This window comes from Phoca vitulina, unplaced genomic scaffold (genome assembly GCF_004348235.1).
Source record: "Phoca vitulina isolate PV1807 unplaced genomic scaffold, GSC_HSeal_1.0 scaffold9, whole genome shotgun sequence".
In the NCBI taxonomy this organism is placed as follows: domain Eukaryota; kingdom Metazoa; phylum Chordata; class Mammalia; order Carnivora; family Phocidae; genus Phoca; species Phoca vitulina.
Window position 1 is genome coordinate 65,275,754 of NW_022589712.1, and position 288,358 is coordinate 65,564,111.

A 288,358-nucleotide genomic window follows, 5' to 3' on the forward strand; every position below is an offset into this window, starting at 1 on the left:
ATTGGTAAAATTTCATTACAAATTGCTCTGTGGACTCTGCCTTGTGTTTGGGAAGAAATTAACACTTTCCTTAGTGTTCCAGTCATAGTAACAGGGCCAGTACCAGAGTGGTGGCCTGAGGTCAACAGCAACAGAAACGGCCCAGTGGACACATGGTGTAGAAAGCCACAGAAAAAAGTCCCTGGGAAATGGCTTGAAAATATTCTGGAGACATTTAGAGAGTAGCTATTCGGTAACCAGTTACCTCATCTGTAAAATGGGGCAATAATATTTGTCCCTGCTTCCCTCCAGGGAAGTTATGAAATATAAAATAATTAATGACCTTAATGTGTTTGAACACCTTGGAAGAAATATGATATATAAGCATATGATATCATGATTACCTCCATAATAAAAAAGGAAAGAAAATATTAAAATAACAACAATATGTACATTTTCACCACCTGCAGTTGTATATGAAATATATAACTCTTTTTATTGTTTTCTGTCTAATCCACTGCACCTGCATTAAAAATGTACCCCGATGGCCTAATTTTAAAAAACACATAAAATTTAGACAGGTACTTATTCTTTTATTCACCCCATTGTGCCTAGATCTCACAGAACATATTTTAAATAATATACTACCACAAAGAGACCCCTTCAATACAAATCTCAATAGTGTGGGCTAGTAAAAATTACTTTTAAAGGCAAACATCTGGCACCTCATAAATATATATCACCTTTCATCAAGAGTTTTTCAAACTCTCCCCATATATATTACACTTATAAGCATTATTAATTCAGCATATTGTACATGGGTTTTAAAGTAGTCCCAGAGCAGAATTACATATGTAAAATATGTACTGCAATATCTAGGCACATGCAGATCATAAAGAACAAGACATTAGCCACAATGCTCAATCCTTTTGATTTAATGTGTTCTGTTAGCTAACAGGGGTGATTTTTAAAGCACAGATACAAGAAAATACTAGTTAAGCGTAAAGGCAGCTATTTATTCTGACTAATTTTTTTCCCTTTCTTGTGACATTTAGCAAATTATTCTAGGCTTACATTTAGCTTGTGTCAAAAATATGTCTAAAATATTTTACTCTGGTTTATTTCTACATCTGAGAGAAATTTTAAGAGATGACTCACCTTTACAAAGGCTGAATCTGTAACACCTAACTGGTACTTTTTTTCCAGAGGATATTAAAAAAAAAAAAAAAAAAAAAAAAAGGATATTCTGTAATGCCCTTTGGCAATTTTTCCTTTCATTAATGATCTGACTGTTAAGTTATTTGTTGTGGTTCCGTTTTTATTTTTTTCTACACAAGTAAATGCCAATTCTTCTTGCTGTGTCTTTAATAATGTTGAAGAAAATAGAATCAGTTTTATTGTTATATTTGTATAATGGTGCATATATTTATTTCATAAATCTTACTATTTTGCCAGATTTAGAAACACTGGCTCCTTTAGCTGTTCCTGAAAAGTTTAAGTTAGATGCATTTCCTTGAATTTTCATATTTCTTTCTATCCCTTTAAGAAATGAATACCACAAAATAGGCACGTTTAAAGGTAAAAGGTGTGAAGGTCTGTGGCCTGATCTGACATACACTAAATAGGCTCTTTACCTCACTCATCTCTTACGCCTGGGATTTTGTCTAAAATTATAATTATTCCTTTATTCTACAAATGTATATATTTTAAGTTCCTATTGACTTCCAGGCACTATGTTATAGGCGGTAGAGATAAAACGAGCAAAAGTGAGAGCATTTCTAACCATGAATAACTTTCAAAATAAAAGCAGAGAGAAAAGAATAAGTAAACAAGTAACTAAATAACTTAAAATTACTTAAGTGTCCTGAGGGAAAAATATAGATGGTTATGCCCAAAAATTAAAAGAAAGGACCTTCTTTGGATAAGATGGCCAGAGATACCCTCCCTAAGTATCTCATGCTAAGTATATCATGCAGGTTTCCTGATGAAATAATGAATAGAACGCATACATCTAACTTCTTTCTCAAGTCATATTTAAATTACTATCTAAATATTCAGTATATACAGAGAAAATTCTGTACTAGTATTGCAAAACATGGAAGAATAATAGTTGCATACCAGAAACTTCAAGAAAATTTTCTGTATAAGGAGACTCTGTATAGACGATGGCTTGTTTGGAAAATAAGTGAAGACATCTCAAAAGAACTCACCAGCACCAACAGGTGGAAGGCCAGATTAGACATTAGGACAGCAAGACAGCAATATGTGACCCCATCAGAGTCTCAGCAGGTGCCCAAGTACTGTTTGCCTTGTGTGTCTGGATCCCACAGCAATGGCTCACGGTGTATCCTTGGAACTGCCCCTGCTAAATAAGGGCTGCCATGATAAATGCAAAAAGGTGGTCGGAAGCTCCCTGCTGCAAAGCCTACAGCACTGGATCTCTACCAACATTTGATAATGGAGCTCTAAACTGGCAAAGGAAAATTACAATATATAGGAACTTTATCTTTCTCCCTTCATTTGAGCTTAAAAAACTCAGTCTCACAACCTTTGACAGGTCCCATTTCACACCAAAGCAGAACGATCCTGGGGAGGTCTCTGTAAGGATAAACTAGGATAGAAAAATCATGGGTATATAAAATTATACAGAAGTTCAAAAGAGAGTAACTCAGAAGTATAGTCAGAAGAGTTAAGTTTTCTTATGAAACCCTAAATATTTTTAAAAATATATAATCGATTTTTTTTAATAGGAATCAAGGCAATAGTCAAGGCAGCTATGAGGCAGACAACCAAGGGGAAAATATAAACCAGAAGAAACTACATAAAGATCGGTATAACCACCAAATTAGAAACTTCAGTAAGGCAGGCATTAGCAGATTGAAAGATTAGAAAGTAATCGGTACAAATTTTTACTATGAGCCACACAATCTTTCAGGCACTGTGGACACAGCAATGAAGAGAACAAAGTCTCTGTTTTCACAGAGCTAACAATCCACTGGGGAGAGACAGCCAGACACAAAATGAACAATTAAACATCTGCTATATTGGAAGATGATAAGTGTGATTAAAGTCTATAAAAATGGGAAAGGGAATAGTGATCAAGTTTGGCAGTGAAGTTGCAGTTTATAATTGAGAGGTCAAAGGAGGCCTTACTGAGAAGGTGACACTAGAGGGACTTGATATTGTAAAAGAAGATAGAATGTAACTTCTAAGGCCAGGTTGTAACAGACACTGTAGCTTGTCTTGATTATTTTTTTAATTAGTTTGAGGGTAGAGTTTAGTGATTGATCATTTTCATACAACACCCAGTGCTCATTATATCAAGTGCCCTCCTTAAGGCCCTTCTTCCAATACCCCATCTCCCCACCCACCTCCCCTCCAGCAACCCTCAGTTTGTTCCCTACAGTTAAGAGTCTCTTATGGTTTGCCTCTCTCAATGTTTTTATCTTATTTTATTTTTCCTTCCCTTCCCCTATGTTCATCTGTTTTGTTTCTTAAATTCCACATATAAATGAAATCATATGATATTTGTCTTTTTCTAACTGACTTATTTTGCTTAGCATAATACCCTCTAGCTCCATCCACATAGTTGCAAATGGCAAGATTGGCAAGATTTCATTCTTTTTGATGGTTGAGTAATATTCAATTGTACATATATACCACATCTTCTTTATCCATTCATCCATCAATGGACATCTGGACTCTTTCCATATTTTGGCTATTGTGGACATTGCTGCTATAAACATTGAGGTGTATGTACCCCTTCAAATACTATTTTTGTGTCCTTTGGATAAATACCTAGTAGTGCAACTGCTGGGTGGAGGGTAGTTCTATTTTTAACTTTTTGAAGAAACCATTCTATTTTCCAGACTGGCTGCACCAGTTTGCATTCCCACCAACAGTGTAAGAGGGTTCCCTTTTCTATGCCTCGCCAACATCTGTTGTTTCCTGAGTTATTAATTTTAGCCATTCTGACCTGTGTGAGGTGGTATCTCATTGTGGTTTTGATTTATATTTCCCTGATGATTTTTTAGGCCACTCTCTACGGATAGCCATCTGTCATGTCAAGAGGACACTCAACCAGCCTATGGAGAGGTTATCATGGAGATGAAATGAGGTTTCCTGTCAGTAGCCAATACCAACTTTCCATACATGTGAGTAGCCACTTTGGAAGTGAATCTATCTCCCAGGCCCAAAAAAGACAAGGGATAACTACAGTCCTAGCCAACATCTGACTGAATCCCATGAGAGACAAAAGTTCTCAGATAAGATGCCCCAGAATTTTGGACACAAAGAATTTGTAAGGGATAATAAATATTTAAAGTTTTAAGCTACTATGTTTGGGGTAATCAATTATGCAGGAGATAATCAATACACATGCTGATATCCAGAGGAAGTGCATTCCCAATGGAAAGAACAGCAAGGGCAAGGCTCTGAGGTAAGATATGTTTGATATGTTTCAGGAAGAATGAGGAGGCCAATGTGGCTGCAGCTGAGGGAGTAAGGAAAAGAATGTAAGAATTAGAGTTAAGTAAGGAAACAGAAGCCAGACAATATAGGACTGAATCAACCCCAGCAACTTCACTACAAGGTATTTATCCAAAGGATATAAACATAGTGATTCGAAGGGGCATTTGCACCCCAATGTTTATAACAGCAATGTCCACAATAGCCAAACTATGGAAAGAGCCCAGATGTCCATCGGGGGATGAATGAATAAAGAAGAAGTGGTATATATATATATATACACACACACACACACACACACACACACACACAATGGAATATTACTCAGCCATCATAAAGGATGAATACTTACCATTTACATCAATGGGGATGGAACTGGAGGGTATTATGCTAAGCAAAATAAGTCAGAAAAAGACAATTATCATATGATTTGACTCATATGTGGAAATAAGAAACAAAACAGATGAACATAGGGGAAGGGAGGGAAAAATAAAATAAGATGAAAGCAGAGAGGTAGGCAAACCATAAGAGACTCTTAACTATAGGAAACAAACTGAGGGTTGCTGGCGGGGAGGTGGGTGCAGGGGATGGAGTAATTGGGTGACAGGCATTAAAGAGGGCACTTGATGTAATGAGCACTGGGTGTTATATGCAACTGATGAATCACTAAACTCTACCTCTGAAACTAATAATATACTATATGTTAATTGATTTTAAATAAAAATAAAAATAAAAGATAAGAAAATCTAACAAAAATAAAATAAAACAAATAAAAATAAAAATAAATTTTAAAAAACGCCAACATTTTAGCCTTAACAGGTAGTGTAAGAGTTAAATCTGATAGGTATTATAAACTAAGTATCTATAGTATTTCATGAGGAAACTGCAAGGTGGTGTGGGAAAAAAAAAAAGGTAGTTTCAGAAGAGATCAAATTGTGCTTCCACAAATGAAAATTTTAGTTTGAAGTTAAAATTCTCTCCAGAAAAAAAGCAGAAAGAGATGAAAAGAGAGAATTAATGGGTAGGAAAAAAATGAACGTGGCAAAATAATCCAGAATAGCACAAAGAACTAGATAGATAATTTCTCAGAGATAATATGAGAGATAAATTAGAGGATAAGGAGGATAGAATAATAATGTTCAACGTGAATCCAAGGCTGATAGTTCCATAATACCTAGAAAAGTACTTGAAACATAGTAGCTTTCACTAAATATTGACTTTTTTTTAATTGAATTAATAATAGTCCTAGAAGAAAACTGTCCAGAGGATGAGAGAGAAGATTCCAGGCAAGGGATTCCAGGTGAGGGATTCCAGCACCTGGGTGAAGCACAGAAATACAAAAAGATGGATTTGAAGAGGGCAGGAAACATAAATCCACACTACCTTCATCATCCTTCCCCCAAGCCTGGGCAGCCCAGGGCGAACAACGACACTCTCCCCGTGTGGGGGGGCGGGGGGGAGTGAGTGAAATGAGCACTTGACTTCACCATGGACCCCAGAGCAGGCCTGCCCAGCACCAGATAGACTCCTGTGGCCCTAGATAGCCCCCTAGAGGCTCCCACAAACCCAGGGCACTAACCTATACTGGCGCCTGTCCGCTCCCGTACCCTCAAGTGGCTCCTATGCCCCCAGCATATGCAGCACAAGGCTCCTGTCAGGTTCCCACAAACCTAGAGCCCCAGCTCACCCCCATCCTGCCAGCTCCTACGGCCCTGGGCAGTTCCCAAGGTCCCGGGAGGTTCCCATGACACCAGGGAGTTAACTGTAAAAGAAATGTTTATGAAAAATATCACAAAACTTCACTAAGGAACAATAAATATTTTAAAAGATAAATAAAAGGATGGGGCGCCTGGGTGGCTCAGATGGTTAAGCATCTGCCTTCGGCTCAGGTCATGATCCCAGGGTCCTGGGATCAAGTCCCACATCGGGCTCCTGGCTCAGCGAGGAGCCTGCTTCTCCCTCTCCCTCTGCCTCTCTCCCTGCTCATGCTTTCTCTCTCTCTCTCTCTCTGTATCTCTGTGTCTCAAATGAATAAATAAAATCTTTAAAAAAAAAAAAAAAAGATAAATAAAAGGAGAGAAACATACCAGACTTCTGGATGAAAAGATAGGATGTTATAAAGGTATCCATTTTCCAAAAATTATCTATAAATATAATGAAATTCTAACCAATATCCCATATTTCAAATTTGACAAAAATAATTCTAAACTATATCTGGAAAAAAGATGGTGCTGTCCTTATAACCTCTCCCCTTAGAGAAGGCCATGCTTGAGGGAGGCATTGGACTATATTTTACACCTCCCTGAAGAAAATATTGCATATAAAGGTGGACAGAAAATTTAGTATGTGACTGCTGTAAGTTAACTTCATATCTTGATAGGTGCCTATTCCATAGTAATTTCAAGAAGGAAATCCATGTTTCAAAATTGTATGTCCATCAAATAAGATTTTGGTACTTAGATTTGCAAATAAAGAGTTGACCAAGCTTCAATTTCTAACTTATTCTTTCATAAATGGGAAGTAAGGTAAACACGGATATTTATTGAGCACTTCTAATTTTCTAGGAATTTTGCATGCATTTTGTCACTCAATCTTAATACAAACACCATAAGATAGATATGCCAGTATTTCCATGAGAAAATTAAAGCTCGCGGAAATTAAACACCCGTTGTTCAACTACTTATTGATAAACTCAGTCAATCCCAGGACTTCAGAGCTCTAAATTCAGGCCCCTTTATTTTGCTGTTATTTTCTTATGGTTTTATTGCTTTTTAAAAAATCTCTTTAATCATTTTTAATATTCTTATTTTAAATGTTATCATGTCTAGTTTGGTCATTCTTCTCCATTGTATCTGCCAATTTGCATTAGTAATTTGCTATGCATTCATGATTTTTGTTTAGTTCAAATTTTATTTATCTATTTTATTTATTATTTTCTATTGGAGGCCCTAAAGTTGTTGAGAAAATGTCACTTCAAAGATGTTTTGGCTTTTTTATTCTGGGTATTTCAAGGACTTCAATGATCTTGGGCCAATTTTTATGTTGAATATTTGCCATGTAGTTCTCAGTCATGCAAGGTGTGTACATTATCACTCTCTTTCTACTTGTAAGGTAGGCTTGGGATTTCGACTTCTCTTCAGTGACATTTTCCCTCAAGAGATAAGGACAAGAAATTCCCTTAATGCTTTTCAGAGGAGAGGGTGGAGAGAGGAGTGCTAAGTGTTCTATAGGCCCTTTTCTTGTGCAGCCCTGAGGTCAGGCTGCGCATTCTTGCATGTCCTCATAAACTTTAGAGCCCACTTATCCATCCCCCCAGGACCTTCTAGAACCCCAATCTCTCAGTCATTTGGGTATTGTCTTCGACCTACTACTTTTGCACTGATTTTGTAATTGATTTCAAGCAGATGTGGGTTCACTTTTAATTGTTTTTAGGTCAGATATTTGACTTTTTTAAACTAGTATTTCCATATGTTTTTAAAGGAACATTTCCTCATTGCTCCCCCTTCACATAAGCTGTCTTGGAAACTATGCTCTATCTTCCCTCATTTTTTAGGTCTATGGACTGAGAATTGTTTCTCTCTACCCTTGCCTGATTTTTGGGTTTTTTGTTTTGTTTTGTTTTCCTTTAATCCCATATATTTCCTAGTTCCTTATCTCTTCCTTATTTCTTGATTTTTTTCTACCTTCTCCCCTTTTCATGTGGTGCCTTTTCCTCTTTACTTATCCACAATATCAGCCAGACCCTTTCTCCATCATTTTTTCCTACTTTTCATGTAACTTATAATCTACTAGCTATAAATTTTGTTTGGTTGCCTCTTGCTATACAAGGATATAAGTCACAGCTGGAATATTATGCTATATTTTGTGTGCTTCATTGGTTAGCTCGGAATACTACAAGAAATTACAACCAAAATGGGACTTTAGGGATCAAATTATGATGAAAATTAATTAAGTTAATTAACTGCAACTTGGAGTTTGAATGTACAGAACTCTTTCAGGTAATTAGCACTCCTATAGGCTAGGGACTCTATTATTTAGGATGTAACAAAGTGTGAAGTTTAAACTGAAATTAGGTAATTTATGGAAAAACTCTATCTCAACTGTAAGTTCTAAATAAATATCAGGCATTTAATTTTTAAAAGTAAGATCTGTTAAATATGTCAAGACAGCTTTCGGATGAAGATATTCTGTTAAGTGTGGTTAATTCTCATTCTAATGTAGAAAGATAGGTAAAAATTACAGCAAACATTTCTTTGATTGAAATAAGGATAGACTATCATTTGGAGGTCACCTCTGAACAGGATTTCTGTATAGTAGAAATAATATTAGCTCACACTGGGTACCTACCATGTGCCGGGGATATATTTAATAATTCATCTCCTTCTAAAATGACCCTAAGAGAGAGCTCATATCATTATTTCATCTTATATATGAAAAACTAAGGCAGAGATAGTTTAAATAACTTGTTCAAGGTGACATAGATGTTGAGTTTTGGAGTTGGGATTTAGAGTTAGGCAAGTTGGCTCCGTTCCGGGCTTTTAAGAATCACTACACTTTAGGAATTATACTCAAAATCTAAAGCAACCACATTATAAGAACCATGGAGTCCTTGGATAATTAATATTAATTGAAACCTATCCATGTATTTTTTCACGTAAGTACATATTAATGTTTTAATTATTTCATAAATATCTATGCATGAAGAACTAATACTTGGAGTGTTCAAAGCTGAAAAGGAATTCCTTAATATGTTGCCATTATGGGTGTATGTTGTGACACTTGAATTTAATTACTTTAGTATTAGCATAAGAAGAGAAGCAGAGATCTTTAGGGTAGTCTATAAAGAGAAGTTAGAGGAAACATTCATCACAGGGGCCGTTTTACCTAGCTTTGGTCCAAGGATTCATAGTAGCCACTTGTGACTTTATTAAGATAAAGACAAATAGAAAATAATCACAAAAAAAGAAAATTATTTTGAAAATCTCTATTGTCAGGTACTAAAATAAAAATAAAAGATTTCATTTTCTTATGCAACATGTTGTAAAATTATTGTACAATTTCTTTTGATTACAAACAACATATAGAAACTGTAGAAAATTTGGAAAGCACAGAAGAGTAAAAAGAGCGGCAAAGAAAAAAGAATCAAAGGAACAAAGGAAGGGAGGAAGAAAGGGAGGAAGAGAAAAAGAAAAAAGAGGGATGAAAGGAAGGAAGGAGGGAGGAGGTATCAAAATACTCTTACAGTAGCTTCCATGTCCACCTGCTTCAGCACTTCAGAATAACTGATAGCCTCCATCATCTCTTCCTTCTTATTCACTTCTTTTCCAAGGAAGAATTTATTATTGAATTATTAATTCTGTGATCTCCAATTTCTTAAGAAATACTCATTTGACTTGTTCACTCTTCAACTTCCTCAAACATGGTCATATATCTGCAACTCAAATGAGGAACCCCATTGTGACTTATTAACTCATCAAGCTAAAATTAAATTTATGTCAAACATCTCAAAAATGCTTTTATTTTCTCTCTACTCACATTACTCCTTGAATTTTTACAACAAAACTTCATTTTCAAAGTTGCACAGTGATCTACTAATTGCTTAAATCAGTACACTTTCCCTAGTTTTTCACATTTCCTTAACAATATCTCCATTAATAACCACCTTTTCCTACTTGAAATTTTCTCCTCAACTGTCCTTCACGATATAGCACATCCCTGTACCCCTCTTCTCTGGTGCTTTTTTCTTTCCCTCAGTCTGCCTTTTGTGGATCTAAATATGGCACAAGCCTTAAGGCTCAATCCTCAATCAAAAGAAAAAGAGGGGGTAGGAAAATTTAAAGGCAGGATGCAGAGGTATAATACAGAACCAAAAAGAGTGATGGAGAAGAGTAGAAAACTGAGAAGTTCTCAGAACTGAACTACAGAAATCTGGAAAACTTTCCCCAGGGTTTTACTATTAAAGTGTTTCAGTCAGGTGATACCTAACATTCTGGGAGGTTTCACATTCCCAAAAAAGAGGATCTGACTGAGGCATCTTCTGCCTTGACTCAATCATCTTTGGCCCTGTACAAAACTAGGAATAGAGTCATGGTCAGAGGCTGGAAAAAACCTCAGCTGGTATCTACTGAAGATTTTCACTGTAAGTGTCTCCTACGTTCCCACACTGAAGAAAAAATTTCTGGATTTTTTCCCCCATTTCCCATTCCCATTATATCTCATGTATGATAAAGTTTAAAGCAGAAAATAAAAACCTAGCCAGTAAGTACCCAGGGAAGAGTGGCTGGATGAGGATACTCTAAAAAAATATGTCTCAGATAAATAAGAGTCGCAGGGAAAAAAAAGAAACAACAGTTTTCAAATATTTTAAACCTATCATAGTTCAAAATAGTCAACTAATTTCATAGCCCCAGGGAACAGAAATGAATATCACAATGTAAAATATGGGTGATCATATTTCTGAAGCTCAAAGTAATGAGGAACATTTTTAAATTACAAAGTTTTTCATTAACACTATTATGAGAATTTGAGAACTCAATACATGTTATGAGAAAACTCAAAGTTTCCCCTCACTGGTGATGTTCACATTGAAAACCAATTATCATCTATAAGGCATATTCTGGAGAAATATGCTGGTACTATTTGAAAATTCACAGTAGCCATTGTCCAAGAATATAATTATCTAATATTGGCATTGGGATGGATCTTATGTAACCTAGTCTACTTACATCACTCTATAAATGAACAACTGAGGCTATGAATTATGTGGCAACAATGCTGGTTAGTGACAGAATGACCAGAAACACCATTTATGAGGTGCTCCACAAACCTGGAAGAGAGTACAATACCTACAATGAACGGAGGAACATAATAGGTCACAAGCAGGAATACTGGTTAATCTTAGTTCTTAATGTCAAAAGTTATTCTGACAGGCTAAAGCTATAAAGTTTGCCAGAGCACTCTATTCTTATGTTGGGGAAGTAGTTGAATGCAATAGCATTTTTTTCTCATACTACAGCAATGTTCTGATGTATCTAGGTCTTCAGATTTAATTTGAAAAGATTCTCTAATCACTGGGACACGAGGCTGTGTCTTTCCTCCACACTCATTTTCATCTGTAAGTAACTTAAGGCAGAACAGATTTGTGATTATACTCCAACCTGTATCTTGGCCATGTATCACAAGTTCTCATCATTGGTAATGCTTCTCCCCTCTAGAACAATACATATGGTGCATGACTTTTTTCCCTCAAATAAATACAGCAAATTAATACAAAACATCCCATGTAAACATGCATGTGCACTTAAGGCCGATGTAAGATTCTTGTGTTTTTCTATTTGGAGAAAGGTATCTTTTTCTTTCAGAGCTAAGCATGCATTTTGCTAGAATATTATCTTTTTAAAATTAATTCCTTGTGATAATTGAGCAAGAAATGTTGAAGAATTGTCATTAGGGTGAAAATGAGCACACGAATTATATGAAGGGCTAAGAGAGTTCAGAATAGCAGAAAGCGTGAGCATTTAGATTCATATTAGAGAAAGGGAGAAGACAGAATAATATTTTTTTTTTTTTTTAAGATTTTATTTATTTGCGAGAGAGACAATGAGAGACAGAGAGCATGAGAGGGAGGAGGGTCAGAGGGAGAAGCAGACTCCCTGCCGAGCAGGGAGCCCGATGTGGGACTCGATCCCGGGACTCCAGGATCATGACCTGAGCCGAAGGCAGTCGCTTAACCAACTGAGCCACCCAGGTGCCCAATATTTTTATTTTTAATAATATTTCTGAGCATATTAGAATTCTAAAAACAACTGGAGACAGAAATATCCAACCCTTCATCCTTTATTAAACATCAGCTGTTTGACAATGATCAAATCCTTGGGGAGTCTTAGTTTATCCATCTGTTACTAGTGCCTTAAATGATACAGTTTCCAAGATGCCTTCCTATTCTTCAAATCTAGTCTGTTATTCAATGCCTGCCACCACCACCATCACCATCACCGTCATCTCTAGCAACAATAAATAAAACCACAAGAGTACGTTAGTAAGAATACAAAAGATTATTAAACATGATCCCTGCTGTCAATGAGCGTCCATCTACAGTAATGAGATACAGTTACATCAAAATTATAAATAATGATAATATACAGGTTAAATAGTCTATGTTAACTTAAAAGCTATAAATGATGACCCATTCACCAAACTTTTGATGTCAGAACTTTAAAAAAAATATAGGTCTAGTGATTGGACCATAATATATTATTTATAATTTCTCATCTTTGTTTCCTTGGAGTGAAAGCTTAAAGACTTTTCTGGAGATCTATGTGTGCAAAATCCTTCTAGATTTTTTCCCTTTTCTATTATGGACTTACTTATTTAAACTTAAGGATGTTTTTCTTTAATGACTACATACTGAGCCTTTTCAAAGCATTTGACTTAGTATTCATAGATCCAACTCTTGTCACACTTATATTTTGTTATTTTTACATTATCTAATTACCTTACATAATTACAATTTTATTTAAAAAACTGTTATAAGCAGATCTGAAAACAAATTCATCTTACTCTTGTTAAGCAGAGTATCTGGTGAAAACAGAAGTGCACAGGTGTATTGGAGAGCATGCTGTACAAGTAACAAATACTCAGCAGTTAGTGTCATTTATAGAGGGACGGCTGAGTGCCTGTTAATCCAGCAGTTGTGTTCAGTGGAGACTGGGTAAGAGAGCTTTACTGGATCTGGGGATAACACATAAGCATATAAACAAGTGTATAAAAATATAGTAGAAATCACTATTGAACAATGTAGTGAACCATGTAGTGAAATACATACAATAACAATGTCTAATAACTGAAAGGACAGTGTATGGCAACTAATGAGTCCGGAAAAAGCTTTTCAAGATAAAGAGCATTAGGAGGTAACTGATTCCCGCCCGCCCCCCCCTAAATATTTCCTTTCATGTGACAGTAGATAAAATTAGTGGAACACTCCTATCTCCTCTTGCTTCTTCTCTTTAATCCAGGGAATTACAATGCCTTTTCTCATTGAAAAACTTGAATTTAACATTTCCCTTTTTCTCTTTTGGGAATGACCTGCTTGTCTGGAGTAGGCCTGCACTCCCAAGATTAGGTGCTGCCCCAGGGAGGAGAGGGATCTTGCCCAGCCCAGAGCTGCCTATGGTTTGGGATTTGGTATTAGGAAGCTTGCATGCCTACAGATAGAAGCCACATTCTTCAATACAGACTTTATCAGTAAGAAAGGTATTTTGACTCTACCTGCTTATTATCTATTTTTTCATTTGGTTTATAAATGAGTGAAGAAGATAGCTCTAGGACTGGCTGGCCTCTTCAAAGAATCCAGCAAGGAGCTCAAAGAAGGATCCTTGAAGGATGTGGAACTTCAGGTGAAGACTGAGAGAAATGAAGTCTCTGGTACTCAACCTGTTTCATTGACCTTCCCTTTGAATGGGTCTGTCATTCCCAATTCTTTGCTGATACCTCTTTTGATTCTACTGCCAGAATAATCTTTCTTTGTTTTTTTTTTAAAGATTTTATTTATTTGACAGAGAGAGACACAGCGAGAGAGGGAACACAAGCAGGGGGAGTGGGAGAGGGAGAAGCAGGCTTCCCGCGGAGCAGGGAGCCCGATGCGGGGCTCGATCCCAGGACCCTGGGATCATGACCTGAGCCGAAGGCAGACGCTTAACGACTGAGCCACGCAGGTGCCCCCAGAATAATATTTCTTAAAAATGTGCTTGTTACTGAATATCTCAATTACTTTCTTAGCATAACATTCAAGGCTCTTTATGACCAGGGTGACCATTTATCCTGTTTTGTTCCATAAAGTTCCAGTTTATATCTGCTGTTTTGGTGTCATTATTTATAGCACCTCCTTTTATTCTCAAAGTGTTCTAATTCCAAAAAGTTTTATTGTCACCATATTTATGATCTACCTGACACCCAACCTTTCAGTCTCTTATCCTGCTACTCTCTCACCGTCACTTTTTGCTCTACCCAGTAAAATCCACTCAGCAATTCCAAACAACGCCTGAGCTTGCCCTATCTGGCCCTTCCTCAAAGCTGCTCCTTTTATATGGAATGCCTTTCCTCCCTTCCCCGTTTGGTAAAAGCCTACTTTTTCTTCATGGCCCAGATCCAAAGTACTCTTCTGTCATGTCTTCCATGACCTCTCTCCACTCATGCGAATTCACACTTCGTCTGTGTCTGCCACTGGAATGAATTGTACTTTGAGGTTCTAATGCACCAGTATATTTTGATCCATGAATACTATTTAATTTTTGTTAAAGCAGAATATACATAATGTTAAACAGTGTCTAAAGAGTGAACATTGAGATGAGAGTCCTTTATTATGGTTCAGAGCCGGGTACAAGATGCTCTCTGTGAGAGTTAAGCACAGTTTAGTGTTAAGCGGGTGACAGCTAACAAGCTCAGATTAAGCGTGACATGTGAGAATGCTCCCTGGTGAGTATATAACAGCGCTTGTTTAAATGGGCAGTAAACAGTCCAGCTCCAACAGTGGCCTGTGCTAAAGAACCATGGATCTTTTTATAGATACTGTGAGACATTGTTATGCTGTGGTAGTGATTGCATTGTAATTATTGCTGACCTGTTTAGTGGTCTTTTGAGTCTTTTAATCACTTGATTCAAGTGTATTGTCAAAAATTCTAGTATTCACAACTGTGCCGTAATGACCAAAAGAGAGAGAGAGAGCAAAGGTTTTCAAATAAAAGATCTGGGGACATATTTTGTTGCACCCTAAGTATGACCTTAGACAAATTACTTAAACTCTCTAAGTTTCTTCATCATTAAAAGAGGGACAAAAAGGGATGCTTGGGTAGCTCAGTCAGTTAAGTGTCCACCTTCCACTCAGGTCATGATCCCAGGGTCCCGGGATGGAGTCCCGCATGGGTCTCCTTGCTCAGCGGGGAGCCTGCTTCTCCCTCTGCCTGTAGCTCCCCCTGCTTGTGCTCTCTCTCTCTCTCTGACAGATAAAAGCTTAAAAAAAAAGAGAGGCAAAAACACCTATCCTATAAGGGTTGTTATGTTGATTACATAAAATCATCCTTGTGAAGGGCATATAGAGTAAGTACTCAGTAAATGTGAGCCACCTCTGCCTAGAAAACATTAATGCACTCAAGTGAATTGTGTAATAATACCGTGGGAACCAGTCCAGTCAACTGGTCTGTGGGGAAAAGTATGCAGAAGTTAAGATATTTAGAACTTGACTCCTTTAAGCAGCTTTGCAGCCAAGCTGACTCTGAGCCACCCATCCCAGTGTTCATAAACTGGCTCAAGTGGATTGGCCACGGAGGGACTGACAGAGTGGGCAGGACCTCCTATTAGTATACTTCCTTGGGGATAGTTTTCAAACCTGAATACTGTTACATCATTTCTCTCTCTCTCTCTCTCTAATTCTTGCTCTCTGTGTGTCTCTCTCTTGCTTTCTATCTCTGTCTTTTCTTCCTTTTCTCTTTCCTTTTTAAAGAAATTCAAGTGTTTACCTGGCAAGACTCTGTTTGCATCTGCTTTCCCAACAAAGTTTCTATAGCTGACTACGACAGGAAAGAGAAGAATTTCCTGTCTTCTCCCCTCACTCTATTTCTAAACCAAGTATACAACACATTAAAGATTTTATTATGTCATTGTTATTAATGAATGAAAAAAGAATAAAGAACCTTATTCTACTGCCCTCCTCCTTATCACACTCTATGAAAAATAAAAATCAAGAATAATATTCTTCTATAAGGGCTAATGATAGATTTGGGTACACAAATAGCTGAAATAAGTTCCACCCACTTTTGAGAGGAATATCGTTTTGAGAATATCTGAGCATTTTTTCTCTGCTACCACTGGGAGTCAGCACATGGGAAGGTCTCAAGATAAAGCGCAGAAGAGAGACGGGAGGTAAAGATGGGAAGACATCAGCTATACTTACTTGGAGCACTAGTGGAAGGTTAATGGAATATCAGCTTCAGAGAGTTATTTCTCCTCCTTCTATCCCATTGTTCTCACCCAGATCAATACTAATCTTGCCTCACAAGTTGTTCTTTTGTTTTCTTATGATAATGATAATATTATCAACTTCATCAACTTGTATGAGAATTAAGCATGACAATAAATGCAAAACACTAGAAGTGATACATTGCACATGAAAGAATTCAATGGTATTAGTCATTATTATTTTCATTATTTTAGCTTTTATTGTTGGCCCTACCCTAGAGTGATACTAAAGCAGAATAAAATACCAGATGGATTGTGTGATGCATGTGAGATAGGAAGGAGAGAGGACAATGTTTCCTGTACTATGATAGGGGTGTGCAGATGAATGCAGAACACACACACAAAAAAATGCAAAAGCACTTTACTAAGAGGAAAGGGGAGGTCCCATATCCATAAACCCAGGAATATATATGTTCTGTGTCTGATTCCAGCCTGGGAGTAAAAAATGCACAGACTGTAAAGTGGTGAGCAGGCAAAAAGGGGAATTGTGCCAGGGTGGAAATGGAATTAGTAAGTAGGAAAGTCAGATGGTGGATGGATGGTCATGGAGGATGACCCTGGAAATGGGCACAACTAATTAAGACAGTTCCAAGCCAAGCTCCTAAGATTGGATAGGAGAACTGGGTAAGAACAAATGGTTCTTCTCTGACTGGAATGTTGTGGCAGAGCAGCAACATGAGTGCAAAGCAAAGACAGTGAATTTATCAGAAGAAATTCAGGTCATCCCATGAGACACATCAGAAAATTGAAAGAGATTATGAACAGAAAAGTATTCAGAGTTTTGTCCATTGGAAATGAATCAAGATAAATTAGAGAGAAGAATAACCTCAGTCAAAAGGGGGCTGAGACATCAATATTCTCTAGGACCCAATATGATATGAACTCATAAAAGAATGGGATCAAGTAATTAGCCTAATCTCCCAGGGAGAGTTTTTGACACAGACTGTTGCCACCCAGTCAGGTAGTGAGATATTTCCAAGAACATCTTAAGAGCAAATTAATTAACTAGGCTTTTATCTCCTAAGAAAATGAGTAGGGCATCCTCCACATACTCCAAGGCCCATTTGACACACTTGATTGGGGCAAAGATAGTGCAGGTCTTCTCCAAGCTGAAGGATTCACATTGATGTAAACCAATTTAGTACAATGCTTGTCTCAGTATAAATGCTGAATAAATGTTAACTATATCTAACACAGAGTACATTTGCATTTTAACCATATCTTCTTTTTTTATTATGTTCAGTTAGCCAACATATAGTACGTCATTAGTTTTTGATGTAGTGTTCAACCATATCTTTTAATCCCAGTTAGAGTATTGATGGGGGACTTTCTAGGACATTGGCAGGACTATAGATGGAGGTATTTTGGAGCCAAGAAGACTTTGGCATCTTTTCTTTCTTTCTTTTTTTAAAAATATTTGTTTATTTATTTTAGAGAGAAAGAGCACAAGCGGGGAGAGGAGCAGAGGGAAAGAGAGAATCTTCAAGCAGGCTCCCCACTGAGCACAGAGCCTGATGTGGAGCCTGATGCAGGGCTCGATCCCAGGACGCTGAGATCATAATCTGAGCCAAAATCCAGAGCTGCCACTCAACCAACTGAACCACCCATGCACCCCTGCATCTTTTCAAATCCCCTTGGAAACCCAAAACCTAGAACCAATCTTAACCCAGGCAGTTTTTATAGATGGTCCTTGGGGAAAGTAAGTCAAATCACTTACCATTTGGGCTGAAAACAGTCTGAAGTTGTGAGGTCTTCAGAAAATCACAAAAGTTCTGTCATAGGACCATGTGGGCTGTTAAAATTTTGTGATTTGGGAGCTAGAGGATATATTAAAATTCTTATTACTTAAAATGAGGGTAAAGGAAGCAGGGTACAAAACTATGTTTATGTAGAAATTAAATATATAAGAACTTTAAATTTGTGGAAAGTTTAGAAAATGAAGTTTGGGGTTACCTGAGAATAAGGGGCTAGCTTTATTTTACCCATCACTGTAATGCAGCTATCAATATTTTTTCAAATAACCTCAAGTTCTCTGAAGTCTTCTGGATTTAACTCAGATTTCTAATACCATTTTAACATTTTACACAGTGGTTTAATAATACAGAGTCTTCAGCTCAAAATAAAATTAGGAACAGATGGTGAGAATGGACTCATTCCCATTCCTGATGTGTACTTTATTATACTACTTTCAAAGAGTGACTTAAAGCACATTCCAAAAATGTACAGTAGGTGTATGGATTGTGTCTCTTGAGAAATGACTATTTTGTGCAGTATTCCTTTAACTATTGCTATTCCTAGCTCTGTTTCAGAATGTAATGGGAAAACTTTAGTTATTAAAAACAAAGCAAATATATATCTAGTGGTGAAATGCTCAACACAATTATTTTATAACCCATAAATGAATTTTAATATTTGAGTCTCTTTTTATTTTTTTATTTTTATTTTTTTAAGGATTTTATTTATTTATTTGTCAAAGAGAAAGAGAGAGAACAAGGAGGGGGAGCATCAGGCAGAGGGAGAAGCAGGCTCCCCGCTGAGCAAAGACCCCGATGCGGGACTCGATCCCAAGACCCTGGGATCACGACCTGAGCCGAAGGCAGACACTTAACTGACTGAGCCACCCAGGTGCCCCTTGAGTCTCTTTTTAAAATAAAAAGTCTATTTTCCAATATTTAAAAAGGATTTTTACAACATTCAGTATCGTATCAAAATAGGGTATTTTTAATATTTTTAATTTGATTTTTAATTAATTTTTGTTGTGTTACAGTTGGTATATAACATTATATTAATTTCAAATGTACAATGTAATGATTCAATATATGTATATAATGCAAAATGATCACCACAATGAGATATTTTTTATACTCCTGTTTTCAGAAATTATGCAATGATAAGATAAAAATAATAGTAGCAATAGCTAATATCAAGTGATGGGTTATTACTTTCCAGGCATTATATTAAGTGCTGTTCATTTTTAAATCTCACTTTTTGCTCAAGATTACTCAAATTTTTGCAAATATATTTTTAGATACAAATTTATCCCCAAATCATAGGTGAGAAAACAGAGATACAAAAAAATTGAGTATTTTGCCTTCCCAAGATTTGTAAATAACATACTCTGTTAGATGGCAATAGTTACATTTGGTCAACAGTACAATAGGAAATATTTAAATGTATACCTACAGAGTAAAAAACTGTTGATTTTTTAGTGTACTTACTACTAGATTACAGTATAATTTGTGTCTATCAGAAATATAGATAGCAATGAGTAAGTTTTCTCCAAGTATACCATTGGCTCAATGTACTCCAACTACATCCCTAAACCCTAGAATTGTGTTTAAAATTTGATATGCTGCTTCATATGTCATAGCTATTTTATTAGAATAATAAACAGAATGCAGAGGTTAGGAGAGGCGGATGCATCTTTACAGTGGTAATATCTTGCTATGAGCACTCTGCTTGGGGGTGAGGGAAGTGCGCACGCTCTCTCTCTCTTTCTATATATATATATATATGTATATATATATGGAAAATAATGATCCAAGTCTGATGTCATAATAAACCACAAATACTACCAAAGTGACTGAATAAAATATACTTTGGTGTTCTTGAGTCACACCTTCTTTTAGGAAGATTTTCAAAATGACATCCTGTCTTTGAATAGTATAGATGGCTAATGAAACAAAAGATCCATTTTATCAAGCAACCAAGTGTTGGCTTGCATTTCCCCTGGATTTACAATTTAGGAAGACTACTGATTTAAGCTCAGAATTAGTTCTTGCCAACCTTGTATGCTGTATAAAGCAGTGGTTCTCAAACACTAGTGTGTATCAGAATCACCTGGAGGTTTGTTAAAATTCAGTTTATTTGGGATACCACCCCCAGAGTTTTGGATTCATTAGACCTAGAATGGGGCTAAAGAATTTGTAACTCTAACAAGTTCCCAAGTGATGTTGATACTGCTAGTTGAGAGATCACACTTTGAGAATCACAATGTAGTGCGTGCTATGTGAGTCTTAAAACCAAGCATTGACCATCTTGATTTGCATATGATTTTTAATGACTGTGATTACTCTCTTAGAGTTAATTGATATTATTTAAAATTTTATAGTTAATGTGTATATATATATATATATATATATATTTAAATTCCATACCTCCCTTTTGTCAAGGATGGTTGCCCTATACATGCTTCTCTTCTGGGCACATGGATCCTAAATTTAAAAAAAAAAATAGAAATGTAAAATTTTGTGAAGGGACATATTCATGTATGTAAATTTCCCTTCCTACATTACCACCAATTTTAGGTGGCGATTTTGCTTAAATGAAAGGATTTTTTAAATCAAAAAAATGGTAATATGCTTCAAGTTGATCTTCCTAAATAGACAATATTACAAAAAATTATCGTCTGCAGCTTTCCAGAGCACATACAGACCATATAATGTAACTGAGGCTTTGTGTTAGATGAGTCCCATTGTTTTCTCTTTTACAGAGAAAATCACTTCTTCTAGTAGGATTAGAATAGTATGAATAAAGTTTTGCCTAGCACAATTCCTATCAGTTTTTTTTTTCATATTTAATGTGATTTATTATTTTAATTTTTTTTAAATTTTATTTTATTATGTTATGTTAGTCACCATACATTACACCATTAGTTTTAGATGTAGTGTTCCATGATTCATTGTTTGAATATAACACCCAGTGCTCCATTCAATACGTGCCCTCTTTAATACCCATCACCGGGCTAACCCATCCCCCCAACCCCCTCCACTCTAGAACCCTCAGTTTGTTTCTCAGAGTCCATAGTCAGGTTTTGAGAATAAATTTCTGGTATTACTTACGTATGCCTTCTCTTTTCAATAAATTTACCCTATAAACATCTTGAAATTAAAGACTGACTAATATTATAAAAAGAAAACATGTTAAAAGTTGGCCAGAAATTATTTTTCTTAAGTAAGTTATTAAATTCCAATTTACAGTCACTCACATTTGTGGCTTAACATGGAATTCATTTTACAGATTGTTGTCATGTTATTTTTAATGGAACCAGTGAGATATTCTCTTTATCTGATAACTCTACACACAACTATGTTATTAAGGTACAGTATTTAAAGACATGCTTACAAACTAAAAAAAAAAGCCTAACATCTGTTTGCAAAGTAATTTTGCAATCACTAAGAGTAAAACTATATTACTATCAGGAGACACAAAAGAAGGCCAGAGGAGTTGTATTTTCTTGACTTGTTTGTATTGTGAAGCACAGTTAAACAAATAGTGTCTCCCTTTCAGGGTTCAGAACCCCAGCCAATAATACAGCTGAGGGCTGAAACTATTTGAAAGGGTGATGTGGCTTTTGTTGGGATCTGGCTGGATGACATTGCTTCGTGGAAAGCAAAAGCACTGTTGCTCTACCACAAATACTTTACAAGGCAAGGAACTTTAGAGAGGGAGACAGCAGAAACTATTAGAAGATTAATGAGGATCCCCACAGCCTGTTCTTTTATGGATTGCCAGGAACTCTTTCATCAACTATATTTACTGAGCAAGTGAATCTACTGCAAAAAATTGTATATATATATATATATATACACACACACATATATATATGAAAGGATTTCCTGTGAGATTGCTTTAAGATAGGAGATCCTAAATAAAAGGGTTAACAACATTTTATTAACAATGAAAAACTCAAGGGAAAAAAAAAAGAAGGGGAAAAGCTAGGAAAACTTTCATTGTGCATGCCAATTAGACATTTTGCTCTTTAATGCCAACAAGCTTCTTTGGGGTTTTCTTACAAACGTAAAGAAGGTAATGTAGGATGAAAGTAAAATATATCATACTAACAATGTATTAATGTACATGATAAATCATTTTAAAACTGCTTAACAAATAGTATTTGGTATTTCAACAATAAAATAGAGATTTATGAATTCATGACATAAAATTAACAAGAAAAAATAAGTATTTTTTAATTGCAACAAGTTTGAAATCAAGTTTATATACTGCCCATATAAAACTTATGTTTTTTTTAATAAACAGAGTGAACAGGTTTTAATCTATTAATGATTTAGAGCAGCAGAATAAGTTGAAACTTCAGATTCCAAGTAAAATGTCAGAATAATCCATGCAATTCTGTATTAGTTTTAAAATAAATGCATCTCCAATAAAAACAGCCCCCTTCCTTTGCAGCTCCCACCTTCCCTTCCTTACTCTCTCCCAACAGTGGTAAGCATGTACAGCTCTAGCAGAAAATATGCAAGTCAACCTTAAGAGCACATATGATAACTCTGCTAGGAAAGGGAGCTCTATTCCATTGACAGAGATAATTGCAACAAAGTTAAACTCTTTATTGAAAACTGTTTTTGGATACCAGATTTTATAAAATTTAACATAGGTGTTATGCGGCCTCCATACCATTTTGGGTCACTTTATAACATTCCTAAACAAAATAGGATGCTAAACACAGATGTATATTGACCCAGGATACAATTCATTTAAGGAAAGAAACCAGGGGCACCTGGGTGGCTCAGTTGGTTAAGTGCCTTCAGCTAAGGTCATGATCCCAGGGTCCTGGGATCAAGCTCTGCATTGGGCTCCCTGCTCAGCAGGGAGCCTGCTTCTCCCTCTCCCTCTACCTGCCACTCCCCCCTGCTGTGTTCTCTCTCTCTCTATCAAAATAAATAAATAAATAAATAACTTCTTAAAAAAAAAAGAAGAAGAAAGCAAACTAGTTTAATGGAGTCCAAGCACCATCAAAACTCATAAAGTAACCCCAGCCACATATCCATAGTAAAGACTATCATAGTAAGAGGGATGTACTGCAGCATCATAAGTAGAAGACAATTACAAATGTCAACTGTGTACAACTTAGAACAAAATTAAACACATATTTAAATATGATCTTCTCAAAATATTATATTTCAGAAATACTATTGCTTGCACTGTCATATTACATCCATTTGCCTCTTGTTTAACTGAACCCTAAGACTCTTCCTTTAGGTGAATGAATAGCGTCATTTACCAGATTAATGAAAAGTATAAACCAGCAGATCTGTCCTCTCCCTTTCTGAACCAATCATTTAAAACACAGTAATAAATAAAATGCTAGACTTCCAAGATGTTCCCTGTAAGGCAGCAGGCAGACCACAAAAGTAATCACATTTACAAAGAAGAATTGAAAGTAAGGTATATCTCTAAAAAATAAGACTAAAGATAAACTTATTTGTGGAATTAGAGCTATTTTAAGGATACTTTCTAATATTGATGTGGCATTGTAAAATATTTCAATGATATGAAAAATTATTTAAGAAGCCCAAGAATGTACCACCTAGATTTAACAGTTATCAGTTTACCACATTTGCCTCAGATGTTCTTCCTTCCTTCCTCCATTTTATTCTTTTGTTAATTAAACAGTATAGTTTAGGGGTGCCTGGATGGCTCAGTGGGTTAAGCATCTGCCTTCAGCTCAGGTCATGATCCCTGACCTGCAGAATTGATCATTCTGCAACTTGAACATTTTTACCAAATATTATATTTTTGAAATTCAGTCACTTTGGTACATATCTACTGAACTCATTTGTTTTAGCTCTAAATAACATTTTATTATACATATAATATCATTTATTTCCTCATATCTCCCATTGATTAGTGTTCTGGTTGCTTCCACTTTCTTCTAATTTCTACCCTATGAATAATAATAAATTTTGTGCTTGTTTTCTGATAAAATTTATGACATGGTTCAAATTTCAGGTTTCTTTCTCCTCCTATATCTTTCTCCCTTTCCTCTCCTCCTCTTTCTCACCTTTTCTCTTCTTCCCCTCCCTTTCTCCTCCTCCTCCTTCTTCCTCTCCTTTCCTTCTCTCTTTTAACTTTAATTTATTTGTATTCTGATAATGATAAAATCTTCTATTTTCAGAATAGTCAAATTTATCCTCCCATAAAAAGATAACCATTTTGATGAAGGATTTGGAGCCTATGCCATATGAAGAAGAGGTAAAAGTCTCAAAGAGATTTATCTTTGAGAGGAGACTATAAGGAGACATAAAAACACTCCTATTTGTATAGTGTGTTACTGTGTCTATGCTTTATTTCATTGACACTTGAGAATATCATAGGTTAAGTGTTGTTACCCCTTTCTTAGAAATGAGGAAACTTATGTTTCCTGGTCTGTATAACTTGATCAAGGTCATAGAACCAATAAAAAATGAAGCCAGTTTTAGAACTTAAATCCTTCCAAACTTGAACTGTTGCTTGGTCATTGTGTTGTATAATTTTCTGAGACTGCCATAACAAATACGACCAACTGGGGGGCTTAAACAACAGAAATTTATTCATTCACAGCTCTGAAGGCCAAAAGTCCAAAATCAAGGTGTCACACTCCCTTAGAAGGCTCTGAGGGAGAATCAATTCTTCCATGCCTCTTCCAACTCCTGGTGGTTCCACATATTCTTTAGCTTGTGGCTAGATCTTATCTCTGTCTGTCTTCACATAATAATAACATCTCTATCACGTCACACAATGATCCTTCTTTTCAATGGTTGGAATCATTAGTTCTAGTCTTTTAGCAAGTTGAATGATTATAACACAACATTGTTGCCTATATTCATTTTATGGTGCACTAAATCTCTAGGGCTTATTTACTACTCATTGCAAGTTTGTACTCTTAAACAACAACCATCCTATCCCCTCAACCCCATCCCCTGGAGCACCATTTTACTTTCTGTTATTACTAGCTAGCTTTTTTAGATTCCACATATAAGTGATATCATACACTACTTCTCTGTCTGACTTATCTCATTTAGCATATGTTCAAGGTCCACCCATGTTGTTGCAAATGGCAAGATGTCCTTCTATCTCATGACTGAATAATACCACGGAACAAATTCTTAAACAGATGGAGGAAAAAAAAATGCCTTCTAAGCTCCCTTTCAACCTTATATTCTATACTTCAAACTTAAACTTAAGTGTTTATAAGTTAGCTCTACTTTTCATGATAGAAGCCATACTAGTTACCATGTCATACAATGTGTGTTGAAATAACACTGGAGGGACGCCTGGGTGGCTCAGTCAGTTAAACATCTGCCTTCGACTCAGGTCATGATCCCAGGGTCCTGGAATCAAGTCCCACATCGGGCTCCCTGCTCGGCGGGAAGCCTGCTTCTCCCTCTCCCTCTACCTGCCACTCCCCCTCCTTGTGCACTCTCTCTTTCTCTCTCTGAGTCTCTGACAAATAAATAAATAAATGAATCTTAAAAAAAAAAAGAAAGAAAAAGAAACAGCACTGAAGCACATGCAAGAATATTCTTTCAGTTGATTTGTGGAAATGGTAGCAAGAGTAGCTTTATCATGGTGTAGTAGATCCATTATGCAAAAACCCAACTGGTTTTAATATTTTCAATTTCTGTTAAATAGGTGGTAGAAATGTAAGTTACAATAATACTAATACCTGGAAGGCAGTGGGTTTTACTGGAAAGAGCATGAAGTTTGAGATCTGATATACCTGAATTTAAATCTTGTGCTTTATCACCACATAAGTTATCTAAGAGATAGTCTTCTCTCATTTTAAAATTTTGAGAAATAATGAGCACTTGACAGTATTGTTGTGAAGATTTTCTGAATTATCAGACCTAAGATCTTAGTATATAACAGTTGCTCAAAAATGTTAAATCTCTTTCTAGTGATTAACTGGTTACACTTAATGGTCTCTTCCATTAAGATGAATAATCCATATTCTAGAGTAATATACCTAAATGGCTACTCAGCCTCTCTATTTAGGGACCCAATTGGCATCTCAAAATTAACAAGTGTAAAACAAAAATCTCGACTCCACCTTAGCCCCAAATACCCTACCCTAAAACTGCTTCTCCTTTTAGATTCCCTCACTCATGGTCAGTGATACCTAGATGATCATACTTCAAATGTAAAAGGTAAAATTGATTAATCTCTTTCATCATCTCCCACATACAATCCAGAGAGATCTAGTCACTATCCCTCTTATGTATATCCCAAATCTGACCATTTCCATTGAACATTGACCACCTTGTTTGTCACCATCTTCTCTCACCTGGAATATTGTAACAGCCTCCTAACCTGTTTCCCAGCTTCCACCACTGGCTTTCCACATGGCTCATTTTCCATATGCTAATCAGGGCAAACTTTCAAAAATGTAAATCAAATCACTCCTCTGATGAAATCTTCCAATGGCTTCTCATTGTAATTAGAATAAAATATCCTGTCCTTGTACTCCAAAACATTGGTCCGTTCTAATAATTCAGGTCTCAACTCAAATGTTACCTCCTGAAAGAGATGTTCCTTGGTCATCTTATTTGAAGCAGCTGTGTCTTCCTTATCTACCTCAACCACTCCTGATCCCAAATTCCAGTTTTATTATTATAGTACTTTACTATATAAAAATGTCTTGTTTAGCTATCTGGGGATGCGTTTATATCTGTTCTCTCTATTGGAAGGTAATCCCCATCAGAGAAATCACCTCTTTTGTCTTCCCACAGTACCCGGTGTCAAATATTAGATAAGCACCCAATAAAGGCCATTAAATACTTCAAAAAAGCAGATGACCACAGCAAAACAGCAAAAATTTGTGAAGATTGTGGGAATATGCTCAAATGATCACAAATATATTTAAGTGTTCTGAGTGAAATAGAGAAAATAAAGTGAGATAATTACTTTAAAATTCTAAAACAGTGGAAGACATTTAATGTTAGTGTTTTGAAGTATTGATTTAATATCCTTATCTTCCTTCTTAAAATCCTCCTTGCTGCACATTGAAAAATAGTACAGAACCTAATTACTAATAATAAAGATATAATATTAAGCAATAATAATGCAATTATTATGATTTGGTTTATAAAAGAAGAAATATAAGGAAAATAACATCCCCTAATAAAATTTTAACTCACATAAACATTTAAAGATCCAAACAACCATGCAGTAGGCTGATTCATGTGAACAGTATACAGTAATTCCAGCATTAATAAATTAATAATAGTCATTGCCTTTAATGAAGGTAAATCAATTTCCTTCTTCAAGTTAATATAATAATTCTGAAGTTTTATAACTCAAGGAAAAACTATATGGAGCCTTGAAAACTATTCATGTAAGTCATGAATAGCAAAGGTACACTCTACTCTTGGAAATTTTATTAGTGTAAAATGAACATGATTATGATTTGATTTGTGCAGTCTTGTATCTGTGATTACTCTAAGTGTTGCCTATTAATTCTTAGAATTATATTAAATATACTGAAGGAAGATTGGTTAATATCCCTTGAGATTTCCATGAGAAATACATCTTTTTCATTTGGCTAGTCAGGTGGGAAAATATGAACACAAAGTCAATACTAATTTACATAACATACTGTTACTGTTTCCAAAGGCTCAAGAATATGCATTTTCCCTTCCACCTTTATAGTTTGTAAATCACACCACATACATTAATTCATTTGAGTCTTACAGCAATCATGTGAAGTAAGTGTAACAGTGTATTATTTCATTTTTACAAATAAGAAAAAAGAAAAATAAGGATTAGAAATTTAAGTAATTTTTCCAAATTGCATGGGTAGAAAATGGACAACTAAAAAAAATATAGCCCAAGGTTGAAATTTCTGTCCCAGCACGCTTTGCATCATACCATCCACCTCTGTTAATTTCCTGACAGGTAGAACATGAAGTAATTAAAGAATGGTGCCTTTAGCTATTGCTACCCAAGGAAGTGTCATGACATCCGTGTTTCCCTGCAACAGCAGGTCCAGCTCTGATTCCAAGCAGCAAGTGAGCTTTAGAAGTAAGGAACTAAAAACCCCTCTTGCATCACCAAAGTAGAAGAGAATACTAATTCTACAAAGAGAGAACTGCACCAGTAAACACGGAGCTTTCAGGATAGAAGGACAGAAAGCAGCTGGAAACTACTCCAGACAGAAGTTTCCAGAACATATTGAAGTGAAGCACAGCTTTCTGTAGAAATCAATTGATAAAGATCTAGTTCTTAAAGATTATACATTGAGGAAGGAAAATAGGAAAAGACTGAGAATCTTGTAATTAAGGATCCTGGAGCTAGGTCAGACAGACTTGGGCAAGAGAAACTTGAGACAGAGAGATCAGAACCCAGATTGGACATATCATATTGTTAAATAAGTATTACAAGTCTTATGTGAGGGTAATTTGGAAATATCAGAGCTTACATTATGCCCATTATAAATCTTACCTGATTACACTGTACATTTTATAAAGTCTTCCTTTGGTTTATTGACTTAGTTACTCTGGACAAATAAAGTTACTACCTTCATTAAATTCCAATATGAAAGACTTCTCTGAATATCTGTTTATATGAAGATACCTAAACAACACAGATCTTCTTAGAGTTGAAATTCTGGAGCCCAGATTTTACTTAATGAGCCAGTTAACCAAGTTTATACCTTTCTGAATAAAGTTTATTTCTGTCTTAGGTTGACTGTGTCCCTCCACCATGGTCATTGCTTCTCTCAAAGCCATGATTATACATGAATGGGTCCCCCCAGGCTCCCAAAACTTCTTCCTCCACAATTGCCCCTGGACCTAAGTGTGGTAATAATTTGTCTCCTGGTATGCTCTAGATTATCACAATATCCTCTGTGGTTACCGTACACCTACACCTTCATAATTAGTATCTCTGTAAATACATTATTCTAGAATTAACCTAGTGCAAGTGGGCCATCTGTTTCCTGCTGGTGCTCTAACAGATACAGACCCCATGGTACAAGACTGTTACCTAGTTCTCATCCCAGAGATGACAGATATGAATTTTAGTATTTCCTATTGACACCATGAAACTTGGGCTTGTAGAGTTTAAATAAGTTACCTAATATCACACAGATAGTAATGAGCACCAAAATTTTGATATGTAATAATCTTAGCCAAAACCCCTGATATTACTACTATACTGCATTGACTCTGGAGTTTTTTTATTATATAGATTTCCACATGTCTTATTTCTTTTATTTTTTTATTTTAATTTTATTTTATTATGTTATGTTAGTCACCATACAATACATCATTAGTTTTTGATGTGGTGATCCACGATTCACTGTTTGTGTATAACACCCAGTGCTCCATGCAGTATGTGCCCTCCTTAATACCCATCACCGGGTTAACCCATCCCCCCAACCCCCTCCCCTCTAAAACCCTCAGTTTGTTTCTCGGAGTCCATAGTCTCTCATGGTTCGTCTCCCCCTCTGATTTCCCCCCTTCATTTTTCCTTTCCTTCTCCTAATGTCCTCCATGCTATTCCTTATGTTCCACAAATAAGTGAAACCATATGATAATTGACTTTCTCTGCTTGACTTATTTCACTTAGCATAATCTCCTTCAGTCCCATCCATGTTAATGTAAAAGTTGGGTATTCATCCTTTCTGATGGCTGAGTAATATTCCATTGTATACATGCCTTATTTCTAACAGAGATTGTTATAAGTTCCAGAATGTGTCAAAGAAAAAGATAGTAGAGATAACCTATCTTACCCTTATCTTGAGGTAACAAAATTGGGGAAAATGAACTAATTTGCTCAAATTCACAAAGGTATTGATTGCCAACTAAGAATCCCACTGATGCAGAAAGGTAAAGTGACTTACCAAACATGAAATACTCAAAGGTTGAGATGTTTCTTATCATTCTCAAATACGTGTTATAAGAATTGTAGGGCAGAGTAGATCTCAAAATTCTGCCTAACAGAGAGGAAATTGATAAATTTTTGTTAACTGAATATATCCATCAATTGACTTTTCTGACGATATTATAGTCTTGATTAGAAATAAGAAATCAATTTCTGATGGTAACAGTAATCTGGGGGGACATACTCGATATTTTGAAATGCTATAGTTCTATTCTTATCCTCACATAATTAGAAAATCACTACCTGATCAAATGAGGAATAATTCTGATATTTGAGGCAATTTTGAGTAAACCTTACTACTGGCTTTAAAATATAAAAGTTAGCCAAAGCATAGCTAACTTCATACTAAATATAAAACACTAATAAAATCAGGGTGGGGGCAAGAATCTCCAATAAAACTGCTATAATTTTTAATGCCTTTGGAAGTTCTATCCAATACTACTAATCAAAAATAGTAGTTATAAGTCGGTCAAAAAAAGACAAATTCCATATGATTTCATTCACATGTGGAATTTAAGAAACAAAGCAAATGAACAAAGGGAAAAAGAGAGAGAGAGAGACAAATCAAGAAGCAGACTCAACTATAGAGAACAAACTGATGGTTACTAGAGGGTAGGTAGGGGGAGAATGGATAAAACAGGTGATGGGGATCAAGGAGGGCACTTGTGATGAGTACTGGCTGATGTATAGAATTGTTGAATCACCATATCATACATCTGAAATTAATATAACACTATATGTTAACTACCTGGAATTAAAATAAAAGCTTTAAAAATAGTACTTAAAGAATAAAAGTGAAAATATGGGGAAAGAAACAAAATTATCATTTTTATGGATAATATGTTTATTTAGCTAGGAAATTGAAAAGGATGAAGAGGAACACTATAAAACTAACAAGAAAATTCAATAAGGTAGCTGGAAACAAAATAAACAAACAAAATAACATAGTTTCCTATATATCAGTATTAAATAATTGAAAGTATAATTTAAAAAAACATATATACTAGTATTAAATATAAGGTACTCAGTAAAAAATGGCCAAGAAATATATGAGATTTATATGAAATAAACTACAAACTTCCTGAAAGCCATAAAATAATATTTGAATAAATTAAGTCATGAGTTATCTGTGGATATGAATGCAAAATATATAAATGTCTAATTGTTTCCAAACTACTTTAAACTTGTAATACTATTTTAATTAAAACTCCAAAGAGGGGCACCTGGTACCTCAGTTGGTTAAGCGACTGCCTTCGGCTCAGGTCATGATCCTGGAGTCCCAGGATCGAGCCCCACATCGGGCTCCCTGCTCAGCAGGGAGTCTGCTTCTCCCTCTGACCCTCCCCCCTCTCATGTGCTCTCTCTCTCTCATTCTCTCTCAAATAAATAAAATCTTAAAAAAAATAAGAATAAAAAAAATAAAAATTAAAAAAAAAAAACTCCAAAGAGATCTTACCTTAATTTAAAAAATACAAACATTCATGAACAGGCAAGCAGAAATCAAACAATTTTTTTGGAAATTTACATAAAATGGTTTACATAAAGGAATACATGATAAAGAAAACGTGGAAAACAATTAGAGAAGAATAGATTAATCAACCAGTTGTCTTGAATAAATGGTCAGGTAATAGAAAAATATCAACTAAAATCCTTTCTTTATGTGACATACCAAAATATATTATAGATTAATTAAAAATTTAAATATAAAATATCAAGACATAAAACAAAAAAATATGACTAAACTTTATATATTTAAGGTCATTGGAAAAAAACAGGGAGGATAAAATTAATATATTGGCAACATGAGAATATAAAACTGAATGTTGAGGGTATCATAAACATTATTAAAAGATAAAGTTTGAGACAATATTGAGACAATAGATAAAGAACATAAGAGACAATCTATTGAAAAGGAATTTCATGTAAATGTATAAAATGTATAACTGTATAAAAATGTTGACTATCAAGAGTAATGAAAGACATTTTAATTAAGATAAAAATCAATTCTTCAATAAATAGCTATGCAAAGATTTTTTTTTTTAAAGTTAATAATTTTGCACTATGTAAAGAGAAAAAGTCTCAGTCATTGATGGAGTTGTGTCCATAGTACAATGTTTATGGGAAGTAATATGAAAATACGTACAGGGGCGCCTGGGTGGCTCAGATGGTTAAGCGTCTGCCTTCGGCTCAGGTCATGATCCCAGGGTCCTGGGATCGAGCCCCGCATCGAGCTCCCTGCTTGGCGGGGAGCCTGCTTCTCCCTCTCCCTCTATTGTTCCCCCTGCTTGTGCTCTCTCACTTCTCTCTATCACATAAATAAATAAAATCTTAAAAAAAAAAAAAATATGTACAGATATACCCAGTAATTTCATTCTTGGTAATCCAAACCATAACAAAGACATAATCTGAAACAATATTTACACACTAAATTCTTCTACACACTGCATTAGAGTAAAAACAGGATTAAATTGCATATATAATATGATATTAACTATGTTCAACCAGATAGCAAATAGTAGGAAGTTTTGTCAATTGTAGTTCATGTTAATTGATTCTTATATGAATCAAAATACCTGTAATAATTTGCATTTCCCTAATGACTAATGGTGCTGAGCATCATTTCATGTGCTTATTTGACACCAGTATATTTTCTTTAGTGAAATATGTATTCAAACCTTTTCCATATTTTTAAAAATCTTTTCCACATTTTTATTGGGTTGTCTTTTTATTAGTGTAGTTTGAATGTTATATATATATATATATAGGGAGAGAGAGAGAGAATAATAACTACACAGTGAGGTACTACTCTACATCTATTAGGATAACTGAATATACCAAGTATTGGAAGGTTGTGAAGGAACTGGAACTCTCATATACTGCTGCTGCTGAAATGGTACAACCACTTTGGAAAACAGTTTGACAATTTTTAAAAATATTTGTTATATGATCCAGCCATACCACTGCTAGTACTTACCCAAAATAAATAAAAGAATATGTCTGAACGAAGACTTGAATACAAATGTTCATAGCAACTTTATTTGTAATAGCCCAAAACTGGAAAAAAAAATGTCTTCAGTAGATCAACAGATAAACAAATAGTGGTACTTTCATGTAAGAGAATACTATTCTGTCAATAGCAGGAGTGAACTTACTGATACATGCAACAATATGGATAAATTCAAAATACTGTGCTGAGTGAAAAAAGCTACACGCAATGCATGCATATTCTATTATTCCATTTATATAGAATTATAGAAAATGCAAGATAATCTATAGAGAAGGCAGATGAGTGGCACCTAGGGACTGGGAAAGAGTGGGAGGAGTGTGGGGAGGGTGGAAAACAGGAATTATAAAGGGTTATGAGATTAGTTTAGGGAATGAAAGGTAAGTTATCTTGTCCTAATGATGGATTCACAGGTGTAGACATAAATTAAAACTTATCAAAATGTACATTTTATATATGTAAAATTTAGTGTATGTCATTTATACCACAATAAAGCTGTTAAAAATTCACAATGACCATGTATTACCTTTTATATTTAATTTACTTTCATTATTCTGTGATTACATAATTTTGTGGCCAGATTAGGACCTTGCACCAGTAACCTAGTGGGTGAAGAATTTCCCTCAAGGGAAAGGTTTATGGAGGGAAGTCACGTAGGACTCTTAGGCAGGGGATGTTACACAGAAGTCTCTCTATAGAATCTACACATAGGAGAGAAGACAGAGAAGCAATAGGAAGGAAACACCAGAGGAATAAGAAAGGTGAACATGGGTTAGTGAGAAGAAATGGGTTTTGAAAGGTCCAGGAGCATACATAGGCCAGGGTCAGTAGTTAAAGACATAAGAAATTTGCTCAGGCTGGTCACCTAACAGGTAAAGTCTAGAATGTCTAATTAGATTTGGAGAGCATAGCATATTTCATTGGACTAGAGTAAGACAAGTGACACATCTATTCTAAGATAAGTAATGAATTTGCTGATTAAATAAAGAGGAGATCTCTCAGTGATGCCCCTTCAAAGGAAGAGAAATCCTCATATTTGAGTAGGAAGAGCATTATGCCCATTGTGTAAAAAAACTCTGTTGATGAAGTTGAATTGTGGCTGGAAAGGAAAGTATGTGAACACTTTCTTTTCCTTCTGTGTATATAAAATAATTGCTCTTTGAAAAAGTAAAATCTCAATTTAGTGATAATGCTTAGGGATTAAGATGTTCTTGTTAATTGAATTTTTTATTTATACAATCATCAATGACAATCATAGAATTTCACAGCTGGAAAGGACCTTGGGGATCATTTAGTCCAACCTCATTTTATAGATTAGGCAACAGAGGACTAAAAGGTTAAGTAAATGGCCCAAGGTGGCAGTCAATTAGTGACAGAACTGGGATTATAAGAGAAATTTAACTAGAACATGCTTTTTTGTTTCAATCTTTGCAATTAAAAAATTTTCTACTCCAGAATGTGTTCATCTATTTAAATGTTTTAATATGAAAATATAGGAACTCTGAACCCATAAAGAGGTTGTGCCCACAATTTCTTCTTTTATTAATTTATTTAAAAATATTTATTGAATACTTACTGGGCACTGATTAAGTTCTGAGAATAAAAAAAAAAAAAATAGGACAAAGAGCTCATAGGCTAAGGAATTGACACAAAGTATGTGATAAATGCTATGAGAGATGAAAGCCCAGGTCTCTGAAACCACAACAGAGGGGTGTCTGCTGGATGGAAAAGAGTGGTGACAAATATTGCATTAACACACACAATATATTAATTAGGGACACTCACTCACACACATACATGCAAAACCATAAAGAAAAACAAAGACATGATTATCAAAAAATTTAGAATAGCAATTACCTCTAGGATGGAATGAAAGGAGGTAATTACCAGAAGCTTATTCAACTGTATTAGTAATCATCTATTTCTTAACTGGATGGGCACATGTGTGCTCACCGTACCATTTTTTAAATAATTATATACACCTGTTTGTGAATAAAAAATAAAATATTGTAAGCAACTGAGAGGTAAAGAGAATGAGAATGAATGAAAATTACAGTCCTTCCCCTGGTAAAAGGAAGAAAGGAGATCTGGAAAAGTTCAAGAAGCACCAGGGGCAAAAAAAGGAAATATTTTAGGTTTTCTGGTGACCAAGATGAAATAGATTGAAAATTAAGAGGAGAGGACTATATTAATAAATAGAATTATGGAAACTGGAGAATGTTAAGCTGTGTTAAAGAATGGTGGCAGGCACTTTCTGTTAGACAAAGGGAAAATGGAAAAGAGGTAATGGTGAGAAATATAAGAAGCAAAGACATTGTAGGGAGCACCCTTAGGGTGCCCAGCGTTCTCTTCACAAAGAGGCTTGTTCTTTATTTTCTCTGAGAGTAAAGGCAAGAGGTAGTAAGGGAGGGATGGGGGAGTGGAAGAGATGGGGATGGCAGAAATGTTCTTAGGAGCTGGAAGGAAATGAGTGAGTGTAAAAGAGCTTCTAAGGGATACAGAAATTACCATTAAAGTTTATCTGAGGCGTAACAGTGAATCTGCAGTTGATTACATTGGCAATTTTAGGAACTTTTTCTTTTTTTAAGCAATGATAAACAAGCTAGCTGCAGAAGTAGAGAGCTCAGAAAGCTTAGAATACCATAGAATGTGCTGTGGAATTGACTGAGGGAGTGAGGAAGCATAGGGTGTTGGGACATGTTATACATTGTCTGGGGTATGAGATGTGGAGCTCCAATCAGGCAAACAGAAGAGTGGAAAGGATGAAGCCATTTGGACCTTAATCTAAATCCACTGGGACAGAACAGGTGTGGAGATTATGCTTAGGATTCAATAGTTAGATTTATTGTGAGACTAACTACAAAGTGCAGTTGAAAGGGGAGGGAATGTAGGAGGTAGTATGAGCCATGAACAATGTACAAAGGATGTAATAAACTCAATTTGGATTCAGACAAAAGTCAAAAGGGGGTTTGCAAGACCAGGTGTTAGATCCCAGCAGGAAGGCAGAGCACGGCTATAATCTGGTTGATGGCCCAGGAAATTTAGTGAGGGAAAAAAAAAAAAGGTCACTATTCAGAAACAGGTCTGTAGGTGGAAAATAAAGGGCCCAATTAGTAGGTAGGTGTTTAGAAGCAACACATTTGTACATCTAGAAGGGAGCAGAAGAGGAGACTGGCTTATTTATTAGTCCTTTTTTGGGAACCGGATCCCCTAGGGATAAGAGTGAGAGTGACTCTAAGGTCTACACTCCGGAGCTTCTGGCTAGAAGAGTCACTAAGTCACTAATTATTTTCAGATTGGTGTCTTAGGCTGTTCACCAGTTCAGTAGTTCTTTCCTAAGTCAGATGGTCTAAGAACTGGAGAATACGAAGGGGTACTGGATGTAACTGAGGTGGGTCCTGTCAAAGAGAGCATGGTAAAAAATCGTTTAGGTAAAAAAAGATTAATATCAGGCCTCGGAGACTGGCAAAATTTGGGTCCAAGAACCAATGAGATTCTCTAGTTGTGACATTCAAAATGCTGATTGTCAGGGGCGCCTGGGGGCTCAGTCGTTAAGCGTCTGCCTTCGGCTCAGGTCATGATCCCAGGGTCCTGGGATCGAGTCCCGCGTCGGGCTCCCTGCTCAGCGGGGAGCCTGCTTCTCCCTCTCCCACTCCCCCTGCTTGTGTTCCCTCTCTCACTCTTGCTGTCTCTCTTTCAAATAAATAAATAAAATGAAATAAAAAAACAAACAAACAAAAAAAATAAAATGCTGATTGTCTTCAGTTTTCTATTTGTTCATATCTCTACCCAGACTGTATCAAATGATTTATATTCACCTGTGTTTCTTTTTTTAAAATTAATTAATTAATTAATTTATTTATTTTTTATTATGTTATGTTAATCACCATACATTACATCATTAGTTTGTGATGTAGTGTTCCATGATTCATTGTTTGCATGAAACACCCAGTGCTCCATGCAGTACGTGCCCTCCTTAATACCCATCCCAGGCTAACCCATCCCCCCACGCCCTCCCCTCTACACCCTCAGTTTGTTTCTCAGAGTCCATAGTCTCTTATGGTTTGTCTCCCCCTCAGATTCCCCCCCCTTCGATTTTCCCTTCCTGCTTTCTTCTTCTTCTTCTTCTTCTTCTTCTTCTTCTTCTTCTTCTTCTTCTTTCTTCTTCTTCTTCTTCTTCTTCTTCTTCTTCTTCTTCTCCTTCTTCTTCTCCTTCTTCTTCTTCTTCTTCTTCTTCTTCTTCTTCTTCTAACATATAATGTATTATTTGTTTCAGAGGTACAGGTCTGTGATTCAACAGTCTTACACAATTCACAGCACTCACCATAGCACATACCCTCCCCAATGTCTATCACCCAGCCACCCCATTCCTCCCACCCCCACCACTCCAGCAACCCTCAGTTTGTTTCCTAAGATTAAGAATTCCTCGTATCAGTGAGGTCATATGATACATGTCTTTCTCTGATTGACTTATTTCGCTCAGCATAATACCCTCCAGTTCCATCCACGTCATTGCAAATGGCAGGACTGCATTCCTTTTGATGGCTGCATAATATTCCATTGTATATATACACCACATCTTCTTTATCCATTCATCTGTTGATGGACATCTTGGCTCTTTCCATAGTTTGGCTATTGTGGACATTGCTGCTATAAACATCGGTGTGCACGTACCCCTTTGGATCACCACATTTGTATCTTTGGGGTAAATACCCAGTAGTGCAATTGCTGGGTCATATGGTAGCTCTATTTTCAACTTTTTGAGGAACCTCCGTACTGTTTTCCAGAGTGGCTGCACCAGCTTGCATTCCCACCAACAGTGTAGGAGGGTTCCCCTTTCTCTGCATCCCTGCCAACATCTGTCATTTCCTGACTTGTTAATTTTAGCCATTCTGACTGGTGTGAGGTGGTATCTCATTGAGGTTTTTTTTTTTTTTTTTTTTAAGATTTTATTTATTTATTTGACAGAGAGAGACACAGCGAGAGAGGGAACACAAGCAGGGGGAGCGGGAGAGGGAGAAGCAGGCTTCCCGCGGAGTAGGGAGCCTGATGTGGGGCTCGATCCCAGGACCCTGGGATCAGGACCTGAGCCGAAGGCAGACGCTTAACGACTGAGCCACCCAGGCGCCCCTCTCATTGAGGTTTTGATTTGGATTTTCCTGATGCCGAGCAATGTTGAGCACAAAAGTGCTCTGTTGTGTCTGTTGGCCATTTGGATGTCTTCTTTGGAAAAATGTCTGTTCATGTCTTCTGCCCATTTCTTGATTGGATCATTTGTTCTTTGGGTGTTGAGTTTAAGAAGTTCTTTATAGATTTTGGATACTAGCCCTTTATCTGATATGTCATTTGCAAATATCTTCTCCCATTCTGTCAGTTGTCTTTTGGTTTTGTTGACTGTTTCTTTTGCTGTGCAAAAGCTTTTTATCTTGATGAAGTCCCAATAGTTCATTTTTGCCTTTGCTTCCCTTGCCTTTGGCGATGTGTCTAGGAAGAAGTTGCTGCGGCTGAGGTCGAAGAGGTTGCTGCCTGTGTTCTCCTTTTTCTCCTTTAGGATTTTGAAGGACTCCTGTCTCACATTTAGGTCTTTCAACCATTTTGAGTCTATTTTTGTGTGTGCTGTAAGGAAATGGTCCAGTTTCATTCTTCTGCATGTGGCTGTCCAATTTTCCCAACACCATTTGTTGAAGAGACTGTCTTTTTTCCATTGGACATTCTTTCCTGCTTTGTCGAAGATTAGTTGACCATAGAGTTGAGGGTCCATTTCTGGGCTCTCTATTCTGTTCCATTGATCTGTGTGTCTGTTTTTGTGCCAGTACCATACTGTCTTGATGATTACAGCTTTGTTTGTTTGTTTTTTTTTTTTTAAAGATTTTATTTATTTATTTGACAGAGAGAGACACAGTGAGAGAGGCAACACAAGCAGGGGGAGAGGGAGAGGGAGAAGCAGGCTTCCCGCGGAGCAGGGAGCCCGATGCGGGGCTTGATCCCAAGACCTGGGACCATGACCTGAGCTGAAGGCAGACGCTCAACGACTGAGCCACCCAGGCACCCTGATTACAGCTTTGTAATAGAGCTTGAAGTCCGGAATTGTGATGCCACCAGTTTTGCTTTTCCTTTTCAACATTCCTCTGGCTATTTGGGGTCTTTTCTGGTTCCATACAAATTTTAGGATTATTTGTTCCATTTCTTTGAAAAAAGGGGATGGTATTTTGATAGGGATTGCATTGAATGTGTAGATTGCTCTAGGTAGCATTGACATCTTCACAATATTTGTTCTTCCAATCCATGAGCATGGAACGTTTTTCCATTTCTTTGTGTCTTCCTCAATTTCTTTCATGAGTATTTTATAGTTTTCTGAGTACAGGTTCTTTGCCTCTTTGGTTAGATTTATTCTTAGGTATCTTACGGTTTTGGGTGCAATTGTAAATGGGATCGACACCTTAATTTCTCTGTCTTCTGTCTTCCTGTTGGTGTATAGGAATGCCACTGATTTCTGTGCATTGATTTTACATCCTGCCACTTTACTGAATTCCTGTATGAGTTCTAGAAGTTTTGGGGTGGAGTCTTTAGGGTTTTCCACGTAAAGTATCATATCATCTGCAAAGAGTGAGAGTTTGACTTCTTCTTTGCCGATTCGGATGCCTTTTATTTCTTTTTGTTGTCTGATTGCTGTGGCTAGGACTTCTAATACTATGTTGAATAGCAGTGGTGATAGTGGACATCCCTGCCGTGTTCCTGACCTTAGGGGAAAAGCTCTCTGTCTTTTCCCATTGAGAATGATATTTGCTGTGGCTTTTTCATAGATGGCTTTTATGATATTGAGGTATGTACCCTCTATCCCTATACTCTGAAGAGTGTTGATCAAGAAAGGATGCTGTACTTTGTCAAATGCTTTTTCTGCATTTATTGAGAGGATCATATGGTTCTTGTTCTTTCTTTTATTAATGTATTGTATCACATTGATTTGCGGATGTTGAACCAACCTTGCAGCCCAGGGATAAATCCCACTTGGTCGTGGTGAATAATCCTTTTAATATACCATTGGATCCTATTGGCTAGTATTTTTTTTTTTTTTAAAGATTTTATTTATTTATTTGAGAGAGAGAGAATGAGAGAGAGCACATGAGAGGGGGGGAGGGTCAGAGGGAGAAGCAGACTCCCTGCCGAGCAGGGAGCCCGATGCGGGACTCGATCCAGGGACTTCAGGATCATGACCTGAGCCGAAGGCAGTCGCTTAACCAACTGAGCCACCCAGGCAAAGAACTCTGAATTTTTTTTTTTTAAACATTTTATTTATTTATTTGAGAGAGAGAGAGAGAGCACATGAGAGGGGGTCAGAGGGAGAAGCAGACTCCCCGCTGTGCAGGGAGCCTGATGTGGGACTCGATCCTGGGACTCCAGGATCATGACCTGAGCTGAGGGCAGTCACTTAACCAACTGAGCCACCCAGGCGCCCTCCTATTGGCTAGTATTTTGGTGAGAATTTTTGCATCCATGTTCATCAAGGATATCAGTCTATAATTCTCCTTTTTGATGGGGTCTTATAGATGGACTTCAAGATCACATTCATCAGAATGTCAGATCATGGGTTAGTGTTTTTTCAGACCTGTGTTATTCTTAGAAAGTTTGAAGTATTGCCCAAAACACATGAGCGTCAGTGCTGTCAGAACTTCTATAGTATATGAAAGTGCCAACAAACCAGCAAAAACAAAAACAAAACAAAAAACGCACACCTGACCTCATGAACAGTTCAATCAATTTCACCTATAGGCCATACTTTGAAAAATGACAGGTCAGAGTCACCAACCTTGATTATGGAACATGGTCTCTCATTTGGGAAGTTTCAAAAAACGGGGTGGAGGAGTACAAGTTGTGAAAAAAGATATGACATGTGAAAAATAAAAGGCATAAGGCTACAGAAACATAGGAACAAATATTCATATAAAATAGAGAGGTTGAAAGTGTATTTTCACTTAAGAAAATTTTCCTTGTTAAAATGTATTTTAAAGTTATCTTCTTGAGTATGAAGGATTGACCCTTAAACAGCTGTGTGTAGAAACTATGTTGTAGAAGCAACATTCTTCACTATACAACATGTTATAAAAGAAGAAAGTCTATTTGGGCATCATCTGGAGGAAGGGTATTCATTAAAATACCAGGAAGATCTTAAAATGATTTCACTAAAGGCAGCCTCACAACAGGAACCCTGAGTACAGTGTTTTAGCAAAGTTCAGTATATTTTTGTATTTTAACATTTTTTAATAAAAACTACAATTTTCTTAGAAATTAAAACATAGTATACTAAGAATCTATGACAAGAATGCTAAAAAAATTTCTATTTCATTGTCTTAAAATTAATTTATTAATACCTTATAATTATGGCACTATTGGTGATATCTTTAATTTTCACCTTTTAAAAATATATTAAAATGTTTGAAAATTATTTAAATTATTACTATCTTCCTCACTGTTGATTTTAATTATTATCTATGGAAAGTTTAAAATTAGGTTTTATTGGAGCTCCTGGTGCTCAGTCGTTAAGCATCTGCCTTTGGCTCAGGTCATGATCCCAGGGTCCTGGGATCAAGCCCCATATCGGGCTCCCTACTCCATGGGAAGCCTGCTTCTCCTTCTCCCACTCCCCCTGCTTGTGTTCCCTCTCTCGCTGTGTGTTTCTCTCTGTCAAATAAATAAATAAAATCTTAAAAAAATAAATAAATAAAATTAAGTTTTATTTGTTCTAAGCACAAAACTTTCATGAAGGCTTTTCTTAACCTTACTTACCCTGAGAAATAATCTAAAGTATCTTAACTTGATTTATGCTCTTTAATAAATAATTCCGCTTAGTAAGAAATTTTCCTAAAATGCACATGCTATTCAACTTCAATCTATATAATTTTGAACTACTGTTCTGTAATAAAGATTTTGCTAAAACATGCCATTGTTCATTTTTAAGTTAGTCTTGCACACACATGCAGCTGCCTAAGGGTGAAGAAATTTATGGCTGTATAAAGTAGTAAAATAAAACACACACACACACACACACACACACACACACACACAGAAAAAACCATCCTTATTCATTTTGAATTTTGTATATGGAACAAGCAATCATGGAAATAGAAGAGAATTATATCAGTCAGGTTCCCAACAAGAAACAGATGTTACACTCAAATCAGGATAACTCAACAAACCACCCAAATATGGGGCTATTTGCGGAGATGGGGGTGCAGGGCAACACAAAGTACAGCACAGCAATGTGGGCTTAGCAGTAACTGTGTAGCTGCTGCACCTTGACCCAAGGGACAAGAGAGGGAGCAGGTACTGGGCCACTGCAGAAAGAGAGCCAAGAGAATAAATATCTGAGTTCATTCTCTTCCCTCTTTCAGATCTCCCACAGGGTTCCCCAAAGGCCAGACCCAACTAGAACCCTCTGGGCAAAAGAGGCTTATGCCTGTAGGCCAAGTTGTTCAATTTCCTCAGAGAACAGGGTAGAGAGGGAGAACAGAGGATCTAGAGGAGCAAACCAGCAACATCGAAGCCAAAAATACATAGCCATAGAAAAGTTTTTCTCCTAAATTAATATGTAAGGTGTTTAAATTATAATAATTATTGAATAATACTAGTAATTACAACCAAGAAGTACTTGAATTACTTTTGATTTCTATTACTATTATTGATAGAGTTCAAAATCTGGCCTAACACAAATCTCATTACTAAAGGAGTTAGAGGAAATATTTTCTGGGATTTTGTTCACACACACACACACACACAAACACACACAATATATTCAACAGCTAAGTTCATCATCCATTCTTTCAATCATTATCATGCACTCTGCTAGGCACTAGGGATTAAAAAGGAGATCTCTGCTTTCCAGAAATTCACACTAGTGAAAGAGACAAATTTAGCAAGCAATTAGAAGACAATGTAAGTGAAAGTGGTTAAAGACCTCAGAACAGGGAAGTCTTCATAAAAAGCTAACTTTTGACCTGAGACTTGAAGAAAAACTGACTCTAGACAGAGAATAGAGTTTGCATAAAAGCATGAAGTGAGAGGGTCTGGTATGTTTTCAGAATCACAAAAATTCAGAGTGATGTGGACAAAGAGTGAGGGTGAAAGATACAGATGAGATGAATTAGAACTAAATTATTAAGGGCTCATATGCCATGAAAAGTAGCTTAAATTGTATCCTTAAGATAAGTTTTTCAAACTTTTTGCCATAATAATAATACTGAACTTATACACTCACAGGTCTGTTGGCAACATCTGCAGGAGTATTCCACTACAAGTAAAAAAAAAAATAAAGTAAGTTTTATACCTTATTGTGAAAATTAATGAGAATTTTGCATTCTACTCTTTTGTTTGTAGTAACATGAAAGTGGTATTTTGACCCACTTACAAATAAGTAAAATGGGTACTATAGTAAGCACAACCATGGTCAGTTTGGGGCTTCTAAAATTCCCATGCTTAATCCGAGAAAGCACCCTCTCCAGGAATTTAAAAAGCAGATTTGAAAACCCCCACAAGGCAGTGGAAAGGCAATGGAGGTATGTATATATATACATATTGGGTGTGAATGGAATATATATACCAGAAGAGAAAATACTTTTATGTTAAGGTGGATTTGTAAATGATTTTGAAAAAGTACAGAGTCATAATACAGTGATAATGGAGAAAAGAGAACTGATTCGAGAAATGCAGGATCTAGAGCCTGGGAACATTGAGAGATAAACAATGAGGCAAGGTTTCTATCTTGGGTAGTTGGTCTCAATGGTGATGATATTTTTGAAAATCACAAATAAAGAGAGGAACATTTGTGAATAAACATATTTGACCACAGCTTGGGAACATATTGAGTGAGTTTCAAGAGGAAGCCGTACAGATAAGTAGAGCTTTCCAGAGGAATGATATAAAATCAGGTCTAGAGTTCTAAAAATAAAAATTTGGATTAAACATCAAAAATTAGTCACCCTGAAATCAAATCTAGTCTATACAAGTGTTTTGCTTGACATACACAATGTTGAAATATGTTTCTGAACTAACATGAAAACATTTGGAGACTAATTTCAACTCTTCTTGAAATACTACAAGTTTGGAGAGACCTGAACTAAATTACCACATGACAATTCTTCCACTTACTAAGTAAAGGCTGGCCCTTCAGAAGAGGTACCCAACCTCCTTTATTCCACTATTCCTGAAGGAAGCACATACACTTACTTACCTCCATCTGCACTCATTTATATTACCTGTGAGACCCTGATGATTTTGCGGTCTCTGGTCTAGGTCAAAGCTAAAGCTGTTACTTTTAATGAAATCACTTATAGGAGAAAGGAGGAAAGTAACAGAGATGAGAGAGACAACAAATGAAAGGAGAGGGGAGAGGTGGGGAGGAAAGGAAAAGAATGTTTTCTTTGAGCAACAGTTAAAAATTTGGAGAAAGAAGTGCCAAGAAAACAATTGTAAGAATGGTCAAGCCAGTAAGAAAACAGATCTGCTGTCATGAAAGTTAAGGGAAGAACGATTTCCAATAAAGATATGAGAAATCCCATGCAGTCAAGAGGTTCAGTCCAGGGCACCTGGGTGGCTCAGATGGTTAAGCGTCTGCCTTTGGCTCAGGTCATGATCCCAGCGTCCTCGGATCGAGTCCCGCATCGAGCTCCCTGCTCCTTGGGAGCCTGCTTCTCCCTCTGCCTCTCTCTCTCTCTCTCTCTCTCTCTCTCTCACATGAATAAATAAAATCTTTAAAAAAAAAAAAGAGGTTCAGTCCAAATGAATTTGGAATTTTGGAGATCATTGTTTCAACAGGGGTCAGATTGCAGTACATGTTAGGGGAATGGAAAGTGAGACAAGAGATACAAGTAGTCTAAAACAGTCTTTTAGTAAGTGATTTTTTTGTGTGTTCTGTGAAAAGTTTAATGCATACAACAGAGCATGAATGCATTCTAAAATGATTTTTTGAATAATTTTATATTTAAAAGTTTGTGAGACAGATTAGAAATTATAAATGAATGAAAGAAACATTAGTGAAAGCATGTATTATGCCCAAGATTTATACAGATTATCCTCTCACCCAAATACTAACAAATACATTTCCAGAACAGAGTAAGTCCATTCACAGCCAGTGATGTGTCCCATAGCCCACCTGTCTCAGCCAGGTTTGGCAGGAAACCAGACATACTCAAAAGGAGTATGTGACTGAAAAGAATTCACAGAAAGGAGTATTTTACAAAGTCTTCAACACAGTGAAAGGAAAACCATAAAGAATGATAGAGCATCCTTGGATGTTCAGGAAAGTGGGAAGAAGGCTCAGCCCCAGGCCTGAGTAACGAGAGAATATTTACTAGAACCCAGGTAAACATGTAACTATAGGAAAAGGAGAACAGTAGCTGTGGCCTTCAAGAGAGCAATAGCTACAACCAACCTGAGTTCAGTCTGACAGGAAGGGAGCTGGGGGGTGAATATTTCAAACTCATTGTCCTCCTGATCTCCAGTTTCTGGCTTTGTCTCCCATTCTAAACCTAATCAGAAGATAAGGGAGACCAGTTGATGTGGCCATAAAAGTCAGCCTTTCCTAGCACAAAGCAGAATAGAAAAGTGCCCCCCTCACTAAAAATATATATATATATCAGAAAGAAAAATAAATGAGTTTTTCTTCAGGAAGTTGCCCAGACCTTGTAATATAATTTTCTTCAAGCAAAAATGAAGTAGAACCCTTATTCCAAGAGTAGCGAAGTTTCATTTTCTCTCTCATTGTTTGGAAGACTCACACATAAGGCTGATACTATACTGTACTGTTTCTTTCTTTCTTTGCTTTCAACAGCCTCCAACCCCCTTTCTTATTTTGAGGGAATTTGTCACTGTTTATTGTTTCTGTGGGCAAGTTGGGGAGAAGTGCTCCTGCCTTGGACTATGAAAGCTAACCAGACAGACCTTTCCTCTTGCTATTCTTTGACCACTAACACGAGTCTCTGGAGCTAAGAGCATTGAATAAGATGCATCTTCCCAAGATTCTAAATTTGGAGGAAGTAAAATATATTACCTAAGGAATTAGGATGTATTCCAGGCAGAGGAAGATCTGCTCATTTCCTTAGCAGCAGGAATAGCAGCCTGGCCAGGTTATTCTTCCTAACAATACTTGTAGTACCTTCCGTACTTTTACTACTGGAAGCACTTAGTTCAATCCATTCCACTAACCTAGCCTTCCAACTTCTCTGCAATTACATAATCTCCAAAAATTCTTCCAATAAATACTTTTTTTAATCTTTTTTTTTTTTAAAGATTTTGTTTATTTATTTGAGAGAGAGAGAGGAAGGAAGGGAGAGTGAGAGGGAGAAGCAGACTCCCCGCCGAGCAGAGAGCCTGACGTGGGACTCAATCCCAGGACCCTGGAATCATGACCTGAGTCAAAGGCAGATGCTTAACCAACTGAGCCACCCAGGTGCCCCTCAATAAATGCTTTTGTTGTCTTCTATTATGAGTGCCCAAGAGCATCTTAAGGTGTATGATTCCTGTTTGCAGTGTCAAGCTGCCAGTTGGATGACACCAGGTTTCCCATGGAACCAGTGGAGTGTATCCTTTGCATCTGTAACCTGGACCTATCCCTATTTGCCCTGTCCTCCTTATTCAGCCACTGAGTCCACTTCTTAGTGTCTTACCAAGTCCTCTCTTTGTGTTGACTCTGTCCTCATCTGGGCCCTTTCTCTTCCCATCTCTACCCATCTTATTAAATTTGAGGTATTTTTTCATCTCAATATCATCTTTGGACATATTGTAATTCCAATATTTGAATTCACTTAGGTGTGTATCACTGATAGAAGCTTCGTAAGATAACCAGTAAATTTCCAGATGTCAGAGGCACACAGTTCAGATATTTGGAGAACAGGAAGATCATCCTGTTAGTCTTAAGAAATTTCAGCAGTTAGAATGCTGACCACTCTGCTTAAAAATGTGGATGCAAGGCAACGAGGGAAAATAACATTTTGTACTTGTCCCCTGTCAGCCAACCACACTGTACTTTTAAAAAACATTATCTCCTTTCATTCTTACCATAAGAAAGTTTAAGTAACTTCCCAAGTCACTGCTATCGAGTGGCGCAGCTGGGCTTGGAAACTAAAATGCCCACCCTCAGCTCTTGCCACATTACCACTCTGCCAAAAAATGACAGGTACCTCTTTGAAGATCCTGGCACTCAAATATGAGTATGAGAAAATCAGTGGCAGCAGTCAGTTTAATGACAAAGGTGCGAGAGCCTATATAGCACCTTAAATTTCGAGATGAATTTTCGACAGCACAGGAGGCATTTTATTAAGAAGTCATGAATTTGATTGGGTTATATGTAAAACATCTACTGGAAAACCATTTCTTAAATTGACATTTTATTTTCTATGATATTGATGGAAAGGAAATTGTATAATTTGCTCATATGTCAGAGATAGTCTGCTTGTTTACTGTTAATGATAATCAAAGTATCTGACATGTAATAATGTTCTGGTAACACTTAAATCAACCTGATTATCCTGGAAACCTAGTACACAGTAACTACAGAGTTTTCTAATATGCTTCTGGCTGTTGAAGTATGGCCAATCTGTAAAATATTTGAATTCCAAACTGCAAATGGATGTGTATTCGATAGCGTAATCAAAATAGAGGAAATAAAAACACAGCTTTGATTGACTAGGCTTTTAACATTAAATTTAAAAACAAACCTGAAAATCATAAAAAAATAGACTTCAATTTTGAATGTTAATTTTAGGGAGTTAATATTATTTTGTGGCCACAATGAGTTTCTTCCGTGTATTTGCATTCTTTTTGGTAATCGGGTTTCATAGGTGTGACCGGAAGCAGTTGCAAAAGCAAATCCAGTTTGCTCAGAAAGAATATTAATGGCATTCTGAAATTCCTTATTCCCAAGGGGAGAGTAAAACTTTAAGCTGAATACTTGAAAGAATACACATTTTACTTGTTTCTTTTATTAGTGATGAGAGTTGCTTATTAATCAATGTTTAACAATGTAATTACAGCTGTTTTAGTCCCACCAGATAACACAGATTAATAAATGACCTGCAACTAGTGAAGTGTGCAGAAAGGGTAATGAATTCTTTCCATCAGCACACTAATTTATTAGTAATAAACAAAGACCATGACGAATTAGGAGAATTGTAGAGTTTCTGAATATTGAAATCAAATTTCCAGATGAAAGCATTTAATCATTCAGTTTTCCTTCATTTATTTCTCTTCATGTCTGATAATGGTTTGGGATTTGCCTTTCTGGACTGCATTAAATAGTTCATCTAAAGCTCATCTCTTATACTGTTTGCATGTTTACATTGATTCAACTCTTATTATATATTAGTTTTACCCAACACTGAAAGTAGTATAACTTTGATTTCAAGTAATTGGATTATTAGGTTTAGAAGAGCAGCTTGTTCCAGCTCAACAAAGCACTATTGGACTAGCCTTCCTTTTCCAAAACTGACTTTAACTACACAGAATTATATTTGAAGCTTCCACTTAACTCAAAGGAGAAAGATACAAATGCATGTCACAAGCACATCCAAAACTAGCATTGTACAATGTTTAAGACTCATCTTATAAATATTTTTTTGTTTTAAATCTAGCCTTCTTTGGAACTTCTGTGGCATACAGTTGTTCAAATATGAACTTTACTTTGTGGCACATATTACAGTAAATGTTCCTTCAATTGCCACCAATTGGGAGGGTGAGAGAGTGGGGGGAGGGCAATCTAAATCTGACTTAGAAATGCAATGTTGCTTTGAAGAAAAAAGATTAGAAGTATGAGATACTTATTTAAGATTTAAATAAGATATTATTTAAGAAAATTAAGAAATTACTGCGCTTAAAATCTCTCTATATTTTCAGATGGTAGTTACATTTTTGGTGAGCATAGCATAACAATAGACTTGTCGAATCACTGTGTTGTACACCCGAAACTAATGTAACATTGTGTGTTAACTATATCTCAATTTAAAAACTATATATATATACATATATACACACACATACACATACACACACACACACACACACACAAATATATATATATATATATATATATATATATATATATATATATATATATTCAATTGACCTGTATTTTAAGATGTGGATTCTGAAAGGAAGATAAAAATCCCTTTAAGAAACAGGATGAAAGTAAGCTAGAAGTGGGAAGAGTCAAAGAATAAGGATTTGAAGCAAAATAAATTTTTGCACTAACTTCCTGACCTGAATGAAAATAAGTCTAGAAAGAAAATTACTCTTCTGATGAGAAAGGGTAAATCATAGAATTTTTCAAGAACCCTGAGGGGTAATGTCTCCTTCTGTCTATATCCACATACAGTTGGAGGTATCCTCTCTTCTTCTAGTCAAGTCTAGCCTTGTGGAGCAGAATGCTTTTTCCTTCATGCAAAAGAGGCAAGTAAGAAGAGGGAGAATTACTCATGCAGAAGTGGGAGGTACCTAAATGCTTTTAATTTGTAGTACCAGGTTGCCAGGAGATTGGGGCAGAGTGGCACAGATCTGTGTCCATTCTGCAGAAGCGTTCAGGAACTGGGGCTCCTCAAACCTACCCCAGATACATGAGGGCTCCAGCATGGCAGAGATCTGTAACTTGTTCCAAGTAAGAGACAGAGGAGACTGGAGAGGATGAGGCACTCAGTAGGAATGTTGGGATGGAGTCAGAGACTGGGCAAAGGAACCGGGACCCATTTAGCAATTTTCTCCATATCAATTAGGTTGCTAAGTAGACCATAAAAAGTTATATATATGTATTTTTTTTTGTTAAAGAATAGTAACAGTGTTTTTGCTTAAAAGATAACTTTTGTAAAATTTGACTGCAAAGCACTGTGTTAAGTGAGTTATATTCATAATTTTGAGTTCTTAAAATTACTCTGGGAGATGCATATTTTCATCTCTGTTAGACAGATGAGAAAACTGATACTCAACAGCTAGAAGAGACCTGCCCCAAATCACAGAGCAAATAAGAATAGGGACTGGGATTTGACCCTAGATGTGCATGTGTGTATCATTATGTATCATTTAACAACGCACCCCAGAGTAAGACTGTAATAACCTTTTTTGATAGTGCTCCCTGGATAGTATTTATTTCCAAGATATATGTCTGGAACTAAGAGCTGGACTTATTACAAAAATCACATTCAATTAGTGAATAGGTACCATCAATTCTTTTCCTTTCATACAATTTTTCTAACAGTGAGGTCTTAGAACTTAGTCAGGCCTGAGTTATTGAAGCTATAGTTATTGAAAACCTTTGAGAAAAATGGATGAAAGCAAATGGTGAGATGGAATAGAGAATTCATTATCAACTTTTGTATGATGGAAACACAGGGAATAGAGCAGGTGCTCAGAAAATTTAATGAGCACTATTTGAGGTTATGTGATGCTAGAACTTCTACCTGAAGAAGAGACAAAAAGATAGCTGTTATATGGAAACCTTTGAATTGAGAAAACCATCACACATAGTACCAAGAAATTTACACTGAAAACATACGTGTTTCCCCAGTCTGTCCATATATAGCACACCTGGTAGATCATGAGTTGCTTTAATAATTCCTTTTCTCCCAAGTAAAAGTATTTTTGTCTTTGAAAGATAATGATATATGGATAGCATTTTGCAACTATATTCACCTGCCCAACTGAGTTCAGACAAGGTTATTAAAAATGACTAATAAACTGTGGAATCTGCAACGTGCAGACAGAATTTGTTTATGGGTAGCTCTTTGGGTTTAAAGAAAAATTTAACCTATTACAGGCATGTGGAGTGTGTTTCTCTGATCAACTGCATATATATATACATATATATATATATATATATATATATGTATATATATATGCAGTTGTGTTGGGATGGAGTCAGAGACTGGGCAATATATGTATATATACACATATATGTATGTGTGTATACACATGCATGAGACTTCTATCAGGGCATAAGTCTCTGTAATAAGCTAAAAGGATCTCATTCCATCAAGCTCTGACAGGGAACTCTATTGGGAATTTGTCTCATATTCTTCCTTTTAAGATGTTTTCCTTGCAAGGAGCTTCTGCCTTGTTATAGCAGATGCAAAGGGAGTGTGTCAGTGGCATTTGATCATTTTACATCTCAGGAACGACTGAAGTAGGACCTAGGAGTTGGGCTTAATGCAAGTTAAAGCAACAATAGGTTTTCCCTTTTTAATCTACTTTTTCTTTTAGTAGGTTATCTTTTGACCTCTTTTGTTTTTTAGTTTGTTCTACATATTAAAAATAGTGATCAAGTACATGCTATACATAATATAGTCTATTATGAGGATAGTTTGAGCATTAAAGATTAAAGCTAGTTTATATCACTTTCCTTAAACATGCCCCACATTATGGCCTTGAATATGTTCCCATAATTGCTTCATATTAAAAAAAAAATCATTGCTTTTCAGAGGCAGTTCTGGAACTTACTAGAACAACATGACTACCTGCTTTTCAGAAACACTGTATTTCAATTTAGAAAAACAAAAAAATGAAAAAGCCTCAGGCGGGGCGGGGGGGTGGTTGGAGGGTAGTGGGGAATTAAAGACACAGACAGAAAGAGAGCCTGGGAAATTATGGATTCCCTGGCTTCAGTTAGTCCTAAAACCAGCCTGAACTCTTCAATTCCTTATATAAATCAATAAGTTTTCAGCTAGTTTAAGTTATTTTGCCATCACTTTTCAACCCTGTATGTGCCACAATATTGCAATACTCGTCATGAAGTTAACTTCTCAGATTTTGCTTCTATCCTTTCTTCAGACCGTAGGACCAGAGAAACAGAGAATTCTGCCATCATATTTCCATCACCATAAAGTACATGTGCTTACAGTCCATGACCACTTCTCTGTCTTATTCAAATCCTCATTATGCTTGACCTCTTGTCAGTATGTGGCAGAGCCAGCCACTCCTTGGACAACATTTCCATACTGTGTTCTAGTTTAAGTGCTTTCCTTTGCCTTCCTTGATGAGGGATAGAAGCAGAAAAGGGTTCACCTTTCGCCCAGGAGGCTGACCTATAGCCTGCATAGTTTCAATAAGGATCAAATGAGTGTTGATTGCTACATTCTTAAAGGGTCTCATGACTGCCTGTAAATCTCACCAATAGTTAATATCAAACTAAATAATAAGCATCAGAGAAATCTCGTAGTTTTACGAATAGATATTCAAAGAAAACATATATGTTTTCTGCATGTCCCCTCCCCTTTGAGCAGTAAGCACATATAACCACCAGCTTTGTAAAGCAAAGGTGCAGCTCTTTCTGCCCAGGGGTCATGTCCGTGTGCTACTTAAATAAACTTACTAAGTTGCACTGTAAAACATCTCAAGAATTCCTTCTTGACCATTGTACTCAATGATCCTGCAATAGTCCTCACTTTCTCTTCTACTCCTTGACAACCCCTATATGTTGGGATCCTTGTATGTCCTCTTCTCTATCTACATTCTCACTCTATGTGATTTCATCAAGATCTAAGGCTTTAATTACTATATGACAAATGCATGTGTTTGTATCTGACCTTTCCCTTGATCTCCAGATTCGTATGCCCATTTGACTACTTAGCATCTCAACTTGGATATATTGTAAACATCTCAGAATTAACCAAGTACAAAATAGACATGGGATACTTACCACATCACAAATTCATTTTCTGCTAGTTTTACCCATCTTGGTATATTACAACATTATTCAGACAATCTCTCATATCATTGAATTTATCTTTGATTCCTCCCTTATGCTCACTCCATACATCTACTACATGTACAAATTCATAATGTAGTTGGAATCCAAGCACTTCTCTCCATCTCCACTCTTACCCTGGTCCACAACACCATCATCTCTCACTGAGAATTCTCCAAGAGTCCTCTAGCTAGTTTGCCTGTTTTGTTTTGGTTTTCCCACATACAACTTTTCCCACATATTACTCAAGGTGATCATTTTAAAATGTGGATCACATTACTTCCCTTTTTAGAACCGACCAACACTGACCCATGGAATGACAATAAAATAAGAGCTTCTACCTCTGCCTAGAAGAAAACATATGAGCTGGCCTCTGCCAACCAACTCCAAAGTAAAATCAAACTATCCTCTTCAACTTGAGCCACACTGACCTTCTGTGTCTTCCTCAAAAAGGACTGCTTTCAATGAAAATTTAAGTTCTTTGTTCCAACTGTTCCTTCAACCTGAAAAACCCTTTCCCCAGATTTTAGCCCAACTGCCTCCTTCCATCTCATTAATTCAAGATTCAGCTTAAATATCAATTCTTGCAAAAGGATTTTGCTTACATCTTGATTTACAGCAGTCTTCTAATAAACTTTATTACTGACATTTACTAGTGTCTAAATACTTATTACTCTGAACTTGCATTATTTTTAATTGTTCACATTGTCTCCTTCATGCAGAGTAAGTTCCATGAAGACTAGTATGATTTGTTCATTGCTACATCCCCAGTATCTGCAACCTAATTTTTCTATGAGAAGGAGAAAGAAGAGGAAAAATGGCAGAGGAATAAAAAGGAAGAGAAGCATATAGGAGGGAAAGAGGGGAAGTGGAGAAGAAAGTGAAGAAATGTATTTATATAAAACTGAACCTCAACTTAGAATACTTGAATTAGACAAACTCCAGATGTATTAGTAAATTTGGAACCTGAGACACTTGAAACATACTTCTAAATAACTTATAGAATGCACCAGAACAGGGGTGGTAGATGTAAGGGTATTAATCTGCCAGTTTATAATGGTTTTCAGACTTTGCTGGGGAAGTGTTATTAACAAATGGTGTTGGAGCAATTGGAGCATAGGCCCCCAAAATGAACCTTTACCTAAACCTTATACCTAATAATAGAGTATTAAGTCCAAAGGATCCCAGTTTTAAACATAATATGTAAAATTATCAAACTTTTAGTTAAAAAAAAAAAAATAAGAGAAAGTCTTAAGTCTCTAGGGCAAGGAAAGAGATTTTAGACTTGACAACAAATATACAATCCATAAAAGAAAAAAAATCAATAGATTGGACCTCACCAAATTTAAAACCTTCTTCCCTGTTAAAGACCTTACGTAAAGAGGATGAGAAAACAAGCTACAGACTGAGAGATAATATATGTAAAGCACATATCCATAAAAAGTTCAGCATCTAGAATATATAAAAATATCTCAAAACTCAACAGTATAAAAAAAGCCCAAACAATATAACTGTAAAATAGGCAAAAGATATAGAGTCATTTCACCAAAGAGGATATATAGTCGGCAAAAGAGCACATGGGAGAATGTTCAGTATCATTAGCCATTAGTAAAATGCAAATTAAAACCACAGTGAGCTATCAATACATATCTCAATGAGTAACTAATTTTTTTTTTAAAGGTGATAACACCAAATGCTGGCAGTGATATAGAAAAACTGATCACTCATATATGCTAATCAGAATGTAAAATGGTAGAGCTACTCTGAAAAAGGTTATAGCAGTTTCAGTTCCTTATGAAACTTGTGCTTACCATAAGTACCATTCAGTAGTTATACCTTTGGGTATTTATTCTAGAGAAATGGAAACTTATGGTCATACAAAAACCTGTACATTAACATTCATAGCTTTAATTGTAGCGGTCAAAATCTGGAAACAATCCAAATGACCTCCAGTAGATGAATGGGTAAATAAATTGTGGTACATTCATAAAATTGAATGCTACTCATCAAAAAGAGAATGAACCATTGACACATTCAACAACTTGGATGAACCTCACACATACCATGCTGAGTGAAAAGAGCCAATCTCAGAAGGTCCCAGACGGTATGGTTCCATTTGTACAACATTACTGAAATAACAAAATGATGGGGCGCCTGGGTGGCTCAGTCAGTTAAGTGTCTGCCTTCAGCTCAGGTCATGATCCCAGGGTCCTGGAATCGAGCCCCATGTCAGGCTCCCTGCTGGTGGGAAGCCTGCTTCTCCCTCTACCTCTGTCACACCCCTTGCTTGCGCTTGCTCTCTCTCTCTCTCTGTCAAATAAATAAATAAAATCTTAAAAAAAAGAAATAACAATATGATAGAGATGGAGAAGATATTAGTGGTTGCTGTGGTTAGAAATACTGGGGAGAGGGGGTGACTGTTGACTATAAACGGGAAGCATACAGAACTGTATGTGGATTATAGTGGTGGTTACAGGAATCTACACATGGGATAAAATTGCATAAAACTACACACACACACACACACGCACATAAATGAGTGTGTGTACAACGGGTGACGCCTGAAGATGCTCCAGGTATTGTACCAGTGTCAACTTCATGGTTTTAATATCGTACAGTTGTTGTGCAAAGTGTTAATATTGAAGGAAACTGGATGAATGGTATACAGTCCCTCTCTCTATACTTTCTGTAACGTCTGTGAAGCTATAGTTATTTGAAAATAGAAAGTTTAAAAAAATCACCTAAGAATCTTTTTAAAACCCAAGCCCAGGCCTCATCTCAGATCAATTAAGTCAGAATCTCTAGGTGTGGAATACAGGTTATGTTAAAAAATGTCCTAAGGGATTCCAATAACAGTCAACATTAAAAACCACTGTTTCAAAGCAGTGGCTTTCATGGTGTGAACCCAAAATCAGAAGCAAAACATTACTTGAAAATTTGTTAGTCACGCAAATTCTCAGGTCCCAGCCTAGACCTACTGGTTCAGAAACTGAGCAAGCTATTTTAATAAAACTTCTAGGTCATTCTGACTTACACTGTCCAATAGGATAGCCACTAGCTACATGTAGCTATCGAGCACTTGAAATGTGGCTAGTGACACATGTTGAAATGATAGTATTTTTGATATATTAGGTGAAATAAAAGGTATTAATAAAATGAATTTCACTGTTTATTTAAAATTCTTCCCAGCTCTATTGAGGTATAACTGACATATAACATTGTATAAGTTTAAGGGATACAACAAGATGATTTGATACACATACTGCAAAATGAATACCATAATAAGTTTAGTTAACATAGCCATCACTTCACAAAATTTCTTTTTTTTTTTTTTTTTTTTTGCTTTGTGTTGAGATCACTTAAGATCTACTCTCTTAACAACTTCCAGGTACACAATACAGTATTGTTAACTATAGTCATTATACTATACATTAGATCCCCAGAACATATTCATCTTATAACTGGAAGTTTATTACCCTTTGAGCAACATCTTCACTAACCTATTTCTTTTTGATACTTTTAACGTGGCTACTACAAAATTTTAAATTACATATGGCTTACATTATATGTCTATTCAACAGCACTGCTCTAAAACCATATTTTTTAGCTCTGAATATACAATAGAATCACCCAAGGAACTTAAAAAAATACTAGTGCCTATACCCTACTATGTAGATTAGATCAAATTGCTTATAATGGAGCCCTGGTGTTGATAATTTTAAAAAAGCTTCCTAGGTGATTTTAATGTGTTGCCAGGTATGAATATCATTGATCTAAATTTGGCTTCTAATTTTTTTTTTTTTTTTTTTTTTCAGCTTGGATTCCTTCGACAATTAGATTTGGGAAACTAACTCCACCCCCCCAAGAAAATAAACATTTACACACAATTTGCATATATCTTCAAGGTATTTCTAGTTATCATATAAAGTATTGCTCTACAGCTTTTATATTACTTACTTTTAAGAAACTTGTGTTTCAGAGAATAATACTTTTTCATGTCCTTTGTTATCACATTTCATTTCTAAGTAGGTAAACTGGAGCTAGGGTGGGCTCTCCACTAGATCTTGCTGAACTCTCAGAGATGATTTTTTTTATATACTAAGCATGTATAAAGAGAGCTTATTTTTGCTTAATTCTGCCTTATTTCCCTAATAATTATTTGCTATATTTTAATAGTTATAGCTCTCTTTAAAAATGAATATATATCCTCTGATATGTTGTTCTCTCTCTTGAATTTTATATATTAGCTACTCTAATGCTCTTCAAAGATTTGAATTGTTATTACCAGTGGCATTGCCAAAAATCTTGCCTCCAAGTAATCTAAACTGCAAGAAATGTCCTCATAAAACATTTCTCTAGAAATAGCTTTATATAACTAATTATAAAACACATAGTCAAACTAACTGAAAACCATTCATTTATTTAACAATTAAGTACCTGACATATGTGTGTAGGCACTGTTCTAGGCACCAGGGAAATAGAATTTAAAAATCCCCTGTCCTTATGATCCTCATTCTAGTTTGGAGAGGACAATGTACAAGGTAAGTAAAGCTATGATATATCGAGACATGATAAAATCTGGGGAAAGGAACAAAGGGGATAGAGAAGCCCAAGGGAAACCTTTGTGAGAAGAGATAATTGAGTAAAACTGTAGGAGGTGAAGGAATGATTTATGTAAATGTCTAGAGGAATTACACACATTCCAGGCAGAAGACATAGGGAATTTGAATGCCGGGATGTTGACGCTTGCCTGGTCTATTAGAAAAGCAAGAAGTCAGTGTCATGGAAAAAGTGAGAAGGGGCGAAAGGGCAAGACAGGGGAATCAGATGGGTCCTAGTTTGGTGGGACTGTTTAGGCCATTAATGAACTTGATTTTTACCACTAAGTGATATGGGAGCCATTGGAGAGTTTCCAGTGGAAGAGTGGTATGTTCTGATACATGTTTTTAAAAGGATCCCTCAGGGCACCTGGGTGGTTCAGTGGTTAAGGCTCCCACTCTTGGATTTCAGCTGAGGTCATAATCTCAGGGTCGTGGGATCGAGCCCGACGGGCATATTCCATGTGGAGTCTCCTTCAGATTCTCTCTCTCCCTCTTTCCCTCCCCCACTCATGCTCTCTCTCTCTAAATAAATAAATAAAATAAAATCTTTAAAATCAATCAAGCAATCAATCAATCAATCAATCAATCCACAAACAGTTTTGGGATGGTGGGTCAATTACTTGCCCACCAAAAACAGCCCTGGTCCCAACTCCTTGGTCTCTCCCTGCCCTCGTAGAATCTGCATGAAAGGAGTGAAGTCCTGAAAAGAGTGGCAGGGTTTGGGGGACTATGCTAACTCTACCCCCCAAAACATACACAGGAGCCTTTGATTTCATTAAAGAGAGGTGAACCAGCAATAAGAAATAAACAACAAACAAATAAATAAAATAAAAGAATCCCCCTGGCAGGTGTTGCCTCAGTGAACAGACTGAGGGTATGAGCAATGCCAGAAGCACAGAGCCCAGTTAACAGAATAATACAAAATTATAGGGGACAGGTAATGTATTTTAAACTTAAATGCTGTATTTTATACCTAAATGTCCAAGTTACTTTAATCACTTCATTTACAATCACTTTCAGCCTGTGCTCTGTCCCAGGTTGGATAATGCAGGAAGGGGAAGAACAGGAAGCAGCAGGAATGCATATCTCCTGGATCTTTTTCTCTTTCTCTTGGAAAAAGCTGATGGACATGACTTTAAAAGCTTTTCTATCCTTGCCATGATTCATATTATCATTCATGACACTGCTTACTACTTCCTATCCAGTGAAATGGGAAGACGAGTTTGGGCAGATGAAACATTTGTGGGCTTGTCTAAAGTAATTTCCTTAAAAACTTAGCAGGATCTTCTACACATATAGTCATATACTGGATTTATGACCAAAGCTTTATTGCAGTGCAAGGCAGAAGAATGGATCTTCCCAAAATGTTGCTGGGTTCATTGGATAGTCTACAGGAAAAAAAAAAAAAAATTCATCTTTATCCCTACCTCCCACCATAAATAAAATCAATTCTAGGTGGATTGAAGATCCAAATGTAAAAGATAAAACAATACTTATTTTAGAGGAAAACAGAAAGAAATATCTTTGTGACCTTGGATTAGGCAAAGATTCTTGAACAAAATGCTAAAATTACTAATCACAGAAGAAAATAATGATTAATTGGACCATATTAAAATGAAGAATTTTGGGGGTTGCCTACTTGGCTCAGTTGGTAGGGTATGTGACTCTTGATTTCGGGGTTGTGAGTTCAAGCCCCACACTGGGTATAGAGCTAACTTAAAAAAAAAGTACTCATCCTTTCTGATGGCTGAGTAATATTCCATTGTATATATGAACCACATCTTTTTTATCCATTCATCTGTTGAAGGACATCTCAGTTCCTTCCACAGTTTGACTATTGTGGACATTGCTGCTATGAACACTGGGGTGCAGGTGCCCTTTCTTTTCACTACATCTGTACCTTTGGGATAAATAGCTAATAGTGCAATTGTTCATATATACAATGGAATATTACTCACCCATCAGAAAGGATGAATACCTACCATTTACATCGACATAGATGGAACTGGAGGGGATTATGCTAAGTGAAATAAGTCAAGCAGAGAAAGACAGTTATATGGTTTCACTCATATGTGGAACATAAGGAATAGCATGGAGGACCACAGGGAAAGGGAGGGAAAATTGAATGGGAAGAAATCAGGGAGGGAGACAAACCATGAGAGACTCTGGACTCTGGGAAACAAACTGAGGGTTACAGAAGGGAGAGGGATGGGAGGATGGGGTAACCGGGTGATGGGTACTGAGGAGGGCACATATTGTGATGAGCACTGGGTGTTGTACACAACTAATGAATCACTGAACACTACATCAAAACCTAATGATGTACTATATGTTGGCTAACTGAACATAATAAAAATAAAAAGTAAAATGAAGAACTTTTTATCAAAAGATGTGATGAACAGAATGGAAGGCAAACCACAAAGTGTGGTAAGACATATATATCTGACAAAGGATGCCTATCTATATATATGAAAAAATCCTACAATTTCTAACAAAAAGACAACTCAGAATAAAAGGACAGTTTTTAACAGACCCTTCACGAATTATGATATTCTGATGGCCAGTAAACATATAAAGGTGTACTCAACTTCAATAGTCATCAGATAAATGAATATTAAAACCACAGTATGATATCACCACACAGAATGGCTAAAATAAAAATATGGAAAATATTAAGTGTTGGTTAGTATATGGAGCAACTGAACCCTCATACCTAGGTGATCTGATAGATGTATTGAGGAAAGAGAAATTACCTTAGGCATTTTAAGTTGAAGAGATTTAATTTGGAAATTAGGCACCCACAACAGTTTGTGAAAGTTCTTGTATTAGTTTTAGATAATTGCATAATAAGTTAGCCCAAAGGTCATCCGCTTACCACAACCAATATTTATTACCCCAGGTCCTAGGGGTCAGGAATCCAGTGCCACGTATTTGAATCCTCTGGCTCGGGGTCTCTCACTGGCTGCAGTCAAAGTGTCAATTCAGGGAGGATGTGCTTCCTAAGTCACACACAAGACTGTTTTTAGGCATCATAAGATCTACTTTCAATATCATTTAAATCAAATTTCTTCAGCTTAAAATGTCTAGGGTAGTTTCTGTTTCCTCAGAAAACTATAATTTATACACTCCCTGCTCTTTACATATTATCTCTGTTGTGTGAAATTTCCTTTCCCCTATCATCTTTATCCGACCAGGTCTTCTGTGTAACCCCAAATCAATCTAAAATGCCAGTCCCTTCTAGAATGCTCTGCCAGTCTGATTTACTGCTCTGCATACATCTAACAGATCACCTCTGTCATTTAAAAGGCACTGTCTGTTAATTGTGTATATTTCTGTCATGTACCATAAGGGAGACCATTTCCTATTCATTTTTGCATACCTACCTAGCCAAAGGCTAAATAATAGAATGTGCTTTGTAAAGTGTGATGAATGAAGGGAAGGAACAAATAAAAGAGAGAAGGAACAAAGGGAATAAGAAAGGACAAAAGGGGGAGATGGCAAAAGGAAGAGGTAACCCTAAAACCAGGCTTTAGTCTACTAAGTATAGTCGTTACAGTATAATGTTTCATAATCTGAGGGATAGGACATTCTATGGTATCTCATAATGTGGCAAAGACATTGCAAGCTAAATGTAGAAGAAAATAATAGTAGAAGGAGTCAGAGCTAGAATAAGGTACACCTAGGCTTGCTAAAGAAAATACCTAGATCTGTAGGTGATGAAGGGGTCTAGAAGGGCAGGTGGTATTTATTGGACAATGAATAAATATTTGATGGGAAAAATGGTACTCCATATAAATAGTTGAGATCAGACAGATTCAGAAAACTATAGCAGGTGGCAGGCAAAAAAAAAAAAAAAAAAAAGGCACTGAAGTGTGGTGAGTAGAAAGGCAGGTAGCAGATAGTTCACATTATGATCATTAAGAAGAAAAGCCTAAGAGGCCTAAGGCATAGGGCTAGGTTCTAGAACAGGAATCATATTGGAAGGATGGATAGTGGAAGTTTACTCAAAGGATTTACATTTAATGGGCCAAGACAGGGATTTGAATACCAGATTTAGAAAACCAGATATAGGCCTTGACTCAATAATGAAACACTGGTTCTCTGAGTATATAACTCATTCTCCTTGAATTCTGCCTTCCTAAGGCTAGGCTTAGTTTGGATAGAGACCAAGGTGAAAGCCTAGTGGCTTCTACCTATATAGAAGTATAGAGAAATATAGGAAGTCTGTGAGCCAAGTAGATCTTAGAAATGATACATTATGTGTATCTGAATAGGTGAATATTTCTGGATCTGTGTTCAGTATTCCAATCAGTTATCTTTAAATAAGTAAATGTGATAGGATAAGCATTTACCTTTAACCATGGGATACATTCCTTATAAAAATAAGCTTTGGAAACATTTTAATTTTGAATAACAGATATTACTAGAGAATATATTTCATGCTAAACTATAAAATATGAGAAAATCAAAATTATATATTGTCACAACTGTACAAAAATATATATCATCATATTCAGATTTCATATATAACTTTAAAGATCTTTATATACATATCTCTAACAGTAAAATTTATATAAAATTTATACTTTCATTATCTGGTCAAAAATGGATCTATTTTTTTAAGTCTTAAACTTTATTAAAGACATTTAAATGGGTGGGGTGCCTGGGTGGTTCAGTCGGTTAAGCATCCAACTCTTTTTTTTTTTTAAAGATTTTATTTATTTATTTGACAGAGAGACAGCGAGAGAGGGAACACAAGCAGGGGGAGTGGGAGAGGGAGAAGCAGGCTTCCCGTGGAGCAGGGAGCCTGATGCGGGGCTCGATCCCAGGACCCTGGGATCATGAACTGAGCCGAAGGCAGACGCTTAACGACTGAGCCACCCAGGCACCCCAGCATCCAACTCTTGATTTCTACCCAGGTCATGATCTCAGGGTTGTGAGATCCAGCCCTGCATTGGGCTCTGCACTGGGTGTGGAGCCTGCTTAAGATTCTCTCTCTTCCTCTCCCTCTACCCCTCCCCAATAATAAATAAGATAAAATAAAATAATAAAATAAAATATTAAAATAAAATAAAATGAAATAAAATAAAATAAAATGCATTTAAATGGGTGAATATAGAGTAGATTTTTTGAAATATTCATTGTATTTTGAGGTATTTGAATACATAGAACTCTAACATCAATCCTAAGCTTGTAACTACATTTTTTTTTCCTTTTTCATTCAGTATCTTTACTATCCTGTTGTACAGCCTTGGGAACAAGTATAGCCAACTGAGTCATAGCTGTTATTCTGTAAAATGGATACAACTACTTTTTATCCAAAATGTGATAATCTACTTGACAGTTTCCTAAAAGTACCTGGGGACATGCATGTTATTACAGTATATCTTTATTCAAATTTAGAAGGTAATTATTTCCTCAAAAGTTTAATTCAAAAATATATGTAAATATAAATTGTTAAAATAAAAGACAGAGATGTGATAGTATAGAAACATTAAATCCAAATTGAGATCTGAAAGTACTCTCATAAGGGGTCCTGTCCTCTTTATTGGAATGCAGGCTAATTTATTCTGTTCCTGTACTTGTGAGGTAGATAAAGGAGGTTTTGTCTTTTATGGTTCTCATCTATCCTTAAATGAGGCAACCTTCTCCCATGTTTTTCACATCTTTAGTTTTACAGACTTTGCCACCGGAGCTTGCCTGTTAAAAGACTGACAAGAGACTGACTATCAGATATTAAAATACTTAATTAAACTGAGATTGACCTCAGGCATTTCATCAGTCTAAAATCAACTGGAGAATGTGCCAGGTTAACTCTACAGCTTTCGCTAAGCAATGCATCTGTAAAACCAAACAATGATAATAATAACCTCATAGAATCTGAGATGGTGTGTACATTTTCATGAAAATTTTCTATCTGATCTGAGTGCAGAGAGGGGAAAATGAAACAACCTTGGATAAGTCAGACGATAAAATCATATTGTACATTGAATCATCTTGTAGTTTATGGTCAATAATGTGATTATGAAGACATCATCACTGTTGACATTGCTGAAACCAACACTGAGAAAAACTGGCTAGTTTCCTATTTCTCTAAACATACAATCTCCTTGATTCTAAAAGGAAATATGAGTCACAAAGGAATCCTGCTGATGATATTTGGTCTCTTGAGTATTGGGCTAAGCTTTATTCACCTTCATATGTTCCTTTGTGCCTTTCTAAATTTTTAATAAATACTTGAAAATCCTATTTTGTTTTAAGTAAGCTGGAGGCCCAACGTGGGCTGAACTCACAACCCTGAGATCAGGAATCCCATGTTCCACCAACTGATCCAGCCAGGTGCCCCCAAAATCCTATTTTTTAACTGAGGTTTCTGTTAGTATCCTCTTCTGAGATATTATGCTACTTAGATTATGAATCTGTAATCAGTTTGATCCACATCATTAAGAAGAAATATAGTCACTTATCCCTTTTAAGTTGGCTTGTCCAGCTTAAGAGGAAATCCAGCATCTCCTTCTTTTTTTTTTTTTTTTTTTAAAGATTTTATTTATTTATTTGACAGAGAGAGAGAGAGCGAGAGCAGGAACACAAGCAGGGGGAGTGGGAGAGGGAGAAGCGGGCTTCCTGCTCGGCAGGAACTCGATCCCAGGGACTCGATCCCTGGACCCTGGGATCATGACCTGAGCCGAAGGCAGACGCTTAACGACTGAGCCACCCAGGCGCCCCTCCAGCATCTCCTTCTTGAGGCTTTCTCCTGTCCATAACTGTCTAAGAACTCCTAGAAGTGCACTCAGTCCAAAGGGATCGGATTTTTTTCCAAATGAGTAGTATGTTCAGTACATTTTATTTTCATTACTGCTATACTGTATAACTTTTGAAATCTGGCTTTACAGAGAATTGCTAGTGATGCCTTACTCTCTAGACCCCTTCTCAGCTATGTTATCCCACATTTGAGCTACAGTGGTGTAGCTCTTTTAGTTCATACTTACATAATTAGAACAAACACCACATCTGGGTTGCTGGGTTCAGAGGACTCCTGAAGGTTAGGCCTATGTCTTCACCTGGCAAATACATTAAGCCTAGAATTCCCTTTCCCTCACAATGAGTCCTCCTTGGAGATAACTCCAGATCGTTTACTTTTTAGTTAGAATCATCCTAATATTTCAGTGCTTCTAATATTGTTGAAACTCAAATGGGATTGCGTTGGGGACTTATGATACCTCTCCTCCCAGGAGGATCGTTTTCTCATATAAATTTGCCCACTTTCTCCACAGAACAACATTATATATCAAGTCAAGGGGTGAGTATAAGGCACCACCTTCGGCAGTGTACAGAATTTCATCCTTGGTCAGTGCAGAGAGTACCCAGTTTTACAATGTTATAGGCTGGGGATACTATTTATGTATTTTTCTCTCTTAACATAAAAACTCTATTTCTAAATTACTTTGAAAAATAGAAATTCCTACTGTTTGACCTTTTCTTAGACCTCCTAGAGAGTAGCCAGGCAAATTTTGATAGAATTTCATTTTTAGTATTAACCATGGCAGAAGGCTATGGTAAGAAATAGTCTCTGAAATTCTCCTCAAGCTAGAGAGTTCTAAGAACTTCACAGGATCCTTAAAACTCAGAACCATCAAGTTTGAGAGAATACTCAATCCCAACCTGGTCCTATTTCCTAGGTAAAAGACTTTTGGGAGTTAAGTGGGTAGAGAATAAGAAAGAGAATATGTGAGGTCTATCTAGAGACTCAGAGTTCCTCAGATGTTAAGTTTTAAAAAACTGGAGCGAGCTTTCTGCAATATAATTCACCTTTTAAGGTACTTTTGGAGCCCCTTCAGTTAACTTGGTCTCTATAGACTGAAAGAGGTCATAGAACATCTCACAAATTTTTACGAAGGCCTTCAGTTGGCTGGCACAGGTACAAAGAGAGTAAGAAACTTAAAAGTGCCAATGGGGCAAATATATATTAATTATATGTATAAAAAGTTATATAGATATAAATACATATAATTATATATTTAATTTCATAATTACCTTGTCTTTATTCAGTGTAGACTTGATTGGCCAGAACACCCAGAGATCCTGGTGCCCCCTGGTGGTCACTGAATCATCACAGATCTCCTCGACTCCTAAAATCCAAGGGTTTAAGAGCTAAAACACTGCAAGATGAGAAACTATGAGAGCATGTAGAAGTACTTTACATAATTTAAGCTAGTTCTTCCTATCAGTACTGGTGACTTATGGCAAAATGAAATATAGCTAATGGAAAGGAAGAACCTTTGAAGGCAAAATCAAATTAAAAAAAATAAATTCTTTTTAAGAGTATTGTACATGTATTAAGTGATTGTGAGTACAATGTGCCACTTTCTCTGCTATATTTAGCAGTTCTTTTAATATTAGTCAAAAAATAAAAGTTATTTGACTCAACACTTTTGAATATTATAAATGAATAGGATATTTCCAAGTGACACCTTAGCAACATTCAACTGGACTCTTACAATATTGATACAATTTTTTTTATCTGTTAAGAGGTCTTAAATTAACTCAGTAATTGCAGTTGGAGAATTATATTTGTTGTTTTCATAACAGTATCAATTTATCTGACCTTACAAAAATGAATAAACTTTTATAAAGGCACAAAATATAGTCTTGACTTACAATTTGATTCTTGACCTCTGATTTCCTATACAGATTTGGCTAAATCTGAAGCTTAGAAAAACAGGTGAAATTATGACTGTGTGTTTTATGAGCCTAGTTTATGTACATTTTTTATATTGGACTGCAAATAAATATTTTATATACACTACATAAATCATGCTAATGTAAATATGTAAATGATTTTCCTGCACAGTGGAAAGATTGTTTACATTTTGACTGAAATCACAAATAGAGAACCCCATTTTCTGTAATATCTATTAACTGAGACATAATGTTTCTTTTCTGTTTATAATCAGTTTCTTCTGCACAGTACCTTTTCTAATTCAGTTTAAATTACCCCTTTTTCTGTGATGAACTTGCATTTTCACATTTACCAGCTGTGAATGCATTTAGACAGTAAGTGCAAAAGTAGTAGGTTCAGAAACAGCCCTTTGATTTCATTGTTGCTGTTAACTATTTAGTTTGGCAGCCTTGGATTTGTAACATACTGAAGTCTCAGATTGTACTTTACCCTCTAAAGGCCTGTTTACTGTACGCACGTGCACACACACAAACACACACATGAAAACGGCTTTTTATTTGAAAATTCATGGCACTTATTCCCTGAGGTCATTATAGTTTACTCTTAAGTTACTATTTCTTCCTTAAAGTCATAGAATATCTTCCAGAGATAAACAGTGAGGTGAATATTAGTATTGAAGCATGTTAAAAGGAGATAACAGCTGTACCCTCATTTGGAATGTGTGTCTTGAATTTGTACATTTGTTTTCATATATGTATAGTTATGTGTGATTATTAGTAATGAGATAAAAATAACATGGTGCAGAAAAATTAGGTATATCTTCTTTGCATCTGAAAATAGGTATTTTTCATCTTTCTACTATACACGTATGATGGATGTTTCAAAAGAGGGGATATAAATGGAAATGTTAAAGTTTATCTCTATTTTTTCCATTTTTTTAAAATTAGCTAAATATATGTAGGCTACTCTATCAACTGCATTGTACAATGAATACATAAAAATTAAAAAAATAGTTTTCGGAATTTCTTCTTTGGCTCACATGTGTTGATTGTATACACCATTTTGTATAGCTCAGGAAAATGATTTTTTTAAAACTCATTTTACATATACACACATCACATTTACTTTTCTAGAATTTTCTATACAGATAATAGCAAAAATCATAGATATGAAGCTAAAATAAACTATTTTTAAAGTGATAGAATGAAATTCACTATTGAATGTTATTTTAAAATATGAAAAGTTCTGTGAACTGATTATTTTTTATTTCAAGGGCTTCATGAAAATAGGTTTATGTGCTTTGCTGTTAGCCAAATGCCTTCTATTAACAATATATATATACTAAAATACATGCTGTGTAATGCTGCATGATAAATGTTCTTTTGTTGACTAAGTCATTCACTTTGATTTAAATGTTATGACTTCTTTACCAATATACCTAGATACAAAAGAAAGAAGGTTGGTAAACCTAAAAATGAGTATCATTATGCAATTCTGCAGGGAAAACTGTCAGCAGCCTGGCACATGTGCATTTAATGTGAAGCCTCTTGTCTCTAAAAATAAAAGCAAGGCTGCACATGCCCCTATGTCTGACAGACAGAAGGGACACAATAAGGGGACTCCCTATACCACCTACACTCATCAGAGTGAAGGATGTTACTTCTTTGGTTTCCTGGTTTAATGGAAAGTTATTTGTATTCACATCACTGAGTATTAGTCATTCAATAGATGAAAGGAATATTTTAAACTTTAAAGGCTACCTCGGTGTCATTGTAAGTAGTGGGGATGAGACCCTGGAGAAAGTGCCGAAATCCTGTAGAATTATTTTAACTATTAGAAGTGGTTTAATATTTGTGAGTTTGTGGTTCTGAGATTAATAGTTTTATAGCATATGTGTGGAGATTTATGTTTTTAATTATGTTTTACCTTACAATTTTTACTCTAAAGTATCTGTTTGTGTAAATACCACTTGATTTTCTCTGTAACACATGCACTCTACATTTTTTTGTCTCTTTTCAAGGTTAATCTATTAAGCAGTTTACATTTTCTATGCATCCTTTAAAGGGCACTTAAGATGCTTTTAGATATAATTTCTAAAATATTTAATTGGCATAATGGCTAGGAACAAGTAACATTTAAGAAATAAACTACAGAAGCAAAGAGAGGTTAGAGAAGGAAATTTCATTTCTTTCTTCTTTGTAATTGCATTAAGCAAGTTAAAACTACAAGAGACAATTTACCATAAAATAAAACGTAAAAATCTGGGGATCTGTCATCTCTGAGAAGTCTTTGCTATAAATACCAGAAACAACTCAATTTACTTTATATTTCTATATAGAAAGGATAGGAAAAGTTTGGAGTTTTAGGCGAGATCAAACTTTGTGCCTCTTATAAATAAAGGCAAATCATGAATGACAGATTTTTTTTTTTTTTAAGAGAGAATTATAGGACGAGAAGAACACGGAGCTCATCTTAAACATGTGATCAAGTTACTCTGCGGTGACCTTTGAAATTGGTGATTTGGCAATTAAGGTTTTAAAGTTCTTCCTCTTATTACATTACCCACCTCTTGAATTGCAAAGTGTCCGAAACTGCCTAATGGTAAACGGATTTCTCTACGCAGGCGTCCTTGCTATTTTAGTTGGATGAATTCAACTGGAGATGTTGGTTACACTTTTTATTCTCAGTTTCCCTTGAAAGATTGAATAATAATTATATAATTGAGTAAGTATTGGAATGTATCAATTTGTGAAAGAGGTCTTGCTTTATTAATTTAATGCGTGGTAACATTCTTTAAAATTAAGTGTAATTTATGCAGCGAAATGGGAAACGTTCAAATTGGGGCGATCCAAGGAAAACCTCAAAAAATATTAAAACATGTAAGAAAAGTGATACGGAACCTTCTAAACGTTCTCTCTTCGCGTCCTACTTCACCCAACAAACTATTGTGAGATGATAGGGCGGGGGTGAGGAGGGCACCTAAAACAAAAGACTTCCTTTTTCCACTCCCTTTTCTCTGTTTCTTTTGCCAGAGCTTGTTGCAAACTCTTGGAAACACTGTTTGAACATACTATATTTGGATACTTTTATTCTTCCAGAGACTGTGCTGGGTGGTGCCTAGAGCTGACTGATGTTGATTAACAGAAAAAAAGAAAAGTAGAAACCTTTCAAGAAATGAAAAGAACAGTTACCCGACCCGCGGAGGTTTTGAGTAACAAAAAAGTAAAAGGCACTTTACTTAAAGACACAGCTTATTTCACTTCCCTGGCTCCGTGCTTGATAGCTGAGAGATGGCTTGCATTGCCTCTGGTTTCTAAAAGGCCACGAGGAGTACCGCTATATATATAATACTCTATGTTGGGAGCGTTATTCTCGGATTGATTCTGCTCCACGAAAGCTGCGGTTGCTAAAAGCCGAGTGCCCACAGCAGCACGCACCTCGGCTGCCATCCGTGTCCTCCCTTTCCGAGCATCTAGCGAAAGCTGGGAGCTCAGACCCTGGAGGGAATCCTGGACCCGCAACCTGACTCCGCTCGCAGCCTATTGGCCCGCGCCCCGAAGCCCGCCCCCGAGGCCGGGGCGGCCTTTTCACCGGGACCCGCCCCTCGGCCCTGGGAATCGCCGCCCGGCAGGCCGGCTGCGCCTGCCAGTCAGCCCGAGTGGCGGAGGCTCTCTGCTCGGAGCCCCGCCCCCTCCCCCTAATTGATATTATTGGAGTGTGGAGCAAGCGGCCGGTCTGCAGTCGGAGACTTGCAGGCAGCAAACACGGTGCGAACGAACAGGAGGGGGAAAAAATAAAAAAGCTAAACGTGGAGCAGCCGGCCGGAGGTCGAGCAGGGGAATCGATGCGAAAAGCGCAATAAAAAAGAACCCACTTCGGAGCAAACATCATTTAAAAAGCTACGACTCAACTGAAACCTAAAATAAAACCTGCTCATGCACCATGGTTTTTCAAACTCGGCACCCTTCATGGATTATTTTATGCTACATCTGGCTGCTCCGCTTTGCACATACCGGGGAGGCGCAGGCTGCAAAGGAAGGTAAGGTGATGAGAACGCAAAGTTTGTTCTGACTTATTTATTTAGCGGTCTACCTGCATGAGCCGGCTAGTCCGCGGGGCTGCCGGCCGCGCCTCCGGCGCGGGGCGACCCTCCCCCGCCGGCTCCCCGCCCCCTCACCGGTCCCGCTGCTCCCGGCAGGCGGGCGGCAAGCTGGGCTACTCCGAACCGCCTTCAGCCCGGTGCCCGGGGCCGTCCGCCCGACGGGAGCGGGATTTCTGGCGCGGGCAGTCCGGAGGGCGTGAGCAGCAACGGAGAGCGGCGGGGCGGAGTGGGGTGGTGTGTGTTTGGGGGGGGGAGAGCGATGACCAGCGAGCTCGTTCTCTAGGATCGTAGGCGGGCCAGATCTCTTCCTCTAGCCCTCTCCTCTTCCTCCTCTCGGTGTTCGCCTCTGGTGGGGTAAGCTGCGGCCGGAGTTAGTCGGAGACTGGGGAGTGCAGCTTCTAGTGTCTTGGCCAGCCCGTCGGCGAGCGGCTGGTGTCCCGAGCCTTCCCACAGGGCCCGTGACTTGCGTGAGCTCCGAACGCTCGGGTTACTAATGAAGTGCTCACTGCGTCGGTGGAGAAGGCGCGGGCCTGCGGTTGGCGCTCAGCCGCCGGCGCGGAACAATAACGCCGCGGAGGTGAAGCGAGGGAGCGGTGCGCGCCCCGCGGCGGGGACGTCTGCGTTCAGCGCGCGCCGCGCGTGGGTCCCGGCGGCCGCGCGGACAGCCCGAGTCCATCCGGCTCGGCCCGCCGGGGAGGCAGGGGGCGGGCTGGGGCTGTGGAACTGATAACGAGGTGCCGCTTGGGCGACTACAAGTCCCCAAACATCTGCCCGGCAGTTGAGTCCGAGTGGTCAGACCTTGCGAAGGATCTGGATCCTGAGGGCTAGTTCTGGGTGAAGAGAGGTTTCATTTGGGCGGCCAGATACGCCTGTATATGGTTGTTATTATTATTATTATTATTATTATTATTATTATTATTATTATTTCTTCTCCTTTGAACCACTGACAAGGTAAAATACCTTTCGGTGCCTGTAGTTGGAGCTGGGGAAAAATAAATCTTCTCAATGGAAATGTCTTGCTTCTTGAGCAATGTAACAATCTCCACCCCCCCACCCCCGTCTTCCAGACTGTAAATCTAACGTTGATTTCCCGTTATTTAAAAGCAAGATACTAATAATTAATTGTTCCTGAAGTATGGAGAATGGAGGAATCTGTTATCAGATTTAGGTCATGATGGTGATGTGGGGCGGGGGGGAGGGGTTGTGTTCGATACTGGTTCTCGCTTCACGTAGCCCTGAAAACTTAGTGATTTAGTGCTGCTTTTTTCCATTCTCTTCGTGCACCCCTCGTCTTTCACTCACACCACACCGCCCAACCCAGCGCCACGTCCTACTTCTTGAGCCAGCCTGACCTTCTGACCCCAGTTTCCACATCTGCAACCAGTGTTGACGCTGAACCCATTCAGAGAAATTTTCAGAGAAAACCATGACTCCGAGCTGTCGGTTACGCGTTAGCCCCCAACCGACGTCTGCCAAAAACACACACCCATACACACCAGAATGCACGTTTCTACTCGCATGACACTAGCGATTAGGAACATTCAATTCTGGAACCTTGTACTGATTGCTCCGGAATAGCGGGACCTGAGGAAAAGTTTGCACCGCTGCGGCGAAGCCGGGCGCGCAAGCTCACGGAGACCCGGCAGGAGTTTGAGCTATAAATAACTGCATCACTAGGGGGAGAGGTTCCTGCAGCCAGAATGTCTCGCTCGCTTGCTTTTCTCTTCTGGGTGCAAGATACGTGAAGTGGATTCTGATTCTAGGAGGCTGAATTCTTTAAATGCAGAAGTGAGATGTTTAAAAGGTGGGCGGGAGGGCGAATGCGCCCCGCTTCTCAGTGGCGACGCTCCCAGCGCGCAGCGTCGATCAAGAGCTGCGGTTCTGGGAGCGAGCAAGCCACGGGGGGCGCCGCGGCACCCAGGGGCGAGCGCTGGGAAGCGCCTCGAGCAGGTGCCAGGCCTCCCAGGTTGGCCGAGGGTGGATGGAGGAAGCTGAGGGACCTCCTTCCTCCACTTTCCTTATACGTGTTCTCTCGGGAGGTCCGTTCCCGCTACTGGGAGGGAATGTATAAGTCAGAATCTGACGCTTGGAGGCGAAGTGCAGCTGCTGTTTTTCCTCTTCGTAAATGCCGCCGCCGCCTCTCCCTCAAAGGAGACGCTTCCCGAAAGCCTCTTTCCTCCTCCCGGCTCCTTCTGGAGCAAGGGCGCCAGTGGCTCCCTGGAGGTCCAGGTCTGGCGGAGGCGTAATGGATGTTCAGCGCGGCGGGCGCGCCCGTCTGGCAGCCCCTGCCCCGCCCCGCGGAGGGCCCCGCCCCGGCCCCGGCCCCCGCCGCCCCCGCTACCCGCGCGGCCCTTGGCTGGCTTGGCCCGGGCGCGCCCTGCATCTTGCCCTTGCCTTTACCCCCGCGCAGCAGGGAACGGAGTCCCGGAGCCCGGGCCTGTGCGCCCCAGGTCCTGGTCGGCCCCGGGGTACGCCTCCGTGGGCGTGAAGGGAGGATGGCGCTCCGCGCTCTGAGCGGGAAGGCAAAAGCGCGCACTTGCGGGTTTACCCAGAGAGCGGATGACGAGGAGACACGCTGGTCACTTTAGAGCTGCTTCTGATTAAACGCTCAGGGCTGGTTTCTGTTTTGTTTTTATTTGTTAGTTTGTTTCTTTCTTAACTTGTTTGCCATCATCACCCCTCCGCGGTCCCTTGGTTCCCACCCCAGACAGTGCTGAGGGGTAACGGAATGGCAGTAAACAATCATCACATTGCTTGTTTCACTCTCCAAAATGACTCGAAGGTCACCTGGGTTCAAAATCCACTTGTGTCCTGTCAGTGCAGAAGACAAAAATAATAGTAATAATAAATCATCTCAAAAGGAACCTGGAACCCATGTTGTTTCGTTGTGCTAACTCTATTGTTGAGGACAAAACCAAAATAAACTTTAAACGTTATATAAATTCACTAGTCCAACGATTTATTGATGTTCCCAGTGCGAAATACAACTTGGTATTTTGAAAGTGTGCATTCCACCCCCCCCGCCCGAAAGAGAGTCAAGTATTTGTGACCGAGATTTGTGCTTTCATGGTCTTCCCAAGAGTCTTAAGTGTAAAACATTTTTGCAAAAAAAGTGTTTCTTTATCTATGTGTTTTCAGTTGCAGGGAATAACCTTGACTAGAGCGAAGGAGTTGAACACATAATCAGTGTGTTCCTTTGTTTTCTTAACGTAACAAATTTTCATTACCTTTTAAATATACTTTTTTCCCTCTAGTGATTATTTAAAAGCTCATATAAGCATATATTTTAAGTCCAAATTTTAACATTTTTCTGAGGTTGATGTTATGCATATTTACAAGCTTGGAAATATATTCAGTATTATTTCTGGACAAGTTGATACATTTGTTAAAAATGCTGTAGAGTCAGAAATATTTTTAAAGAATAAAAACTCATAACTGAATCAGTTCAAGCAGAGTGAATGCTTTAGGAGAGTAATTGTCTTAAAAAGCAATAAAATATATTGAATTGGAGGTATGATATGTGTCAATGTGTAATATTTGAATACATTATCTTATATTAATACTGCCAAGAGCATTTGTTACATTTATATACATGTAAATGAATTGTTTATACTTTTTGATAATATAAAAGTGGAATACAACTGTTTTTAAAAGTCAAGTCAGGAACAAAGTCAAGTCAGAGTTTAAATATATCATTTTGAAAATTAGCTAATGCTTTGAAATATTTGGAAATTTAAAAAACATAGAAATATTGAAAACAGATGTTTGACTAACCCAGAAATATGTCTTGGAAATAATGGGCAATTTATTTTTCTCATGATGACATTGCTTGATACAGTTTTCTATTGTATTCATTTTGGCTTAAGTGAAGATACCCTGTGGAAAAGTTTTTAAAAAATAAACTCCAATTCTCAAAAGGCACTAGGAAATACTTTTGGCACAATATTACAAATTAATGACTAGCTGAAGATAAATATGGAATTACATTTTATTATGTTCATGTTGTTATATCTGACAAAATTTGGAGTGCTCAATGGCTTATAAAGTTTTTTAAAATATATAGTTACTATAGAATCAATATATCACATGCAATTTTTACCCTGTCATATTTTTAAGTTTTTAAACTTATTTTAATATTTTAATTAAAAAATACCAAATATAGTATAGTATTTTGATATCTTTTCTCTTTAAGAAAGGGGAATATACTTGTATCAGGTGGGTATTCATTTCATCATTCATTTACATAAATAACTGTTAATATATCTTAGATCATAAAGTGATACTTATATAGAAATTAGATTCACATTAATAACTTTTGCAAATGTGTTTACATTTTTCATGTAACATTTGAAAATAAAACTTTGTTTTTCAGTACTACTGCTGGATTCTAAAGCACAACAAACGGAGTTGGAATGGATTTCCTCTCCACCCAATGGGGTAAGTGCTTCTCCTCATAAAATATCACTTTTTATTTTTTAAAGTAAACACAACCTCCCCCTCCCTGTGGAAGTATTCACATTCTTCATATTTAAACTGTTTTAATTCCAAATGTCTCATTCAAAATTTTGTTGTGTTATAATGAGACATTGAGTTCTTTGAGTAAGAGAAGGTATACTTAGTACTTGGGGAAATGGATTTAAAAAAAAATCTTTATAACCATAATCATTTGAGTTCTTATTGTGAGAGGAATCATACCTCAGGTTCCAGGCTATAAATGCTAACTAATTACAGGGAACATTTCCTTCACAAACTCACTTAAACCTCTTTAGTTCCTTTATACTTAATCACTAGGTAGGTTGTATGTAGTTCTTTAAAACAGTATGTGATGTGTTTCTTCTTTTAAAAACAGTTCTAGCATCATTCAGAGTACACTTTAAAAGGTAGCTGACAGTGTAATATGCTCCATATTTTAGCATGGAATTTGCTGTAAAATATTATTTGGATTCTCCAAATTTTTATCATGTGCTATCTGCTGTTATTAGTCAGAAATGATGGCAGAGCATGTATATATTATAGTAAAAATCTGCTACAATAAATAGGAGTAAAAGCCTCCCAAAGAAATCTATGAAAATATAAGTAATTCTGACCATTACATGATCATGTCAGGATAGGTATATTATTTACTTAATTTTAGTTCAACGTCTTTGTCTTTAGGTCTTATTTTAATTGTAAGAGAGGGCACATACTTCATCCCTTAGGAAGAAAGGGGCTGCGAGAAAGGAGAGTATATATCTCATTGTTATTTAAGTAGATCTTCCTTACAGTAAGAAGCATAAGTGAGGATATAAAAAGTGTAACAAATTTTGCAAAGAGAAGAATGAAAATCTGAAAGGGAATTTGAGTATAAGAACAGCATAAAATCAATATGTCATGAACTGGAAGTCAGTTTAGTAATGCAAAATGTGAACAATGCAAATCTCCTTAAAATATTCACATTTTTTTATTGAATTAATATTTGAAAGATTGCTTAAGATGATATTGTAGTTATCTGTATAGGTCAGATTAAATTATGAAAAAATGACAAGTATTTTACAGATTAACTATAAAAAGCGCACTGAGTTTAAGGTAGGAATATCATACTTTTCTTGTAAGTGGAATAGTTTCCATGAGTGAAAATATACATTTTAGGAAGACATTTACAATAAAACAGAAACACCTTTCTTACCAATGACAGATGTAGCCCATTTTCTACCATCCATCAGTTAAAACAAATAGAGATGGAGGATAGTTTTTATCTCTAAGGAGAAGTAAACTGATACAGGATTGTAGTGATTGTAGTATTTCATCAATGTAATCCACGAAATGATAAATTATGACTGTCTATGTTATCTTTGACTCAAATGGGCATTTTATCAGTCCAAATATCTTAACAGTTAACCCTACATATCTGTAGGAATCAACAGATAATATTAGGAAATGATAATTGACAATATTTTTTTATATATGAAATGGATTGGTTTGCATGCTATTAAATATCTTGCAGGAAATAAAGTGTTATTAAGATACATTTTTAGAAAATATTTTCATAAGTATACTATAAAAGCACAGTATTTGAATTAAGACTTCTTTCCTAATGGTGTCATTTATAGAAGTGATTGCAATCTCTTAGAAAAGTGAAATAATAAAACAAGAGTTGTGTTAAATGCGTTTGTGTAGTCTTACTATTTGTGATCTATACAATCATTGTCTTGAAATTTTCCCCTCAGGAATAAATTTTTAAATAAAAATTAAAATTAACTGGGTTTCAAAAGTAGTGAAATTGATTTTTCATACATAAAACAAAGTAATATGATTGTTCTTGAAGTTAGAAAAAGGAAACCTTGAGATATGCCTTTATAATAATTAGCCTTGGTTTCTTTAGGCTGGGGAATTGTTAAGAGCACATTTATCTTTAGAGCTTTTGATTTCTTGGTAGATATCATTATTAGTTTTACTTTTTTTAATAATTTCAATCTAATTAAGGGACTAAAATCTCCGCATCCAAATGCATGAATTTGGGTATATTTGGCTAAGTGCCATTCATACAGATTATAAGCAGCTAACTGAAACAAAGGGAAATATGCACACCATTAACTAGTCACAAACTCAAGTTGTGTTGAATAAAACCTGCACATGATAATGGGTTCTTTGCTGCATTTGAGGAGTTTTGATATGTATAATAAAATTGCAGCAAGTATATAATGTCATACAAAAAAATTCTAAGTTAGAGTATTTTGCTAATTTGTCAGTTTTCTAAAAAACAGTTTTAAAAGTAGATATTAATATTTTAAAGTATTTTAATAAATTAATCCTCTAATCAAGTTTTACAAATAAAACTCATTACCACATGCTTATTAGTTTCTTTACTTTCTGCTTTTCTTGAAAGGATAGTTTAAATATTGCATGCTGTGTGATTTTGGATTTGAATACTAACATATTTTCATATTTGGCATTTTATATTGGGGAAATGAATACAAGTAGATGATGATTTCACTATTAAGGTAGCCTGCATATAAAATGGGAAATTTTTGTGATAATGGTAAGAAAGGACATAATCAACTGTTACGTTAGACTTCTAGGAATATTTTAGGTGAAATGAATTTGCTAATGAGCAGTATAGATATTATTATACATGGCTTTATAATCTTTAGAGTTTTGCCAATTCTGCTAAACGTATTATTTTCCCTTTTCATGAAAATATATGTTTGCTGTAGTATATATTGCATCAGTATATGAATGGACATTTTTAAATGTGTGATATTTTTCTTGTCAAAAAGCTTATTACTGAAATATGATCCAGCATGCTGATTTTCCATGTACATTTGATTGTCTATTGAAAGCAATTTATTTATGAAGATGAATCATGCTTTTATAACTACTTATTTATAGTTATGTGGCTTATGTACAGTATTATATATAACACTGCAATAAATAAATAGCTCTGTAAAATGTTACTCTCTTATATCTTATTTTGGAAAGATTGTAGAAGATTTTGCATTGTGAATATCAACATGTTGTGGGCTGCTTTTACATTTCAGAGCACTCTTGGCATTTTCTTCCCTGTGTTTTTTAGGTGCTCTAAGTTTAACATCAGCACTTAAAATGTCAACTGAGTTATCAGAAATTCTGCCATGTAGCCATATGCATATGCATTAAATGGTAATTTAAATGATTGTGTTATGCGCTTAGTCTATAAAAATTATAATCTCAGTGGAGACTATAGACATAAGCAAACATGTAAAAAGAAACACTAATACACTAGCAAACAGATATTAAACAAAATGAAATATTTATTGTATGTACAAACGATGCAGGCAACCTGAATGATGTTGCGCTACCAGGGTGAAGCTGAGCTAGGAGTCCTGTCTTCTTAGGGTACAGTGTTTGCCAGGGTAGGAATCTCCCTAACTCTTTCACAGTTCATCATGTGTGCTATGCTAACGATGCCTCATGTGCTTTCAAAATGAAAATGTTGTGTTTTTTTTGCTGAATGACTTACAGCCTTTTTAAAACATTTTACAGTGGGAAGAGATCAGTGGGTTGGATGAGAACTACACCCCGATCCGAACCTACCAGGTGTGCCAGGTCATGGAGCCCAACCAAAACAACTGGCTACGGACTAACTGGATTTCGAAAGGCAATGCACAAAGGATTTTTGTAGAATTGAAATTTACCCTGAGGGATTGTAACAGTCTTCCTGGAGTACTGGGAACTTGCAAGGAAACCTTTAATTTGTACTATTATGAAACAGACTACGACACTGGCAGGAATATAAGAGAAAACCTCTATGTAAAAATAGACACCATTGCTGCAGATGAAAGTTTTACCCAAGGTGACCTTGGTGAAAGAAAGATGAAGCTTAACACTGAGGTGAGAGAGATTGGACCTTTGTCCAAAAAGGGATTCTATCTTGCCTTTCAGGATGTAGGGGCTTGCATAGCTTTGGTTTCTGTCAAAGTATACTACAAGAAGTGCTGGTCCATTATTGAGAATTTAGCTATCTTTCCAGATACAGTGACTGGTTCAGAATTTTCCTCTTTAGTCGAGGTTCGAGGGACATGTGTCAGCAGTGCAGAGGAAGAGGCGGAAAACTCCCCCAGGATGCACTGCAGTGCAGAAGGAGAATGGTTAGTGCCCATTGGAAAATGTATCTGCAAAGCAGGCTACCAGCAAAAAGGGGACACTTGTGAACGTAAGTAATATGTGCTATTAAAATTCCACTTTGCATTTTTTTCTATTTCAGTATCAGAGATTTTGAGTAATAATAGTTATTTAAACAAGTGAGTCTGTGCTACACCAGCATTTCCGATTCAGCCGATCTTGAGTGAAGTCACTGTTGAGCTATCAAATGATTCCCCACAGTGATATCTGCACTAATGGTATGCAATAAATATTGGCAATAATGACATTTGTTACTAAGATTTAATTTGCCCTATGTTTGACCTAGAAGTCAATGGTTGCACATTGGTCTATGAGATTTAAGAGAGGAGAGTGAGCAGAGTGAGGTGTGACATTAATCAGGACTCAATGATAGGGGATTCCTCCTGTTGTGAAATCTGTATTGTCTGGACTTGTAAGCAGCAGAAAAAAGGAGGTTAAGGGGCTGCTAACGAGCTCTACTGACAGGGTACATACAAATATATTTCTAAACTTTTAGGATTATTTTTAATAAATAATAAAACTTTGATACAAAAATCATCAAATTTCACTTGATAGATCTTTAAAGTTACTTCTGCCAAAGCCATATTTCCTTTCTGGACTAAATAATAAAACAAATGCTTTTCTGATAAGTCATGTTATAGTGGACCACATTTTTTGTGGAAGTGGGCCAAAGCAAAGCTTTAGTTATTTTAATACACACATCAGTTGGACGTTCTCTATGTTTTGAAACAATAATAGCATACGAATTAGTGAACCTTTTCCTTTGTTTTCTAAAACTGGATTTTCTCTTGTATAGTATTTTGTAGTCATTATAATTGGCCAGTATTTTTCTATTTAAAGCTATGTCACATGGATCTTCAAAATTGATATTGTTCTGTTTGTGCATATCCCAAAAAATTCTATAATAAGGTTATATTATTTATATATCTTTTAATTTATAAGTTATAAGACATAATCCATTCTGAAAAATAACTTTTATGTATTCTTTGTACTTCAAAGCCAGCAACATAATTTTAATGACTGCAAATCCTAGTTAATTTAGAAGGGACTAGAGCTAACGGTAGTAACTTACTATATGCAGATACTCTTCCATATGCTTTATATGTACTAGTTCATTTAATGAGGTAGATTTCATTTTCATGTCTATTTTACAGAAAAAAAAATTGGTAGTATCAAGGGTAAATTGCTTGCTTGTAATTACTTCAGGAAGTGATATCTGCCTTAGCTTAGAATCGGATTCAGGACACACTGATTCCCGAGCCTGGGCTTTTAGCAACAATATTGACCTGGTTTCTGCACAAAGCAAGGAGAATCCTAGCAAATATTATTCTGTTTCATTGCAAATTCAGATGTCTTGATCTTAGTAATTTGCTGTATAAATCATATTACTTCCCCCATAAAATTCTTATTCTAGTAGAATATTTGAAGAAATAATAGTTTAAAAAGTATTTAGATCTTGTTGTCCAACACAGTAACCAGGAGCCACACATGGCTCTTAAGGTCTAAAAATTGGCTATTCTAAATTGAGATGTGCTGTAAGTATGATTTGCACACTGGATTTCAACGGCTTAGTACAAAAAAAAAAAAAGGAATGTAACATATCATTAACAATTTTTTATGCTGCTTACATAGTGAAAGGATCATACTTTAGATATATTGGGTTAAATAAAATAGAATGTTAAAATTAATTTTAATTGTTTCTTTTTATTCTTTTTTAATGTGGCTACTGGAAATTTAAAAATTACATCATAGCTCATACTATATTTCTGTTGGACAAACTATTTAGATGGAGTAACTGAGCAAATATATTTTTCTATCCTGATTGAAGAGTTAAATACTTCATGTGGATGGCTGCTAGCATATAAAATACCGAGGACCCAGCACTCAATTGTCATCTGTGTTATAGCTAATGTTGTAAAGTGAACTCTGGGCAAAATAGATGCTATAGGTTTGGGTTCTATAGACCAGTTTAGCAGCTTCCTTTGACACCCCCCTGAAGGAGTCAAACCTGTCTTACCCATGTTCTCGTTCCCCATCACTTACAGTGGTAGGATTTCTTATTGAAGAGATCATCCTGCAAGTTCCATATATGTGGAAATCAGAAACTGATGAAAATTTATCAGTACTAGTAGGCAGAATGCTATACTACTGGGGATGTGTAGACATATTCTTAGTGAACTAATCAATTCAGTGAAAAGCAGTGTTCTTATTGACTGGAAGTTAACAACTATTACTTGATAATAACTATAATAAGAAAATTTATGAACATATTATTACACTTTAGCTGTAAAAACAGCTGATTTGAGGAGAATGCAGATTTTGGTTGATGTGAAAATGGAATTTAAACTTTTGCACAATTAAAAATGGGAAACATTATAAATAAAGCAGGAGTATTTACAAAAATGCCCAATTAAACCGGCTAAGGAAAGTCTAGGAAATAACATTAAGGTTCCTTCTCTTTCAAGGCTTAAAGATTTTTAAGGAAAATTATTGTATTTTTTGTATCATTTTGTGTAATTTAACCTAAATGATTTCTGCATTTATTTGTTAAAAACAAACAGGAAATGTTTGCTTTTTATACTTACAAGTATAGAACTTAGTAAGAAAAACAGTCTTTAACTGCAGTAAGGACATTTACCATGAAGAAAACACTCCCAATTTCTTCCAAATCAGCAAAATAATCTCATTAAATGTGGTACTATTAAAATTATCCACATTTATTTATTTCAATTTCAAGAATTGGAACCACATTTGAGTACCAAAATTATTGTCACCTGCAAATCACACTCAGGTAGTTAAAAATAAAGTAAAATGACTTCACTGTCTTCTACATGAATCCTGCATTGAAGTAGGTGGAATTAGGTATTAGAAAGAGTTCATTAAAAAACTGTGATTAGTCAAGATGCCTCCTTATGTTCAATTGAAGGAGTATGTGTGCACTGTTTTAAGTCAAGTAAATTGTTTATCACATAACTTTCTTAATTTTTGACCTTGGTGATGTTGACAAAGGAATTAAAGACCTTATACTTAACTTTGGCACTATGTTCATTTGCAAAAACACTTCCCTCCTTGGCATAATTCCAGTGCATTGCTGTGAGAGTACTTGCCTCTGGAATCAATCCAAGCCTGCCTTTATAGTATTTCTCCTGTTTCCTTTCAGGGATCCTGTTAAGAGTTTGAAAACAAATTCCAGTCCCACATTGAGGAAAACTGAAGTGTTTGGGAGAGGATGCTAGTGAGTCCCTAGCCAAATGAGGGTGGTTAGGCACTTAAAGGCATGTCTATCAAGGCACATTGTAGAGTGGAAGTCCACGGTGATATTTGCTAGGGTATAATTTGAAATACGAACAACTGTGAAAACTTACCACAGTTTTGATTAATTGATGTAAGAGCTTTTTTTATTTCTTCATGAGTTTGAAAAAAAACCTCAATTTTGAGACCCAAATGTTTCTCAAGCTTACTAATATATGGAGAACTTCTGTCTAATTCTTTATTATAATGCTTTAATGAAGACATCTCTTCAGTCATTTAAAAATATGTAATTCCAGTTGGTTAGCAAGCTTTTATTGTCAGAAAGTCATTTTAAAAAAATTAACCATCAGTTGACACAGCTTCTATGCAAACTAGCAGATTATATTTTACATATATAAATATATTCAGAAGACTAATAAAATTGTATTCTGAAATATATTTTGAAATTTTTGGAACTTCTATATAATTAGATTTCATTTAAAAAGCAGAACAGTATTTGTCAAAGTGTGGAGCTTAGTATTATAACGGCTTTGTATGGGCAATTTGCAGTTTACACTAAACATCGTGTTTATTTTATCGATTAGTGCTTACCATATCACTAAGAGAAGAAAATATTTTTTGTGTCTTTTTTTTTTTTTAAAGATTTTTTTTTTTTTTTTTTATTTATTTATTTATTTGACAGAGAGAGAGACAGCGAGAGAGGGAACACAAGCAGGGGGAGTGGGAGAGGGAGAAGCAGGCTTCCCGCCGAGCAGGGAGCCCGATGCGGGGCTCGATCCCAGCACCCTGGGATCATGACCTGAGCCGAAGGCAGACGCTTAACGACTGAGCCACCCAGGTGCCCCGTATTTTTTGTGTCTTTTAACATATGAAGAAACTGAGGCTCAGGGATATTTATACATAAGAGAATTGGGTAGGAATCCAGTATCCTGTTTACCAAATCAAATCCTTTTTCCTCACTGCACTACACTGCATCCTAAAATTTGTCCTGGACTTCAACCAATGGATTTTAGTTACTGAAGAAATGGTGAAATTTTATTCTAAGTAAGGTGACCCTATGCCTCATTTGTCTGGGGTAATTGTTCCGTTAACATCTCTCTTTGTTTTCCAAAGTGTTCCGATTTGGATGATAAAATATATGGTCTCCCTAATTGTAAAAAATCCAAGGATATTATGCAGTTTGCATGCATATATATCAGATCTTGGAGATGGGATTTACTTGCATTATTTATATTGCTTAATTTTTATTTTCTGAATTAAAATAAAAATTTAGGAATTTCTTTTTTGATAATTTTAATGTAAAGGGGAACTCCAATAATTTTAGATCTCTAATTTTTGTTATAAGGAATTTCCCTAATAGTTGCTTCTTAATATTTTACATGAACATGTTTACAGGCTTGTCATTATTTTATTAACATATAATTAATGGACATATAACATATATAATTAAATAAAAACATTTATTCAATTTGAAAGCATTGATAATATTAAAACCTGTGTTGATTAGATTTTTGAAAACCATGTGTTTTTTTTTCTCAAAAAGCATGTAATTTGTACCATCACTTTTTATGAAAACAAATGAGTCTTCATAACATATCTTGTTTATAATCAAATATAAACAGAAAAGTAAGATATACAGGGTTAGTAGCTCAGATGTAGAGTCACAAGAGTTTTCAAATTCTGGCTCTACAACATACCAGGTGTGTAAACTAGGACAATCTTTCTAAGCCTTAATTTCCTTAAGTATAAAATGGGGCTAATAAGAATAGTACTTCCTGCATAGGGTTCTTGTTAGAATCGAATGAAATAATACATGTAAAAACCCTAAGAATAGTATCTGGGACATAGCAAATAATCAATGAATGCTTGCTATTATCTTGTTGTTAATCAACAAGGAGTTTGCTAAGTAAAGAAATCTCATGGCAATGAGTGAATGAGGATAGATCTCACAGGCCACAAATAGTTAAATATCCTTTAAGCCAGTAATTTCATCCCTGGTAACTTATGGGAGAAGATATTTCAATGAAAGAAAATAATTTTTTACATAACCTTTTTTTTCTTTCTCCAGCAATGTATACGATTTGAAATACTAGAAATAACCTAAATGTCCAAAATAAAGTGCATCACTTTGATTAAAATTAGTCCTTAAAATATCAGCCATGCGATATAGGAATTTTAAATTACTCCCTATTAATAATTTTGAATGAAAAATAAAGAATTAAAATTTTGCAAACACCGATATTTAGAATATGCAAGATGTACATCGGGAAAAGAAGAGATGCAAGCATAAATAACACAATCGATGTGTCAGTCTGGTGGGATCATGGGTGATCTTTTGTTCTCTGAGTTTTTAAATTACCTTGAGCATTGACTTCTTTTTTAGCAATTATAAGTTATGTGTAACCTGGTATTTCATGTAACAACAGCTTGAATTGTTTCTTGAATATATGGGGTTTTTAAATTAAGTTTGTATCTGTGTAAAATACAGGGCTCAGGTGATGGAGCAGTAGTAAGTAGAAGACATAGTTTAAAAGGGGGAGATTCAAGGCCTTCAACAAAAACAGGTCATAGATTTGTTTGCTTTCTAGTTATTCATAGATGGCAAGAGCTTGTTTTAAGTATTTTACATGTATTAATTCATTTAGTCTCAAAGAGGGATGTTACTAACTTATTTTATCTAGTAGGTAAGCACTATTATCATTCTGTTTAAAGGACAAAAATTACTCTTACTGAGGTATTACATTCAGTGTAATTACAATGAATTACAATGTAATTCAATAATTACATTATTTACCTATACTAAATTATATATATGAGATGCATATATATACACACGAAATGTATATATACATTTACATATGCATATGATATATAGATGCAAATACACACTAACACACACACACATTATTATGTAAGGAATCCAAAGCACAGCGAGAGGTGGGTTAAGTACCTACTATCACACAGAGTGGTAGACTGCTGTTTAGTCAAGGTGGTCTGGCCAGGACTCTTTGCCCCTAACCAATACAATGCCCACATCTTTACAGATGGGCATTTTATCTATCACAAAGTCTTTTATAAAAAGAAATGTTCTTTCAGGATCTTGAAAGGTGCTACAAATCTGAACATTTTTTAAATTTATAATAATTTCAAAATACTTCTATCTCTGTCTTTCCCCACATCCTAAATATTTCATCTGCTTTGCCATTATCTTTCCTATCCCAATTCTTTTTTTCACATGGCAGTCAGAATGCAGTTTTGTCAAACACAACATAGATAGTATTACTTTATTAATCAGAAAATTTCAGGCTCCTCATTACCAATAAAAAATTCTGTTTTCTAGGCTGGCATTTAAGTCCCTCCAACTTGACCCTAATCTTCTTTTCTAACATTCTGTCACATTATTTATCATACTCAAAGCCTCTGTTCCCCAGCCTGGTACTGATCTGTCATTCTACAGTAAGTGTACCCATAGATATTTTTATGATGCCCTATTACTTAATATTTGGCCCCAAATAAACAGAAAAACGAACAAACATCATGGCCTCTCACGATTACCTCTTGTATCTTTAAAAAAATTTTTTTTATTAATTTTATTTTATTATGTTATTTTAGTCACCATACATTACGTCATTAGTTTTTGATGTAGTGTTCCATGATTCATTGTTTGCGTATAACACCCAGTGCTCCATGCAGAACGTGCCCTCCTTAATACCCATCACCAGGCTAACCCATCCCGCCACCCCCTCTCCTCTAAAACCCTCCGTTTGTTTCTCAGAGTCCATCGTCTCTCATCCTGCACATTCCCGAGGTCTTCAGTGAGCTCTCTCTTCCAAATTCTGATGGCAGTCACTGGTAGTAACACTCCCTTGGTACTTACCAAGCCTCACTTTTTTCAACCTGCAGCATCAGCTAGCCTGTGCCAGCTGGTTGAAATTGTGCCTTTCCTTACAATTTCAAGTTAAATGCCTCTCATTCTCTGTTAGAGCATCTTTTCTTGTGGATACTTTGCCCTTTCCCTGTGGGAATCATCACACACAATATGATTATTTTTATTTTTATTTTTTATTTATTTGTCAGAGAGAGAGAGCACAAGCAGGGGGAGTGGCAGGCAGAGGGAGAGGGAGAATCAGACTCCCCACTGAGCAGGGAGCCTGATGCGGGACTCTGTCCCAGGGCCCTGGGATCATGACCTGAGCCGAAGGCAGATGCTTAACCAACTGAGCCACCCAGGCGCCCTGCAATCTGATTTTAGTCTTTATTTGTAATTCCTTTTACAGCTTCTAAGCTCCTTAACAACCACACCGTACAGTTTTCTGCTACCGACCATGGTACCCACCTAGCACAGTTCTTGTACCATCTTAATCTGCCAATAAATGTTTTTCAGCTTTCTTAAAGACTTAATCATACACTGCCCACTGCCAAGGCAAATATTTTTGTAATTTCATATTCATATCATGATTTAATTTCTTCTTGTATATGGCTAGCCTCTATGATTAACCTTAAACCTGATGAGAATGAGAAGCCTTTATTATATTTTCTTCTCCTCATAGCATATAGTAAGATGATAGGCTAATCATTAGAAAACCTGGACAGGAATCTGCTCCAGATATGGAATTTATTTCTATGAAAATAATATAACTATATTTATTCATTGTCATATTCCCGTTCTCTGTCTCTGCCTTTGTGTGTGTGTCTTTCTTTCAATTTCTACATCTCCTTCCTCTAATGAAATGAAAGCCATTTCACCTTTGTTACTAATATCTATGTCTTGAGAAAGAGAGAGTTCCAAGAGCCTGGTAACATTTTCTAAAATAAGAAGGTCTTGGGGTGCCTGGCTGGCTCAGTTGGAAGAGCATGCGACTCTTGATCTCAAAGTTGTGAGTTTGAACCCCATGTTGGGTGTAGAGATTACTAAAAGAAAATAAACTTAAAAAAAAAAAAAAAAAAGTCTTGACGTATATTTATGTTGATCTTATATGGGAAAGTGATTTTTATAAGATTATTTTGCTTCCAAATTATATATTGTAAATATTATCTTGAATTGCAATACAAAATCAAATAAAACAAACCTGAGAAATCAGTCCCTAAGCTAATATTCTATTCTATTCTGTAAATCAGAAATTATTTAAATTCAGTATCATGTCCAAATATATTTCTATTTGAGTTATAGCTATATTACAATTTTTTATACTCTTCAATTATTCACTTTCATGAGCTCATAATACTTGTTTAAGGCCTCTTTGCATAGGTAATGTGCGTAGATCTGGAGTCCGTGCCATCCCTACGCTCCTGTGCCACAGGGCCTTTTTATAGTGTAACTACTGTTACCAGTTTCTTATGTCCTTTACAGAGATATTTGCTCATAAGTCTTTAGAAATATGGATAAATGTCATGGTCATAGTTAAATTAGAATCATATTAAAATTTCCTACTAGGACACCGTAGACTTCACTTAAAATTATACTGCTTTTTACTCATCTTCAGTCATCTTTGTATGTGCCCACAGTGCACTGAACGTAACTATTCACTACATAAAGAGGAGGAAGAAGGAAGATCTGAAGTGAGGAAAAAATAAGGAAGCAAGGAAATATGAAATTAATGTATAAGACTTACCTTGCTACGGTTTATATGACTTCAGAACATTTCTAATTATCCTAACTTCAGCAAGTATGTGGTCAAACTTTTATATTTCCAGTGGCAGTTTAAATTGTCATTAATTTCTGGCAGCTAGTGTCATAATACAAATCAATGAAACCTGCAAATTTTGCATTTGGTTTGATTTCTGTATCGAACTTCTAGGCATTTCCTCTAAGATGAAACATTATAATCCACAAAAGATTTATTTATAATGATATTGTGCATAATATAGTCATTTTATACAAATAACAATATTATTGTCATGGGAGAAATTTGACCTAGCTATACATTTGATGTTTTCCTCTATGTGTATAAAAATCTGATGCATGATTCAGAGAAGAAAATTTCAGAAAGTCTCTTTAACTCTAATTTTCCTCACATTTAAGAGAATTTAAGTTATCCCATCCTCTGCAAAATATCTTACTAATTAAGTTTATGGAGGCACATCTTTATTAGGATACTCATGTCATGTTATTATGTGAAAAGTAGAAGGTTACATGCATATATAATTTGAGGTTTTAAAAAATCTGGTACCAAAAGCAGGCAGCTTTGAATTTAGGTCAAATTAATGAGTTATAGACATTATTTTTTGCTTTCTACCTATGATACCAGCTTTGTTAAAGAGTATAAAATCTGTGTATATATATCATAGCATTTTCCCCATATAACAGCATTTCACAGGATCACAGAAAAAGATATACCTTAGTTGAAGTAAATGTGTAATATTTCTCTCAAATTCTGTGGTTTTGTGAAGAAGTATGGAACGTTTATTATTCAGTTTACTTTGTTTAGCTTGGGTTCAATGAATGATACAGAAAACCAGGGAAAATACATTCTGGAGTATAGGAATTTGAAATTTGTTTCGAGATTATAATTTTTGTGCTGTGGGTTTTGCGTTTTTTCATTTGAAATGAAAAAATTACTTACTGTTAATGATGATATTATCTCTTGCCTCTAAGAGAAAACCAGGAGGCTTTGAAAGGACACATACTGTGTTTTATGTTTCATGTGTTACCCAACTAATACCTAGTTTAGCTTCTCATATATGGTGACGTTAGCCTCCGACCTACACTGAAGCCATTAAAAGCTGAATTAGAACCTTTTATAGAAAACCTAGGAGCACCATGATGCTTTTATTAGTAAAATAGACTATCAATCAGATATAATTATTACCCGCGTATCTTCCATTTGTCATTTATTAAATGGTTAACTATTATGTTAATATTACCTACTTTACTTTTTAAGAACATTCTTTCTAAAAAAGAGTAAGATAAGAGAGGGATTAAGGATGGGAGTGGTAGGTGTGGAGGGGTAGAATATATCTAAAGGATCACTATATATAATAAAAGCTAATTCTAAGAAAAATAAACTGAATATTAGTGACTTTACTACACTACTCTGTATTTTCCAGTGATTTATATGTTCTATGTTTACTTAATAGTTTACTATTATTAGCTAAACTAGTTCCTATATAGACAATAACATCTAAGGGTATTAACTTACCTAATGACATTAATTAATGACCTTAATTTAAATAGTAGATGGCTTAAATAAATAAACTTGATTGATTTTAAAAACATTTCTTCATATCTACTATTTTTAGCAGGCAAAATAATTTATACTACACAGTGTTCCTATTTCAGTTGACCTTTTCTTGTAAAGTAGTCTTATCCTTGAAAAGAAATGTGAGATAGGACAGGCACCTTACCTACTCAAATATATAAATTCATTATAATAAAACTGTTCTGTGGACATTCTTGCACTCCTTGAGGGTATAATCCCTTCCAAGACAATTAGAATCATAAATTCTTGGAGTTTGAGTGTACCTTAAAGATTATCAAAAATAAATTAGAGGGTTTTTTTTTTTTGGTCTTTCTTTTTTTTTTTTTAATAAGTGGGACAACTAAAGACCTCATTTATAGTTCTAACAGTTCATTCATGACAGATCCCAAAGTAAAATCAGAATTTACTCTTTCCAGGTTTTTTTTCCACTTTGACATTATGTACACTATATATATATATATACATATATATATATACACACACACACATACACACGTATGTACATACATATATACACACATATATATATATGCACACACACATTCACTACCCACCTCTACCTGCCCCAGGGGTAAAAAAGCATACATCAACATAATGGAACAAAAAATTAAGTTTATTTTTTCCTTGACCCATTTTTAGATTTCTAAATTGCTCTGCACTAATATTTTAATTTGTAAGTGCTGAATAGTTAAGACTTCTTTCTCTGTGCAAATCTCAATTGACTTTTGCAAGGAGCCTGAAAACTCTTATAGGATATTCTTGGATTATTGCATATTTAAAAAAGAAAAAAAAATAAAAGCTACCTCAGCAATGTCATTAAATTTTCCTTCACAAAGAAAAACGTTATAAACTAACTTTTAATACTTTATTTTCAAGTAGATTGTTTTAGGTTTCTCTGCCATATAAGAAAGTAAAGTCCTTTTTTTCCCCTTCTTTTTCTTAGTTTCTTTCTTTTTTTTTTTTTTTTCTTTTAATTACCAGCTCCTAGGAAGGTAAATTTTAGCAATTAGCATGTTTTGGGTATTGTGGCAATTGTAAATAAATGTGCTTTAAAACGAGGATAGTGGATACCTCTTATGTTATCAGAAACCTAGAATTTGGAAGGGAGCAGCAACTCTGCTGTTTAACCTTGTGATTTCTGACTGGATCTCCTCTGAGAAACCCTTCAGACCTTAGCCCCTCAGACCTGGCAAGGACAGAGGGACAGGAAGGCTTCTGCAAAATCTATTTCTCAAACTGACCTTTAGAATTAACACATTCTAAGCTTAGACATTCGGGTTGTGAGCTGGAGCTGGGAAAACATGTGGCTCCAAGTTTAATATGTTGAGACAGTATCTTAGTTTGCAAAGGAAACCTGATAGGAACTTTTAAGTTTGCCATTTCAACCATGCTTCTTGCTGTTTCTGATGTCTATTCTGCGCAAACATTAGGTACAAGAATACTGTGTTTTTCAAGGCTGAACATAATGGTTCGATCATTTTGCCACTTCTTAACTTTTTCCAGTATAACAACATTGCTATTCACTTCAAATTTCAAATAGCTCTCGTCGATTTTCAAGATTATTCACCAGGCCATCACTGTATGTGTAGCCATCCTTCTTTCTAATATCCTTCACCCTTCAATGTGGTAAAGTGGGTGTTCTCTCCCATCCCTGCTCCCTCTAGTTTCTTCCTTTTTTTCTTCCCCCGCATCTTTTCCTATAGTGTCGCAGGCTTTGGCAATAGCTTTTCATTTACTTTTCAGAAAATTCTACGCTACTCCCTGGTTTGAAACTTTTCAGAACATACCTTCCCATCTACTAAGTGGGTTAAAATAGCGAGAGTATATCTTCCTTACCCACTCTGTGTTTTCACTTACTGAAATCTAGGCATATAGTTGGCAACACTATGTCTTTTTGCCTTCCTTACATGACAGTGATTTCACGTATTATAATTTGGTGCTATGCATATCAATTAAAAAAGATTGAACCTTATTAATAACTATTACTCATTATTTTTTGTAAAATTTTGACCTAATGATGGCATATCTTTGTGTTTTGAACTACTCTCCATCCTTTTATGTTTTTGGTAGAAGTCTTAATTAGGTCTAATAGGAAATCTAGTTTTTACCTCTTCACATCATTGATAATGTTCATTATTTACAAAAATTTGTAAAATTTAACTTTTAATATTAAATTGAGAAGAGACTTTCATAATGGAAAGCTAATTTAAAATTTAAATTTAGGGCGCCTGGGTGGCTCAGTCGTTAAGCGTCTGCCTTCGGCTCAGGTCATGATCCCAGGGTTCTGGGATCGAGTCCCACATCGGGCTCCCTGCTCGGCGGGAACCCTGCTTCTCCCTCTCCCACTCCCCCTGCATGTGTTCCCTCTCTCACTGTGTCTCTCTCTGTCAAATAAATAAATAAAATCTTTAAAAAAATAAAATAAAATAAAATAAAATTTAAATTTAAAAATAAAAATCACACCTCATAATATGGGGCAAAACTTTTATAATTTGAATTCTAACTTGTTTTTATTGAGCTAAGAAAAAAAAACATACTTTGATCAATGCTGGAGGTTATAGTCTTTTGTAACGTTTGGACTATGATCATATAATTCTAGAATTACCAACTGTCAGTCAGTATCATAAAGGAACTTAGTCAAGATGTATATATGAATGCTTAATTAGTTAAAGTTCTTAATTCTTACTTTTCAAAATGCTGTAACAGTTTTGTTATGGTATTAGAAGGGCAGATGGATACTTAACAACAAAGGAGAGTGTAGTAATAATGTAAATAGTTTTTATCCATCAGGAAGGCAGATTAAAGGTGAATACAAAAGAGAAGCAAGGTTAGGATACTGCCACAGCTTCTGATCTTTAGTTTTTTAAGGATTTTCTGTCATTGTATACTCTATTGCAGAGACAACAAACTACGTGTTAGGTCTGTAAAAGATAGCATAAATATTCAGGGGCCTATGAATACAGTTCATTTAAGCTTATATGATACAAGCTGAGACAAGGTTGACTTGTTGAAAAACAAAACACTAATGTATACCAGAGTTCACATTAAGCACATCTTTTATTGCAGGCACTTGCTTTTGCTTTTGCTTTTGTATTTTTTTTTTTTATCATTTCCTAATGTATGAGATGAAAAACAAACAAACAACCCCCCCCAAAGAAAAACAAATCTGCTTTTGCATATAGGCTAATCTATACTGACAATAATATACATTGGATTCATATAAATCTAAAGGGCATGCTTATTTATTATTCATTAATGTCAATAGATAACTGACTGTCACTTGCAGTCAGAGTGGGGTCTGACAGAATGCTGACAGTGATTGACGGACATGCTCCTGAGAATCTGCATAGGCAGGATGCTTAGGTCAGTTGAACAGATTGGGCATGAGCAATCTTATTGGTATTTTTATTTTTAAAAAACATTGCATAGTCCTAAGAACTCATTTGATCTTAAGATTAGTTTTAGATCTTTAGTGCCATAATTATCAAATTAAAGTAGTAACTAATTTGATTTTTTTAGAAAAATCAGGTTCCTGATGCCTAGAGGCAGAATGTTGATTTTGTTCACTCTCTCTTATAGGAAAGAGGAATTAAAAAAAAAAAAAAAAAAAAAAGGTTGATAGTTGCCTTGTACATACATACCTGAAATTATTGGCATTGTATTGAAGGAAATACTATTTAATTTAGAGAATAAAAGTTAAAAGTCATTGATGTACAGTCTATATGATATTAAAAATAGAAGGGAACTAACTGTGTTCTTGAATTTTTCCCTTGAATGGTCTCAGCACTGTATATTTTTAAATGGATTCCTTAGCCTTAATAAATATACTTATTTTAATGAGAGTTGTTAATACTATATCTAGAACAAAATGTTTGGCTATAGAGATTTTAATTAATAGTTATTTTCAACTAAAATTGGCTGATTTTCTCAACTTGGATGAAAGCATTAACACTGAAAAATAATATACAGAATTTCAGAATCTTTTAATAGAGGCTTAATAGTTTTATTTCAGAATACAAGAAAATTATCACATTATATTTTGTCTGTAGTTTAACAAAAGGGTTAACCCGAGTTAGAATTGGTATGTCCTTATCTTCATTTTTATGTAATTTATTTTTATTTTTAGTTCTCTCTTTTTGTATTGAGATCAGTATATTTTCCATACATATATATTTACTAGCTAATGCTGCAATTCCAGATATGCCAATATGTTAAATTGTATTTTGCATGGAATAAATAATGTTGACAGTTATGTATTATAATATTATAGAGCTTCTGAGTTAGAAATCCATACATACTCAAAATAGTCACTTCTCGTAAAATGTGTTACACGTAAATTTGTTTGTAAGAACTTTTCATCATTTGAGCACATGTGTTTTTGAACATTTGAATTTGAGGTTAGGTAATTTCTTTCGGATTATTCAAATATCAATAACAAATCTCCAACATATTAAAATAGCTCACAGCCAGGATCTCAAAGCAACATGTAATTTATTATATCATTATAGCATCTTTGTTATGTATTAAATATTTTCATGTATTTTTTTTAGTCAGGGAAGGCCATATTTCACAGTGTCAGCCTACAGTAGTAGAAAGCAAAATGGAAAAAATTATAGAGACTAGAATTATGTGGAATGAAAATTATATAGAATACTTTCAGGTACATTTGTTTTAAAATACGGTTGTCGGAAACTTCTTATATAAAATGAGAAGTACTTTTTTTCCTACCTACTGAATACTTCTGCATAATGTGTTTTACATATATTAGTCATCAAATAGATGTGAGATTTTGACTTTCCATTTAGAAGGATACTATGAGATTATCTAAGGGTTAATTTCTGCAGACAGATGACATACCACTTTCACTAAAATGACATTGGGTAACTGAGATAAATAGTTCACCATTTTCTGTGCTGACATGATGTTTGCCTGTCTGACTGCATCCTTTCCAATAGACAGCAGAGATGCAATTACAAAAAAAGACATCTGTGCCAAGGTTTAGCTAGCCAAAAAGGGCAAGCTCTTGTGTTTAAAAGGTAGAGAATCCAATCGATGAAAATGTCTGGACCTGTTAGCACCAATAAAGCTGAAGGCCACTGGGAAGCTCAGAGAGGGTCTTTTGTTGTGGAGATAGAAAGAGACCCAAACTATGACACTTTAGGGGAGCAGGGTCAGCAGAGAAGATCATCCATCTTCTTCAGTGGCAGCTTTCTGTCAGATTCTAAACCCGCTCAGTAGAGGAACTAAGCCTCTACTGTTGACACCAACTGATTCTCAGCCAAGTGTAAATGAAGCTAATATTCACTGACCTTATGCATAGCAAATGAAACCCTGTGTGTCATTTGAGAAATAATGTTTTCTGACACTTCAAAAAGTGAATGATGGACGGAATGTGTGTGTGTGTGAGTGTATATGTGTGTTGGTCAAGTAAGCAAATACAGATCCCTCAGCCAATCCATATTTTTAGTTGATTTTTCACAATAGCCACAGATTTACCATTTTAGACACCAGTGTAGCTTTGTATTATTTTCCTGTACATGTCATGACATTTTACATGCAGGGCTTGCCTGGGCTGTAGAACAGCTCTCATTTGGCTTCTGTTAGTCTTTATAACAGTGCCTCATCACAGGAAGAGAAGATTGAGTTTTCACTAATAAAAGATGTAAATTTCAAGAAAATTCTGAGTTCCTAGTTTGCATTCAAAACATAATGAAACACTATATTTCTTTGTGATTATAAAAAGTGGAATGGTCTCATTAAAGACAAAGTTAGGAAGGCTATATTTTATTTATCATTTTTACAGCATTGTCTAAAAGCACCTTTTCTTTCTAGTTAGCAATGTATGTTACAACCTAATAACCTCCTTCATCTGTAAATCAAGATTTCACATATTTTGCTTACTGAGGATTACATTTTAAATGTATAGTGTGCATTTTTCACTCTGAAGGATTTTTCATAATACTTTAAAAAAATTCTCACAAAAATGGTTAACATGTTATCAGTGATCATAAATGTCCATTACACCAACAATACTAAGTAGCCTCTGTACTCTGTACGTAAAACATTACCACTGACAAAAAGAGAAAAAATGGCTGCAATAAATATAAAACAATAATTTTTAAAAATTTGTAGCATTTAAGGATTTAGGGAAAAGATAAAGCACAGCATTGAATTTTCAAAGAGTTCCATGGAAGGTGATTATCTGACATGGTGGATTCATGAGACTCACCAGGACAGATCTGCATCTAATTGACATCAATCATGTTTGAACTGAAAATAAACAGTTGTAAAATTTTTGGAATCTGTGTATTGATTTTTGTTCACCTCGTCAGTTTTGTTTATTTGTAGTTATTAAAACAATGAACATGTTTTTTGTTCCACCAAACTTAAAAAGACAGCATCTGATGAGTAAGATATTTTTTTCTTACTTCTTTTTTGACAAGTAACTAAGATCAGATGAGATCATACACAATGTTTTCTCCTGGCAGTGTTCCTGAACCTAATCATGCAAAGACACTAAACATGTGTTTTGTCAATTCTTATTTTTCCCCACATTTGTCTGAATCTAAGCATCCTTCTATGTAAAGTGACGTTCCAACACCAAAGAGAAGTTATTGTGTTGATAGCATCTTATGCTATCTCATCAGTTGGTTATCTTCTGCAGGATTTAACAATGATTTACATATAAAATGCAAGTATTAAAATTGTAGCTTTGTCACTTTATTTATGAATTATATGTCATATCTGCACATACAGATGTTAAAATCAGTCAGTGAATCAGTGATTTTCCAAGCAGGAATACTCTGACAAAGAGTAACTTCCTCAGTTATGTTCTTGTGCTTAGTGGTAGTGGTGATGGTGGTGGTGGTGAGGGTGGTGGACTAAACTGGACTGATTTTCACATCTGTTGAATTACATTAGTTTGTACGAAGGGTCTTTGAGATGAATCCAGTGACATAAATACACACAAACATACTCCAGAAATGACAGGAGGCTCCTATCCTGGATATAAGTTTGCTCTTAGTGATCTGTTCAGTCTGTTCTCTTTCATGAAGATTTGTGAAAAGCTGTCTGGAGTACGCATACAATTTTGCTTAAGTTTTTTGTTTTTTGTTTCCATTTGTTGTAGATTTTCTTGATTTCTTCAAAAACAAAGAGCTTCCAAAATAGAAGAAAATAAGGAAGAATTGGTTAAATGGCAGTAGATTTTTGCTTCGTGGAATCCCTGGCTAATGGAGTTAGCCAGGTGTTTGAATCTAAATTGAAAAGGCCAATTGTACTTTATGATCTGCATAAGTCAGTTTGGATTAGTAATGCTGAGGTTTAGAAGCCAGTGTCATTTTATGCTGCTAAGTATCAGCCCCTTTGCCCTTAGAGCTTACAGAGTTCAGTCCAGTTCAGTTCTGCAAGCCCAGGAGAGGGTGTTTTATATGCGGATCAGTGTATAATGGTGTCCTAAAGGTTTCTTTCTGGTAACTTTCCAAAATCATTCCTTGTTGAATCATTTGAACCGGGAGGGTCATCTCGTAGGACTTCTTGGCTTACTCTTAGAGGCATTGTTTTGGATTGGAAATTTTGAGACTAGGCAGTTACTGAACATTTCTCATGGATGTGTATAACAATCACTCATGGAGATATCTCATTCAACATTATACTAGATACTATATTCACATACAATATTGATTTATATTTCAGATTTCTAGGCACCAAACGATGCCTGAAGTAATTGGGCTTCCTAGATTCTGGTCCGAAAGCCATAATAGCTGAGGGCTATGGTTTGAGAAAAGATACCAATAGAAGGTTATTAGTGACACCTAAATAAATCATGGCACATCTGTATGAATTGTGATTTATTAGAGCAGGTCGTAAATGAGTTTCAGAGAGTTTTACGTTCAGTCAATCGGCAGGATCAAAGCATCCTTTTTCCAGAGTTTTGTTTTTTTTTTGTGATTATTGCCGTATATTATTAAATGAAATGAGGTATTTTGTCCTAACTAATGATGTTCTTTAAAGTAAGAGATTGCTATAATTTATTTAATAAGTTCACATGTGTATTAAACAATCATTCCCAACAAAAAATTTGTTTCTATTTATTTAAAAAAAATTGAAATACTTCAAGTAAAATAGTTTTTTTTAAGATTTTATTTATTCATTAGAGAGAGAGAGAGCCTGAGCTTGCCTGAGCAAGCACAAGTAGCGGGAGGGGTGGAGAGGGGAGAAGCGACTCCCCGCTGAGCAGGTGCTAGATCCCAGGGTCCTGGCATCATGACCTGAGTCAAAGGCAGATGCTTTACTGACTGAGGCACCTAGGCTCCCCTCAAGTAAAATTCTTAATTTTATATTTTATGCTTCATTTTTAAGATCTTGCCTGGGAAATACATGGTATCGAAATAGGCATTATGCTTGTTTTTAAATAATAACTGGTACTTTGTTATGTAAAGGACAGGCTTCACATGCTTATTTTTTTTAAATATGGAAGAAATTACTATGCATTTAAGTGCCCTCCCCCAAAAGTCAGTCACTCTTTTCCTTTGTAGTAACTTTACGTACTGTGTTACAGTGCACTAAATGTTGCTTTCATATCTTCAAGGAGCAATTTATGGAAAAATCAGGTAAATGGATAGTAGTATTTAGTTTTAAATGCTTTTTTGTTTTTCCTGTTTAAAAATGTAAAGAAAAAATGAGACTGGTTATTTGCAGTCTAATCAATGGAGGAGAATCATCAGGTGAATAGTGACATCTCTAACCGAGAGCCATGGAAGTTGTTTAATTCCTTTGTGTCAATCTGGAAGAAAAAATAAAGTGGCAGTTCTAATACCTGGTCTGACATTTCCCATCTTTTCCTAGTGAGGCAGCCAGGCAAAAGCACACACTACAACTGAAAAGGTAACCATCCCTTTGAGGGCATGGTTGATTTTACTTCTGATTCTTGCTGCGCTATAGGGGTCAAGGATTTCTGGAGAAACATGACCTATGTTTGCTGTCAGGAAAAGTGGGTGATTCTCACTTTCTATACCTGCAGGTCTCTGAAGTTATGTGTAGATTGGAGTTTACTCCACACTGCTTTGTCAGCATAGCTGTGGCCTTTTTTTTTTTTTTTTTTTTTTTTTTTGACAGTTGTAAAAGAATCTTGCGATGGAAGGAATTGAGTCTAAAAATTGCTTTCTTCTGTAAAGCAGGATACTACTGTATAATTTTTTCAAATTTTAGATTGTACCATAATTTTTTTTTTTTTAAAGATTTTATTTATTCATCTGAGAGAGAGAGAATGAGAGACAGAGAGCATGAGAGGGAGGAGGGTCAGAGGGAGAAGCAGACTCCCTGCTGAGCAGGGAGCCCGATGCGGGACTCGATCCCGGGACTCCAGGATCATGACCTGAGCCGAAGGCAGTCGCTTAACCAACTGAGCCACCCAGGCGCCCCCATAATTTTTTTTTTAATTTTAGGTTGTGCCATTTCATATTTAAGTAAATCATGGAGAATGCTGACTGATAGATTACTCCAAAGTATAAACATTATAATGAGATGACATCCAACTATAATTCAGGTTTTCAGTTTTAGATTTTCTTTTCCTAAACCATGAAGAGTTTAACTTTTATTCTATTTTTAAGTAGCTGGAAGTTACATGAAGAAGTGATAGGTTAGAAAAGTCAATTATTTTATTCTGTCCCCTTTATCTTTTAGCTGGTTAACTCCATTCTTTCCTCTCATCCTTCCTCCTTCCTTTCTGTTATTTATATTCATAAATACAATATAATATAGATAGCTCATCCCTATATAGACATATTCATAAGTTTTCTGAGGTCAGCAGGCTCCGCAGTATATCCTTGCTTATCTTCATCTTTTCCTTTGTGACAGGAAATTATTCCTGTTCCTGTTACTTCCCTTAGGCCCTTCTCTGTCCTGTTCCACCAGGGCATAAATATGGACGTGAGGAGGTCAAGTCGCTCTATTTTGTTCTTGATAAAACCATGTAATTATGCTTCATCATTTGTATATTATACAGTGTTTTCTGGTTTTCTTTTCCTCTACTGCCAGTTGTCTGTTTCTGTTTATTTCTTGGACAGTGGCATCATATTAGTAGTTTTTCTAGTGAAGGTGACACTAAAGTTTCCATTTATACTTTTAGACCTGTAATGACCTTTCTTGCCCTCAAGGCAGAGATGTGTGTTTTGGAATCTGTATGAGCCTCTGGAGGGTTAGTATCTGGTATAAAATTCCAGAGAGATTGCTCTCATTAGAGTATACGCATAGCAAGGCTACATATTAAGCTAGATTTAAATATTTGTTGACAATTTTAATTATTGGCAAAATTTAATGCATTTACTGAGAGAAAATTATGAAACTGACAGGCATATAATATACAGGGGGATTAGGGATTCTTCAGGGCTGCATGGCGAGTAAAGATCAAACAAAATGAAAATACTGGAGTTAACAAGAATTCAGTACTAAAAAGACTTTTGGGGAAAGATGTTTGGGATATAAAACCAATTCAGTTTCGTTCAACAAACATTTCTTGAGTGTTTTTGTTTATAGATAACTATGATAAATTTGTCGGGGAGAGATAAAATTACATGAGTTTATAGATTGCCAAAAACACTTAAAATTAATAATGTTAACAATCCAGTGATGAGTTTAATTCCATCTGAGAAATTTTTCCCTTATAATTTTTTCCCTTTTCAAATGTTTAACTAATAGAAAAGTAGAAAGAATAGCACAATAAACACCCTAGTTGTCTTCAGACTCTCCAGTTTTTAAAATATTGCCACATTTGTGTGTTTACCTCTCCCCACCCTTGTGTGTGTGTGTGTGTGTGTGTGTGTGTGTGTGTGTGTGATTTTTTTTTCCTGGCTGAATCATTTGAAAATAAGTTGCTGACATCATTACACTTAACTTCTACTAAATTACTCTAGCATATTTCCCCAAAACAAAGACATTCTGCTACATAAACACAATACTATATTTCAAACCCAAGAAATTTAACATTCATTAAAAAGTTTATCTAATAAATAATACATATGCCAATTTTCCAGTTGCCTCAAATGGTTCTTTATAGTTGGTTTTTTTAAATCCATGATCTGATTGAGGATCCTATATTTCTTTGGTTCCCATATTTCTTTTCTTCTCTTTTAATCTAGAACTTTCCCTTAACTTTTGCTTTGTTTTACTGACTTTTTTTTTTTTTAAGATCCAAACCAGTTACCTCTTAGAATAATGCCACATTCTATATTTGCCTGGCTATCCCCTCATTATTTGATTCAAGTTAAATTTTTGGTGGTGATAACTATCATTGATGTGATTTACTTTCCATTGCATCACATCATGTCACTTCGTCCCCTTATTTGTAATGCTAAGTTTGATGACTTGGTTAAGCTTATGTATGCCAGATTCTTCTATTGTAAATTTACTGTTTTCTATTTGTAGTTAATTAGTAAATATGCAATGATACCTGGAGGCACTGTAATTTTCCAGTTCCCTGACAGTCGTTCACCCAGTAAACATTGATGATGTCAAATGGAATCATTTATTAACTTTGGTCATTGAAAAATGTTGATTTTTCAATTTTCTTTTTCCTGTTACATTTAGTAGTTTGTTTTATTCTTTATAATTGGGATTCTCTTCCAGGGCAAGAAAAAGACCTTTGACTCTTGAAAAGGAGGTATCACCCTAAGTGTCCAAGAGTAGGAGATTAATACTATAATGAAAATCCATAAGATGAAATGTCATATAGACTCTGAAATCATGTCATTAAATTATGTATGTTTACATGGGAAAATGTTCACAATATTAGGCCAAATAAAAAAGCAGTGCACAACAAAAAGGAAAGAGTTTCCTTTTTCTAGTCCCAATTTGTTTTGAATAGTACTATAGACTCAGATTCTAATAAAATAGTATTTTAAAAATACTCATATCTACTGAGTTTTTACTTAAAGAGGAATAATTTCTGCTTAAAGAAGAATGAAATTGAATATTAATTATATTTACTTTGAAGTCAGGTTATAATTTTTAGGATTTAAATTCTAGCCCACATCTTCTAGTGTTTGTTGTACTGTTTTTTTTACTTTTTTGTTTTTAAGCCTCTGAAGAGAGGTTTAATACATCTTTATTGTTATGTATCTTTTGTAATGAGTGAATAAGTATTTTATTTTCAGGAGACTTTTTGAGACATCTTTCAGATTGGCAGCATTACCTTAATAAAATAATTAAATAATGGTTAAAAATATCTCTTCTGACTACATATACATATGATCAATTAGCTGTGTGCACGGGCAAGCTACTTAATCTCTCTAGGCCTTGGTCCCATACATTCAAAGTGGGAAATATTAACAGTGTTTAACTGCAGAGGTTGTGTGTGGACCAGATGATCTAATATACAGAAAGCACTTGCACATGGAAAGTGGATAATAAATATGCATAAAAATAGGATGGTGCTTGTAGAGCATTTAGAATACTGTCTAACACATTGTAAGTAATCAATAAATGTTAGCTGCAATTGTTACTATTCTAAGAATTGCTCTCTGTGTTTCTATTTTGGTAAATGTGGCTGGAAAAGATCCAGAAATTCTATTGATTCTACTTCTGTAAAATCTCTCCAATATATCCAAATGATTTTCCCCATCTTACTGACACTATCTTGGTTTAAGTCTGTGTCATACCTGCCTTAGAGGAGAATGTCGGTAGCCTGCCAATTTATCTTATTGAGTTTGTTCTTACTCCTTTCCAATATTTTTTTTACTCATCCTCTGGAGTCATTTTTAAAATGCAAATTCTGTCATACTGTGGCTTTCTTTAAAATGTATCATTTCTTCATGTAGCTTCCAAGATATTTTTTTAAATTTTATTTATTTATTTGAGAGAGAGAGAGTAGGAAGAGGGAAAGGGAAAGGCAGGATCCCTACTGAGCAAGGAGTCTTATGTGAGGCTAGATCCTAGGACCCTGAGATCATGACCTGAGCTGGAGACAGACCTTTAACCAACTAAGCCACCCAGGCACCCTCCAAGATATATTTTAACATCTTATTCAAATCCTTCTAACTTGCCTCTATTTATGCTTTTGCCCATTACTCAAACATACTGAATAATTTGAAGTATCTCAACTACTTAATTCCCCCCTGTGATTTTCATATATTATAATTTTCTGCCTAAATTTCCATCTTTTTTTTTTAGATTTTATTTATTTGAAAGAGTGTGAGAAAATGGGAGAGGTGAGGAGCAGAGGGAGAAGCAGGCTCCCTGCCAAGCAGGGAGCTCAATGCGGGGCTCGATCCTGGGACTCCGGGATCACGACCTGAACTGAAGGCAGCCGCTTAACCGACTGAGCCACCCAGGTGCCCATAAATTTCCATCTTTTTTTGGGAAGACTTCTAATCTCATCATCTTCCCCTCCCATTGCTGCCCCCTGCCCCACAAGGCCACAGCCATGCTGGTCTGGCAAATTTCCAATGTGCATCAGCTTTACTGTAATGGGCTCCATTAGATTATAGGTTACTACAGGACAATGGCATTTCTTTATATACAACTAGCACCCTACATAGCTCACCCTCCCTACCCAGTAAATAGATGAGGCATGATTAACCATATAAATGAAGTTATTTGGTTAACTCCTATAAGGCAAGATACAAAGATTATAAATGTCCAATGTTCAGTTAATTGCCAACAAGTAATTTTGATGATGATAATTATGATAATTGGGATTCTCTTCCAGGGCAAGAAAAAGACCTTTGATTCTTGAAAAGGAGGTACCACCCTAAGTGTCCAAGAGTAGGAGATTAATAGTATAATGAAAATCCATAAGATGAAATGTCATACAGACTCTGAAATCATGTCATTAAATTATGTATGTTTACATGGGAAAATGTTCACAATATTAGGCCAAATAAAAAAGCAGTGCACAAGTAGTGTCATTTAATTTTTAGGAAAAGAGTACAAAAACGTACATAAAACTATCGATATGAATCATCCATGGTCAGTGGGATATAGGTTATATTTAGTTTTCTTTGGATTATTCTGTAATCTTTAAGTTTTCTGCTTTGATCATGTATGAGTCTACATGTGTATATATATACATGTACACACATGCTTCTATCTATCTAATCTATTTCTAATTTTACAAAGATGAAAAGGAGTAAAGAAGTAGAACATGACAAAATTAACCCATCCTTGCTTTGTTCTTCACTCTCATGAACACGTGGGGTAGAAGTACTATTTTTGGTGGTTGTTTAAAAATATGGGCTACCATTCTAGTTAACAAATACAGGCTTCCTTATTTTCAGGAATATTTTAGTATTAATTTAAAATACAATCTTGACCAATTTAGTGACTGAACCACTATAAACATAGCAGGAAAACAGGGACTTCATGGAGTTTAAAAAATTATGAAGTGTTTTAATTTTTATGATTTCTTTCTAATTGCTGGATGACACAGACTAGACTATTTAAACACACTGTAATATATAAAATTCATCAAAATGAATTATATTCTATGTATACATAGACATACACATTTTTTAAAACTCTTATAGATTGGTAGTCCTTGAGCTATTGCTGTTACTAATAAGCCATTATGCATTTACAGTCAATTGCCTTGTTTTGTGGCAATAAATATCACTTACAGAATAAGCTGCAAATGGGTAGCATGTGTTCTAATAGGTTTTATGTATTAATTCCCCAAAGGTAAATGTATCTTTTTGTGTGAGGAAGAAATTGGCATATAATTGCATATTAACTCAGAAAAGTAACCAAAGTAAAAACTTAACTACCCAAAAGAAGGAATATATTGTAACAATTTTCTTCAATACATATTGAATCTTGCTATATTCTATGTATTACATACACATTTGTATTTGTAGTGCAAGTAATTTTTTATTGTCTGATATACCATATCCAAATTCTCTGGACTTCTTACTTCTATCAAAAATACAGATTTTTTTTTAAAAGATTCATTTATTTGAGAGAGAGCATGAGCTGTGTAGGGTCAGAGAAATCCTGAAGCAGACTCCCCATTGGGTATGGAGCCTGACGTGGGGCTTGATCACAGGACCCTGAGATCATGACCTGAGCCAAAATCAAGAGTTGGCTGATCAACCAACTGAGCCACCCAGGCACCCCTCAAAAATACAGTTTTTAACTTTCTTTTAAGGAGTTAACACTCACTTTTTTATTAGACTACAGAAAATATTTTAGGGAGCTACAACATCTGTGAATCATATGATAGAGTATAATTTATTAAGAAGTTAGTTTGTTTGTTTGTTTTTAAGATATATAAACTTATGGCCTCTAGCCCTGCTTAGTCCTATATAATTTTTGGTAGATCACTGCCTTCTCTACTCAAATGTTCAGGAGATAGATGTCACTTCAGGATCTCAATCTCAGAAGCTTCTTTAGCACCAGGAACCTTGTGATTAGTAAAGTGGATGGATAGGCTGTCCAGGCTTGTGTTTTCCCATTGTAATAGCTGTTGCTCCGTGTAAGACGTGCATCAGGAAAACCCTGCTGACAATTTCTTCCCAAATTTATCTCCCCATCCATTAGTTGAAAAATAAAGCAAAGCAGAAAAATAAAACAAAATTGTATTGAGCATCTATTCTGTGCACCTTAAGTAGACTTAATATTTTCATCAAGGAATAAATGTTTAACTAATTACAGTATAAGCCAGGAAATGCTAATTGCATACAAATTCGGATTAAGTGAGGAAATAAATTTCAACTGGAGAGAAAATAAAGGCTTGCAGGAAATGGTATGCACACTGAGTTTTATTTTATTTTATTTTATTTATTTTTTATATTTTTTAAAGATTTTATTTATTTATTTGAGAGAGAGAGAATGAGAGACAGAGCGCATGCACGAGAGGGAAGAGGGTCAGAGGGAGAAGCAGACCCCCTGCTGAGCAGGGAGCCCGATGTGGGACTTGATCCCGGGACTCCAGGATCATGACCCGAGCCGAAGGCAGTCGCCCAACCAACTGAGCCACCCAGGCACCCTGCACACTGAGTTTTAATCAATAAATGTGAGATCATACAAAGGTACTTCAGGCCCAGTGAACGTTATGAGCAAAGATGGGGGATGTGTGAAATTGTAGGTCATATTTGGTGATCAGATAGTTGAGGTTTGTGTGAAAAGGATTACTGTAGTAAAGCTGGAAAAATAGAAGATAAATTGAATGAAATCCTGGGGAAAGGTGGCTTTCTATGTTGTATGAAGGAATTTGTAGTACCTTTTGTAGTTATGAGGAAATCATCAAGAACTTTTAAGAAGGGCAAATAAAGTTGTGCTATGGTAATAACTGCAAGGGAAGTCAGAGATCGGATTAGAGGTGGGAGAAGCTGAAAGCAACAACTCCTTTTGGAGTGACTCTAGGCAAAGACTATGAACTAAGACCCTATTACGGAGACTGGGAAAGAAAGGATGTAGTAGGGACCTATTACAGAAGTAGAACTAATGCTTAGAAAAACAACATCTAAAGGGTGACACATGACATTAGAATTTTGAGCTTATCTTTTACTACTATCCTTTTAAAAAAAAAAAAAGATTTATTTATTTGAGAGAAAGAGAGAGAGCAGGGGGACTGGCAGAGGGAGAGAGAATCTTTTTTTTTTTTAATTTATTTTTATTTTTTAGAGAAATAAATAGCGAGAGAATGGTGGTGGGGGAGGGGAGCGGCAGAGGGAGAGCGAGAGAGAATCTTAAGCAGACTCCATGCCCAACATGGAGTCCCCCTGCCCAGTGTGGAGCCCCCTGCCAGGCTCGATCTCAGGACCCTGAGCTGATCTGACATAAGCCAAAACCAAAAGTCTGAGGCTTAACCGACTACACCACCCAGGTGCCATTACTACTATCCTTTTAAAGCCCATTTTACTTCAGTCAGACTGATTTGGTTTGTCAGTAGTTTCTTTTTTTTTTTCTTTTAGATTTTATTTATTTATTTGACAGAGAGAGACACAGCAAGAGAGGGAACACAAGCAGGGGGAGTGGGAGAGGGAGAAGCAGGCTTCCCAAGAGCAGGGAGCCCGATGCGGGGCTCGATCCCAGGACCCTAGGATCATGACCTGAGTCGAAAGCAGACGCTTAACGACTGAGCCACCCAGGTGCTCCTTGTTAGTAGCCTCTAAATGTAGCCCTTACTTTTTGGTTTCAATGATTTCTATTGTGCTTGTTTCACTTTCTTGACATGGGTTTTCTTCCATATCCTCACAAAATATTCATATATTGTGTATCCTTCAAAAGCTCAAGTGTTAGTTCCTTCAGGTAACCCTCTCTGATTTTCAAGGTTAAAATTAATCTTCCTTGTTCTAGAAGTGCCAGAATATTTGATTTTTCTATTTCTTATGAAAAATAAGTTATTTCCTAAGATACACATTTTAGTTGGAGTCAAATTTTTATTTTATCTACTAATTGTGACCTTAGGCAAATTACTTAATCTCATATAATCTCAGATTCTTCATTTTAAATTGAGTATCATGATAGAATCTGTGGATTCTGAGTGATATCTGATATTATTATTAACATTAAATTATATAATATGTATGTATTACTGAGTGACATCTCAGGAGCAAAATAAGTGCTTGGTAAATGTTAGTTTAAGTCTTTAGGTGATGTGTGAGATGATGTAAATTACCTTGAAGATTTAAGGCAATGGGGAATGAGACTCTCCTATCAAAGGATGGGCCAGTCGAATTGAACTCTTAAAGGTGGTTTTTTAAATAAGATAAAGACTTTGATTGGGTGCATTGGACAAAGAAGGTGAGAGTAGTTTCAAATACCTGCATTTGCTAGTCTCCTCCTTGGGCAGGTGAGAAAACCTGACAGGGTGGGCTTCTCCCTTTAAAATTAATGTGGCTGGGGGCTCCTGGGTGGTTCAGTCATTAAGCGTCTGCCTTCAGCTCAGGTCATGATCTTAGGGTCCTGGGATCGAGCCCCACATTGGGCTCCCTGCTCCATGGGAAGCCTGCTTCTCCCTCTCCCTCTGCCTCTCCTCCTGCTCATGCTCTCTCTCTCTCTCTGTATCTCTGTGTCTCAAATGAATAAAAAATCTTTAAAAAAAAATGAATGTGGCTGCAGATGGTGGCTGTGTGTAGATGGTGGCTTGTCAGGGGTATCTGTGAAAATAGTAGTAGTAGAAAGTAGTGGAGAAAGCTGGGGAGACAAGTTAGATTAAATCCTGGTAGGAGGTTTTTCAGGGGGGTCTCATTCCATCACCTAGACAGTGGTGAGGGCAGAAACCAAATTCATGTGAACCAAGAATGAATGGCAACTTGAGAAAATGGCTGGGATGAGAATAAACAGTTGCCATGAAGAAAAGAGGGCAGTAACAAAGTAAACTTGTAGCAGAGTGGTTAAGAGTTTAATTATTTGGATGATACCCATAAAATGGGATCCGTTCCCATTTGGAGAGTTCATAATAGAAGAAGAAAGCTCTGAGAGGTTGTATTAAAAAAGACGTTTCTGTCCAGAGTTTGCTAAACTTACTTGATTGATAGAATGTGGATAGTTGACTTTAAGTTAAATCCTTTTTTTATGTAGTTCTTAGTAATATTTGGAGCAGTGTTTGCAAACACAGTTGGGGAAATGATCATCTAGGGTCCTTGAAGGAGAAGGGCATAGAAAGCAGGATTACAGTGGGAAAGGAACAAGATTCAAGACTGAGATCAAAGTGAGGCATTTCAGTTTGTTAGTGGGAAATGGAAAAAAAAACAAAAACGTCTGATTGATGATGATGGCTTAAGTATGGCTGGGCTTGTTGACAGATGGGGATGCTATCAATTCATCTCTCCAAAAGATGAAGCTAAAGAATTGGGATGAGAGGATCACGGGGTGTGAGAAAAAGGGGGCGGGGGGGAAGAGAGAGGACTCTCATAGAATTCCAGACTGTAATGATTTTTTTATCCTAACTTATTAGCTCATTGGTTCCAACAACCTTTGATACCGTTTTTAAGCTTTTTAGTTTGTGAAATAATTTGTGATTAATTTGATTTAATTTGTGATTAATCTGCTAATGTTTATTAATTATCCAGTTGTTAGAATTACTAACAACATGTATTAATAATCACAATATCAAAAGAAACAGCTCATTTGCCCTACAGAATAAATCAAACAGAAAGGTTCTGGTTTTTAAGGACATAGGTTGAAATGAAAAGGATTTTTTTTTTTTTTAACAGAAATCTTTACTTTGGGGCGCCTGGGTGGCTCAGTTGGTTAAGCAACTGCCTTCGGCTCAGGTCATGATCCTGGAGTCCTGGGATCGAGTCCTGCATCGGGCTCCCTGCTCAGCGGGGAGTTTGCTTCTCCCTCTGACCCTCCCCCCTCTCATGCTCTCTCTATCTCATTCTCTCTCTCAAATAAATAAATAAAATCTTAAAAAAAAAAGAAATCTTTACTTTGTTTCAGGGAAGGTAGTAAAACACAATATGATCTTTTAAAGGCATATTGCATTAGATCTTGTGTTCCCCACCATTTCTCTTCAGTTCTCAATTTATGAAAATATGTATCACTTACCAATCCAATAACTTAAAATAATGGCTTGCTTTTACTGCTTATTTTCCTTTTAACTTCAAATTTATCACCTTAGAATTTTCTCTGTGTGTAATTGTGTTGTCAGGGACATACGTACAGGGAGCACTGAAAGTAGATGAATTTGTTAGCAAATGTGAGCCTTTGAAGTGAATATACCTGATTCTAGAACAGCAAAAATTTTCAGAAAAATCTATTCTGTACTTTTTCTAAAGAAGACTTCATTATTTTTAAAGAAGATGCTCTTTGAAAATGTTCAGGAGGCGCTTTTTTTTTTAATGATAAATGAACAAATGAAAAGCAAATGGAAACAAGGCATTCACCTTCTGCAGAGCTTTTAATAGTGACAGTGAAAAATTAAGGACCACCTGCCATGTTGAATTTTATAAGTATGAATGATATGGAGGTACTTGCCAATACATTCATGACTATGAAAAAGAGGGGTTTTATATAGTAACACAAACCTTCAAATGGAGTTAATAAAAGACAAGGCTTTTCTCTACTGGGTGGAAAGTTATCTGCTATAAAGAAAGGCCTCCTGAATGAAACATTTGTCCTCAAATTCTTTTTAATCTGCTGTGAGATTCTGCCTGTTACCTCACTTGGAATAATGTGCCAATTTTGTAAGGATAAAGAGAATTTTATCCTTTTTTCATTCCTCTGGCTTCTTGATGCAGCATTTCCTTGAATTTCACGGTACCTGCCTGTTTTTAGCAGCTCTAATTTCAGACTACCACTTTCCTGGACTAACGTGTAAAAACTGATATTCTCATCTCCTTGATGGAGGATATTCAAGAAATGCAATCCCAGTGAGAGTGCTGCTTACTAATGAATATTTCTTTCTCCAGGCGTCTTAAAAAGTTCTGTTTCTGTTTCAACGCCTTGGTGCCTCCCGTTCTGTACAAAAACGGATTAAAATGTCTCCTATCCATGAAGGAATGCTTCTGTGGCAGCATATTGTTTTTGTATTATATATTGTAAGTGGTTCTTGTCACAGCTCAGACCGTAATGGTTCTGAGTTAAAGTATTTTTCTTTGCCACTACCAAAATATTTACTTTTTGTCCTGTGACAGTTTAGAACTGACAGGCAAGAATTGTGAGAGCAATAATAGGGTTTGGTTTGTTTGGTGTTCGTGCTTTACTTTTCAAAGCTAATGGGGTATTGTTCTTATAGAGTTAATAGAGTTAAATGGAAATGATAATAGATTTTTAAAATGCTAGTGGAAATTGATATCTGGTTTGTAACTGTGGCAAGGAACCCAAATTCTAGCACTAAACAGGGTACTTTAGTTAGTGTGGAGAAAGGTTAAAAGCAAACAGCCACAAAACCTCCTCACAGTTTTAAACTCAGTTTTAAGCAAGTTGTTATTGTGAAGTATATTGAATTTAGCTTCTAAAAACATTGGTAGAGGAGCTGGCTGCTAAAATTTCTCAAATCTTCAAATTTCAGAATTTTGGTGTATGTCCAGATTATTTAGTTACTATAGTTGTATACTAAAGTGAATTTTATTCAGGGCCTCATCATCGGAATTTCAGGAACTCTTAGGAAAGCCATTTCCCCTTGTTGTTATCTCATTCTAGTGATTAAGGTGACACTCATTCTGTTGTTATTAATGGCTGTCCTTTCAGTCTTGAAAGGGTCCTGGCTGGGATGATGAATTATATCGTTACCTTCCATATAAAGCATTTGGTGTTCTCTTACCACCCATTTTATACATTTCCAAAATAATCACTTTTTAAATTGTATTCTAGTATGTTTTAGCTTTTTAAAATATAAAGTTGTTACCTCCCGTATCCAAAATAAAATTTATGTATGTGTAACTGGTAGTTATATCCACTAACAAAAGTAATTATTTTACCCTAAAGTTATTAAACTGTGACTCAGGTATTCATATTTCATGATAGCAAATTAATTATAGGTTTCTTTTGGAGTCAAATTTAGAGCTGAAAAGGTAAAGCACCTTATAGGCTTACTTGTCAAATGCAACTCGATGGAAAGAAAAATTATGTTTTGGAGGAAGAGGCAGTTCAACTTTTCTGCTTCTCTGGAATTAATGTGCATTTAGAGTGAACTTTCATAAAGGCAAATTTGATTTTCATAATTCATTAAATATTTATGTTCTGATCATACCGCCAAGTAATCCACGTGAAACATAGTTTTAGCCTGGACAATGCTAATAGGTCTCTTTTTCCTGTATTACTTATATTAATATAAATGTCTATTTATGATTTTATTCATTCAGTTATAATTAATGTAATCAGAGTTTATTCTTTTTTCCCCCTATTTCTTTGTGGAATGGTTACTGAATATACATACACATTAATAAAGTGATTAGAAAATTATACTTGACAGTAATCAGGTGCAAGAGTGCATAGTATACACCAGACAGCCCAGAACTTTGGCAGAGGTGTAGATCCAGAAAAAACACACTACTAGAAACCGAACTGGATTCAGAAACTGCTGGCTGGATTCTAAGCCCATTTTTACCACCTAGTAACATTATAAATTGGTGTCAGTTACTTAACGTCTCTAAGCCTCCACTTTATCTGTTGAACGAGGGAAATTGGCTTGCCTTGCCTTTCATATGATGCTGTGAGGACCCTCTCAGCTCTCGTAAATCAAACTGCATTTTAATTTCCAGTATTTTAAAACCAAAACTGCTGGCGTGAGCTGGATAATTGGAAAATGTAAGGTAGAGCCTGCGGAATATCTAATAAGAATCTCTTGATTCTAGCTCCCAAAGACCTACTGAATGTCCCGCTCTCTGCAGACGAACCCATGTGTCGTGTTCCAGTCCAGCACCATTTCCCACCTGTTATCACACGGCCCCGCCTTTCCCCTGTTCTCCTTTTCTGCCTCCTGCAGATACCTTACAGCTACAGTGATGTTTCTGTGTGAGTCTTATCATAACATTGTCTTCTGAAAACCCGTCCATGGGTTTCTATTCCCCGTAGAATGAAATAAAAACTTGTGAACGCTTACCCCTGCCCCCACTTGCTTCTCTTCCATCCATAGCCTACATTCTAGCACATTGACGTTCTGCCATGGCTTCCGACTGCCATGATCTTTTTCCTCTCTGCTCTTTCTTTGCCTGTGAATAATCTCTTTCTACTCTCTTCCTCATACTTCTTACTTATTCTGCAGGTTTCACTCACTTTTCTGTGTTCCTGAGCTGATCCCCTGTTCATGACACATCATGCTTTTTAGAATTGCTTGTTTCATTCTTGGCCTTCTACTAGACAACTCTGTGAGGACAAGGGCTGTGTCTGTCTCTCTTCCCACAGTGTCTCTAGTTCTTTGCATAGTGAGTACATAAGAAGCATTCATAATATTTCTTGGATGATGAAGAAGTGAATAACTGTACAGGAAGATAGTACAGTCAGATAAACATTTGTCACAGGGTTACTGTACTGAGAGTGTCAAAAGAATAATGGACGAGAATTAACTTGATATGAGAGGTAGAGGGAAGTAGAACCTCCATGTTTCCCTCCACTGAAGGAATAACAAGTTCAGTTGTTTTTTTGTTTGTTTGTTTTGTTTGTTTTTAATTCTAGGTTAGGGTGGATTTTATAACTCTGGGGACATACCTTACATGGAGATGGAAATTTGAAATAAGAAGCATGTTTCTGTCAACTTAAATCTATATAGCATTTTTAAAAAAAATTTTTCAAACCTTTTTTTTAAAGATTTTATTTATTTGTCAGAGAGAGAGAGAGCAAGCACAAGCAGAGGAAGCTGCAGGCAGAAGGAGAAGCAGGCTCCCCGCTGAGCAAGGAGCCCGATGCGGGACTTGATCCCAGGACCTTCGGATCATGACCAGAGCCGAAGACAGACGCTCAACTGACTGAGCCACCCAGGTGTCCCTCAAACCTTTTTTTATGAAGAAATTTCAAGTGAAGTTAATTTCAAAGCAAATTATCTAGAGCTTTAGCTGGAGAAATTTGGAGAAAAACTAAGTTTATAAAAGCTAAAAATAACTTCTGTTACAAAATTATGTTCTATTCTGTTGAATATGAAAAAAATCTAGGGCACCTGGGTGGCTCAGTCTTTAAGCGTCTGCCTTCGGCTCAGGTCATGGTCCCAGGGTCCTGGGATCGAGCCCCACATCAGGCTCCCTGCTATGCGGGAAGCCTGCTTCTCCCTCTCCCACTCCCCCTGCTTGTGTTCCCTCTCATGCTGTCTCTCTCTCTGTCAGATAAATAAATAAAATTAAAAAAAAAAAAAAGAAAAAAAAAAAGAAAAAACTCTAGCTGTACTTTGTTTTTCTTCCCTAGTTAGAACAGGGCTTTATTAACAAGGAGATACCTAGGACTCACAAGTAAAACTGACAGATCTGTTTATAGTAAAGTAAGATTTCTCAGCAATAGCACTATTGACATTTGTGCCAGATAATTTTTGTCATGGCAAGTCCTGTAGGATGTTTAGCAGCACCTCTGATGTTTACCTACCAGATGCCAGTAATATCACCCCCGTGAAAATAATCACAAATGTCTGCAGGCATTGCAAAATGTTTCCTGGGGGCAAAATCAACCCCACTTGAGAAGTATTACACTGGAAAATTAAAAATTATATTCCTATGCCATATGGATACGAAAACTTTGTAATATATTGGAGCCTTGTAATTCCCACATAAATTGCTCCTGGATCTGTGTTTGGTGATTATTAGCAAAATGTAAAGGATCAATGTGACTACTTCCAGATTTTGTGAGCAATGCGAAAGTGGTGAGGACTCTGGATAACTTGTCTCAGAAAGCAAAGACATCTAAGGAATAGAATGGATGGTAGAAATGTAAGATAAGAAAGGACAGTGAATTTGTGTTTTGAAGATCTGCCTCAAAGGTATAAAGATTAATTGCATTAGTCTGCCTGGATCTTTGACTTGGGACCCAGGATTGAAGAATTGAAGAAGCCTTACCCAACCCGAAGGCTGGGCTTCAGTTACAGGGTGTGTACTTATGTATATAGTCTTTATTTTTGTTCAAATGCACTTGAATGGAAGACAGTGACTGTTTCTTATAATGGATGGATTTTCCAGAAAATCAACTGCATGTATTCCTGAACGTGGGAGAAACATCATTGGGCTTCTGTTCTCATATATTACGATCAGTTGTTTTCATGTCAGTTGTTTGGCTGTGAACTACCACTGTTGTATTAGTTTGTGAAAATAAAACTGCAAAATGCCACTTGGCCCCTGCTGGTGACGGTATAGCATGCTTTCTGGACTGCGTTCTCTCTCCCTCTCGTCTTCAGACTTGTTATTAATTAGGAGAAGGCCCCACCTCCTGCTGCCTAACTTCTCCTATATCCACATATCATTAATCTCTTATAATGAAGGTTTTGTGGGCATACCTGATAAGAGAAATAATGACAGAAGTCCTAAAATACTGTGATTTTTCTTCTTTAGTTGTCATGAAGAAAGAGAATGGTCACTTTCATTTTTCTTAGTTGTCTTTAGAAAAAAAATTGTCAGACTTTACAGATATGGATGGAAATCAGATTGATATCAAATTGTGTATGGATGCTTACATCACTGTTAAGGGTAGCAAAGAAAACTCATGAACTGACTTGAAAATAAGTTGTATTATCATAGAAATCTATTCTTTCTTCATTACTTTTCCTTCCTTCTCTCTTTTTCTCTCTCTTTCTCCCTCTCTTTTCAGTGAATGTTTTAGCTGTAATAGCTGCTTGCAGTGAACTGGAGCTTTTCTTGACCCTTTCAGTTCTCTGGGTTTTTATCAGTGTGTCTTATGTTGTTTTATTTTGGTGTTACATGGCAACTTACACAGATTGAAACGTGTGTTTGGCATATTTCCTTTCATGGTAGAGTAGAGGGTAAATTTGTACCTCTACCTAAATAATATACTAAACAAAGTAGATTTATCCAGACCAAAACAACAGAAGGGAAAATAGGTTACATTTCAAATGAAGATTTTTTTTTCAATGATATTATTTCAAAGAATTCTTTATACATGATTTCTTTAGCTGTTGAAACTATTAAATGAATTCCTAAATTGAAACTTCCAGACATTTAGCTATATAATTTATATAATGATGCAGTTAAACAGATTGCATGTAAAAATGTTGGAGAATATTCCAGAAGGTTTTTTTTTTTTTTTTTTTTACATTTTAGGGGAAGCAAAATTATCTTAATAAAAGAATAGTGTTCTTTACTGTGTTAACATAATAAAGAATTATAGTATTAATTAACATATATAAGGTGCTTAGTATGTGCTAGGCACTTTTGTAACTTCTTTAGTCCACATGACAATCCTATTTGGAAAAAACTTACTTTTCCTAGGCAGTTTCCTATCTAGTGGTTTAGTGATAAGTCTAGCATTCGAACCTCGGATTTGAACTCGAGGTGTTTGGTTTCATAGCCTGCATTCTTATATACTGTCCTCTACTGATCTATTAACTTTTTCTTAACCATCAATATGTATTCACATGTCCAGGTTTCTTCTATTTTGACAAGTAAAATTATAATCTACATAAATATACATAAAACACTAACACCCTGGGTACTATTAAAGACTTGCTTACTGAGGCATAACACTCAGAAGGAAGACTTCAAAGGAACAAACTCTTGTGCAATACAAAGGAAATATAATTAAAACCTTTACATTTGATTGGAAGAATATGATAACTATCTTGCAAGATTGTAGTGAGAGTGTAATGTACCCTGCACGAGCTAGCTAGCTAGAAAGATAGATAGAGATAGAGATGTAAATCTTAGCTATAGTGTTTAATTATAGGAATGGCAAGAGACAGGAGGGACTTAGTTGTTTAAACCAGAGGTCAGATATGGCTTCACAAGAAGATGTGATTTGGAATTGTAGCAAATGCATTTGTAATGAATCTTCTTCAGAAGGTTTAGCACCACATAGCTTACTTCTTGATATAAATAGCTCTGAATTCGAGCCTGACTCTAAAAAAAATGCTCTAGTTAAATACCTTTTGTGAGACTCTATGTTATTTTAGTGCTTTCTGTTAGTTGGAAATTCAATATTCTACTATTTTCTTATTATTTCTTCTGACATCTGATAAATTTTTCTTTATTTATTATTATGCTGTTTCTCCCTGAAAGTTAATAGGAGTATTTATGAAACACTGAGGTGTACTGTGAAAGGATTTATTCTTTCATATATTAATCAAATACGTAAAATGGGATTGGAAGTACAATTTATTTTTTCCTTTTGCAAGAAAGCATGCAATAGGGCGCCTGGGTGGCTCAGATGGTTAAGCATCTGCCTTCGGCTCAGGTCATGATCTCAGGGTCCTGGGATCGAGTCCCGCATCGGGTTCCCTGCTCAGTGCAGAGCCTGCTTCTCCCTCTCCCTCTGCCACTCCCTCTGCTTGTGCTCTTCTGTCTATCTCTCTGTCAAATAAATAAATAAAATCTTTAAAAAAAAAAAAAAGAAAGCATGCAATATATTTATCCATTAGTAAATGGCATGCTTATGTTAAGCTCATGATCCTTCAGAAGCGAATGCATTCGAGGAAAAGAAAGAATAACAAAGATAACATAAATCTTTGTCATTCTAGAGATATAACTTTGGAGATGTTGGTGAATCTTCCCTGAATACTAAAAATACCTCTCATTTCGATACTATAGTCAAACTCACTAATTAAATTATCTCCATAACACAATGTGAAAATCCTATGTGGTAAACAGCCGACAAATCAGTCATATATCAAATTCCAGAGAATCAAGAATATATATTGATGGTCAGATTGAAAAACTGTTCCAGTGTATTTCCAGAAATTATATTGAATAAAGGAAATACGATTTTAAAATATTTTGCTTGGGCTTCCTGCTCAACCAAAGTATTGATTGAAACAATTTAACTATAGGATTCTCTATTTCTAAAAAATCAGGGCTTCTGTTTCATACTTGATACAAATCTGTGTATCACTTGACCAAATTCTTGAAGAACTAGTTATATGGAGCATTTGGATTTTAAGAAAAGATAAAAATTTTTGCTCATAGAGTTTCCTGCTAAATTTATTTTTGATTTTTGATGTTAAAGCAACAAACTAGAACTTTAGGTTATGTTAATAAAATTAAATGTAATATAAACTATAGAGAAAATGTGATATCTATTGGTCATTCCTAATATAAATTATTATAAGTTTTGATTATGTCAAAATACATAGATCTTCATTGTATTATTATGTAGCACAATTAAATATTTGAATAGAAAATATACAAACTCTTAGCTATTGTGACAATTCTTTTAAGAAATATATAAGTCTGTGTACAATAACTTAGAAGACAGCAGTATGTTTTGAGAATTCTCTATTCCCTTTGCAATGTAACTGTTTTCAGAGAATAATAAAAGAGTTAATTTAATAAATTAATGAGTTTGTGATATAGACATTAAGGCAATAGCAATGTATGAACATACTCAACTATCATATTATCCATGTGAAAAGTGGAATGTTTAACTAACCATATTAAATAGCACTAAGGTTGTTAGGTTGTTGTAAGCATTGTACTTTGCAGTTAGGTATTCCACACATTTCATGAATTTAAGTATTTAAGGTTTGGACAAACTGCATGCCTTTTGGAGATATAACTTAGATGGAAAATTTAATAAAGCAGAGATGTAATGAAAGATATAATGAAGATAACAGGTAAAGAGTGTTGCACCTTATCTTGATAAAAAGTTGTTTCCTCCGAATTCTAGTTTTGCAAAATATTTTATAGCACACAACACTTGTCTATTTCTTTGATAAAAGAAGGATCTCATTTTGGGAAAATCCAAGAACTTCAAACCTTTACTGACACTGTTGCTAGACATACTCTTTTAACATCTGTAGCTTGAAAAGATTCACTTTTTAGCCTCCTACTTAAAGGACTACTAATTTAAACTACAGAATAATCATATTGAAAAATGGCAAATGGAAAAGAGTGGCAAAAGTCGTATTCTTGCAAAGTTAGGATTCTCTCCTCTTACCATTGTTGGCCTTTGACAAGGATCACCATTAGTCTTGTCTTGCCATAGGTATTGTTTACTGTTTTCATTATGGTGAAATTAAAATAAAAGCATATGAAAATTATCAAGCATCAGATGTCTCATTTTTTCATTTTTTCATTGGTATACATCCACTTACAAAGGGGTTTCACAAATTCTTATACACTGCATGATTATCCCTAGAAGTCGATTATACCGTGGCTTGTAGACAATCTGTTTATTTAGACATACACAACTGGTATTCTAATCACTCTTTTGTTGAACATTTACAAAAGAGTAATTCAACTTAAATGATGAAAAAAATTACTCTAAAAGTATTGTCTGACCCATTCCAGCTGGTTTCCATCTGTGACTGTGTCTTCACATGCGTTTTCTGCTTTTCTCCTGTATGTTCTTTACCATTAATTTTGCGTGCAATCTTTGAACTGCTTTTTTCCTTCGTTATTATCTGTATTCTGGTATAAATTGATATTTTCAAAACCTTTACGTAGGTTTTGAGATGACTTGAGTCTGATTAATTAGGAATATTTAATGCACTGCCAGCTCTCTGCTATATTATAGCACCATTGGTGTAGAGATAGAATGGATCATTATATGCTAGTTTGTCCTTTTCTTTGTAAGAACTTCCAACATATTTTTCATTTGGAAATGTACATTATTATCCTTTACCATGAAAAAACATTATTATCCTTTACCATGAAAAAATAGTATTTCACTTACAAAGTTTTCGTTTTTTTCAGAATTAAATATACTTTGTAGTACTTACATTACTTTTTCTGAGTTCATTCTTTATGGTAAGGTATTTTGTTCTTCTCCAGTTTTCCTGTCTTTTAGGTTTCAGTTTTAACTTGAAAAAAAGTAAAATATTATAGGTACGTATAAATAGGCTTTAACCCTTAGTTTTGTCATGCCCCTCCGCATAGGTCGTATACAAAATGAATTCATTTTTATCTTAGATACATCTGAAATTGAATGCATAAACACAAAAGTACAGAAGGATGTGTGGATGGATATATGTGTGTTTATGCTTATAATAAAAGATGTAACAGGCCATTGTATTTAAATTAGTTTTTGTGTTACAATAATGGTTTTTTAAAATTTAAAAGAGCCAGTAAGAAATAAATTGAAATCATTTTTCATAATGTAAAGCATCAGTGATATTTCTTTGTTTTCCAATAGAAATGTTAATTACAAGAGTTTATGTTAATAGTGGCCTGTCTAGTTCCAGATTACTAACAGAAATGAAAGTATTTGTATTTTCTGGAATATGGCAATTACAGACTATCTACAACTAGAATATTCTTGTTTTTGAGTTTGGATAGGTCATATATTTAAGGAAAATATGGTCTTCTTTTTAAGAATGTGGAGCTATCACTTGATCATTTTGTCTTAGAAAAGACCCTTACACTGACAGTTTTATTATGATTTATAATTCACAACTAATAGTTTTCCCTCTCTTGGAACTTTTCTTTCCCGTGTTCAAAGAAAAATACTCTAATTATATGCTTATAAAATATTTCACATCTCATTCATATACTTATTCATATCACCATGTTAAGAGTGCTCATAGAATCATGTTAGAAATTATCTAAAGCATTAATCTAAACGTGGCTGTGCAATTGTCTTCTTGCACAGCATGACAGGGAACTCCTTAAGAGTGAGGCCACGTAATATCTTTCCTTAACTGATATAGTCAGGACTCTACTACATTCTACTTAAGAATGTGCCATGCTGTTTCCGTTGATCTGATTACTATAAAAAGTTTACTAAGTTGCGTTGGTGATTAGCCTTTGGTAAGTGGGATAGTTATTACCAGATGCGTAATATTGCAAGATGAATAGTGATTCTTTCATTCAGTAAATGCAAGTTAACTTCCTGCTATGTGCTAGATACTGTGCTAGGCCCTGGGATCTACAGATACATATACTCTCTGCCCCTGAGGGTCTCACAGAGAGCTGGAGGAGACACACATGGACACTATGACACTTATGAGGGACAGTATGACACTGTTAATGCCATAATTGTGGTATGTTGTACAAACCGGCTTGTACTGTTCTCCTCAGTAGCTTTAGGAGCAGGTAAAGCTCTTAACTGATTCATGAAAGATGAGTTAGTTATTCATTAAAAACAGGAACTGAACTAGATGTCTTTTTACGTGTCTAATATAGCTACCTTTTCTAAAAATAGTTTTTATTAAAAAACGTATTAAACAATAACCTAGTCATACCTATATTCACTTTTTGCAAAATGCTATGAATGCAAGTGGATCAGATACAGATAGAGCTGTGTCAGATTATTTGCTTTGTGTGAAGATTAAAAATGAACAATTAATTGGTTTTCTGTTATTAAGGAGTAGAAAGTATGGGAATGCAGTTACAGAGTTCTTACTGTTTTATTTCTAACAATTCTGTTTATCTCAGAACTCTATATATACATACATACATATGTGTGTATGTATATATAAGTCAGTTTGCCTGTGTGTGTGTGTGCGTGTAGTGAGCTCCTTTTTTGGAAAAAAGGATTGAGCTCGACAACATCCTTTGTTGTGAGGATATATTCTGCCTGTTACTTTCTTTTATTTCTAAGAATTAAGGATTGAGTGAATATCCTCATTGTCCTGATGGCATCTTTTTAAAATGTCATGCTTCAGGGCAAACTGATTTCTTTATGATCTTCAGAAAATTTTCCACTGACATAACAGAAATGATTATTTATCTCCCCACATGTTCAAACTGCCTTAAACCGCTTTAGGGTTATTTACTTCACAAGACTTAGTATTGATCCATATTATATAACTGACTAAATAAGGAAAAAAACTAGTCTTCACAAAATAGCTAGAAAGATTGTTTTAACCGGTGATTTTGTTTTAATCATTTATGAAATTTTTGCTGAAAACTAATGGTAAAAAAGCTCATGTTTTAAAAGACTGCTTGGAATGGAAGGACTGATCTTTGTTTTAAGAAATTAAAATGGAATTATTTCTTTTCATTTTAGCTATGGATCTTGCAAACTTTTTCTACAGATAGTTAGATTTAAGTGTATTGTGGGAGAAAAACCAATTATTGATGAATCACTAATGAGATAGTTTAATTTTCATTCTTTGAAATGAACTAAGTGTTTACTTTATTAAATATGATTAAATTTCAAACATTCGTATTTATATGCATAGTCCTTGCCCTGCTATATTTTTTAAACTTGAAGTAATCTGCTTTTATGAAATATTAACTGCCACAAATAACTCTGCAGTTTAAATATAATTGATCAATAATGCCCCTACCCACATTTCCTGCCTATCTACCTGTGCCGAGTAGTTTTCTCTCTTCACATTGACGAAATGCCACAGCTCTGGCAGGAAAGGTGACTTTAGAGTCTGTATTCACCACTGAAATAGGAGAGAAACACATGGCAAAAGATACAAATTAAGGCACAATATTTATAATTTTTATATAATAATTTCTTATGAAATATCAGAAATTTCATTAGCTTAAGCACATAAGCAACTGATTATCCATACCATTTGATGCCAGATCAAAGGTAATATGTATTTAGAGATCATCATATTTGCTTTTTGGTGGACATAACTTTGGTCCGCTCTCTAGCACGATGCAAAGAGTAGGCAAACAATAATTATTGAGTCAGGGAAGGAATGAGTAATTTGTGTTTGTCTAAAAATTAATTTGTGTTTTTTGTTTGCATACACATCTGATCGTGGAGAAGTGGTTCATTGTTTATCAGAGGTAGAAACTAGGGTGAAATCAAAACAGCATGGAAATTGGCATTATGAAATAATCATAATAGCTATTTATTGAGTGCTTATTCTCTACCAGGCACTGTGCTAGATTTTTCACATAAATTATGCACTTTAATTCACAGTAGTCTTATGAGATAGTCTTATTATTAGGTTTCCCTGTTTTAGATAAGGAAAAACTGGGCTCAGAGAACTTAAGCAGATTTGCAAAGGGTTGCACAGCTAGGACAGGCGAGAGGAGAAGCCAATGTCATAATTTATATAAAGGGCATGTTGTATCGCCTTTTCAGGATTTTTGAAATGGGACTTTCTGTGGTGAAATTAACAATATCTGCCATTCAGAATGTGAATTTCATCCTTTAAGAGGTGTTGTTTTAAAAACGATTATGTTAAAACCAGAGTATTGATCTTTCAAAAGATCACTCGTCTATTTTGCATCATTTTTGTCTATAGAGTCAACATTGACCTTTCTTGGTATGTTTTCAAAACTGTGAGGAGTGGCTTAGTATAACGAGAATGAATAATAAAACTGAAATTATAAAACTTAAACAGTGTTATAATAAATATAAGAGAGATATTTGAAAATAAACTTGATGGTGGCCTAAAGGCTGTAGTAAATTGTACCTCTGCCTGAAACCTTCCCAACACCAGTTGCTGTTTAAGAGCACTCCTCTTTGCAGCCTCTTGTTCATAATGGCCATACCCTCAAGAATATCTTTTAGTAAAATAAAATACTGTGTCCTAAATAAGCCACTTTTTTTAGTCACTAGGAATAAATAATGTTTCAGTTTGGTTAGCTAGCTTCCCCTAACTTAAGTGTTTTCCGTCCAATAATTACACTGTTTTGCTATAGACTTGAGTTAGGGTTAAAATTACTCTGTTTTAGTCCTTTTCCAGTAGGTTACTAAATCCTAAGTCTGTGTAGGTAATTCAGTTTTTCTACCTGTAGGTTGATCTCTCAGCATGGACCTATGAGGACAATATTGAGTGAGATCCAGAAGGGTCTGATTTCAGTATGCATCTTTCCTTTTATGGGAGTTGGTTTTTAAGTTATTTATATAATTTAAAAACTCCACTTCTGGATTCTTATCTGCATGACCAAAATGAATGTGCATGTGTGTGGGGACACAGACGGTGTTTGACAACAATGTCACCGTGAGAGCTGGAGGTGCACTGCTAGGCAGATGCAGCTTGACACGCTGCGTGCTGCTGCCCGTCAGGGATGGGATGCAGGGGCAGGCCAGCGCTTTGGAACCGGTCCTCACACTCTTGCCGAGGCACCACTGAAAAACTACGTGGGTGTAAGTTTGTATGTGGGGTTTTGGGGCTTTGGTGATGGTGGCTGAAACACGCATGTTTTTAAAGATAACATTTCAACGAAAACAGTTGTAGGGGAGTTTGACAGCTAGATAACTGATTCCTGTGTTATTGTGAAGACAAGTTTTTGTAAATATAAATACAAATATATATATAACTAGTGTATCTTAGCATTTAATAATTAATTACAAGGAAACAAAGGCATTGAAGCCCAGGAATGTGAAGTGACCTTGTCCAAATTATGTGCCATTATTGGTAGAGTAGATTTGAACACAGATTTTTTAGCTCTCTTTTGCTCTATCATATTACCTGTTTAATATAACCTAATATTTATAAAGTAGAATAAGAAGTCAAAAGAGATCTGAATGTTCTAATTTGATATTTTTTTCTTCTTTTTTATCGTTTTGGTAATGACATCATTATGGCAATTTTCTGGTAAAATAAAGAGTATTTCAATTCCAGACCTCAGCAAAATTCCTAGCGTATTCCAAACTGATAATTTAATAAAGGACAAAAAAACTGTCTTTATGTAATATGTTGTTTTCTTTTCTTTTACAGTCTTTTAAAACAGTTTTGAAATAAAAGCTTTTAAAAGGTTCTTATTTTACGTGTTTCTTTTCCACTCTACAGTATTAATAAAAACATTAAGCACTCCATTAAATAACAAATAAATAACACATATATATTTGTAATGCCCTGAAATTAATTTTTCCTTTTTTAGTTTTAAAAATCCCCCCATATTTTCAGCACTTGAGCACCCGTTACCACCAACTTTATATTCCACATCATTTCTTCTCTAAACTCTCACAAGTTAGCTGTAGGGTAATATGGATGGTGCCTTGCAAGCTGTAATATCCTCTTACATCATGTTGTTTTTATCCTCTCTGCCCACTGTTCATTCTCAATGTGAAAAATCATAGCGTATCAGTGACAGGAGTCTGGCTTTCAGGCAGACTCTTGTAATTATTCCCACTGAGGCACTGTCAGTAGGATTAAAAAACAGATTCTGGATCTGTCCATCCCAGATGAGGTCAGCACTTGGAGCAGTGGGAGTACTATTTCTATAAGTTGTGCTTTCCCCTTTGCATTATACAGCCTAGACGTTAATATGACACAAATATTTGAAAGATCCTATGGAAACGGACGAGCTTTGCTCTGAATTAGGCTCTGGATTAAGTACAATGTCCATCTGCAATAAATAAAATAACAACAGTCATTTAGAATCCCTAACTATGTATGTGTGTAAATTCTACAATAATATTAAGTCCCAGAAAGTTTCAGTTACAGAACAATCCACTTATAGTTCATAATTAATAAACTCTTTGCAGCTGCATAACTGCAGCCGGAAACATCTGGAAAGCCTCATATTTTACACACAGACACATACACGTAATTCCTTCAGAAAAAGTTCAATTGTGCTTAAAATCGCAGGTCTGGAAACAGAGTAAGACCTGAAGAAGCTGAATCTAGTATTCGGTTAGCTTATGGTAGGAGAAAGGGGGGACTGGGTCTTCCCTTATCTGGAAAAGAGGTGAGTGTTAACTAGATAATGCTTAAAGTCTGTTCAGATATTCACACAAAACTAACCTTGTATAATTCAAAATCTCTCCTAATTATAAGTGTGATTTTGATAAGAATCTATTTCTTTTGCTATAAAATTATTCAAATAAAATTACTACTCCTCAGATAAAAGATAAATTATTATTTATGAATCTCTAAAATTAACAAATGGGTAAAACAAATATATTGATTATAGATTATAGTCTAGCTTATAGATTTAAAAATTTCCAATATTTTTTATAATTCATACTTAATTTATTACACCTAACTACAGCTTTAATTTTTTTAAGATTTACTTATTTATTTCAGAGAGAGAGAAAGCGAGAGCCCGCAAGTAGGGGAGGGGCAGAACGAGAGAGAGAGAGAGAGAGAGAGAGAGAAGCAGACTCCCCATTGAGCGTGGAGCCCCCTTGGGGGGCTTGATCTCACAGGGCTTGACCTCAGGACACTGAGATCATGACCTTAGCTGAAATCAAGAATCAGGCACTTAACCAATTAAGCCACCCAGGCACCCCCTAACTATGGCTTTATAAAAATAGATGAATATAGAGTATATGTGTTAGAAAGGCAAACTAGCATATTATTGACAGATGTAATTTGGCATTTTTTCTTAATGTTTGCTTAGTCCTGTGTTCAATTTGAAGTTGTATTACTAATGGATTTCATTATATATACCAACTTTACTGTCACTTTGTCTCTATAGGTTTGTTTATTCTGGACATTTCATATAAGGGAAATATGTTTTTGTGACTGGATTCTTTCACATAGCCTAATGTTTTCAAGGTTCATCCATGTTTGATTGCTGAATAATATTACATTGTGTTTATTCATTTATTAGTTGATGCACATTTGGGTTGTTTCTGCTTTTTTGGCTATTATGAATAATTTCGCTGAGAACATTTATGTATAAGTTTTTGTGTCGATATACATTTTTATTTATCTTGGGTATATATCTAGGAGTGGAGTTGTTGGTTAATCTGGTAACTGTGTTTAACGTTTTGAGAAATTGCCAGTAGCTACATAATTTTACATTCCTAACAGCAAGGTATGAGGCTTCTAACTCCCCCATATTCTTACCAACACTTGTTTTATTTGCCTTTTTTTCTTATAGTCATTCTATAAGTAGTATCTCATTGTGGTTTTGATTTGCATTTCTCTGATGGCTAATCATGTTGATCATTTTTGTGTGTTTTCATTGGCTGTTGTATGTCTCCCATATGGAAATATCTATTCACGTTCCCTGCCTATTTTTGATTGGCTTATTAATGAATTTTTGTTTCTTTCATTTTTATTTTTCCTAAAATTCTAATTTGTTAGATTTCTTGATAATATCTCATTTTACCTCCCTCATCAATTTTATGGTGGATATATCTTGTCATGCATTCTTTAGAAACTTCGATAGTTGGAGAAAAGACCTGGGACTTACAGGAAGATGGTTCTAAACACCTGGAAATCTTTTAAAATATGAAAATGTCCAGGCCCTAATAATGATTCAGTTATTTTGATAAGGCCAAGTCATTAGTGTTTTTTCAAAGTGTCCCTAATGTGCGGTCATGGAGGACAGCTGACCAAGATATAGATTATCAGTGCCTTAAAGTCCAGGATGGTGTCAGGTTTGTCTGAGATTAGAAGTGGAGCTTAAGATTTCCAAAAAGTGATTCCATTAAGGACCAGAAAAATCTTTCTTACCTGTAGAAGAACTCTAGAAGTATGTGCATTTTCTGGGATAACCGGTTTGTGGGAAAGGGTCCTTAGAAATATAATCGATAGGATATTCCCCTACCCCAAGCTTACCCTTATAGGTCATAAACCTAAAGAACCAGAGGGAGTCTGAGTGTCTGCACCCTCATTCAGAAGGAAGAGATATTCCATTTCACCTGATTGTTTTACCTACCCGGAAATTTGTCTATGGCTTTTAGGATGACCTTTAGAATTGTTAATCTGTGTCGAACACAGATTTGTTCTACCAGTACCCTGATTGTTCCACAGACTGCATGCGTCATGCAAGTACATGCTCAAAGGCCTGGCACCCTGTTGCTTAAACACGTGACATCCATTGAAGACAAGTATGGAATCTGATTGTGAGGAGAGTTTAACTGAGAAATCAGAATACAAGGCTTTAGTATCAACTCTCATGTATTTAAATGAGAAGCTTGAGTAAAATACTCAAATTTTTGTTGAGAAATTTGTTGCAGTATTATTACTTTTAAGTAATTCATTTATAAATGGGAAACCCTATTGCCTTTTGTGTTCTTTTTTAAGAGACTTGAAATTTCAAACATTATTTGAACCAATGTAGTTACATAAGGACACTGTTCTTATTGAAAAATAGCTGAAATTAAACATAATAAATTATATTTATTTCATCACAATAGATAATATAACAGGTCTTGTAATATAGTATGCTGTAACATAATTTAATGGATGTATTGCACTATATTTTTAGTGTGTGGTAAACAGAAGTTTCACATGCTTCCTAGATTCCCTTTTTCTTTGATAGCTTTTCATTTAAAGAATGGACTTGGGACGCCTGGGTGGCTCAGTCGTTAAGCGTCTGCCTTAGGCTGAGGTCATGATCTCAGGGTCCTGGGATCGGGTCCTGCATCGGGCTCCCTGCTCAGCGGGGAGCCTGCTTCTCCCTCTCCCTCTGCCTGCCACTCCCCCTGCTTGTGCTCTCTCTGTCAAATAAATAAAATCTTTAAAAAAAATAAATAAAAAATAAATAATGGACTAAGTGAAAACTTGCTTGGTGTTTGAAGTCTGACAAGATTATCGTTCTCAGCTCTGGGTTAATGAACTTATTTTATTCATTAGGGCCCTAAAGGACTGAAAAAAACAGTCGAAAGAATGAATCCAAGGCCGTTGTGGTAACACTGAAAAAATACTGTTACTCAAATAATAGGTGAAAGATTATTTTTACAGAAATAATTAAACATGGAAAACAAATTTTATACATATTCCCAGTCTTCGTCAACCTAGTGAACATTACCTTAAAATAATGTTCAATTTAAAAAGCAAAAACATCAAAAGGAAGGAAATTAAAATTGTAGGTTTCTTGTTGTAACTAACTTTACCATAGCGCTCGTACTATATTAATTAAAGTTTGCTTTGAGTTCAAATGCTATTGAACAGATTGAGAAATAAAGCAAAGAAGAAAAGTTTTAAAACTGCATTTTCACAATTCCTAGAAAGTTAATTCTTGCATACTTCACAGTTGTGTATAAAGGGAATGTATCTTTAAGGTTTCAGAAGGCATTTACCTCTAAAAACTTTTGTACTAGTACTTTTTAGAAAACCAGCTGCATTTGTAGAGAGGAGAAATTGCCTTGATTTCCACGTAGCCTTTTCGGGAGCCATTGCAGAGCTCACCTAGTTCTTCCCTATGTGGCTGACTCTCAGAGACGCCACTTCATCCCAGTTTCTTGCACTGAGTATTTTACTCAAGCTATTTTGTATAGATATCTCATCTAAAATTGTAATTTTAAGAGCATCTGTTACTTCCTTCCCAAACTTTTTACCACCCAGTCGCTAACTATTATCCTAAGAGATGCAGCTGTGCCTTCACATGTTCTTGGCTTTGCTCTTAACACCGTAGCTCCAAAGATTTTGTACTTATTTTTAATAACTCTAAATTAATAGTCTTCCTAGAGATTAAGTGAAAACTGTCTTGTCACAACTTATTATTTTCAATATTAACTGAACTGAAACAGAATATTACTTCAAAGAAAAAATGTTAAGACTTTGATGACCACGTTTTTCCGGTACTGCCTCTGTCATTATCTATTTAATGATAGCCATGCCTGTACTCCACAATTTTGCAGGCATCTTTGGTGCCAGAATTCACAGTGCAATTGAGAAGACCTATTTAGTATCTCTTCTGTGAGGTGTGCTAGGCTATTATTTCATAGTTTTCTAAATTAAAATAATAGCTTTAAATTAGTAAAAGGGTATAATAAAAGACAACAGGGACCCATAGAAAATTAATTTTTAGGGTTGCTAGAGCCCTGGAGACCCATTGAATAAGTGCCAGACTTTGGCTCATTGAGCAGTCAAGGCTGGTGGAATAGCATATGGTTGAGTATCAGTAGTCCTGTGTTCTAAATCCAGTTTTAACCTAGACAAACAGAATTATTTGAAGAACTCAGGTTACTTTTGCTTCAAATCTGCTCTCCCATCTGTTAAAGTGGTAACAGAATTTAATGTAACTTTGAAAGTTGAGTGATAAGGGTTTTAAATTTCTCTGCATTAGGTACCATATATATTCTAGAAACCATGCAAGTTGAGCAAGAAATGTCCCTTCTTATTTGTAAGAAAAATAGGAATACACCTTTATTAGAAGCTTTTATTTGCAATGGGAGAACGAGGACTCTGTGGGATTCCACTAGGTAGTGTGCTGCCTACTAATTCTGGAAGCCTTCCCTAGTAGATGGTAAATTATGTTACCATTGTGCTCCCCATTTCCCTGCTCCCTAACCTCCTCTCCTGGTAAAAACTAATACACACAAGTCATTAAAGACTGTCAGCACATATCTCTTCTCTCTGGCTCTGTCTTTCTTTTCCTTTTTAAATTCTCTGGTCCTTAATGTTATGAAAGTGCAGGTTGTGAGTAAAACATGGTCTTCTCTATCTTATGGATGTCATATGTGACCATTGAATTATAGATAGTACATAAAGCAAGGTACAGTGAATACTTAAAGAGAGGAATTTCATCCTGAGAAACCCATGCCAGATCTTTTATCTTACCAGTTAACCATTTTTATATGGCAAGATCATATCTTCAGAAACATTTTGAAGTGTTATATTTTTGTTATACTGTTTTGCAATCAATCTAATTGTTCTCCCTGTGCCTTAGATTTGTAGCAGTTGCTACTGAGAACATGTGAAGTTGTATTAAGCTTCTTTTCTTAAGATGTTTGTGAATGCTTTACTCTTACATGAATTGCCGAAGCCAACTAAAGGCAGAATGGCTTCTGAGGACAGTAGTGGATCATATATTTACAAGGAGATAGTTGTAGTTCTGTTTACACATCTATCACTTATCTATTGCAATATAACTTGCCTTTAAATTTATAAGTTATCTAAAACACTTGTCTCATTTGCGGGAAATAGCCTTATTTTCTTGAAGCTCAAAAGATGATTTTGAGCTCTCAATTGGATCAGAATTATGCATTAAATATTGAACATGTGAACAGAAGTAGAGAATGACTCAGTATACCATCTTGATTAGATAGGATTGTTTATCCCACCGAAGAGTGAAAATGTGATTAAGTTCCTGAGTGATGCCTAAGTTGAGGACATTAAAAAATTTGAATATAATAAGTTAAAAGTTATAATTGAATTTATGTTAAATATTCACTAATCTTTATAGATATGATGAATTTCTATTAAATTTGAAGTCACTAAAACTTAAACATATATTCATTTGATAAATATGAAGGGTAAATTAAACATATTTAATATATTCAATGTATAATGCCATTAATAAAAATTGTTGAAATAATGAAAATTTAATTTGCTAAATTTTAATTGAAGATAAATATATAAAATGATCAGTGATAGAAAATGTTTCAATTAGCAGTAATCACGCCTTGGATAAACCTCATTGGCTATGATACTGCCACTGTGCAAAGCTAGAAAATGGTTCAAGACTACTTGATTTAATAGAAAATAGGATCTAGATGAGTAAGAGCAACTTCACAAGGAGGTGATAGAGACATTCTTTGTACATGTCTATTCATTGCTGAGAGCAGTTACTGTTGCTGTTTTAGTGTGACTACTCTTAGCCTCTCTCAGCAGAGGAGAAACAGTCCTTATCTGTTTACAGTTGAAGGCTTTCTCCTTATTTCTGGTGGAATAGATTTCTCCTTTTCATAGTGAGATTTCGTTATTTTTAGTAACAAGGAAGTTGACTTAGTGGAAAGCAGCCTGCCTTATAACTTAAAATTGGTTGAAATTATATCTTGAAGTTTTCTGAAAATTTGGGAGGGTATACATTTCTATCATATTCAGATGAAATTTTTTGTATCATTGTTATTTCTAGTCAGGTAATTAAAATTATTTTAATATTTTTCAATATGAACCAAATTAACACATAAGAAGTTAATTTACAGCTACATTATATTAAGAAAACATAACTTTGAAGTATGTCAATATGTATCAACAGATAATTATATTGAAATTGAACTTACCCTGAATTAAATATCCTGAGTTTTTGTCCCATTAAATTATGCTTTCGTTCAGTTTTGGGCTCTTGATTTTGAACTGATGCCAACTACAGGTGCAAGGTTGCTGTATCATTTGGTTTTTATTATTTAACTTTAAAATGTAGTATTATAAAACTAGGTTATTGATATACACTAAAACAAAATTTTACCATAGAGAGCTTGTTTTTCACAAATTAAATTTCATATTTTATTCTTTGCTAAATATTACTAAAATTAAAAACGTCTATTTGCTCTCATGTTTCTATTTTCACTTTCTTTTGCATACGCAGCCTGTGGCCGTGGGTTCTACAAATCTTCCTCTCAAGATCTTCAGTGCTCTCGTTGTCCAACTCACAGTTTTTCTGATAAAGAAGGCTCCTCAAGATGTGAATGTGAGGATGGGTATTACAGGGCTCCATCTGATCCACCGTATGTTGCCTGCACAAGTAAGTTCATAATAGTAAAGTAGGGAAGGACTTTCTGAATCTTTCCACTCGTTTGTATTATTGTGACATCATTGAGATAGACATCAGGTTTGTGAATGCATTCTTAATTATTATTAAATGCTTACATTTTTTTCATGGACTGTTAAGGCTAAATAATAACAGAAAATAGATACATCTTATGTCATCTTTAGTGAAACTTTCACATCTGCAAAATCAAGATGCATCTTAAGATTTTTCACATGTATCTAATAGGTATCATAAATAAATGTAAGAGTTATTTGAGTCTTATTTGGATATGAAATGTGATTAAAAAGTCTGGTTTCCAAATTAAAATTCCATCACTAAACAAAGCAAATCTCACATCTTGGTGCTTCAATTAATGAATATTGGAGAGACCCAAATCCAAAGCCAATCCCAGACTTGCTCTAAATCATTCTTGAGCACAGTAAGAATGAATGGATGTATTCTCTATTATATGGTTAAAAGGGAGACTATTTTTAAACAACTGCACAACTGTTTTTTTTAGGTGCATTAACTGTTCTTTTTAATTGCTTGGAAGAAAAATAGCTAAAGACTGTGGCAAAAGTACAAAGACAGTTGTTATCCTGTTTTCATTTTGACGTATTAAATGGAAAATAAATAAAGCCTCTTGCCAAGTGAATTCAAGGAGGCTTTTATGCAGCTTCTCTAGGAAAGGTAATGAAATGTTTATGTAAAAGAAAGCATTTCAACTAGTTTTCTCTATGGTACCTGAGCCACTAGCTTAATGGCCCATGCAGATCCTTTCATTCATTTTTTTGGGTTTGATTTTTTCTATTTTTGTTTATTTGTTTGTTTGTTTTTGGTTTCCAAAGGACCCCCATCTGCACCACAGAACCTCATTTTCAACATCAACCAAACCACAGTGAGTTTGGAATGGAGTCCTCCTGCAGACAACGGGGGAAGAAATGACGTGACCTACAGAATACTGTGTAAGCGGTGCAGTTGGGAGCAGGGCGAATGTGTTCCCTGTGGGAGTAACATTGGATACATGCCGCAGCAGACTGGATTAGAAGATAACTATGTCACTGTCATGGACCTGCTAGCCCACGCTAATTATACTTTTGAAGTAGAAGCTGTAAACGGAGTTTCTGCCTTAAGCCGATCCCAGAGGCTCTTTGCGGCTGTCAGTATCACCACTGGTCAAGCAGGTATGTGCTTGTGTTTGTCTTCACTGAGTGAATAATGCAACTACATGAGTGAGGCGTCTCGCTTGGATATTTAGTTAACTTGGCTACACAGAACTCGATTATTCCAGCCTGTTGATTATTCACACCTTTAACTTTTCTTTGTTATTTCTCCTGTTGCCTATTAAACCACTGCTAGACTCGTTAACATCTCCTCCAGAGATCTGGCAGGAGAAATAAAAAGGGATAAATTGTAAAGCAGTTAAGACTGTTCTAAGACAGGGGCGCCTGGGTGGCTCAGTTGGCTAAGAGACTGCCTTCGGCTCAGGTCATGATCCTGGAGTCCCGGGATCGAGTCCCACATCGGGCTCCCTGCTCGGCGGGGAGTCTGCTTCTCCCTCTGACCCTCCCCCCTCTCATGCTCTCTCTCTCTCTCTCTCTAATAAATAAATTAAAAAAAAAAAAAGACTGTTCTAAGACAAGCAACTCTGCTGAAAGATCTCAAGGAAGGGAGTGAAAATATTGGACAAAATGAGATTGTAGGCTAATTCTTGCAGTTTTACTTTTTTGTGTGGTATGCACTTATGATCAAAATCTACATGATCATTAGGAATGATGAAAGAGTTGAGTGCACTGTTTCACATCACTTTAGCCAATATTTTACCACATAGAATGTGATATTTGTAATATATGGCAAGTCTGTGTTAAAATTTGCATGAGAGAATTCTAAGTTCATCAGTAGTAGATTTGTGATCATATTACTGTTCATAATATTAGAGCACGTACTTGGGAGATCTCATGAGGATTTCAAAAGAAACGAATTAGGAAATAATAACCATGATGATTGTGAACTTGTAACTTAGCCTAAAAGCAGTTTTCATTTACTTTCTTCTTGGCATTTGAGGTGCCCTACTCAGTCATTCTTTATTATGGTATGTTTTGGAAAATATAAATTGGAATGGAAGTTTCAGAAATTGGAGACTGTCTAGATCTTCAGAAAAATCTTATTACTGAAAGAAGTTTCAGAAATTGAGGGCTTTCTCAACCTCTTGCTGCTGAAAGAAGATTCTATGTAGTAGATGTAGCCAAGTGCCATGTCATCATCATTAATAAAATGGGACCTGCACTGGAGTACTGAGTTGGGTGAGCATCATAATAAGAAGCTTATAACAAAGTCTTCTTGATCTTTGGCTGGCTGTCAGAAACCAGTATTATCCCAAATTTCTGGACATAGATGAATCTATTCTTTACTTCTATGCCAATTTTAACAAAATGTTACCTATTTAAATTGTATCTGCAGAATGAAAACTATTCATATGGTCTCACGCTTACCATTTTGAACAGATTAGTGCGTTCTTATTCTAAACGTTTCTTTTGATGTTTATTTGAAAAGCTATTGCAAATCAGATCTCCTGTGTAAAAGCAGAAATCTGGAGGGAAAACAACCTAGAAAATTTTTAATTTTCAAAAATTGGACAAAAGAAATAACTAATTTAACTGATTTGGTTTGATTCATTGCATTTACCCTGATCCTCTTTACTATTCTCTTAAAATCATTTTACCGGATTTTTCCCATGAATTCTTGAATCAAATATCCCACAGTAGTTAGGTAAAGTGGCTTTGGGTGTTGATTCTCTTCTGGTTAAGAGCAAACTAGGTTTGTTTGTTTGTTTGTTTGGAGGGGGAGGTGATTTAAATGTACAAAATTAGGGGCGCCTGGGTGGCTCAGTCGGTTAAGCGGCTGCCTTCGGCTCAGGTCATGATCCTTGGGTCCTGGGATCGAGCCCCGCGTTGGGCTCCCTGCTTGGCGGAGAGCCTGCTTCTCCTTCTACCTCTGCCTGCAGCTCTGCGTACTTGTGCTCTCTCTCTATCTCTCTGTCAAATAAATAAATAAAATCTTTAAAAAATAAATAAATAAATGTACAAAATTAGATTGTGATGATTGCAGAGCTCTGTACATATAATAAAGAAAATATTGAATTGTACACTGAAAATGAGTAAATTTTATGGTATGTAAATTATACCTCAATAAAGCTATTAAAAATTTTAAAAAGAATAAATATAAGAAAGTTAAAAAGCAAACAGTGTTTATATTTTTATGTTAAAATATTAATTCACAACTGCCTAGTCTCTATTGCATCTCAAATGCTAAAACCCCGTGAATTTAAAGTTAGATTTTTTTTTTTACTTTCAAAAAGAAATGCATATAAATAAGACAGCGATCTGTGGTAATTGTAGAAGTTTGTAGAACTTTTCCTTTATTTTTTTAAAGGTTTTATTTATTTGTTTGAGAGAGAGAATGCGGGTGCAAGCTCAAGGGAGCACAAGCGGGTGTGGGGCAGTGTGGAGAGGCAAAGGCAGAGGGAGAAGCAGACTCCCTGCTGATCAGGGAGCCCCAATGCAAGGCAGAAGTTTTCCTTTATTTTTTAACAGAGGAAATTTAGAATATATTAGCGACTGTTCTATTGAATGTGTATACCCACTCCCCGTTGCTCCCCATCACCTGTATTTTTGCTCTTTCTAAAGGAGGAATGATTTGAAATTTTGCCCATGTTCATTACTATCCATGGAAACCTGCAATGATCCTTGAAATTCTCATTCTCTATTAACTAAACAGCATCACCTCCCACCTAGTTTATGCTACAATCATTTCAATGATGAGTTTAAATCTGGATCTCTGGACAGTTATCCCCCTTATCAGCAATCCACCAGTGCCTACTATAAAAAGATTTATTAGGAGAATCTGCATGTGTCTGGATAAGAATAGAGTGAAGATGGAAGATAATCAGCCTGTGTTTGAAAGGTAGTGTGTACACTTTGTAGTTTCTTTTCTATTAAGTTTGGAGTCTGGAGCACAAGACCCCTTTCCCAACCAGTGTTTGTAGAAATTTAAGTACACTGAAGACCCTTTATGCTTTGTTCAGGGTAGGGGTAAAGTTTTTGTGTTAAAGGACCTGTGCTCCAGCCCCTCCCCTGCCACTTAGGAGTTATGTGCTCTTCGCTGGATCACTAAAGTTCTACATGACTAAAGTGGAGATAAAATGTTGGATGATATATATTAGAAAAAACTTTAAAACTCTTTAGTGTCATAAAAATATTATTGTAGTGAGTAGCAAAATGAATGCTGAGTTAATCCTCTTTTTGTATAACTCTTTCTGAACCTGTCAAGGCAAAAAACTGTAAAATCTTTATCTTTCACAGTGTGGGGGGGAATTCATGGGGGCTTGGAATTGGCAATTATGTTTTATAACATTGGAGGGGGAGGAGATTAATTTTGTTTTGCTTGTGCAAAATGTGACTATTATCTAGTCACAAGTTATCTTAAGACTGAGATTCTACTTTAAACCAATAATTAACTTTAAGATGAAAAGTGTATAGAGAATAATATGTGATATTCATATTTCAGTAATTTTTGTATTTATTTATCCGGAACATATGACCTACAGAAACTGGCTGATATATATATACTTTTCATTGTTGTTTTATTTTGTTAGGAATGATATGACCTATTTAAGGGTGAAGTCACACATATTAAACATATGTATGTCGGAGGTATTTTAAAAATATATAAGTGAGGATTTTGGAAAGCACATACATTTTATTTATGACATTATGATCCTAACTCTTCCTTACATTGGAAGGTTCTCTTGAACAAAAGTGATCTTAATAATCACATATGTGTTCTTAAGACCTATTTAAATGCTATTTTTTATAACAATTATGATATTAACTCAGCCAACTATACTGAGTCTTGTGAATCAAACACTGTGGAGGATGCTGAGGATAGGAAGGTAAAGTTTGGGCCTACCCTAATGAGGAGCCTATATTGTAGCAGATAAATTTACTTACACATCTAATATGAGGGAGCACTTGAATATAATGTGATGCGTGTTGTAGACAATTAGGAACAAAATACGGAAACTCCAAGAAGGAAAGATCCATTCTATCTGTGGGAAAAAGGAGGTCCTCACAGAAAAGATACCAGTCAGTGTAGAACATTGGAATGGATTTGATTTTGCCAGGAGGATGAGTGAATCATATTGTAGGCCCTCAAGAGGACCTCCCCCATTGAACATTGTAAGTGCCACTACATCCTTCTCCAGATTAAGTGCATTAACACAAAAATGGTCTGCAGAAGTATGAAAGTTCCTAAAAACAGGTCACCCTAAAATTATTATCTCTTTTTATAATACCTCAATTCACTGTGGGATCACTTAAACAATTAGACAATTTTTAAAGCATACAAAATTACAATATGTAGTCTTACCCCCAAAGAGACTTAAGGGATTCAGCAATTATTCTTCAGGTCAGTGATTATGTTATGTTCATCTGTACCTTTACCGTGTAACACAGTTTTTTCTGTATGCAAGTTGTACAATGAATGTTGTGCAATTAATTCCAATGAGGAAACTAGTCATACACAAGAAAAGTTAAATGATTTTACAAGAGTGGAAACATTGAGACATGAATGGAAAATGCATTGGATTTGATATTCAATGACATAATTACTTAATTTTAGATAAGTTATTTCAGCTCTTTGAACTTGAATTTTCTCCTGAAATGGTATCATGCTACTTGACTCCTCATATTATAAAAATTGAGCTTTTAGCTTAATACCAGTTACATTTATTAGAAAAGTATGTTATAGTACTATAACAATTATAATAGTAGGAATAATAGAGTGACTAGTGACTGAACTCTTACTATGTTCTTGGTATTTTTTAAATGTAAAATGTACATGAAAAGAGTGTCAAGGGATGCCTGGGTGGCTCAGTCGGTTGGGCGTCTGACTTCGGCTCAGGTCATAATCCCGGAGTCCTGGGATCAAACCCCATGTCGGGCTCTGCTTGGCTGGGAGCCTGCTTCTCCCTCTGCCTGCCACTCCCCCTGCTTGTGCTCTTTCTCTCTCTCTGTCAAATAAATAAACAAAATCTTAAAAAAAAAAAAAAAGTATGTCAAAATTGAATAGTTTAACTTCTTTGAACTCATTAGCCCTCCTAAGTAAAGGAGAGGTTTGGGACAGAAGACCTCTAAGAGCCCATCTTATGCTCATAGTTAAATGGACAGTTATAATACAATACAAACTATACATTGTGCAGTGCGTTGTTGATTGGAATTATGGAGTAATTTATAGCTGAGTAATACGTGTACAGATACTATAATTTTAATGGGATTGATAATTGTTAGGATGGTGTAGAAAGCATTGTGTAGGAATTAAAGATGAAAACTATAACCTCTTGAAAGAGGATGTAATTTCCCAAGTTGGGCTCTCCAGGAAGCAGACACTTAGATGGGTATTAGGACATGTACTTGGGATCAGTGCCATAGGAAGAGAAGGGAAGGGAGCAAGACTGGAGCAGAGGGGAAGCTGACCTGTGGTGCAATTTCGTTGGAATCCTCAGCCAACTTCATGGGGAGTTCTGCACCTGTAAGGGACCTCCATATTGCCCAGAGGTGAAGAAAGAGTGTCAGGCTTTCATACCTCTGTGCTGTCCAGACGTGGGATCAGGAAGGAGCCTAGAAAGGAGCAAGGTGTCATTTTTCAGACAAGGAAATTCTAAAGGGGGGCAGGGAACTGAGGTCTACTTTTTTAGCAGCCATCTCGGCAGTTGGGCAAATAAATTTTTCAGTCCTTCACTGAGGAGAATGAGGGCAGTCCCTCACAACATCCCAGATTATTGCAGTCAAGTACACTGCTTATCTAGAATTATTCAGTGTTACGTAATCTTATCATGGACTACTGTAATTTAAGAATTTCGCTGTACAATCCTTTACATAGGAATTTGCTGATTGATTCAATGGTCTGGTGATAAATTACTCTTCAATGAAAAAGGGACCTACTAAGAAGTGTTATTTCTGGAGGATATTAATAACAAATAAAATCTCTTGGAGAGAATGTTGGTTACTGTAGCATTTGCCTTCTGGCTATGATTTTAATGCCCGTTTATCAGAAACTTCAAAAGTACCTCTGCATATCTTAATTTGACTAATTTCTCTTATGTTTTCAAATTTCTCTGTCAAAATTAACATTTGCTTCACTGTTATTTTCATTTAGATTTGTAATGTTTATATAATGTCCCAAATGAAATATAACCATAGTGTTACATGATATAACATCATACATAAGCAAATTTACATAAAAAGGAGATAGTAACAAAAGTCATTTCCTGTATTAGTCAGAAATATCTTCACTCACATTTATTAGTGTGATTCAACTGTGACTATTTTTCTCATAAATTAACTCAGATCATCTCTTTTCAATGATTTAAAATAGTAGGCCATCAAGGTATGTGTCCTGTAAGTAAGATAAATTATTCCTATTTAAATTTATATATTTTGATATTTCTTTGGAATTTATAAACTTGATTTATATTTTAAGGGAACAAGATGTTAAGAAAATATATTTTCTTGTTTGAGAGCATTTACTGATTATATCGAGTAATAAGAAACACAGCAATCTCCATAAAGTGAAATGAGATAAATGCAAAAAAAGAAAAAAGAAAAAAAAGAAATCCACCTCCACTACCAGCAAAAAAACATTTTGTAGAAATAGTGTTAGTTTTATTAAAACATATGTACATAAACACACATGTACGCTACAGCAGAAAAATCAACTGAGTAAGATTCCTTTAACAGTAAGCCATTCAAGATACACATTGCTGTCATGTTTCTAGTTATTTTATAAACCTGATGTATCTGAAAAGCAGAACAGGATTCAGTCATGCTAATTCATGCCTTAGGGCATGATATTTTAGAAATTTATACATACAGTTTGTTTAGCAAGTAAGAGTCTTAGACTATGTTAGTGAAATTTAATTCTTTAAAGTTTAAGTATTTTTGACACCATTAATTTAAAAATAAACATGTAGATACATTTACAGTTTTTCTTTAGTGGCTATCAGCAATTAAAACATATGTGAAGGAAGATCTTTTTGGATACTATTTTAATAAAATAGGCAACCATGTTGGCATTGATTCTAACAACTAAGACTTACTGAGTACTTAGTATGTGCTGACCACTTTACATGTAAAGACCCAGATGCCTACACAGTATCTTCACATCCCAAACTTACAATGGAAATTTGGTAGAAAATTACATCTTACAGTAAATATCTCGTGGCTTTTCTTATAACATTTGTGACATATTATTTGTGAAATGTCTGTCTTTCCCATTAGACTTAACAGGGTAAGCAAACAGTGACATCTTTGGTCTTATTCTCTAGCCTCTGTAACCAGATGGGCCCAGGGTACATGCTTAGTAAATTTGTTGAATTAAATACATAAATTCTTTGTATATCATAATATGAAGAGAGACTTTCTAAGATTATCAAGATTAATATAAAGGGTTAGTTTTATTTACATTATGCAGTAAATATATAATAATTTCAAGTATAAAAATTTTGTGATTTGGTCTTGAAACTATAGATATATTTAGAATCTTAAAATGAGTTTTCACTATAACTTGGTATTTAAGCAGAGATTTAGAACAAAAGCTTAAACTTGGTATTTAAGCAGAGATTTAGAACAAAAGCTTAAAGATTTAGAACAAAAGCTTTTATTTCAGAATATTAAGCTACAAATTACCTTTATATTTGAAAACTTTTACAATTCTTCATATTTTGAAAATATGTTGAAAATAAAATTATTTTTTTCTTTTAATATAACATTGAATGGAGGGGCACCTGGGTGGCTCAGTTGGTTGGGCGTCCGGCTCTTGATCTCAGCTCAGGTCTTGATCTCAGGGTTGTGAGTTCGAACCCAATGTTGGGCTCCGCACCCAGCTTAAAATATATCTATATATATTTTTCATAATGTATTTTAATATTTTTCCTTTTTGTAGTTTTGTGACTTGTTAAGACTATATCACATAGCTATTCTATGAATTTTCTCAATTAAAATATATGTAAGGAAATATCCCTAAACAACCTGTGTTCTCAATCCCACATCTTCACCTTCATGCGACCTCCATGTTTTCTAGTTCCAGAGTCTATGTGAGTTGCCACATCCACCCTTTTCTGATTTTATAAATATTTGTGATGAACTGTTTTGCTTATGTTGAGGTTAGGTTGAGGTTATTAACAAGTTGATCTGCAGGCTCTTGAATGTTAGGACTCTGTAAACATTTGAAAGAACCCTAGGGCAAGGTGTTTTAAGTAGCCTTTCATATTTTCAATTTAATATATCTTAATCTTTTCTTAAGTTCTTTGATTTCAGCTTTGCTAATTTGTGGAGAATTATATTTAAAGATCTGAGAAGAAAGAGTTAATTTGTGTAATAACTCAGTTATAACATTGCTATGGATTGAATTGGTACCAAATTCATATGTTGAAACCCTGACCCCCAGTGTGACTGTATTTGAAGACAGGGACCATAGGGAGGTAATTAAGGTTAAATGAGATCATGAGGTTGGGGCCCTGATCCTGATAGGCTTAGTGTCCTTACAAGAAGAGACACTAGAGAGCTTGCTTTTTCCCCATGCACATTCACTGAGGAAAGACCCTGTGAGGACACAATGAGAAGGTGGCCATCTGCAAGCCAGGAAGAGTGGTTTTATCAGAATGTGAATCCTGCTGGACCTTGATCTGGGACTTCCAGCTTCCAGAATTATGAGATAATAAATTTCTGGTTTTTCAAGGCACCCAGTCTGTGGTGTTATAGCATTCTGAATGGGCTAATACAAATATCCATCCCTGAGATAATTTAGTTCCATCCTATTATGTTGAAAGAATTTATTTTCCATATGCAAAGGACAGGCATAGACACTTTTGTGGGTGGGGCAAGTGGTGGAAGTTGAAGGAATTTCATGCATTTCTATGATTTGTCCCCCTCAAAAATGTACTAAACTTATTTAGTGCAATGCGTTGGTAAGTGCCAGAAAGACCAATAGTAATATTTTGCGTTTGACATCCAAGGCAGTTTTTTTTTTTTTTTTTAACAGAGCCAATTTATTATCTCATAAATTACAGAAGGTGCTACTTTGATGGTAGCAGAACATTCTATATAAAGTAAGTTATGTGGTTTGTCTCTGAATTTTCAAGCTTGAGCAAGTTTGTCAAATTCTTGACAATGTTAAACTAGCAATTTCTACATGATTAAGAAATGAATGCTGTTTTAGGATTTTCTAGTGAAAAAGTTTTTGTAACTGTATTTTGGAGATTTAAATTTGTAACTTGTTAAGCTTCCTCTAAATAGGCTCTTCAACAAAATATATGACTGCCCATTAGGATCATTGTCCTGGAATAGTAGATAATGATGGAATTATGTAAAGTAATTCTTATTACATGTCTTGCCCTTAATAGGAGGTCCTTCATTTTGCTACTCTTAAGTTTATTGAGTGGAGATTGTAGTGAATTGAAAATGCATTCACTAGAGTATTATTTATAAAGAAATAGCTACTTTACTTTTAAAGTCAAGAAGTTTGTTCAAGTGAGATATAGAAAATCTGTTTTAATTGAAATGTGACTAACAAGACCACCTACTCTTCAATTTTAGCAGGAAATAATATAAAAAGCAAGTTAACACCAGAGACTTAAATAAAATATGCAAGAATTTTTCAGAGTACAAACCCAGGTCAATATATATTGAATTCAGTCTCTTTTTCTGGAAGTTTTACACAATTATAAATAATAAAAGAACAAAATATATGTATGTAGGAGGATTACTATGCTAAGAATATAAATTAACACATTTGTAAAAGATTGTCAATATAAATTGAATCAGGAAGAGATTTCTGCTTGATTCTTTGTTGATCAAAACTGGTTACCTGATTTACTTGGTGCTGTTGTTCCATGGTACAAAAAGGTTTTCATCTGTGGGTTGTTTGCTTAGTTCTTACAGAGCAAACTATCACAATCATTTCCCCGAAGTATTATTAAAGGAATAGCATTGTGAAGACATACACAGTTTCAGAAAAAAATCATTTAAGAGCAAGAAATCAATAAGCTGCAGTTTAGAGAATGAAAAGCCAGTGGCTGGTAATTTCATACATTTTTCATATGTAGATGAATACACATAATGTGAATTGGTGATGAGGAGGAGGATGATTATAATGATAAAAATTTGATGATGAAACTAATATAATGTTGTATGTCAATTATACCTCAATTAAAAAAACTCGGGCTCATAAATTTGAAGTACATATTTGGTTCCTCTCAGTTCCATTTCCTCCACTCTGCCACACCCAACCATACATACCATTTTAAGCCCTTGGACAAGCTAAGGGCCACAGCTTTGACAAAGGTAAAAGATAGTTCTTAAATTGACAAGCGTTTAGTTGTTGTTCTATTTTTTGGTACCAGTGTTAAGAGAAAGTAAATGTTGATTATTTTATTCCCTGCTTCATTGGTGATGAATTGAAGCAAATTTGATTCAGACAAGCAATTTGGTGGAATGATGCAGAGCCATCCACAAAAACATCTGTACTAATCATCCAATGCAGTAAATTAGAGCTACAAGCAAAAGACATTGATCCAAGAGGATCATTAACAGTTTTAACCAAATGATCCAAGTAATAGGGTAAAGGAAAGAACACTGTCAAGGTCTTCCTTTTCACATGTGTCGTTTACCACTGCAGAAGCCTGTGGTACTTGTGTTGATCCCGGCTGCTTTATGACTTCGGCTCCTTTATACTATCGTAAGCAAGAAACAAGGATCAGTTAAGAGGTAAAATCTAGGAAAAATTACCGAAATTTCTTGCATTTCATTTACAAAGAGTTGTGTCACATAGGGAGAGATAATTGCTGCAACCGAACAGAATTAATCAGGGAGAAGGCAGAGTAGATGATGGATGTCATCTGACCAAGTACGGGGCAGAGATGTACTTGTAGTCCTATAGCTGCTTGGCTTGTTTAAGACACAAGCAATAGAAAAGATCTGTGAAAAACAATTATCATAGCTTAAACACACATAGTTCTTAATTATCCATAGCATGTTGACATCAGATAATTAGTGTCCCAATTTTTAATAATATTTGATCATTAACTTAAGCATATAGAAAGATGCAGGACATTGTCTGAGCGTAGCATTCATAATGACAGTCATATATGGTAATAAAATGCAGAGACACTGGCTAAGCCATATCGTTATTGTGCAGTTTATTCAAATGTTACTAATACCCTTAAACATAACACCTTTAGCTCCTGTGACATCACATGTGATGTGATGTATTTATGTGTATAGGCATGTATATAGACAGTTTTAACTCTATGTACTTTTTAACCTCATACGTTTTATAAACACATATATTTTCCTAGGAAAATAGGGGTTGAAATGGTAGAGGAGCCTAAATGTTACAGATTTGGGAATCATGAACCTATAGATGACCAGTTAATGAATAGCCTTTTGGGGGGAAGAAGAGGTAGAGCTATAATTCAAAAGTGTGAGAGAGGAGTTTTGAGAATACCAACAGGAGCTGACAGAATATCAAAACAACATGATGAAGAACAGAAAGGAGTACCCAGGCCAGTTGGATAGGCGGGCTATCATAGTAACCAAAGGAAGGGATATTTTCCAAGTCAGTTAATCATAGAATCAAATGTCACAGGAGGTCAATAGCATGAAGACGGAAGAAAGTCTATTGGATTTGACAATTTCGAGCCATGAGAAAAAATTTTGATAGATAACTTGGAGTAGAAAATGTCATAATCATATTTGTCATGGTTGAAAACAAAGCATAACGCCATGGCATATGTTGTGTAAGTGCACAATGTTGGCTGAATTGAATTGTAATAGATTATTTTTATGCTGATTTCATACAACATTTATCAGACTGGTAAAAACTCTAAGATAGATTATGAGTCTGAATTTTGTTTGGAAAAAAATTACTGCCTTTGTTCTTTTCTAATACATTATCATAACCTTGTTTTCTCCTTGTTTTGACATCTCATCCTATTTTTGCACATCTCTGACATCACTACGAACCCAAATTTAGTCTCACATAAATTTCATTGTTGAGAACCTGGTAATCTCAGTAGAGGTCATAAAAGGAAAGATGTTAATTCCATAAAGATAAACTATGCATTTATACACTGTGTCCTCTAATATCTTTATTATCATTCTTAATTTGAAATATTGTTATAAAATCAAGTGACTGCACTGATCTCATAAAGACTATGTCTGTTAATATATAATATATATATGGTTATATTTATAGTTGCATTTTATGTTATGCTTCTGTTTTCACATTTCTTTCTCTTCCTAGTTTCTTTTCTTTCTCCCAGACATTTTAAAATATGCCCCCTATCATGTACTCACCTATAGAAAAGTTGGAGACCCTCCTAAAAGTTTGGAAACATTATTCGTGCTGTCTTCAGTCAGTATGTTAATACTGAGACTTTATCTTTTATTTTTAACATTTCCTTTATCTTTAAAAATGACATAAACAAAGAAGAGAAAGCCATAATGCTACTTCAACCAACCTTGGATATTAATATGATTTGTAAGTTACTTCTGGTGCACCTGCTGCATTAAATACTAGTGTTATGTTTGAAAAGATACTAACTGACCTTCTTTAGATTGCTGTCTGACTACTTTGATGTTTCATTATTTTCTTCAATCCAGGGATGAAATGGATGAATGGATCTTAATTATAGTGTCCTGGTGACTCTTTTTTCAGACCATTTTTCTGGACAAGCATCAGCTAATCTGACAAATCATGAACAGTTTACTTTATAGTTTGGCTGGGATTAAGTTACTTACTGGAACCTGCAGGGAACATAAAAAGCACTGTCTTCTGATAAAATATCTTGGGTGTTTGCCATGCCTATTTTCAATTTTAATCAGTGACCTTTAGGAATGGAGAACTATAAACAGATAGTTCTTTGACAGATGTACTTTTTATACATTTACCTAGAGCGCTTCGAACACAAGCAGACTCTGTGTATCAAAATTACATATCTAAAATCTTATTGTGTATTTGCTTATAAATTTTCTTACTTCTGAGTTTTGACCATGTGGAAAGAGCTGCTATATGAAGTTTATTTTTATTGAAACCAATTTTAGAAATATTACTTTATTATAATTAGGTTAGAGTATTTGCGATGAGCCTTTTAATTGCCTGTAGGTAATAGTGCAAAATCAGTTTTTATTATTTTGATTGTCTTTTAATTTGAAGGATTTTTTATGTGATATTGGAATGAATGGATTCTTGAGGGTAATTTCAACTCAAATTTTGTCTTTTTTCAAGTTTAAATAAAATACGAACTGGGAATTTTTTGAAGGTGTGTAGTAATAAATCAGTATCTACATTGTTATTAAAGACTTCCATAGAACAAAGAGTTTTCAGGTTTTATGCTATTATGTTTTTTCTAACAGTGATTGTCCTCTTTTGTGAATTTCATATGCCATCTACTAGATGACATAGTATTCTGTTCAGCATTACATTTATTCTTGCAGACAAGAAAACTGTTACACGGTTTCTTTATACAGGTCAATAAAAGCAAGATATATTCATTAGTTAGAGCAAGAAAATGAGTAACATATAAAGCCATATTTTCCAATAACTATCATTTAATTGGACATTTTGTTTCATCTATCTTCTCTTAGGTGTATAATAAACACATCTAAAAGAACTCAAGGTAGAAATTAGATTTAGTGTCCCTCTGGGTAACTGAAATTACCCTGCTGTTGTTATAAAACACTGTTTTTTATTGTTCTTAGACTGTAAATAAATGTATTGACAGTAAAGAATTAACAGCACATCCAGAAAGACTTTATTTAATAATGATGATGTAAATACTTCTTATGCCATTCAATTTATCTAATTTATAACTCTGTTTGATTACCCCAGCATGCCTTTCATCTGTAAGAATTGTGCCCTGGGGACTAGTCAGCTTATTAATTCATCACTTGTTCTTTTATGGTTGCAATCCCCATTATAGTATGAACATAGAGTGATAGTCTCTTCTAAAAGCTGCCAGCCAACTGGTTCCAGTCTAGCTGACCTTTTGTTTGTAACTGTGATCCTAATAGTTTTTCTATTGTCTTCTGTTTCTAATAGGTTACATTACAATCTACATTTTTTGCCTCATGGTATCATGATGAGGATAGGACAGCAAGAGTGAATTCCACACCTGCAATTACAGAGTTTCATAAAGAGGAAAGACCTGCTTCAAGTTAACCTGTAGTCTTTTTTAAAATGCCTTTTGATTTATCTGTCACCTGATCCATCAGCAATGAATAATTTTCATGGAAGGTGCACTTTAATTACATTCCCATTTGACTTGCATTATCAAGCCCTATCTAGGTAATTAATCTCACCAAGTATCCAATTTCGGCCTTTATTGCTGGCAGGCAGGCCTCCTGAATTATGTGTGCTTGAATGGGTCTTGGGTCTTTTTAACCAGGCAGACCCTGAAAAAGATCTGGAGCCTTCCAAATCCTGGAACTGTGTTTCAGAAGTTTTTTTCTTAGATACTGTGATTAAATTATATTTGACATCACAACTACACTCCCATATTCAATGAAGCCTATAGATTATTGTAATCATGAAAGATTTCATTCCTAGGTGTAGCCAATCTGCATGCCATTTTGTTTGTGGGATGTATGTGTTAAATCGTTAACTGGAGCTAACATCTGTATCAGTCTGCTGATACAAATTTGCCACAGTGACCACGTAAACCTAAGCATGTTCCTTTACTTCAGGATTTGTTTGTATGAATTTAGGTGAATGATTGGGTTAAAAAATGGTTAGATCAAAATTAAAATGATAATTATCCTGCTTTGTATTCAGTCATATACTCTGTTTTCTACAGTTTCCTTATTCTGCATTAATAGACGACTTGCCTTTTATGTTTTACCTATCTTTTGCTTTTGATGATTCTCATTCCTTAATTACTTATACCGATTAATGCCAAAGTTCAATGATCTTACCAATTTAGTTTACACACATACAGATACAATAATTCTGAAGTATATAATTTGCCTTTTTGTTATAGTCTTAATATAATATCCTAGTGCAAAAATGCATTGTTTTATAATTTTCTAATTTGGAGAAGATGTTTATTATGTATAAGGTGTTTTACTTCTCTTCTCTGAAGACATTTTAAAAAACTCTGGGAGCTCCTTGAAAATCAAGTTGAAATATAATGTAAATAGATTGGCTGTCTGTTTGAAAGTGATCTAAATATCTGACAATATTTTAAGCCATAGATTGCCTGATTAGCAGAAGAGAAGGTGTCCCATCTTTAGTAGACTGAATAGGTCATAATGTTTACACAGTAAACAGTAAGATAATTTTGGAAAATTTGGACTGGTATTACTGGGGCGAAGGATGAGTACTTCTCCAGCTTCTGCTATCACCTGTGTACTGTTAACTCTATAAATATGTGCCCCTAACCCTCACCTCACTCACAAATTCCTGCCTTGTATTTTTACAAGACTATAGGTTATGATTGAATTTATAAGTATTTCACCATCAAACCAAACTCTACACAACTAAAATCTAACTCTACTTTTTAAAAAAAATCTCTTAATGTAACTTTAATTTGACTCTTTGTTTTTATGCAAATAATTGAACACATTTTAATGTAATATGTATTAAAAATGGATTCCTGAAAAATTTGACATTACTTTGTAAAAACTGCATATTTCTTTATCCAAGTATTGGTTTCTCTTGTCATACAGAAATGAATCTTCTATTCATTTTCTTCATAGTGGTTTAATTGCAAGAATATACAGGAATATTTTACGATCCATAATATTTCTCAAATGAAGATGCAATAATTTAATCTAATACTATTTGATTAGATGTGTTCATAATAACTTCTTTTAAGCTATAGTATAGCTTAACTCAGAATTTAAATTGGCCAGGAATATTCATAACTGAGTAGTTCACTATTATGAATTCTTCAGAAAAGTGTGTATGCCCACACATATGTATGTACATACAGGCATGCATTCTCAGACACGTATATTTATGTGGTATGAATATAAATTCATATTTAAAGGAATTCTTTCATCTGTGACTATGCTATTAACATACACTGCCTCTAATAATTAGCTATATTATATCTCTTAAGTAGTTAGATATATTTCCTCTTAAATATTAATAGCCAAACAAAGCCAAAACAAATAGCCAAACAAAGAGTTTATGGCTTTTTAATATCTATCTTTACATTTATAGTTTCTTTTTGACATTTCAGAATCATGAGAGTTTATATTTTTCAGTAATTTTTATTGTTTGCTATCATGCCATTTGAATTGTGAATATAACAAATATAATTTGTGTATTTATTTTTTAACAACTATAATTAATTTAAGGTTTGCAGATCAAGGAATTGAGGCTTAAACAAAAAAGACTATTTGTGTAGCATCATATAGTCAGCCAATAGGGTCAAATGGTTTGTTAACCAGAAACATTCCATTTGAGTTATTTTGCTTTTCTCCTATATATTCTTAGACGTGGATCTTTTTCAGTGTGTTGACTTGCCAAAAATATGTATTGCTTAAGCTCTTTACATAGTCAATACGTAGACTGAGCTAAGCAGATTATTTACCTCTATCAAAATAAAATCCGTTTTTATATAATAATGCATGTGTAGAAAGAATAGGCTTCAGAAATATATCAGACAAGTTGGACTCAGAAAACTGGATTTTTTTTAAAATTAATTAATTAATTAATTTTACTTTTTAAATTTAAATTCAAGTTAGTTAACATATAGCAAATTATTAGCTTTAGGGGTAGAATTTACTGATTCATCAGTAGCATATAACACCCAGTGCTCATTATTTCAAGTGCCCTCCTTAATGCCCATCACCCAATTACCCCATCCGCCCACCATCTCCCCTCCAGCAACCCTCAGTTTTTTCCCTGTAATTAAGAGTCTCTTATGGTTTGCCTCTCTCTCTCTGTTTTTTATCTTACTTTATTTTTCCCTTCCCTTCCCTTATGTTCATCTGTTTTGTTTCTTAAATTCCACATATGAGTGAAATCATATGGTATTTGTCTTTCTCTGACTGACTTATTTCGCTTAGATTAATACACTCTAGTTCCATCCACATTGTTGCAAATGGCACAATTTTATTCCTTTTGATGGTTCAGTAATACTCTATTGTGTATATATATCTCACATCTTCTTTGTCCATTCATCTGCCGATGGACATCTGGGCTCTTGCCATGTTTTGGCTATTGTGGACATTGCTGCTATAAACATTGGGGTGCATGTGCCCTTTCGAATCACTATTTAGAACACTGGATTTAAAATCAGGATATTTGAATCCAAGTTGAACAGGTTGCTTTTTGACCTTGGGCAATTAATACAATCTTTGTATCTTACTAGTTAATTTTAGTATTACATTAAGCAATACATGAAAAACTGTTTTATAAAATAAAAACACTTCGTTGTTGACTGTTGGTGGTATTGATATACAAGAACACATTTTGAACAGCTGTGCTATAAATTTAGCTGTGGCAAAGCACAGTCTTGGAAAAGTTAGCAGAATAATGCTGATTACAATACAACGTAATGTTGACTTCATTCTCACAATATGTAGCCCTCTCAATAGACAGGACTACAAAAGTGATTCTAAAAACTTATTTCTGGGCAAAACCATCGTAATTCAGAGAATTACGGGAATTAGTAAGAGGTGTGTTAGATATCAATTTCTTAAAGTGAACTTTGAATTCTTAAGACACAAGAAATTTAATAACTTTCTATTGCCAGTTTTCATGCTGTTATACTTTTAGAAAATGATGCTAAGTATTAATGTTATATTTTATGTTTTTTTTTAAATTAAGAAAATGAAGTAGTGTCAAAATATTTGGCACCTTATGGTACTATATGTGTAAGTGCATGTATTATATAAAGTTTAATGTTTATTTAATTTAATTTAACATAAAATTTAATTCTCTAGATATATAGATAGATCTTATAACTATATATAATTTTCTTTACTGCTCTTTCAAAATACAGAGCCACTTCCACTATTGGACCCAATTTATATTATATTTTGAGGGTAAGATAGTATAAAGTTGGAAGAGAATGATTTTATACAAACAAATTGAAAAAATTCTAAAGATCAACAATTTTTAATTAAATTTTAAAAGATATTCTGCTATCCATCTTTATTATATAAGAAGAAAAAAAATAAATGACTTTTTAAATTACTATTCAGATATATAACTTTGAAGAAATTTAAATGTTGGAAACATCTACATTTGAAACATAAGCCGACTTTTGGCAAACTGGGAGCAGGAGAAATATGATTTATTGAAATACTAATTTCGAAAGAAAGTTGAATTTCAATGTTTCAGATGTGGTATAGGATCACCCTTTTGTATCTCAGTAAGAGCTTCCTAAGTACCTGAAAATTGTTCTCTCATTTAATATATTTGATTGGTTTCTACTTTTCCATTGGTTCTTTCTCTTGGATAGAAAATGAGTCCTTGAATACACATTCTTGCACACACACCCTGCTTAGATTACTTCAAACTATTGGGGGGAAAAAAGGCAAGAATTAGGAAGCCAAAAGATGTAAAATAGAATTTTAAAAAAAGGAAGGAGGAAGAAGAACATAATTTTGCACATGTATTCTAATTTTGGGTGAAATAATACATGGCAGCCAGACTGACCTCTACCTCAGAAAGTTGTTTTCTTTGCCTTTTACATCTCTTCCCCCAGGGACTGTTGATGGGGATTTTTGGAAACATGACAATATTCTTGGACTTCCTGCCCTAGACCTTTATGCTGTTTTACTTGTCCTCTCTCTTTCTCTCTTCTTTCTTTCTTCTTTACCCTCCTCCCTGCTCCCTTCCTTCCTTTCTTTTAACTTCCTCTCTCCTCCCCTCACCCCTGCATCTCTCTATTTTTCTCTCCTTCCAGCCTTTCTTGCCCTCCCATTTGTTTTGGTGGTGAGCAGCTAGGTACAGGAAAAAGCATGAAACAATAGGAAGGCACTATTACAATGTCACAAGAGTCATGTAAATGGTGAACAAAGAATAGGTTGTTCCCTAAGAATTCATTTCTTTGCCTCCAGGGTGCTGCAGATTTTTACATCCTGTGATATTTACTTCTCTTTGTGAGGTACATCTAACTTGAGAGCTGCAGGTTTGAGATCAGTAGTGAGAATAACAACAGACTTGTCTGAGATGCTGTACTGTTTGATATGGAAAAATATTGGAACATTTTCTTTTTCTGCTAGCTTTCTATAAGATAAATCTTTCAATTTCTACTGAATACATTTATACAAACCAGAATGAGAGTTTTTAAAAAGTAGTTGTTTGAGGCCCTTTGAAAACAGATTTTCTTTCCTTCACATACTTAAGAATTCTCCTAAATAAAAAGCAGCATTATGACCAAACTGATTTTATATTTGTAAGAGTAGCTTTTTCTAAGGGTAGAATTTGTCAAAGAACTTCCCACAGAAAGGTAGGTCTTATTTCTAATTTGTATTCCAAAGAATAAAAATAGAGTCTTTTGTTAAAGTCTTACTCAACCAGTCTGTAAATACAGTCACTTACTACAAGATCTTGTGATTCTGACCTTTTGGAAATGGTGTGCGGTCACTGGAACCTTGCTTTTGATCACTGGTAATCTTTGACATTATTGAGCAACCTTATCCTTGAGGATCTTTCTCTAGTGTTCTGGGTCAGTCTCCCATGGGAGAAAAGTGAGGTTTTGAATTGTGGAATCGAAAACAAAGCAGCATACACTCTTCTGTTGTTTAAGGTACTTTCTGTAAAGATTCTCACTGTAGTGAATGTGCCTTTGCCAAATACCCTAAAACAACACCATCAATCACTTTTAATTACTCGTTTATATTTCACTCATGCCTTTTTCCTGACCATTCCCAACCCCCAAAGGATGCCAAACAAGGGAACAGGTTGGCGGATACAAGCTTCTTTGTGTTTTCTTTCTCTTCTACAGTGTTTTTATGAAGGGTATCCAACTTCTATCACTTTAAACATTCTTCCACTTTGTAGTAAAATTGTTAAATTGGAAGAAAGATGCCATTGGAAGCAAGAGGTTACCTTGGCTGCCTGAGCAGTAGCTGCTATTGGAGTTGGTGTTGGGGAAGAACTCTCTGCTTCTGCTCTTTAAGCTGTTTAAAAGGCTTCGTACAGCGGTACATGTGACTGCCTACTAGGCTTTCAAAGCGATGAGCACACTATATCAAAGCAGTTTGTAACATATGGTATATGAATAGAATCTGCAACTTTCATGTATACCATGCACTAGCTTGGTTTACTGATGCTAAACTCATTGAAGAGAGTGTAAAGAATATCCCTCTGGGCAATCTTAAAAATCAAGAACCATGTTATAGATAAAGTTATGCAATGCTTTTATATTATCTTTCTCTTCTATATTAAAAAAACATAGTAATTGAAAAGCTCAAAAGTCTTTGTTACTCAACACACTACATGAACTATTTAACTTTTTTTTCCCTTTTAGGATACTACTTTACGTGTGCTTTTTAAAATTTATAAATTATAATTAAACATTATCCAATTTGTATTGGGTAACAAGGATACTATCTGTGCCTCTTTTCCAGGTTACAGAGGGAAAGATGCATTATCCATCTCTCATATCCTGAATAGGTCTTCAGACTTCAGACCACACTGTTTCTATAGAATATCAAGAGATAAATAAGGGAGTTTCCCCATGAGTGATTTGAATCTTAATAATCCTTTTTTCATTATCATATTGCTAAGTCATTTCTCTCTAAGTTTTCACCAAATGCAAAGGAAAATGATGCAATTTGTGGGTTTTTATATGCTAGTAAGAAATTATTGTTAGGAGAATTCAGAAACTATACCTTGTTTCCAGGTCTCCATTTTAATTGGTATAGATAGCATGGGATTTAAAAATTAAAAACAAAAACTGTAGATGATTATTGCAGTGTTACCAAATTACAGGTTAATTTAGGGTCCAATAGGTTTTTCCCTCTTGCCTCTTTTTTCTTACTGCTCTAAATCTTTTCTGGTGGTCTTACTCACAAAACGCAGGTGCTTTTTTAAAATATAATTATTCCATTGCTTTAAAAATAAAAAAGTAATTCCTTTTGTCTCTAATGACACCCAGAACTTTAACTAATCCTTTGGAATTATAATGTAAATACCAATGAAGTTGTAAAATTTTAAATAGAATTCATGTCCCAGGTTTGGTCAGGGCAAAAAGCTTATATTACAACCCTAGACAGATAATATAACACATATGTAGATGATTATGCTTTACACTGGATGAAAAGTCCCATTTCATTCTAATTCTAAAAACAGAAGTTGGGAGAATTTTTATATTTCTTGAGCCCCCCCCCCCCCCACACACACTATTTGGAAGCAGAAAAAGCAAGACTGGAGTTACATAAAAGATATTTAGGAATTCCTGACTGTTAACACTTTAGTGACTCTCTAGCTATCAAATTCTCAACAATTTTATGAAGAATATGTTATTATCCAGAATGCAGGAAGACGTTAACAAATGGCCCAAGGTGATAAGGCTGTAAAATGGCTGGGTGAGATGACCAGTGATGTCAGTCCCTGTAGCCAATCCTCTTATTTCCTAGGTTATATTATCTCTTTCTGCTCTTGATTTTTATAGTTGTGTTGTCCTTTTTCTGGAGAAAATGTCAATTCTAATAAACTTGTGATGCATACTCATACTGAAAAATTTCTAAATATGGCCAACACATCACAATCTATACTACTTTTGGATTAAGTGTAAAAGTGAAAAATGCAAATATATTCATGGTTATCAGGGAATTAAATGGATTTGCATCACACTTTTAACCTTGATATTTGTGGATTTGATTCAGAATATATCCTAGTTACAATGCATGGAAAAATGCACAAGGCTATAGATTTCCAGAGTAGCAGCCGTGATAACATCTAACATGCTTCTTTGGACATTTTTTCTAACATTACAGGTTAAATTTGCTCTCTAGTAATTGGAAGGTATTTCAAGTTATAGGTATTGATATTCAGGTTAGAGGGCTATTGCTAGAAATATAAAATTAATTTCTATTATTTTGATGATTTGAACCAGCATTTTTCACATTTAAATGAACACTTTGCATAATTTAATTGCTTTAAATGTTTGCCGGATCACGTTGTTGATCATATCACTTTATTTGAAAACTTGAAATTCAAAAATATTCTAAATATTTTTTACTTAATTGTTTTGAATATTTAAGGCATTCTAAAACATCTCTTGCTTTTGCCTTCAGAATTTAAGGTGTATTAATAAGATGTGCACAAAACAATACTGATGTTACTACAAACTTGCTCACTTTTGCCATGAGCAAATATAGTAAAGTGTAGCACAAAAATCAGTTAAAGTTATGACTGAGTTCCTATGTAGAAACTGCGTGTAATAAAAATATAAGCCACTTAGCAGAGAGAAATGGAATTTGCAATTTTTATAAAAGTTTATGTCAGATTAAAGATGACAAATATACAAAGCCCACATTCTGTAAGTAACTACTCATTGTTTATAGTGTGTTCTCTTTGGAGTCATTGCCAGAGTTAGCAGAAATGTAACTTGCCAGAGTGAGGGTAAGAGGAGTTACAATTTCCATTATTGTATTTTATGTTATGAATATTATTAATTTATTAATTTTATAAGAAGACTTTTTTTATTTTAATTTTTTGCTTGATTCATTTCCACTCCTCAGCTCCCACTAGGGAGAAGTAGTAAGCAAAACCATGTCTCTCTTGCTCAAGGGCCCATCCTCTTTCCACTATACTAAACAATTGAAGTGAAACCAGGAACAAAGACCAGGCTTGGAAGAGAAGACACTGAACAAGGAAATTACTAGCAATGTAAACTCTCACCTAAAGTAGAACCAGACCTATTATTTTACTCTGGTTAAGATAAACTACATTTTGCGGGGGATGAAGAAAATGTCACAGTCAGTGGGATGAGGGGAGGACATGACTATGGGAAATTGGAATAATCTTTATTATACAATTATTAAACATAGTAACTAAATTCTTTTTCAAACAGTGCATAAAGTGGTAGTCATAGAATGAAGTGACTCTTTGTCCAAGGTAATCAATAGCATTTTCTCCAAGGACAAAAAATGTTTTATTCTCTCTCTTCATTGTTAGCTTGGGCATCAGCCAAGAAGGCATCTCAAAAGGTGATAAGCATTTATTGGAGTCCTTACTCTGGAACTGATCTTAGGACTTTGCTTTATAGAGAACACACACATTTAACTACAATCTTGAACTCTGAGCATTTCTCAAGTGGCTTTACATTAGAAGATCTGCTGATCAAGTACTTACATACTTTCCATTGGCTATCCCCTTATTTTCAAAAATATACAAAGGACACCTATGCTGGAAAAGTGCTTGCAAAATCAAATATATCAGGATTCATAGTTTGTGGTAATGCACACTTATTCTTCATTAAGTGTGGAGTAAAATTCTTGGAAGAGCTCTTCGACCACATGCTGTTATTGTGTTGTATGCCTAAAAATGACAATTTTATTTCCATTTTTGTGTTAATATTGCTTATGGGCTGGCTTAGATGTTAACTGACAAAAGCTTTCAAACTTTGATGTCTGAAATAAAAACTGCTGATTGTTAGCAATCAAAAATTTTAGTTTTTTCTGCTTAAAGGATAAGGAAATGTTTGGTGGCCATTGTCTCATTCAGAACTTGAGGGACATGTTCTGAAGTCATTTATCTCAGGCATGTATTACTTATATCATTACAATACAGATCTGAAGAAAAAAGATAATTCATTCAGTCTAACTGATGCTAAAATACAAAATTTCTAAAGGAGACAATAGTTAAAAGTGAATGGTAATAAAAAACCGCATTACTTCATTAATGGCAATTCCATGAGGAGTTAGTTAATCGCGTGTGTTAAGATGATGGCACTTTCACAATAATGGTGTCATCATTGCAAGTTGGTTTTGATCATGAAAGACGACTATGGATTTTTAGAATACAGTTTTGGTTAATTTATTCTACAAAATGTGCCCTTTCTTCTCTTTCTTTCTTAAATTAGGAACTTAGACCTTTTGCTTATTTTATTATTTGTTTTATTTTGCTTATTTTATTATTTAGTCAAAGTGTTATTTTGACCATGGTTGTATGTAGTTTGCTTAAGGACGCTATCCCTTCTTTCCCCTGTCATTCCCCCGGCAAACCTTTCTCCTGTTATTTAAGTTGTGTTCTTTGAGGGGTCACATTGATTATGTAGGGCTTCCATGGGAATTCTCTAATGAGAATGTATAATTTCCCAGAGTGAATAGTAATCATATTATGCTTTAAAGTTGCTGTAACTCAGAAACCAATGTCCTAGGAGATATCTTGGTATCCAAAGATAATAAAATTGGGGAAGACCAGCTTACCTCTATTTTGAGTGGGGAAAAAAAAAAAATCAATAGAGTGTGACATATGGTGCACTTCTAGGAAGGTATGGATTCTATCACACCAAAACTCTCCCTGGCTGGCTGATACTTGAAAATTCACTAGTGAAATGTTTTTCCTTAAAACTTTCATTCATTTTTTTATCCTTCAAAAATCTTTATTCAGCAGATGATAACTTTCACACTTTGTTCTAGATACTGAGAAAAAACAGTAGACACACACACACACAAACAAATCTGTCCTTAAGAAACTTCTAGTAGGGGGTGCCTGGGTGGCTCAGTCGGTTGAGCATCTGCCTTCGGCTCAGGTCATGATCTCAGGGTCCTGGGATCGAGACCCATGTCAGGCTCCCCAGAGGAGTATGCTTGTCCCTCTCTCCCTGCCCCTGCTCATGTTCTCTCTCTGTCTCCATTCTCAAATAAATAAAATATTTAAAAAAAAGAAGCTTCTGGGGCACCTGGGTAGCTCAGTCAGTGAAGCGGCTGCCTTCGGTTCAGGTCATGATCCTGGGGTCCTGGGATCGAGCCCCACGTCCGGCTCCCTGCTCACCGGAGAGCCTGCTTCTCCCTCTCCCTCTGCCTGCCACTCTGCCTACTTGTGCTCTCTCTCTATCTGTCTGTCAAATAAATAAATAAAACCTTAAAAAAAAAAGAAACTTCTAGTAGGAGTGAGGTGCAGGGTGCAACAGACAAAAATATATGAAATGTGGGAAATTTTTAAACATTAGATGATGTCCATATAGTGTAGGAAAAGCATGAACAGAGTAGCAGAAGGGTTGCAGTTTTCAAAATGTTGTCAGGAAAGACTTCATAGTGAAGATGACTTTGAATAAAAGCCTGAGTAAGGTAGGAAAGCAAAACCAAAAGAAGGAAGAATGTTCCAGTCAGAGAGAATAGTCTGTTCAAGGTCCTGAGCAAAAAGCATGCTTGGCATGTTCACCGTGCAGGTGGGCATAGCTGGCGTGGAGAGAGAGAGGAGAGTAGAAGTGGATGTCAGAACATTAATGGGGTTCGAGGATGCTGTATTGGTCCATGCAGGTCATGAAAGTATTCCCTCTCTTATCCATGGTTTCAGTTACCCACAGTCAGCCACCGTCTGGAAGTAGATGATTCTCCTGACATATCGCCAGAAAGTCAATAGTAGCCTAACACTGTGTCACAATGCCTACCTCATTCACCTCACTTCATTTCATCACACAGGCATTGTATCATCCCACATCATCATAAGAAGAATGGTGAGTATAGTACAATAAGATATTTGGCGAGAGAGACCGCATTCACATAACTTTTATTAGAGTATATTATAATTTTTTTCTATTTTATTATTATTTTTGTTAACCTCTCACTATACCTAATTTATAAATTAAACTTCATTCTAAGTGTGTTATGTATAGAAAGAAACATAGTATATATAGTTTGGTACAATTTGTGGTTTCAGGCATCCACTGGGAGTCTTAGAACATTACTCCCAGCATATAGGGAGGGGCTACTGTGTAACCACGGGCTTTAGAGATGAATGGAGATGGAAAGCCATTGGGGATTTGAACAGAAGAGAGACATCAATCTACTTCCATTTTAACAATACCATTTCGATGCTGTGTTACGAATAGACAAAAGGGCTTCAAGGGTAGAAGCAGATTAATTTGGGAAGATATTGCAATCATCTAGAAGACAACTGATGTTGGCTTGGCCTAGACTATTAGCAGTGGAATGGTAAGGAATGATGGTCAGTCTGGATACACTTTGAACATGGAGTCAACAAGATTAGAATGTGGGCTATGAGAGAGTGAGAGAGACCAAGGGAGACTCTGTGTATTTTAGCCAGAGCAACTGAAAAGATGATACTGCTAGTATCTCAGATGCAGGAGATTATGAAAGGGACAGGTTTGAAGTTTAGGAACTCAGTTTTGTTCATGGTAAGTTTAAGATGCCTGTAGTTGACTTCTAGTTGGATATACAAATCTGGAGTTTTATGTGTGAGATTTGAGTCTGTGATATAAATCTGGAGTTATCAGCATAGATATGGAATTTAAAGTAATGAAACTAAATATGATATTATAGAGAGTGCATATTAATAAAATTTTTTAAAAGTTCAGATCTGAGTGCCAGGGCACTGGATGTTGAAGAACAATTATAAAAGTGGCAGAGAATGAATGGCCAGTGAGATAGGAGGAAAATTCAGAGTTTAGTGCCCTGAAGTGCAAAAAAATGTTTTAAGGAGGAGGCAGTGATCTGTGACAAATGTTAATAGCCCTGCAAGGTGAGGAGTAAAGACTGAACTTTGGATAAAATCAACTCAGTATGAGCCTAATGGCCATCAGAACATCTTATATGTCTTAGATTGCACTAATCTATAGACTAAGGGTGGCTGACATTCAGCTCTGCTCTCTACTTGTCACCTCCAACTGGGACTGTTGTGTCCAGTTATGAAATGTAAGTCCCAGTTGAAAGAATGGGTTTGTCTAGCTTGCAGAAAACGGAGGAAGATATGACCTTAGATCTTCAAAGAACTATGAAACTTTATGTCTTAGTTCTTACATTTACAATTTGTCTTACATTTATAATTTTTTGCCCTTTCACTCATTTATTCAATAAATATTAAATGCTGATGATGGGTCAAACACTCTGCTATTCACTATAGATCAAGTAGTATGCAAAGAAGACAAGATTCCTGTGTTCATGGAGTACACTGTATGAATTTCAGTCCAAAACTGTGCTATGCCATGATGAGATCCCAGGTCTCTGGATATTCCCACATTAGCAGGAAACTCACCCGCTAAAATGGGTGAAGAAGAAAGGGAGAATATAATTTTACCTTAAAAATTCCAGGGACAAGTAATTTCTGTTTTAAAAATTGCTTTCTGTGCTTGTTTCTGCTTATAATTTTCAGTGAATTACTGGAAATCGTCACATATGGAGGATTTTAGATCACAGGCTACTCAGCCTTTCTTCTAAGTAAGTTCTAGTTATACTTTTCATTAGATATTTAACACTCAAATAATTTTGCTGAGGGCTGGGGACTCAGTGGTGAAAATGTCATAGTGTCTCATGGAACCTAGATTATTGGGGGAGATAGATCTCTTTTCTTTTTGCTTCCACTATCACTATAGTGTTATTCTTGAGTGTTCTTAATGAGATTTTCATGAATGAACATTAGCCTGTGGGTAAAATTACCTGCTATAAGGCTAATGTTTGGTGAAGACATCAGACAGTATATAAATCTACAATTATTGTTCTTGAATCTTTGATGGAACTCACTGATGGAAAAGATGGGATGTTATGTCATTGTTTTCAGTAAGCGTAAGCATCAGCACTACAAGTGTCTTGAGCCAGCAAAGAAAACAGATAATTATTTAATCTCATGTTTGATGATAACCATTTTTTCTTGGCAAATGCTTGAATTAAGCAAGTTTTCTTCATTGATATTTCTATGATTCAAAGTCCTTTTTTCAGCCAATTAAATATATTCAGATTCTGCAAAGTGTGTCTGAGTAAATATAAAATATTAAGCATACCAGTGTGTTCAAAACATTTTTTTTACTGCAATCAATGTTGGTTAAGTGTTTACACCTGTCTTCAATATTAAGAAAAGTAGCAGTTCATTTTGTTGGAATACTTTTTAAGTTCCCGTTCTTATTTTATCTTTTATTTTTCACCTGGGTGCCCTAGGTGGATATATTTTGGCAAGATCAGGAGTAGGTGTGGAGGGTGGGAAGCAGGGTAGTACAGTAGGATGTTATATCCTAACTTTTACCATTTTAAACAAAGCTTGCAATTATGGGGAATTTTAGACAATAGATCTTAGCAGATGTTTATTTTGAGTCAGTTACCCATCTCTGGTTTGGCAGTGTTATCATGCAACTGAAAGGCTTGACATTTGTTTTGATGAAGGGGAATATTATCTCTTCTAGAAGGTTAAAGTGAAGAGGTTTTTTACCTAAAGAGTTTTGGTTATTAAGAGAATATGGAAGAAGTGAGATAATGTTGAAATTTCTATGAAATAAAAATCATTTAGAACCAATTCTTTCTAAATTCATCGGTCTCTTGCTTTGAATTTAGCATTAGCATTGAGCTGTATTTTTACAAGTATTTCCCTCTGTACATGTATTATTCTTTGCATTTATAATTTTTTTCTGCTGGTAGACTCTTAAGAGAAATTTTGGCCTCCCCCATAGGTGTTTTTATGCATTGTGATTTGGATCTTTCCTTTGTCTCTCTGGAGGAAGTGCAGAGTTGAAGGCTGAAAGGTGCTTTTTTTATAAGATACTTACCTGAACAAAACCTCTCTATATGTATTCCCTTCCTCTCAAATCACCCTCCTCCCATCCACACCCATTTTTTATAATATATAACCTCCATCCTGGAAGAGGTATATTTACCTGAAATAATGCTTTTTTTCTGGATTGTTATTAATAAGTAGAGAATCGAATAGTGGATGGAAAACCCATGGATAAAAGGCTTATGCACACCCCTCTCCCTCTTAGAAAATGAACCTCTCTTACTTCTATTCTTGCTATGAACACACAAACATTTCCCTCTGCTTCCTGGCCAAGGACTTGATGTGTAAGAAATTGCAAAGTTCTGAATGCTTCATGTTTCTTTGCCAAGGTGCTAAGAAATGCAGATTTGTGTTTCTCTGTATATATCTTTAAGTTATCATTAATTCTTTGCTTTCTTGACTATGGTTTTCAAATCTGAAAGAATGGACTCCTCCTACTTGCCGCAACATACTTGCACACATATTTTTTAAAGCATGACTATCAGTATTCTCTAAAGGTAATGTACACAGTTCTGAGAGTATGTAGTTTCCTGTTTCCAAACTTTTCCTATTCAGTAATATGTTGTATGAGTTCTATGACCCCATTTTTGCCCCAATGGCAATACCACTATATTTTTGTACTTCATGCCTTTCATCTACTCTTGGGTTTCCTAAAATCTAATAATCTTTTGTAGATGATTCTTCCCCAAGCTAGAAAATCTAATAGCCACTGAGGCTTATGGAGTATTCTTTAGAACCGTCTGAATTTAATTTATTAGTTTTTCAGGTAGAAACGCTTAAAAATTACTTGAGATTTTATTGGCCATTTTGTATAATGGAAGCCTAATTAAAAAGACTTTGATAACTATTATAAGGATTTAATTATAAACATATTTATTGATAATTAATAAATTCATATGTAGGCAAAGAAAGTTATCTTAAGACAAACTTAATGCATATTTCTAAAAAATCATCCTGTCCATAAATATTAATTTTGCAGTTTATTTTTTCTAAGCAAACACATCAAAAGATGACAGCAAAACTTCTGTGAAAAATCTCAAAAATATTTCTTGTGCTCAGAAGTCTGTCTGCCCCTTCATGGTTGGTTTAAGATAACTTTTGACAATAGAGAGCAAGCATACCACCGATAATACTTGGAGGTAGTTTTATATTCGTGCTTAAATGCATGTGAAATATGTAAGTGGAAGGACTCCTGGAGTTAAGATTTTAATATTTCAGTTGTAGATAACTGTCTTTGAAAACATAGCTTTTTATACAGATTTGGTGTGAAAATGTTTAGTTGAGCAGATGGAGATCCAGCTGGTAGAGTGTATGTTTGTCAGGGTATCTGGCATTTAGCTACATCCAAAAATGATATCAAGCTGAAAGATGCTAAGGAGCAGCACTGTGTGAAAGCCAGTAGGATCAGTTAGGGGTGGCGTTCTTTCATTTCTGATTTCCTAACCTTGTAGGGGTATATTTTAATCCAGATGGAATTTTCAATTTCAAAAATAAAATCTGAGAAAATGTAAATAAAATTGTCAAACAGCTGCCTTTCCCAAATCTTGATTACAGTAGGCCAGGAAACACATGCTACTTCGTGTATTGAAATTTAGTACCTAATGGATAGTGTATATCTGTAGGCATAGAAAATCATGCACATTTCCCAGAACTTTATATCCTATATACTTTAAATCATTATTTTGGTTTCAGGAGCCAAACTGTAAGAAATGGCAGGGGATAATGAGTGGGATCGTGAGAGAAAGAAGGAGAGCATTTGGGGAAGAATGACAGGAGTCCTAAATATGTTTGAAGACATTTTATCCTATTGGAGCCCACAATAAGGGGGCAAAAGGCCAGTTTAGGAAGGAAGAATAATACATTTAGCCCTAAGTTTTAAAGCACATATATTTGGCTGATTAATATAGTCTACCTAATCATTTATCTACTAGAGAGATGAATATTTAGAAATAAACTGTTAAAATACTTAAATACATGTACTCAAAAAGTTCTGTATTACACATTTGAAATTGTTCATTTGAATTGAGAGCAATGAATAAAAGCTATAATTGCAGTTAATAAAAAATTTCACATCATATTTTCTGTTTGGCTTCCCCTTTGGATACTGTATTAATAAATTCTGATTTCAAACATAAAATTAATTTCATTGAAAATGACCAGTTTGATTGACTACTATTTTTTATGAGCCACAAAGAGCATTAATTCATATATTTATTCATATAACTGTTAAAACTCTCACACACGCACACATACGTGCACACACATACATGCACACACAGAGTAGGGGATAGATTGTCCCTCTAAGTACTTGGAACTGCTTATTATAGTGAGTAAAAGTATCTGCAGATGCCTTTTAGAAGTCTTGCCTTAGAGATTTATGTGAACCACTGAAACCAAAGATAATTTTTTATACTAATTTGATCCAATGACCTCATGAATTTGGGACGTAAGGTTTACAGGTATAAAGTCAGGATATGATAGTCACTAATATGCCTCCCTGACTCAGTCAGTGATAGAACCATAGCTAACTACACTGCTTTATCCTCTTACCAAAAACTTGGGCTGGAAAAAGCATGATTCTTAGCATGAACTAGTGAGTTCAAATTCAGAAACTGTTTAAGGAAGAGTATCTATCTACAAAAGTCTATCAGAAAAGCATCCCTCTATGAAAGAAAAATCTTTTTCCTTCTCCAGGGAGCTTCATGGTTTTATAAGACAAGACAAAAAAATAATTTTTATGCAAAGACTGTAAAAGATACTTGCTTCTGATATCCATATAATTTTTTATTAGAATATTTTTTCCTGAATTTTGAAAAGAATGTTAATAAATACTTTATTTCCTTTCTTCAAATATCCATCTTAAATTTACTTGTTTATTTCACTTTCCTACAGTATAAAATTATAAGGTATTATAGATATATAAATTACATAGAGTATAAATTATATATATGTGTGTGTATATATATGTACTATATATATAAAATGTGTGAGTGTATGTAACTGTGTGGTGTGAAAAACTGATGGCTTAATTTACTTTATGCTGAGTTCTGTATTAGATTCTTTGCATTCATTATTTCAATGAACCCTCACAACACTCTCTAATGTAAGTGATGTTAATTTCCCCATCTTACAGATAAGGAAATAAAGGTGTAGAGGGTTTGAGTAAGCCAAGGCTGCACAGAGGCAGAAATCAAACCCCAAGTCATGCTCTTATTCATTATGCCTTATGGCTTTTCCTAATTTTCTAGAGCTTTTAAAAGCCAAGATTAAATCTTAAAGGGTGGAATTTAGATATTTACTTGAGTAACTGACCAATTCATTTAAACAAATTCCTAAACAATTGACCTATTGATGTTGAAGCCAATGTGGAGTTGTGTGGACTAAAGGGACAAAGAGAGGGAATGACTCTTCTCAAGGGAAACAGTGGCCTCCCAGTTCTCGCTGAAGATGCATGCAGTGGGGCCGGATATGTCAATTCAAGAAATCTAGATTTTTCAGTGAAATCTTCAGATTGTACAATTTTTGTCTAACAATTCAATTTTAAAGCAAACAATGCCTTCATTGTGTCAAACAAAACAGATTTATAGGAAAGAACTAGAAGAGCATTAATTTGTAAGCTCAGCTATAGCCAGGCATTGTCGGTTGAATTCCAAGGTTAAACACTCTGAGACAGAGATGTATGCAGGAAATTTATTGGGGACTGCTCTTGAGATTAAAACCTATGGGTACAATGGGAGCAGGATTGGGCAGAGGAAATCCTTGAGCTAAGATGCATCCACAATGGTTTTAGTAATCCCATGGAGTGCTTTGGATCTGGGAGGGCGCTCGGCAGTTGTCCTGATTGGGGTAAGGAGCCAGGCCTTTATGCCGTTAAGTAGTCATTGGATATGCCTCTGCCCAAGGGTGTGAACCTGGGCCAGGTTGCTCTTAGCCTAGAACTGTTGTGAAAGGGATACTCAACCATAAGCTGTCAGTCCCCAAAATACTTAGTTCCAAAGAGGAGGTACTAGGAGATCTGGTTGGTACAACCGCTTGATATCCACAGTCTAACCCAAATCACTTTTGCCACCTAAATCATACCACCTACTAACTGTTTTCTGACAATTCCCTAATAATCCAGTCCCCTCACCAGAAATGCCTTCCTCCTGCTTCTGTGCATTCAAATTCCATCCATCCTTAAAGATCTGCTGCAGTCTCCCTTTTATACTGATCTTTATAGACCATATTCTCAGCCATTGTGATTGATATATATATATATATATATCAATCAATTGATATATATATATATATACACCATCAATTAATAATGTACTACCATTGCCCATTCTTTGATTCTCAAAATTGTATGTTCCCAAAATTCATGTCATATGCATGTTACAAATGCAGATACGGGGACCCACAGTCAAGAAGTCCTGATTCTGTACATAACTGAGGTGGAGCCCAGTTCTGTGCATTGTTTATATGTTTGCAGGTGATTCTTGTGATTTTAATACTGATACCAAATGTTTACATAGCCCTTTGCTATATACTGATTTAAAAGAGATACATAAAAGTACAAATTCATGTATCTTCTTCAGGGCATGGGGTTGTGTACTGCAGACCTTTTTTTTTTAAACCTTCCTCATAGCACTTACAGTAAGTAAAACACTACTATTTTTATTTAGCAGTTGTACATGAAAACAAAATATATAAAAATATACAGAATCTTGAGTAAACCATGTGACATTTTATAAGTGAAATTATATTTTAACTAATCAAAATTATTTTGGAAAACCTCTGACTTGAGAAGCTCCTACAATCTCGTATTTCAGCATTTTAATGCTGCCTCAGGATTTGGCTAATTGTGTTGGGCCATCTTGTCTCTAAAGCATTAAATACTTGTAAAGCTGTGTAAGCTTTAAATATAATTTTCTAAATTATATTTTCTGACTAATGCTTATGAAATTTCAAAATGCAATATATTTCTTTATTATAAAATAGATCTATTTTCCTCAGTTTTAATTGTACATCTGACCTGTCTAATGGCATCTTTTTTAAAACCAAGCGAGAGAAAAGTAAGCATTATACTTCCACAAAACCTCGTTTTTCTAGCCCCATTTTTTTTTCTAGCTACATTCTTAAATATATTTACTAAATATGAAAGGGAATTGTTTTCCTCCCAATTGAAATAAAATTGCACTACAAATCATTTTGTGCTAATGATTGTATTTTTTTAAAATAGCCAAGCATATTCAGTGTCTAATCACTCTGCCTATCACTGTAATATAATGTTAATTTTAAAGAATTCTCTTTTGGAATGAAAGAATTAATATGCTGAATCTTTATTTGAATTTTACTTATATATCAAAATGCTTTGCTAAGCTTTTGTTAAACCTGCAGAAGACTCCAACATACTGCAGCTTCTTAGTATTAAAATATGACATTTATTAAAGCACTTCTGAATTTAAAAAAAAAGAGGCATGAAAATATAATATTGGTTAAAATTTCTACAGTTTCCAAAGGAGGTCAATTAATCAGTGAAATGGATCAGTGATTTCTCCTCCTTAAATGAGTAGCCCACTAATAACAGCACACAATGCTTGCCACAGATTTTACCCCTGAGTCACAGCTGTCATTATCTACCATACTTTCTTATGGCAACATTGTACCTGATTTAATACATAGTCCATCATCAATATCTAGTAAATATATATAGTAGTAAGAGGGATCTTCAGCTTAGAAAATTTATTTTTTGGCTTCCTACAGAAATGATAAAAAACCTATAATGAACTATGTCATTAACTTATAGGTATTATTTTCCATTGAGTTTATAATTATCCGTTACTGGTTACTAAGTAAAGATGACTATAATACTTGATTGTTAATATATGCAGTCTCTCAGGAAATTCTGTTGACTCTACTCTCAACATTTATATATTTATAAAATAGAGAGAGAGAGGATCTGACTACTTTTCCATGTCCATGGCTGTCTGGCTGTTCCAGGCCACCATCATTTTTTACCTGGATGACTGCAAAACTTCAGGGTAGGTTTCTGTTTTCCTATACTTGTCCCCTTACAGTCTGTTCTCAACACAGCAACTAGAAGCTTTTTAAAGTATAGACCACTTTATTCCTTTGCTCAGAAGGCTGCTAGGGTCCCTCCTGTCACTCAGAGGAAGAGTAAAAGTCCACCAGGCCTTAAGTGCTCTGCCTTCTGCCCCACTTCCTTAACCCCTCTGGCCTCATCGCCTACCATTGTCCCCTGCGCTCGTTTATTCCAACCAGATCAGTCTCTTACACGGTCCCAAAAATACATCAGAAATGTGCCTACCTTTGCACCTTTGTTCTGGCTAGTCTTGCTACCTTAGAATTATCTTCATCTGGATATCTCTTTGGCTAACTCATCTCCTTCAAATCATCCTTCAACCCCTCTGTTTTCAATTAGGTCTATCTTGACAATCAACTTAATAAGACAGCTTGTAACTTCTCAACATCTTGACACCCTGACCCTGCCTGCTCTACTGTTTCTTTTTTTCCAGATCACTTTTCACTTTCCATACCATACAGTTTTCTTAGTTGTTAGGTTTATTGTCTGTCTTCCTTCTGGAGAATGTAGGCTTCATTAGAATAGAGATCTTTCTTTTCCTTGATCTTATTTCCTAAACACTTTGCAAGAATAGTGTGAACATAGTAAACCCCTATTATATACATACTATTTATAATTCAGAATTTAAATTTAAATAACAGCAAAGATTGAAAAGTTGAAACACCAGAAAAAATAGTTATACTTATAAGAAAAGACCTCCATTTTTTTTTTTCCTGTCAGCCACAGCAATAATTTTCTGATTCTAGAATTTTAGGCTATTTTAAAATAAAATTTAAAATAAAGAAAGCCTGACAAATGAGGAAAACTGCATGAAGCTTTTACAACTAATCCCATTATGATACTGCCATGAGGGTAATAACAGAGCCAGCAAAGCAAAAAAACCCAAATGACAATACACTTTTATCTCCACTATTTCATAAAAGCAGTTGTTGTTTAAAAACTGTATGCGCAGAAAATAAAATTGCATGAGTAAGGACATCTTAAAAGTTAAATACATTCACCTTTATTAAATAGGCACTGATTTATAGCCTTATCTCTTTTTCTCCTTTCTAGTGAAAACCACATTAAGGAATCGCACTAGTCCACAAACCTGCACTGAGATACCATAAATTAGTGAACTCATTGGCTTCAAAATGCCGGATTCCAAGTAGTTTCTTTCCACGCATTTCTTTCACTTTCGCACCAAGCAGATGGCAGCATCGTGGCAAGCTATGGAGACATGCAGGCCAATTTATTCTGCCATGCACTGAAAACTGTGCGAGAACTTGTAGGCAAAATAAAGGCAAGAGAAAGAAACTCACAGTTTTGAGAGCCATATTATATACCAAGCACTGTGTTAGTGTTTTCATCTATATTATTTCATTTAAGAAATCCATGAATTAGCAAGTGAGAGATGTTCACACATAGGAATACAGTATGTCTTATAAGTACAACATTTTTCTTCTGAGGATAATGCCATAATTGGATTAGCTCTTCAAGCTTCATGCAGTATAGTATTTTGATCAAAAAGAAATGATAGAGCGTTCCAGATACAGAAAATGATACTGAAGAAGATACGGGGGTGAGAATGAGAGCTATGATTATTGGATGGCTGACTTGAAGGAAGATGAAGAGTTCCAGCTCATATTGTAACCTCATTAGATAAGCTATTTCATCTCGTTCTGTAGCTAATGACTCTCCAAGGGATTCTTAAACCAGCTGTGATGGCTGCAGGCGCCAGTTTCACATATTGTAGGTGCTAGACAAGGTCAAGGATTCTGCTTTTATAACAGCCGAAGGGATTGGGGATGGGTAAGATTTATGTGGGGGAGTATACAACTGAGCTGTTCTTATTCCGGTAAAATTGGTTCTGCCCAAGCAGTTAATATTTAAACTTGTAATTTTGTATAACTCTGTGATCAAGTATAAATGCTGCTTAAGACTAAATCTTCATTGGGCAAGGCCTTATTACAAGAAAGTTCACAGTTGGATTAATCACTTTGCTAATCTTAAAATGGAATACCCTGAAAAATGTGTCAGAGAATCAATTATGGCCCATAATTCACATATAAAGGACCAAAAGCAGCACAAAACTGGGTCTTACATAAATGTGTCTCCCAAATTTTAGTACCTTTCTCTTCTGAACTTTGTTTCCAAGCTAACCTCTATTGTGGTTCATACTGTGCATTCTTAGGACACACTTCCACCTATCATGCAGGAGCATGTGAATTTATTTTCACATTAGCTTATTTGAAACATAATTAAAATAGTAAATCTTTAAAATTCCTCCAATAAATTCCAAAGCCAGAAGGTTATGGGGTTTCTGCAACATTGCTTTGTATCTACCCAGGCAAACATACAACATACACAGTAGAGAGTAAAGCCCTCAAGAGCATCTGCCCTTAAGCTTCCTTTCATCCTAGCAGAAAGAAGAGAGGAAATCCAAAGTGTCCAGCGTGTTATTATTTGTTTGTCAAAGAGCAGCTAGGGAGGAATGACCCTAGTAAACACAGCAGGTAGCTTTACTAAATGTGCAATATGAAATTACTACATTCCATCTTAAGGCTGTGGTTCAGTTTTCTCTTGTCAAGGCTAATTGTTATTTTCCATCCAACTTCTAAGTGTTTTCAATATTTGTTTTTATAGCTACATCACATACATTTAGAAGCCATACATATAGGATATATATCCAGAGAATCTTGAAATGAACTCGTTTAATTTATGTAATATAGAAACTCAATAATCAACAGGAAGTTCTTGAAAATATATCATTCTTCTCTAATCTAATCAGACATAATAAAAATTTGTGCCTTAGGTTTACTTAGTCATTTTTAGCAACTGGTATAGAAAGTAATTACTTTATTCAGTTGATATTTTATGTGTAAATGATTAATTACGTATCAAATAAGCAACTTGAGACCTGATCGGTAGTAATTTAGAAGAGCAAATATTGCCTAAAAAGTGTAGATGTTTGCAATGAAGTTGTATTATAAACAACCTAGAAATTCTATAAATATAGTATATAATCAAATACAAACTATATTAAAACAAAAGCTTTCAAGATCTCTAAAAATATCTGTAGCTCCAGAGGAAGAAACCTTAATATTTTCAGGTTGATTCTGTAAGAGTAAATCCCAATGTTATAAGCTGCTTGACATGTTCAGTTCAGCAAATGAAAAACTTCTAAGGATTTAATTTTCAACATTAAATTATTTAGGAAGTTGGAAAGGGGATGTCATGCTCTCATTCTTAAACATAGATAATCTGCTACATATTCATTGTTAAATAGGAAAAAAAAATTAGAAATCAATTCCTGCCTGTGTTACCAGTTGTGGTTTGAGAGAGTAAAGTAGGCTCATCTAATTATCTGTTGGCTTCACTCTATTATCATCATGACTATGGCAGTGCAGAACCTTCCTATGATAGCATAAATAAATCACATGCTTCCTTTTAAATCGTGTGTTCTCATCGTACCCTCTAACCATTTTCAAAAAAGGTAGGGGCTTTAGCTCAGCCATATCTTCTTTGACCCTGACTAACTTTAAGTTCTATAAAAGGACCAATGAAATTTACTTTTTCATAAACCATTAAAGGTCTATTTAGGGTACCCATTCCAGGAGGCCTACTCCTGCAATAGGGCTCTCATAAAACAAACGGTTTCTCTAAGGAGAGGATCAGAACTGAGAGTGAATTATTAGCACTTTAATCATGAGTAAAAGAACACATTGTGAAAAGCTTAAACAGCTTCCCAGGCCATGAAACTGGTAAGACAAAAACATGGAACACCATAGGTAAAAAGTTGAACAAGGAAAGGCTGGCAGGTAGTGGAGGTGTTTATTTTAGAGTTCAAAGGTTGGCATGTGTGTTCCTCAGAATAATGTCCACTAATGTGGTTTTCAGGCTGTGGTTCTAGTAGTTAGTCACGGTTGTGGGTCATATACGTAAGGTATACTTGCTATTCTGTTGGTTAAACTAAGGTCTCCGTCAATGCTCAGTGGATGGATGTTCTCATTAATGATGGTGAAGCAGGTTAGGAGCTATGTGGGGGCAGGAGCGGGTCTGGGAAAGTGCCCCTTTGCAGTTGGATGTTCTTACGGTATTTTGTTAAATGCTCACCCAGTGTAAACTTCTTTATCTCTGAAATTGGAATCACAATAATAGTTATTAGGTTGATTACTATGCCAGTTAAATAATAGATAATTAATATCAGATGATGCGAGTAGTGGTAATGGGTAGATTATGTAGGATTATTTTTTCATATAACACTTCTTTAAAAACGAGCAATTTAACCAAAATGAAGCTTCTCAAAATTTATTTTCTGATGTAATTTATTTTGACATGTTGTATTTTTAAAAACAAATTACTTTAGATATTTTCCTGAATAAAGAGCAATATTTCCTATGGAATTTGCTTGTGTAGCCACAAGGGGAAAGATGTGAACACAATTAAGATGGTTTCAATATGACTATTTTTCAAAACATTCTAAATAGCCTGTATCATGCATGTTGAGACCACCGTTGCTAAATAGAACTAAGATCTTATAGAAACCAGACAATGGAATAAATGGATAAAGAGAGGGATAAGGCAGTTGATGGAATAGACAAGGGAGAAAAAAGTGTAAACTATAACCCAAAAGTAGAAGGATTGAAAAGAGAGAAATGAGATGTTAGGAGTGAGAATATAAAGTAAGAATGTTTTACTGTACGAGGGTCTCTTACATTTATTTATTGTTTTCAGCTATAAAATAAATGTGCTTGTTATAAAATAGGAAATCCAGATATGTACAATGTACAAACAAGGAAGAAGATAATCAACAACTGATAAAATCTTCCCAAATTTTTGTTAATAACATATATTTGATTCTACATGTTACTTTTTTTCTCAGTATCATATAGTATCATTTTTCTCATGGATGAAGTATTTCTTGAAAATGTTATTTACATCACTTTCAGTGGTTTTATAATATTAACACGTAGGATATTTACATTGTTTTCCATTCTCCACCCTTATTTATAATCCCTTCCTATTTCTCTAAAGATAGACCTTTTAGAATCTATTTGGGATACATTTACAGAAATAGAATTACCCAGTCAAAGACTTGGTGCTTATTGTTAAATTCCTTTTAAACGGGTTATCTCAGTTTACACTGTAGCTAACAGTATAGAGAGAACTTGCTGTGAGTTTTGTTTTGTTTTGAACTTTTATGAGAATATAAAGTGAAACACAATGTACAAAAAAATTGATGCCCTCTATTTGGGGGATTTTCCATTGCTAATTTTCACTCAATTTTCAATGTCTTCCCACAATGAAACTGAAAAATTATGTGGGGATTGGGGGTTACAACTTTCTCCACAGAGGCCCTAACCAAAATTTATATGAACTTGACTCATGTCATAGGCCAAGTAATTTATTCCAAAACTCAGCACCATGAAAATGTAAATGAATTATGATTCATCTTTATTGAAGACTGTTCAAAAACATACCCCCCTTTTAGTCTTTTTAAATGCACTTGTTAGATGCCTGATAAAGCTGTAAAGCTGTCAAGGAATTAAGGACTGTGAACCAAATATAAAGTGACTGAAGTGGTTAAAATCCACCTCTTAAAAATTTATTCTCCACACCCTGATCTCACTTTTCTGGTTTGCCTTTTATAAAGCAAAAACTGGAAAATGTTATTTTCTGACGTTAGTGAGATTAACAGAACATTTATCTACATTGTTCATTTAATTGTGCAACTACTCACGTCCACTAATATGAGAAGCTATGTTAATGCTTTTAATTGCTAATCTCCACATGAACATTTATTTTGTTCTTTACTTAAATTGAACTGAAGGATAAAATGTCTTATGATAAAATATTTTAATAGCATTAAAATATTTAGGCAGGTATGTATTCATTTTTTCATATACTTATGTTTAATTATATAAATTATATATGACTATAATTTATGAAATTTGAAAAATAGATTTCATTTGAATGGCGTATATAATAAAGATATCTTTGATTAGCCATATTGGGCACCAGGGATTTTTTGCATTATTTCAATTAAAGTGATAATTGCTTTATGAGCCATTATTTTTTTAATCAAGATCAGCTTTTCAATTAAAATATTATTTTGGTGAATGCTGGAAAAAATGTGTGTCTTGAAAAAATGTAGAACTTTGGTAACTACAGTGATTTCTTACTATCAGCATTTCCTGTGGTAAAGTATTTAATACAGAACATTTTTAAAGTAGCTATCATATCATGAAGAATTTCGAAAATTAAGATTACTATATATACCTTTTCGAGGGAAAGAGATCTCTGAAATTTATTTATTAAAAATATTTGAATTGCTCATAAAAATTATCACACGGAATTTGCATACAAAGATTCAACTCTGAACTTTTAACTATTATCAGAGCTAATAGTGCATTGATTCTACTAATTATAACAACAGAGATAATAGAATATTCTTTCCTTTTGTGTATTAATCTGTTGCATGGCAGCTGGAGCAGGTAGGTATGGAAGGGCCTGTGTGCTCAGGTCAGTGAGCCCCAGAGAAAAAGTTCTAGTATCCCGAGCAAGAGGGAAAGGTGATGGCTAGAGCCTGAGAAGAGTTTGAGTTCTCATATAGCATATCACTCAATAGTGATTAAACCTCAAAAGATTAAAAACAGTCGGCATTTCATGAGATAACAAAGAATATGCTTTCTGTTTGGACAGTGTCAGGTTTCTGTGACTGATACTGTTCGTCTGCTACCGTTGGCTTATTCTGTTCACCCACATCTCTCCCACCCTACACCCTTCACCAGGAGCACTGCGAATGGAAGAATTCAGGATAATGTTCCTCCTTTATTCTGATAGTGATGACATCTGAACAAAAATGTCCACATCCATATTCATTGTAAAGAAATATCGATATTTAAGAACTAAGTAGAAATTGTTTACTACTTTCACTAGTTTCACGTAACCATACAAGGTACTTTTGTTGTTAGTAAATCTTCCTGGCTTCATCCAGGCTGAGTGCTTTCCCCAGAATGAAAAGGACAGGATATGGTCACACAATTGTCAGGGGATAACGATTGGTCTATATTAATACGTATCATAAGTGCATACGTATTTTAACATAATTGTTCTTATTTTTCCACCATGTGCCAACGGCATGATCATGAAATTCAATTTGTATTAATCAGCCTAAGGGGACTATAAATAAACTTGACTTGAAAATTGTATACTCTCCAGTATAAAATTTAAAATAAAAATAATATATATATATATATTTTATTGAATAGATAATGCATTGAATATATAGCTTTGATTGAATAGATTCAGCGCCCTGGAAGTCTTCTATGTTAGAAGGAAAAAGGTAGTGAGGATAAATAATCTTCTTTTCCATAATACGTATTGCTGAGGTCTTGTGGGTGTAATTTAATCCAGAGAAAGCTGAAGATTATAGCAAAAAAGGTTATTCAAAATGTGTTATCAGAGTCAAAACAACTCAGTTCATTAGCTGAATAGATTTAAAAGTTTATCTTTGATTTATTTCTGCTATATGGTATACACAATATCTTCTCAACTAGAATTTTATGTCTGTCATCATGGTGAATTTTTTTTATACCGCATATTGTCACACTGGTTGGTTTCCTAACACAGAAAATACAGGGAACCTAATATTTAGTTGATACAATGATGGCAACATTAAGCATTTCCTTTGTAAACAGATGCAATTTATTTAGATAAGCTTGATAATTTACTGCTGATTTCATTTTATTCGCAGTTATGTTTTCAAATAAAATATTATTCATAATTATACTTCTTTTATACAGTAGTATCCTATTAAGATTGAATTGAGATAGGAATAATTCTAAGTGTGCCTATCCACTATAGTATTTTCTGTTAAAATAAATAATTTCTACTAAAACAACTAAATTACTTGGGTTTATCTTCATGGAGAGATTTCTCTCTCTCTCAAAAAAGAGTTGATTTCTCTCATCTGACAAGCCAAAAGCTATTGCTTCCACTGTAGGTTATAGAATTCAGTTCAAATTTTAACCTAGTTGGAAATAAACTGAGGACTGGTGGTCTTGTGCCGTAGAAAATTTAGTTAGGTTATCTGTAAAGAGTCTATATTATTAACATATTTCATAAATATATAAATTAATTTGAGTTGCACATGGAATTTAGCTTAGAAATTAGGGAAAGAAAAACAACCTATTTACCGTGAGTTAAACATTGGAACTGATTTCGCATTTTAAAAAAGCCTGTGTTTAGTTGAGTATAACAGGCTATGTAAAATACTACCTAGTTTTAGGTCTTTATTTTCCTCTAATTCTTCAGATTTTAGAATTTTTAAGTCCATAGTACTGTGTCATGGACACATTTAAGGGGTTGGCTATATCAACAGAAATTACTGATTAATTAAATCCATTTGAGTAGTTTAGAAATATATTCGTACAACTTTTTGGTACTTCTTAGGAACCTGATACTTGACAAACTCCCTGAGGGCATTCTTTATATTTTCATTCCCACAGAAGCTAACATTATGGTTCCCTTATCCCATTAAATGAGATAAGGTGGAAAGTTCTCGATATAATCTCTGGCACATCAGCCAAATAAAGAGTCATCCATCTGGGATTGCTGGGAGGCTTTATGAGAGAAGAAATTGTAGGCTGCTTCCCCAATTCTCCAGTCAAATCATATTTTTTTAAAAGTTCTTTTCAAGTTAGAGACATGTTTGGACTTACTTAGTTCAAATAAGTATGATTCTAGTATAAATAGAGATTTTCACACTAGTTTTGCTTTAATGTAAAAATATTAGCAAGTATTTCCACTTCCTAGACTAAAATAGATTTTATTATGATATTTTATTGTGGCACTCATTATACAGATTGATTTATTTTAAAGCAAAAAAGTTCTGGGTATTAACTGAATATCTGTAAATGAGTGACTATATTAAATACGGTATTTAATGCTCAATCTGTGTGAGCATTCAAGAGTATATGGCAGCAATTTTTTTTTTAATTTTTCTGCAAGTTTGCAAAGATGGCACTAATGGAAGTATTGACAACAGAAAGAAAAAAAAATTACTCAGTTCCTAGTATCTATTCCCATAGGTAATACAATAAATTAAACACTGCAATTTTCATTTCAAATATTAGAGAGATGAGGGACATAACCAACAAAATAAATTAGTAAGCTATGTGGTTTTTAGAAAGCAATAAAGAAGAATAGGGGGTAGGAATGGAGAGGTAAAGCAGGGGCTGACTGACAATTTTAACAGTGAGAGGGTGACATTAATAACAGGGAGGAAGAAAGGGAGTAACCATGTGCATGTCTAAGGGAAGACTATTCCAGACAGATGGGACACCATATGTGAAGCAGCCATTGGGCTGGACTGCCTGGTGAGCTGTGGTAATATGGCAAGACTATCACTAAAATGCAAGGGGAAGATGGTAGTAGGCAGTGAAGTCAGGTAGCCACTCTAAGGACTTAGGCTTTTTAACTGAGGTACTTGGGAAGCCATTAGAGAGTGTCAGCAGAAGAGTGACATAATCTGACTCAGGGTTGTAAAGACTCCTCCTGTAAATCCATGGCATTCTTTAAAGCATATGTCTTATTTTCTGCACTTACACCTTACTTTCTTAACCTGATTATAGCCTCCTTTAAGTCAAGGACGTAAGGTATAATCAATCATCTTACATCCCCTAGAGCATCGAGAATAAAATAGGTGGTGTAGTGGCATTCAGTAAATAACCATTGATTTGGTTTGGGAGGCTGGAGCAGCACAGATAAAGCAAGCATTGCTACCAGCATTAGCAATCCCAGACATCTTTTCTACACCAGATCCATTAGTTTGCCTTGTAAACACAAGCAATCCAATAGACACTGCTTTTCTGTCTTCAATCTAGAACCAAGAATAAATTCCAAACCATCCGGGTGCCTTTTTATTGCCTTTCAAGACACGTAGTTTGAGCAAGTATCCAAAATTAAGAACTTAAGCATTAAATGTCCCTCTGTCCTAATATGCCTATTAGTCCTTTATACTTTTTTTTTAGCGGATCCTGTGATTTAACCAGAAAAATTTCCAATGTTCTCTTCGTTTGAGAGCAGTGACGGCTGTCTTTAACAACAGATGCAAAATCATCTTTCTCCTATTCATTTCTCAGACATTTATGTCTTGCAGCATGTGAGAAGCATATTAAGTGGCAGTTAGGTAATAGTAGAAAGGTTTCCACAGATAATGCTTGACAATTCAATCAAAGAAAATCAGGAGGAACAATCCATGGAAAAAGGTGACTGAGAAAAGATCGGTGAGGTTCCTGTGGACATTCATAGGATAAAAAGAGTGGTCCTTTGCCTTGCTTCTTCTACTTCAAAAATACAACGTCACCTCCCATTTTTACAGAATCCTAAATCACCTATCTACTGATGAAATTATAAAATTAAAAATCTCCAGTAAAAACCTATTTAATTTAATTTAAAAATGCAGAGTAGATACTATGCTGATCATGTGCATGCTTTGTCTCCATTTATTTCCATTTTATATCTCAAAAAGAAATATATAGTAAGGTTGTACTACTTAAGGTGATCTGTATGCTCGATCTAAAATTGCACCCATCAACCATATTTCCCATCTCTCTCCCCTGCCTTATTTTTCCTCGTTAGTACTTCTCACTATTAGCGTAGTATTTATTCTACTAATTCATGTTACTTGCTATATATCACCTTCCTACTCCTATTAGGATGTAAACTCCTTAGAATCAGATACGTATTTTTTAATCTATTTTACATTGTTCAGCTCAGAACTTGAAAGAGTGCTTAGGACATGTTAGGCACTAAATAAATATGTGTTAATTGAGTGAATAAAACAAATAAGATACATCTCAAATTATATATGTACAAATGTTTCCAGTTTGTTGTGTTTTAATTTTATATATGCTACCCCGTGACACAGAGAAGTTTAAATTTTTTTGTCTATCATTTGCTTAATGGTTTGTGAGATAGGAAGAAACTTTGAAACTTTGAAAAACCTTATCCATAACAATGTTATAAAAATACTTATTCATATGTTCTTTTATTTAGTGGCTTAGGTCTTATGTTAAAATTATATTTAATCAAGAATATATTTTACATACAGCATGAAAGTGTTTCTATTTCCACTAATCTTCTCAGTTGCTTTGACATTATTTACTGTAAAATATATCCTTCTCACAGTATTTTAAAATGCTTAAATTGTCTACCAACGCCATGTAGAGACTGGAGCCTCTTTCTGGACTTTCTAATCTTAATTCTTCATTGTTTATTTTTTTGCCTAATATGAGATTTTAAATTAATATAGATTTAGATTTTCATATTTTGTAATTTATACCACTTAATTATAATTATCATTCTTAATTTTATTGATTCTTCTCAAGTATTTACTTGCCCAACTAAATTATAGTATCTTTTTGTTGAGTTTTAAAAAAAAAATCCTCTTGAAGTTCTCAAAGAGTTGTCATTTTTTTGTTAACTTATGTAATAATTGGAATTGGGGTGCCTGGGTGGCTCAGTTGGTTAAGCGACTGCCTTCGGCTCAGGTCATGATCCTGGAGTCTCGGGATGGAGTCCTGCATCGGACTCCCTGCTCAGCAGGGAGTCTGCTTCTCCCTCTGATCCTCCCCCCTCTCATGTTCTCTCTCTCTGTCTCATTCTCTCTCTCAAATAAATAAATAAAATCTTTAAAAAAAATAATAATAATTTGAATAAAGTAGATATCTGTCCAACATTGTCTTCCTATCTCAGAAAACATTCTATACCATTTTAAATTACATTTGTCTCTCTGTAGCTGATTGTTGATTTCTTAGGTTTATTCCTAGGTGATTATTCTTAAAGAGTTTTTATATCTGAAGGAAAATAAAGTAACTGTTGACTTTAAGAGCTGTAAGACCAAGTCTATATAGTAAGAAAACCAACTTTTCAATTCATAAAATTTACAAATACGTGTTGTATTTTGAAGGTCATAAAATAGTTCACTATGAATAATTGATCATGTACTCTTTCTCAGCCAATTTACTCAACTGAGAATTTCTTCAAAGTGCTTCACACCATGCTCAGCGGTCCAACTCTTTCAACTCTCTAACAAAAAGACACCCATAAATGGGAATATTTTTTGTTTCTGTTCTTTGTACTTCTAATACATGGATCAGAAAAGAGTTGTCTTGTGGCTGTCCAGTTAGGGGCAATTTGAAATACTGGAAAACCCACTGACCATAATACAAGTAAAACTGAATTCTAACCCAATCTCCTACTAAGTAAACATTTACCTTTGACAAGTCACTTCGTTTTTTGAAGTCTCAGTGTCCTAGCTATAAAATTCAAGATACTGAATTGGAAAGATAGTTTATTTCTGTTCTCACTGTGTTCCTAATAGTGTTCTCCTTTGCTGAATATATGACAGTGAATAAGGCAAAGTCCCTCTCCTCATGGAAATCAGATTCTAGTGCACCAAGAACCCTTCTGGTTCTAACATTCTCTGTGCCTATTGCAAATTGTGATGAAGTGTGGGGGAGAACTAACCCTTAGGTTATAATCGAGGAAGTTATTAAGGTCAATTCAAATAATTCAAATAATATAAGGTCAATTCAATAACAGTAATTTGGTGAGTAATACCCAAATGAAAACCTCAGATAATAGTATCATGTAATATTCTAGGCTTTGTAACCTGAGTACTTTTAATTAAATTCAGTTCAGCCAGTTTCTTCATGTGTCTGTGGACATGCTTTGCCTTTTCGAATTTCAAAATGCTCATGTGTACAAAGACTTTAATAATAGCTACCTTACTGGTTTATTTTGTGGAGTGAATGAGATGATATATGTGAAGATTCTAATATAGAGCCTTAAAAAAAACCGTGCTCAATAAATGTTAATTTTTAGCCCTGTTCAACATCCCCTATGATATAGTCCTAAAATTGGAACTTTTCTTCACCTGTGAGTTATATTAGGTTGAGGTCAATCAACATAAAGATCACAATAGGTCGGAAAGCAAGGAAGCCTAAGACACAGCGGCAGCCTCTCCGTCTAACAGGATACTGATCTACCAAAGACCTCCTGGAAAGGCCATCTCTGAAATGCCACATATCTAAAGGTAGAGCTTGTTTAGTTGAAGGCTAATTTTGTTCCCATCCAAACTAAGGATAACTCCAACTCTAATCAGTGGGGAATTACATATGAAATATCATAATGGAAATAGTGGTGACCTGGGGTATTTTGGGCAGAGAGATATGCTGAAGTAGAAACTTTAGCGGCTTAAAAAGCATTTAGCTCAAGCCTTTGTAGTATGTTTTGGTGCAAGCTTACACAGACAGTATATGGGAGCCTCAATTACTGAGTTCCTGTTTTTAGTAAATAGCTGCCCTGTAGGTCACTAAGTGCTATTGCTGACAAGGTTGTATATGAGAAAGCTTTTATTTTAATAACCAGTGGCAACTTGCACTTACAAAGAACCTTGCATTTCTCAAAATCCTTCTTTGGTTCAGAATGGCTACCCAGAATTGCAGCCACCTCTGGAATAGTGATCCTAAACCAATTATTAACTAACAGGACTAAATGGGAGACGAAGAAAAGGAGATTTTGGAGTAGAGACAGACCTTATTCTTACAAAATGTGGTTAGGGGTGTAATGGCCACATTCAACAAAGAGAACTTTGGTTAAAAAAATGTTTTTCTTAAGATTCATATGCAATAACATGCAAATAATTAAGCTCACTTTCCTCAAAAAGAAAAATAAGTTAGGCCTATTCCATGCAGACTCTATATTGTACTTGTCAGCTCTTAGTGTTGTAGGTTTAGTGACCTTGGGAAAGTTATATAAATTTTTTTAATCTGTTTCCTATCAATAAAATTATGAAAACATCCTCTCCAAGGATTGTTTTGATGATTAAATGAGGTGCTTATATAGGGCATCTTCTGCAGTGTGCAGCATATGGTGTTGGAAAATGAATGGTGTCCAAAGAGAAAACACAGTTTTAAAAATGCAGTTGGCAGTTGTAAAAATAAACAGACAAAAATCTTTAAGGGGCAATATGCATGATTTTATATAGAAAACTATGAAATATTCTCAAATGACATAATGAAAACCTCAAAATATAGAAAGGTAGACAATACTTATTGCTTGGAATTCTTCATACCATAAATACATCAAACCTTCTTAAATGGATTTATATATTCAATGTGATTGAAATCAGATTTCTAATACAGTGTGCGCATGTGTGTAAAACTCCATTCCTAAACTGAATGAAAAGGGAAAATGGCTAGGAATAGCTAAAACAATTTTGGAAAAAAAAATGGTAGGAAGATGTAGTATAAAGCTATGTAATTAAGAAAATATGCTAATAGCAAAAAACAGGTAAGTACCCTCTTACAGGGGCATCTGGGTGGCTCAGTCGTTAAGCGTCTGCCTTAGGCTCGGGTCATGATCCTGGGGTCCTGGGATCGAGCCCCACATCGGGCTCCCTGCTCCGCGGGAAGCCTGCTTCTCCCTCTCCCGCTCCCCCTGCTTGTGTTCCCTCTCTCGCTGTCTCTCTCTGTCAAATAAATAAATAAAATCTTTAAAAAAAAAAAGTACCCTCTTACAAAAAAGACAAATATCTTAAACATATATGGAAATATAATCTATGACAGAGGTGACATAATTAAGTAAATAGTACTACAATACTATTTATTGTACTGCACATAATAAATAACTACTAATTCCATAGAATCAAGACAGTTGTAAAGAGAAAAATTATAACTTAAACAATTTTGAAGAAAATCTAGAAGGTTGTCTTTATGGCCTTTGATAAGAAAAGAAATTTCCAGGAAACGCTGTCCATAAAGAAAAGATTGATAAAACTTACTGTGAAAGTGAAAACATAAGCTACATGATGGGCAGTAGATGTTATATATATTTGATAAAGTAGCATCTGGTAGTTTATATTAAAAAAAAATACTAAGAAAAAGAAAACCTGATATATGAAACTGAAGAAACAGGAATGGGTAATAAATCAATAAATAGGGAAATGCAAAAATGAACAGCAATGAAAAACCACTTAACACATAAGAGAGTAAAACATTAATTAAAAATATAACAGAATATCCAGTGTTGTCTTGAATGCATAAAAATAGAAAATTTTATAAATTCCTGATCAAACTGAGAATTTATAAAACTGCTTAATGTGGCAATATCTGTTAAACTGAAAAGAATATTACTAATTAAACTAGTACACACATAGTCACAGTGATTCACTGTATTTTCTGTAATCAATTCTTTACAAATAAAAATGAAGATTAACTTAAATGTCTATTAAGACAATGGCTGCTGGATAACAATTTTCTTTCTATGTTTAGAATATGTAGGGATTTTTTTTTTATTTCTTAACCTAATTTTGTCCAAAATTCCCTCCCTCTCTCCCTCCTTCTTTCTCTCTTTCTCTTTTTCCCTATCTCTCAATTTCAAAAGTAATCACACTTCGTAAGATTTGGAAGATTTTTTCAGAAAAAAATTTAATTCAAAACTGTTAAATCTGAAACTTTGAGAAGACTATCAAACAAGCCAATCTATTTTAAAATAGAAGGTCACATATTTCAAGTGAATTCAGTAAAATATGAATAAGCAAAACAAAGGTATTAGTTGTATCTACTTTCTGTAGACTTCCCAAACTTTGACTTAATGTCGGTGCCCCATGTGAATCTTTGCCTATGAACATTGAAAATGTTGGGTTTAAACTAAGCATGAAGCAATAATAATTAAGTGAGGTATAGATGTTTTTGAGAGCTGGTAAACTGCAATTAATGTAACTATAGTTTCCTATGATGGTATATATTATATTCATATGTTCTTTGGTACAAAGCAACATTTAACAAATGTGAAAAGTGTTTGATGTTTAATGAAGTTGTAACACCTTAATCTTTGTTTATGTTTATGTTGGAATACATTCACCTTAAAAAGGATCACACTAGTTACCCATCAAAAAATGTGCATTTCTCCAACACGTATTCTTCTTCAATTTTAGTATATGAGTAGTTATATATAAACCAATTTTTTGATACATCAGAATGGAGTTTATTTTCTTAACAGTCCTTGTCACTGAACTTAAAGTTAGACTACCTTGACACATTTTCCCTGATGCACGCCTATTGCAGGGGTAAGGAAAATCCTTATTACATGAAAAAAAAAATTGAGTTCTGTATATTCTATTCAGAGTCCAGGGTTAAAACCTAGGCTATATTGTCATCTCCACATTCAAAATCATAGTGTATTAAGACTTTTTCCACAGCTAACATCCTTGAGGTTGACATCTTCTTGTGACTGAGTAGATAGCAGCAAGAAATTCAATTACAGCAAGCCGGCTCTGTCATTGCACCTGTCTGCTTGCGCAGGAAATGATTTGTAAATTGGGCTTTATCTTTCCCATCTCCTGTCCATAATTGACACTTGTCACCACAGATGAATAGTGGGAGAAAGAAAACAGAAAGTAAATGAGTAGCCCACCTGGGAAAACGATGTCTTGTTGCCTTTGGGAGTCATTTACAAACAGCGGTACCTACGGGCCAGAGTTTTTATCCATGAGCAGGTGGCAGACGTTTTGCTATTAAAAAATACGGTGCCGGAGCAGGATTGCAACAAACACTAGACAATTGAGTGATAATTAATATATAATATTTTCCAGGGAACAAAAACATGTCTTCCAAAGAAATAGAAGCTTTTCTTTGCTATTTTTGAAGCCTTCTTATTGCCATTGCACATTTGTAAGTATCAGATTGGTGTCTCACCTGTCAAATGCATTCATGAGGCAAGCATTTTGCCTGTTTTGGGAGTTGATATTGTCACTTGTTACACAACTGAACATCAGTTCAAAGTTGTTTAATACCGGTGTCGACAGATTGGTTTAAAAAAGACATAAGAATGACGATGTTTTCTTTCAAATGTCAAAGAAAGGAACAAGGGATTTCATAAAGATGATCTTGGGAGCAAGCACTAACCATAAACACATGACAGATAAACCTTCATATCTAATTCTCCTAAATGACTTATTTAATTTTATATTTCTTTCTGAAGTGTATCTCACATTGTGAGACATGTATATTTTAAAACAAGAAAATATTTCAGAATGTATTAATAATCTCTTGATAACGAAATATCAAAGTATTCTGAAAAATCCTTCTTAAGTTACGCCAAAATTTTGATTGTTTTAAATAAAAAAATAACCGTATGTGCAAATAAATTTAAAAACAGATCAAATATTTTACAAACTAAATTATGAATAACAAAAGTCATTGTGTGTGCATCATGTATGGCTTTGCATAGTATTTTCTACGTATTGTTTTTCAGTAATTTAATTCTTAAGTGTGTCTATTTTATCAATATTTTTAATAATCTCCAACTTATTAGGAAAAAACAATTTATCATTCCTTTGCAGTTTTGCAAGATCCAGAATTATTCTTTCACCTGTATGACTTACAAATAATTCTAACCAAAAGGGTAACATCTTCGTCACTCTCTTTGCTCCCATAGATCAGCAAATTGTAAAGAGCTGATATATATCCTAAAATGGGAGCAGACGATTAGAAATGGAGCATCGGCAAGAGCGTAGGTTTGACTTCAATACCTCTACACTATTTACCGCTTCTGCACCTGGAGTTCCATGGGCTGTTTGCCTATCTACCTAGCGTTTGCAGAAGTTGTAAGCATTCTGTTAGTTTTATACTACAGAATGAAAGTTTGTCTGAGGAAGTTGTTACTTCTCTGTAGATTATTGTTAGTGTAAAATAAATGATTTATTTATGCCCACTTTAGTATGCTGGGCTTGTAAACACAGCGGGGAATTTCTGGGATATTGATCTAAAGCAATAAGCATTTATAGCATAATACAGTGGTACTCCATAACCCTTTATCAGGGTCAGCTTTGTCATTTGGCAACTTAACTGAAGAACAAAGAAAAACCTTTCAGTACAAACAAGAGTCCTGCATTTTTTTCCCTGCCTTTTCTTAAAGCGGCAGTTTTCAATAGCAAGTATATCTGCTATTGTTATCTAATGAGTATGTTCAGTCTAGACATAGATATTTAAAATGCTCAGGTGATATCAACAATAGCAGGCAGCATTGAAAATAGAGATGTGAATATTGTTGTATTCACATGACAAATTGATTTAGAGCTTCTTTAAGTAGGTGCATTACTTGTCCAAATGTGAAAAAAACCTTTCAGTTTTTTCCACAAACATGTATGAAGTGTGTCCTTTTTGTCTGGTACTCTACAGTGTCAGGGATGTCCCTACCCCAGGGGAGCTCATATTCTGTAAGGGAGGAAGGCATATGAACAGGTCATTACCCTAGATGAAGTATACACCAAGTACTGAGAAGCTGAGCCTTTGGTTGTCTTGAAGTTGTGAGCAGGAGGTTGCCAGCAGGCTAGCATATAAGGATTTCCATGTAGAGGAAATCAGGCAGCCATAACTATGGAGGAATGAAATAGCAGGAACTGTTCAAAAGAGAGAGAGAGAGATTTTCCTTTTAAAGAAACTTGGAGGTATTTTGCAATCCTGACATATAGGTATGAGAAGGAAATGATGGGTAATGGTGCTGGAGGAGTAAACAGAGGCCAGCCATGACAGACCTTGGATGCTGTACTAGTATTATGGCAGCTACCGTCTACTCTATACTTAGATATGTCAAGCACTTCCCGTCTTTTCTCATTTTATGTTTTCAGCAACTCAATATTATCTTAAAGCTCAATATTATCTCCATTTAAGAGGTGAGAAAACTGAGTCATAATGGAAATGAAATTGTCCAGAGTCACACAGTTTACGGTACCCAACATTGTGACTCTTAATTGGGATTTATTAAAAGCACTTCAAAGTATCAAAATAACATATCAAGGTATGTTTTAAAAGGTTATAATAATGTTATTAAGAAGTGTTAAGGTCATACTTCCAAATCAGTTAAATTAACAAACCAACATATTAGCAAAGAAAATTCCCTATAATCAGAAAATATTACAGTTTATAGTTAATATCCCGAGTTTAACATATAATACTTCATATAGTAAATGTCATCCTTACATTAGAATATATTTGCATGGATGATTTCAAATTTTGTAGAGCATTTACCAAGTCATGTTCAAAATAAAAGTAAATTATGTAGGACATAATAATTGAATAAGACAGTCCAGCTCTTCACTTTAGCAGATGCCTAAATATGGTATATCCTTGTGGACTTAAAATGTTCAGCGCTCCTAATATATTGCATTTAAAATATTTGTTAAATTTTAAAATGCCAGTTACATTTAAACAAATGCAAATAATGTAAATGAACTGAGTAAAAAATATTTCTTGATGTCATTTGACATGTTTATTTCTCCTTTAATTTCTTTCCTAATAATACTAACATTTATCGAAAGATTGCTAATTCCTAAGTACTGCACCAAGTGACTTATATTCATTGTCTTTCTAAATCCTTGCAACACTTTTTATTCCCATTTTGCAAATGAAAACTGTGTGACTCAGAGCAGTTTAGCAACTTGAGCAAGATGGTATAACTAGGAAGTAGCAGAGCTGGGATGGAATCTTTTCTGTGTGAAATCAAAACTTGTGAAGTTGGAGGTGGCATCATTAGCAATGCATTTTCTTTCTGTTTACTATAATTACCCAAATATACATATAAAAAATAACCAATCATAGTTTTGGTGGTGGTGGTTAATTTCAAGCATGGGAAGTCAAATTTAACCTAGACTGATCTGAAAATAATTTTTCTTCTAACTCTGGGACATAATGGAGTTATATATTTTTGCATGCGTGTGCACACAGGTGTGTGTGTATGTGTGTATGTGCGGGCATGTGTGTGTGTCCTCACCACCAACTGTCTCACAGTCAGGTGTCCTTTTGCACCTTATCAAAGGAATAATGTTCAGTTTTCCAAAAGGATAGTAGGCAGAAGCTAACTAATGTAATAGTTCTTATTTCTTCAACACATAACCTGGTAATCTGGCACCAGAAAATTATTATTTGTCTGTTACATAATGGTGGAATATCAATCTCTTTTGCAACTTTTAGCAAATATTTTATTTGGCTTGTGTGGCTAGATGCTTAATGATAATTCTCTCTTTTCTGTTTGACTAAAAAACAAAAAACAAAAAAGCAAAAAAACTCCCAAACCATAAAAATACTAGACTTCTGTTCAATTCAAAAGGTTTTATTTTATTTTTATTTTTTTAAGTTTTTACTTAAATTCCAATTAGTTAACATACAGTGTAAAATTAGTTTCAGGTGTACAGTGTACAACAACCATACAAGTACAGTATTCAACACTTCCATACAACACCCTCTGCTCATCACAGCGACTGCCCTCCTTAATCCCCATCACCTATTTCATGCACCCATCCTCCTACCCACCTCCCCTCTGGTAACCAGTAAGTTTGTTCTCTGTAGAGAGGCCAATCAAAAGTTCTTATTTTAAAATACTATGGGAGGAAACTTCTATTCAAAGTAAATTCTTAGTAAGTACAAACCATACAGAATCTGCTTTTCATTTTTCATTGATAGGTAGCACAAAATATGTTACACAATTGCTTCTGTTTGCCATCCAAGGCAATTTAGAACAAAAAAAAGTAATGAGTTCAGAAATTTGATGGAGTTTTCCAGAGAAGTGTACCACTGGACAAATTTTATTAGTGGACAAAATAGTAAATGTACACATTTTAAAAAGGAATTAAACACTTGTCCAGTGAATTGCAAATATTAAGTGAACATCAGCAGGGTACTATTTGCAAAAAAGACAATTGTGATATATTTCAATGTTGTAGCCCTTGCCTGCAGTTGTATTTTTTGTTTCATATTGTTTAATGATGAAGATGAATCAAATTTCTATTAACCAGGAAGTAGAATTATCTTTAATGAATCATTCGGGTAACTTTCTGCCAGGACTCTAATCGTAAAATGCCTGGACAGTGGGGATCCTGAGGAGCTTTGCTGAAGCACTGAGTGAGATAAGACTGTCATGTGAACATGTAGTGGAAAGTGCTCAAACCCCTTCACTGCTTCACTTCTCAAGAACAAAAGTAGTTTGTGAATAGTCTACTGATTTAAGACGAAAGAGATAAAAAATGAGTAATTGACGTAAAAATAAAACTAAGAGGGGAGAGAGAGGGTAGAAGAGGAGGAGGAGAAGGAGAAGGAGGAGAAGAAGAAAAGAAGAAGAAGAAAAGAAGAAGAGGAAGAAGAAGAAGAAGGAGGAGGAGGGGGAGGGGGAGGAGGAGGAGGAGGAGGAAGAAGAAGAAGAAGAAGAAAAGAAGAAGAAGAAGAAGAAGGAAGAAGAAGTAGAAGTAGAGGAGGAGGAGGAAGAGGAGGAGGAAGAAATTCTTTCTATTCCAGAGGAAAATTTTAGATCAGAATTTTATAAGAAAAAAGAACCATGGTAACAATGGTCCCTTAAAATTAAACCTGGCAAATTGACCCACAGAATTGAGGAACATCTAATGCTATGTCTCATATATTAACTCTTGTTTGAACAGGGAATTGAAGTGTTATCAATTCCATACCTTTATTAAATACGGAGTTTATTTTTAGAAGATCTCAGCCAATAAAATTTCTGAGAATGTCTTACACAAATGAGAAATATCTTTAAGAATGTATAAATCTTTTATTTCACAATACCTTTCTGTAGTCACCACATGAAGGAAATTAGCCATAGTATTTTGTTGGTAATAAATTGCTAACTACAAATATGAAGAAATGTTTATATAAATATCACTATGTATATGTATATATATTTGTGTATGTTCATATATATAACTTATATTTATAAGTCATTTTTATGACTTTATGGTTAGAAACTATAAATGAAGGACTATAAGTATTCTATTACATGAAAAGTTACTTAGAATAAATATTAAGATAGGTTTTATAAAAAAAAGTATATATAATTTTTTATAAAAAATAAGAGGATAGGGGGGCGCCTGGGTGGCTCAGTCGTTAAGCGTCTGCCCTTGGCTCAGGTCATGATCCCAGGGTCCGGGGATCGAGCCCCGCATCGGGCTCCTTGCTCAGCGGGAAGCTTGCTTCTCCTTCTCCCACTCCCCCTGCTTGTGTTCCCTCTCTCACTGTGTCTCTCTCTGTCAAATAAAAAAATAAAAAATCTTTAATAAAAAAAAATAAGAGGATAGGTATAAACTAAAATCCATCATTATAATAACCATTTAAATAAAAATTCAGGGAATTGAAACTAGCGTTTTTTCCTTATTACTATTTTTTTAAGATTTTATTTATTTATTTATTTGAGAGAGAAGAGAGAGTGGGGGGGAGGGGCAGAGGGAAAGGAAGAGAGAATCTCAAGCAGGCTCCCCCTGAACATTTGGCACTTGACCTCAGGACCCTGAAATCATGACCTGGCCAAAATCAAGAGTCAGATGCTTAACTGACTGAGCCACCCAGGTGCCCCTTATTACTAATTTTTTAATTGACATATAGTTGACACACAATGTTATGTTAGTTTCATTTTGATGGGCTTTATTTTATTAACAAATATATTATATACCAATGATTTTATGTCCTACTTGATCTCCAAAGTCCTGTGCAGCACGTAGAACAAGATAAAAGAGAGAACTTGGTTGCATGTGGAAAATTTTTTTAATAAAATAAAATAAAGCCCCAGAATACCATAAGCAAAATTGTGCTAGGTACTTTTAAAAGCTATTAGTTTAAAAACTACTTTAATTAATAGTTTGAATTCATTGGTATCAAAATTTGTCTTAGTGATATACTGAAAATTACTAAAAATTAATTGCTGACTTTCAAGTTATCCTAATAAACATAGATTGGTATCACTAATTTATTCCTTTTTTTAAATCATTTGAAATTTTGTGATTTCTCCCTTAAAGAATTGCAATACACATTGCAAGCAGTAGTCAAAAAATGAAGTCTGATCTTAAGGTATACATACTATACCACAAAGTCCTATGAGATATTTTAGCACAGTAATTTGAAAGAAGAACTAAACTGGAAGTTAAAAAACAAACAAACAAACACACATTTGCTTCCTAGAGGAAAATTTTAGATAATTTAGAGTTAAAATTTATTCATTAAGCCAGAATTTAATGAGTACCTGAAGACTGGGATAAATAGTGGGGACATACTGGCTAGCAAAACCAAACATGACCTCCCAACCTTACGGATCTTACAGTCTAATGGGGGAAACAGACATTCATCAAATAATCCTACAAACACATGTCAGTTTCCAGCTCTAAAGTGCTGTAATGGGGGATTTCCTAATTCCAGGAGAACACATAATAGATTGGGTTGTATCAGAGAGGAGAAGAGAAGTTGGGAAAGATACTCTAAGAGGAACTGTCAGAATGATGTTTCAACTCAGTGCAAAAAGGAGCCTGACACAGCCGAGGAATAAAATAGAGTACCAGACGCAGAGAATGAGGGGAGATTAAACATGGTGAGGCTGCAAAAATAGATGGAGAGTAAGTCATGTTAAGAAGTTTGGTTCTTATTCTAGAAGTCATGAAAAGCCAATTTTTAACAGCTTTCATTAGATAAAATTTGCATACAATAAAATTCACATGCTTCAACTGTATAATTCAGTGATTTTTAGTAAATTTACAGAGGTGTGTAACCATCACCATAATCCATAAAACATTTCTGTTACCCCCAGTAAGAGCCACCATGCCCATTATAATCACTCTTCATTCCTACCCTGTAGACCCAGCCAAATACTAATCTATTTTGTGTCTATATAAGATCATCTTTCTAAACATTTCATGTAATAGAATCATACAATGTGGGTCTTACACATCTGGAATTTTTCATTAGCATAATGTTTTTTGCGGTTCATCCATGTTGTCCCATTTGGCAGGACCATTCATTTTTACAGATTAATACCATTCCCTTGTATATATTCTATTTTATCTGTTCATCAGTTGATGGACCTTTAGGTTGTTTCCATTTTTTTTGCTATATGAATAATGCTGTTGTGGACAGTCAGGTTTAAGAATTCATGTAGACCTTTGTTTTCTCCTGAGTAGACAGATAAGAGTGGAATTACTGGGCCATATGGTAACTTTATATTTAACTCTTTAAAAATTACCAAACTGCTTTTCCAAAGTAGCTGCTCCATTTTACATTTCCACCAACAATGTATAAGAGTTAGTTTTTCCACATCCTTGTCAACACTTGTTATCATCCGCCTTTTGATTGTAGCCATTCTCGTGGGTATCAAGTGATATCTTAATGTGGTCCTAATTTGCATTTCCTTAATGACTAATGAAAATGAGCTTCATCTTATGCAACCTTGAGGAAATTTGACTTTTTTTGAGGAGAAGAGGCTTGCAAAGGACAAATAAAAGAATTAGCCACACAGAAAAGCTAGAAGAGTATGTCATGGAAGCCGAGGAGAAAAGGAGAGAAAGATTAATAATATTATTGTTACCAAGAATCCAAGAAAGATGAGGACTGAGAACAGTACTATAGTGTGGATAGATGAGGGCATTGGTGGCCTTATTGGCAGGCAGCTCACTGGATAGAATGAGGTGGACTGAAACGAGACTGGAGAAGGCTGGTGCATGAATGGAAGTTGAAGAAATGGAGAAAGAGAACCTAGACAACTTTTTTTGACATATTTGTGTGTAATGGGGAGAAGTCTCTCTTCCATCTGCTGAGGAAAGGGAACGTAAGCTTGAGAAATAATTTTATCTTCATGGGAGAAAGTTGAGTTGATGTAAAATCTGCCAGGAAAAATCTCATGTGAGGAAGAGGTTGGTTATATAAAAAAGAGTGGGTCATTTGTAGCATAATAAATTTATTCATTTACTTAGCATACTAAACGCCTAAAATATGGATGGCGGTTCCTTGCTAGTACTATGAGTCAATGTGAGCCCCTCTTTTTCACACAGGAATTTCTCAAGTTTAAAATGGTTAAATGAAATAATGTCATTGAAAGATATTCTTGTAAAAAGTTCTGTATTTATGTTAGCTAACATAAATATTCATGCTGTCTAGTAAATGTTTAAATCACCTGATACAACCTTTTCAGACCTGCTGTTGCCCTGCTCATGTTTCCTACAACTCTCTGTCTACAGGGAAAAACTTTACCTGAAAATCACTCCCTGATGCAGCCAAACAATTTCCCACCTTACTCTTCTCCGTGACGGATAAAAACCTAGTGGTGTCATAAATATCTCGCCAAGTCCTCGTTTACGTAACTTTACTCGTTACACAAATTTACGTGAGCTAGTGCCTTCGTTTAGGGATCTGAATGACTTCCTTTTGTCCTTACTGTTCTATGGTCAGAAGAGACATTCATTGAGGAGGTTGGGGAGAGGGGTGGGAATCAAGGGAATAATCTCCCTCTCCTCTGCAATGGGGAAGATGAGGGTGGCAGACACTGCACTTTCCTCTTTAAAATCAACTTCTTTCTTTTCATTATTGTTATTTTTTAGGGCAGCAGGACACCCAGCTTAAATTCTAAAAAAAAAATCCATTTCCAGTCTAGGGAATGGGATGAATGAGACATAAACAGAAGATTGCTAGAGCTTGCTGGGGAAGTTTGGCTTTCCTTATTTAGATCATGAGCATTCCACACTGCCTTTTTATTGTGTGCCAGCACTGTGGATGTGAAAGCTGTAGGAACAGCAACAGCGTCCTACTGCAGCCATGAGGAAAAGGACACAAGTATCATCTTTAAATCCTGGAGCCACTGAACAAAATACAGCAAACTGCCCATCTGCAGAATACATTTTTTTTTTTTTTTTTCCTACTTGCAGCCAAACAGACTCCAAGTCAGGGGTACACAAACTTTTTCTGAAAAGTCCTGGATAGATAATAAGTATTTTACATTTTACAGGCCATATTTTCTCTGTTGCAATTCCTCATCTTTGATATTTTAGCACAAGAACAGCCAGAGACTATATATAAACAGATAGATGCATCTATGTTCCAATTATTTATTTGTAAAAACAGTCGACTAGCCAGATTTGGCTCATGGCCACTGACCCCCTGCTCTAATTGATAAAAGGTAAAAGTGAAGATGTTTACGTAATTGTATTTATGTTCTAGTTAGTTACTGACATGGTTATTTCTTGGTGGCTGGATACTGTGTAGGAATAAAGTAAAAACTCCGTAGGTGGCAAGAGGAGGAGAGAAGCAGAAGGCAAGCAGAAGTTGATCAGTCTCTATCTCTGGCTAAGAGACCTCAGAATTTTAGGAGGATTTGGGAAGATCTTAATTCTCGTATGGAGCGCCTTGTTCAGTAGTAATTACAAACACATTGTATTCATTTTATTGGTTTTTCTGTTTAATACTAGCTCCTAGTATTAAAACTGGATTGTTTAACTCCTTTTCTGAGCCAGTGTACAATATTTGGGGTCAAATATGTGTTTGTGTGCTAACTTGGCAGCCAAAATGCTATGTATAATATTGTATCTATGAAAAATGAAGTCCAAATTACAAACAACTAAACCCCAAATTAACTTTTGGAACCAAACATTCATGAATCTGTAACTCTCCCTGCATAGAACTATTCATTATAAGCTAGATTTTCCCAGTGCAAAGAAGTGACTCCTTGGGTATAAATTGGCCACCGGGGTAAACTCCATTAATTTTCTCTTGAAACTAAAATATTATTTAGTAAATTAATGCCACATTGCACCATTGGCATCATACAGGTTTAGGGAATTTAATGAAGTTTTCATTTATGCCTAACTTCCTAGGCAGTAGCTTATACACTGTGAAACAGCGACTTGAAAATACAAGCTGCAATGCTAGTTGAAATGTAGTTAGCAGATTCCATTAAACGAAGTGCTTCGGTTATAATAAATTCCTGAAGTCAACTAATAAATCATGACTGGTATTGAGAACTTATTATCAAGCAATATGAATTTGTTAAGTTTATGCACATTGGAGAGAAAATCTGTTCAGAATACCTAGAGAAATTGAGATGATAACATTTTACACTTAACACAATTTAAATGAAGTAGTTTCAGTGAGTTTTGACATACTTCAGGTTTATTCTTTTTCTTCTCCTCTTCCTTATCCTGAGCTTCTTCCTTCCTTTCCCTTCCCTTCTTTCTTTCCTTCTTGAATAATTTAACTTATAATAGAATGGGATTAAAATTAAAATCAAAATTAATTGTGAGTAACACCACCAGAGTGATGATATGGGGGAAAAATGTAAAAATAAATAAATAAACAAAATGAACAAAACCACAAATGGGGAACAACTTCTGCAAAAAATAAAATGGTTAGATAATATTTTAGAAAGTAGGATGGTTTGGATACATACGAATTTTAAGCCTAGAGAAAAATAGAGTCAAAAACAATTCATACCAGAGTAGAAGATACAGAGGAAAGAGAATAAAAAGAAAAAAGTAAAAAAGTATGAAATCGATAGCAGCCAGAGTATAATGGAATTGGTCATTCTCTTCAATCATTATCAAGAACACTGAGATAGAGTAAAAGAATGGCATAATATGGAACTGTCAATCTTATATTTGCTGCCTTAGGCTTTGTATTGTATGACTTTAAACACACGTATATCATTCTATAAGTGGATTCACCCTCAATTATGTATCATATAATGAAGTGGCTTTCAGAATAAGTTTAATATATTTATTAATAGTAATTTACAGAGGCATACTGTATATCTTTACTTTGGTACATTCATACATACATACAAACACTCGCATGTAAAACATTTTTATGAAACTATCATCATATGCAATGAACACTCAATTGTTACTCTCTTTTATTAATTTTTTAAAAATTTTGGTAGCAATACATTGTATTGATTTTACAATAATGAAAAATAGTGGTATCCTGGAAGAGGATTTGGGGGAGGAACTAATGAGCTCTGAATGCAGTGGAGTCACATAGCAAAAGCACACAGTGGCAGTCAGGAATGAAAGTTTTATTCTAATGGAAAATATGATGTTTTCTGAAAGTATATAACAAACACACTGCTTTAAGGCAAAACTCATGTCTCCTCTTTCTTTAATATTCTTCTTATTGACAATGTTCCTCTTAGTAAACAACCTACATGTTTAAATACATGCATTACTTCTCCTGAAAAATAATCTGTGTATTTCCAGAATATTGTTATGATATACTGAACAATATTTTAAACATTGTGTAGATATTTAGGGGAGGAATTAATGAGCTTGCTTAGCCACAAATTTACACCTATGTAAACGTGTATAAAATATTAGTATATATTATTACATAACTTAAGAATATTCATGTGATTTCATGATATATGTAATAGTGTATAAATTAAACTTATCTAAATAAGCGATTATAGTCATGTACATATTGTAAGGCAATATAGAGTAATCAAATACAAAAATCAAATAAAATAATTTAAACAGTCTATTTAAAATCAATTAATAAGATATTCATGTTATAAAGAATGTAGATAGTTATGAATATTATAATTAAAGATATTCACAACATAAGCATTTGGACTAAATTAACATTTCAAAAATTGTCAACTGGTATTACAATATTGTTGTGATTGAAATACAACACAATTCTCTCTTCATTTATAATAAAACATGTTCTAAGACCAATGAAAATGTACACAACTGGAAATGTTATTTTGATGACATGTAAGGGAGGTTTTGGTCATTAACAAATGTGTGTGTGTATATATATTTATACACCCGCACATATCTCTTATTCTATTTAAGGGTTCATTTTAATTATTAAAAAAGGTCTGGTTGTGGGCCGTAGTCACATTGTTGGCCTTATAAATAACATAGTCTTTAAGATGTTGACAGAAAAATAAGTTAATTTGGATTTGGAGAGGTAAATATTTACATGTTTGAGGCAGATGTAAATAGAAAGAATTTAGACAGGGAAAGAATTTCAGTGTAGATAAAGAAAAAGATGAATAAAAGCTCTGCACTGTAATGTGAGAGCAACATATTTTCCTAAACCAGAATAGACTGATTTTGAATCTTAATTCTGCTACTTACTATGGCATCCTAGGGAATTTGTTTAAACTGTCCAAGCCTAAACTTCCTCAACTACAAAATGGGAAAATAATACGCACTTTGCATAGCTATTGCAAAGTAAATATGACATATAAGTATGACAGTAAGTATGCAAATAAAGTGATTATTTGAATGTCTGATAAATAAATAAATAAATAAATAACGTAGTCTTTAGCTATCTATGGATTCCTGGAAAATTAGAGATGGAGCCAGATTACCTGATAGAACGTGTGATGGTGGTTTTTAAAAACTATCCTTCAAAATATTTGCTTTCTTACCACCCAAAATAGAGAAGAGGTTTGCTTCATCTGTATTTTGCTCTCAGTTCAATATATATTACAATATTTTTTTAAAAATGCTTATTGTTGTTCTCTTTCCTGGTTTGATAGTTATTTCATTTTTTTAAGGATATATCCCTTCCAAATGACTTAACATTAATGTCTTTCTGTCCAGCTGGTACATATAAAATAGTATAAATTATAGAAATTGGTCATTTCTAAATTTTAGAGATTGAATAAAAATTCTCAATATAATATTTAAAAATGTAACTGTTGTCAGCATTTATTATGGAGAGCACTGGAACCCCACCTTGAAATGACAATTTATGTTCCTCCCAAAGCTGCAAAAGAATTGTTCTCAAACTCAGCTGTACATTAGCTTCATCTGAGAAGCCTTTGAAAAATACTGATGCCTGACTCTGACCTTAGAGTATTCTGAAATGAGTCCCAGGCATCCATAAATCCAATACAGACAAAAAGTATAGGATAATAATACATAATATTTTGTTTTGAGTTCTTAGCATGTGCCAGGAATGGTCTTAAGTATTTAGTATGTATCTGTATACGAAATTTCTAGAACAATTCTATTTTTGAAGTATGCAATCTAATTATAGCTATTTGAAAGCTGAGAAAGCTGAGGCACAGGGAGGTTCAGTTCCTTGCTCAAGGTTGCACAATTTGCAAATAAACAATGGAACCCATGAACAAATCCAGTAGACTAGTTCACGGGGGCCATGCCCTTCACTCCTACACTCTACTGCTTCTCTAAGTTTCCTGCCTCCAAGGAACATCAGAGTAGCAGGGGAGATTTTCAAAAACTACAAAATAACTAAATGTTACATCGTGTAGTACTGTCAACAAGGTAAATGTATTTTAGGGAAAAAGAGTAATAATTCTGTATTAGCTGAAGCAGAGGGAGAATGATTCAGTAAGTTGTGACTTATTGGTGGAGGCCACTAGAGAGAATCATAGGCTCAGTCTTGAATCTGGCTCTGTTGTTATTTAGTTAATATAAAGTTATCTCTTGCAGATTATAGACTTGATGGCAACATTCTTGATAATTAGTTTAATATGTAGTTATACCAAGTAGTGAATTAGAAATGATTTCTTTTTTTTTTTTGAAACAGAGAAAGTTTTGTGTGGCTTGCTCTTAACTGCCTCCCAAGAATTTACTGGCACTTGGTTCACATCTCATCTAGGCTATTATATTTACTTGTGCATTCAAAATGTACATATTCACATTTTAACTCATTTTCTACATTTAAATCTCCTTGAAAGTGACAACTTTGGCCTCATCATCTTTGTGGCCCATTCAATTATTTGTTTATACTATATGCAGTCATGAAAAATTTTATGTTGAATTTATAAATGAATGAAACTCTCATCAGAAATCAATAACAATGTTGTTAGAGTGATCTTACCTTCTGGGCATTTTAGTGTAACAGTGAAGGATACTTAAGACTAATGCTAGAATACTTTTAAAAGACACTGCTACTCAGAATGCTAATATATAAGTGGCTTGCCCCAGAAAGAAAATCACCAAGGAGCCTGCAAAGAAAAAGAAATGCTTCTTTCATCAGGAAAGTTTTGCTAAGTAAAAGATGTCAGCTGGGCAATTACAAAAAAGTACTTGCTGCCATAGATGTACATTTGACACAAATTCCTCACCTCTGCATAGGCCACTGACTTGCAGCTGCACTTGGGGTAGCCAGTGTGCACTTAGAGTGGTACCGTCTTAAACATTTAAGTGATAATAAATTTATTTATTACTCATTTCCTTTTATGAAGCAATGACTCTAAATGAGTTTTAACAATGGCCACATTTTGCCTATTCAGTCCAAATAACTTCACCCACCTTTTTTCACTGGCAAGCACTAGACTGCTCTGAAATATTATATTCTCCTTAGAAGATTCATATTAAATACTGTTTTACCAGCAGTTTCATTGTGTCATAATATAAAAGAGAAGAAAATGGGAAAGGCCCATGCTTATTGATAAAGGCCTGGTCAAGTACATCATAGTATAATAAACACAGCTGATGAAAGAGCTATGCAGATCCGCATGTGTTTAATAATGCAATTTTTTAAATGAAGTATAAGAGAAAACATCAAGGGTTTGAACTGTGCTATGAGAATAATGCCATTCGTGTAAAAAATGCATATACTTGTACACACCTAGACTATTTCTGGAAAGATTTCAAAGAAACTGGTAAGAGTGGTTGCTTTAGAGAAGGGTAACTTTGTGACATGGGACCAGACGAGGAGGGAGTCTTACACCTTTTGAATTTTGTAACATATACCTGAATTTGCCCTTTTGAAAAAAAAGTAATTAAAAAAATCTCTACTCAGTTTGACCTCTTCTGGTATCTGCAGGTTCTAGGACTATTGTATTGAGCAGATCCCTCAGGGTCTCTTCATCATTATGGCACATCGGGAATTCTTAACAAATGTTAAATGAATGAATGACTGCTCAGCTTTCCTCCTTCTAGTGTCTGCTCTCGCCTGGAATTATCATGCTGTAGTTGAAAACAGATGGGAAGTAGAACTTAAAAACATGGGATTCAATCTAAAATCTGCCCCCTGAGCAGATGCCACTTAATTTCTGTAACCCTCAGCTTCTTCACCAATAAAATGGAACAGTACCTACTTCACAGGGCTGTAGTACAGAAGGAAAAAGATCATATACATATATATTATTATATAAAGAAGATTATATATATGAATATTGCCAACTGTAAGGATTTATAGAAATGCCACAGTGCCCCGCATGTAATAAATGCCAAACACATATATGTTAAATAGAACGTGGTCCCCAGTTTGCAATGGGTTCGACTTACAATTTTTTGACTTATGATTGTTTAACTTTACAAGGGCGCAACTGTGATACATATTTACTAGAAACGGTACTTCGAATTCTGAATTTTGATCTGTTCCTGGGCTAGTGATATGTGGTATGATCCTCTCTTGTGATACTGCTCAGCAGCCCTGAGCTGCAGCTCCCATTCAGCCACACAATCCAAGGGTGAACTGCTGATACGCTTACAACCGTTCTGTTTTTCACTTTTGGTACAGTATTAAATAAATTAGATGAGATACTCAGTACCTTATTATAGAATAGGCTTTGTGTTACATGATTTTGCTCAAGTGTAGTCTAATCTAAGTGTTCTGAGCATGTTTAAGGTGGCCTAGGCTAAGCTATGATGTTTGGTAGGTTAGATGTATTTAATGCATTTTCAACTTAGAATATTTTCAACTTAGATGGGTTTATCTGGCCATAACCCCATCGTAAGTTGAGGGAAGATCTGTAGTAAAAAGTAGCATAACCTATTGATTAAAAAGATAGATGAAATGTATGACTTAATATCAAGGGTCCCTTAACCTCTCTGAATTGTTATATTAGGTGATCATTTAGTTACTCCTTTGTAGGTATGACTGGCTTGAATAGTATAGCTAGTTCTGGGAAGCTGCCTATTTTATACCTCCTGGTTATATAATATTTCATTTTATTTACATTGAGAATTACAATTACATTGTAATTATATGAAAATTACAAATTAACTGCTCATCAGTTAACATTTTGGAAGTTAGCAGGAGTTCCAATATATATTTAGGACCAATAGCCACAGTAGCTTTCTCCACAACCCTTACCTCCTTGCACTTATGGCATTTTACATAGAGATTCTGCCAGGAAGTGCTAACTCCTATGGTAATTAATTAAACATGCAAACAATTGGTTCTTAATCATCAGATGATAACAGAGAAGAAAATTTGATTCTCAGCAAAATGTTTTGTCAGATCATTTTTACAAAGATGTTGTGACTATTGCTTTAAAGAAAAAAGCCATTCTTAGTTATTCAAAGAGTGGAGAAGTGACTTTTGTTGTTCCGGTCATGTATTTTATCACTCTACTGGAAATGTATCGACATGACTTACATATATACTTGACTTGGATTACAATCCGGGGTGCTTTCTTTTCCTGCGCTGTTAGGTTCAACATCATATTCACTTTTTCAGAGAACTTTCAGATCTTATTTTTAGCTCTTACTGAAGTTGTCTTTTTAATAATTGTTTTTAAATTTATTTAGAAATCTCTTCTGTGATATATCTTATTATATTGTATATCTTACATTTTGAGTAAAACATCATCATCCTAATGGGTGTGTTAAATAGGTAGCAATGCAAAGTATGTAATTTAATTTTGAAAAAGATCAATTCTTTTTCCACTGATTTTTTTCAACCACTTACAGAATGAGACTTGTCTGTTTTAGGCACAGATCATGCTTCTATCCAACCAAAAATAATTTGACAGACATCTGTTGCAAATGAATTGTTCATAATTACTGCAGACTCAATTGCCCTTAGTCCCTGCACTTTTTCTTTCATATAAAATTTTGTATTTATTGCTCATAATATTATTAGTGACCCTGTTTTTTTCATACCCAGGAAGTTAAAGTTAGTGAAATCACGTGTTAGAACTTTTTAAAAAGATTTATTTATTTATTTGAGAGAGATAGAGCACATGCATGAGTGGGGGGAGGGGCAGAGGGAGAACATCCTAAAGTGGACATCCCGCTGAGCGTGGAGCCCCACAGGGGCACTCAATTTCAGGACCCTGAGATCATGATCTGAGCCAAAACCAAGAGTCGGATGCTTAACCAACTGAGCCACCCAGGTGCCTCACATGTTAGAATTTTTATGTATTCTAACATACCCTAAAAATGAAATTGATAAGTTACATGATACTCAACTGGATCATGTCTACTTATGGCCTAGTGTTTGTTCTTGAAGTAAATTTCTATATATTTTTATACATTTGTTCTGTAGTGTAAAAATGAAACATCTGTGGGGAAGAGTAAGAAAGCTAAAAGTTGCATTATAAAATGCTAAGCTCCTAAGAATACACATATTTGTTATTTCACGGATTGTTAAAAATGCATTCCAGGGATGCCTGGGTGGCTCAGTTGGTTAAGTGTCTGCCTTCGGCTCAAGTCATGACCCCAGAGTCCTGGGATCGAGCCCCACATCGGGCTCCCTGCTCAGCAGGAAGCCTGCTTCTCCCTCTCCCTCTGCCTGCAACTCTGCCTGCTTGTTCTCTCTCTCTCTCTCTCTCTCTCTCTCTCTCTCTCTCTCTCTCCCTCTCAAATAAATAAATAAAATCTTTAAAAAAAAAATGAATTCCATACTGGATAGCAAATAAAGCATTAAGTAAAGACTATTATTCTATTATTGTCAGATTTGCATTTAACTGTGTTCTAAAAATTTCATTTTTACTTTTTGTATTTACTTAATGGAAATCTAACAACTGTGTATAGATTTAACAATTTGAAATGCATGGTGAAAGGTCATTTCATGCTTGTTGACTCATCTTACCTCATTGTATTGTTTAGAAATACAAATACTATTTTTTCACTCACCATTCTTTATTGAAATTCAGTGAGAACACTTAACTGTAGTAAAAATAATGACTAGTATAAATAAATTACTTTTTAAATCCAAAATCAAATTCATGAGCTTCATTGAAGTTCTATTACAAACACACACACACACATCTTTCTTCCAAATGTGTATTGGAGATTTTTTTCCTATAAGATATTGCATTCTGAGTCCTAATTAAGATCAAAATTCCTTGACTCCATGCTATTTCAACGTAAAGTCTGACAGATCACACTATTAAACTATCCTATTTTATCTATTTTTTTCATAGGCTTCATTAAAATGCCAGTAAGTCTATTTTTGTTTTTTGTTTTTTGTTTTTTTACTATGTGTATTAACTTTCTCTTGCTACCATAAAAAAAAAAAACTACCACAAAAAGCTTAAAGCAACACCCATTTATTATCTTCGAGTTCTATGGGTCAGAAGTCTGAGTGCAGTGGGGCTGGCCTCTTATCTCGAGGCTCTGGGGAAGCATGTCCAAGTCCATTCATGTTGTCAGAATTTGGGGCTTTTGTACTTGCAGAACTGTGGCCTCCATTTCCCTTCCTCTGTCAACCAGGGCCAGTCTCTGATCCTAAAATCTACGATCCTAAAAGCCCTATATCTTCTCATATATCCCATGTGGCCCCTCCAGCAATGGCAGGTTGATTTCCTCTCATGTTTCAGATCTCCCTGGCTCCTCCTTCTATAGCATTTTTCTGACCCTGGCTGGAGAAATTTCTCTGCTCCTAAGGGCTGACATGATTAGATTGGACCCACTGGCAAAGATCCAGGATAATATCTTTATTGTAAAGTCTATAACCTTAATTATATCTGCAGTGTCCCTTTTGCCATGTAATGTTGCATATTCACATGTTCCAGAAATTAGAGTATGGACATCTTTAGAGGGCCATTCACCTATTAATGCAATGTTTTTAAATTGTCTTTTTCCTCCACTTCATGCTGGGAAATTTTTCCATACCTGTAGGTAAATTTAATATTTTAGTGGGAAAAAAATGGAGATTTATGAATATTTTCCATCTTGTAATTTAAATATATCTGCTATACTTGGATTTTAATTAGAAATTGATTAAGGGGCGCCTGGGTGGCTCAGTCGTTAAGCGTCTGCCTTCGGCTCAGGTCATGATCCCAGAGTCCTGGGATCGAGCCCCACATCGGGCTCCCTGCTCAGCGGGAAGCCTGCTTCTCCCTCTCCCACTCCCCCTGCTTGTGTTCCCTCTCTCGCTTCGTCTCTCTCTGTCAAATAAATAAAATCTTAAAAAAAATCTTAAAAAAAAAAAAGAAATTGATTAAGATCAAAAATCTTACACCAGTGCTTGAAGCTCAAAATCTGTAAATTGTTGATTGGTTCAAGTCCGTACATAAACCCACCATTCTTACTGATTATTTTTAAATTCAAAGCCTTTTACTAATAATTGCAGCCCACAGATTTTACCTTTTGGTCTGTTACTAGATTTCTGATTTCCTTTTGCATCAACTTCATCAACTTTGTTCTTATGCTGTTAAGATTTTCCACTTGAACCACAGAAACCATTTTCTGAATTTTCTAAGATTGTCTTTCACTGTCAATTGCAGAGACTCTGTATATGTCCCTGATAAGTCGTGAGAATCTTCCATGTGTTTCTTCCGTTGAAATTAATTCTTATATTTGAATATCGCTAGAAACTTAGGTGAGAAATGAATCTGTTAATCATTTGTTAGAAACCTATTAAAGGGGCACCTGGGTGGCTCAGTCGTTAAGCGTCTGCCTTCGACGCAGGTCATGGTCCCAGGGTCCTGGGATCGAGTCCCACATTGGGCTCCCTGCTCTGTGGGAAGCCTGCTTCTCCCTCTCCCACTCCCCCTGCTTGTGTTCCCTCTCTCGCTGTGTCTCTGTCAAATAAAATCTTTAAAAAAAAAAAACAAACAAACCTTTAAAATTTTATACTTAAAAGCTCCTCTCTATGTGGTATTTGTTTTCCTACATTTTCCAATTTAGGAAATTTATTATTGTTGGTTACTATTTATTAGCTTCACATCAATTCCCATTACAGTAGATTTTGTATGACTTTGCTAATTACAAAAATTATAATTTAAATATCACAACACCTAATTGGGTTTTAAGTATGTATATAATTTACTTGTAGACATTTCTTTTCAAAATTAACTTCAGATTGTAGTTAATTGGGTATTTTGGTGTAACAGTGAGTGTATTGGTGAAATTGTTACAATATGATTAATTTAAATCAACTATATTAAGCATAGAAATCATTATGTCTTAAGATTAAAGAACCTTATGCCACTTCAATTTTACTTTTACATAGAAGTTTATCTGAAAATAATGACTCTGTTAGAATCCACTTGCTTAGAGATGTTTTTGTTTATAAGGTATATATCCTTATGCCTAAGATATTGAAACTCAAGGGAAAATATTATCAATTCTCCTGTACCAAAATGTTGCATTTGAAGGACATAAGACAAAGATATTTCCTATCTTGCATTTTGCCTATTCTCAAGGGCGATGTGTTAGTACTTCTAGCTCTGACCCTCTTAAATGTGTGACTCTATATTGTATCAGCAGGGGACGCATTTTTAAAAAGGAAATATCCAGAAAATCAGGAGTATAGTCATTTATAGATGTGGCTCCTTGTACAAAAGAGGGAAAAGTCACTATTAGTGGTGTGATATGGGTTTTAAAATGCCATATATTACAAATGTATTTTTTGACATCTTTTTCCCCCAACCCCCAAATTACCATAATTTTATTGGTAAAAGTTCTTTTCCAGGATGAAATAATGAATATAATTTTAGTGTGTAACTTGCAGAAATCAAATCTCGTTCTATACTTAGATTTTGCTGCGACGTGTCAGAAACTAAATGAGGTACATCTATACCCCACGTCTCCTCCATACCCTGGAGAATTCAGTGTCTCTTCACCTTACTTTTTAGGATAAAGACTAAGCAAAGTGTCGTATAGTTTGCTTTACACTGAAAATCACATTAAGCTAGGTGTGTTGTTTGAAAGAGACCTAGCTGGCACCTCCTAGCTCTCTACCTGTTTCCAGCAAATGTATTTCCAAATGGCACACATATCATAAACCCTGATCAGAGACCAGCAGCCTCACTGAGTAATTCAGTGTATTAGCTACTGCAGTATTCTTACCTGTGCTGCATTCTATTTTTTTACTAAAGTTTAAATACAGATTTTTCTGAATGATTTTAAGCAAATTAGACTATTGGAAACTATTTGCTAAGTAGAAGCTCACCTCAAAATTCGCTGGGGTTTCTGTTTCCCCAGGCTATGGCTTGAGGACGCAGCCTCTTGAACATCTCCGGCGACTGAAATATGCTAAGCATGTTCTGGATGGAGAGACAAATCACTTTAGAAACAAATTCTTCTCCGCTGCATAGATTCAGGTTTTAAAAGTCATGGCAAAAATAGGATTTCTTATTAGAAATTTGTTTCATTGGAAACATATCAGAAACGCATTTAGTCTGTAAACACAGTCTGCTGAGTACTTCAGCTGCAATCCCCCTAAAGGGAAAGTTGTTCCACTTAATCTGCCCTAGTTACGCTTCTATTAGTAATCTGAGAGGAAATGGGAATCATGCATCTTCCATGTCCTTCCCTCAAAATCACCACGCCAGAAAGAAGTGAAAAATGTTTTTCCTAGACATTGATACAAGCAAATATTAAGAAGTAGAAGTAACAAAATAAAGTCAAAGAGATAAACATCAGAAGCTTGCTTAAACAGCTTTGGCCCCATATAATTGCTTTTCTGTCAGCAGGATTATTAACAATTTTGGACATCTGAAAATTAAATTAACAGCCTGAAAATATTTTACAGAATGAGATAGAGCATGATACATGAAACATAATGACCCCACTGAAATTCAGCCAAGCCAGTGCAGCTACTCATTTAGACAGAGAAGACAACTAGTTAATCATCACCGAGCAAATTAGACAGAGCAAATTAGTTTGCTACATTCCACAGTCTTAGCTACCAAAAAGAATATATGCCACTAATGAGAATGAAAGGACTCTAAGCATATTATTATCTATATAGAAAGAGCAAAATTGTAGCTTGAATTGCTTCTATCAAAGCTTGAAACCTAGGTTACATAGACAGAAATTACATATGCAAGAGTCTGTATGTGTGTGTGTGTGTGTGTGTGTGTGTGTGTGTTCACACACATTTAAGTAGCGGCAGCTTTAGTGTTCTCTTGCATCTTGACCTAATGAAGTGTAAAAAATTTTTCCCAAGGTTAATTGGAATTCTTTGGTAATACACACACACGCGCACGCGCGCGCACACACACACACACACACACACACACACACAGTTAAAACCTAAAAATATTTTTAAAAAGTGTGATCCCTTTAATTGAAGACTAAAGTAGCCATTTCATATAATTTTTTCTTACACAGTATTAAACTATTTTTTCTTTTAAAAAGTGTATTGCCACTGCATGTGAAGTAAATATTTGGACTTAGTTTATCACTGGAGATTAATCTGAAATCATATTTTGTAGCCTTAATTAGCATTCATTTGCTTAATTGTCATTCTCAGCCCCATCATTTCCATTTTTCACTAACTTGAACAATGCTATCTTCTGCTGTTTGCACTTTAATTTAAATTTCTATTAAGGTTTATGAACAGTAATAAGGTCCTGTTTGAATATTCATTAGCTTCTGAATTGTGAGCTATGAAAAGGTGCTTTCTTTTACCTTAATGAAACTGGCACAGCATGGGACTGATCAGTTGTGACATTTGATTTGAGGCATCCAGTGAATTTTCTCATTGTTTATTGACATGTCTTGTCCAAACAGCTCCCTCGCAAGTGAGCGGAGTGATGAAGGAGAGGGTGCTGCAGCGGAGTGTCGAGCTTTCCTGGCAGGAACCAGAGCATCCCAATGGAGTCATCACCGAATATGAAATCAAGTATTACGAGAAAGTAAGTGCTATGAACAGCTGAAATGTGCAGCCGATGTATCTCATGTCATCCTACTGCACTGTAGACTAAACTTGGTCATTATGCCAACTATTTGGAGCTGTTTTGAAATTCAGAGTTAATTTTAGCCATTTTTAATAACCGTCCTCTTGCATCTCAGGCTCATCATTATAATTATGATTTCTGTGTATTAAGTTTCTGGGTTACACAAAGGAGAATATCCCATTAGTAGTATATTTTTTCAATTTTTGATATAATAATTAGATGTAGAATGTGTTAGTACCATAGGACCACGCAGCCCAACGCATTTTTTGAAAAATGGTTCTTTTAGGATCTCTGCTTGGGCCCTTAATGATGTCTTTTATTTATGTGGTTTCATTGATAATGATGGTGGCCTCAAATAATTTAGTAATTTGAACAAATAAAAATATTTTCCGTAATAAATAATATAGTTTCTCCAAATTTCAGAATCAAATGATGATATCCCGCTCCTTTAAATTCCTCCTGAAATTTATTCTACCTATGTCATACTAATCATATCTACCACTTCTTCACATTCCTTTCTCCATGAAAAATAGGATGGCTAAAACCCAAGTGCTGCCCTTTAGTTCCTTCATAATGGCTGAATTTTAGTAAATAGTGATATAATTGAATGTATGAGTGCCTTTATTTCTGACCCATCTGGAGGGGGGTGGGGACCCTGTTTACAAATTATTATATAGGCTCCACTTCACAGAAAGACCTGGTTCAAGGTTTGAAACACAGAAACCATTACTATTACTAATATTAATATTAGTAATTAATATTAATGTTATTAATACAGGGTTACTTATTGACTTCAGTAAGTTAGCTAAAGTGCTGTAATATATATACATAGCCATTTTAACCATTTAGACAGAATTTCAAAATAGGAGCCAAGCTTTGGAAAATCTTGGAGGCTGAATTGACTTGATTGATTAATTTAAATGCATACAGCATATTGGCAATAGATATATTTTTTCCCTTTGGAGAAAAAAACAGTTTAAGATTAGTTTCAATGTTCAGATTAAGTTTACAATATTTTTGCTTATTATTTTCATTATGAATTCATGACTTCCATGGCCAAAGTTACATTTTAAATACCTTATTTTTGTACCAGGAAATACATTTCTTGCCCCATCAAATGTGTTTCTGCGGGAATCCTTATTTTTACTGTTGGTTTTGTTATGTCTGTTTTCCAGTGAGCTCTAAGAGTTTATAGTCAGTCCCTTCTGAAATTTCATCAGATTTCAAAAGCAATGAAATACATTTTAAAAATATGGTAGGGGGTAAATGAGAGTAAAGTTTCTCACAGTGCAAGGAAATATTTTGCACATCCATAGTCTGGATTAAATTTGTTCAAATAGTTTCTTTTCTATTTTGCATGACAAAAACAGAATGTATCCACATTTGCTGAACTTACAAATTAGGCAATTATTAGAACAGAATAATATATTGCATTGTAACATATGTAAGCATGTGATCTCTAGATATTATGTCATCTAATATCAGTTATGCCTTGTTCTTTTATTTGAGATAAGTATATATTTATAATATCAACAATCATTTTTATAAATGATTATAATTAAGACAATCACAAATCAGCTTCGCTAAATACAGTTTAAGTATAGATTTATTTAAACTTTTGCAAATACCGGTGTGAAGGCAAATCAAACAACCAGACTGACATTTTCAGATTTTAATGAATAGTTTTATTGTCATAGTTGAGCAGCGCTATTTATTATAGAACGAATAAGAAACTATCTAAAATTGTATATTTTGATGGGTAGTTTTTATAGCTTTTTTAATAAAAAGCCCATTAGAGTCATATCAATTAAGCTTTAAGTTTTTATTCATTTGGATATTGTTTTGATGGAGGTTTTTATATTCTTGAATTTTTATAATTATTTCATACTTAGTTGTATCATATATAATATGATAAACACATTTTTAAACTCTGCAAGCCTCAGTTTTCATGAAAAATGAGGAAAATTGAACTAAGAGATGTTTAAAATATTGCCAAACCATAAATTATACAGCACTTTAACTTTTATATTGATAGTTTTAATTTAAAATATTCTATTAAATACTGTTTTGTAAAAGTGGTTTTATCCTGTGAGAAATGTAGTTTTTAATGAAAGCAATTGATATGTCAGTATGGTAGTGGTATTAGCTAAATTTCTTGATTTAATACCTTTCTTCATTTTTCGCATATGGCCTTTTGCTTGCTGAATAACATTCAGGAAAAGTATTAAAAGACTACATTATGAAGGGAAGACTTCTACTAAACCATAGATTTTACAAGCGTATCCTGGTTTTGGTCAATAGGACATTTGATTATATTTATGGCTAAATAGTTCTTGCCACTGTGCCCCTACCAACAAAGCAAAAGCTCAAAACATATAAATGGTTTAACAAAATTATTTCTCTTTGAAATTTATAGAACAAAGGCATGTGTTCGCATTTCCATTTTATATTATCTTAGAAACAACTCAATGTTACAATATTCCACGGGGTACAATGTAGACCTTCATAAAAACAATGCAGCAAATTGAAATAAATTGCAAGAATTGGCTGTCAGATTGCCTGGTTGCAATTACAATTAAATATTCCCTGAATATATTGTTTCCAGGATCAAAGGGAACGGACCTATTCAACAGTAAAAACCAAGTCCACTTCAGCTTCCATTAATAACCTGAAGCCAGGAACAGTGTATGTTTTCCAGATTCGGGCTTTTACTGCTGCTGGTTATGGAAATTACAGCCCCAGACTTGATGTTGCTACCCTAGAGGAAGCTACAGGTAAAATGTTTGAAGGTAATTACCGCCTCTGGTTTGGATTCTTATTCTCTATAACTGTCATATTATTTCCAATATTGAGGGCGATAATTTGGTTCAAGATTATTTTTATATTTAAAGGTGAATATATATGCATAATTATGTACTTTGTAAAGGTTATACAGAATAACAATTTAAAATTCGCTGTTTTGTTTCTCAGTGTTAGAATCTCATCATTTATATCAGTCTCTTTAATTCACACTGGGTTTTTGTTTTTTGGTTTTTGGCGTTTTTTTTTTGGAAAAGATGAAGCCAGAAATAGAAACAGGATTTGTTCAATTGTATATTGACACAAGCTGTTTTTGTAGAACCCAAAGCAATATTACTCTGGTTGTGTCCATCAAAGGTGCTCCTTCACAGAAACCTCAAAATGAAGCCAGGATATATACACAGGGTGGGCCACGGAATGATGATCTATAAAAATCTGTGTTAATTTAAGCTACTTGATTTTTTAGCAATGATTTCAAAAATTGCAGTTCATAAAGAAGATCTTAAAAGTTGTATTTATTTTTATCATCCCTTTTCATCTTTTATAAAATATTTCAAGCATCCTAGAGAATATATTCAAAGTATATGTGAAATATTAAGAATAATAATTAAATGATTATCTCTGTATCAACCATTCAGCCTAAAAATTGAACATCACCAGTATCTTGAATCCCCTTTATCATTTTGTTTGTTTTGTAATTCCACAGAACATAACAACAACGCATGTCTCTATAGTGAACCACAAATAAGCAGATGTATGTGTGTCCCAGCTTGAGTGCTATGCTGGTTGTTCTTCCATTAGCTGAGGAATCAGGGTGTGTTTCTGCATTTTGGAGTTCTTGATTTCTCCTGATGTTACTGCCCAGGCACAGGGTTCACCCAGCTGTTACCCTGTCCTCGTGCCAGTGTAGTCTTCCCACATAATTATAAACAAAGATGGATTAAAAGATATTATGTGATTTTTCTTTCCTCAATTTTTAATAAAAAGTTTTTAAGTAAACTAAATCAGTACAATTTTTATTGGTTATTTTGACTTCAGAAAAATATTTTTATAGCTCTTTTAAAATGAGCAAATATTCTTTGATCCGCAAATGCTCGTTAAGTTTGCTAACCGTATTCTTCTTTCAAAATATTTTGCTGTGTTTTTAAATTAAGCAGTAACTCTCAGAACCTCAAATAATAAAACATACATTGAAATAAATTTGAAATATAAATCATTTATATAGAATTATAGACACAGAGACATCAATTGAAAAGATTTCACATAATTTTGTGTGATAAACTTAACACAATTATTCTTTATTATCTTTTTAAAATGGAGTATCTAAGATTAAAAATGAGAACATCTAAGATCAATGGCCACAAAAAATTAAAGTGTTTTACATTAAGATTTCAACATTTGAACATTTGAGTGGTCTTGAATCAGATGTGTCCTAGTAGTTTTCAATTTAGGCTGATCTCATGATATTACTTTGTGATTTCTCATATAATAAAACACCTTAAATGATGTTTTATCATATTCTAATGAATAGCTTAAACTTGTTTTACACATTAATTAGTTATCTCACATTTACCTAATCATTTTTATCAGTTAAACCTCTAAGTTTGAAAACTTTCAAAATGAATTTGTGCATTGTGCTGACTTCGTAAATTGAGAATATTGGGCCAAACTATTTTTTATTGATTCCTGAGATTCATAGATGTAATTTTCATTATTTAAAAAATTAAGCAACTAAGATTCAAAGAGAGTAAGATGCAGTAGTAAACCCGAATGATCACATGAAGTGCATGTTAAAACTAGATTTTTGCATTAGAAAGAATTAGCGATTTTTATCATCACACTATTCTTTTCCACTGGATTGTAAAGTTGATAAAGGAACGATCCATATGTCTTCCTTGCTATTGTCTCGCCAGTTCCTACTATCAGTGCTTGACACATAGAAGGCACTCAGTAAATAAGCAGGGAATGAAGACCTCACAGTCATCAACATGGAACAGATTGCCACTATCAGTCAGTGCTAGGAGACATATTCCCGGTTTCACATCTCAGTTCTTCCATATCCAGTTGTGAGACTTTGCATGAGCTCATGTACCCTAATTGCTAGCATAGTCGTATCTAACTCAATGGTATTCTTAGTATTACCTATGTTAATGTACACAGAGTACACACAGAAAGTCTCAAGTCAGCTTTTATTATTTAGCACAGCCATTCTCAAGCTTTTGATCTATTAAAAAAATCCTGAGGATCTCCAAAGAGATTTTGATTATTTGGATTATATCTATCAATATTCACCATTAGAAATTAAAACTGAGAAAACTTTAAAACACACAAACACACATTTCATTAGCCATCAGAGTAATGATGTTTTCACATGTCATGTAACTTCTGGAAAAACTCAACTGTGCACCTGTGAGCATATGAGAATGAGAAAAGGCAAATAACATCATATCATAGAAAATAGTTTTGACCCTGCAGATCCCCTGGAAAGCTCTTGAGGGACCCTCAGGTTTCCAGACCACCCTTTGAGAACTGCTGACTTAGCACAAGGTACTGCGCTAAGAATTAGGGTTGCGGAGAGACACACAACACAATTACGCTCTGTTTAAAGTACAGTGAAAGAGAGAGACTTGTATACAAATTCTGCCATACAATTAAGCATTGGAGTGCATGACCCAATCCTATCAGAGTGTCAGGAAACAGTGATTCACTGTGCTTGGAAGGAGGGAAAAAATGAACATGCCACCAAAGAGAGGTCCTTTGAGCAGTGTTTGAAAAGGGAAATTAAACAGATTATTCCATTGCACATATATCCTAAAATCCCCATCTCTTCAGAGTCAATACTACTGTTTTTACAATTTTAAAACCATGATGTGATGATTATGGCACTTACAAATTACTTTTAAAATTTATTACCCATGAAAGAGATGAAAATATTAACCATAAAGGTTGACTGTGGAAAGATTAAAGTGTGACCCTGACTATATATAAAAACATATAAATATTCACAAATTCTAATCATCATTCACCTGAGTTCAGTTTTCTCACTGGAGTTCTGTTTCTGATGCTAAGGCAGAACTGAGCCTAAGACAAGCAAAGAATTAGACCCATGGGACACATCGATTGAATGGAAACAATTTCTACACATATGTGTATAATTTTTTCCTCCCTTATGAACAGAACTACTCTGTTCTTTTTTCTCTCTCTCGATATCTAGATATATATGTAGAAATATATATAGACAGAAATATATATATATAGAGAGAGAGAGATTTTATATATATATATATAAAGACAGATAAAAATTTAAAATAATCAAACCAAACCCAAAAAAAAAAAAAAATACTTGAAATCTTTTTTTGTTGTCGAATAATAATAGGCTGCAATTCAGAAATTGAAGCCTAAAAGATTTCTTTTTCCCACCCTCCCCCCGTTGTGTAATTCCCTCAGGGAGCAAATCAGCAGGTGCTGAATTAGGGAGTGTATATACCTTTGTTCAGAAACTATTGCACTGGAGCTACTTCACTGTTTTTCGATATAAGCTCTATCTACAGTTAGTTTAGCATAGGTATACAAAATTAAGAAATGAGTTGTCAAGAGGAAAACATAGATAAATAGAGAAGGGCCCAATCAGAAAAAACTCTCTGCTGGCTATTATAGCAAGACATACTCTGCCTACGTATAATATACTGCCCTGGAGACCCAGTCCCTTGCCACCACCAAGGAGTAGTATTTTCCATCCTGCCTTATATTAAAGATTACACCTGTTGATTGTTTCAGCAATAAGCAAACTATATTAGTTTGACATTGTATATTAAATGATATTTGCAACCAGATCATTTATTGGACTACACATTCTCACTGTTTTTACACTCTTTTGATTGTTTTATGAAATCTGTACTGGTATTGAAAATATAATACTCTGGGGAAAATATGACAATTATGAATTATCATATAAATAGAACTTTACTAATTTGGAAAAATGGAAGTGAGAAGGCCATGTGACTTGATGAAGAATCGGAATCAGGGCCTGCTTTAAAGGACATATAAGCACATACTGCTCCCAAAGAGACTCTCAGAAAGGTCCAACTGGGCTTGTCCTAATAAGCATAGAAGAATCACTTAGCCTTCTACAGGAAGTATCTGCAATTAGATAATGCTAAAATGTTTTTTAAAGTACTTGCAGGAAGTTTGCTCTTTTGTAAATAGCCCACCTCCTCTGTAATCTTAAACTCTCAAATATGTGTATAGCATACTTTGTCAAACTAGTACAAATACTTCTGCTCATCTTTTTCCTGAATTATGGTGCATTACAAAATCAGGATGATTTACTATGATTCCATGATGATTTTTACTTTATATTGATAATATGCCAGATAAAGCACTTAAGAGGCTTTGAAAAATACAGAGTATATGTTTTGTTTCCTTTTTCACATATCAGAAAAAGAGACACAGATTGGGGCGCCTGGGTGGCTCAGTCGTTAAGCGTCTGCCTTCGGCTCAGGTCATGATCCCAGGGTCCTGGGATCGAGTCCCACATCGGGCTCCCGGCTCGGCGGGAAGCCTGCTTCTCCCTCTCCCACTCCCCCTGCTTGTGTTCCCTCTCTCGCTGTGTCTCTCTCTGTCAAATAAATAAATAAAACCTTTAAAAAAAAAAAAAAAAGAAAAAGAGACACAGAGATCGAATACCTTGCTGGGGAAAAAAATGAAGATCTAATAACGATTATAGATCAAAGATTTCTGTCTGTTGTTTCATAACTAAGTTTTCAACAACTAAGCAGGGGATAGCCATTCGATAAGGCATTTTACAAGTGTCTTTTATAGCTGAGGAATATAAAATAGATGAAAGCATTGTCCTTACCATGCCCTTAAAATGCAAAAAATAAGCATTTATTTAATATATTATATTATATTAATTATATTATTACAATATAATACATTTATTTAAAATTAGAGGTGAATTAAAAAGCATAGATATCTCTTATTCATAAGATTTTGTTTACCCTCTCAAGTTCTTACATGGTGTTGAGTGTTTCTGAGCCTGTTTTCTCTCTTTCCAGCGACAGCCGTCTCCAGTGAACAGAATCCTGTTATTATAATTGCTGTGGTGGCTGTGGCAGGGACCATCATTTTGGTGTTCATGGTCTTTGGCTTCATCATTGGAAGAAGGTAGAACACAAATTTGTTCTAATCTTTAACACAGAATGTGTTGATTTTACAGAATTATGTCAGCCTATTACTTACTATTTAGTGTATTAGAATGTTAGAAAGTAAATGCAAACACCCTTTGTCTGATATGAAATATTAAAGGTCAATAAATTTACCTTCTCCCAAGGTCAAAATACAGTGTGAGCTTAATCATTCACTGCCTTTAGTTTAAGAGCAATGAGTGTTGTAATTTCTATTGGGTGTATTTTTATTGGTTACTTTTAGTTAGGTTTTCATCATAAATATAGGAGATAGCTGGGGAAAGATGTACGCATTTAGTTACTGGTCAGTGGAGACCATTTAGAATCCATTGTTGTCGCTGTTGTTTTTCAGAGGAAGAAAAAAATAAGCAAATATTCACTCACTGATAAATCTAAATCTATGAAGTATGTTCCTTCTACATTATCTCACACAAAGACTTTATATTCTATCCATTTTTTAATCATATGAGTTACTACATTACTATCAATGAGTTCGTAACCATGGACAGGAATATTTTGTATTTTGTTTATCGCTCTAACTAGCATGTTGTCAAAGAATTAAGGTATGTTATATTGAATTTTAAATATATAAAGTAAGATCATTGATTGAGATCATCACAAATCTGATTTTTTTCTAGGCATTGTGGTTATAGCAAAGCTGACCAAGAAGGGGATGAAGAGCTTTACTTTCATTGTAAGTGTTTGGCTTTTCTTTATTATTATGTACCCCAATTAATACAGACACCTGGTTGTTAGCATTGGCATGAATAAATTCCTAATGTCTCATGCTTGAAAGTACGTAATGAGGTCAAAATGTTGCTTTAAAGCATTTGAACAAGATATTTAGAATGAAAATCATATGATGTGAATTTTAAAAACAAAATAGATTGAAAAATGTAATCTCTCACAAGAAATTTTAATACTACTGCAGGGTATTTAGCTGCCTTTATGTCATGATTTTTCCTTTTGCAAACTTTGCCCCAGTGTTTCATACCATTCTAACAAAAATCCATTACAAGTTGCATGGCCTGTATTCTAGCTAAGGAATTCATTTAGAAGTAGAAGGGCAGAGCCTTGTTTTCCCACCCAATGAGTGATGCTACCATGAAAGACAAAGCTATGGAGCCTCTTTCCCTTCAGCTACTATACATTGTCTGTCGGATAGATAGTTCCCCTGATATCAATTTCCTAATAATAGGATTCAACCCTCCACTGTTTTTCTGTGGATTTGGGTTACCTGATTCTTAAAAGTTGATTTTAGAAATCATATTCAGAAGAGATCTTTGGAAACCAAAGAAAATAGATGCCCCTCTGCATTAATCTTATTCCTGTTGCAATGTGGATGGCCAGGAAAAAAATTGAGAGCTATGCAAATAAATGTTATTACTTCATGCAGCCAAAGTAAAAACCTCACGATCATATGATTTGAGTTCGGACAATTAATGATGTTCTTATCCAAACCCATTGTTTTTATTGTTAATCCTTGCAAATATTAAGAGACAATTGTATTTATTATTTTTCTTGGTAGCATAATCTTTGCTAAAATTTCTCATGGATAGATAGATTTCCTAATTCACCTAAGAATTACATCGATCATTGTGTTATTTATCAAATTACTTTGTCAGTATCTAAGAAGATGTTGTCATGTACCCATCCGAAAGTCACAAAAATGTATAAACATCAATCAAGAAAATGTGTGGTTTAAAGACACAAATTGTGAGCACTGTTATTATCATTACTATTATTATCAGTGATGAGATACACAGAAAAAATGGAGGTTACATTTTTTTCTCTTTCACAACATGAGAGAATATTTGTAACACTTTCCCAATGGGAAGGAGCAAATCGAAACGTGAATGCCTAAACTTTTATATCTAGTTTAAAATGTATCTAGACAAGTAACCTCTAGTTCCTAAAATGCCCAATTCTACCCATTTTGTGAATAATTTGATGACAGAATCTTTTACCTTCATCAGTATGTCACTTTTCTTTCCTTTACTGAGTATATCTGAGACATCCCCAAATTATCAAATACGTTTTAGCTTATTTGCTTTTAGCTTTCAGGTTAATGCAGAAGGTAAATTGAAACATGGCTTATCTAAAACATGTTGTATAGCCTTATGCTAAATTGTCATCACTCAGTTTTAATATTTTGATGCCATTTGCTTTTTTTACATTTGACATCAATTTTGTAATCAGAGAAAAATAGAGCTGCATGTCTTACTTGCTGACATAGACAAGATAAACTTGATATATAAAAACAGTTTTCATCTCCAGAACAAAATATCAATGGTGGTTTTAAGATATTTAACACTCATGAGAAATGTAAATGAGATATTAAAACACAAAAAAGCTCGTACTCTTAAATTAAGAGAAGCAACAAACCAGACTATTCAGAAATTATGTTAATGTTTTCCTTATTTTAAAACATCCATTTTTAAATGGATAATGAAAAACTAAAGTGCACTTAACAATATCCTATCGTGGTAAATGCTTGACATTTTCGAATCACCTTTTTTACAGAGATATCTTTTCTTGTCATTTGATGAGTACCAGGCATTTTATTTGATTTTTATAGCTGTATCTACAATACGTAAAGTACAAAGCTATGGTCACCAGCTATTTACAAGTTGGTGTCCTTTTATTTTGTTAGCATACAGACAATTTTCTTAGGTGCTAAGACACCAGATTGAATTTTTACAGAAACATGAAAGCAACCATTTAACTAGCTTTTAGAGCACTGCATTTAATAGAATGTCCAGTCATTTGTATCATGCGCCCTCAATTCTCCATGGCCCCAAGTGCTACATTTAAAGACATAAACACAATAGAGAAGTTTAGTGAAGCAATTCCAATTTACATTTTGTTTCCTCCTACCATTTCTTCTAACAATGTCTTTGAATCCAAGCTGGGCAGTATTTCACGTTTTTATGCCAAAATTGCTCTGGCCTGTCAAAATGTTTTATGACAGCTTGAATAAAGAACCATCAGAGACCCATTTGAGATGCAGAAGGTTACCTCCAATCTAGCTCCCTTATCACAAAACAAAACCAAAAAAACAAAGAAAGAAAGAAAGAAAGAATAAACAGGGAGAAGATGGCTCATTCTCCATCTGCCTGCCAATCTAGGAGGTTAACCTATTGTTTTCTTCCCTTCTCTCTTTTTCTCTTCCCCCCCTCTTCCCTGTACTCCTTCTTCTCTCTTTTCTCTTTCTATCCCCTCTCTCTTTTCTTGTGTTTTTTTTTTCATGTTCAGCTTTAGTAACAAATGAGCATCTGTCAGTTTTATAAACTGCAACAATAATTGTTTAAGACAATCAATTTTGGATAAACAATCAACTACAGCAGAATAAATCAAGATTTTTTAATCCCATTTTCTTTAGACATTCTGATTCTTTTTGTTTGTTATGTGTTTATTTTTTAAATATAATTTTAACTTAATGTGATGACATAAGCACAGTTAGGCTGCAGTGTAATACATAAAGAAATATATTGTTCTCAAAATAGTAAGATTTAATGAAAAGATTGTTCAGTGGCTTTGTTAAAAACAATAAAGTTTTTTTGAGGATATAGTGTAATTCTTTTATTGCATTAATATAACCAAATATATGCCTATCTATCTTATCTTTGTCTTTAACCAAATGATTAGATTTGGAATACATTATTGTAATTGAATTTGATTTAAAGTTGACTTAGCATTATCTGTTACCTGCATGCTTCTGGGTGCATTTTAAGAAGATTTTAACTTTTAAGATGATTCTATGTTGTTTGAATTTTGACTACCTTTTCTGAGGCATATTGGCTACCTCCTTCCAGAGCCTTATAATTGAAAGTTCATATAAACCATTCCTCTTTCAAATTGCTGTCATACATGGTTAGCAGATCCCAGGAATATTGTAAATTTTCTAACTTTACTCTGCATTTTGTACATCTGGCCTCTACTGCCCTTCAAGGTGAAGATGAAACTGTGTCTTTAGTAAATTTCTCTCTGATTCTGTGATAGCGGTCCCTCACATCTTGTACTAATTTTATGTATATGTCAACGGTGGTTGGTCTTTAAGAAAATAAATCAAAAGAATAAGTAAGATGTCTAAATGTTTTTAATATTGCTGTCAGTGTAGTAGACTACCTGTAAATGAAATGTCTTCTTTTCCCAGTGTATTAATTTGATTGATTGACTGACTGATAGATTTACAAATGTGTTTCGAAGTCCATTACAAACCTCAATATGGCTTGAACTATGCCACGATAGCAGTGAATTTAATTAAACCTCCAGTCTGATAAGAGTCATGTCAGAGAATTTTGGTGATGTCTTTTGTTGATTTACTGGAAAAGCAATTCAGTTAGTAACCTATGAGCTGGATCCTATGTTACCTATAGAAGCTTGCAGATAATACCTATACGCCAACAGACTGAAGTAGTCTGTTAAAACTGCTGTGACTCAGGTGATGTGGAAGCAAGTTCACTGTTCCAAGGAGCACTCTGCATAATGAAATTCCTGGGCTGACTGCACAATAAGTGCTTTGCTTCATCACAGTCATGCTTTCTTACATCATTACAGTTAAATTTCCAGGCACCAAAACCTACATTGACCCTGAAACCTATGAGGACCCAAATAGAGCTGTCCATCAATTCGCCAAGGAGCTAGATGCCTCCTGTATTAAAATTGAGCGTGTGATTGGTGCAGGTAAGGCTGTTGTAGCTTCCTTGTTCAGCTGTTCCATTTAGCCAGGATCGAAAGTCATACATCATAATGACAGGCAAATAATTATACCTCAAGTATAGAACTTTTGCATTTACCTGAACTGTTGGAAGCAATGAGGCTGTACTTGTTTATGAGAGCTCAAAAAAAAAAAAAAAAAAAAAAGTGAAAAAGAAGCAAATGGCACAGAAAACCTGTGTATCTTTTGTCTTCTGGATTTTTAAGATATCGTTCTACTGGAAGCTACTTCATGATAGTTCTGGCCTGTTGTTTAGGAAATGACTTAGTAATTTTTTTTTTTAATTAGAATGTTCCAGAATTTTGCTGGAATATACATTTCCTCTTACTTGATTTACCATCTTCTTGCTGGGCTTTCATTTTTATCTTTTTCTCATGTATTTGTAGGTATCGGTTAGCTGTTTCATTCCATGCAGAAAACTAATACGTGCTACTTATTTAAAAGGAATATTATTTCCTACGTATACAACATATTTTCATAGTAATTATACATGTTGGATCCAACTCCCTTATGTTTAGCAGTCAGGGTGTATTCGAATTCCAGATTTTTAAATCTTTAAAAAATATTTGCTTCTCAAACAGTAAAAACAGTAGCAATATTCAGAATTTGCAACTGTGCCCTTCTGCTTTAATCACCAGCGTACATTATATACTGTACTTCAAATCTAAATGCTTTTTTCTTAAAAAGTTTGCGTTAATCCAGTTAAAAAATAGTGGTTGGTATAACAGATAGTTTAGCAAAGCCTAATGGTATTTTTAGAATTATGCATTTACTTTGCAAGAAGAAATATTTTTGAAATTAAAATACACTTGCCTGTTCTATTACTTCAGGAGAATTTGGAGAAGTCTGCAGTGGTCGTTTGAAACTTCCAGGGAAAAGAGATGTTGCAGTAGCCATAAAAACCCTCAAAGTTGGTTACACAGAAAAACAAAGGAGAGACTTTTTATGTGAAGCAAGCATCATGGGGCAGTTTGACCACCCAAATGTTGTCCATTTGGAAGGGGTGGTTACAAGAGGTAGATATTGATATATTTCATTTGTCACGTGGACTGTCAGAAATTAGTGTTATTTTGTACCTAAACAAAAAAACAAGTCATGAATATATTGCATATTCTAAACAAATGTTTTTTCTTGGTATATAATGGACTACTTCTTCTTTTATGTTACTACTGCTGAAAGAAATCAGGATAAATGAAGACAGGATGAGAATTAAAGAATAAATCTGATAGACAGATGGAGTGACTGATACTTTCATTCAGCTTCAATAGCCATAAAAGTGATACGCTTTAGTCTTTACACTTTATATCAAGTGTCATTTTTTCTGAGTTTCGTTCAGAGATCAGGACTCAGAAGAACACACTGACTTTGTTCTTTAATTTTGTGAATCATAACCGTCTTCCAAACAGACTTCCAAACAGACTCTGAGTTTAGCGGCAGCACTGGGGACATTAGAAACACTCACAGCTCACCCATTCAGCCTTTCAGAAGAGCACCACATATTTTATCAAGGGTGAGAATGGGAATAAGCCTGAAGTTTAGGTTATGGTTCCTGAAGCAATGCTTTTTTTCTTATATAAATATATATATGTATATGTATGTGTGTGTGTATTTTTTTTTTTTAATTTTAGGGAAACCAGTCATGATAGTAATAGAATTCATGGAAAATGGAGCCCTTGATGCATTTCTCAGGGTAAGTAACAAAATTATCCTCTCGTTCTAAATATACTATCCATACTACCACTATAATAATTTGATTTTTTTACAGTATAAAATGTAAACATTATAAACTTTAACAAATCAGAAAATTGTCTTTAAAAAGGCAGATTAGATTAAAGATCAGAGTCCTAGTCTGGATTGAACTAGAATCCTTTAGAGCACTTAAGTGATACATTGTGATTTAAACAATAGTACTCATTAATATAGTCTCTCAAGTACAGAGATACCTACAAGAAGCCCTTCAATTTGAGTACATGTTGTAGAGTAACATTTTACTTTTCAGTACATAGAGGTAATACAGAGAAGACTACAAAGTGAGATAACCATTCAATATCAGCATGACGATCCCAATTCTGCTCTGTGGAACCATTTCTATCATATTTCTATGTGAACACTGAACGTAAAAGATAGAATTACTAACATTTTGCAAATTAATAATATGTGATTATTTTTGTAATAAATTCTAAATATATAAACATACATATTTTTGCTCTGAGACTTTTCACCTAAGAATATAAACACATGTTAACATTTTTCCAAATGACGAGGAGAAAATAGTCTAAAGAATAAGAGAACATGAGGTTTTATCATATGTAATCTGTAATGATACATTCAACTTAAATTATAAACAGAAGATTTAGAGAAATTTTTATTTCTGTATCTTTATGATATGCATAACTATCAATTCTTTGGAATAAAGCATCACCTAGCCAAGTTTATCAACTCAAACCAATATCCTCATGCAACATATTTACAATTCAGTTGGAGAAATCTGTGAATTAAAAATGGCTTGGAGGAGTTTCTGGGTGGCTCAGTTGGTTAAGCATTGGCCTTCAGCTTGGGTCATGATCCCAGGGTCCTGGGATCCAGTCCCACATCGGGCTCTCTGCTCATCAGGGAGCCTGCTTCTCCCTCTCCCTCTCCCTCTGCCTGCCACTCTGCCTACTTGTGCTCTCTTTCTCTGTCAAATAAATAAATAAAATCTTAAAAAATAAATGGCTTAGAAATAGATGGTGGCCAGTCTGGTTGCAAAGAGCTCTCAATCCCATTTGCTAGTGCATCTGTTTTAGAGAATCTTTTTTGCAAGTAATGTTCCCACCAACAGCAAGACAAGGAAAAATACAAAATGAGAACAAAGTCACCCAGGATAACCATTTTCTACTTCTTAGTTTTTCTTCATCTTCAATCAAAAACTTTCTCCTTTCCCTTTTTTATCATCTGGAGAAAAAAATCTTAATATATGTGTCTCTATCCCTTTATATATTTCTAGATTATTTATATAATTTTTAGCAGGTGGAAAAAAACACATAGTTGTCTAACTTTGACTCAAAAATCAGTGTATACTTTTGGATCTGCATAACCTGACACTATTTTTAATCCATACAGATAACATATCAATCTAAATCACTAAATGATTACCAAAACTCTATTTTGTATTATTTGAAGGTCAGTTGAATCAGCACCTGTTTTGTTTTTCACAAATGTCCGTATTATATAGAAAATTAGTTAATAATTCCTATTATACTATAGCAAATGACTAGTGTGCAGAGAGTTTTCATGGCAATTTTTTCCCCTTTGAAAGTACAGTAAAGGACTTTTATTCTTGTCTTCCTGTAGAAACACGATGGGCAATTTACCGTCATTCAGTTAGTAGGAATGCTGAGAGGAATTGCTGCTGGAATGAGATATTTGGCCGATATGGGATACGTTCACAGGGACCTTGCAGCTCGCAATATTCTTGTCAACAGCAATCTTGTTTGTAAAGTGTCAGATTTTGGCCTGTCCCGGGTTATAGAGGACGATCCAGAAGCTGTCTATACGACAACTGTAAGAAAAAGTCTCTTACCGTACCTCTTTGTCTTCCTAAGGTTTTCCTACCAAGAAAGCAAGACTTAATATGAAACTAAACAGTAGAAAAGAGGCAAATTGATCTCAGACTTTTGTTGCTGTTTTTTCCTTTTAGAAGAATCATTGCTGCTTTTCCACTCTAGGTATAGACTAAGAGAAGAAGTAAGATAAAAATGGCAACATGCTTGTCTTCTATCAGGGTGTTCATATACATTTTATACAGTTTTATACAATAACATCTAGTTGCAAGCTCTCGTAATTGTAGCAGAGAAATATAATCCCACTTTAAATAAAGATTTTAAAAGAATATTAACTATGCTAATTCTTACAACTTTTGTGAGATTAGAAAAAAAGGAAAATATATGAGGATTTAGTTAAATTCCACATATTTCATTCCATTTTCATGGTTATGTTGCCTAATTTGTCATTGTCTTTTGACTAGACTCTTGCCCTAAGACCACCTAAGGGCCCATTAAATTTAGTTGCCTTAAAAATGAAAACTTGTAATGGCATTTTAAAAACAGATTAGTAGGTTTAAATACACTTAGAGAGATTCAAGATGGATAGATGGGATACTGCTGAATTGTTAACCAAATATACAAGTGTTTAACTGTAGCTTTATAGTTCTGCTACACATGATTTATAAGTTATTATGCATATTTAAAATTCCTATTTCTTTTTATAACAGGGTGGAAAAATCCCAGTAAGGTGGACAGCACCTGAAGCCATCCAATACCGGAAATTCACATCAGCCAGTGATGTATGGAGCTACGGAATAGTCATGTGGGAAGTTATGTCTTATGGAGAAAGACCTTATTGGGACATGTCAAATCAAGATGTAGGTGTTATGCTAGTTAAACAAAAAGGATTTCATATATTAATACTCATTGTTATTGGAACATGTAGGTAATGGCTCATAAGAAACTTTTATAGAATTAGAAAAATATGATTGCTGAGTTTTCACAGTTATTCCCACAAAAATTACCATAAATTAGTGGTTCAATTAATTTCATTTTGAAGAATTGCTTTTTATTTTTTTTCTCTTAAATCCTCTCGATGTAATAGAAGCATACAAAAGATATGTCCTCCTAGTAAAGATAATGATGCAATGATGCTGTGCTTGCACCACTATAGTCGGAAAGTCACATGAGTAAAAGAATCATTTGCAGAGAGGAGGGGAAGGAAGGCTGTGTTTTGTCTTCGAAGCTTATCTTTCTTTTTCTTTTAATGTCCTGAGAAAACGGATTTAAATTATCTATTGTTGGTTGATTTGATTAAATTTTAATTTCATGAGACAAACTAGATGTTATGATCAGTATTGGTAAGGGTTTTGTAGTGGTATTTTAGAATGTAATCACAATGGGAGTATATTTGGAAACTCCTAAAAAATTAGCACTTAATTAAATATGCATCTTGATACACACTAAGGCATAAAACATGCTGTTAGCCTTTGAGAAAAGAAGTTGACGGCAGTTCTTGGGAGCATACATCTCACACCAAGAGACCACTTATGAAATAATATAGCATAAGTGCAAGTGAATATTTGCTTCTGTTAGGTTGAATTTTATGAAATTGGTATTCGTGTAGGTCAGAAACTTTCAAATACTGGCAGATTCATATAGTTCAACTTATTGAAAATGTAAGTGAAATTTAGATAAAAGTAGAGCAAGTGTAAAACCTAGGAAAGTATCCTGGATTTGAACTGGAAATCTGAGAAGATTTTGGTTCATAACTAATGAGAAAATTTTCCAAGGGGGCACATTGAACAGTCCAGAAGCAAAACCTTAGCCAAGTGTGTAGAGATGAACCAAATAGACTCCCTATCCTAGAACAGAGATGTGCACATTGGTAGTAATTTGATATGCAGATTAAGTTGGGGCAAATTGATGAAAGGCTTTATGAAGGAGTTTGGAAATGGTACAAATGCATGTTCTTGATAAGTAAAGAAGTAAGTGGTGCTTGAGGAAAGTCTGTATTGCCATTTAAAAGAATATGACCAGCAAACTGGAATACTGAATTCTTGAAGTATTATAAACATGGACAGCAATAGAAGCTGACTAAAGTTAAAAATTGAGTTATTTTTCAAAAAGAGGTCACAAACATTGTTATATCAAATCAGTATTGGGGGTTTATTTTTAGAATTTACCGTATCAAATTCCTAAAACTTGTAAATAGTTATTTTTTGACAACTAAAGTCAGATCGTTTGTTGGTAAGGTTGAACAAGTTTCTGAATTAGTTGAAAAGCCCAGAGCCTCAAGAGGTGGAGCTTTTAAGTCATCTAAATGTTTTGGTGCTTTGAACTGAGAGATGACATGAAACTCTTTTGTTTTTTTGGTTTGGGTTTTTTGTTTTTCAAAGATAAAAGTCTAAATGATGCATCCGTTTGGCAGAGGCAAAGTTGTTAATATTTGACAGGACTCAGTGTCAAGGATTCCATGGACCGTCAAAATGTGGGCAAACAAATCCTTGGGGCAGAGAAAGAGAAATATTTACATTCCCTAGATACTCGCTGGAGTTTCATTTCTTTTGACACCTTCCTTCTGTACTAGATTCAAACATAAAGGGAATGACAGGAATATAAGATGACTTAAATTCAAAGTTCACTGAACTTCCAAAAAACAAGTAATAGAAATGGTTAAGAAGAAAAAAAAAATCTTCAATTTTAATTTTTAGAATTCCTTAGATATTGTTTTTCCTGAAAATGAAATGTCAAAAATATATAATTAGCGTATCAAGAATTAATAAATATTTTTACTGATCAAATGAAATTATGTCTACAAGGATGTTTACTTCTGACCTAGAACATTTAGCACTATCTTTCTTCTTTTTTGTAATTTTGAAGGTCTGAATTATAAATTCAGACACAAGTTTCTATAATGGTAAGAGATTACCCACACAGTTGTTTTTATGGTGAAATTTATATTAATATTCTTCTTATAGAATAATACTTATTATTTTATACTTATGTTGTTAAAGTGCTATTTGAGCAATTACATGTTTAAGTTTCAAAATGCAAATGGTGAAAAAAATGAATAATTCAAAATAATGAATTTCATTCTGGCGAAAAATTCTCTAGATAAAAGCTTCTTTACTTGAAATCTCTGGTAGGAGTTCATGGAGAGACTTAAGAGATCTGACAACCTCCAGTGCATATGGAAATCTTGTGCATGTGCGAATAGATTGTGTTTTCTGGCAAGTTTGCTTTCAACAGATCTAACCAGATATCATTATTTTTAATTAGTTTAGATTGACTTATTAAGTGAATTAATTAACTTTACGTTGTTCAGATTTAGTTGCTAGGAATTTGTCAGGGATTTTAGAAAGCCTTCACATTTCAAGTGCCTTGGATTTTAAGACTTTTCATAAGACACCGTGAGAAACATGTAAATTGATGGTTATGTTGGTAAGCAAGTCCACAAAATTCCAGGCTGATGCTGAATAAAGGGAGGTTTCTGTGATCACTCTGAACAGACCAGGAGTATTATAGAAGTCAGTAAGGTAGATAGTTTCCAGAAGGCTTTATTTGCATGCTAGGCAGGGCAGTGAGCAAGAAAAACTTGGGAAAAGATAGTATGTGTGTGTCTGATGATACCCACATCCAAACAGGTTATCGCTTAATTAACACTTGAATGGATTCTTACTGTATTTTCATGTATGTATAACTTTCTTGAATTTTCACTGCAATGGGAGCAGTTAGAATTTAGTTATTTGCTATTAAAATTGAGGGTGAGCTTCCCAAATAAATTTCTAATTTTCTTTCTTTTTTTTTTTTTCTTAAAAATCTGCAGATGTTTGGCCCTTTCTGTAATGGCCTTTCAAAGAAAAATCTTTATGTATGTAAATTCAGTCAAACATAATAAATATTACAGAAATTGAAAATACTCTTAGCATTCACAGTAGCTATTTTTAATTAAATGTGTGTCTTAATTAGTTCAAATAAAACTTTTACCCTCAAATTTTGAAATTTTGAAATTCTTTATATAGATTATATTTTTTTCTGTTTATAGTACTCAACAAAGTCATTTCTTCTCACTTTAAGCTAGACCAATAAATTGTTAGTTAAACTGGCAGGTAGTCATAAGGATGATAAAAACAAATTTCCATAAAGTTAAATTATTAAAATGTTTCACTAAAGGACATTTTAAGAGCTTCAAAAATATAATACACTTTAACTAAATTTAACCTCAGTTAAATTGTGAGCCTTGGTTTTTTTCCTTTTAAAAACCACCACTGGTTTATGACTTTGTATTTTTTATATTATGATAGAAACAAAATTGTGATTTTTTGGGGGGGGGTAAAACTTTGCCATAATCCCATATATATGGTCCAAAATATTTAATTGCATAAAATGTGGGTAATATATTATTGTGAGGGTAATGCAATGGAAATGAGCATGAGCAAAAAGCAGAAGTCAATCATGTTAGATCCCATTTTGAGTTATTACAAGCCCATTATCATGGGGTCTTTCTGTATTCCTTTTTCTCTTAATTACAATGATCATACTATAATAATACTCAAACACTTTGCAGCAAGCAACTCTTGTTTTTATTTCTAAGTATTTCTTTACAGTATATACCAAAGAAGTGCCTCCTATATAAATGTAATTTACCAAAGTCACTTCCTATTAATCTGGGACCTATCTAGAATTAGAAATTGCTTAACGTTTTTCTGTTTTCTTTGACTTTTATTAGAATATTAAGGCTAGATCTGGATGGTCAAATCCCTGTCCAAGGGGCTTCTGGTAATTTCAAAGAAGGTGTCTTAAATGAATTTTGTGAATAATTACATAATGCTCTAAGTAAAGTGTAGGTTCAACTGTTTTACCTGTGTGCCTTGTTGTTTCCAAGAATGTATAACTATTTTCAGAAAGTACTTTTTACATTCCAACTGGAAATGAAATGCAGCTAACCAAATAAAAACTGTAGAACCTCTAGATTCAGTTTGTGCCTGAATCATCCCCCATCGGCAGGTTTACCCTCAGAGGGTCTGTATACCTTGAATTATGCCGACCTGTGCTCTATAGAAGCTGAAGTTTCCCCACAATTCTCTCTAGTGCTCCTAGAGGTAGGTGCATGATTCCTAATGGGAAATTTAGGGTCCCAAAGTCCATTCCCAATCCAGAGAATCTCTTATTTTAAATGCTGTCCTTAGCTGCTCTTCCTTAAAAAGTTTGTAAACCACTGTATCTTTGAAAGTCAGAAGTTTAATTTTGTGCTGAGATAAATGTTTCCCTGCTGTAATAATAGGAATCATGAAATTCCTATAATGTAATAGGAGAAACCGCAGAGGGTTCATTAACTCATTCCTATGAGTCATTTAATGGTACTATGTTCATTGGCACAAAGACTTAAGAATATATTGTGTTCAGTGATGAAGAATTCTAAATATTTTTATGAAGGCTTGGAGAGCTGCTGAAGAGTACTAATGTCAGGAGGATCAGGATAAGATTTAGATTTACATTTTATTATTTTTTATTTTAATTTTTAAGTAATTGCTATACCTAATGTGGGGCTCGAATTTACAACTCCAAGATCAAGAGTCTCATGCTCCACCGATTGAGCCATCCAGGCACCCCTAGATTTGCATTTTTTTTTAAATATTTTATTTATTTATTTGACAGAGAGAGAGGCAGCGAGAGAGGGAACACAAGCAAGGGGAGTGTGAGAGGGAGAAGCAGGCTTCCCGTGGAGCGGGGAGCCCGATGCAGGGCTCGATCCCAGGAGCCTGGGATCATGACCTGAGCCGAAGGCAGACGCTTAACGACTGAGCCACCCAGGCACCCCTAGATTTGCATTTTTAAAGATTATTTACAGGGCCAGAAAAATGGAAAGATCACTCTACGTGCCTTGTTCCTTTCTGGACATCTGAAGACAAACTACAAACAGGGAGATTGGTTAGAAGGTGGTTCAAAATAATAAGGACTGCACTAATGTTATGAGGATGGGAGTGGAGTCCTGTCAAATCAGAAAGATACTGCTTATGTTCAAATACAAGCAACCTCAAATATAAGGAAAGCTACTCTTTTCCCAGTTAAAAAAAAATGTTATTTTTTTTATTGTTTATTATTGGTCATTTTGAATATATAAATTTTTAGAAGTTGTCGATTTACTTATTCACAACTTAAGCCACTGTTTAAATAACTTAACCTAGCTTTCCAAAGTACAAGTAAACGATGCGTAGGACGTACAATGTAGTAATCAGGGGGGAATTTCAGCTGAGGATTTTCTCTTACAGTACTTTTCAAAAATTATTATAATTAAGTTAATCTATTTACCTTTTAAATTTTATCAATTTGCATACGTAGATTTTCCTTAAAGTGTACTTTTTTTCTTTTCTTATATGAAGAATTTTCTGTAAAAATTGTTGATGCCAGCTACTTTATTCATCCCAATCGGCAACCTTTTACATTTCAATGTGCTATTCTTGAATGTCAACAAGCATCTTAGGGATATGTTTCCCTACAAATATTAAGTTAATCAACATTTCTTAAAGCCAGCATTTTGTCTGCCTACATTTGGCTTTATTTTCTTCAAAAATTCAAGGTTACCTTTGTTTTTTTCCAGAGTCTTTTTTTTTGTTTGTTTTGCATTTCTACTGCCATTATGTCACAAGTCAGTATCAAAAAGGATTTGTTAATCCCCCTTGATGTTAATGTTTTACAAGTTCTTATTTGTGTTGCTTGCCTTCTCAATTATTTTCCTGTGCTTCTCCAATTGTAGCAATTTCTGATTTTTAAGATCTATTTTTGCTTTCCATATAAATAAAAAGAAACAAGTCTGAATAAGTAGCTTTCAGACTTTTTGACTGCCATGTACCCATGTCTTTGGGGACTTATTTTTCATGAACATTTAAAGCTACTGATGCAGTGTCTCAGGCTGCTATTAGATGTAAATACAAAGTGAGGTGCTGCTAAAACTTGAACAACCAGCACTCTGAGTGGGAAAGCCCTAATTTCTAACCTTTCCCAGTTACCGGGTGTAACCCTTTCCATGGCCCCTTCCCAAGGCTGATTTCAGTCTACCAGTGTGAGGTCACTAAACTTGGAGTTGGAAAGTGGTACAGTCACCTTCATGTATATTACTCGTTCCAGCACACCACTATATATTATAATCCTATACATTTCCTAAGTAGGTAGGCTCCATATTATTTAAAATAATAGTGTGCTTGGTAATATTTTCTATCATAGCACATTCACATATTTTGAGATTTTGTTGGAAAGTGTCATTTGAGCCCCACAAAAAGTGACACTTGGTGGGGGGCAGTTCTGGGTAACTCAGACCTTCCTCTTACAACTAGTAGAATTCATACATCCCTAGACAAATATGTACATGTACAGCCATATGCAAGTAAAATGGTTTCATAACATATTCCTTTTCAAAACCTCTGGGATGACATGAAAATTTTTCCATCTCTTGCACCCTGGGTGACCTTAATCGCTGCTCCTAATTACTGAGTCAACTAAGAACTGTCATGATATCGTGCTCTTCATGCACCCCTTAATAACACATTGAATGTTCATGGGTGTTCAGGAAAACAATAAGCAAGTCTTTTGCAAAGCTTCAAAGGACGCTTCACTCTTATCTAGATAAATCACTTTGCCTACTAGACAATGCATGTTATTATAATTGAACCTCAATCAGTAATATTTTTAATGTCCCTTTGGCTATTAGGTTATAAAAGCAATAGAAGAAGGTTATCGTTTACCAGCACCCATGGACTGCCCGCCTGGTCTTCATCAATTGATGCTGGATTGTTGGCAAAAGGAACGTGCGGAAAGGCCAAAGTTTGAACAGATAGTTGGAATTCTAGACAAAATGATTCGAAACCCAAATAGTCTGAAAACGCCCCTGGGAACTTGTAGTAGGTAAGAAATACCAAGGGAATGGAATCTAGGGGACATTCAAATACTCACTTGAGCCATTTATCTCCTCAGTCCTAACCCAATGGCAAGTTGACATTTGTGTTAAACTATAAACCGATGTGGAATTTATTGTGTTCACAGAAGTTTTTGTTTTCTTTTCAGATGGCTTACCTTAATTAAATTAGTGTTTAACGAGAGCTGTTATTATTGCCTTTTGGTTTTCTTAAAAGTTATGGCAGCTTCACTGGCTGGCATTTTTAGAAGACTTTCCAAACTGGAATTTAGTGATTAGGTGGCATTTCACATTTTCAAGTCAGTATTATTGTTATGTGGGTCTTTATCACTATATTACTTTATCACTTTATTATTTTTGCATGCCGTTATTTTCTTTGCTTTGAGTCATTTAGTAAAATGACTCTGTGAAGTTAAAGTTTATGACGGTAGCTCAGTATGTGATGAAAGAAGCTTACCCATTAAAAGGAGTCCAAAACACTCCATCCATTCTCTGCCCGTGGCTTGCCCTGTTATGAGGCTTACTAGAAATCCTTCCGCTCCAGCGGCCAGGTACACCTGACGCTCGCTGGGCCCCGGCGGAGGTGTCTGAGTTCACTAGGCTCTAGCAGGAAGCCAGGTGCACCTGACGCTCGCTGGGCCCCGGCGGAGGTGTCTGAGCTCACTGGGCGCTAGCCAGGCAGCCAGGTGCACCTGACGCTCGCTGGGCCCCGGCGGAGGTGTCTGAGCTCACTGGGCGCTAGCCAGGCTGCCGTCAGTACGGCGAAGGCTCTGCGTTCTCAACAGCATCACGTAGTCGGAACGAGTTAGTCCACAGTTAAATGTGCTTCCTTTATTCCCAGTTGCTCTTGGTGAAGCAAATGAACAAATACATATGGACTGATTCCAAATACTGTTGGCTGAACTTTTTAAAAATGTGTGGAAGACACATCTGGTGGTCGTCAAATCTAAATACAGTGTAAATTTTGGAGTTTGTAGTTCCCGGGCAACCTTTAGATCTGTATAGATTTGTCTGTTTATCTGTTACTGTAACACCCATTAGAATATGTCATTTTATTCTTTGTACCCTTATTTTTGTATGGGCCAAGACATTCTTTCTTTAGTAGTTCATGAAAAAAAAATTTTTGCTTTTCTGTTTTCATTTGTATCTAGGCCAATAAGTCCTCTTTTGGATCAAAACACTCCTGACTTCACTACCTTCTGTTCAGTTGGAGAATGGCTACAAGCTATTAAGATGGAAAGGTATAAAGATAACTTCACAGCAGCTGGCTACAACTCCCTTGAATCAGTGGCCAGGATGACTATTGAGTAAGTTGAAACTCTCAAAATTCTATTTAAGCCTATGTTATGTACAATCCAAGCTTTATATCTGCCATGTATTAAAGAGAAGTAAACCACAGAATCAAGGAGAAAATCATCTCTTTAGTAAGCGCCTACTATGTGCCAGGTGTTGTGCTGAATAGACCTTTGGACTTACAGTAAATTTTTAAACTCTCACAGCAATAATTTTAAGTCAGTAGTTTTATACACAACAAAGCACAGGCTCAGAGAATGTAAGTATTTTCCCAAAACTGACTCAACTAGTAAGTGGTAGCTCATTTGTCTCCATTGCCAGTGTACTAAACACCATGCCATGAACCTTCTTTTCTTAACCCTGTATCATTTAGGTGCCTATTCATTAAAGAAATTCTCTCCATTGCAAAGGAGGATTTCTTTCCCCATGTTTGTATGACATTAAAAACTCAGAGCTTCATACCCAATGCCAAATGCATTATGACATCCAATAGGATTACTTTCTGAAGAGGTCCAAGGCAGCTTAATTCAATTAACTGTAACTAAGAGTTTAGCTTATGTTTTGGAAGGTGTGTGATTGACTCATTTTTTTTTTTGTTTTAACCTGAAGAGTGACCTCATAAAACAACTTTGGAAATTGCCATGAACTGGAAGTGAAAAGAACTAAATTTTCCTTTCTGGCTCCCTCACTGATTATGTGGTCTTAGGAAATCCACTTAGTATCTCCGAACATCAGCTTCTTTGGCTGCAACATACGTCTCACGGGCAATGAAGTTCCTCTGGGTCAATGTGTTTGAAAATGGGAAACAGTTTTCAAGGTTCTATTAGCAGATCCAGCTTAGGTACTGTTGTGCAAAGGGTTTCACATTTCTCAGCTGAGAAGGCCGGCAGTCAGCTTCCCTCTCCTGGCACGTCAGGAGGTGCCATCTTGTTTGGTTTCCTTCTAGTCACCACATGGGAGAGCTAGCATAAGTATACCTCATCTCTCCAAAGCAATCTACTTCCCTGAAAAACTAGGATCCTCAAAGTCTTATTAGACCATGATTATGAAATACTACGCTATGGTACTGTTGCTATATTTTAGCCTCTTGCAAATACCTAAGCTCAATTTTCCTGGCTATTAGGAAAAGTAAAAGTACATACACAGACACAGTTAGTTGATGTCACATTTAAGCTATTAAACATAGTATTGCACATTTTAGAAAGTGATTTTTTTTTTTCTAAAATGTAGTCAAATGATCAAACTGAACCGGAGTTGAGTATACAACCAATAATATGCTCAGGATTACCACATAATAATGAAACTTAGTATAAATCTTTTGGTGATGGTCGAAGATTCTTGATTTACTAGAACCCAAAATGCTTACATTTGTACTGTATCTATTGTAACCATTAAAAATTTTAAACTTCACTTAAGTTCAAGAATACCTTTCAAATAACATTTCCTGATCTTACCTTAAGTTAAGAATAATTTTAAGACTTTGATTAATTTTGTATACAAAATTTCGTATCAGTTTAAAAATAACTTATGGCAAATTGAGAGCCTGAGCAGTTAGGTTCTTGGGAAGGAGTGCACTGATGAAGTTTGCCAGTCTGACCCACTGCAAGAATGTGATCATTAATACCCAAACCACTAAGATAAGATCTATTTGCCTAAGATAAACAGATGATTTAATTAAAGAGCTGATGACAGTTGAGTGCCAAATAAATCCTTTGTAAGGTAACTACCAAAATTTGTCTTTTTCAGAGATGTGATGAGTTTAGGGATCACACTGGTTGGCCATCAGAAGAAAATCATGAGCAGCATTCAGACTATGAGAGCACAAATGCTACATTTACATGGAACTGGCATCCAAGTGTGATAAGCATTTCTCCCTCATGAGGGAGATTATGGACTGCAAGAGAACAGTACTGGCCTTCGGTATATGCATAAGAATGCTGCTAGAAGACAGTTGATGTCCTGGGTCCTTCCTACAGTGAAGAGAAGATTTAAGAAGCACCTATAGACTTGAACTCCTAAGTGCCACCAGAATCTATAAAAAGGGAATTTAGGATCCACCACTGGTGGCCAGGAAAACAGCAGTGACAATAAACAAAGTACTACCTGAAAACATCCAAACACCTTGAGCTCTCTAACCTCCTTTTTATCTTATAGACTTTTTAAAATGTACATAAAGAATTTAAGAAAGAATATATTTGTCAAATAAAATCATGATCTTATTGTTAAAATCAATGAAATATTTTCCTTAAATATGTGATTTCAGATGATTCCTTTTTAAAATCATTTGTGTTTATTCTTCATAAGGACTTTGTTTTAGAAAGTTGTTTATAGCTTTGGACCTTTTTAGTGTTAATCTATGACACATTACTACACTGGGTACCTTTGAAAGAATCTCAAATTAAAAAAAAAAAAAAAACCACATAGCATGATTGAAGATATATCTCTGTCAGAACATTGGTATCCTTTTTGTGCTATTTTATTTTGTTTAATCAGTGCTGTTTTGATATTGTTTGCTAATTGGCAGGTAGTCAAGAAAATGCAAGTTGCCAAGAGCTCTGGTATTTTTTAAAAAGAAATTTTTTTGTAAAGATCAGACAACACACTATCTTTTCAATGAAAAAAGCAATAATGATCCATAAATACTATAAGGCACTTTTAACAGATTGTTTATAGAGTGATTTTACTAGACAGAATTTAATTAAAAAAAACGCAAATTGTAGGTTTATGACTATAAAAAAAATTGAGGCACTTCATCTAAAGAGTGTTGGTGAAGGCAAGTCTCTGAGAGCAAGAACTATCCAGTGTTATCTAAAATTTAATCCGAGCACATCGAGGTTTTTTCCAATATTGAGACATTAGGAAATTTAGGAGAAATAGTTGACGTATATTTTATATCCTATTCTGTTTAATGCAGTCCAAAAGCTAAAAGAAAGAAGTAAGTTTTATATTAGAACTCTGAAGCAGGAGAAAAGGGGCAGTTCACATTTTCACCTTTCAAAAACAAATCGGCTGCACAGAATATCACCACTGCAGTTTTTAAAAAGTCTTTTATTTGTGAACGCTGATGTCAAAAGCTTATTAAATGAAAGAACTCTTTTTACTGTGTAAGGAAGAGGTGAAGGATCTGGCTTTTTTTTTTTTTAAGCTTTATTTATTAAACCATATTATTTGATTACTGTGTTAGAATTTCATAAGCAATAATTAAATGTGTCTTTATAGATATTTCAGGAATGTATACATATTGTGAGTAATGCTTTCAAAGTTACGAAAATCATGAACTACCCCAGAATTGAACTGTTGTACTTCCAAAGAGAATTGGGCTGTTTATAATGATTTTAATAGAGAAAGATCCCAGGGATCGGTCATAATTGGTCTTGTTTGATAATGTGGGCATCCACAAACAAACAAATAACAGAAACAAAAACCTGTAAATGTTCCTTTGTAAAACTTGTAAATTTTATTTATACTGTCTTGTTTTGTACACACATTTCTCTGTAGTGGGCTCTGAATACATTGAAAATGCACTATATTTTTCTATTTTACTTGCAGAGCATCACAAAAGAACAGGTATTTTCAGTGCTACATAATGTGTTTTCCCACATTTAGGACCAAAGATGGCTATAGAAAAACTCAAATGGATTGCTTCCCAAACCCCTCCCCACCCTTTTTTTTTCTTTTAAATCACTGTACAGTGTTATTTGATATTTTAATTTATTTTTCGATTGACTAGAAAAATCACTTTAATTTCACTAAAATGTTTTTTGTCCCTAAGGAAAAATAATCTGTAAGATAATTTTAATTAGCATAATACAGTCACCTAGACACTTCCATTTGTAATCTTTGTAATAGACTGTAAATATATTTTTGGAACTATAACACAATGTGCTTGAGGGTTATTTTTCAGTGTCTGCAGTGTATACAAGTGTTTATACTAAGTACAGCACTTTACAATCCTAATCAGTAGCATTGGCCTTTGAGAGAATGAGTGAAAGAGTTTGAGTGAGTGTTCCTAATTCCGTTTGGATTCTAAACTCACTAATAATGAAGTTCTTTTCCTGTTCATAGCTTAAGGTGCTTATTTTTTCTATTAAAATTAAATTAACAAAAAGCCATTCTAGAAATAGAAGACATAGTATGGTACATGCAAGTGGTGTCTTTCCTGCTTTTTTCTAGCACTAGATTTATAGTTGAGTAGTCTTTCTTGAGTAGAAGGGCAGAATAAAAGTTTTTTTGAGTTTTTTTTCAAAAATAACTTTTTTCTTCAGCAATATACCTCATCTGCCTTAAATTTTTTACAGCTCTTTACAGGGAAAGGGGAGTAGGGATGGGAAAGACACACAGCACAATAGGAAGTGTATGAATACATCACTCTCTCGTTCGTAGGTTTCTTTTCCCAACCAACATTATGATTTTGGAATACATGTATGTGAAACAAATATTCAGAGAAAAAGAATTAACATTGTAATGCTGATTGTATTACTCTCTTCCAGAAAGAGATGAAATGGTACAATGATAAGAATGTACAACGTGCACCTTGAAATCATTTTTTGATAAATTAGTGCTCAGGGGAGGAAAGGTAGAAAAAGCGAACGTCAAAAATAGAAGTCAAAAATTATAAAAATGCAAAAGGAAATGGCCTCCTTGCTTTAACAGAGCCACCTTTTTTAGAATGCTGTCTTCACACTTGACTTGTGTTTTGCATTCAATACTGAAATAAAAGTAACTTTTATTACATCTGAATCTAACATTTTCTCAGCAATCGATCTGGGCCTTGTTTACTCGAACTGGTGGTTTATGCTTGTCAGAGCACTATTAGTTGAATCATATTGTATACTTATGTAATCTACATTAGCTAGTACTATTTAGGACTATATTTTAATTGCTCCTCTTATCCGTGTTTTTAAGACAATTAAAATGGTGTAATACACCTCTTTTTTTTTTTTTTTTTTTTTATTTTAGGTAATGCTGATACTCTCCCTTTTGTTTCCTGAGTGGCCAGAACAGTGCTACTCGCTGATGTGCATGTTCAAATAAATTACTGATGTGTATTTTTTTTGCTCTATGTGGAGAAATCATGGGGAACTTGGGGCGAGATGTGCTTTTTGTTGGTTGAATTTGTCCCTCCTTGCCTAAGAATTACTACAGGGGTCATCCTTTTATAAGGACAAACTGCTTTTGAACAGTGTCTTCAATGTATCAAGCACAACTCTTTCTTCAACACGAATCATAAGTCTCTTTTTACCAGCTTAAAATAATAAACGAGTCTATTAGACAATGTAAAGAAAATCCTGTCTCCAATCATTGGCGGGTTCCTTTATGTCCCTTACTCATTTATTTTCTTACACAATATCATGAAAGGAGATGTCTAGAGTAAAGGTTTCATTGAAATATTTCAGTGGACCAATCAGAATACAAAGAAAATTAATAGCCACTGATTCCCTTCATCCTTTTGCAAAGTGACTTAATTCCACTCTAATTATTACAGAATAACAAGTTAAGACTGTATCTTCAAAGAGCCCTACTATCAAACATTTTAGTTAAAACCTTCATTGTTCTTTTTTTTTTTTGAAACTGCAACTACATGGTACTAACAAGGATATTTGCGTGTGAAAGGAAATATTTTGTCATCAAACCCTGACAAATACTTTAGACATTTGATATAAAATGGCAACTTGGGGAGTTTGAAATTTAAGATGCTGCAGGATGCAAATAGAGGATCCAGAGCAAATGGAAAAGGTGATAAACTGGTGGTCTGATTGGGTCATTTGCCATTGACCCTGACTCAGTGATCATTCCAACTTGTCCCTACAACACGGAGAACAAAACGCTCCCTATTCTGCAGCATCGCCTTTTTAAGCTCTACAAACTCTTAACAAACATCTAAACATGTTTTCAAAAATGAGAATAGATTAAGACCAAATGAGGTGCTATCACTGCTTATCCCTTGTGATGCCAAGGCTCAGGCTGAGCTGAGCCAAAACACAAAGTTTAATCTTGAAGTCTTAGCTATCCCTGGCTATTCTACAGGCAATGCTCTTGTGAAGTTCACACGGTGACAATTACATAGCTCAAAACACTGATGGGCAGTGACATGATCTCTTAAAGGACTGGATTCGTAAGCAGTACAAAAATATGCTATCCTACCAGCACGCGTTTCCCTGCAAAATTGTAAAGCTATTAAAGACACACAAGTTCCATCACTAGGTAAGAAATAGATTTAAAACTCATGGTGATCGTCAGTAACAATTTTTTTGTTGTTGTTGAAACACTTTTAACTCCTCCTTTTACCATTTGTTTTACATCATTAGCTGCAATGAAAACTCAGTCTCAGTTTTGAGGAAAGCTGCTGAAAGGAAGACGCGTAAAGCAAAAAGGTGATCAAATTCCTGAATGCAAAAGATCATTAACTAACTCCTGATACTAACAAATGAAAAAAGACAGTGCATGGTGACTGGCAAAGGTCCAAGCTGCCCTGAGGGGAACGCCATCCTCTTGGCTTATTGTCAGTGTCCCCTCAATACCCCTTACCTCGCTGCTCTTCCTGCTCTGGCTAGTACATCTCAGCTTGAAGAATACGGGCAGGAGAATATATTTCAACAGGAATGCTTCTGTGAGCCTCATCAGAGTTAAGTGCTGTAAGGGGATATTTTTTTCAAGTTCAGTGATTGAATGTAATTAAATCTATAATTAAACAATAAAAGACATCTTCTGATTGACCTTGAGGTTAAAATAAATTTAATTAATTGATCTTATTTAATTGGACCTATTGCACAAAGTTTGGTAGGTAGCAATAAGTAGCTCTAGTGTTCTGTAGGTATGTAACAGCACTAGGAATTCTTTACGTGTGTAACAGTAGTAAGGATTTCCAAATTTCCAGCATTTGATGATTTGGAGATAGTAGCAAGTGAGGTGTTGTCTATTTGAAGCCTCCATAAATAGCAAATAAAGCTCAATCAGATATAACCTGCAATATATGTATCATCATTTCAAATATCCCAGGTTTCTACTGCTGAAAATAATTCTTGTTTCCCTTTTGAAATTCACAGCCTTTAATTAAGTATATTTGTGGATTTTATATCTAAATGAAGAATGCACAATATATTTTTAAATGGGTGGTTATTCATAGATCTTAATTAAAGATGCTCATGCACACATTTGTTTTTTAAGTAATGTTGGGTCTAGCATAGTAGAGAACAAACCTATACCATTCAAATCTCACCATTCCACTATGTAACCAAAGCTAATTAAAGACAATGACTGGGCAACAAACTCTAGTAAAACAAATAGAGAAAACTAGACTATATATGTAGAACGAGTGTTCAGATAAGTCACATGCTCTTAAAAATATTTTGCAATGCATAGCAATGAGGCAAACAACTCAAGAATGCTTTTTAAGGGGCGCCTGGGTGGCTCAGTTAAGCGCCTGCCTTTGGCTCAGGTCATGATCCCAGGGTCCTGCTCGGGAACCTGCTTCTCCCTCTCCCTCTGCCTGCCACTCCCCTTGCTTGTGCTCTTTCCCTCTCTCTCTCGCTCTCTGTAAAGTAAATAAATAAAGTCTTAAAAAAAGAGAGAGAGAGAGAATGCTTTTTAAAAGTGAAGTGAATTTGCAGACACTTCCTACATTGCTAGGATAGACTCTGAGGCAAATGAAAAAAGAAAGTCGTAAATTTAACCTGATATCCCTCTGTCAATTTGCTAGAGAGGCGCACACTGCTAACATTAAAACCCGGACAGAATAGGAGGCTAAAATGTGCTCTTTCCAGAGGGAAGAGACCCACACGTTTCTTCAGCTCTGACGTTTGCACAAGTGTTTTCAAGGCTCTACTGGGCAGGCGATCTGCTGGTCATGCATTATTGTAATTCTATGTTTTCACTAGATCTTTGTTAGTCGCACACTGAGCTCCATGTGTATTCACCAGAACCCAACTTAACAGAAAAAACAACAGCAACAAAAAACAACAGGACCTGATGCCACAAACAGACCTGCTGAGCTCTACCTGACCAACGCACTGGAGTTAACGCATGGGCTGTTACTGCTCGTTCAATGACAGCACTCCTCCCAAAAAAAGTGCCACCTGTTAGGTCAGGTCTGGTGTGGGGCCAGCCGAACACAGAGCACCTAAATCTCCTCTGATCTCCTAACAAAACAAAGCCAGCAAACACCGAATAACACTATCCTTCAGATTTTGAAGTGTATATTAAAGGCAGGGATAAATTACAGGAAACGGAGAGAGTCAGACAGGAGAAGCTGAGTTTAATGAGAGCGACAATGCAGAGCTATCGGCATTTCTGACCAGAAAAAGGCTGTGGTGGGAATGCAGTTTGAGGGACCACAGCCCCTCAGTGGTGCCTGACATACGAATTAATTACTCTTTATTTCTGGATCAGAGCCACAGAATATACTCTATGCCTCCATACCTGCGCTCTTCGTTTTCACATTCCCTCTTACTTTTCTAAATGGGGGAAATTCCACTCTTCAAGACACATCTCAAAAGTTCCTTGCTCCAAGTCTTCCCTTCCTGACACCCAGGAGCCAGAATCCTCGTCCCTGTGCTTTCCTTACGCTGCTGTGCTGTGGTTCTCCCCCTGTGCTCTGTCACATTGTTTGCACAGGTGTCTCTCTCTCCCACTGGACCAAGTACTCTTGGAGGGCAGAAGCCAAATGGAAATCTTTGTTTTACGCCCTTGGGGACTTAGCAGTTTCGGGCACTCAGTAGACACTCTATAAATATTTTAGAATCCTCGAAGTGCAAATTAATTCAAATGGGTTTCTTCTTAAAAGATAGTGAGGATCAGGTGCTCTGAAGGATGAATGGGGTGCAGTGAAGGTGGTAGTAAACCGGGTGTTGAGGGAGAAAACTAATTTCAGAGCACGGATGGCTGCCCCTGTGATAGGCTGGGGCAGCAGGGACCGCCTGAGGGACCCCGCAGAGGAGCACGGAGACGGAGACATGGACCCGTGTGAGAAAGGGAGGTGGAAGGAGCTGGTTAGTAAGCAAGACAAGGATGCACGAAACGCAGGATCTTCCATCTGTTGGAAAGGAGGAGGTATCCCTGGTGGTAAAACGCAGAACAAGATTAAAGAGGAACTTGAAATCAAGCAGAAGAAATTGGACTTGATGAGAGAAACAATGAAGGGCGATTTACCAATATCTTGTTTGATGAGACAAAGGCATGGCAAAAATGTTTTCTTAAGGAACAGTAATCTGCAAAAATAAATGAGATGTGATTGTTACTAATTCAACATCAGGTTTCGACAAAAGAAGAGTGTTTTTCTTCTTCTATAATGAAAACACCCTTCACCCCAGCTCTCAAACTCAAGACAGTGTCAGTAATTCTATAGTTTAGTAAATATATTATAAAGTTGACTTTTGTGAGCCAGCCTGTAAGTCTTCTTCCCATTTACATCATGAAGAGGCAGCAGTGGTAGGTGACAGCAGAGGGTTGGGAGACAGACCACCCCATTCTTGTCATGACAGGTGCAACATGGGGCAAATGATTTAATTTCTCTGTTTCCTTCTTCCTATCTTACCTGTAAAATAGACGTAAGTAGTACCTACTTTAAGAGTTGTCGAATTTGTTAATTGATACTTGGAAAGTACTTACACAATAAGTACTCAATACATGTTAGCTCTTATCATTTCTTTGGGAAATATTTTTGTCTATGTTTCTAATTATCTGTTTAACAAACACTTATGAACACACTTTTGTGAATTCTGACCTAACACACAAATGTATTTTAAAATATAAATTATATGTTTTGGTCCCAAATTTCATCCTTATCCTTTCCTCAGTTTTTTTTTGTTTGTTTTTTTTTTTTTTTTAATCACCATTAACCATATCTCTTAAGTCAGTACCCAAAGAGTCAAACTTCACTCATCTGGCCATAAACAATCCTTCACTACATCCAACTGATTTTACCTCTTTGATATTTCTGGAATCTACCACCATTCTCCCAACCACTGACCTAAATTAGGTTTTCCTCACCCCTCACCTAGACTAATGTCACATCCTCTACTCTGTTTCTCTTCCTCTAATCCTTTTTAATTACAACTTTCAGAGTCATTTCTCTAACACGTGTCTGATCATGTTTTCCCCCAGTTTAAAAGACTTTAATCGCTCCTCACTAATTGGAGAATCGCATTCAATTATGTAACATATCATCATCAACTGGGATCATGCCTGTGTGATCTCCACATTGTCACCCCCTGCTGGACTGAACAATTTGTGTCTTTGGCATACAAAATTCTTTCACACGCCCTTGTCATTATAAGTTTTCTGAGGAGGGCAAGTGAATGTCTTATTCCTCCTAGTACCTACTGAGCCCAACACAGTTTTAAAGAACAAAATAGTTTCTATTCCTATACCTCAAAACAAGAATATGTAATTACCTTTAAAACAAATACTGGAAAAAAAGTTAAGTTTGAGGAAAAACACATAATCCCCCTCAATTTATAATTGATATCAAAATGTCATTTTTTCCACTTTTTATGCATCTCCTTCAATGACTTAAATACACCTCTGGAAACTATAAGACAAAACAGATTATTTGGTTAATAAACATTGCCTTCTGAGCTTTAGTAGAAGATTATATCTATATGTTTACATGCTAATTTACATGTTCTTTCATCTAAACAGACATTTAAAATTTTGTCTTTGACTGCTGTTTGTTGAAGAAGGGGTGGGTAGATTCCTGCACGGCTTTATCCTACCATCTTGTCTGGAAGTTGGAAAACCTTCTCCAGGGCTCCTGGGTGGCTCAGTTGGTTAAGAGTCTGCCTTCGGCTCAGGTCATGATCTCAGGGTCCTGGGATCAAGCCCCGCATTGGGCTCTCCTTTCAGCGGGGAGTCTGCTTCTCCCTCTCCCTCTGTGCTCTCTTTCTCGCTTTCGCTCTCTCTTAAATAAATTTTAAAAATCATTAAAAAAAAGAGAAAGAAACACTTTATTGAAGAAGAGGTGGGTAGATTTCTGCACGGCTTTATCCTACCATCTTGTCTGGAAGTTGGAAAACCTTCTCCAGGGCGCCTGGGTGGCTCAGTTGGTTAAGCATCTGCCTTTGGCTCAGGTCATGATCCCAGGGTCCTGGGATAGAGTCCTGAGTCTGGCTCCCTGCTCAGCGAGGAGCCTGCTTCTCCCTCTGCTCCTCCTCCCCCACCCCGCTCATGCTCGCTCTCTCTCTCAAAAATAAATAAATAAGATCTTTTCTAAAAAAAGGAAAACCTTCTCTAATTTTTCTTTACCCAGTTATATTATATAGTATTTTACATTGTTCCTTTATCTGTCAATTATGTTGCCTCACAGACAGGAAGTAGAACATTTGTCCAGCTCACATTTCTATTTCAAAGCCTGGCACAGTACCCAGCACCTTGCAGATTGTTAAGAGGTGTGTGTTGAGTGATTGAGAGTCATGTGACCCTCAAGCCAGGGGCTCTGATACTCTAGGAGTTGGTCCTAACCTAATGCATAAAGACCAATCTCCAGAACTGAGTCCCTTAATCACTCTCATCCTACTAAAATGTATCTCTTTTCAATGTCACAGAAGTTTCCCAGATGCTGCCCTGTGCCATTCCTCACATATCTCTCATCTTTACTGACCTTAAAGCTATCTATAACCCTATCAGGAGCCCCAGACCACAGTATCACAATGATCTATACACTTTGTACCAACACATGATCCGAATGAAATCAGCGGTTGAGGGTCACTTCTTAATTTTGGATTCGATAAAGCATCATATTTATATCTAATTAACTGCTCACAAACTTTTTTGTTTGGGAAACAAATATGCAATTATAACTTCATCATTTCAAAGCACCATTCTGACTAGTTAAAATATGACAACTGCCATAACTTCTATATATTTCTTCTACCCATCTTTTACCGAAGAATCAACCACTTCACGTATTTTCCTAGCCTTCCAGCTACTTCTTTTCCTTAGCAAGAGGTCTGTGTGGCCTTAGCACAAAGCAATATCACACTCAGTATTTAGCTTGTTTTCTTGACTTTAATATTCTTAAAATGCATACCTTCATGCTTTATCACTTATGTATGTATGTAAGTCGAGTTAAATAAGCTAAACCTGTGCTTCTGTAATTCTTACTCTATCTCTGTTATCTGCTCCCAATGCAGCAGCCGACCCTGCTACTTGCCCAAGCGGTATGTTTGGGAAGAGGGCTGAAGTGTCTTTGCATCTGCTGCCTTTATGCATTTAATGCACTGATAAGAACCAAAATCTGCTACTAGAGACATGCATTTAATTACATGCTTTGCCATCTTTCAGGAGTAAATATATTATCATGTTTTTTTATTTTCTTTCTTTCTTTTATAAATAGAGACTTAAATTTACTATTATAGTAGTGCAAATTTTCTCTGTGCATGAGCTGTGGCCCTGGAGATACTGCAAGGGAGCCTCCTTCCCATATATTTCCCTAGCATTGCGTAGAGGCTGAATAAATAGTGTTTGCACATGGTAGGTACTAATCAATAATTTTGACTAAATGAACAATGATGTAGTTGCCATTGGGGCTAAAAAAAATACATTTCAAGTTCAACTGAAATACAATCTTTTACTTGCTTGATAGTATCTCAATTTTGACTCCTAAGTTTTAACTACCATCATGTGTAACTCTATATAAATGTAGTATCAACGAAGAATCTTCACACTTGGAGAGGACAAATAGGAACCAAGTTGGAGGGAAAATTGAGAAGCTCTCATTTGTAGAAATATTAGCCCTGGTTTCACCATTTACTGATTCTTTGACCTTCACAGAACAATTTAAGTCTATGAAACTCAGTTTTCTCATTCGTCAGAATGGATATATCTGCCTTCCTTTTTTCTTAACAGCAATTTTATGAAGAACATATAAAATTAAGCAGACAAATGAACTTTAAATAATATAGAGTAAGTTTTAAATTCAAATTATAGTGATTTTATTTTTTTTGAGTTGAATTTGAGATGCTATCGTCTTGCCAATTGCTTCTTTACAATTTCCAGTTAGCCTGGCAAGTTCTAAATATATGTGCGTGGGAAAAGACATTGATGGTTTCTTATTTAGTCATGATTTTGGTATATTTTCTTCTGATCTGAGTTGGTATTTCCTAACGTCATCATGGCTTTTCAAGTGTCCTGACTTGGACATTATGTCATCTAAGAATTCCTCCATTTTGCCTTCATTTCGTGGCTTCCAGTCAAGTGAAGGCTCAAATTCAAGGTGTTTTCTTGTTTTTTGTTTTTTAGCTTCTATAGCTTCTTGCAATCTTGCAGCATGTAACCTACAAGGTCTCCTAATCCCATAAACTCTAAATCACATCCCCTACTCTCCAAACTACATACAATTTATCTGTTCATACAGACCACCTGGAGTTTCTCCGTCATCATGAATTCTGTGTGTTGGCCCCTGGGTTATGGGACCTGGGTGTTACTCAGAACACATGTAAGCTGCCTAAATTTAACAACTGTAACTTCTGCATGAATAAGGGATGTTTGTTTGTTCAGCAGTGCTCCGGGGTACAGTAAATTTTGATTTCTCTATTTTAATCTTGTTGGTACGCATGTCTAATTATGCTTGTTGGTTTAGCACTGTGTGGAGAGTGTTAGGTAATGTTATTATCTAGAGTTTGCTCATCCTTAAATGTCAGCCACAGGACTAGAGCTGAAGATCTAGAGTTGAAACAACATGGACTAAGGTTGGGTCAACACTGCCTCTAGGCTCTGTATAATTTTAGAGATTTATAACTTGGATATAAATATTCACACTGAACTTTCCACCATGGCAGGCTTTTCCTGGCCCTTCTCACTATGTTTCAGATGATCTCAAAATCAGGTAAGAAGATGATTGGTATTTGGGGGACCATTTTTTGTTTTGTTTTGTTTCTGGTTACTCTTTGGGTTTTCAAATGGCTCATTCCATTTAAAATAAAATAGACTGCATTGCTGCTTTTTTATTTTAATATATTTTGGACAGGTAGCAATATGTGTGCATGTGTATAAATAGCAATCCTTTAAAGCTAACCGTTTCAAGACTATTGTGACTAGATGAGTGAATCCATAAATGCTATTGAGACTAAAGAAATACATTTCAAAGAGTTACTGAAGTAAACTCTGATTTACTTGGTAGTTTCTCCATCTTTGACTATAAAATTATAATTATTATCATGTGCAGATCCATATAATTTTTATAATATATGGCATATTATGTCTTGATTTGCATTTTGCAGTTTCCTAAAACTCGCCTGCAATTCTGTTTCTCAAAACTCACACCTTTGGCTATCAAGTGTGCAGCATCTTTCTCTCAATTTAACTTTTCGGCATCTGATGTCAAAAGGTGACAGTAGTCCCTGTTTGCATTTCTGAAAGATGTGTGAAAGCGCTACCTTCCTGGGATTCCAAGACATGACAATTAAGTCTCTTCTGTTCTCAAATTATAACAAGTCTGAGCAAGGTAGGCACCCGCACATACTTGCACTTGGCTGGAAGAAAAGGTTAGTACTGTTTGTGACTGAAGAAGGTAAAACAACTCTATTGCTGGGGCGCCTGGGTGGCTCAGTCGTTAAGCGTCTGCCTTCGGCTCAGGTCATGATCCCGGGGTCCTGGGATCGAGCCCCGCATCGGGCTCCCTGCTCCGCGGGAAGCCTGCTTCTCCCTCTCCCACTCCCCCTGCTTGTGTTCCCTCTCTCGCTGTGTCTCTCTCTGTCAAATAAATAAATAAATTCTTTAAAAAAAAAACCAACAACTCTTTTGTTTCTTCTTTCAAATCAAGGTTCTATCCACTAATGGTGATGTGACCTTCAGCTGGTTACATAATCACGATTTGGCTCATTTTCTTTTCTGTTAAAATGACAATGATAAATAATACCTGTTTCATAAAGCTGCTCCTAAAATTAAATAAATTAATGTATGTGAAGATCTTAGAAGCATGCCTGGTGGTTACTATTTTAGTCCTTAAGCTTTGTGCCTAAAGATCCTTTAGTATCTGTAAATTAAGGGGCAGGAACCCATCAGAGGATGGTTTGCCACATTTTAAATATCAGAAGGGTTCTCTGAAAGCCACTTAAATGTTAAACATTCCGTGAGGCCTCAGAGCCCTATGATCATGGAAGAGTTAATGATAAAAGATGTAGAGAATGCAGACAGTAGCTATAGAGAACTTTCAAAAGAAGGATCTATACCTGAATATGCAGATTTCTGGAGTCAAGCATAAACTTTTGGGAGAAAACCTGCTTAGGCACTGCCTTGGGGTACAAATGTGAACTGTGGATTTCTTAAACCTCTTCCTAATCAGTTGCAAATGAGACAGTTGCACAGATATTGGAGCAAGACACACTTTGCTCACGGTACAGACTTGGCCACTCACTCACTGTGATTTTGAGGAATCCCCTCAAACTATTTGAACCTGTGTCATCACCAGCCAAGTAAAGCTAAAATATCTGCTTGAAAGTGCAGCTTTGAGGAAAAGAGAGGGGAAGGAGGAAGGTGGGGAGGGAGAGAGAACACAGCATCCTGCCTGTAACACGGTGCTTCCATTCCTCTCCTTAACTGCCCCAAGCACTCAACAGGACACGCTGAGGCCGATTGCGCCTTTTCCCTGGTCTACCAGGTTCTGTCCCCAGAGCTGGAAATGCTGCAGCTCGGCAGGTGTAGCGGTTACCGGGCTCCACTGTAGACAAGAATACCTGGGCTGGGCTCTTTCTGCCAAGGAAGCTGAGGGAGCAAATTTCTCCAGTTTATCTCCACCCAAAATTCTCTTCCTAGTAAGGAGCAATCAAGGTATGACACAGCCTCAGTCCCTTAGATTAGCACCCCTAGTTTTTGTTATGAACAGCTACAGCGTTTCTGGTGGGAAGCAAAAAAGGGCGCACCTGGGTGGCTCAGTGGGTTAAGCATCTGCCTTTGGCTCAGGTCTTGATCCCAGGGTCCTGGGATGGAGCCCCGCATCGGGCTCCCTGCTCAGTGGGGAGCTTGCTTCTCCCTCTCCCTCTGCCTGCTGCTTATCCTGCTTGTGTACTCTCGCTCTCTCTCTTAAATAAATAAATAAAATCTTAAAAAAAGAGAGAGAAAAGAAAAAGAAACACCCAATCTGCACCAGTAGCCCCCATGATCAAAATATAATCAGGATTGGGATGCCTGGGTGGCTCAGTCGGTTAAGCGTCTGCCTTCGGCTCAGGTCATGATCGGAGGGTCCTGGAATCGAGTCCCGCATCGGGCTCCTTGATCAGCCAGGAGTCTGCTTCTCCCTCTGCCTGCCACTCTCCCTGCTTGTGCTCTCTCTCTGTCTCTCTCTCTCTCTCTGTTGCAAATAAATAAAATTTTTAAAAAATTAAAAAATATATAATCAGGATACCAAATTTTTAACAATATAGCAAAAATATTTGAATTACTCTGAATTGGCATTTTCCAAAATTCAGCTAACATCACAGATGTACAGAATCTAAGTAGAAAAAGAGGGGGGAAAAAGTCAAGGTGAAAGAGATTAAAAGCCAATTATCTGTGGAAGCACAGGTATATTGATGCAATACACACAAGCACACACCCACACAGAAGAAATAAGTTCATTGAACAGGGTGTTTGTGAGTACATAGGATAACCTGGTATGTATAATGCAATCCAATGCCTCTGGTAGTGTGGATAATAGTTTAATTCTCTATCAGAACTTGATATTAATAGTGATGAAATGTAAGGCAAAGAACAAGAAATGCCTAATTATTATTTTTATAACTTAATGTCCCCTTTTGCCCAAATTCCCTTTCCTTTTACTACTATTGAAAACGACCTATTGAAAGTTAATTTTCAAGGAATTATAGCAACAGCCTGCCTTTCTAAAACTGCATAGGTTTACAAAACCCATTTCTTTCCTATTTTCTAAATAGCTATAGGCAGAATCATGAAAATTATAGAAAAACACAATCTTCCTCTACTTTATCTTGATATGCATTCTATAGTGTGTCAGCGGTAGGAAAAATAATATCTTGCCTTCATGCACAGTTCAGCATATAAAACGTAATCTATTTGAATAACTATGCAAAGAGCTTCAGCTAAGCAATAAAATGCAAGTCAAGAAAGTATCTATACCTCATCCTTCTATGGATGTTTTAAAATGGGAGCATGTAAACTTCTAGTTGGATGGCAGGCGGTGATCAAACTTACAGTTCTGGCCAGGCTAATGTTGTACTGGACAAAATCTACATTTGAAATATTGGGAAAAGCTTAGAAAAAAAAAAAAAAAAAAGCTTCCAATAGTTGGACTTCTCTGCTTTTCTTCAAAAATACGAATCAAAGTATTGTCAAGGTTTCTATATTGGAGAATTCCAGTGGTGAATTCCTGCGTTTTTGGTAGCATTTCCACCTATTTATCAAGCTTTTGGTGTTGAATGTTTTCTAATTTCTTTCTTTCACCTGGAGGGTGGTAGTTGAGGCTTGCTTGAACTAATTTATTGTTTAAAACTTTCAATGGTCTTAACTATTTCTGAGGGAAAAGCCATGCAAATTTATTTGTAGGGATCTTAAAGAAGAAAAAGAAAGCAGAGTTGGCCTTTGGCCTTATTTTTTAAATAACCAAAAATAATCACGTAAGCAAATAAATTACATGGTATTAGGTCACCTAAGATCATCTTGACAGAAGTACAATTTCCGTGTTTACCTCACGTAATTTTCATAGCACTACCAAGAAGCATTTGCCAATTGCTTAACTGTCTTTAGAGATAAATAGAAGCACAACTGGTCAAAGCTCTTCTGATAACTAGCACGTCTCACACCATCACCGGATTGGGAATCATTTGTCAAAAACCTTGAGGGACCCTGGAATTTAAAAAAATAATTTTACTTCAAAAAAGTGTAGGAGAATAGCCTTCTTGTTTATAGTTGGAATTAGAGTTCCCATTGCTTAAGAAGCGATAAATTAAATGTTTCCCGTGATTATCTAAGCCCAAGCACTCTAATTCTCTTTCCAGGCTCATAACAGCTAGCACTCCATTCATGCCCTCTAGAGCAGCCCTGATTATGTTGCTCACACAGTTTGAAATCTTGCCAGATAGAAATTTCTTAAATTTCTTTTAATTTCCCACTTTATTTGGGTATTACTTCAAACAAAAGCCAAAATTCATAGTCAGGAGGCAACCCCAAATAATTTAGCCTAAATGTCTATGCTTGAGTGTGAAAAACTTTAGTTTGCAAGCTGATGTTACATATAAGAAGAGAGAGCAGAGCCCAGGGCTGAGGTCTCCAAGCTCACATTTAAGCCAGTGATTCCCAAACTTGGACACACAGAAGAATCCCCTGGGGGTCTTTTAAAAATATTGATGTCTTGCTCCCACCAGTGGTATTTTGATATAATTTGTCAGAGCTGCAATCTACACATGGGGATTTTTATTTTTTTAAATCCAGGTGATTTTATTCTGCAGCAAAGTTTGGGAACCGCTGATGTGGAATGTGGATTTACAGGCTTTGGGATGGACCAGAATAGCACTCTCTCAGCTCCTTCCTTACTTAAAAGAAATCTTATAAATGATGATTGTTTGCAAGTTTCCTTTCCATTCCCACCCCTCATAACCTCAGGGAAAATGAAACAGTGCCTCTGTCCCGTGATTTTTCATAAAGCTTTAGACATATCTACAATGGGGGAATGTACGGGGAAGGATATTCATCTTAATTATGTTAATCCTCCTTAGCCAAGAAATGGGAAGTTGAGATCATCCCTCTGGATCAACAGAAATATGTTTATCATTGTCATAAAATTGTTTGGGGGCGATTTAAATACATCCTTCAGGTTTGTAAAAGATTCACGAAATAGCACTATATTTCCCTGTGGGTCATTCTATAGCATGTAGAATACCAAAGGCTAAGACTTTTTTTAAAAAAAATTTCCCTATGTTATTATTTCAGAATTCTAAGTGATTCTGTATGAGTACGCCAATTTAACTCTATAGTAGTCATCATGATTTTGCCTCTTCATGGAAAATATTTTCAGCTCTAGCTCATCATCGGGATTTTCAAATAAATGGCAAGTTTCAGACACGTAATAATAGGGCTTTGTAACATCTTTACAAAATACAGAAATGCTTACAAAGTTTGTCTGATTTTTATTAGACACTTGAGGTAAATATGCTTTCAGAACCATTTTAGATGGACTGAAAACGAGACAAAAGGTATTTCCATAGATTTCATAGTACTGAAATTGTTTTGTGATTTCTGATATTTTAAATATTAGAAGTGTTCTTTAGATATTTATAATTAATAGTACAAATTTTTTTCACAGTCTCTAAAACTTTTATTTTCATTTATTTATTTGAATATAGTTGACACACAATGCTACATTAGTTTCAAGTGTATAACATAGTGATTCAACATCTCTCTACATAATGCTGTGCTCACAAGTCTGGCTACCGTGTGTCACCATACAACACAGTTACTATATCATTGGCTAGAATCCCTCTGCTGTGGCTTTTATTCCTGTCTTATATCACTCCTTAACTGGAACCCTGTATCTCCTCTTCTCCTTCACCCATTTTACTCATCCCCCACCCTCCTTCCCTCTGGCAAATTTAATTTATTGACTATAAATTAGGAGCTCTGGAGCTTATCTGTTTTCTTTCTTTTCGTAACTAGTATTAACTAAGCATAGTTTCCAAATATATTTAAATAATCAGTAATAAAAATAATAATGGTTAAAATTCTATTAATAGTAATAGTAGTTAACATTTAGCCAGGAATATGGTACACGAATTATTTCCATTATGTCTTCTGAAGTTCAGTAAGGAAAGAATTTTTATTATCCCCGCTTCCTAGAAGTGGAAATAAGATTAGAGAGATTAAATGATTTTCCTTAGTTACACACAGAATAAACCACAGGAGCCAGGATTCAAACCTAGGTAAGTTATTCCCAGAATCCATGCTCACTGTAACATAATACAATTAACACAGAGCTTAAGTAAATGTGTAACATCTAAACATCCTGAAGGAAAGCTTAAAAGCCAGTCATTATTTATTGGCCAATGTGATATGCTGTTCAGATATTTAGAAACATGAGTATATATGGATTTTATTTCTGACCAAATACTTGCTATCACTTACATGCGGTCTTTGTTTTTACATAAATGGATTGATAATTAACAAAATCCAAAAGGTTTTTCTTTTTCTTTTTTTCCAGAATAAACACATATACATTTTAAATACTAAAGACTCTGTGAATTATCACCATCTGGATATACATTAGTGAGGCTCTTAAAAAATACAAACTTATACATTAAATAGAAGAATATTTATTTCCCATTTAGGGTGTAAACCTCACATCCCTCCTTTCACCCTCTTATTATCTGACAATCACAGGGGCATCAGGGGCCAGGCTCTTTACAACATCAAACTCAAACAGCTTAACCCATAACTGGTTTCTTTCAAGGACTTCCAATTAAAAAAAACAAAAACCTGAGCAATGTTAAGTTTTTCTTGTAGCTACATTCACAAGGTGATATGTGTTCTGATGTGCTAAGACAATGCCTAGAATTCAACAGTTCCTCTTGTAAATTACTGTCATTCCATAATTGCATACATTTTAGATGGAATATCTAATAAGCTAATTGTCTATAAATTCTAAAAAGAAGAGTTACCATTTAAAAATGAATTCACTACATTTTGGATGCAGATTGAAAAACCATATCAGAAGTAGTGATAAACATAAACAGAATTGCAAGAATAAAAATTGTTCTTAATTCAGAGATGATGCTGGGGTAGTCGAGGCTGCTGAAAATACACACACACACTTTCATACATATTAGGAACACGTAGGGTTATGTAGTCCCTTGATGAGAGAATAAAGAGGCATATAAATCTAATAATTAAACGTTGATGGGTATTTGTGGTTGACATCATTACATCATAGCCACCCGTACGGGAGTACATTGCTAGACTCAATATGGTGGCCTCTTTTTATTTATCATAATTCTATGAGACAGGTACTATCACCATTCTCAGTCCACAAATGGGAAAGCCAAGTTCTAGAGCAGTTAAGTAACATATCCAGGATCCGATAGCCTTGATAGCTATATTTGACTCCGAAACATCACGCTCTTTGCTGTATACCACAATAACTTAAATTATTTGTTTTTTGTCTGCTTTCCTGTTTCTAAATGGGCTCTTGCTGAGCAGGAGAAATACAGGTGTATAACCCTGGAATTTTGTCATAAAAGTTTTTAAGAACCGTGGAATGTAAATTTCTTACACGCTCCATTAAATGATCAAAAAATGTAAATCAAGAAATGTTTTTACTAAAAATCATCTTTATTTCAGGCTTGTTTAGTGACGGGTTTAGTCTTTCAAATAATTTCCAATTAGAAACATAACAGAATTTGATATCTTGAAGTTCCCAAATTAGAAGTATGGTTTTAAAATATTGAAAGAAATACTTTAATAAACTTCAATAGGCAATATGAAAACATTTTGAAAACTGAATAATCAACAAAAATGACTCCATCCTCCCAGTAGATGCTGGAAAAAACCTAGACCTAGTCTTCAGGTGCTTGGGAGGCCTGATGATTTATGCTATTTGGAGAAAAAAAAGGAGCATAAGTGGTATAAAATATGAGAAAACATCTAAGCAACTTAAAACTGAAACAGCAGGAAAGACTATAGCAATTTTAGAATCTTTAATTACAAACACCTAAAATTAATGTTACTAGTGCCCTAAAGTTGTAGCAGAATGCCGGGTGTCTGCTAATGATTCAAGACTGAAATCCTCAAGAAAAACACGATCCTGCCACCGTGGTTCTGCTTCTTCGCTTCTACCCTGCAGACCTCTTTACTTCCCAGTTCTCATGGCTATTCTTTAAAGCAAATGATTACTTAATTCATAACTCAAGTTCAAAATCTAAGCAAGCGCTTAGGTATGAAAAGAACAAATAGCACCAGCAAAAGAAACTTGGTTTCTAATCTCACTTTGCCCGAAATAATGACTCTGGTAACCTGTCTGAGCCTCCATTCCCCCTTCGGTGCACTCTACCCAGAGTTTCTGATTCTTTGGCTTTCAGGTCAGGTGGGCGAATTTACATGTCTAACAAGTCCCCGAATGATGCTGATGCTGCTAGGTTAGGGAACACACTTTGAGAGTGACTGAATTAGGCCATCTAAGGTCCCTATTGGGCCTATCATTCTGATCTTTCTATGTGAAGATTTCAAAATATCTGTCCAATTTTTCCCCCAACAATATTGTTAATACTGGCCTTTTCACATTTTTATTACACAAAGAATAGAATAACTATATCCTTATACTGGATAGTATATGTACAGACAGGCATTAGTATTTTCTGGCATCTTTTTAGGAGAATGAAACTTATACTATACCTAGCCAATTGTCTTTGGTCTGTTATTCTTATTATTCACATTAACAGATATGAAGACAGAGGAGTTAACTTCCTCAGAAAATTGCTAGTTAAAAAAAAAAAAAAGCCAAGTTTAACTCAAGGTTTTCTCTCCTGGGTCACTAAATCATGCTTTAGCTCAATCTTGCTTTAGAGAGATGTTCCTGACATCATACCTTCCACTGAGGAAAGATTTTGAAATTATTTTGGTATCTCTATATGCTCTAGACATGAATAGATTCAAATCTGAATCAACACAACAATCTCAAGGTGCAATTTTTCTGGGTAGTAGTGTGAACACAATGATATCAACAGTCAGAATAATTATTATCACAGCCCAGTATAGTAGCTTGAATGTGTATCGGATGTGTCAGCTTTGATATGAGTTCTGGGTATAAATATCAGTTCCATAGTGCTTTCCCCCCCCTGCCCCCTTTCAAAGAGACAAGTTCAACAAGAGCTCTTTAGCAGTCATGAGGCTGGGACAAGTTTATATAGTTGCCCGGTATCTCAGGCGCTCTCCTGCCACCCAGCTGTTCCTGCCATTCTTGGCAAAGAATTGTCTGCAAAGAGCCCGAGGCAGAATCCAAGGGCAGACTCATATCCCAACAGGGCCATTCTTTCATAACAGCTGTGGGGCTTGGGATGTTTTGGTCAGTTTCCTCACAGCAGACCCAAATTAGTTTTTCCACGCATATTGGTTGATAGGAAAAAATTGCATTGCCTTTTACCCCTTTTGTACTCAATCCACACAACTTATTGGTATCTGGATTTAGACCATGTCTTCTCTACATGGAAAACACAGGTGTAATTTAAGACACCTTCTTATCAGGGCAAGAGTCTTTTTTATCTCCTAACATCCTGAGGTAGTTGCAGACTTTCACTGGTCTGGTCTTGAATCCTGGGCTGGCCAGCTCATTAGGGCTGAGTGGTGAGGTGGGCCACCCACCCCGCAAGTCAGAGAGGAAGAAAGCCCTGTTCGGCCAGCCAGTCTTCATGTTCTTGTACTGGATTTGACAATTCTGAACTCTAGAGTGGCTCCTGAGTACCAACTGGGACATTCATTCTTACGGTTTGGTATCCAAGGTTTTTCATCTGGACTTTGCCATAAATTTTCTGCTCTGGGCAATTTAGTATAATTCCTTGTTGTAAATAATGTTATAAGAAATAATGAAAAAATAAAAGTAAGAATTGTGTGATTGCTGGTCATTTCAGACACTGGGATAAAGTCTGAAAGAGGAGACATATGGGTCTTTAAATGTTCCCCAATTACCAATAGGTTCCGAGCTGTGTACCATGGCACAAATAGCAAGAACCAAGACTAACGACAGTTCTACTCATGTTGCTGAGTGTCAGAATATACTCCCATTAGAGTATCATCACATGAGTAAAAACACTAATTGCCTGGTATGGAGAAAATGTTCAATAGGTTGCCATGATTAGCAAATTAGGTATATAAACTTGCTTGTGATGAAAATCCTCTACAATCAGGCTAGATATCACTTTGATGCACAGCTCATGCTTTAGGCAGCCATGTTTCCTTCAAAAAGCCCTCAGACTAGAATGCTAACATTTCCTCAGTGTTTGTCACATGCATCCTGCATACTCTGGTCCTACAAATCCTACTTCTTACCTGGACATCCCTCTTCCTCCTGTGAAGATCCCGTTATATTTTGTTCTTCTCTTACAAGTATTTAAATGATGTTTTTGGAGTTGAACAGTTAAAATATCAACTCTACCATTAACTAGCTATGACTTTGGGAGATTATTCAGCACCCCGAGTCAAAGTTGTCTCATTTAGAACAAGGGAGAATAATTACTGCCTCACAAAATTGTTGAGAGAAATAAAAATTAAAATTAAGATTTGTAAATATCTGCACAAAGCACAATAAGCAGATTTTTTGTTATTAAAGAAACACTGTAAGGTTTGATTATAAAGGTTGCCATAAAAATGTTAATTCTAAATAGAGTGAATATTCTAATTTAAAACTTTTTCAGATTCCCCTTAATGTCTAGACTGGACTAGAAAATTACCATACATGTTAGTCAATCATATATATCAAAAGGTAAGTCTAGTCACATATGTACATGTATGTGTACATACATATGGTGCTTTAAATAATTTTTACTGTGCTGAGAAAAAAAAATCTATATCAAAAAATTCTGCCTCCCATAATTTTGTGAGTACTCTTACATTTAATTTAAGAGAGTAGAGACAATCAGTCTACAACTTTAAATAAGGTTATGATTCCAAGCACTTTGGGGAACGTAAAACATTCAGTTAACAAGCACAAATGTATTATGGCTTATTATTAGAACCCTCCCCTGAGCAGCTTTTCACAGAGAGATGGCACAGGGTGACAGCATGGGGACACAGACAATAGGCAGGCTTGGAGCAAGGAGGTACGAGTGTCCAACATCAGCACACATCAGGTTTACACTCTGACCATCTGACAAAATAGGTAATAGTGGACAAGTGGTTTTTGTTTTCTCACTGTCCACAATCTTGCTTCATACGATTCTAGTCATCTGCCAGTGCAAAGACCCTAACTAGCCACAGGATGGTTATGTGGTCCAGGCCTGATCAGTCATGACAAAGCACCACCTGACTACTGTGAAGAGACCAAGGATGGATATCTCACCAAAGAGAGACGATCAGAATGTGGCACACCAATGCTGAGAGATGGAGACGTTCTCCTATCTCAGGATTTGCTAAACGAGGATTTTAGGACCCATGCACTGTTGCCAATCTCCCCTCACCTGCTATCTTGTGACGAAAATCTATCTGAAAAAAAGAAAACTAAACAAAATAAACAAACAAAACAAAAAAAGAAAGGAAAGGAAATGTGCTCAGAAAAGCAGAGATTATATAGGGAGTAGGAAAGTCCTAAAGATAAAATTTGAGTCCCTTGAGTCACTGAGACCAGTTCTATCCCAGTAAAACGTGACAATAAATTCCTTTTGAGCTGTAAACTAATTTGGCTTTGATTTCTGTTACTAGAAAATGAGATCTCAATTGTTAACATCACTAACTGAGGAGAGTTAATAAGTTCTGGTGTTTAAGAGCATAAAACCTAAACTAGATTATTTGGATATCCTATGTATGTCACTTAGTAATTCCAAAACTTTGCACACTCAGTTTATCTGTTTCCTCCTCTGTAAAATGGGATGATAATGGCACCTGTCTCCATGGGCTTTTGTAAGAATGAAATGAGTTAATTTATGTAAATAACTTAGAATGTTCTTGGAACATATGTAGTGATCAATAAGTCTAACAATTAATTCTTCCCTTCAAACCATCATTATAAAAGGTTTTGGTATAACCCATGTTTCCATCTGGTGGAATTAAGTACAATAATGGTTAGAGTCACTATTTGCATTTATTCAACACCTACTTTCTGAAAGCTTACTGTATGCAAGAAAGCACTGTTTTAGGCTGGGTTATAGCAGTGAATGAAAGTCCACAGAAACTTAAATACTTCACATTCTAGTCTCTAAAAAGGTAACGAACAAACAAAATGATTAAGTAAAATACATTGTTTGTTAGATGTTGATAATGCTATGAAGAGAAATATAGTCAAAAGGGGGCAAAGGACCGTAGGCTTTGTTGAAGCCCCAGGTCTGTGTGGACCTCAGGAAGAGGGCATGATTTAAGTACTCTTAATGCAAATGAAGAAGCCAGAACATTCCGGGTGGAGGAATTCCAGGAAGAGCAAGTGCAAAGCTCTGAGGTAGAAAAAAGCTGGATAAATTTGAGGAACAGTAAAAAATAAGCAAGAGAAGACTAACAGGAAATCTGAAAGGTAATAAGGAGCAGAGATTATGTAGAAGCTTCTGGACCATTGTAACAGTTCCAGCTTTCATTTTGAGTGAAATAGTGAGACACTGGACGGTTTAAACAGAGAAGTGTTATGCTCTGATGTACCGTTTTAGGATTATTCCAGCTACTTTGTGGAGAACAGGATCCGGGGAGAAGCCCACCAAGAGTATTGTGAGGGAAGGATCCTAGCACAGCTGATGCCTTCCTTCTGTTCCCAAGAAGAACCTTGTGCTTTATACCGGATGAACTGGCAAGCTCACAATCACACTGCATGCAAAGAGCTCAGAGCAGAGTCAGGACATCCCGGTTCCCACAGATCAGACACATAGAGACTTTCCTTGGCTATGCCCATGTCAATGGCCCTCAGACATGCTCCCAGCTTTCTGTATCTTAGACCTCATTGGTTCAGGGTTGAGGTCCTTTTACTATAAATTGGAGTGCATGCCCACCTCAGCTGGAGAATGCATCCTCTGGCCATAGGAGACCAACACATTGCAAGGGGCTGGATCATGTGTCCTCTCTCTCTCTCCTCTTACTGTACCACTTGGGCCTGGTGTGCATGTTGTTTGTCTTGGCGACCTCAAGTCATACTTGGGTCTCTTCCCTGTGTGATACTTGTCTGTCTTTTTTTTTTTTTTTTTTTTTTAAAGATTTATTTATTTATTTATTTGAGAGAGAGAGAATGAGAGACAGAAAGCACGAGAGGGAAGAGGGTCAGAGGGAGAAGCAGACCCCCTGCTGAGCAGGGAGCCCGATGCGGGACTCGATCCCGGAACTCCAGGATCATGACCTGAGCCGAAGGCAGTCGCTTAACCAACTGAGCCACCCAGGCGCCCACTTGTCTGTCTTTTGACCTTGGTTGCATCCATGTTATATTCTATCCTGTGACACAGCCTGACCACCTAATGAAGCAATATCCAGGAGAGAGATGATGGTAGCTTGGAGCTGGTGGCAGTGGTGGAGTTGGTAAGAAAAATTAGACTGTGGATCTATTTTGAGGGTGGAGGCAAATTGACACTGATCAGAGGTAAGATGGGGGCTAAAGGAGCAGAGCAGTAAAGGGTTACTCGAAGGACTAAACAACTGAAGAAGATAAAGGCAGATGAGGGTCCTGGAAGAAAAGTCTGTTTGAAGCTAGGTAGTAATTAGTTTGTTTTTGTAGATGTTGATTTGGAGCAGGGGCTATTGGATAAAGAAGTGGAGATGGTGAGCAGTAGTTTGACAAGAGGGTCTGTGTTTTAGAGTAGACACTGAAGTGCATGTCGATGGCAAGGAAAACCATGAAACTGGATGAGATCATCAGGAATGAATGCAGATAGAGAAGTGGGCCAAGGACAAATCTGGGGCACTCCCAAGGCCAGGGAGGGGAAGAGAAACCAGCAAAAGAGATGAAGGAGAAAGGAAGAAACCCAGAAAAGAGTGTTATTCGAGGAGATGGGAAAGAGGGCCTCATGCAGGAAGGAGGGATCAACTCTGTCAAATGTCACAGATGAATCAAATAAAACGCACACTGAATACCGACCCAGGGTGACCTTTACAACAGCGGTGTTTGCAGAGTGGTGGGGCGAAATGTTTACTGGAGTCCTTTCTAGGGAGAATGAGAGAAGAGAAATTGAAGATTGGGAGTACTGACGTTAGGCTTCCCCCTTGGAGTTTATATCTTAATCTTTTGGAAAGATTTACTTGCTATTAGACATTTTACTAATGTAAAACTTACATGGCAATTAATTTAATAAATTCCTTCTTAACGTCTAATAAAACATCTGTGCCTTTTTGTCCACTGTGATGATTGAGATGTATGGCATGCAATAAAATTATTAATAATGTTATCCTTTTGAATGAGAATCTACTCTTTGATTCACACCATTAAATAACCTTTTAATCTGTGAGCCAAAATGTCAACCTGTACCTTGGACTCGTTCCTAGGGATATTAGTGGGTAAAAAAGAACATTCCTTAGCCAGTTTATTTTTCTTTATTATTAGTGCAGTTTGGCTCATCTGAATGTCTGTAGTAAATTGCTTTTTACCCAGGAATTTGTAAATAATTAAGTTGGAGCATTTCTAACCACGTGTGTGTGTGTGTATGTGTGTGTATGTATTTCTTATTAAATTCTGGCTAGAATCCATCATTTCTGGAATTGTATTGTTTTACAGATTTTTGTGACTGGTTTGTCACAAAAAGTAGAAAAAAACCCAATCTTTTTCTTTGTTTCTGGATAGCATTTTCATTTGGCAGTGGTGGTATTTCAACAGCATCTACTAGATGCCTGATATTGGGTCATGGCAGAGGCTGAGACACTGTTGAGTGTTTTTGGTAACGCATATTCATAGTCCTGAGCTCAGTGTATCACCAGACAGACCAAAAAAGGTTGGCTCTTTTGAGCAATGTGTTCCTAGCAATCTACTTGGTTTCAACTTCAGTACAAACAGATGGATTTCAATAACATACACAAATCCCTTGCAATTTGGGGAAGAATATTTATTTTTCCCCTAAACCATTCCATTTGAGCATTGAATTTTTCCACTTAGAATAATTAGTAAGAATAGACAAATTTATAATTACATAAATTACAAGAATTTCAACACAGATATACATACACACACACATACACACACACACACTCACATATATATATAGTGATCTCAGACTATATGATAATTACTATTTATTTCTGGAGATTTCTAGATGAAGGCATAGGTAATTTAAATGGATGTATCATTCATATGGTATAATAATTTTAAAATATCAGATTTTAAATATCTATAAGCACACTTACGGGCATAAAAAAAAGGAATACTTGAATACTAACTGGGAAAGAGTAAGGACAAATTTATGTAGAATTTTACAGAAATCTGTATCATCTCAGGACACCTGGCAGGTTCAGTTGGTAGACATGCAACTCCTGATCTCAGGGTTGTGAGTTAGAGCCCTACGTTGGGGATGGAGCTTACTTTAAAAAATTTTAAAAAGAAATATTTATCATCTCTTGTATTAGTTTTCTATGGCTACTAAGGCAAACACCATAGACTGGGTGGCTTAAACAACAGAAATTGATTTCCTTACAGTCCTGGAGGCTAGAGAAGTCTGCCATCAAGATGTTGACAGGGTTGGTTTCTTCTGTCTCTCTCCTTGGATGGATAGCTGTCTTTTTCCTGTGTCTTCAGATAGTCTTTTCTGTGTCTCTCTGTGTCCGAATTTTCTCTTTTTAGAAGGACACCAGTCATACTGGATTTGGCTCATGCTAGTGACCTTATTTTAACTTACTTACCTCTTTAAGACTGTATGTCTTCTCCAAGTACGGTCACATTCTTAAGTACTGGGGTTAAGAATTCAGCGTAACAATTTGAGGATGTGGGGCACAATTTAGCTATAACATTTTCTATCATATTAAACAATTTAAAACTCATTCCTAGAGCAGTGGTTATCAACTGTATTTGAGTGTATATTCTATTTAAAAAATATTTGTAATGCATACCCACAATATTTATACGTTTATTTACTTATAAATTGGAGTGTCTAAAACATACACAAACGTGGACAGTCTAAAGAATGACCTGAAGAGGGAACATATTAAATGTTTTCTTTTCATCATAGCTTCACACTATTATCTAATTTTTAAGGAGCAATGTGCATTTAAGAAGAGGTCTGTCATATCACTAATGAATACAGTTTGACATTTCAAATAATTTCCTTGTTTATTTAATTTTAAGGGGAACAACTTCTAGTCACATTGTCATTGTTTTTTACCTCTTCATGTGGTTGGAGAAGAGCTCTGATAATTGGGGATCTGGACAAAGTCCCTGGCTTCATGGAGCTTGCCTGGCTTCAAGAGGATTGCCTTCTACTGGGGAAAATAGCTAAAGCGATAAACAACTATAGACTCTAAAGCAAGCAGGACAAGGAAGAAATAGTCATCAAGACAAAGGGAAAATGCTATTTGAGTTGAAAAGTCCATAGAAGGCCTCTATCAGGTGACATTAGAGCAGAGACCAGAATAAAATGAGGGACAAAGCCTTGGGTAAGTTTGAGCAGTCTCCAAACGGGGTTGGTTTGCTCAGCACCTGTCTCTCTCCCTCAGGACAATATAAATGCCACAAGTGCAGAATCTTGGCTGTTAGCTACCTTTGGTTCTTCAGCCGTGCCTGGTACAGAGTAAAAACTCAATACATCTCTTATTAATTCATTGTAAAATTCCTTACCTTTTTGAAAAATTAGTTTGGTGGTAAGTTAGGGGAGAATTGTAAAAATGCAGTGGACAAATGTGTTTTAATAACAAAACTGCCAAGATTCTATGTGAACGATGATGTGAAAACAAATCCGATATAAGCAATGTGAGATATACTGAAAATTGTGAGTGAAATGTTGATTATTAAAGGTACAAGGAAACAAAGTAGACAACTGAATAAGCAAAAGAAGAGGCAAATAATATCATATTAATTCACTTTCTGTGGGAACCCAATTTCCAGGTCCCAAGTTTCAGTTATTAAACATTTTCTGATTCCCTGTGTCATTTAGGTTCTCTAGGAAGTGAGGCTGAGATGCTAGTCCAAGAGTTTTGTTGGGTAGAATAAGAATGAAGCCAGACAGGAAAGAAAGCCTTCAGACTGCAAGGCAGCAGGGCTGACTTGCACGAGAGGGAGGGCAGAGCTGGGGGACAGAAGTGAGGAGGAGCAGGAGTGGACAGGGAAAGCCTCTGACGGAGTTGGAGATCTGACAATGTCTCCACCACGTGCCAACAGGGAGCTCTAGAGCAGAGATGGCGCGGGACGAGTCCTACATGGGGCAGAAATGGCCAGGCCCCCCCTCCCCCCGGCTCAGTCATTGCTGGGTGGGGTGACAGGGTAGAACAGAAACAGAGGATACAGCATGAATGCCCAGAGGCTGTCAGATGACTGTTCTTTGCAACCCCCCACCCAACAACCTCTTTCTCCATGGAAGATCAGAGAGGGGCACCCCATGCCTGTCCTTCTCACAAAAGAAGTGGCCACATGTGGATGCCTGTCCAGGGAACAAACATTAGAGATTTCCTTGTCATTCTGTCTCTTCTCTTGTGCTGGCATTATTTGTCTTATCAACAGCCAGACTTACTTGGTGAAAATCTTCTTAAGCCCCCCCATCTATTTTGTGAGTGTTGATTTCGCTAAACTTAAAAACTCATGCATTTAGCCACAGGTAAACCGTAAGCACTGCAAATTGCTAAAAGCTAATGGAACAGTCAGGGTCCCATCATACCTTACCGCTTTCTCAAAGAATCTCCATCCTGTGTGGTTGTCCCAGAGTGACAGGGCCAGCTCAAGCATCTATTAATATTAGTGAAGATGAATTTCTTTATCTTTGCCTTATTTATGAAGAAGCACACACAGATGACTAGAAATTCTACTTCCTCCTGGTGCCCATTTGGAGAGTGGGAACATTCTATGACATGATGACATCTATGAGCAATGAGGACATTGTGCATAAGGGCATGAACAGGTCTGCAGGCCTTCTGGAGGCAAGATTCTGTGAGGGACTTTGCTTACCGCCCCTGCTGACTGCTGGTATCAGGGGCAATCCCCACAGCCCAGTCCGCTTCAACATGAGCCCAGGTGGCTTTTCACATGGCTACTTAACTACAATTTTTTGAGGGCTTAACATATGTTAAGAGGTGTCTTATCTATTTTTTTTGGCCTGTGGAGTAATAAGATTTCCTCTATTTTGTAGATGGTAAAATTGAGACAGAATAAGTGATTAAATATCTCACTCAAAATCACACAGCTGGAATGTGGTAGAGCTGAGATTCAAATCTAGGTCTGATTCCAAATTTCAAATTCTAACCACTAATTATTTCTCAGAATGAGAACTTACATGACTCACTAAAATACTATTTAAAAAATTAGAAAGAAGAGTATCACTTCTGGCCCATGTATAATATGAGGATACATGCATTTATGTTTCTTTATTTAGTGATTTGTTTCTCCCTCATTACTTTAGATCTTGCTTCTTATGGGCAGCTATCCTTCCTATGCCCTATTTTTATTTCAAAAACTCTCTTTTGCTGTGATATTGAGAACAGGTTTCTCATTAGTATTCAGGTGACAATGAGAGGAAGCTACCAAACAATGCACATGAAGGAGGCAAGGCTGTCATTATAAACTGAGCTTATGAGAAATGCCAGTCAATGCTGGTTGCTCATAGGCTTTTCTTTCTTTTCTTTCATTGTCTTTTTTTTAAACAAGGGAATCATTTAGAAGCAGCCTCTGCCTGCGTGGTAACATGCCGAGAGCAATGGTAGTGTCTGGGTGGGTTGGAACCAGAGCGGAGAGCTTAAAAGAGATTTAGGAAGCATGCCAGGTCCACAGAATGAGCCTCTGAATCAGGTGGGGGCATAGTTGACCTTTCGTAGAGGGCAACAAGCTTTGCTCTCTTTGTTCTTGACAAAATTACTCAGCCATTGCCATGTTCATGTTCCTGCTCCATGTTCAAAAATTCCTGGGGCAGGTTCTGCTTTGACACCCTAATAAGAGCAGCCATCTATAACTGGCTCAGCGTTCATTAGTTGGCAGAACCCAGGGCAGCGGTCGCTCCCCGCCAGGTGTTGAGGACCCTCTGTGCTGAGATGTGTGTGACTTCCCAATGCTGTGCAGTGAGAGCTCTCGTGGAGAGGCCTTCCTTGGTTGGATTCCACTGGCTTCTCAGTTTGGTGCTGCCATAGTGAGTGAGGATTCCAAGGCCATCCCTTTGGACGCTGCTGGGTGATCATCTCCAGACAGAACAAAAGCAGGTAAGATGGCCCCCTGAATGGGGGGGGGGCGTGGGGTTGGGGGGAGATGGGGGAGAAATATGTCCCAGCCTCAGAAGAACTCTCTCTGCTCACCCTCCAGGATCTGTGTAACCCCAGTGGGGCTGGTGATAGGCATTGGGTTAAGTACTTCTGTTCTAGAACATAAGTTCTCTGAAAGGAACAAATGGGTCTGTGTCCATATGTCTACATCCCGAGCACCCTGGCACTGAGTTCATCATAAGCAGTTAATGAGTACTTATTTTTTATAAATAGATGGGTTGAAAGAAAAGCCTTCTCTTTGCATTGGCTATTTGATTGGTGTTACCCATCCAAAAGAGTACCTCCAGACCTGCCGAGGTGACCACTCACTTGGCTTTCATGGCCCTCCTGGTCGGTTCCGTTGCTGGCTCCTCCTTGTCCACCTATGACTGGTTCTCTGTCACTATGTATGTCTCCTCTAGCTCTGGCTGACTCTCCAGGCTCTGGCTTCATGCTTTCTCTAACTTCTCAATGCTGCCTGTCTACTAACAACCCAATGTCTGTTTCCATGATCTTCACTCTCCAGGGCCTCCCAAGCCTTTCCATGACACATCATGACTTTAAAGCTCAGTGATCAAACCAATCTTTCTCTCAAACAACCACCCTCCTGTCACATCTCCTTCTCTAACCTTCATTTGTGTTCTTTAGGTGGGACTATGTCATGAACACGGGGGATTTTCTTTGAAAATAATGATGCGTGCTAATGTGAAATGCTTCTCTGGGAACAGAGTCTACGGTGAGCACAGCTAAAGAACCCTTGCCCAGGGTAGAAATGAAATGCAGTGTGGTTTTCCATTCCCTGTACTTTGAAGATATGCTCTCGTTCAGCAGGTATCTGAGCAGCTATTTTGAGCATGTCGCCAGGCCAGGTTCTGGGAGGAATACAAAAAATCAGGTTCCTCACCATTCAGTGGCTTGCAGGAAGAGCATTGTAGTCAGGCCTACAAGACTAATACTGGGAAAGATAAAGGGATGTGAGGCGTATGTGAGCACTGCTGATATGGCAGGGGTTTGAGGAGCAAGAGGATTGCTAAGAATCCCAAAGACCAAAAATAAATGCTTTACCTCAGGCTGGTTTGGTTCACTCCTAAAGAAGTGTAATCATCTTGGGAGAGTTCTCATATGTTGGAAACATCCAGTGGGACAGATTCTAAAACCTTTTATCTATCATATTTCAAAAAGAGATAATGGAAAATGTTTCTTTTAAAATGTGTGCATTAACATATTTGCCCTTCCAACAAATTATACTAAAAATGTTTTCCCCATATGTTTTCCGTACATATCTCACTTTCAAATAAAATCAAGGAAGGTGACCTTAAATTATATTATTGTTATTTTTAGAAGTACTGAGTATGCAAACATTTGTACAACCCGGATCATAAGTCATGTGCAAATTTTACAATTTTTCTTTTCTTTTTTGGCAACTGGAGAGAGTGTTATCCTCCACACTGCAAGGGATTTGGCTCCTTAATCAATGATGTCTAGCAAAGGAAGTGCAGGAATGCAGGGTAATCTGTAGGGTCTGTTACAATTTGACATATGGACATGTTTCAACTGAAGTAACATCACTAAAGTAACAATTCCTTTCTTCTGGCTAAATACAAACCTTTTGTATAGGTTATCTACTGTTGTGTAACAAACTATCCCAAACCTCACAGTTTAAAACAACAATTTATTCTCATCTCTCACTCAGTGTCTCTCATGTTGGAGGCAGATGGTACGTGAAGCTGGAGTCGTGTGAGGTTCAAACTGGCCTGAACATCCAAGATGGCTCGCTCACGTGACTGGCTATTCAGACCAGCCCTTGGCTGAGGGCGCCTCGGGTTGTTGACTGGAACACACAATGTGGTGGTTGAGCTTTCAACAGCATGGCTCCTAGGTTTGAGAGGGATTATAACAACCATTAGGTATTATATAGATATATGATACATAATGTATTACATCATATATAATGAAATATATATTATACATGTATAATTGTATTATATTAATACAGTATATATTGTGTTATTATATATTCCATATTTGATACAATATATTATAACAACCATTTTACTTGGCTCACAACTTTGTACGTTGGGAACTTGGGAAGAACTTGGTCGGGAGGTTTGTCTCCGATCCACGTGATGTCTTATGGGACATATTCCAAGAAACTCAAGTTAGAACTGAAAGGCTGCTTATGATTTAGCCTCAGGAGTCCCAGACTGTCATTTCCACTATATTTCACGGGTCAGTTAAGCCACTGGGATTAGTCTATAATATTCAAAGAGAAGACATTAGAGTCCACTTCTTAATATGAGAAGTTGCATGTATTTAGAGAACAAGACGGTTTGTCAGTCTGCCTCTGGCCATTACAATGGACTATTCTGCCATATGCAAAATACACTCAGTCCCATTTCAAGGCCTTCATGTTCTCATTTCAGTATGACATTAGCTCAAAGTCCAGGAGCTCACTACCTAAACAAGGTCCAGCTATGGCAGAGGTTTCTCAAGTGTAATTACTCTCAATCTGAGACCTGTGAACTGAGGAGACAAGTTATCTGTCTCCCACACATCGAGCATACAATGCTGATTGAAGAATGGGGCATTGTAAGAATTGGCCCAATACCCAAAGCAGAGAGAGTAAAATGGGATGTATGTAACAGTCACTGATAAAAAGCATTTCTGAAATCTAGCCAGACGCATGTTGCCTTTTCCTTGAAACAGGCCCTGATTCTGTTTGAGAATCACTCCTTGGGAGTGATTCTCTATGGATTTAGGCTCTGTGCTCTGAGCTTTGAGCTTTGGTCTATGTATGAAGTTGCAGATCTTGCCCAGCCTGCCTCCAGCCCCAGAAGATTGGGGGCCCGGAGGACTTTTTTTCATTTTGAACTATCTCTGTCTTTTTCAATCCAAGCTAGCAAGTAAAATTTTCTTACAAACTTCATGAGTTTCTTATAAATCAGTCTACTAGGCAAAAGCCAGGTATGTTGATCTCTTACATACAGGTTCTTCTACTCTGAAAGTCAAGATGGCTGTGGGACAACACCCTTAGGATCCATAAACATCCTTTTATCTAGCTAAGTATCTAAATGGCATATCTTCATGATTCTTAGAAGTCTCATTCTTTTATTCTTAGAGAGTCTTTGATCATAGCCTTAAATCTTTTTGAGTTCTCAACAAAGGATCTTAGCATTGTATCCTTGACTTTATCTTCACCCTGAGACCATTTCTTACTTTGAGAAACTTTTCTTTAGATGGAAAAACTGTCTCAGATGCTCTATAATTCTATTTTGAACTTGTTTCTCTCTCTCTTTACCATGCCACTAAAAAAAGTTGTCACTTTCATCATTCTGCCTGGAAGTCTCCTTAGCAAAATGCGCCAGGTAGGTACATTCTATTTTCCATGTTATCATGGGTGACAGTGTTAACAAACTTTCCTCCATAACAAAGTGTCTCTTTAGCTCCAATCACAATATCCTCATTCTTCACTAATGGTCTTCCCAAGACTTCTTTAGGTTCCATCTGCCTTCTAGCTCTAAAGCAAATGCTTTTTGTTTCAGGTTTTTGTTACAGCAGGATGTAATCTCAAGATACAGTTTCTGTTTCAGTTATTTATTCTGGGGAAAAAAAAAACAACATTGCTACAAAGTTTAGTGGCTTATATCAACCATGTTACTTTGCACAGTTTTGTGTGTCAGGAACTTGGGAAGAACTTGGTTGGGAGGCTTGTCTCTGATTCATGTGATATCACCCGGGGCAGCTGGGATTGAAGATGCACTTTCAGGATGGCTTCTTCACTCACAGGTCTAGTATCTCAATGCTCATTGGCTTCTTTGTCCCTCTCCACATGGTTTCTCATCCTTCAGGGTCTCACCACCTGACTGGGACTTTTTATAGCATGGTACTCTCTGGTAGAGCCACTTAACTATGTAGCATATGGCTTCCAAGAGGAAGGAAGCAGAAGCTCTCAGGCCAGATAAAATTGAAGCCTGGAACTGGCATGGTACTATTTCTGCGCTTATTTCTATTTGCACAAGAAGACACAGGGTCCACCAAGTTCTATGAAGTGGAGAAATAAATTCTACTTTTTTTTTTTTTTTTTTTAAAGATTTTATTTATTATTTATTTGAGAGAGAGAGAATGAGAGACAGAGAGCACGAGAGGGAAGAGGGTCAGAGGGAGAAGCAGACCCCCAGCTGAGCAGGGAGCCCGATGCGGGACTCGATCCCGGGACTCCAGGATCATGACCTGAGCCGAAGGCAGTTGCTTAACCAACTGAGCCACCCAGGCGCCCCTAAATTCTACTTTTTGAGGGGGAATGTCAAGAAGTCATTGCAGAAGGGCATGTAGGTTGGTCAATAGAGTTGTGAGCATCCCTGAACCGAACGTACAGTCTGCCACTCTTTCTTTCATCTTCCTGCCAAAACTTTCACTCCATAGACCTCAGGGCCATATCCTCCTGTCTGTCTGCCCCACTCAATGCCATGCTGAAAAATTGACGCTGTCTTACCCCAGTGAACATGAAAATTGGCGCTTAATGTCAAACACTTTATTGTACTTAGAATTTTAAGAATAAAGTTTAGATGTTAAAAGGAGGCTCTGTACTCCATCAATTACTTGATTATCTGTAATTCTTCCCAAATATGATGAAACATTAGGACAGCACAAGGATCATCAGGTGAAATGAGATGAGTTCAGGTCTTCCCTAGGCCTTCGGTGTATACACTATTATTGTGAGATTTAAAACAATATTTACAAACTTCTGTATGAAAAAAGAAATGCACAAATTCTTTGATAAAATTTAGCCATCTGCATTTATTTCTGAAGAAACTTTAACAATCAGAAGATTGCCAAGTAATCTGTGAAATGCACAGTATTCTGCATATATCTCCATATATTATTGTAACTTCACATCATGGTTTTTAATTTTTCTCAACTTGTGATTTTAAGAATAATTTTTTTAAAACAATGATATAAACTTGCCATAGAAACAAAACACAATTTTGGGTTTAAAGAAGATGTTACTATGAAATGGACACAAATAAGCTAACACTTCCCTCTGTTTAAATGATAATATTTTGATAACATTTTATAGCAACCAAAGAATTAAAGAAAATGTGTTTAAGCTTTTGTTTTTTGTCTTGATTAAGATTCATTTATACTTGCCCTGATGTCTAAATAGTATATGCTGTTTTCCATTGTGGTTGGAAAAGATGCTTGATATGATTTCAATCCTCTTAAATTTATTGACTTGCTCTGTAGCCTAACATATGATCTATCTTGGTGAATGTTCCATGTGCACTTGAGAAGAATATGCATCTGGTTGCTTTTGAATGAAATGTTCTATAAATATCTGTTAAATCCATTTGGTCTAATGTGTCATTTAAGGCCAATATTTCCTTATTGATTTTCTATCTGGATGATTTATCCATTGATGTAAGTGGGGTATTAAAGTCTGCTAGTATTATTATATTGCTGTCTATTTCTCCCTTTGGGTTTGTTAATATTTGTTTTATTGGTTAAGGTGCTCCTATGTTTGGTTCATAAATATTTACAAATATCATATCTTCTCATTGGATTGATTCCTTTATTATTACATAACACCTTTCTTTGTCTATTATTATAGTCTTTGTTTTAAAGTCTATTTTGTCTGATATAAGTATACCCACTTCAACTTTCTTTTGGTTTCCATTTGCAGGAAACGTCCTTTTCCATCACCTTCACTCTCAGTCTGTGTGTCCTTAAAATTAAAGTGAGTCTTTTGTAGGCAGCATACAGATGAGTCTTTTTTTTTTTTTCCATTCAACCACTCTGTCTTTTGATTAGAGAATGTAGTCCATTTACATTTAAAGTAATTCTTGATAGGTATGTGCATATTGCCATTTTCTTGATTATTTTCTGGCTGTTATTGTAGTTCCTCTCAGTTCCTTTCCTCTCTTCCTCTCTTCCTTTTTGATTTCATAACTTTCTTTTGCAGTATACTTATATTCCTTTCTCTTTATTTTTCTGTATTTACTACAGGTTTTGCTTTGTGGTTACCTACACATACAACTTATATTGCTAACAGTCTATTTTAAGTTGATACCAGGTGAGGTGTCCCAGGTGGCTCTTGGGTGGGCTTCCTGATGGAGTCTACAGAGCAGGCAGTAGAATCTGTGTCCCCTTGATGCTTCCTGAGAGCCCTGGCAGCTGTTTTCCCAACCCCTTCCCATCCTAGTTCAGCAGCACACCTTAGTATTCTGGATGGGATGAGAAAAAATGGGCCTCTCTGGCAGCATGTCTCAAAACTGGGGAAGGCTGGAGAAGTCAAGCACTCACTCAGGCACTGTTACCTTCTCTGTAGGAGAAATCACTGGCTGAGACAGTCTCTCTTGGCGCTGAGGTGTGCTGCCTTGGGGGAGAGGAGAGGTGGATAAAGTGAAACTGATCCCTTCACTGCACCTTATCTCCTTTTTTTTTCCCCCTCCCACAGTGTTGGAACTTTTCTGGACTCCTGGACAAGATACTCTTGTCTGTGAGTGATTATCAAAATCAATGTTTTTTTTTTTGTTTTTGTTTTTGTTTTTTTTAAAGATTTTATTTATTTATTTGACAGAGAGAGACACAGCGAGAGAGGGAATACAAGCAGGGGGAGTGGGAAGGGAGAAGCAGGCTTCCCGCTGAGCAGGGAGCCCGATGCGGGGCTCGATCCCAGGACTCTGGGATCATGACCTGAGCCGAAGGCAGACACTTAACGACTGAGCCACCCAGGCACCCCAAAATCAATGTTTTTTTGAAAGAAGATGTAGAAAACTCCTATTCCACTATTTTGTTGATATCTTTTCTAATCAATATTTTTGTATTTTTATAAATATTTTTGAGCTTTGTTCTGGGACACAATAAGTTACTTGGAAATAGTTCAATCCTTTCAGACATTGGTTTTAAGTTTTGATAAGAGGGACTGGGTCTGCATTTGATCTAGGTCTATATTTTCCCTACTACTGAAGCATAACCTTTCTGAACACTGTACCCAATGCCCCATGAATTATGAGGATTTCCATTCTGATCGATAGAGGCAGACGCTCTTCCTGTATGTATGAGTACTGGGTACTGTTCTCTCTAATCTTCTCAAGTGTTTTTTCCCCCTGGAATTAGGTAAGTTCCTTCCTCTGATCTGCTAATTAACACTATGCTGAATAATCAAGAAGGACTCTCTTGAGATCCTCAGAGTTTTCTCACTGTGCAACACTCACTTGTTCAGTACTCTGTTCTACAAAGTCTAGCACCTTGATGTCCCCAGACTCTCAGCTTTGTCTCTGCAACTCAGAGAGTCTGCCATACCATGCTCCGTCTGGGCCCCCCTCTCCGAACTGCAACCTGGAAAATTTCTAAAGAGGAAACTGGAGCAACTGTAAGTTCACCTGATAGGCTTCCTTTCCCTCAGAGATCACTGTCCAGACTCTGGAAGTCCATTGCTTCATATATATTTTTTCGTTTATTTGGTCGGCTTCAATAGAAACACAAATTTGTTCTCTGTTGTTCCATTTTGGTCGGAAGTGGAAACCTTAACTTCTTCCTCTATATGTTAGAATACAACACCCACCTCTATCCAATTTAGGCAAAGTGTCATTTATCTGTTTTAGATTAAGAAAGCAAACAAATATAAACTTAAATGTTATCCAGTGTTTAAAAGAGAATTTAAAACCATTTTGAGCATTCTACAGAGAGACATGGGAGGTACCAGACAAAAAATTCCATTCATGCCATCCTTCCAGAATCTCCCTTCTTCAGCTCAGCCAGACCCCCAACGACTCAGCACTAATTCTGCCCAGAAACCCTTCCCAGACCAAGCCTGAGTAGGAGTTTTTCTTTCTCTGCCCTCCTATATCGTTTCTTGAGTCTGCCTTTCTAATGTAAATCAATACAGACTTTCCAGTCTTCTTTCAAATTCTTTTCTACCCATCTCCTCGATTAAAAAGGCTTGACTTCAAAAGAGGTAAAAAACGGAAACCTTCCGACAAAGTGGTCTGTGTTTGGGTCTGTGTGCGTGAGAGAGGGGTTATGAACATATATCGTCTAATTTTTCTTTTGTATTTGTCACATCATACCTTAAGCTTAGGAAAGCAATAGGCTGAATTAATCACTCTTATAATTAGACAAATCACGTATGTGTCTGTTCCTAGCTGATTGTTAAGATCTTTTCCAGCTTTAAAAAATTTATGAATCCTCCTGGATTGGATGATTTCCAATCCTTCTGGGTGGTTCTGAAGGCATTTTTAGGGGACTGAAACCCTGGAGTGACAGAGAGTATCCCTGTGTCGCATGAAAGGAAGGCAGGGATCCTGAAGGACCTCTGCCTATTCGCCCCTGGGATCAGCTTACCTGGGAGAGGTGCCCCTGTGCTCACGGCCGCCATCGCCCTCTAGTTTAAAGGTAAGACAAGAGTCAGTAGGGCACTTTAACTTTTCACTTTCCTGACAGTCTGTGAAATGAACAGCCCTGACCTGGTCTCTGACACTGACCTCAGAAGGCATAAAAGCCTACTTCGAATAAACAATCCCATGTGGCTGTGGAGCTGAGAGCCTTTCCCGAGAGGAGCACATGGGGAGGCAAACAGGGCTGTCATCCTGGAAGCGCTCTCACATGATTTCATCTCGTCTCCATATCTGTGTCAAGTCTTTTCTGCAAAAGAGGATCACCAAACGAGAAATGGGAACAACAGACAGTGTTAAGTGTGAATTTAGATTCAGAAGAGGAAAAAGAGAATATTATGCATGATAGTAAGATGGCAATTAGATATTTTAAATTCACGTCTTTAGGCAGAAACAAATGAAAACCCCGTTCAAGCTAACATTTCCTTCATTGATTCAGTAAATATTTATTGAGAGCCTACCAAGTGCCAGTACTGTTCTCAGTATATGCTCGTGCAGCATGGAAAAAAGAAGATAAAGATCCTGTCCTCGAAGTGCTTTGATTTGTAACTGTGATTGCAAAGGTGTTATCGCCACTCTGTGAAATGTCATAGGGAATGGGAAAGTGCCAGATGACAGGGGATGCCAAATCCCTTCTTCGTGTTCAAAGGAAACAGCAGAAGCAGAATTCAGAAACTCTGTGCCATTGACATCCTTGGGTAAAATTACAGAATGGATTTGAATCCTTAACCCAAGAAAAAGAACTCCCGCCTGCCCCTTTACGCTAAGTATTGTGAACAGCTTCGCTTTGCTTTGTGATTGTTTAATCAGACAGGGAAGTCAGGAGAGCTCTGTGTGCACAGCACATCTTGATTTCAGCAAGACATTTCATCACTTTGAGGATTGGTTTGAAGGGTTTGGACTGGCTGAATAAACACTCTGAGAATCTAGATTCAGTGGATTGATACCAAGTTAGAAGGAGACTTAAAATATCAGCTGATAGAAATATGCTTTCCTCTAATATAACAGAGGCTCTTGACAAAAAGAAAAAAAAAATTAATTGTGAACCAAAGGCACAGGTAAAAAGTAAAATAAAAACATCTACCTCATAAAATTTATATGAAGATTATGACTTCACCTGCTTGCTACATACTAGGAACTCGGTAAATATCACTCTGACCCCTTGCTCCTTGGCTCAAAACATAAAGTTTACTTTTCATTCTATTCCTGGAGATATGCTTAAATATCACCATTACTAAAAGAAAATATTTGCGTACTATGATTCAAACAAGAGTTTGCATTTAAATGTTTGGTATAAACTTAAAAGAAAGAACTTAGTAACATTTAATAATTAATATTTATGCTTTTTAATAAGAGTTAAAAATATATAAAAATTCACCCTTTTAAATGCCTACATTTTCTCATAAAAGGAAAATGGAAAGCATACTTAACCATGTTCTCAACATAATCTATATCTTTGGTTTGTCTTTACTGTGAGTGTTAACAGCTGAATGACAGCCTCATAAAGATAAATGTACAAGCATATTCTTTGCAGCATTATTTGAAATTCGAAAAACAAAATTGTGCCTTTAGGGGAGTGGTCATGTAAGTTATAGTACATCTATACAATGGAATTGTATGCAACAAAAAAATGATAGGGAGGTGGGCCTATAAATAATGACATGGAAAGACCTCAAGAAAACTAAGAAAAAATGAAGTCTTAGAACTACGCAGTATATTTCCAATAGTATAACCAGCCAAAGGACAAAGGATGTGTGTGTGTGTGTGTGTGTGTGTATGTGTAAGAGAGAATTCATAAGAATAGACCCTAGAAGATGATACTTAATCTCTGATAGTGGTTACCTCTGATGAAGGAAAAGGGAAACAGTACAGGAAAAGTGAATGGGACATTTATATTTTGTTGGTGTTACTTCTATATTGATCAAGTCTTCTAAACAAAAATGCATGCATGCATATTTTTTTAACTTAAAGTAAAATATTGACAAATGCTCAGAATTATTGGTCAAGAGAATTCTTCTTCTTTAAGCTATCTCTCAAAGAGCACACTGGTACTAGGAGAAAAATTAAGATCTCAAACCCAAACTGTGATTTATTTGTTTAAATAGAAAAGTGAAATAATATTTTCATGATTAAATTTTTATTTAAAAAAGTCTAATTTGCCTATACAAAGAAGCAATTTTACCATTTGCAATTAGTGTTCTTTAAACAATAAAAGCAAATATAATTACCATATTTTCTGTTTTGCAGTCATTACATGAAAAGATCTAAACCAACAATATAAGACGGAGATTCATTAACTAGATTTTATTTTATATTTTCATTTTAATTAATTTGTCCAGATTGACCCCCAAATGGAGTAAGAGCTCATTTTCCACTTTTGATAATCACAAAAGGGACGCAGACTCTAACATGGATTGTGATCATGGTGCTCTCCTCCTTCCCCCTCCTGCTGCTCTTCTTTTTCCTTTCTTTTCCTCCTTCTCTTCCTCTCCCTCCACTTCCTCCTGCTTTTCTTTATACTCCTTCCTCTTCAAATGGCACTTCTTTTGTTCATTTAGTTACCAGATCAGAATACAACAAATGGAATTGCCTGTTATCTATATTCACTGAATCAACATCAATAAAAACATTTCTAAACATTTTTCTCAAGGCAATCTTTGGAGAGACCATCTTCAAACTCAGTGTTCCCAGCAGTACCGCAACCACATTTTCTGACCTTTGCTTTTTTCCATTTTTGACCCATAAAATTTCAGTGACTGCTGGGTATAAAATAAAAGTTCCAATGCCAATCAATCATCCCATTTGAATTTAGACATGTTCCAGAGAACTAATTGGTCTTCTCGTAGGGCAATGCCTTTGATGTTGCTGAGGTCAAAAATGTCATCCCCTCCTGCTAGAGACCTGTATCCTTCTGAACAGGTCATAGCTTTTCTGTCTATCTTGGCAAGTTATATCTGCTTTTAAAGAGGCTCTCAGTTTGGTCATAGGTCATTTAAAGCACTTATTTTGTAAATTGCACGTGTTTTATTCTCTCAGAGGTGTCAGAGCACTTTGTTCTTATTCCTTTCTAAATTTTGCCATGAAGAAAAAGAGCTGTCATGAATCACCTTCTTTGACTTTCTCTGGGGCGGGACTGTATCCTTCAGCTTCAAGAAACGGTTACTACCACACAGCTTTCTTTGTCCTGTCCATTATAAAGAAATAGACAAATTAAAAAAAAAAAAATCCTATGTAACCATTTGTGTGGTTGGCAAGCCCAGAATGGTTCAGTCATTGCGTGGCCATCCATGCCAATCTACAAGGAGATGGCCACTTTGTTCCTACAGAACTTCTCTGTTTTCAACATTCCATTCATGCAGTCTCCACCAATGTTCTCAGTCTGTTTGCAACACTCTTTCCAGGAACACAGAAGTAGAGAGGAAGGAGAAATTTTCTAGTTTTAGAGCTTGACAAATATGCGTCTGTAATTGAGCTTCATTGTGAACACGTGCATGTCTAAATTGTTTTCTTATGTTGGTTGAGCAAAACAAACAGACAAACAAATAACATTCCTTGGATTAGCATAGATCAGCATAGATCATTGTGTCCTTTGACACAAATCCAGTGAACAAAAAGTGCTAACCATGACTGAGTCTAAATTTTCAGCCATCCCATTTGAAATCAGAATTTAGGTGGAGTTACAGAAAATAAAGTGATGCTTTATTCACTCAACAAGTACTTATTGAGTATTTCCTCTGTTCTAAGCACTGTTTGAGGGGCTGGGAGCAGAGCTGAAGGAAAAACAGGAAAAAATCTTCTACCGGAGGAGGCAGATACTCTGGTGCACACCTATGACTGCGGACTGAGGAACAACCTGTTACATTTTGGGACTGCTTGGAGTTTGCTAGCAATCCTCCTTGACTGTGTAGTTTTGCTAAAGTCCAATTATTAGCCCTGGACACTGGCTGTGATTGTCCCAAGACTCACAGGGCAAAGATAACAGTGGACTGTCAGAAATAATTATGGATTTTGGAAATACAATGATTCTAATGAGGACAGGCATGAATATGAAAGTGCACAAAATGCCTTAAAACACTTGGACATATAAAGTGTGGTAATATGACTGAATAGAGACTTTTTAGAATTTTGCAAGACTCTTTCCTTGTTCCTGAAGTACACCCAAAAAAGTGTGGCATGCAAATCAATGTAAGCCCCATAGTTCAGACTCAAAATTCCTCTGAAAAGCTATATTGAAAATCTGGAATGTTACATTAATGTTGCCAGAGTACTATGAAATATAAACATCCCTATTGTCTGGACCCACACTCTGAGGCTTTCATCTGAGCTAAGGACTTGGGATAAGCTAATACTCTAATGGGAATGACGAAACTTTGGAAATATATATACAATTTGGAAATAGAGGCTGTATTCTGAAAGTGAACCTCGTGCCATAAAAAAGAGATATTTGGAAGTTAGTAAGCATTTTAGGGATGCTGCAGCAAAGCAAGTATGTGAAGTTTTCCCATATATTGAAATATGACCTGGGCAGTAGAGGCTTAATGAATGGGCTCATAAAATAAGTAACAATTTAGTGATTGTGGATCAATAGCTTCACAATTTAAGATAATTTTGAGCATATCAAAAACAAAATAATTGTCTAGAAAAAATTTCAGAAAACTTACCACGACACTGATTAAGGACAAAAATTAATAAGGTGCCTACATTCTTACGGAGGTTAGAAACTGGTCCAGAGGCCATATGCTTATACCAGATAATCTGGTTCTATTGATCTCTAACAGTTTTGACAGGGTCTTAGTCAAGTCCCATTCTGTTCTCAAGTTTTTCCTGACTATATACAACGACTTCCATCCTCAACTTCTTCTAACTATGGAAGCCATTAAAGGAGGGCGAGGAGATATAATAGCTCATGTCTACACGTCAATGGCTCCAAGCTAAGGCTCTCTGATAAGCGGCACCTTGGGCCATGCCGGGCAGGGCAGAATAACATCTTCCATAGCAAGTCAAGTCCCTGCCTGGGGACTAGAGGCATTTGAGGAACCAGATAAAAGCACTTTCTGCAGGGTTCCTAAAAACTATCTGTCAGAGCAAAGGAACTCCAGTATTCTAGAAAATGGGTATGCCATTTACGTTTTGGCCAAAGGCTAGGATAGGATAATGCTGTTGCAGAACGTTAGCCCATAACCAAGAATCATCAGCCTCACAAAGAAGGTCAATATCATGAAAAAAGACATTAAAAATTCCATGGAATGCCCCAAGAAGCAGAGTTAATATGCTAAGCACCTCATAAAACAGACTTAATAGACCAAATATTGAATAAAAGAGAGAAATAACCTTAAGGGAAATAGGTATACAAAACAAAGAATGTTGTGTACATTTACACGTCAATAAACTTGAAAATATGGATAAATTTTGGGGAAACAAGAAAAATGCCCAAATTGGTGCAAGAAAAGATAACAAATGTGAACAGACTGATAACCAATAAAGAAATAGGAATGCAATAAACAGGCATTCTCTTCAAATAGTTCTAGACCTAGAGAATATTACAAGTAAATACTATCAGAATGTCAATGAACAGGTTGTATTTCTCTTTCTCAATATGTTTCCACAAATTAAATCCATATATTAAGTTAGGCGAAATGTCCAATTAATTTAATTATCTAAGTGTAAGTGATACTAAATTATCTAAGAAAACAAAATTATAGACAAATTTCAAATGAATATAGACATAAAAATTCTAAATTAATGTTAGCTGATCAAAAAGAGCAAGATATCAACAGAATGATACATTATAATTGAGTAGATTTTATCCTGGAAATGCAAGGGGTGTTAAATAGCTGAGTATCTCCCAATATTTGCCACCACATTAATGGGGGAAAAAATCACATACTTTTTTATACATGCAGAAAATCATTTGAGAAATTTCAGCACTTACTTATGATAAAGGCTTATAGAAAGCATGAACAGACAAGAAATTCCTTAACCTGATAAAGGCTATTTTCCAAAAACCCAAAGCAAATGGACAAGGAATGTTAGGAATATTATTTTCAAGGTTTGGAAGGAAACAGGGATTCTTGGTATTGCCCCTATTGTACAATATATTATGGAAGGTCCTGGAAAAGGGAGTATGAAAAGCTGTATGGAATAGAAAATATAATGTAGTCATTATTTCTGGATAATTTGGTAATTTACCTAGAAACCAAAGGGGGTGGGGGGAAACAGAAAAGCTATTAAAACCAATAAAAGACTTAAGCAAGATTGTTGGATTAAAAAAGTAGCCGAAGTCATCAGCATCCCCCTGCACCAGCAAGAACCAAAAAGATAATATAATAGAAAGCATACAATAAATATGTGAGAGTTAATCTAACAAAATTCTATTAAAAGACACAATATAAGGCCTGAATAAACGGAGATTTACATTTTGTTTGTAAACTGGCCAATGTAACATCATGAAGAAGTGAATTTTCTTGGGAAGATAAGGCTTTTTAAAACAAGCCACAAGAGTACCAGCAATGAAAAATCTGCATTTATTTTATAACACCACACAAGATGCCCCACTTAAAATAAAACTCTAGGAGTGCCTGTCTGCCTCAGTCAGTGGAGCATGAGACTCCTGATCACAAGGTTGTGAGTTCGAGTCCCATGTTGAGTGTAGAGACTACTTAAAAATAAAATCTTTGAAAAAATAAAAATGAAGTAAAACTCTGAAGATCAATGACAGCCAGGAAACATTTGTAAAACAGATAATAAGAAGACTCAATATCAACAAAATATAAAATGTCTAATAAATCAGTAAGAGAAAGCAACCCATTAGAAATATAGTCAATCAAGAACTATCAAGAGGTAATCACAGAGGACAGCATTAGAAAGCCAACAAACAAAGGAAACTGTGGTCAACCTCGCCAGTAATTAGAGATATCATTTTAGAAACACCAGTGGAATACCATTTCCCCCCTATCAGAGCCACAAAAAAATATAAAATCTGACATTATAAATGCGTTAATAGCAAGGGCTATGGGGCACTGATTCCCAAATTGCATCAGAATCGCCTCAGTGATAGTAGTGGTGGTGGTGTTTGGGGGGGGTGGGTGGCTAGAAAGTTCTCATGCCTGACTACCGCCCCAGTCTTCTGATTTATTTGATATGGACTTTCAAAACCATGCCTACGATGTAGCCTTATAGAGAGAACTATCATGTGAGATGTGCTGTATAATTTCAGATATTCTAAGGGATGTCATGTCCAAGATGAGATTGCCTAATGTGAATCTAATGAGGAGAACAAGTACTAATAAACGGAAGTTGCAGAACATTAGAATAACTTGTAGTAATAGTTTCCAAAGAAACGAGGACTTGCTTTATGAGATGGAAAGCTGCCTGTTGGAATAGATTGGTAGATGGAGTAGATGACCTTAAAATGACCTGTAAAAATGTGATACTAGTAACCTTCTAACCTGAATCTTTCTTTCCACCTTTTTTTTTTTTCCTTTTTGCCTCCAAGAATTCCTGATTCAAGCTTCTTTTTCCTAGGAGAAAGGCATAACCCAGAAGGTGGTTGTGCATTCTCAACTCTTGTTCCTATGTGGCTTTTTTGTTTGTTTCTTTTTGGTTTTTGTCCTTTTCTTTTCTTCCTTCTTTCTTTCTTTCTTCTTTCTTTCTTTCTTTCTTTCTTTCTTTCTTTCTTTCTTTCTTTCTTTCTTTCTTTCTTTCTTTCCTTTTCTTTCTTTCTTTCTTTCTTTCTTTCTTTCTTTCTTTCTTCTTTCTTTCTTTCTTTCTTTCTTTCTTTCTTTCTTTCCTTTCTTTCTTCTTTCTTTTTTTTTTTTCTAATTAGGGAGCAAGATGGAGCACAGGAATCTCAGAACTCTCATGGTACATTTAACAAAATATTTCCCACCTTGGAAGAGAATGGGGATTTTTCTTCACCTTTGTGGATGTTAATGGGCTCCTGCTTCAGAGATCAGGTTTATGGTGATCACTCCATTGTTCAGAAGCTAGGGAATATTGGAGCACATCCTTATACAGGACCTGAGGTTTAGCAATATGGAGCTAAAAAAGCCCCAATTTCTATGCTGCAGTTGCTTACTAAGAACAAAGCCGACTAAATTCTCTGATCCTATATACTGAAACTTTTACTTGGGGTCTGGTGAAAATAGAGTTTTCAAGGCAAATAATCATATATCACCATTCAAACAACCCCTTTGTATGATATATCCATTATTATATAAATAGTGATTTTTCTTACTAAGGAGATGAAAAATTCCTTATATTTAGTAAAAAAAAAAAATAAGCCACACTTAATCCACATTTATGTATGTATATTACCATATGTATAATAAACTATACATATATATTTCCTTCTGACAATTTACTCCAGGAGACTGTAAATATAATTCTGGGCAGAAGAAGAGAATAAGGTATCTGTTACTACCAAATGAAAAGTACTCAAGCTTTTGAAAGAGGTTATTAGGGGTACCTGGGTGGCTCAGTCCGTTAAGTGCCTGCCTTCGGCTCTGGTCATGATCCCAGAGTCTCAGGATCGAGCCCCACATCGAGCCCCACATTGGGCTCTGAGCTCAGCAGGGAGTCTGCTTCTCCTTCTGCCCCTTACCCTGCTCATGCTGTCTCGCGCATGCGCTCTCTCTCTCTCTCAGATAAATAAAATCTTTTTTTTTTTTTAAAGAAAGAAGCTATTAATCAGTAGAATAGACAGTGAAATTGAGTTGATTTGTTACTTAGACTACAGTCTTGACTTCCTCATCTATTTAATCACTCTTAAGAACTAGATTTCTTAAATTCTCTGGTATCCTCATTTTTAAGGAAATTTCCCTCAAGTTCTTGGCTGGGCAAAGATGAGAAGGGGTGCTGATTGGAGAGGTAGCATTCGGTGTGGTTAGGGTGTGGTGGGCATCGTGCAAAATGCTTCACACAAATGGCTTTACTGGAGTCTCACATCTCTATCAGGCATAACTATTAGCTTCCTTTTGCATGGGACAAAATGAAACTTTGATTAAATCATTTTCCCAGGGTCACACAGTGTGTGGCAGAATGGTGACTTGAACCCAGTGCATCTGACTTTGTCCGTGGTGTATTAGTCTGTGCGAAGTTCTTAAACATTGGAAGGAGAGGACTTTATAAAAATCCCATATTACAAGACAAAACAAAACAGAATCCCGTATTACATATAAAGAGAGATTGGAGCAGGTATTCATTAAATCAATTCAGCTTTATGTGAAAATACTTTATAAAGGAGTTTTTATTTAATTTTTATAAAACTCAGCAGTGATATAAACCTGCAATCAAATGCTGAAAGACATCATTGATTTATAATACTTTAATTCAGACTTTGTGATTAATTATACCTGAACTAGATAAAATCTACCTGTGCACGTTTTTAAGAAAAGAGCATTGTTTGTAAAATTACCACAAGTGATATTTTTAACACAGTTAAAAATAAACTATTACTGCGTGTTTTAACACACTCATTCTTTGCGACCAGATGACATGACTAAATTCAGTGCATCCTATTAAATTTAGACCTGACATGATCTCCTTTAAGAAATATGTAACAGCTAGCTCGAATTAGGTTAAGTACTTTAAAGTAATAAAATATAGTTCATTTAAAATATTTAATAGTTCAGATATTTCTCAAAATCAAATGAAACTTCCGTCCAGTAATTTCAGATGAATGAAATTTTACCATGTCTATTTGAATCAATGCCTCTAATTCCCATTACTTTCGAAGAGATACGGGAGTTTGTTAAGACGTTTCAGTTGTAGGATGCGATAAATGTTCATTTTCCTTTTAATAAGCATTTGCTTTTATTAGCTGAAGCTAATGCTACCGTATTTCTTCCTTTTGGGTTTTATATTCAAATTGGTTTTAAGTCCAAGCCCCTGAGACCGAAGCTTCTTAGTATTCTTAAACCCTAAATGATAGAGAAGTTTCTAAATTTGGAATGCATTGTTCTTCCTTCCCAATTTGGGGATTCTGCTTTATAGATAAGTAATAACTGGCCACAGCCCTTGAACAAAATTACTAATGCCATTTCTGATGCTGTTTTTATTATGCTATACCCCTGGCACCGAAAGCAATAGTCAGGGCTCCAGCACAGCAAAGGTGCTTGTTCTCAGCCTGATCAGACAAGCTTCATGATGACCTCCAGATCAAGGCACTGCCGGTAAGCCACTGAGTTGTCACCGGTGAGGCCGAGTCCCCATTACCGTCTGATGATAAATCACAGCTACAACAGCAGAGCAGTCAAGAGCTCACACAGCCAATCCTTCGGAGGTTTTGGATGGGCTGGTTCTCCTACTGTTTTGCATCTATTGACGTTGCACTCAGAACCCCCAAATGGCCTCTGCTTATCTCCAGCTTTAGATAATTTATGCTTTTTGCCGCGTTGCCTCACGGCTGAAGCTGTTATCAGGAACAAGGAGGTTTAGGAAATCGGATCCACTGAAATGCTAATCCTCCTGCCAATTACGACACAAAAACAAGTTTTCTTCACTGATTTGCTTTTGTTTATTTGATACTGCCAATGTGGATTTTATGATTACAGTTTAGGACAATTGTTTAGCTCCAAAACAAAATAAGCATTTAATTTGACTAGCTTCCTCTTTTCACAAGAGCGGTTGGGCAATTTGCACTGATTCAAATGGCCAGATGGTTTCCTCTCTGTTTGTCACTGACTAAATAGATGTGTAAATATTTTTATTTTCACAGAGGGCTGGTCTTGAGAAGAGAATTTGTTGAAACCCCTCTCAATGGTGGGCTTCGGCTCCAAGATGCACTCATCCTAATTTAGATTCTTCGATGTAAAGTGTCTTCTCTGTGAACTATTTCACGTAGAAATATGATGCTTATCTTGGAATTTCATTATGATGAAATTTTTTTCATCCCTTGCTGCTGTCCAAGTTTTATGAAATCTTATCTCTGAGAATTTTATGAGGTTGTTTGACTAGTCATTAAATGTATTACTTTCAGTGATATGAAACATTCCTAAATGAGTAACTACCAAGCCCATAAAATTCTCATGTGCTTATTAGCATAGTATAACGAAAATTGGAAATGCAAGGTTAGACTGTACTTTCAAACAGGCGAATTAAACTCATACCTAACTGTAGCTATGTTTTTCTATTTACTATTTCTAAACAAGATCTCTAAGGTTTTCAGGTTGGGGAAGGATGAGGTCACCCAATTGTCATGATTGATCACCAATTATTCAAGTCTTCTTGTGTTGACTGTTGATGCCAGTTATTGAGATAGTAATCTTTGGAGTGATAAGGGAAGCTACAAAATTAATTCAACCTTGAGATTCCATTACACTTAATGTCACCTAATAGAACATTTGATATTTTTAATCCTAGTTAAAGGCTTTCTCCCTAAGCTATTGCTGATGGCAGAAATGATGGAAAAGAAAAATATCTGACTTTATAACTTCTGCAATTCTTTTTCCTCTGGGGATATTTCAGTGTATAGCATTTATGTAGGTGGCTTCTCAAATGGCTCCTTGATTCTTTTATGGAAATGTAAGGTAGGTGTCTGTATTTTAAGTTGAAAATGAAATGATCATATTCCCTCGTATATAAAAGCTGCTTCTCTTAAAGGACTTGTTTCTGCAAGGTATTCTAAAGGTGAATTTAGAAAACTTTCTTAACTTTTTCTTCTAAGGGATCACAATTTTTTAAAAATCTGAATTAGTAAAACCCATGCCATTCCAGAAACTACTTAGAATTGAATTTTGGGTGAGATCTAACCTATTAGCATATACCTTGAAGATAAATATTAAGTCATTAGCCAAGTAATATACTTCATTGTTTGTTCTGAATTTATTGGTGGGCACATTATTTTTGAAATTGTATTTTTGTTTTATTTTGTTTATTTCTCTCCCATTTAACCATATTTTTGGATATTGATTTCTTTTCTTTTTTTATTAAAACTTTTTTTTTTAAGATTTTATTTATTTATTTGACAGAGAGAGACACAGCGAGAGAGGGAACACAAGCAGGGGGAGTGGGAGAGGGAGAAGCAGGCTTCCCAAAGAGCAGGGAGCCCGATGCGGGGCTCGATCCCAGGACCCTGGGATCATGACCTGAGCCGAAGGCAAAGGCTTAACAACTGAGCCACCCAGGTGCCCCTGGATATCGATTTCAAATTCCTCAGGTTCCAACAGACTCTACTATGAACCTTCACACTTGTTTTACTTGTATCCAGGTCTATGTTAATAAAACTCACTGCAAAGCCACCAAATTGTTTGCTTCTCTATCTGTGGAATGAGGTTTTCAAAAAGGAGAGTGAAAACATTATTTGTTTTATGCCACATATAAATTGTGCTGTGAACAGGAAGTTGGTAGCAGTTTGAATTTAGAAATAACCACGTCTGCCACCTTATTTGGCTTTAATGCCCCCAAATCAGAAATTAAGTAACATTAAGGAATGTGTGTGTATGTGTATGTGTGTGTGTGTGTGTGTGTTTATTCATCTCAATCTATTCAACTTTTCTCTTATATTACAAATGACGCAGTTAGTAAGCTCATGCGTCACGGAGTCCTGGTGGATAGAATGTCCTTCACTGAATATAGAAACCAAAAAAAGGCAAACAAAATACAAAGTAAACAAATGAAAACAGAATAATTTGCCTGCTTGCTGGTGATGATTATTTTTTTACAGGAATGGAAAATAAATATGATAAAATTAAGCATGAAGGAGCGATAAAGTCGCATTTGGTGCAACTTAGGAGATGGTCTTAAATTGTATTAGTCTATCTGTTTTGAAATGATAGTTCTCCTGTACTCCCTCTACTCTCAGTCACCATCTTTTCTCTCCTCTGCTTCTTCTCTTTTCTCTAAGAGAAGTCTAGCCTCTTTTGGCATAAACTTTCTTACTCTGCTATTGGAGAGCTCTTTTTTGAGGGTACACATTTTCTTCTAATCTAAAACCTTTGTTTTCTCTTTGATACCATTTCCCTGCCTTCCTATTCTCAGATATCTCACTGCTTGGTTAACATTTTACACATGGTCCTCACAGTAGTGACACCTCAAATGATTTTACTATGAAATTTGTCTCTGTGATAGTAAAGCCTTAAGTAAATGAAAGAAAACTTCTGACCTTAATATGAGAAACATTAAGCATTTAAGGTTTTAAAATTATTTTTCTGAAAAAATGTGCTATCCTTATGAATCAACCTAGCAAAGTTCAGGGAAATGTGCTTAGGCAAATCTCTGTCAGCTGAGAGAATGTGAAAGAGAGAGAGAGAGAGGTGGAGAGAGAAAGGGAGAGGAGCAGAGGGAGAAGAGAGGAAAAGAGAAGATGTGGTATATATATACAATGGAATATTATGCAGCCATCAAAAGAAATGAAATCTTGCCATTTGCAATGATGTGGATGGAACTAGAGGGTATTATGCTGAGCGAAATAAGTCAATCAGAGAAAGACATGTATCATATGACCTCACTGATATGAGGAATTCTTAATCTCAGGAAACAAACTGAGGGTTGCTGGAGTGGGGGGTGGGCTGGGAGGGATGGGGTGACTGGGTGATAGACACTGGGGAGGGTATGTGCTCTGGTAAGCACTGTGAATTGTGCAAGACTGTTGAATCTCAGATCTGTACCTCTGAAACAAATAATGCAATATATGTTAAGAAAAAAAGAAGAAGAAGGTAGCAGGAGGAGAAGAATGAAGGGGGGGAAATCAGAGGGGGAGACGAACCACGAGAGACTATGGACTCTGAGAAACAAACAGGTTTCTAGAGGTGAGGGGGTTGGGGGGTGGGTTAGCCTGGGGATGGGTGTTAAAGAGGGCATGTACTGCATGGAGCACTGGGTGTTATACGTAAACAATGGATCATGGAACACTACATCAGAAACTAATGATGTAATGTATGGTGATTATAAAAAAAAAATCTAAGATTCTAAAGGATTAAAAAATAAATAAATAAAAATAAAATAAATAAATCTTTAAAAAAAAAAAAAGAAAAAGTAAAGAGAAGAGATTGGTCTGTAAAGGAAACCACAGGATTTGAATTTCTATTTCCCAAGACCTAAATGGGTTAGTCAGGAAGGATACCATCAGATCACACACACAACTACTGACACTCCCATTTTTTTCTACAAGCTTAGGTTCCTTAGGATCAGCGAGAAAACTATTAAAGGCTTTTTTATTGATCTGTCACTCTTCCAAATTCTTAACATATTCATTTTCTGAATTACATAATTTGGGACTCGGCTTTAAATTATCTTGTACCAGTCTTTAGTTGTCCCATATATGTAAATTTTATCTTCCCAAACAGATTCTGATTTCCTTGAGAGTAGAAATGCCTCTTCTTAATCTTTGATGTCTTCTTAGCACTGAGATGTGTGGCCCATAGACATTGGCTATCAGTACATTTGGAGATGGATTGAGATGGAGAGATTATAGCTGATGATCATTGGGCAGCTGCTCAAAGGTGGTATTCATAAGACCCTGAGGGCTTGGGCTCAAGAATGATGCATGTTTGCAAGCAGACTTTGAAAGAGATGGCAATAAACAGCATAAACCCCAATTTTTCTGAGAAGTCAAGAGACTACACAGCCTGGTAGTTGGAAAGCCACTGTAGAATTGTTTAGGATACATAGTTCCTTCTGTAGCCTGCACAATTTAAGCCAGCTGCCACGGATACCTGAGATCATACAAAGAATTCACTTGGACACATTCTTAGTATTTCTCCATAGGTATTTTTGGCAATTCGATATAGTTCTGTTTTGTGTTATGCAAAAATACGTAACTATTAGAGTAGGGATCCTTAAAACTATATTTAGACCAAGAGGAATGAGAACAACAATCTCGGCATTGGCTACAGAGAGTGAGGATTTTTGTTATAAGTGTTTATACCCAGTTCTATAGAGTTGCAATAATCATAAAGCCAAACAAAACCAAATGACCACATGTTGTGGTTTGAGTTAAGCAAACAACTAAGGAAACATGGAAATCACTGGATATCTATGTAAACTTGCAGTTTGTTCCCTGGT

At 35.5% G+C, this 288,358-nt stretch overlaps 1 protein-coding gene and 1 pseudogene across 5 annotated transcripts; one reads left to right on the forward strand and one right to left on the reverse strand.

The window, feature by feature from the left end:
• The first annotated feature begins 69,781 nt into the window (after positions 1 to 69,781).
• EPHA7 (EPH receptor A7) lies at positions 69,782 to 235,259 on the forward strand. Of its 5 annotated transcripts, none has more exons than XM_032408228.1 (17): positions 69,782 to 70,161; positions 74,597 to 74,661; positions 78,226 to 78,895; positions 130,916 to 131,071; positions 131,926 to 132,261; positions 206,395 to 206,519; positions 209,167 to 209,350; positions 214,418 to 214,526; positions 215,185 to 215,240; positions 219,107 to 219,232; positions 220,097 to 220,282; positions 220,895 to 220,956; positions 222,600 to 222,809; positions 223,519 to 223,668; positions 230,502 to 230,695; positions 231,857 to 232,012; positions 233,745 to 235,259. In XM_032408228.1, the coding sequence occupies exons 1-17, from the start codon at positions 70,065 to 70,067 to the stop codon at positions 233,857 to 233,859; spliced, it is 2,997 nt and encodes a 998-aa protein (XP_032264119.1). In that variant the 5' UTR covers positions 69,782 to 70,064; the 3' UTR covers positions 233,860 to 235,259. The 5 variants fall into 5 exon arrangements, with proteins under 5 accessions (XP_032264119.1, XP_032264120.1, XP_032264121.1 ...); XM_032408229.1 differs by having other exon boundaries at positions 219,119 to 219,232; XM_032408230.1 differs by having other exon boundaries at positions 209,167 to 209,335.
• Positions 129,922 to 130,054, reverse strand: LOC116634829 (annotated as a pseudogene).
• Positions 235,260 to 288,358: the final 53,099 nt, after the last annotated feature.

What these genes read in the sequence shown, in the direction of transcription:
- EPHA7 (XM_032408228.1), top strand. Translation starts at nt 70,065, where the DNA reads ATGGTTTTTCAAACTCGGCACCCTTCATGGATTATTTTATGCTACATC. An exon ending in GGCGCAGGCTGCAAAGGAAG is followed by an intron (nt 70,162 to 74,596) that starts GTAAGGTGATGA and finishes TTTGTTTTTCAG; the next exon opens with TACTACTGCTGGATTCTAAA. An exon ending in CCCTTGATGCATTTCTCAGG is followed by an intron (nt 220,957 to 222,599) that starts GTAAGTAACAAA and finishes GTCTTCCTGTAG; the next exon opens with AAACACGATGGGCAATTTAC.